General features: G+C 38.0%; 4 protein-coding genes and 1 non-coding gene across 14 annotated transcripts; 3 read left to right on the plus strand and 2 right to left on the minus strand.

Moving 5' to 3' along the window:
• Positions 1-215: 215 nt before the first annotated feature.
• STYX (serine/threonine/tyrosine interacting protein) lies at positions 216-35,008 on the plus strand. Of its 3 annotated transcripts, XM_032482059.1 has the most exons (12): positions 216-642; positions 923-983; positions 10,893-10,925; positions 12,311-12,364; positions 15,956-16,053; positions 18,101-18,161; positions 18,549-18,585; positions 19,005-19,044; positions 19,135-19,185; positions 20,967-21,039; positions 28,969-29,062; positions 31,389-35,008. In XM_032482059.1, exons 3-12 carry the CDS (start codon positions 10,908-10,910, stop codon positions 31,460-31,462), a joined length of 600 nt encoding a protein of 199 aa, XP_032337950.1. In that variant the 5' UTR covers positions 216-642; positions 923-983; positions 10,893-10,907; the 3' UTR covers positions 31,463-35,008. The 3 variants fall into 3 exon arrangements, with proteins under 3 accessions (XP_032337950.1, XP_032337949.1, XP_006185481.2); XM_006185419.3 differs by lacking the exon at positions 923-983 and having other exon boundaries at positions 220-642; XM_032482058.1 differs by lacking the exons at positions 923-983; positions 19,135-19,185 and having other exon boundaries at positions 217-642.
• A 1,276-nt stretch (positions 35,009-36,284) lies between these two features.
• Positions 36,285-48,329, minus strand: GNPNAT1 (glucosamine-phosphate N-acetyltransferase 1). Of its 2 annotated transcripts, XM_032482060.1 has the most exons (6): positions 48,191-48,329; positions 42,658-42,825; positions 41,612-41,674; positions 39,985-40,112; positions 38,967-39,028; positions 36,285-37,645 (listed from the first exon to the last, which is right to left on the minus strand). In XM_032482060.1, the coding sequence occupies exons 2-6, from the start codon at positions 42,809-42,811 to the stop codon at positions 37,498-37,500; spliced, it is 555 nt and encodes a 184-aa protein (XP_032337951.1). In that variant the 5' UTR covers positions 42,812-42,825; positions 48,191-48,329; the 3' UTR covers positions 36,285-37,497. The 2 variants fall into 2 exon arrangements, with proteins under 2 accessions (XP_032337951.1, XP_032337952.1); XM_032482061.1 differs by lacking the exon at positions 41,612-41,674.
• On the plus strand, positions 48,010-190,910 carry LOC116664447. The gene is made up of 4 exons (XM_032482896.1): positions 48,010-48,140; positions 48,199-48,658; positions 51,379-51,546; positions 190,270-190,910. The coding sequence occupies exons 1-3, from the start codon at positions 48,010-48,012 to the stop codon at positions 51,508-51,510; spliced, it is 723 nt and encodes a 240-aa protein (XP_032338787.1). The 3' UTR covers positions 51,511-51,546; positions 190,270-190,910.
• Positions 57,804-57,875, plus strand: TRNAS-AGA. The gene has a single exon. It is a non-coding gene; the product is annotated as a tRNA-Ser (tRNA).
• On the minus strand, positions 103,565-175,874 carry FERMT2 (fermitin family member 2). Of its 7 annotated transcripts, none has more exons than XM_032482050.1 (18): positions 175,701-175,874; positions 175,127-175,292; positions 150,534-150,767; positions 131,481-131,615; positions 125,708-125,740; positions 125,152-125,377; positions 124,944-125,046; positions 123,423-123,530; positions 120,067-120,201; positions 119,321-119,370; positions 118,004-118,128; positions 112,981-113,087; positions 112,637-112,858; positions 110,599-110,622; positions 110,064-110,084; positions 109,343-109,467; positions 105,822-105,963; positions 103,565-104,832 (listed from the first exon to the last, which is right to left on the minus strand). In XM_032482050.1, exons 2-18 carry the CDS (start codon positions 175,281-175,283, stop codon positions 104,659-104,661), a joined length of 2,121 nt encoding a protein of 706 aa, XP_032337941.1. In that variant the 5' UTR covers positions 175,284-175,292; positions 175,701-175,874; the 3' UTR covers positions 103,565-104,658. The 7 variants fall into 7 exon arrangements, with proteins under 7 accessions (XP_032337941.1, XP_032337942.1, XP_032337944.1 ...); XM_032482051.1 differs by having other exon boundaries at positions 175,715-175,858; XM_032482053.1 differs by lacking the exon at positions 125,708-125,740.
• Positions 190,911-225,445: the final 34,535 nt, after the last annotated feature.

Consider the following 225,445-nt stretch of genomic DNA (forward strand, 5'->3'; position numbering starts at 1 on the left):
ATATACCAAAGAAGGGATCTGCGCCTTGTCGGAAAGGGCAGAGCTGATTTCGTCGTTCTTTCCCTCCTGCCGCAGTCCCACCTCCGCCTCACCCGGTGAGCTCCCGCCGCGGCGCCTCCGGGGCCCCGCCCCCCGCGTCTGCGCTCTGGCTTAGGGGCGGGGCGGCGGCGCGCTGACACCTGGTGGCCCCGGGGGGCGGGCCGAAGGCGAGCGTGGGCTGGGATTGGCTGGGGCGGCGCAGGGAGGTTTGTGGGGAAGGAGGGGAGACGGTTGTAGGGCTCGTGCTGGTGCCGGAGCCTGGGCGGCCTGAGGGGCGCGGAGACTCGGGGGGAAGGGAAACGGCAGCAGCATGGCGGCCGGGCACGAGCCGCCCAACCCTCCTCTTCCCGGCTGTCGCCGCCGCCGCCGCCGGAGTCACTGGGACCCTTTAGTTTGCGTGTTTTAGTGTAAACCCGCTGTCTGCCCTTCAGTCCTTCGGTCTACCCGCCCTGCTTCCTCTCACCGCCACTGCCAGCTCGAGGGTAGGGCCGGCCGGGTAACCCCCACTCCCACCCCACCCCACCCACAAGCTCGCGGGCCGGGACCATGGAGGACGTGAAGCTGGAGTTCCCCTCGCTCCCACAGTGCAAAGAAGACGCCGAGGTGAGTCTGTCCGGTGACTGCCACGCACAGGCCTCCCCTTGTGGCTCCTCGGCCGAGCGGCGACCCCAGGCCCCAACCGTCGAAGCCTCCAGCTCCGCAGAAACCCGGTTGCCTCCCGAGGGGCGTCCCGGGACCCTGGGACGGAGCCTCGTGCTCGGGGGCCGTCAGTTCTGACCCTGGCTCACTGAGTTTCTCTTCCCCTCCTGAGACGCCGGCGCAGGGGCCGGCTCTGGTCCGCTTAGTTCACGGAGATGAGCAAAAGCAGTCCTTTCCCTCCTAGGTTCGGCGTCGGGGACTCGCTTGAAGTAAGGTTCCGCTTTTACTGCCAAAGCAGTGGGAAGGTGATGTTTTTAATTTCATTTTGAGGGGTTATCCTTGGTGTCATCGATTCACTTGTGGGACACATGGCTTCACGTGTGTGGAATAGATCTGGGGCCTGAACTTGAAAGTGTGCCTTCAAAAAGTTTCCCGACGTAGTTGGTTTGGTTTAGTTTGGTTTTTGATTTTTTTGAGGCAACCCGGGACTAGCTGAATAAAATGTCACAAAATTTACTGATTTGAATCTGAAAGCTTCACTCAAAAAACTTGCCCTATGGAAGGAAGTTAATATTGTGAATAAAATTCTTTATGACTTGGTCTTCTGATTTACAATTCGGAGTTATTTTTATCCCACTCTGTACTTACTCCCTGCCTGACGTTTGTATTGAGTTTCCCCCCCATCTATTCCTAGTTTAAAGTACTTTATGGTATTACAGACTACTAAATTAGAATTTTTCTGAAAACTGAATAATAGGCAAGGATATTCAGTTATGCTTTAGTTGGATCAAGAAAGAAGAAATCTAAAATTTGTATTTTTAAGAGACCACTTAACTTATACCAAGTATTTATTCTATTGAATATCTTCATTTGTGGTTCACATTTTTTATTTGGAGGATCTTTTGCTTGTGATAGTAATCCTTGAGAATTTCATGTTTTAAGAGTTTGCCCTTAAATAGGAGGGGGAAGTCCCAATTTAGATTAGTTTAAAAGCAAATTTACACTTTTTTCTTTGTTTTATATGGAATAATGTAAATGAGGTGTATGCTTTTATATCCTCAAAATGATTCAATAATTTCAGTACTAGAAGCAACCTTAGACATGATGTAGAGCATTCCCACTTTTCAGGTGAAGAAACTAGCTTAACTAAGAATAAATGGTATACCTAGTATAGGACACAATAAGGACCTTGGTCTCCTGATCCTTAATTCATTGTCCTTTTTTAATACACCTTAATTCTTCTCTGTTCTAATCTTAATAGTTCTAGTTTAAAATGTTTACAGACTTTGCATTTAATCTCTTATTGTGTAAATAATATAGCTTATCCCTCCAAAGATGATAAAATCTTGTTAGGAATATGGCTCCTTTCCTGTGTGGGACAGAAGTAATGCTTGAAGCTAGCACATAACGATGTACACATTATCTACTGAAAATCAATTCATTCCTTATTTCATAGTGTTGGATATTTGTTATCTTTTGGTTGCAAGTGGCAAAAACCAGAGGAGCTTAAGCAAAAAAAAAAAGTCACTAAATCCAGAAAGTTTGGAGTGCAGCTGATCTCAGGGACTTGACTAGATGGTATTATAATGCATTAGAACTCATTGTGTCTTTCATTCATGATTGTTTTTACTTTTTCTCAGGGTCTCTTTTGTTTCTTGGGCTTCTCCACAGGTATGGAGTTTGGCCATCAGTTGCTCCAGGGTCACACCCTTATCGCTTGCACATTGAGGAATAAAAGTGCCTTTCTCTAAGCTTCAATGTTTAAAATCTAGCCCAACTTAGGTCATGTGCCCATCCTTTGGATCAGTCAAGAGAGCCAGAAAGGTGTGAATACAGTAAGTCCAGTGTAGGTCATATACTCACTTCCTGGGCTAGGGGAGTAAAGTTTATTATAGGCAGCCCTCCCACCAAAACCATAGGAGCATTTCCACAGAATATGGAGGGTGCTTTCTTGGCAGAGAAAGCTATAACCATTAAATAGGACATATAGTTACTCATGATAAACTGACTAATAAAACAGTATGTTAATATTCTAATTTCCAGTGAGATATGTAAAGTGTCAAATGGTCTTATGTGGTTATGGTGACCAGCCAGCATAGTTTCTTCCACATAGCAAACACTACTAATCACAATCCAAATCTTGCTTTAGTTGAAATTAAAGAGATTTCAGTAAAGGCTCTTAATGATTGATGTAATTAAGTTATGGTAGCTTGATGATCCTATCACCTCTATAAAAATACTACTTTCAGGTTTCTTGAAATACTGGGCAGAACACTCTTTAGATAGGACAGTACTAGCAAAAATTTAGCTTTTAGATCAATTTGCAAAAAGGTTGTCATTCCTTTAAAACTGCTGTGATTTCCTATTGTTTTGAGGATGAAATTCAAACCCTTAACGTCACTACATGGTCCTGTGAACTGGCATCCGCCTGCCTCTCTAATCTCATTATGAGCTACCCTTCCCCTTGCTCCATTCTCTATATTCCTTATCCATATTCATCTTCTCTCATTTTCTAGAATGCTTTAGCCTTCCCCCCTTACCTCAGGACCTTTGTGTTACTGTTTTCCCCTGCCTTGACCACCAGCATTCCCCTTGCCCTCACCTAATTTAACTACTTGCTCTTGGGTTAGATCTCACTTAAGGCACATCATTTCTTCAGAGAAGCTTTCCCTGATATTGCCAGTTCCTTCTGTCCCCTCTTCCATTCTCCAGACTAGTTTAATCCCCCAGGTTTGTGAAGCTCTGTAGCACTTGGTACTTTTACTTCTATACCTATCTTTATAACAGTTACACTTTTTTTGGTCAAAGTCTATTTTCCACAGTAGCCTAAAAGTTTCACAAGGGAGCTTAATCACCGTGGAAGTCCTGTCTTATTTGCCACTGTTTCTTTCATTTGAGTGTCTGATGTATACCATAAGCTTGGTGGTAGTTTTTTGAATTAATGAAAGAATCTTGATTGGTTTTGATAGTAGAGTCTTACTTGTGACAAGATTACAGTAGTTTTTTTAAACATGTGAAGAAAAAAAGAGCAGCTTACAGTAACAAATTTTAAACAAATTAGTTGCATAGTTAGGCTAATGGTTTTATAATTCAAAAATTAATATTTTATCTTCTATTCAGATAGAAAGTGAAATATAATTTATTTCTGTTGCATTTTGGCTACTTAAATGTCACCCATTCTATACTCTTTTCTCTTTTGATTCTCTTAGTACAGAATCAAAAATTGGAGTTGCTTAATGAATCAAAAATTGGAGTTGCTTAATGTGTCTGACTGAGTGTCCCTCTCCTAGCTCCTTTAAATTTAGAATGGTGCTTTTTTTTAACCTGACTGTAGAGTAGAATCACCCATGGTTAGAAAATAACCATGCCTGGGCACCTATTCTGATTTAATTGGTCTAAGGTGGAGCTAGATAATTCTAATGGCAGCTAGGTTTTGAATTAACTTATTTAGAAGCATCTTACTTAAATACCCCTCTGCTTCTCCATATACCCCCAATTCTCTCCCTTTTAGAGCGAAAATCTCCTTTGGTCCTTTGGTTTAAGCAAAACTTGAGCTCAGAGTGGGAACTAAAGGACAGAGCTTATTCTACAGAGGACTGTCTTTTTTTGGAGGAAAGAAACTGTACTCTTCTGTTTTGTGAAGTGTCCCAGCTCAGGTATAAAATTCTGATGATTCTTTTTTCCTGAACTCCTCCCACCTATATAAAAAAAATCTTTTTATTTCTAAAAATTACGTGTTTCAGCCAGCCTGATCTATCTGATGATAGGTGCACCTGTGTGGTTTTTATTTATCTAATGATTACAACCTGTATCCTTTGGTGCATTTATTTGTTTATTTATTTATTGTTCTTTGAACCTTTTTATAACATTTTTTTCTGTCCCCTAAGTGCAATTTTATATATCATGTAAACTGCATTTGCTTAAGAAGGAAAGAGAGCCTGAAAGATGTTCTAATATGTGATACCTTTTAGGTCATATTGATGATTGAAGGATTTTCACTTGTGAATTAATTTCTATCAGAAGCATGTTGTGTTTCACAATAAAGGCTATTTTGGCTTAGCTGGCTTGTTTTGGTTTGAAAAATATAGTTGGATTGCTTGGCTAATCATCAAAGTTTGGGAGATTCTACTAATTATCTACAGTAGTAATTCACAATAGATCATTGGCAGTTATAATGGGAGTCTGCCCCATAAATACTGCCATCTCTAAAGTGATGGATTTTAGAAACAGTGTGGGCAGGCTAAGATTAAGATTGAGTGTGTTACAGTCAAGACTTGGTTATTAGACATGTTCAGACAGAAAAATGTCTGGTAGAGCAAGACAGCACGAATGACTTTCAAAATCTTGATTGAGTACGCAAAAGGCAGAATTGGTAGACAGGGCCGGTTTAAGATTTATTCTGTAGGTAATAATCAGGGCTAGATAAACAAAGAGGGTAGACTCTTGAGATTAAGGTCTGATGCCAGCACCAGGAAATGTTCGAAATGAAATTTTCTATAAGAGAAAGCTTTCTAGGTTTCAAAGGGTCCATGACTATAACAGCAAGTCACCCTCACTAAAGTAGACTGGCTGCATGCTTATCTGTCCTGTGAATAGGAGTAATTTTTCATTCTCTTACTATATAGCTTGCTTTTTACTCCTGTAATATCTCTTATGTAAATACAGCATACATGTTCTATTGCATGTAACCTTATGGGAAGCTCAACATTTATGTGAAGCCTCTTGTTTCACTTAAAAATTCATGTAAATTTTGCATTCTATTCCATATGTTCATGTTTGTTTTAATAAAAGTGTTTTAAATTAGTAGTCAATGAAAATACTTTATTTCTCCAGAAAAAAAAATCTAGTAAAATTGATACACCAGAAAGAAGCACAAGTTTATTCTATAGCTTTAAGTGTCTTCTGACATACTGCCTAGTATTCCCTGAAATTTATGTACACCAATTCCCTATTTATGTTCCTCTGTTTTTCTTCTTTTATCACACATAATGTAGAGATTTCATTTGAGGTAAACTCGAAAGTACACATTTCTTTAATCACTTTCTTTCTCATAGCTCAGACAAGTTGTCTCAGGAAGACAAGCCTGGCTATTAGACTATTAGAGAATCTTTTTTTAAAAAAGAAAGAAGAGAAAAAGAAATAATATCCATAGAATCTAGTGCCATGGATCTCTACAGTGCTTATTCTATGGCAGGCTTTGTACTCAATTTTAGGGGTTCCAAGATTAAAATGACAGTTTTTGACCTAACTTCCCTATAAAATCTTCAATGTAAAAAGGTTATAACATACTGATTGGTAAGTTAAAGAAGCAGGTAAACATTCAGTTTGTATAATTTGATTACATTTTCCTCTCTACTGGCTTGTGAACTATATGTTTTTTTCTAGTCTGTTAATCTCCACAAACATTATTATTATTATTATTATTATTATTATTATTATTATTATTATTATTATTATTATTATTATATGCCATCAATATTTGTTTAAATGTAAACTATAGTTTTGCCGTATAGTTCCTTCTTACATTGAGAGACGAGTCTAGAATCAGACTACCTGAACTTCAAGTCAGGTTCTGTAGGCTCTCTGTGCCTAAAATAGAAATGTAAAATAGAGACAATAATAGTACCATTTCTTCAAAAAAAAATCTTTTAGAAGTTCCTTTAATAAGAGCTTGCTGGTAGTAAACTCTTTTTTTGTTTGTTTGTTTGTATGGAGTTGTCTTTTATTTCACTCTTGTCCTTGAAAGATAATTTTCTCAACATACATCCTAGACTAACAATTATTTATTTTACCACTTTGAATGTATTATTCCTCTGTCATCTGGCCTTCCATTCTTGTAGTTGAGAAGTTGAAGTCAGTCTGATTCTGTCCTTTTTAGATAATCTGTCTTTTTTGTCTGGATGCTCTCTTTTTAAATAGAGATAAAATTTACAGAGAGTGTGATGCACAGATAATGAAGTGTACAGTTCAGTGAGTTTTTATAAGTATAATCACCAGTATAAGTAGTGCTTCTATCAAGATACAGACCGTGTCTACCAAAACAGAAAGTTATCTCATGTCTATTTCCAGGCAGCCCCTACCCAACCCTGCATTAGGCAATGAACGTGATGATTTCTTTAACTATAGTTTTATCTGTTCTTGAACTTCTTATAAGTGGAATCATGCAAAGTGGACTGTTTTGTTTATGGCTTTTTTCCCTTAACACAGTATGTGGGAAATTCATCTGTATGGTATTTGTAAATAGTTGATTCTTTTTTATTGCTGAATATTATTTCATTGTATGACTATACTGTGGATAGGCATTTGGGTTATTTGGGGTTATGATGAGTAAAGCTGCTTTGAATATTTTTGTTCAAGTCTTTTTGTGGACATATGTTTTCATTTCTCTTTGGTAAATCCTAGTAGTGGAATTGCTAATTAATAGGGTAGGTGTATGATTAACATTTCATTTTATACTCCCATCAGCAATGTTTGAGAGTCCCAGTTGCTCTACATCTTCACTAACATTCAGTGTTGTCATTTTTTTACTTTAGTCATTAGTGGGTATGTAGTGGTATCTCATGGTTTTAATTTGAATTTCCCTAATGACTAATGATGTTGAGCACTTTTTCATGTGCTTTTGGCTATTTAAATATCTTCTATAATGAGATGTCTTTGCCCACTTAAAAAATTAGGTTATCATTTTATTGTTGATGTGTATTGTATTTTGGATACAAGTCCTTTGTTGGATATATGTATTACACAGGTATTTTCTTTCAGTTTGTTGCTTGATCTTTCATTTTCTTAGTAGTGTATTTAACTGAGCAGAAGTTTTTAATTTTCATGAAATTGAATTTACTGAATTATTTTTCCTTTATGCTTAGTACCTTTTTGCCCTCTTTGAAACATCTTTGCTTTTTCCAAGGTTGCAAAGATACTCTCCTATGTTTTCTTTTGGAAGTTAGATCATTTTTGCGTTTATGTTTATACACACACACTTTTTTTCATTCATTCAATAGTTATTTATTGAGTGCCTGTTCTGTACCAGGCACTGTCATCAAGTGTTGGAAATAGATACAGGAATAAGAGAGATGAGGTGTGTGTGTGCATGCATATGTGCACCTTGTATGGTCAGGATCCAAATTCATTTTATTTTCCCATCATTCATCCAGTTGTTCTAGCACTGCTTATTGAAAGACTTTTCGTTCTCTATTGAATTGCCTTAATGTCTTTCAGGAAAATTAATTGCATATGTATAGATCTTCTGGCCTTGATTTTTTTCCATTCTTATACTTGCTTTTAGTCTGGAAAAAGAAATTCTTCTTTCTGTGTTTGATTTGCTACTGTTTCACTCTTTACCTGTGCATTTCTTTCCCTTCTCTTGCTTGGGATTTATTGGGCTACCTGTTTCTGAGGTATAGTGTCTTTAACCAGTTTTGGAAAATTCTTATTAATATCTCTCCTTTATTTTCTCACCCTTCCTTCTGGAATTTAGATTCTGTGGATTTTAGACCATTTAATTCTATCTTATATGTCTGTTAACTGCTTATATTTCCTAACTCTGAAATTAGATCATTTCATTAGTTCTGTTTTCCAGTTCACAAATTCTCTCTTTAGCTGTGTCCTTTCTTCTGTTTAGCCTATCTGCTGATTTTTCATTTCCATTGTACTTTTTGATTTCTACATATTCCTTTTGGCGCTCTTAAAAATTAGTTTCTTAATTTTTGGTTATACTTTTATTACTCTTATTTCTTTATATTAAATGTGTTATGTTTTTCCTTGCTGTTATTAATATCTGCAGTCTTTGTGTATGGGATTCAGTTGTGTCTGCTTTTCATAGTGGCTTATTTCCTCTTTTTTTTAAAATGAATTTTTTATTGTGAGTTCATTGGAATTTATTAGTTTGAATTATTTCTGATCTAGATTTAGAGTATGTTCCTCCAGAGAGAAAATGCATCTGTTTCTCCTAGGAATCCATGGACACTATCTACCCAGAACCACTTGACATTGAAGTTTTACTTGGCCTAACAAAGATAATTGAATTCCAATGCCAAACTTGAGTGAAGGCCAGATTGTAGTTATGAAGACCCCACCCCACTACTACCACTACCACCTACTCTGAACCAAAGCTAAGAAAGGCAAGAGTGTTCATTTTTATGAGAATGAAGTGAGTTCCCCATGCCCCATTCCAGTTTATCTTTCATTGAAGGTGTTGCCTTTTGGGGTCCCAGCTTTTTGGTTGTGATCTGATTTCCCACTTTGAGCAGGTCCTAGGGTTTGTTTCATGTACAGTGCCATTTAAAGTAAGACCATGGTGAAGATGTGGCACAACTAGAACTCCCATACATTTGCTTGTGGGAGTGTAAATTTGTTTTGGAAAATTTTATTCCATTGCCACTTATATATCACTTATATATCCAAGAGAAATGAATGCATATGTCCACCAAGGGGCATACAAAAGAATTTTCATAGCACCTTTATTCATAATTGCTAAAACCTGGAAGCTGCTTAAAGCTCCACCAATAGGAGAATGAGTAAATGGTGTAATATTTATACAGTAGTATACTGCACAGCAATAAAAGGGGACAAACTACTGACATACACAACATGGATGAATCTCACAGACATTAGGTTGAGTGACATAAACCAGATGTAAAATAGTACTGCTGTATGATTCCAGTTACATGAAGTTTTAGAATGGGCAAAACTAAAATCTATAGTGGTAGAATTCAGTGGTTACCTCTGAAAAGAGGAGATAGTGACTGAGAAGAGGAGTGAGAGAACTTTCTGGGATGATGGAAATCTTGATGAGTGGTGATTATGTGGGTGTGTATGTTTGTGAAAATTCATTGAGCTCTGCATTCAGATTTGGGCATTTTAACACCTCATTATAAGTTCTTTTATATCTCCATTTTGAAAGAACAGAAAGAAATAGGCCATGAAAAGATCAGATGCTCTGTTTCAGCGCTCAGTCCCCTTTCTAGGTTTGTGCTTTCTTGTGTTTGTGAGTGTATCTATCTGGGGATTTCCCTCACTTGTTAGTTCAGCTGTGCATTTAAAGATACTTTTAAAAATATACTTTAACAGTCATTACGTAGATGATTTCTCAGGTTTAATAGTCTACGTCTACTCATTACTAGACCAATTTTCAAGATTAAAAACAAAAAATGTATTTTATTTCTCTATTAAAAAAATACTGACTGTGATTTTAGGAGTATTATTCTCTCTTTCCTTTACAGAGTATAACATTTCTAACTGATGTGTTAAAAATACTTTTCTGACTTAGGGAATCTGGATGGAGGGTAAAGGGAATTCCTTGTATTATTTTTACAACTTTTCTGTAATTCTAAAATTATTTCAAAATAAAAAGTTTTAAAAAAAAACTTTGTGTAGTTTAACTTTACAAACCTAATTACTATTTATAATTCTGAGTTTTAAGCAACCAAGTTAGAAGCTTTTGGAATGCAGGCCATTTACAAATGAGGATTATCTGTACTATATTTGATTCTTCATGTTTCAATTCACTGTAACTGTTTTTCTTTTTCTAACTTTTAAAATATTTTCTGTCTTTTGCCATTGGCATTTTGTATTACTTTCTTTTTTATCTTGGTCTGCATTCCAAAGATGGAATGAACTGTATACTTTTGTGAAGTGTATGTTTAAAGGGACTTGAACTAGACAGACTCTTAAGCCCAAGTAAGATATGGGAAAGGCTGTTTGATAGGCATCTGGTAAGTTGGATCAGGAATGCAACACCTATTATATTCCATTCTTCTTTCATCCATTGCAGATATTGCTCATTGATCATAGCACTCTTTTCTTCCCAAGTCTTTCTTCACACAGGGCTTTAGCTGTCTTCCACCAGTTGATTAGAGTTGGCATGAATGACAAAAAGTCTGTGTGACATCTCTAACTTAGAGGATCATTTTTAAGAGAAAATTCTGGAATATCTATTCTTATGATTATTGAGCTATTCCATCCATTGTATGAAATAACAATTATAATTTTGGAAGCCCAGTTATTTAAAGAATTACCTTAATCATTGTTTCTTGTCATTTAAATTTTCAGTTGTTTGTGAAGTCAATTGAATCTGCTATTTTTGTAGAATATTCTTTAAGTATAATATATGCTTTAAAAATCCATAGACTTGTATATCACATCTTTAAGCTTTAATTGGGTGATATTTTTCATAATGTTATTTACTTCTTGTCTTATGTTTTCCTTCCATTTTTAAGGAGTGGACCTACCCTATGAGACGAGAGATGCAGGTATGACAAACTTCTTGTTTATTCAAGCCAACCTGTATTATTGTTATTATCATTATTAAAGAATTCAACCTGATTTCACAAAGGATTTGAGTCTTACTGACTCGTGATCTGCAGGTTCCTCACTGAGTATTTGAAATGTTAACATATTTAAAGTTACTCATGGCTCTTAAAAAGATGGGAAATTTCTTAGACTAGAACCATAGAGATAGTAATATATGTGTGTGCTTAATGAGTCACTTTGTTTTTCTTCATCTGAAAAATTGGGTACAATATTTGTATTCTTTCTGAAAGCACTTTGCTTTCTGTGCTTGTCTAATTTATATAAACTCAAGATAGTTTATTGTAAAGCAAATCACCCTTTGACAAATTGTTCATCTTTGTGTCTGATTTCTAGTCAACTTTCATAATAAAGTTCTCCAGAAGATTGAGTTGAATACTCATTGTATGGAATGAATGAATTAGTGATAGCTAATCCACATAGCAGTACCTTTTTCTTTTGCATTTCTTTTTCATTTCAACTCTGCTAGCCCCAAGAACAAGCAGTGTCTCCCCTTCTTGGGAATCCCTTGAGTTCTAAAAATCTGTTTCCTTTCTCTCTTGGTGAACATTCACTTTTAAAAAATATATGATTACCTGTGGTTAATCATTTTACTTGGTGCTATGGGAAATGCAAATATGAGTAAAATTTAGTTTCTGCCCACAAGAAGCTGTTAGGAGAAATCAGACCTATACATACACGATTATGATGGCCCATGGAAGTGCACTACCAAATTACATTATATTAGTATATAGGGTATAATACTGCTCAACTGAAAGTTTTCTATATTGAATTCACACAGAATAAAATTTAATTCATCTTTCAGAAAGTATTGATTCAACTTGCGAAACTCAATTTCAGCAGTCTTTTTTTTTTAAACTTTGCAATAATACTTTACATAGGTAACAGTTGTAATCTTGTTTTATCTTGTGCTACTTTCAATTTGACTGATAAGGTTTTGTGTAATTCCAAAGGGATGATTTTTTAATACTTATTTTATTTCTAGACTCTGGCAGGGAATAGAGTAAAATTAGAGATGTTTTATTAATCTAAAGGACAAAAATACAGTGTACAAATTCTACCTAAACTACCTATAAAAAGCACTATGGAAATTCAAATACCTGACTTTTCAGAACTGCATTTAAACTTTAAAAGTGTCATTTGATTATGTAAAACACATCTGCATTTCTCCTCCCAATCATTTGCTCAGTATGGCTAGAAAATATTCACTAAATGACAAACTTTTTAGGAAATTGTTGTAAGTATGAAAACACTTCACAAATCCACTTATATGGTACATATTTTGTATAAATTGCTGATGGTAAATATCTCAATTTTTTTCCCCTAGGAAATTTTACCTGGACTGTTTTTAGGCCCATATTCTTCTGCTATGAAAAGCAAGGTATGAACTTTAGATTAGGTTCATCAAGAGACTTTATTGACCAACTATTTGGAGTAAATTTTTTTTAGTAGAGTTTTATTTGAGGGAATGTCCACTAATATTGCATGTTAACAGTAATTGTCACTCTGCAGTATCTACTTTTTCCAAATTTTACTGGACCAGTGACTCTCCAGTGTTTCACCACAAATCACAAATGAGTTTTTATATTTTACTTTTCTTATGAAATCTGTGTAGTTAAAATTGACCATTAATTTATTTATCCTCTAAAATATTAGACATCTGTAATTGTTAATCATAGCTTCTGAAAAAAAATGAGATACAATAAAATCACAAAATAAGGTTATTTAACTTTAGTTAACCTTACCTTATCAAGAGTGAGAGAGAGAGAGAGTGTGTGTGAGTGTGTGTGTGTGTGTGAGAGAGAGAGAGAGATTGAGGGAGCACACGAATGCATTCATACACACCGACGTATTTTAATTGAAGTGACTCAAATCTTGTTTCTGTTTTTCCAGACTTTAGAAGTCTAGATGATCCAGGTTGTAAAGTACTGTACTATATATTATAGATGCCCTATATAGTTAAACTGAAATATATTTCTTCAGTAAGTTATGTATTAACATAGTTAAAAGTGTAGATCTTATTTAAATGTATGTAGCAGTCTTGTTGCTACTTCCTGAAGGATTCAGCCCTGTGAATTATGACAATGGTACTAATTCTCTTTGAAGTATAATGTGAAACATTATATCAAAAATGTTCTCCCCAATGCCCTGCCTATTTAGAAGTTAGTATTCTTGTATATAATACTTAACTGCAGTAGGTTTTATAAAAACTGTAGAATTTAAAACTTTTCTGATGCAATTTTATATGTTTATAAATATTAGGTAGTTGGAAGTTTTTTTAAAGTTAATGTCATTCTTTTTGGAACTGGAAGGCTTTTTACTGTTGAGGTATATCTAAGTAGCCCTAGTCATTCTGATAGCTTACAGCTAGGTTGGAAAGATGGGGTGTTGGTAAAAAGTATATATATATAAATAAGTACTAAGGAAAGGATAGCGTAGATAACTATAGACTTAACTGTGACTTGCTTTGTAAAAGATAAACATAAAAGTTATTGCCTGAATAGTGTGACATTCACAAATACTGGCCTTCAAGATGGTTTTACATTGTTTGCTTTTTGTATTCTCACTGCACTTTATAAATACACTTGTTACACTATTTGTCATGTTAATTTTTAAGTATTTGTTTATAGTTCAACTTCTCAAAACCTCTTCCCCCTAATTTCACCATGGTCTCATTAGACTGAAGAAAAGCTTCTATGGCAAAATTTGATTATTTCCCACTGTGAGTTACCATCATATAGCCCGTATTTCTTTTCATATCATCATCCAAACAGTATCAACAACGGCAGCATAATAATGGTGATAAAGAAACCTTAGGGAATAATACTCATTTAGTTAAGCCTATCTTTTATTACATTAAAATCCAGTTTCAATAAAAGGGACAAATTTAGGCTCTGTAAGTGGTGAACTATTTCTTTTTGTGAAAGTTTTCTGTGGTTTTTAGGTATGAGATAAGGTCATAATTGGCTTTGTCTAAGTGAAAATCTGCTGAAAAGTGAAAAATATTGTGTGTGCTATTACTTTTGGGTTCTATCTTGTTTGTTTTTACGTAGTAATAGTAATCTAATGTGCCTTCAAAGCTTGTTGAAACAGGTTTTTATCCCTAATTATGTATGTCTTCTGCTAGCTTCTCACATTAAGAAAGTAGATATGAAAACTTCTTCACATATCATAGATCAAGTATAAACAGAGGAGTGAGTGTTGAATGCACTTCTGAAGTTCCATAAATGTGAATATGAAACATTAATTATTAATCCTACTAAATGCTTACCTGCCTTCCCCTGTCTCAGGATGTACTCAGGAAATACAAAGACAACTAAACTCTAATCTGTGCAAGACCTAGTAAACTTTGCTGCAGAAATTAACATTTAAAAACCACATTTTCTTAGCTCCAGCTGTTGTAATAAAACACCATAGGCTGGATGGCTTCAGAGGACACCTGTTTCCCGCAGTCCTTGAGGCTGGAGTCTGAGGTCAGGTGCTGGCATGGCTGGGTTTGGTGAGGGCCCTCTTCACGGCTTACTGCCTTCTTGCTGCATCCTCACATGGCAGAGAGAGGAGGCTCTGATGTCTCTTTCTCCCCTTACAAGGGCACTGTAATTCCACCATGGGTGCTTTACCCTCATGGCCGCATCTAAATCTAATTACCTCCCAACAGCCTCACCAACCAACACCATTACCTTGGAGTTAGGGCTTCAACATAGGAGTTTTAGGACACACACATTCAGTCCATAACAGATAAAAACTATCCTTTGAATTCTCTGGTGAATTATTAGTATTGCTGTTCTGGACCACTTAATATAGAAAAGGAATTAAATGTATAGGATTATAAACTGACAATATTATAGAAAACTCAAGCTTATTCTGATTTGTCATGCCAGCATGATTTCTTCATTCATTTATTGAACAGATAATTATTGAACAACTACTGTGTTCCAGGCACTGGTTTATGCATACTTAACATAAATCAGTTTACAAAGTTCTTACTCTCTTGGAATTTATATTCTAACTCTTAAAGTAACATGTTATCCATAAATTCACTGAAAGCTATATCACTTGCAAATAAATATTTGATAGCTTCTAGAGTTGTCATGTTAAATTGCTTCAAATACATAGCAAAAAAAGCACCACAGAATATATCATTTGGAGTTGCCAGTTTTAACTTTAGAAGAATTTTTTAACCCTAAAAAATTAATTAGATTTTGTGACTTGTATATATTAATTTCAACTTACAGTAGAAAAATTGTACTGGAAGAGGCCGGGAGCAGTCTAGAGATTTGGGCTCTGGTACTGCTATTAATTAGGTCAGTGATGTTGAACAACTGTTCATGTCATAGTCCTCTCTAAAAAATAAAAATTGTAGTCAGTATATGTAACTGCCATTTACTAAAAACAATTGCCGTGTGTCCCGGGCACTATATTATCTCATGTAGTTTTTACAACCACTCAGTGAATAGGTGGTGTTTCCCTCATTTTCATGTGAGAAAACTGAGCCACAGTGGTCATTAGCAGAGCTCAGATTAGAGCTTGGGCCCTCATGACTTCAAAACCCATGCCTTTAACCATGATGTAGTATTATAAATAAATAGTGAGCAATATATAAATATAATAAGTAATAAAAGTACGTTACACATGATAAGAAAGGTGAAAGGGTACAAAAAGGTATATAATGAAAGTATAATATCGTTCCCCAAATAAATTATCTTTAAGATCATATTAAACTCTGAAATTAGAGATGTAAAATAATCCTATTGGCCTTTTAAGGACATGAAGTGTAGTAATCTTGAGTCATTGAAATATTTCGCTGATCACTTATACAATTAGTTTTAATCTCCTGTACTTAAGGCTTGGATGTAGCAATAGTAATTCTAAAGTTGAATCCTGTGTATTTCAAATATCCATGCTGCAGTAAGGTGATATTTTGTATTTTAAACTATTTCTCTTTCCTGTTTACCTCTTTTTTTTTTTGTAGCTACCTATACTACAGAAACATGGAATAACTCATATAATGTGTATAAGACAAAATATTGAAGCAAACTTTATTAAACCCAACTTTCAACAATTGTTTAGGTAAGAATTGTTGCTATAATTTATAAAAATGTTAAGGGTAATAAACATGTAATTTTTATTTCAAGTTGATTTTATTATATCAGATTTTTCTTCTGTACATACCTGTTTCATAAAGATGGGTCATACAATACAGTAGTTAAAGAATAAACTTCCTTTAAAGTATTTTAAATAAGTAATTCATGCACATTATGGGGAATTCTAAAGGTTCAAAAGAATGTATACTGAAAAGTTTCTCCTGGAGTAAAAATGATATCTTGTATAGTTTTAATTTGCCTTTCTCATTTATCTTATGATGAATGCCATTGAGCATTTCATGGTTTTTCATGTTCTTTATTTTAGCTTCATTTTAAAAGTAAGGCATATTACAGCTGTGATACAAGGGCCAAGGGTTCAAAAAGGCATACAGTGAAAAAGTCTTTCCTCCCCTTAACCCAGCTACCTAGCTTATCTCTAGCTAGGAGGCAGCTACTGTTAACTCTGCTTTGGATACCATTCTAGAGATATTTGTATTTTATATAACAGCATATGTGTTAAAAATATTTTAATGTTCTTCATTGTTTGTAAAAATGAAAGCAACCTGAATGACCATCAGTATGAGATACTCTAAAATATATTGTGTGAATATGCAGTAGAATGCTGTAACTGTAGAAAAGAATGAAATATTTCTATGTGCTGATATGGACTAATCTCAAAAGATTTATTAAATGCAAGGTGCAGAGTTGTGTGTACTCTTGATGTGTTTAAAATATATACAATACATTAGGCATATATTCTTGTATATGCATAGAAAATTTCTGGACTAACAGACTAGAAATTTGACAATGGTTGCTTCTAATAAGGGAAATTTAGGATCTGGAATGGTAGAGAGGGACTTATTTTTCACTGCAAATATCTTTATACTGTAAAAATGTTTTACTGTATGTATACTTATCAGTTAATAAAAAACTAGTTTTAGAAAAGGAATGTCTATTCCAAAATAAAATAGATTGAATTTTTTTCTAATTGCAAAAGAAATACTTGTTCTTTATAGATACTTTGGAAAATACAGAATGACACCAAGAAAAATATTTTAAAAGTCGTCCATAATTCTGCAACCCAGAGGAACTTAACTTTAGTTAGCATTTTAGTGTATTTCCTTCTAAACCTTCTCTATTGTATATGTGTATTATGTATACACACATACAGACTTGTGTACATTAAAGAAAATGAAAATGTTGTATTTTAAAATGTCATACATACATTTCTAATTGGTATAGAATTTTTATTTTTAGTGCCAAAATGTCCTAGGTGCAGCTTCTCTGTGATAAGCTCTGAATTTGTTGAAGTTGTTACCACCAAAATGATCATTAAAGACAGCAATATTGACTTTAAAAATTAATTTTATAACTTAATTACCTATAGTTGTGTTAATAAACAGGTGGTCTTGGATAGGTTAGAAATGGAAGTTTTTCACAAAATAAAGTAAGTCTAGTATATTAAAATGCCTTATTTTAAAGGTTTTTCAAAGTGTAAAATTCCAGGACAGGTGGTCTTCTGGCTATGCTTTGCTCTACTCAAGGTTAGTTCAAACAATATTTGCCTCATGCTCCATCGACTGCTGCCTTCTATTTTAGTTAGTTCCTTCTCTCTCAGACTTTGGGTTTCCTCTGAATTGTGCTCTGTAGGGTTGTGAATGACCGCCCAGAGAAGAATCTTGTAGTCCTAGGGAAGTTGGTAGAAATAGAAGAATAACAACAAGGAAAACGGTCAATTTTTGTCTTTATTTTCTAGGTCCACTCTAATCTAGAGGTTTATTCCTACTTGTGATTTTTCTATTTTAAGCAGATAAGTTTTTTATACTAAGATATCAGAGAAATGGTAACATGTTATTTAAGGATTTAAACACTATACCTTCAAACAGTATAAAGTCTATGGCTTAGTTCTTGGGGATATGATATTTTGAAAGTTGTTTTGCATTATTTTCATGGTTGCCAAGAAATTTTTGTATTTTTTATATATGAAGAATTTTATTTGAAAGTGTGCTTATCACAAAATATTCTACTTTCAGATATTTAGTCTTGGATATTGCAGATAATCCAGTTGAAAATATAATACGTTTTTTCCCCATGGTAGGTATCAATATATTAGTGTCATTTAAACTTTCTTTAAGATCTGTCCTCTTAATTGTGGTTCATTTTCTCCTATAATGCTTTTACTTTGTTATGACTGAAAATTGTGGGATTATATTTTAAAGAAAATTTATTATTTTTAAAACTTTTTTATCGTCTCCATATATTTGAGAAATCACACTTCAGATTTCTTAAATTCAAACAAAACTTTAAACTTTTAATAGTTGTATTTGCAGCATTTTGAAGATTTTTGACTTAAGGTAATTTTTATTCATACAAATCAGCAGAAAATTACTTTCAGTTTATTTTGTTTCACTGTATGTATTTTGTATTTTATGCTTATGTTAACCATATATTTTATTACAACACATTTTATTTTGCCTTCAGACTAAAGAGTTTATTGATGGGAGCTTACAAAGTGGAGGTAAATAATATTTCCTTTACTTGCATTTATTTTTAGGAGATTATTTGTTACAGTTGATTTTTCAGTGTTTGTCTTAAATGCAGGATATGAAAGTTTTAATTATAAATAGTAGACTTTTCCCAAATCTGTATTTTCCCAACTTCTTGTTTCATTTGAGTAGGCTTTCTTAAATATCCCCATAGAACTATTTTCAAATTCTAAGTCAGCTTTAAATCTCTATAACCTAAAAGTCTATTGTAATCTCCACACAGTTAATAGAAATACACCATAAAGATTTGAAAATTAATAAATATCCAGGTTGCATATATAAAATGTTTAAGAAAAGATATATTTTACTGTGGTATGATACATGGTTTTAATATATTTTAGCTGCTGAATAAGATGTCTTTCCATCAGAATAACTATTTCTTATTTTTCAGGAAAAGTTCTTGTCCATGGGAATGCAGGGATCTCCAGGAGGTATGAAGTTAGAGATAATCTTTTTTTCTCTAGCATTTAATTAATGAGTTGTGTTTTCTGTTTTTTCTAAAATTTTTTCCCCCTCTTCAGTGCTGCCTTTGTTATTGCATACATTATGGAAACGTTTGGAATGAAGTACAGGTAAGAAAGTACTCTGAAACCTAGCCACAATTTAAATTCTCATTAAAATGAAGCTGAATGGAGATGGTCTGGGAGTTTGAAGTTTATCTGATTCTGTCATCTAGTCTATGTTTAATTAGGCAGACCCTTACATCCTGTGATTAGTCTCTTAATCTTTGTAGCTTGTCTACCGTGTGTAGATCTGCTTAGGCTAATATTTTGTTGTTTTATGGAGCTAGTGCTATCTCTTGTTATTTTGAGAACCCAAGGTAATTATAGTTGAAATAATCCATGGGAAACTGCTTGCTTACTATTGGAGAATGGTTAATCTGAGTTTAAAAACTCTTACACAAAGATATAATTGCTTGCTTTGTTTAAAAGGTTAATTATGTTTTCCTTTAACAGTAGTTGGATGAAAAATTACCTAGAAATTATTTTAGCGTCTATTCAAAATTCGTTGTACTCTGTCTTATCCAAAACCATCTTTCCCAAGCATATTGCATAGACGAGGGGAGGGGGCCAGGCTGATGAGCTTTTCACCCTAAAACAAACAAACAAAAAAGCTGGCCAGTGTACAGTATTTTCTTTCTTAGTGTGTCTTGGTGTACAAGTTAGAAATCTGTTGAAATCGTTGATACCGCCTTCTCTTGCACTGCTCATTTCCCAAACTGACCTGTTACCAAATCCTGTCTGTTTTATGTCCTAAAAATACCTTGAGTCTGGCTGTTTCTCTTTATCATCATTTACTCTCCTGATCCAAGCGCCAATCATGTCACCCTTGGACTCTCCCAATAGGCACCTCCTTAGTGGTCTCATGTTTCTTTCCTTCTTTGGTGTGTTCTGTTCTCCACACCACATTCTGAATTATTTTCTCAAAAGATTAATCTGATCGGATATCACCTTACCCTAAATATCTCTCAAAAGTTTCTGACCCTTAGTAATTCTTAACATGGCCAGTGAAACTTCACATGACATGCCCCTGTCAACCTCTTCATTCTTATGTCATGTTTCCCATTACTCTCTCCATTTGAGCTATGTTTAGCGTTGGGTCCACATGCCTGACACATGGTAGATATTCAAGTGCTTTAGTTTGTTTGCTACTTTTATCTTTAAATTATAATGGAAAAGTTTGCTCAAGTATTCTTAAAAAATATTATTTGAATACAAATATTTTATTTATTTAATAGAAAAAGATTAATGCTTGGTAGGCAATATTTTATGTATGTATCTCTTTATTATTTGGTGCCATGTCAATAAGAATGTTAATAGTGAAACTGACTATACTTCAATAAAAAAAAAAAGGGGAAGTGAAATACTGAAAATAAGTTCCATTTATTGAGTCTCTGCCACGTACCAGGTACTATTCCAGGCACTTTTATCTCAACGACACAAGGAAGTAGATACACTTTTCATTTAACCAATGATAATATCTGAGCATATGCTATGTGACAGATGCTATACAAGATGTTTTATACTTATTATCTTCCATCTTCACAATAGTGCTCCAAGATACGAATTATTGTAATCCCCAATTAATAGACAAGAAAAATAAAGCTTAGAGAAGTTGAGAAGTGTCTCTTAGGACATACAGCTGGGAAGCAAAGGAATTGCAGTATTTAGTCCTACCATGCTGTCAGTTTTTCCACTGCAACTCACTACCTTTCTGTAGTACAAACTGTATGATTATGATTTCCTATTTTAGATAAATTGCTAGATAAGTTCCGGTTTTAGATAAATTCTGGAAAAGTTGAGGTTATTTCATGAAAAATATTATCTCCTTAGTTTTCTTTTTTTGTTTTCAGAGATGCATTTGCCTACGTTCAAGAAAGAAGATTTTGTATTAATCCTAATGCTGGATTTGTCCATCAACTTCAGGTAACTTCTTCTTCCTCTTTCAGTCTAAAGTAGTATAATTAAAATCTTATGTTCATTTAATTTAGTTGTAGTATTTTGTAAATACTTAAAAATTGCCATAATCTGACTAATTTCATTCTTTATTCTCGTTTACATCTCTATTTAAAAGTATTTTCTTAAAAGCTGCTGTTAACAAGAAGAAAAATTGTTAAAGGCACATTAAGTATAAAGTAAAATAATTGATGTTAGAAATTTCTTCAGTTTTTTGTTTTGATCACATATACAGACCATAAGAGAGTTTATATTCTAAGTATATTACATTTAGCAGCTTTTTCTATTTTATGTGCTATATCTTTTCCATGTTCTTTTCATTTTGATGGTGCCTAGAAGGTGCTCTAAAAGAGACAATAAAATAAACCTGTGAACATCTGATAAGTTTATTTAATTTTTTCCAAGAAGGAAAATCATAAATTGAAGAATGTGCTCTGGCTGATTCCATCCACTTATGGAGGAATAAATCTCACATAGAGACATAAAGAGCACTACAGAATAGGTTGTCTTGGTTACCAAATGTTAAATTTTACTTCATTTTCATATTAAATTTACTTTTAGTTTTTATTTCATTCATTTAAAAGGCACACAGTGATATCCTTGACTTCAGCTTGTTTAGTATCTTGAAGATCATTCTAGAACAGCATATATAGCTCTACCTGCATAATATTTTTATGTGTATATGTGCATGTGTGTATATATGTATCATAGTTTTATGTGATCATTTCTTTATACGTGGACTTTTAGATTGTTTTCAGCCTTTCATGATTTTAAACAGTATGGGAAAGAATATCCTGGTAGATACATCTTTGTTAACATGTGTGAATATGCCTGTAAGATAATTGATCAGAGTGGAATTGCTGGATCAGAGTGGAATTGCTGGGTCAGAGGGCATTTGAAACTTGATGTTGCCAAATTGCTTCTAAAAAGGCTGAAATAATGTAAAACTTATACCACCAGGAAACAAGGATGTGTTTACCCATACCCTAATCAATACCAATAGCAAAAAGTGTTTCATGAAACTTCTTAATCATTGTCATCAAGGTGGTAGAAGTGGCAACTCCTTATGGTTTGCGCATTTTTCTATCAAGTTGTTGGTATTTTCCTCACTGGTTTATAAAGACTTTTTGTATAGTAAGAAAATCTTTAGCCAACTGATTTGAAATACCTTTTTTATTATATACCAAATTCTGATCTATACTTGAGTCTTTCTCTGACTTTGTATTCTGTTCCATTGATTTACTTATTGCTGCACTTGTATCAAAGAATTTTAAAAACTGTAATATGTAATTTATATTACTTACATTAAATATTTAGTTTAATGAGGATTCTCTCATTAATGTTCTTTCTGGGTTTTTCCTGGCAAGTTCTTAACACTTATTTTTTGGTGTGAACTTTACTGGAAGGAGTCCTGTAGTTGTTTTTAATAATACTATCTTTACATTCACAGTTCAGAAACCATTGACACCTTTAAATTTTTCAGTCTTCCCCTCTAAGATTATGTTCCATTTATTGAAGTCAGTTTCTATATCCTTTAGTGTTTATAAAGTTTTCTTTGTATAGAATATATGCATTTCTTTTGAAATTTATTCCGAAGATACTTTTATTTTCCCATTGTAAATAAAATTTTCCTCCAGAATGTTTTCTAATTGTTTATTTGTATATAGGGAAGCTATTGATTTTTATTGTTACCCATTGGCAACCTTATTAAATCCTAAAAAATCTAAGACATTTTCTAGTTGATTATCTTAGGTTTTCATCTCTGAATCATAATAATTTTGACACTTTTCTAGTTTTCTTTGACTTCTTTCTCATTAGATGGTCATTGTATCAGAACAATGATAAGTAATAGTGATGTAGTACTCGTACTTTGTTCTTGATTTTAATGTCAGTGCTTCTAGTATTACACTGTGTGTGTTTGTGTGAGTGTTCATCTGTTCCTATATAGAGTTTTTATCTGGAATAGATGTTGATTTTTAGCTGTAAAAAAGTTTTTAATGGAATGACTATGTAGTTTTACTCCTTTAAGCTATTAATGTGGTGAATTGAATTATTGGATCGCACACATTATACTAGATGTCTTAATTTTGAATCATCCTATTGCTTCACAAATAGATCTTATTTGGTTTTGGTAGACGATGTTCCATTAATGTATTGCTAGATTCTATTTGTTAATATCTTTTTTTCAAGAGTTTGGAATTAGTGGAATAAGTGATACTAGTTTGCAATTTTTTTCCTGTACTACCCTTTTCTGGTTTGGTGTCTATCACAGTGTTCTCATTTGTAAAATGGAGGCTTGCTTTCTTTTTATATACTCTAGAACAATGTAAATTAGATTGGAGTTATCTGCTTCTTAATGTTTTGGTTATATATGATACCTGTGAAATCATCAGACCTTGATTTCTTAATTCAGTTATTCATTATTTCATTCATATAGTTTGAGAGTGGACCAGTTCTTAGACAGCTTTCTTTATTTGATAGGTTAAGTCTGATTTGTATATACTCTTCAGGACACTGGATGGTTTCATAACCTCCTATAAAATCATTCATTTTATAAGATTTGACATAGATTTGAGGAAAATAATGTCTTGTGTTCTTTTAATATCTTCTGATTCTGTGACTATTTTTCCATTCTTTTTTCTAATTTTGTATATCTTTGCTTTTTCCCTTGATAAGGTTAGTTTATATAATTTTTCTATTTTTGAATTTCTGCTTGCTTTGTGCTTTCCTTAGCTTTTGTTGTTTTTGCTGCTTCTGTTATTTCGTGAATTTCTTGAGTTGAAAGCTTAGTTCTTCATTCTTTCAAGAATTCAAGACTATGAATTATCCTCTGAGCATTGCTTTAGCCATATCCTACAGATTCTGCTATGCAGTATTTTTTTTTATTTTTATAACTTGATATTCTTTGATTTCATTTAACATTTTGAGTTTTTTAAAAAACTGTAAAGGTGATGGGATTTATTTTCTAATGTTTTCTTTGTGGCCTACCTAATATACAACTGTTATTATGACTACTTTTTGTGCATTTGGAAAGAAGATGTATTTATTCTTTGTTTTTGGGGCATAAAGTTCAATATACAGTCATCCCTCAGTATCCATGGGGGATTGGTTCCAGGACCCACTGTGGGTTCCAAATGCAAGGATGCTCAAGTTCATTATATAAAATGGCATAATACAGTCAGCCCTCTGTATTTGTGGGTTCTGCATCTGTGCATACAGAGGGCTGATTGTACTTGTCCACTTGATCTGACTTGGGCTGAGAGAGGTGAATTGAAATGCTTTTACTATATTATGTTTGTTTATTTTTTTCTTTATTTCCTCTAGTTTCTTTGCCAATTTTGGTGCTGTATTATATGGTACATAAAATTCAAGTTAGATCTTCATTGTAGTTATATACTTTATTATTTCTCCATTCAATTGTTTTACCTTGACATTAACCTTGTTTAATATTAATATTATGATACTTACTATTTTGTTTGTTTGCATTTGCCTTGTGAGTTTCTTCATTTCATTTTTTTCCACCTTTCTAAATCACTTTCTTTTAGATGCATGTCCTGTTACGGCCTATGGCTGAATTTTGCTATTTGATTTGTTACCAACATTTTTCTTTAATAGGTGAATTTATCCACTTTCGTGTTCTAAAAATGACATATACTTTTGTGTATCATTTTGTTTCATGTCATGCTTTCTGTTTTAAATACATCTTTTTTTAAACTTTTCATTATAAAATTCTTGAATTTTTTGGTATGTTTGTATTCTTTTGATAAGTTTTAAGTTTATAAATTGTTTTTAGATCTAATGGGCACAATTATAACTTTATAGTATATATATATATGTTTCTTGAGTTATCACATTTAAATAACTGTCAGTTGATTTGCTCTATAAAAGATAAAAATTTATATACCTCTGCTTCTTCCCCCCACCCCACTACCTGTTTTGTTGTTACGACTCTTAGTTCTTCTGAAAGCCACCTCTTATACCTTTAAAAATATTTATATAGTGTACCTCTTGGGACTTCGCAGTTTTAAATAGCATTGACCAATACAGGATCATCTACTTAAACTACGTTCTGTTATTTGTCCTGTCACCTCCTTTTTCAAAAAGATTATACTTTTTCTACATTGTTACAGATTATAATATATACATTCTGTCCTATAACCATATTTTCTAGTTGTTTATCCTTAGTTCTGGATTTAAATAGGATTCTAGTTTCTTAATTCAACTCCTGGAGTTTGTCTTTGAGCATATTTTAAAGAAGAGTTCTTGAACACTATTCCCTAAATCCTGGTATGTTGGAAAGTATTTTTCTGTTGCTCTTTTGTTTGAATGACAGTTGGCTAGATATAAAATTTTTGTTTAATGCTTTTTCCCTTATAGGCCTGTACACAGACCTGACATTGAATATTGCTCCAAAGAAGTCTGAGGGGAGCCTAATTAAAAAAAAATTTCCCCCTTAGAAGACATGATTGGGAGGAAGAAGTGTTGTCTGGATCAGAAGGGATGGTTTATCAGGATACATCTTATTGATTGCTCTGTATCAGTTTTTTTCTGAATCATAGTGTGCTCTTACCACTTATAGATTCAAGCCTTCCCTTATTTCAGAAAATTTTCTTCCATTATGTATTTGGCTTTTGTTTTGTTCTGTTTCATTTGCCTTTTTTTCCCTCCCAGAGACATAGTTTATGTTGGTTCCCTTTGTCTTCTGTATCTGCCATTTTCTCTGTAATTATTTCCTATCTTGTTCTTTTCTCTTTCTTTTTATTTGATTTTTCAGGGCTTTTCTTCCCTTTTCCATGCTTTGTTTCAGCAAACATTTTTTTGAACTGCTCTAGGCAGTAGCAGTAAAGCAGAGAACAAAAGAGACGAATCTCTGACCTCATGAAACTTACTCTAATGAGAGAATTAGACAATAAACAAAGTAAGATATAGTAGGTCAGGTGGTAATGGGTCACAGAGAAAAGTAAGGGAGAGAGGTGCAACGTGAATTGCATTTTTAAAAGGTGATCAGGAAAGGCCTTATTGAAGAAGTGATATTTGAGCAAAGACCTGGAGAAATTAAGAGAACAAGCTATGCTGATATTTGGGGGAAAGCATTCTAGGTAGAGGGAATACAGGCAAGTGCCTTGAGATGGAAGTGTGCATAATATTTTCAAGGAAGTGTAAGATCAGTGTGGCTGCAACAGAGTAAACAAGTGGAATATAGTAGGAGATTAGAACTGAGAGGAAAGGGGCCACATGTGTAGGCTTTTATAGGCCATTGTAAGTAAGGTCTTTGGCTTCTATTTTAAGTGAAGGAGTAACTTCAGATCATCTGGCTGTTGTGTTGAATATAATATACTGTGTACATACTGTAGGGGTTGTTGGGCTAAGGGGTGAAGCAGATACATGAGTTAGGAGGCTATTACAGTGGTGGAGTTTAAAGAGAATATTGGTTTGGACCAAAGTGGTAGCAGGAGAAGAGGTGAAAAAACATCAGATTCCGGATTTATTTGACAGTATAGCTAACAGGATTTGCTGATGGATTGGATGTAGAGATCAGGATCAATCTAAGCATTTTAGCCTGAACTGCTACTTACTTGTACTTGAAGAGGAACTGCTACTTACTTGTATGGGAGAAAACTGTGTGAAGTTTCATTTTTTGTTTTTTAATAGAGGTACTGGGGGTTGAATCCAGGACCTTGTACCGGCTAAGCATGCACTCTACTACTGAGCTATATCCTCGCCCAGGCCCCCAACTGCATGAAGTTTGGAAGGGAATAAGATCGAGTCGATTTTGGTCATGTTAAGATTAAGAGAGCTTTTAGACAATGTGCAGGTATACATATAAGCCCGGAGTTCATAAGAAAGAACCGTCTATCTAGGGTTTATCAGTATATAGATGCTATTGAAAGCCCTGAAACTGGGTGAGATCACTAGAGAAGTGAGTGTGGATAGAGAAAGATTTCAGAAACAGAACCTTAATGCACTCTCAACATGTAATGGTTGGGGAGATGAGGAATAAGCAGGAGACTAAAAAGAGTGACCAATGAGATAGGAAGAAAATCAGGATGGTCTGGTGTTTGGGAAGTCAAGTGAAGGTGTTCGAAGGGTAGGGAATGAGCCTCTGTTTCAAAAGCTGGTAATAGGTTAAATAAGATAAGAGCTGAGAATTGACATTAGATTAGGAATGTGAAGTCACTGGTGCCCTTGAGAAACAGTTTTTTGTGAAAGGGGAAGGATAAGCATAATTGCTCAGATTTCAAGGGAAAATGGAGAGAGGAATGTGAATGTAAGAGTAGGTAATTCCAGGAATTATACTTAGGAGAAAACAGAAATGAAACAGTAGCTGGAGGGGAAACTAGGATTAAGAGGGGGGTTGTTTTCTAAAATGGTAGGAAATGGCATATTTGTGTGCTGTTTGGAACAATCCAGGAGAAAAGGGTAGGTGATAATGTGCCAGAATTGCACAGTATGGTCTATTTTCTTTGTTGATTCTGTTATATTCATTATTTCTGTAGGGCTTCTGTCCTCTCTTCCAGTTTTTTGTTGGGCTCTAATAGTTGTTATATCATCTCTTTCATTGTCATGTTTATTCCATGAGTCCTTTTATCTCTTCTTTGAACTTATTTCAGAAATGCCATATTCTCATTGATTTCATGGAGAACTATTACTAATTTTTACCTGCTTCATGGGGTAATTTTTATGCAGTATTCTTTATATGACTTTTGGTTATCACATCGCCCCATCCCCCACCCCCCGCAAATGTCTTTACATAAGATCTACTTTGGTTCCTTTTGGATTATTGGCCACCTTTGAACTGGAGATATTCTTCCTAGATCAGCTGTATTTGCCCAACAGGAAAGTGGGAAAGGGCCCAGAGGAGTGGTTGGGAAAGGTAGGCAGCTTAAATTTTCCCAGCTGTCTTGGGAGACTTTCTCATTAACACTTTTCTTGGTGCTGACTCTCTCTACTCAGTGAGTGGAGAGTGTGGATGTTCACATTTTCCTTAATATGCCCTGCCTCCTCCCACAGCCCACACATACTTCCTGACTTTATCATTCTATGCAAAGGCTTCTTAGGTTGGTCTTAGGTCTGCCACCTTTTTTGGAGAACTCTGAACTGTACTGACTCTGCCTGATATCTGCAGTTAGGCATCTTCTGTGCATATCTTAGTCTGGTTCCGTTTTTTAAAAAAATGTTATTGTGAAATATAATATACATATAGAAAAATGCATAAAGTATAAATAAACATCCATGTAACTACCACCCAGGTCAAGAAACTGAACCTTTGCCAGGATCCCAAAAGCCCTCTTGATGAGCCTTCCTAATCACAATTCTCTTTCTATTCATTCTTCTCATATTCGGGGGTATGGATGTTTCCTAGTTTCATCAAATAAGGAGTTCTCCATTGCTTGTTTCCAGAAAGGGGAGAGGGACATAAATGCTTATATTACTCCATCTGTAACTGGAAGTAGAGGATTATTGATTTTAAGGAGTTAGGATTAAATATAAACTTGAATCCATTAAATGCCTTATAGTAATCTGATTTTTAAAATATTTTATCTTATTCTTATAATCATTTTATGAGATTGCCATTTGGGATTTTTAGGGTATGTGTGTGTTTTAAAGGATGAAGTCAGAGATCATATAGCTTATGCCCCAGTGGCAGAGAACACATACTGACTGGTAGTTCAGTGTGTGATACCCTAGTGTAAGCTATTGGCTTGATTTATAGGCTCATTGGTAAATGTAAAGTTATGAGATGGGAATTTTAAGCCTGCATTTCTCTTACAGCAATATGGCATCAGATTTTTCAGTATAAACTAACAATACCAGTAACATACACATTAATCACTTTTTAAATGTTTTGGGTATCCAAGAATTTAAATGAATATTAAAGTTAGTTAAAATCTTTTTTAGGAATATGAAGCCATCTATTTAGCAAAATTAACAATACAGATGATGTCGCCACTTCAGATAGAAAGGTCGTTATCTGTTCATTCTGGTACCACAGGTAAGGATTTTTTCTTTTTGGAGAAAGTTGAGAAAGATGATGGGTAGAAGAGAAGGGTAGAAGAGAAGGGTAGAAGAGAAGAAACATCTTTTGCTCATTACAGATTACATTGAGCAATTTAAATTGTTTAGGAAACTTTCGGTGGAGTATTGAATTAAAATAATTTCAATTTTTAATTTTATAATTAAATGTATATGATACTGAGCTTCTGTGTATACATACTGTACCTAGTTAATTAGAATATGCTGGTTGGAAGATCAGAATTCTACTTCACTGAGTTTTAAATCTTTAAGTAGTATAAAAATTTGTTACAAAAATTAAAATAATAAGAGGGGTCTGGAGATGAGGTCCTATAAATACACTTGGTGATCTTATTAAAAATAAAAGGTGGTTAATAAATGAAAGCAAGGTGACTAATGTAAGCTACCTCAGTTTTTCTCTTGCCATAAATAATTGAGTCCTTTCTCCCTTCTCTGTTTCAGAGTGCCCCCTCTCCCATTTTCAAAGTTAATGATCCAAGCATGCTCAAAAACCTTTCAGCATATACCTTGCTTCTCTAAGACCTTGTTACTCTTATTTGTCCCCTTTCTTTTTATTGGAGCATTCATGGAATTCATTTATTTATGGTTTTTCTCTCTCAGAGTTCCTTTCAGTCTTATTTGAACCAACAGCCTTTTAAGAGAGGAAGAACGGTTACATAACTAGTTAGTGTTGGACCTGGAAGTTAAACACTGGTGATCTGACCACAAGTCCAGTACTACATTGCGTTTCCTTAGTGATAATACTATATATTCTTCCCTCAGGCTCAACTTCCTAGTTGTCATTGACTCTGCTCTACTTTGCAACTTCTGTCTAATCATTTTCCAAAATGGGAGGGTCTGTTTTCTCGATACCTAAAATTCCTTTCCTCTTTCAGAGTACATTTAATCTCGGTCTAGTTCAGATCCATGTTGGCTTCCTATCCAAACTCTTATTATTTCATCTGTTCTGTACATTGTGGCCAGGCTTATTTTCATGAAAGATAGTTCTAATAATGCTATTTTTCCTGTATAAAAGCCTTTATTGGCTTAATTCCTACTGAAGAAAACACATAAAACATCACAGGTAGTAATTAAAGGCCCTTCTGATCTGTATTTGTATCTCTCATAATACCTCTATATGTGCACTCCAGAAAACTGAACTACTAATGGTTTCCTGTGTGTCTTCTATTCTCTACCTAGAAAGCATCACATTCAGTCTGTCTGTCCTTAAAAACTTGGTTCAGATGTCATCTCCTCAAGAAAACACGATGATTAACGTATTCTTCCTCCAGTCTGTAGTTACTGGGAACATCCATAGAGCTTTATCTGTACCTTCTCACTTTCTGCCTTGCATTAGGTACCTGTGTCTTTTTACCTCCCTTAGTAGAACGCAGGTGCAGCACTTCATCTGAAACTGTTAACAGCCGCTGTACTTAGGCTTCGGCTAGCATGTTTTCTTATTTATTCCATTGGTACTATATGTCTTTCCTTATTTTATTAATCTTACAGTGAAACTTTAGTTTCCTGCTGGAATCTTCTGTCTGTATTAACATTATTACCATGATTTAGCACAACCTTTAGGGCATAAGTTTAATAAGGTCATGCCATTGTTAGGCAGATAACACAGCCAAACCCTTTACCTGTTTAACTGCTCTCTCATTTTCCTCCATTGAGACTCAGATTTCTTGATTATAACTATTAGGTATATAGGGATAGCTTTGATTCTATGTGGGAAGTTCCTGTACTAGCAGACTCTGATATGAAGAGTAGATAGAAGAAAATCCCTTCTTTATCTGCTACATGCTTTCCTTTCTCCCATCTCTAGACTTGTTGGTAATAAAATCAGTTTCAGTGGGAAAATATTTTTGACAGCATCTGTGGAAGCAAGAAGATAATTACATCTATGAAATAAAATTGTACAAATATAATTTCATAAATTTTATGTCCTAAGTTACATGATTATGGTGCCTAAAAAACATGAACTTGGTAACCAAACATTTATGTACCCATTATCCCTTTTAAAATTCTACTTTCAAACGATTTAAAAAATTTATGTTTATTATATGCAATACCTAAGACATACTTAATTCTTAAGAGGAAGCTGTCATAAAGATAAAAAGTTATTTGGGTAATTTATAACAAAAGAATTTATGAAAGTTTACTAAAAATTAAGTCATGGAATTTTTATACTGCATATATATATGGTAACGCTTCCTGAAAAATGAAGCTTTTGCTAACTGTAACATTCTAATGAATGAGTTTATTTATGTTCCCATTATATGTTATGTTCATGCAATAACTTTTAGGCAGTTTGAAGAGAACACATGAAGAAGAAGATGATTTTGGAAACATGCAAGTGGCGACTGCGCAGAATGGCTGACTCAAGAGCTACGTTATAGAGGATGTGAATTTCTATTTGGGAAGGAGAAAATACTAGAGACAGTAATAATGTAAAATGCTAAAAACACAACTAGTTTCTTTTCAGTTATATGTTGCTTCCAGACGTGTTTCTCTGCAACTTGTTGAGCAACATTTTAAGAGGTTGGACTTCTGCAACAGATGGCACTGATGGTTTTACTCCTTTTTTTTTTTTTTTTTTTAATTCTTTACAGTTTTATTATAAACCAAGAATTTTGGACTTGCAAAGAGGTATTATTGCAATAATGCACTTTTCATACTTGAAATTTATTTGTATGATATAATGTTATTACTTTAAACAAAATGCAAGTTAGGGGGGATTTGTTTATAAAATCTAGGTGATTTATAACAAAAGAATTTCCTAACATTTGCTAAAAATTCATTTTGTGTTCTACATATTTAAAAATAATTTTACAGTTCAGTTTTATGATGGAGCCTCTTACAGAAACATTAACAAAGGCAGGGATCTGCCACATTTCTTTTTTAGTATAATTCAATAGCTTAATTACCTTTTATTTTTTTTAAACTTCTTGATCCCTTATTAATAATCTTTAAATCATGACATTAGCCAACTATCCTTACTTTAACATGATCCAAGTATTGCTTCCTTTCCTATTACCTTCCTAATTTTATTCTACAGAAAAAAAGTTTAATGAACAAAGGAAGGTATTTTGCTTTATAATACCAGATGCTCAAAAACAAGGAGTTTTAAACTTTCAAGTGACTTTCCTTTAATATTCTTAAAAGCCAAATGTTGTGTTTGTTCATTTCAGAGTTATGTAGACTGTTTTTTCTTTGTCCAAAATGGTTCTAAATAGTAAATATAATAAACCAATGTAGCACTATTTTTTTCTAAACAAAGCCCAAAAAAGAAAAGTGCCTTGCCTCATTAGAAAAAATTTTAAAAAATAAATAAATCCTCATGACCTCTAAATTAGTATGTAGAACAGTGGTAAGTTTTGAACATCTTCCTGCAATTTCTGTTTTTTTGTTTTTTTTTTTAAAACATAAATTAGCTCAAACTGAAAGTCTTTAAGGCTTGAAGAAACCTTAGTAAAACTATTTGGAATATGGAACATTTACTCCATTTTATACTGTCTTAATGATTCTGTCAGTTTGTTCTGACTTAGATGCTTTTCTTTGAGGATGCAGTTATTGGAGAAAGTGATTATGGAAGAGTTTGGTGTATTAAAAATTAGTATTGTAATCAATACAATGTAATCTTTACACTGAGTTAATCCAAATTTCCCCCCATAATTTGCATTAGAGTCACTTTATGGATCCTAGGTTCTCCATGTTTTTATTTATACATATAAAAACTGTTCTAAGAAGAACTTTTGCTATTTTAAGAATGATGTTGGGGAGGAGAGGAGTGTTTTGAACTTTTTATAGTTGATGACTTAGGGTAGCACAAACAAAACTTCTTTGTATCTTACTTTTTCTCAGTCCTCTCTGGAGGTGCTCTACTGATGGGAATGTTTTCCATACATTCCCTTAGTACCAATAGGTACTATGCAAGGTAACCTATTACACCAAGTTACCTACTTTGCTTTCCTCCCTTAGATGTAATAATACAGTGTAAGCTTTTTTAATCCAGGAAAGCAGGAGAGTGGAAGTGAATCAAAATTGCTTTATTGTTAATTCCTGTTGACCCAGGTGGTATTCCTTTTCTGATTTCCCTTCCCTTCTACTGTTTTACCACCCTGACAACAGCATATTGTTAATCCCACGTGGTCTCGTATTCTGTTGTGTGATTAGGTCGTTGGGTGTGGTGGTCTAGTATAGTCAAGATTTGCATTGAGTGCTCTGAAATTCCAGTTGGTAAAGTGCCAGATAACACAGCTTTCCTGTATATAGATCACTATTGGGTAGATCAGCAAAGTCTCTTTTGCAGTCTCTTAAGCTTTGATGCTTCATTCAGCAAAAATTGCTTAAAAGGATCTTCATACTAGTACATTTAGGTCTTAAAAATGAGGCAGTTAAGATTTTTTTTAAATTAATTTCTTAAATACACATATCCTCTCCAGTAGTCTGGCCATGAATACAAGTTTGGTTATTTATTTATTTATAGCTGGTAATTTTCCGCTTTTTCTAACCACTATAACTTTTATGTTGTCACTGAAGTGCCTGCCCAGCACTGTATAGTAAAGACTGTCTCTCACAAACACTAGAAAAAGGGATTGTCATCTTCTTGAGTACTAATTAGTATGGACAAAATGTTTATTCTTTTTTCATATAAGAACACTGCAAGTTTGTTTTATCTTGGGTCCATTCTTCTACCTAATGTTGAGCTAGTTCTTCTGGTAGCTCTTCCTATTCTTCTTTTGGGCTCTATTTCCATAATTCCTTTATTTCCACTGTTGTTTTGTGATAGTTAACCAATCATGATTTGTTTTCTAGAATATTCAAATAATGTATGTGTGATGTAGCACCCAATTTTAAACATTAAATATTAATCTGGGCACAGAATTTAAAATGGCATCACATCAAAATACAGAAAAACTATTGTCCATTTTGAATGAAACATAAATATTGAAAATATTCAGATTGGAATGGCAATATTTTAACTCTCTAATTTTATTTCATTGGTTTGTGTTAATTTCTTATAAATATTTAAACAGCACTTATTTGTATCTATGTTGGAAAGGTTAAACCGTGATAGCTTTTGCTACCAACTCTCAACCACTTAACTTTCTGAGTAGAATATTTGTTTTGGGAGGATTTTGTGCTTCATCTGAGTTTAGAAGTAATGTCATAAAATGTTAAGCATGTCCTTTTAAAGAAAATATAAGGTTTCTAATTGTCTTATTACCATGGTAATTCAAGTGACCTAGAAGTATTTAACTGCAATCTTGAATTATAAAGTTGGGATGCAAATATAGACAGATGTATCAAAATCTCAACTTGATGTAAAGTAAATGAGCAGTTACCTGGCGGACTTTTTTTTCCAAATAACTGTTTAACCATAATTTCATAACAAACTTAGCTTCATTTCAATATTTATTTTGTCCATTCATCAGTGCTCCAAAAAGGAAATGATAGGAAATAGCTGAAAGTTACTAAAAGGTTTTTTTTTTTTTTTATTGATTAGAAAAATAAGTTTCTAGGGTCTTTGAATGCTGGATTTTTTTTGTCTTACCCATCCATGGCAGCTAAAAAAAATCACTCAAAATATTCAGGTTTACATGTTAGCTCTCTCATAGGGAGTTGCCATACCTCACAATTCAAAGTGTATTCTATAGATCAGTAACATTATACTGACATGTAATTGCAATTTACTATGCAGCAAAAATGATTCAAGAAGAAAAACAACCTACAGTGTCTATTTACCTTTGTATAGGCAACTGCTTAAGTTACTCTGCTTTTAACATTTGTACTTGGATAAAATGCTTATGTATGTATAGGAATGTCACAGTGCAAATGCTGCTAGCTCAGGCACAAAGTATTAAAATTATTTTGTGAAGATTGGTGGTTGTATTAAAACTGTTGTGCCATTATACCTCAAAAAGATTGAAAAGTTCATTTATACTGCTTATGCCTCAGAACTTCTTTATTTAGCTTGTCTTCCAGGTAAAAGTATCCCAGTTTTATTCCCACACAGCTTAAGGAGGATAAATGAACACTGGATATTGTGAAGCACTGAAGAGTGTTCTCTAAAATGTGGTCACACACATAAAAATGGTCAGTAGATAGAAGGCCTAAGTTTCAGCTCAAGTGTATTTTTAATGATTAGTTGAAAAGTTTGGAGTTGAAAGTAAGGGAATTTGTGTCTGAAGGAAAGGGCAGACCATCCATAGAACAGCTTTCAGCTTATTAAAAAATGCTTCTTGCTTTTAGTATTTCCCATTGTTACCTACCTGCACACTATACTATTCTTCATCAAATCTAAGATGCCATCATTACCATCATGGCACCATTATTTTAGATCCCAATAAAAGGCAAAAAAATACTGCTGAGTAAACTATGACAAGCCATTGGTCATAAAATGCATCCAGTGTAAAAATAAAATGTGCATCTTAGAGTCAGTGAAATACAAATACATAAAATGTATGGGGGGGAGCTCAGTGGCAGAGCACGTGCTTAGCATGCACAAGGTCATAGGTTCGATCCCCAGTACCTCCATTAAATAAAAACAAAAGTAATAATAAGTGAGCCTAATTACCTCCCCCTCCAAAAAATGGAGCAAAATAAAAAAGTTACAAGTGCGACTTCATTACACCTTTTCAAAAGCAAACTGCTCAAAAATGTATTGAAATGTTTCATGTTTTTTTCATACTCAAGTTTACCCACAGCATGGCTTAGAAAAATCAAACTACTCTGGTTAACTAAAGCTAAATACAGATCATCAGTTTCCTCAGTGACACGATTTTTATGTACTATACCTTACTTACAATGCTATTTCCTATAGAGGGGATCTAAGTAAGACCTTAAGAACACTATATAAAGGGATTTATTGAAATACCAACCTCGTAGGTAGTTTTACTTCAGATTAGTCAGTGGTAAGAAATGTAATAAAGTATTTAATTTTGCCTTTTATAGGTTTATTTTTTTAACGTGGATTTTTGATTACCAGAATGAAGCTACTGTCATAGGAAGGTTTTAGGGCTTCTGGAAAAGCAAAACCAGCTTTGCTGCTTTCTCTAGGGACAGATCAATTCATCTGCCTAGGTCATCAGCAGGTAAGTAGTGCGCCCTCTATTGGTGAAGAATTTCTGTGGTTTCAGAAAGCCAACTTCAGCTGCCGGGAAATAACGAAATCTAGTTGAGGTAGAGTGAGTCAAAAGTGAGAAACAGGTAGTCTTTACTTTCTAAGCTCCTTTTACAAAGACTACACAAAACTAAAACTTTATGAATCATGATGTGGCCTAATAGTTCAATAGAAGATTCAAGAAAAGCACAGACATTAGGATTCTAACAAAAGACTATTCATCATATGAACAGGTTTAATGTAACATGGAATGCAAAAGAGTAGAACCATTAATAAAGTATCTGAGTCTTATTTCAACTTAAAAAAATAATTAAAATAAATAAAATCAAAACAGGATAGTGACCAGAATTATACTATTATAATCACATCAAATAGAAAAGATTCCATCAACATTTTAAGAATGTAACAAATGCAACATGATACATTTTTTAATATTCCACCAATTTTGTAATCTATTTTTCATAAAAATGTTACTCAGAAGAGAGGCTTCAGACACCCATGGAAAGATGAGAAATCAGGTTAGAAATACATAATATGCCAGGATTTACTAATTCACTGTTAAAAAGTACCTTCTATTTCTCTTAAGATATTTTAAACAAATGAATAATTCTTTTATGTCACATATAAGACAGGTGGTACTTTACTGACGTTAGAATTATATCAACTTTTAGATGTACATTTAAGTTGCCACGTTTTATAAGTTAATTTTCATTTCCACTTCTTTCAAAGGCTGACCAGGCTGTTTGCCAATACAGTATTAGGATCAACAAATGTTGAATTGCACTACGTTTAGTTACACTATATCTAATATTCAATTTCACGTAATATATGTGAAATGATACACTCCTAAGTAATATTTAGATATATTTCTTTGAAACAAAAATATTAATTTTATGAATGTGATAAGAAACAGCCTTATTTATTGTATGCTTTTTTTTTTCAGATGATCAGTACAGATATTAGACACATAACTCCTTACTACCTGTACTCTGACTAAGAAATGAAGCCAAACTTTAGAAAAATACAATGCAAGAAAAGATTCAAGTTAAAAATATATTCCTTTGGTTAAAAATCATCCCTTTTATAATATTCATTTGTAATCTAAACTCACAGCATGTCCCACCAGCCCAAAGTAATCTTCTAAATGTCATTATACTTGTATTACAGTATTTTTTTCAATCCAGTTTTTATGGAGGTCACTGGGTTGCAGCAACAAAATATTTTAACTCTAGGAAGAGTATAGCCTTGTTGCATTAGCTCCTTTAACAAATGTCTTTCTTAAGAGAGTTTTACTTTAGAAACCTCCGACACATGTAGTTTTCTTCAGATACTGTATATCCAAACTTTTTATAGAAACCAACATTTTGTGGTAGACATTCAAGGGTAATCTTATAACAGTTCAGTTTCTTGCTTAGCAAAGTAAGGGTTGATAATAACCTGAAATTAAAAAGAAAAAAGGAAGGGGGAGGCATAGTAACAATGTGAATGAATATTATATAGAACTTCAAGTTTATATCAGAAATAGGTTTAGGTCATGACCTTTCCTACTATATTCATTTAAATATTCAAAATTACAAGTGGATAAGCATTTATATCATCCAGAGCATTTTATTTTGTTTCCAATATACTTTATCTAGTAATCTCCAGCCCATTAATAAATAGAACAAATACTAAACTCACCCTAAGCCCTCTTTAAAAATAAGTTTTAAGATTAATTTTAATACCAAAGACTGGCAACCTTTTAAAAAAAATGACCATAATTAATCTTTTCTAAATCTATTCAAGCTTCTTAGGAATATGTCAGCATTTCCACCTAAGCTGGGAAAATAATTGCATTGTTTATCATTTTTAAAGGTACCTTAATATTTGTTAAAGAATATATCAGATTAACTTTGGATTGGTCTAATCTAAGTAGAAACAAAGCAAAAAAGTATAAATATTTACAAATCCTTAAAGAATCCAAACCCAGTATAAGGATGTGATCTGACTGCCTTAGGAATAACAAGTAGAAAAGAGCTATAAAAATTTACTTGAACAGTTTTCTCATGTTGCATAGATTAAAAAATTTTATTCTGAAGACAGAACATCTTGACTGAAATTATACAGTTATAAAAGGTATGACTAAGTGGACAAGAAATTGGTGTATTTTGTTCACTGATGTGTCCCAAATACCTTGAATAGTATCTGGCACATAGCAGGTGCTTAATACTGAGTGAATTCCTTAAAACTCAGAAGAGGTAATGTGAAAGAGCAAGTTCTATTTTATAAAGTAGGCAATAAACCTATGAAACTTATTTATACTTACTTTAAAAGATTTAGATAAATGTACAGAGGATTATTCACTGAAGGTTATTTAGCTGTTTCAGTATATGGTTCTAAAACTTATATGACTGAGCACATTTCCTTTGTTTTTAAATATGACAGAAATGGACAAATTACTTGACTCCCCAGAAGCTTCTGTTCCCTACTACTATGAGAGTACTGCTATTACAAGTTAATAACTTTAAGGTGTTACAGTTTTAGCAGTACACTTCCAATTTCCAAACCTAATGGTAAAAGTTATATAAGAATACTTTATTTCTTCATTAAATTCAGTCTCAACTATGGAGTGAGAATGGGTTCATAATTAATGATGCCTAAAAAGAAATCAAACAGGAAAACATTTTTTAACAAGTATCTTGGTAAGAAATTATAAACTGAAACTGAAATACAACGAATATCTAATTTATCCAGGGTTACCTGGTTTTTGCCTACTTACAGTTTGCCAAGCTGCTTTCCTCTGCATTCGTCACTAACAACAACATCTTCTACTCTTCCTCTCTGAAAATATTAACAAATTTTGAAAGGACTAAGCATGTAGTTTTGTTTTTAGCTAAATCAAGTTACAGTAAGAATTCAGTGTTGAAAATAAATGTTTTGTAAACATGAACTTTGCAAAATGCAAAATGTTTTTATTTAATTATTATAGAGGAAATAATACAATGAATCAACTTGTGGCCTAATCTTGTTTTGTCCATATCCTAAACCTTCCCACTCGTTTATTTTAAAGCAAATCTCTGGATCTCACTCCTTTATTTTAAAGCAAATCTCTGGATCCACATCACTGAAATGTAATCCTGTCATGAATGTCCTACATCCATCATCCTACTCCTTGTTTTATAGCAGTTTATTTCAGACATCCAAATACAATTCATTAATTCCTAGTACAGAAACCACACCAAAATGCACACCTCACAGAATACATTCCAACTGTTTCTATCATATCTAATTGGATCACCTAGGTTTTCTTTACTGTGTCGTGTGAGTCATGAGGAGTGAAGGGACTCTACAGGCATTAGAAGTGTCACAATTAGAACCACATAGTCTTCTGAGCCCTTTACCACTTGGAAACTGATGGGAATTTGTGTTCATGCAGTATATTCAAAGTACTGTTTTTGAAAAGCATTAGCATTAGAGATTCCAAACATTACTGCCAAATTCCATGATGCTGACTTGGTTTCTCTATGTCTATTCCAATTCTAACACCTTACAGAACAATTTCTAGCAAACAATCCATATTGTTAATAATTTTCTTCCTTATGACTCTCAGAAGACAATGAGAAAATGACTTAAGTGATTTCTAAGAAGCAAAACTTTATTCCAGGTAATATATAGCTTTCTCATTTTTACAAAAAAAATGCAGCAGGAAAACAGGTATGTTTAATGGAAACTCAAAGTTGATTTTGCTAGAAAACAAACGTCCATTTTACTCGTAAGCATTAATATTGAAAACATACCTTAGCACAGGAATGGATGAATTTATGTTCTATTATCAGAGTTGCCGTAGCAACTATCTGTCCTAAAGTCACATCTTCCACCACTGTAACATAATAATCCCCAGATTTCTTCATGTGCTCAAAAGATTCTGTGGAAATTGGAAAACTGTTATGCAGTAGACATTAAACTTTTATTAGGTGTCAGAAAAATACCAGAATTAGCTGACTTAATTACTGAATATTTAAAGCTATTTTACCACAGTAATTTACAGCTTTGTTTCTAAAGAAAATATCAATTATTAAAAATGACCAAGTAGTTGAAATATCTGCAATCAGTATCAACTGAGACATAGTGCATACATTTAAAAAATCTGCTAGCAAAATAAAGTAAGACTCATATAACTATTTTAGATGAACAGCACTTATAATACAAATAAATTGTACATGTTGCCATTTCTGTTTTGCCATTTCTGTGACTAATGAATGAAAATTTTCGTATCTTCATTACTACTTACTTTAATCAATTTCTTTAACCTTTACACTCAACAGATACTCACATAGAACAAAACTCTGCAAGTTTTAACAAGAATATTTATCTCCATTTTGTAATTTTAGTCTTTTGGTTTCAAAATATTTGACAAAGTAGTTTTCAGTTTTCCCCCTGTGATCTCAAGTGTTTCATGATTACATGACTTGCTTTTTCAGAAATAGAATCATCACTTTTGTTGGCTTTGAAAGCACCTTGTGAAGTAGATTTTTTAAAAAGTCTCCATTTCCCAGTAATTTTCTCAGGGCCACACAGCAAATAGGAGCAAAAAATACCTTACCCTCAAGTTGATTTTTAGTACTTATATTGATGAAATAAGATGATTTCTCATCTAATCTGATATGCGTGCAAAGAAGAATTCAGGAATAAAACCTCAGCCTAACAATGCCAATATATTATTTCCACAGTCTTTTTATAGTAATAGGTCTGCAGTGGGAAGAAGAAATAAATTCAATGAAGGAAAACAAACAGGGAGAATCAGAAAATAATGGTCTTCATCTCAGGAGAGTTATATGGAGTACAAAATAAAATTACCTATTAAAGGAAATTTAAAAATTATAGAAAACTGGAAGACAGTGTTAAGAGCATTGGCTGGAGTCAGGAAGGTTGTAGTTCTTTCCTTACCAATAACTTCCTATGATCCTGGGTATGTCATTTAACCTCTCTGGATTTCCATTCTCATATGTATTAAAAAAGGGGGGATGGGGAGGCTGAACTAAAAGATACCTGCTAACCTTAAAATTGAATATAAATGAACCAAAAAAAATATAGAATGTATTCTCTTACATTTTTGATTAGGTGATGAAATTTCTGTGAAATAACCACTTTTAAGGAAAAGACTATAATAAAAAAACAATCTCTGGAGCTGCCACCCAGGTCCTATGCTACAGTAATTATCTAAAAGTAGCCAAATATTTTGTAAATCATGGTTAAGTTGCTACATTTGGATTCTAGAACAGTTTACCCACATTAAACAGTTAAATAAGAAAACAGCTAATTTGTTATTTGAATAAAAACACAAGTAGACACTGAACAGATCTCAGACAAAAATAAAATCTTGTTTCCCTTTATTTTTCATTCAGAAGAGGCTGTAGTACTTACTCATAAACTGTTCAGGGTTGACAACTCCAGTCTCTGTCAGCTGACCTAGTACCTTAAAAAAACCTAATTTTTAAAAACAGATTTCAGGTCATGAGAAGAGCAAATGAAATACTTATCACAAAGAAGCAATGTGTCAAGCTGGTGGGATTATCGGCAGTTATTTTTCAAAACTCTGTAATGAACCATTTTAAAATTAAAAGATTAAACTGAAACCTATTCTTTCTATAATCACTACATAATAATAATAGGTTATATCAATATTTTTGGCTGCATTAAGATTTTTGGAATAGTGCTGACCTTAATATGTACAGAACCAGAATGGATGGTTTTCAATATAATTTGCATTAGAGTCAATGCAAGGGATGCCAATTTTTCCCAAATACGTGCTTTGGTTTTACTTAAAAGTGCAAGATTCTCATTATGACCAAATATGATACTATTTGTAAAATATCATTGAGATTACAGTTTTTAAAGATTCCTGATTAATTTCATTAATGTTATCTTAAATTAATTTGAACAGCACATTTCAGAACTTTGAGAATCTTAACTTCACACTCAATAATTAGTTTGACAAAAACAGTTTCTTAAGAGTTCCTACCAAAAAGAAAACTGTAAAAAGTTCATTTTTGATTACTGAAATTTAAGGAAATCATTTTTGAAAATTTAGATGTTAAAAAAAGAAATACATGTAAACAGAACTTTTTGTAACTTATCCAAGGCAAATTATCTCCATCCTCATTCCCCATCCAGCTTCTTAGAGAAGATGCTTCCTTATGTGTTGTGATACATGATAATTTACCCTTTTTGGCTTCTTAATTAGGAAGGAGCACTGTTGTACTTAAGTCATTTGAAATATTTCACAGTAATATCTGATTAGCCATGATATATACACATTGGAATTGAGTTCTCAGTCACTTTAAAAATTAAGCACAAATATATATATATAGTCAAATAGTATTTTAAAAAAGTATCGGCATCATCTTGTTTGTGGAGAAAACAGAATGCTAACTATAGGTCTGACCAGGAAGTGTAAACTGAATCCATACCTCTATTTAAATCAGCGGTACAAAGAGGCCTCAAAACCAAACCTTCTCCAGGATGCGTTGGGGATATGGCTGGAGAAAACGTAGCTGTATTCTGACTCCAGTCCACTTCTTTGAGTAGACTTGGGTCAAACATAGGAGTTTCATCAGGTTTCATCTTTGCTGTAAGGTCTAAAATAAAGTTTTAAATGTTAGGCATTTTATTTAATAGCATGAAGAATGTTATGATTAGCAAGAATGTCAATTTCTTTATAAAAATTAATGCAAACAAAAATTCTTTAACGAATATACATGATATTTTAGCCTATCCCGAATCTAACATCAAATGCCACAGCTACAGATACATAGAAAATTCATGAATTCTATCAGATAGTAAACGAGTGACTAAATTGAGAAGTTAAACTTTAAAACTCCATTTCCTAACAGGACTTTTAAAACATGTTTTTCCCAGTGAGTTGGTGCTACTAGTGTATCACTGTGAATACAGACTTTTCATGGGCTCTTAATTTTTTTTTTTTTACATTATTGCAGTTTATCATTGGGCTAAGGAATAAGTTGTTGGTCTTGACACTAAGTAAGACTTACTAGGTATGTAATTTGTTTTTTTTTATATGAACCATAAACAGAAGATTCTCTGCATTCACTGGAATATTTGGTCTCAGCTCTCATAGATTGACACTAAGAGTACCTTCAATTTTGTTTTCACAGCAGGTTTTTAATAAAAAAATCTATATGTAAGTTTCTCAGCTGCATGTAAGCAGCTTAAGAATAGCCAGTATTTTTCATGCTATCGAAAAATGATCAGTTATGGTATTTTCCTCTCTTTTTTGAACATTCAGAAATGGTCAGATTCTTACTAGCTGTGGTCTAGTAAAACTGAGACTAAACAAAAGATATAATGATAGAAGGAATACAAAACATTATATAAAGCATAAAAACAGGTACATGTCTGTGGAACAGAGTTACTGGAGGAAACAGTCTTCCTAACAATTATTATTAAAAGACTGTAAGGCAACCCCAAACTTTTCATTTCCAGCCCTATACCCAGTTAAAGAAACCACAGCTGACCCTTGAACAACACAGGGGTTTAGGGTGCTAACCCTCCACACAGTCAAAAATACGCAGTAGAAAATCCACATATAACTTATGATCAGCCCTCCGTATCCACAGTTCTGTAATCATAGACTCAACCAACCTCGGATGTGCAGTACTGTAGTCTTTACTACGGAAAAAAAATCCATGTATAAGTGGATCCTCGCAGTCCAACCTGTATTGTTAAGGGTCAACCGTATTCCATTTGATACCTGCCTCTAACTCTTTGAAACAAAGAATTTGAAGATACATATCTATAACATACTACCATAAAACAAGAAAGCAATATAGGAAAAATAATAGACCAATTTCCACAATAACCCAACTCCCCATTCTGTAAATCGCAATATGCTTAAGGACAACTGTTCTTAACTTTTCCCTAAAGATGGATTAAACGGCCTATGTAACCAGAGGTAACTGTCCAGGTAATGCTGCAGGATAGCAGAGGCTTTGGGAAGGCAGTGTGGTGTGATAACAGAAGTTAACACTTGTTCAGCACTTACTACATGCCAGGCATTGTTCAAAGAACTTTACACATTACTGATTAATTTACGTTAACATCCTATAGGGTAGGGATGATTGTTATCTTCATTTTAACAGATGAGGAAATGCAGGCATAGACGTGTTAAGTTACTTGCCCAAGGTCACAAAATTAGTAGAGCCAGGATTGAAACCCAGGCATGGGAACAGCATGAGCTCTCGAGTCAGACCTGGTGTTCAGATGTCAACTATGATCATGGCTAAGGGAGTTAAACTGAGAATGTATTTCCTCATTTGTAAAATGGAGATGAAATTATTGCAAGAAGAAATGGATTACTGTATACAAGCACCTAAGAGTGCCTGTCACACTGCAAGCCCTCAAGTTATACTTTGGTTAGTAACTAATTTAAAGTTCATTTTTATAAATTCTTATTAACTTATTTCACCCTTAAATTAATCCATGAGTCAGACACTGTGCTGGGTACATGAGCTACAAAAAGGTTATCTATTATGTATATGTTAAATTGAAAGTTAGCATTCTTGGAGAGGAAAGAAATCATAGTTTATTATGTAGAATACTGAGAGGTTTGTTTTCTTTCCCTCAAAAAGGACTCAGATCATGTTATGCTGTAAACACTATACCTGGTTCTAAGAACAGTAAGGAAAGGAAGTAAACTGTGATGATTAAAACAATCATTCAAATAAAATTTAACAAGGTAATAGTCCATTTGAAACAGATTTTTTAATAGATTAATTTAAAAGCATGCACTTTAGCGTTTGTCCCTGATAACTGAGCCCACTGAGCTTTTGGGTGTGCTTTCATCTGAAAGATGGGTAACAGCACTGTTATTTTTCAGGTATGAAGATAAACAGGCTAAATATCAACAAAGTAAAATGTGTACATTAAATGCAGAAGGCAGAAAGCATTAAAAAGTTAAGTTCCTCAAGGCAACAGACCATTTAAACATTTTGATGTTCGTGCTATTTAACATACAATTGTGACCATGAAATTTAAAGAAAGCTCAAAAAGGAGTTTAGATGGACGTTAAGATAATTTAAACTGGATTTCTTTTTCCTATAAAGTTGCCTGAGTTTACAATGAAATGTGCCCACAAAACACACAAAATGGGGTTAATAATTTGAGAGAGAAGGGAGAGGTACACAGGAGAAGAATTAGGATTATGAAGCCTTTAACTAATGAATTTTAAACAGTAAATACTAATATTTTCCTTGCTTTTCTTTAGCCAGATGGTCCTCTTCCATGAATGATCATAAAAATAAATGAAACTGGCTAATCTTTATTGAGTACTTTGTATTTGTTAACTCGTTTTTCTTAAATGTTCTTTTATTGGGTGTGAGGCAATTAGGTCTATTTATTTTTTTAACAGAAGTACTGGGAACTGAACCAGGATCTTGGGCATGCTAGGCATGTACTCTACCACTGAGCTATACCCTCCCCCCTATATTTGTTAACTCTTAAAAATACAATGAAAGATGTGTCATTATTATCCCAGTTTTACAGACCAGGAAGCAGGTACAGTAACTTGCTCAAAAAAACAGCCAATAAGGAACAGTGAGGATTCCTAACCAGGCAGCGGGGCCACCTTCATGGGCCCTGGCCTATGCAGCTGCACAGCACTCCACACTTGGTTTAATTCTCTGCTGCTATTGTCTTGAAATTCTTAATAATTTTTTAACAAAGAGTCCTATATTTTCATTTGTCACAGGTTACCACAAATTACATGGCATTCCTGCAAGCCTCCAGACTCTGTACTGTTAGTATTGAAGATGCACTAGTGAAGCTGAATTCTCTGTTTTATTGTGTAAGAGTTAAAAATTTAGTCAAAGCATCACTTATAACCTATATTTAGAAAATAAGGATTTCAGGTTAGTCAAAATAGTTCAAGCATTCTGGACAGAAATAAGAATCCATTAGCCAGGCAGAGATTAATATCAAAATGTTTATATGAGCTATTTTACAAAACAGAGCCATACTTAAGGATACCTTCTTTTATCTTACTCTGCTGCCCATGCAGTAAAATTCTGCTGGTGCCCAATTAATATGGTGGGCAAGTTAAAGTAAGATGTGATTTGATACTAAATTTTGAAGATTTTAGAAAAGAGGCAAACAGGTAAATGTATTTGGTTTACAAAAGAAATAATTTTCAGCATCTTAAGGTGCCCTCAGCTACCACAAAACTAGGAAACTTCAGTAAACAGAATTGCATGGTTGTTTGAAGCTGAATTTCATCATTATCACTGGGGTCTTATTTTGAAGACTTTAGATTAATATTTTAAAAGTAAACCCTAACTCTTCTTAAGTATTTCTCAAGAACCTTTCCTGTTTAACTACTAAATTAGCATGCGTCTAAAGGCCAATATATGCCTAGCGAGTGACTAACGAATGGTATAAGACTTATCCGGAGGTCACGTTTCAGAAAATCCAGCAGAATAAAAATTCCAAAACTGCCACAAGTGGCATCACAAAAACCATACTCCAAATTCATTTTTGCTAAGATCATGTAAGGTTTTTAGTTGGTTGACCATTCTTTGGACACAATTTCAACAGTTTGGTTTCTGAACCTCTACTGTACACTAGAATTCACACACAGGGAGGAGCTGCTGCTAGAAACAAGAAACTGAGAGCAACAAGTAATAGATACTGGGAATGAAGATTTCAAAAGTTGTTATAAAAATTGAAGCAATAAAATCTAAGGCCACATCTAAACTGCCTTTATATATCTCAAAAGCTCTCGGGGCATCCGGGTATTACCTGAATACAAGGTTAAAGCAGGAAGTGGGTGGGCCCTTGCGCTGTGTGAGACTTTGGGGTTCATCTACATACACTTTGTAACAATTTCAATAATAATCTGACTAAGTTTTGAATCTAAAGAACACTTCATTCGCTGATGATTTTAATAGGCCTGGCTATATTTATTAAATTGTGCGATTACATTTCAATTGAGAATTTTAAAAAGTCTTTTCTAATAGTTCATTCGATCCCTATAATCTAGGCAGTATTCCCAGTCCACCCATGAGCATGCTGGAGCACGTGGAGCTTTCAGGACTTGACTCCAAGGTAACATAGCACAGGAGTGAATTGGGACTAAATCCTCCGATCTTGACTCTACAACACCATACTCAATAGACGCCAGCGTTTACATCATCATGCCAGACAGGTAGCTGTCTACCCCATTCTAAAAAATGTCAGTGAATCCTGCCTAATAAAACTGATGTAAATGATTTCTTGAGGTCCATCCTAGGATTCATTCACGAGTGTATATTCCTAACAAAACTATAATCATCCTTCAACTTTGTATGAAATTATAAGAGTTCGATTTACGTAAACATCAGCTCCTATAATAGAAATCACAATTACTCAGTATTTCTAGGAGTACTAGAAATACCACCCGGGGAAGAGACAAAGGATGCCCCTCTTTCCCGCAGTGAAAGCCCGGAGTTAGTCAGTGCAGGAGGTGATCTTCGGAGCAGAATCATGTCCTCAAGTGGCTCCTGACCGCCGTGGAGTGCTGCTAGGAAAGGTGTGGGGAAACTGGGGCCGGGGGCGTTCGTGCCCATTCAGAACCGATGGCGGCAAACACTGAACACTGTCTCAATCCCCCACACTAAAGCCTGGCGAGCGAAGAGTTAGTTTCGACCCCGGTCTCTGCTCTTGCCCTGCTAGGGCCACCCCCTGCATGGCTGGACCATTAGCCATCATGCCTAACCTCTGCTCCAGGCGCGTGTCCGCTAAACTTGCTCCAAACTGCCCTCTACGCCCCCATGTGCACCCAGCTGGCTTCCCGAACGGAACCTCCCCGGCCTCCCCCTCGACCGGGCCTAGTTCGCCTCGCCGGGGGTGGCAATCACACCTGTTTGATAAATCTGAAGGCAGGCCCACGACGACACCCAGGGTATCCGGCCCGGCCCCGCTCCTTCTCCCCGACCCCCCAGGCCCCCTCACCCGTAAAGGCCCGCAGTCGATGCTCCTCTCCAGGCCCGTCGGACTCTCACCCACCCGGGTACACAGCACTGGATCCGGATCCGGCTTCGGCGCCAGCCCCACCTCCTCCACCTCCCGCGCTACAGCCGCCGGCACGGCAGCCGCTGCGCGAGCTGCGGCCAAGACGTGGCAGCACCTACGCCTCCAGCCCGCCCCTGCCAGCTTACGCAGGGCGGGGCGCAGACCCGCGGAGAAGACCGCGGGCGGAGGCGGGGCGAGACCCGGAGGGCCGGGGGCGGGGCGGGGCCTGCGGCCGGCGTCAGCACGTGGGGCGGTGGCAAAGACGTCCCGGAGGCTCCACCCGCCCGCGCGCAGCCGGCGGATCCTGACCTCGACCCGGCATCTCCGCCTCGCTCCCTGCGGCGTTCGCTGCGGGCTCAGCGACTCGGTTTATCTGGAAATATTCTACCTAGGAGTCAGCTAAGCACTGTAAGTGGTGACTAGTGTGGGCATCTTTGATTCTCAGACGCCAAAGGCTCGGCCTCTTGCCCTCTTCTTTTGCCCCTGTTACCCCTTCCCTTCAGAGTCTGTTCATTGATTAGAACTTCGGCTGCTCACTGGAGGGTCGAAGCTCCTCAACCCCCAGTTTTCTGAGTCATAAAACCTGCCTCCCTGAAAGAGGTGGGGACCTTGCATTCTGCTCCTTGGAGACTGTGTTTTATTTCTTTCTCAAATACTTTTTGGATGAACATGGGGTTAGGACGCTGGTTCTCAGCTGTGGCGATTTTGCCTCCTTGGAGACAATTAACAACATGTGGAGCATTTTCAACCTCAAGTGTCAGGGAGAGGTGTAATTGACATCTCTCCAGGTGATAGAGGGTAGAAGTGGATAGACATCAGGCACGCTGCTGTTTTACAATATACAGGACAGCTCCCCACAACAGAATTACCCGCCTTGAAATGTCAGTATTGCTGAAGTTGAGAAGCCCTGGGTTAGAAGAAAACTGAGTTTTCTCTGATCTCCCGTTTCCAAAGCGTCTAACCTAAGTAGCACGTGTCCTCATTTTACTGATTGGGAAACAGGTTCAAAGATGTTAGTAATTTGCCAAAGTCACATAGCTTGTAGCTCCCCTTCCTTGTCTTGTATCATAAATTTCATTTTATTGAAATTGTGGAGTATTTTATTTTTAATACTGTTCAAAGAATTGACATCCTATAGTCTTCCAGAAATTATATTTTCTGCTTATTTGTGAGACAAATTTCAGTTAACTCTCTTACTGGTTGATGCATTCTCACAATTTCACGTATCTTGGTATCTATCCTTGTTTTTAATCCTTATACATACAAATGAATGTGCAAGACACAAACAGAAATATACTGACATTAAGAAACATAGAGCCTTATTTTCTTTAAGACTTCTGAGCCTGTGTTTACAATGAGTTCCTCCTGAGCAAAAGAATCCTGTTAAATTTTATAATTGAGTGAAGAGTGAAATCAGTTATAAAATTTATCACAGAACACAGGAGTTCTAAGAGGTACCCTAAAAGATCTGCATTTGAGACATACCCTCCTTGTGCCATAGGTACCCAGTTCCTCCTTAACAGTCACATTCAGTCACTCTGGCCAGTGACCCTCCGTTCTTTGCCTGCTGCAATGAGCAGCCCAAGGTAGCCAGGTGGCAATCTCAGCTTCAATTTTAATAGAATCATTGGTGTGTCCTCTAGTGATTTCTGTTTATTTTATACATTCTTTTTTTAAATAGCTGTATCATTGACATATAACACTGTATTTGTTTTAAGTGTATAGCATAATGATTTGATACATATATATTGGGAAATGATCACCACAGTAAGTTTGGTTAACATCCACACCACAAATTGTTACGTATTTTTTTCTTGTGATGAGAACTTTTAGGATTTATCCTCTCAGCAACTTTCAGATATACAGTACAGTGTTGTTAACTGTCGTCACCATATATCACATTATATCCCCAGGACTTACTTGTCTTACAAGTGGAAGTTTGTACCTTTTGACTAGTTTCACTCTTTTAACTCCCCACCCCGTACTCTGGCAACCACCAGGTGTTCTCTGTATGTATGAATTAGTTTTTGTTTTGTTTGGATTCTACATATAAATGAGATAATATAACATTTATCTTTCTCTGTGTGACTTATTTCACTTAGCATAATGCTTTCAAGGTGCATCTATGTTGTCACAAATGGCAAGATTTCCTTCTTTTTTGTTTTGCTGAATAATATTCCACTGTGTGTGTATGTGCCAAAACTTCTTTGTCCAGTCTTCCATCAGTGGAAACACAGGTTGTTTCCATGTCTTGGCTATTGTAAATAATGCTGCTGTTAACACAGTGGTTCATGTATCTTTGATATATAAGATAGTGATTTTATTTTGTTCAGATAAATATCCAGAATGGAATCGCTGGATCACATGGTAGTTCTGCTGTTAATTTTTTGAGGAACCTCCATACTGTTTTCCATAGTGGCTGCACCGATTTACATTCTCACCAGTGGTGCACAGGGTTCCCTTTTCTCCAAATCCTTGCCAGCACTTGTTATCTATCTTTTTGATGATGCCATTTTAACAGGTGTGAGGTGATAGCTCATTGTAGTTTTGACTTGCATTTCCCTAGTGATTAGTGATGATTGAGCACCTTTTCCTGTACCTGTCGGCCTTAGGTGTGTCTACACTAGAAAATGTCTATTCAGCTCCTCTGCCCATTTTTTAATCAAATTAGTTTTTTAATTTTTCTTTGCTATTGAGTTGTATGAGTTCTTTATATATTTTGGATATTAACCCCTTGTCAGATATATGATTTGCAAATGTTTTCTCCCATGCAGTAGGTTGCCTTTTCATTTTGTTGATGGTTTCCTTTGCTGTACAGAGCTTCTGAGTTTGATGTAGTTTCACGTGTTTATTTTTGCTTTTGGTATCAAATCCAAAAAAACTGCTGAAACTGATGTCAGAGAGCTTACCTCCTGTTTTCTTCCAGGAGTTTTATGGTTTCAGGTTTTATGTTCAAGTATTTAAACCACTTTGAGTTGATTTTTGTCTATGGTGTAAGACAGGGGCTGCAACTATTAACATAAGCTAATAGGCCTCTTTCATGGAAAGACTGGGCATTTCAGTCTGCTGCCTCCATGCTGGGCCCTGGAGGGATAACTGATTAAGAACTGTTTCTCTATCTGTTGCAGTCCTATGGTACCCTTGAATGTAAGACTCGCTGGCCACCGGAGCCAGGAGAGCAGGTGGCATCTTCTGGGCAGAAGCTGCAAAAACCAGGCATGAGACATGCACACGAGCTCCTTTCCAGGAAATACCAGTGACCTGGGGTGAGGAAGCCTGTCCACCACACTTCTAAGGTAACCAACTAGCTTCTTTGATGGAAAGACTGGGTGCATTTCAGTCTTTGCATTTCAGTCTCTGCCTCTTTGCTGGGCCCTGGGGGATTTGAATCCGCACAAGCCCTTTAGGAACGTTCTATTGCAAGCCCTGTGGGCTTTCGGAGCTAGGTGTTGTGGGGGTCCATTTCTCAGGTGGAAGTCTTAGAAGTTGTGGCACTAGCTGTGGCCACACCCTTCACTCCTCTGGGAGAAGCAGTGAGTTTTTCGTTCCCTCCCTGTTGTAGGTCACTGCGTGGGGTGGGGGTGGGAGGGTGAGGTTCATGGTGAGACTGTGTCTTCACCTCTCCTACCCATTTCAGTGTGGGATTTTTCTTGTTCGTCTGATGTGTAAGAGTTGCTCAGCTAGTTTCTGGATCTCTTTCGAAGGAAATTGTTCTGTGTGTAGCTGTAGATTCGGTGTGTCTGTGAGAGGTGAGTTCAGGGTCCTCCTGTGTTGCTGTTTTGAACCAGAAAAATATTTTATGGATTCTTATAAGAAATGTGGCATCGCCAACAATTCTTGATGGGACAGTGAATGCTGTTATGTGGGAAAACATGGATATCAGTGATTAAATTGAGAAATGATTCAGGAATGTTGGACTCAATGAGAAGTTTTAAGAATACTTTAACCAATTTATTTCATTCATATTTTTCTCCTAGTGTTTGCATAAGAACTATCTATAACAATCCAGTTCTAGTTAAATATAAAGGGCTCTTTTACTAAGTATTAAAGTTCCAAGTGAAAAGAAAATATATGTTAAGGGTTTTTATTGGCCATACTTTTCTTTCTTAGTGGTATGTTACAGTAGGTGTATCTTAAGATTTGGTGAAATATGGTACATGCCTTAAAATAATTCTCTAAACACATTCATAAATTATTTAATTTGATCCTCGTATGAATACTGTAAGATCAGGTGGGTGTTATTTCCATAAGGATGTGAAACTCAGGTAATTTTCATTTTCTTATAGGTGAGATTGTGTTTTATTTTATACTTTTGAACTTAACCTACAAAAATGATTCAGTGATTTGTTTTCTGTAACATGAAACCACGAATTTAATGCATTTTAACTGCTGAGTAGAGTGTGTTCCATATGGCGCCTTTTTGAAATTGTGAGGTTATAAATGAAAGGTGAGAGGTGGGAGTTAAGCATAGGCAGTTTTATGTGTGGAGTTGGGGAATGCTCAGATATGACAGAAACTCCTGGAAAGGAAGCAGAAGATCAAGCCTAGGAGAAGCGTGGTGGTAGGGAGAACACCTCGTATCTGGTCAAAGTGCTGTTATGCTGCTTGGGATCATATTGTCGATGTAGGTCTTCTTGTTGAATCCTTCAAAGGCGGCTCATTTTCTCCTAGATACTGTGTCTTCAAATTATATAACTGCCAATAGCTACCGCTTGGTAGTCAGGTTCTTGCTCATGCAAAAGAAACCCAGTTCTGGAAAGATCATTATTTTACAGATCAGTGGGAAGGCTGGAGAGAACCAGGCTTAGAAAATAACAGAGAGTCTGTGTAGCCAGGAGCACAGCTAGCTGCCCAGAGTCTGAGACAGCTGGTACTTTGGCTTTTGTTTCCTCCTGTCAAGAGTCATGGTATTCAGTTCCCCAAATAGGGATTCAGATCCTAGGCAGCCAGAAAAATTACATGTATTCTGTATTGTTATATATTATGACACATATATTTTGTTTAAATATGACTGGATAGAGCATTTAAAATACATGTTTAATAAAGCCATGTTTAGCTATAAGGAATTATTTTATTATTACTGCTTTTCTTTTAAAGAGTGCTGTTAAATAAGTTGGCCCTCCATATCTCTGGGTTCTGCGTCCATGGATTCAACCAACTGTAGATCAAAAATATTTTAAAAACAATTCCAGAAAGTTCCAAAAAGCAAAACTTGAACTTGCCACTCAGCAGCGACTATTTACATATTATTTGCATTGTATTAGGTATCGCGAGTAGTCAAGAAAAGATTTAAAATATATGGGGAGGATGTGTGTAGGTTACATGCAAATCATATGCCATTTAATATAAGGGACTTGAGCGCTCAATCTGCGGGTTTTGGTATCAAAAGGGATCCTGGAACTGAGGGACGACTGTGTATGGAAAACCTGCAAACATCCCCAGAACTACAACATTCATCCTGCTGTGGACATGGCCATTTTATGAATTCCTTTCTTGCCAAAAGTGAAAATTTATATCGGCATTTTTCTCCCAGGAAATGAGTCCAATTTTATTACGGAATATGATTCACTTTTTTGCTGGATTCACCTATTAAACCAGGTATGCCTATAGATGGTAGAGGGCCATTTTTAGATATTTCTTAATTCCACCAAGCCCTGGTGGTCATTTAACTTCCATCTCTGAATTCATAGTCTTTAAGTAACTACCACATAATTTATCTATTTGTTTATTGCTTACTGCATAGGTAATGAATGATTATTTTAGAATTTGCAACATTATAGAAACACAGAACAAAGAAGGATAAGAACCCTTATCCCTGTCCTTAGGGACGACTATTGTTAACAGCTTGGTAGCTCTTTCTCCAAACTGCCTGGGTTCTATGTCCATGACTAGAGGGGGGAATGTTAGGTAATTTAGACAGAAATGAGCACTGGGTGGGGGGGGGGGGAGAGGAAGGGGAATGGAACAACCCAGACCACAAGGAACCTGCGCTGTCAATTAACCAGAGTGCAGGGAATCAATCAGTTAATCAATCAGTTAATCAATCAATTCATCAATCATGAATCCAGGATATAAAAACAGGAGGAAGGAGAGAGCAGTGCCATTTTTCCTCTCCTGGATTGGCCTGCTCTCAATTCTCAGGAGTGTACTATCTTTTACTTTTTTTACTTCACTAATAAAAATCTTGCTTATATCACACTTTCTGTCTCTCGTCAAAAATCTTTTTTTTTGGATGACTAAAAACCGAGTTAATTCTTATTTCCCTTTTCCAGTAACTTTAAGCTTTTTCAAACAAATGTTTCAACAAAAACATCCAGCTTTTTCATTTAGTTGGCAGCCTTGGACAAGTTATTGATCCTCATGCTGCCTCAGTTTCCTCATCTCAACAGTACTGGCTTACAGGGGTTTGTGAGGGTTTAACAAGATAATATGTGAAGTGTTCAGCATAGCTCCTGGCATGTAGTAAGTCACTCAGGGACCCAAGATCCTGGAGATTCTGCCATGTCATGGTCACGCCGTGGAATACAAGGCTCCCTGAGTCACCACAGCAGTGAAAAGAAACTGTAAAACCACACAGGGACTTTTTATTGCCTCAGCCCGTAATTCACAGACTCCGCTTCCAATTACACTTTATTGGCCACAGCTAGTAACGAGAGCCCTGCCCAATGGCAAGTAAGCTGGGAGAGGTGGGGTGTGGGCTGAAGACTGGTGAGTGCTACTACCTCTGTCACAATCCACTCCCCACCCCAGCGTGGTATAATATTATTCAAACTGTGTTGCAATTTTTCAATTTTTTTTAATTTAATGTATCATGGATGTCTCTCCATATCAGTACATATTCTTTCATTCATTGACTATCTTTTCCAGCCCTTCTGCATGGCAGGCATTGTTCTGGGTGCTGGGATCTACCACTGAAGAAAACATTTGATAATCCCTGCCTTCATATAGTTTAATGAATTAAAAACAGATAAGAAATTAAATATTTTAAAAGTATAACATGTTAGAAAGTAGTAAATGTGACAATGAGAAATAAGGAAAACGTAGAGGGAGTTTGGGTAATATAGTTTTAAATAGAATGGTCATGAAAGGCCCCTGTGAGGTAGTTTGAGTTAAATTCTGGAAGGTATGAGGAAGTGAGGCTGTGAGTATTTCTAGAGGATGAGTGCCCCAAGGAAATAAAATGATCACTGTGGGTTTGGTGATGTGCACACAAAGATGCATTTTTCTATTTTTGTGTACATTTAAAATTTTCCATTGAAAAAATTAAAAACAAAACGTAGCCCTGGTTGTAAAACTGGCATCCAAATTTTATCTCTGCATTTTGGAAAACAAAAATCGTGATAGAAAATACAATAGATATTCTCAATTTTCTAAAAAAAAAAAAGATGATCAATTTACCTCCTCAGAAACCATGTTTTAAGTAGTTTATTTCTCTGCATCCCCACTAACCCAGGCTGCTACTGTACAGTTTAGCATTTGATTACACGTTGCTGTTTATCATCGCATAATTGTGTGTTAGTCTTATTTTTCCAATTATTTATTAACCTGTTAATCATGTCTTACCTTTTGATCCACCTTTTCTCTCCTTCCTTTAAAGTGATTAGACATATTGTAAATTCTCTATAAGCATTGTAGACTGAGAAATAAAACTTAGTGATGACTTTGACTTTATTAAATATAATATCAGTCCCTCGTCATTCTTACAGCATTTTGCTGTGTTGAGAATGTAAAAGAAAGAAAAAAGTAAACTGCGCAAAATATTATATCCACAAGCAATTTAAAAGTTTGGAGCATTAGAGAGCTGGCTCAAAAACCCTTTAGGTATTCTTTTTTAAGTAATAGGCCAGATATGAGGTACAGTTTTGAATAGAGATTTTTCTTAATCACATGGTTATCATGATTCTTCCACTAAAAATTTTGTTCTTTCAGTGATTTATTTTCTGTTGCCATAGAACTGGGCTACATGGAACAAACATTTTGAGTAAATTATGTCAGATTTTCCTTAAAATGACCAAGAGTCCCAACAATTAGATGATTATAATTGAAGCAAAAAAGAAAAAAATCAGCCTGGTTCAGCCCAAAGAGTTTACTGGACTCTGTCCGACTTCTCTGGCTGGTTTGTGAGGCCACACCCAGACCCCCGTGAGGAGTGTCTCTGAGGGGTCACTCCCATAGAACCACCCCTGTTTAGGGGAAGTGGTGACAGGCTTGTTCAAGCAGTGAGGAAGACTCTTGTCAAAGACAGATTTGTCAGCGTTAGTCACACAACTGGAACATAACATTTAAAGGAAAAGCATGACCCTACTGGGAAGCTGTGTTGGAAGAGCTGTGGCCAAAGAAAAAAGAATTACAAATTTAGGGAGAATTGTACTTCCATGACACAGATAACTTGGAAGTCTGATGCATACAAAGTTCTGTTTTCATAATCCACCCTAGTTACGATGTATTTGATGAGGCAAAATCTCTGTTTTGAGAACAGCGTCATTACCTCAGGAAGGAAGGATTACTGCATTCTACTGACATTCAGGTGGAAACATCTTTAGGATTCGGAATGATTAATTTTTGTAGTATCACTGTCTAATCACAGGCCTTGGTTAATCATAAAAACAGTTTGGAATAGTGGCTATACCTCAGTGTCAAGTAGAGGAAACAGATAGCATCATCATAATTTAAAGGTCACAAGACTGCTTTGAGACCATAAACAGTAATTTTGATCTGTGAACTTCAGTTTCCTCAACTGAAAAATGGAGACCTAGATGATCTCTCTCCTGCATGTTCACTCATGTCATTTGAGAGTACTGAAATCTTAAGCATAATTCTTCCAAGCAGAACCCAAACATGGGGGGGGGGGGAGAAAAAGAATAATAAAAACCATTCAGGTGGCCCTTGAAAAGATTGTTCCCTATGTTAATTGCTAATCCTCCTCTGAAGGAGGATTTCCTTAGATTTCTACCTGAGGACTAGACCTGTGCTCTTCGCTCCTCAATCATATCACAGATTCTCTATTCAATTATCATTCATTCATTTATTCTTTAGTGTGTTGACCATTTGCCACATATTAAGATCCTACCATGTGCTAAAGACTGGAGATCCAAGGAGGAATAAGATAGACATAGGTCCAGCCCTCATGGAACTAATAATCGAGCAGGGGAGACCAACATGATACAAGTATTTACAAGTGCACTGAGATTACACGGAAGTAGTGCAGGATGTAGTGAGAGCTTTCAACAGGGGGTTCTGTAACCTGTTTGGGGGGTCAGAACGGATTTTAGGGATATCAAGGCTAAAACAAGAAAAATAAGGCGGAGCTGGCTAGGCAAAGACTAGAAGGGAAAGAGGCTAGGCAGAGGGACCAGCACTGAATTGATTTAGAAAAGAAAGCCAGCAGGGCTGCAGTGTACAGAGACAGGAACCGGAGCTCGGAGGCTTTATACAAGGTTTGGTCTCTGTTCTGAGAGTAATGGGGGAGAAGCCACTGAAGTTTTTTTGTTTTATATATTTAAGCAGGGAAGTGGCATAGTTACTTGCATTTTTAAGAGCTCATTCTAGTGGGGAGGGTGTAGCTCAGTGGTAGAGCACATGCTTAGAATGCATGAGGTCCTGGGTTCAGTCCCCAGTACCTCTGTTTAAAAAATAAATAAATAAATAAATAAACAAACTTAATTACCTTCCCCTAAAATAAAAATTAAAAAAAAAGATCATTCTAGGCATTATGTGCAGAATGGAGGAGAGGATGGTGCACAAATAATGTAGAAAAACCAGTTAGGAAGCAATTGGAGGAAACAAATTAGGAAGTTGGCAGGGAAGAGGAAGAAAAAGTGGACGGACTCAACAGATATATAGGAGACAGAATCAGTAGGGTTTGATTGTGAGGAAAGGATGAGTCAAGGATGACTTCCAGATTTCTGGCTTAAGTGAATGGGTGGATGTCATTTATTTAAGTAAGGAACACTGTAAGAAGAAAAGGTTTGGGAAGGAGAGTCATGAATCATAGTTGACTAGCACATAGCATCCACAGTAAGTCATTTAGAATACAAAAATCTCAGGGTACAGATTATGAAAAGTTCATGTTTGGAGACCAAGAAGCATACTCTTGAACCACTTAGAAAATAATGGGAATTTGAAAATCTGTAAGTTCAATGATAAAAACACTGCATATTAAAAATGATGGCGATTGCTGCTTCTGGACATGATGGAGGTATTGATTTGGGGCTTAGCCTCATTCCATAAACAACTATAAGAGTAGCAGGATATACAGAGCAGCCATTTTCAGGCGGTGGACAACAGCACAGGACGGTGATCCTTAACACCAGGGAAGCATGTTGATGTGATCTTTACATTTGCCTTGCCGTTCTCAATGGGACACTTTTTGGTGTGTGGTGCAGGGGGGTGGACCCAAGTGCAGAGCAGCAGTATTGCTAAGTAGAAGAGGCAGAAATGAGAGTGTGGGTTGCTAAGGTGGCTGCAGTTTGTGGGTCAGTGTACCCAAAATGACGGAGCTGTGGAAAGGGGAATCTCACAGGAGGTTATCTTCAGGACTGTGGCTAAGTTCTTACCGCACATATGCAAGTCAAGACCATGTGATGCCGACCAGTAGTGACTATTAGGGGGCTGAGACCTTAACAGAAATATTAGTACTGGAAGGTTGTGGAATTCTAATCAATTCAGACTGGAGAGATCTTACTGAATACCTGGGGCATTCAATTGGAACTCTGGTAAGATCCATGACCTAAAATAAGGACAAAACCAAAAGAGGGTCAAGGCAAATCAGTATAATCAACAACCTGCCAAGAAAAATCTCAACACACTTTGAAGAAAGATAGTATGATCCATTTCTTCACAATGTAGCAGCCGAAATTGTCTAATAGTAAGAAATTTCTAGATGAGGAACTCAAGAAGCAGGACCCTTAATCAAGAGGCAAAACAATGAGTAGAAACAGAAATGATCCTAGATGTTGGAGTAAGTAGACATGGACTTTAAAGCAGCTGTTATAAATATGTTCAAAGATTTAAAGCAAAAGATGGAGTTTTCCATTAAAAGTGTGAGTGAACAGATAGGGAATCTTAGCAGAGAAATGGAAACTAGAAAAACAGAACTAAGTGGAAATTCTGTAACTGAAAAACTACAGCCAAACAGAGCTTCCCAGGAAAATTACTGTCTTAAATGCTTGTTAGAAATGAAAAAAAGGCTAGAAATTAATGTTCAAAGCATAAATTTTAGGAAACTAGAAAAGAAACAGCAGAATAAACAAGATATATGGAAGGAGACATTAATAATAAGAAAAGAATAACATAGTAAACAGATTTATACAAGACCAATGTAAAAGAGTAATAAAAACAGTAATCTTCTAGGGAGGTTCATCAAGAAAAAAAGAGAATGCACAAGTAATCAATAACAGGAATGAAAAGGGGAACTTAGAAATATGTCCAACATTAAAGAGATAAGGTATTATAAATAAGTTTATGCTAAAAACTTTGAAAATTAGATTAAAATTGACAGCCTTAGAAAATTTAACTTCCACAGCTATCTCAAGGAGAAACTGAATCTCTGAAAAAGTAGTTCTATAGCCATGAAATAAATTGTCAGTAAATTAAAAACTTCCTGCAGAGCGAACTTCAAATCCAGAGTTCTACCAGTTGCAACACATCCAATTCAAATATTGTACAGACTATATCAGAGAGTAAAAAAGGAGATTAAAATAAAAAAGAGATTAATTCCCCAACTCTTTTTATGAAATTTGTTTAACCTTGATATCAATATGTCAGGATAACCTAAGACAGTAGGGCACCTGTCATGACCAGAGTGAAAATCTTAGTAGTGAAAACTGAAAACCCTAAGTTCAGTTGGAAAATGGAATCTGATAGTATATAAGAAAGACAGTATATCATTACCAGGATGGGTATATCTCACAAATCCAGGAATCATTTAATACTAGAAACAAAACGTATGATAAAATTCAACACATTTATGATTTTTTTTTAAAAAAAGCTCTTCTTTACAAAAAAGGACTAAAAAGGGACTTTCTAACCAGGTAAAAGTTATCTACCAAATGCAGCAGCTAACAGTTTTCTTTTTTTTAAATAAGATTTTATTTTTGTAGGGTAATTACTCAGGAGTAGGGTTGCTGTGTTATATGGCAAGTATATGTTTAACTTTTTTTTTTCTTTTTTCTTTTAATGGAGGTAGTAGGGATTGAACCGCAGGACCTCATGCATGCTAAGCATGCATCTGCCACTGAGCTATTCTCCTGCCCCCACAGTATTCTTAATTTGAATGTTGAAAGCATTCTCTTTAAGCTCAGGAACAAAGTAGGTGGCAAAAAGAGGAGAAGATCTAAGTGGATCTCAGGATGAGAAAGACATTCCTGGAACTCTGCAACACTGTGCCCAATCTAAATAAATAAAGAGATATATCATGTTTACTGAGTAGAAGACTCAATCTTGTTTTTTTAATCAGTTCTTCCCAAATTGATTATAGATTCAACACAGTTCCAATTAAAATCCAAATGAAATTTGTGTGTAACTTGTCAAGCTGTATCTATGATGTATATGTTAGAGCCAAAAAATATGCTCATGAAGAACAAGATGGGGAGATTTGCCTTATATATTGCCTCATTAAAAAGCTGTAGTAATTAAGGAAGTGTGGTGCTGGTTCACGGAGAGAAAAAAATGCCCAATGGAACAAAATAGGACACCCAGACACAGCCCTACCTAAATGTAAAATTGATTTGTAATAGGCTTGTTTTGCCGATCAGTTGAAGAAAGAATGGACTTAAAAAGAAAAAAAGTGTAATACAATTTAAAGGCATGACATTAGACCTCTCCCTCCCACCATGCACTAAAATAAGTCCCAAATGAATCAAAGGTCTAACTGAGAAGGACAAATGATAAAACTGTAGAAAACCATATAGAGAAATAGTTTATGGCTTTGGCATCCAAATGGATTTCTTAATTGCAAAAAGCAAAGATGACAGTCAAGACAGTCTTGAAAAAGAAAACCAAATTTACATTTCTCAATTTCACCCTGCTACAAAACTACGGTAACCACGACAGTGTGGTATTGGCATACAGCTAGATCAATGGGAAAAAATGGAGAATCCAGAAATAAACTCTCACATTTATGGTCAGCTGATTTTCCACATGGATACCAAGGCAATTCAATGGGGGAAAAATTATCTTTTTAATAAATGATGTTGGGACAACTGGTGAAAGAATAAAATTGGGCCTATAACTCAACCATAAACAAAAATTAATCAGAAATAGATCCACACCTAAATGTGAAGAAACTATAAAACAACTAGAAGAAAACAGAGGATTCAATCTTAGTGACCTTGGGCTAGGCAATGATTTCTTAGACACAATACCAAAAAGACAAGTGATTTTAAAAAAAAAATTGGTAAACTGGACTTCATCAAAATTTAAAACTTTTGTGGGGCAAACTGTATCATGAAGAAAACTTAAGGACATCCCAGAGAGTGGGAGAAAATACTGATTGAGGGTGGCAAAGAAAGCTCCTGACAGAGCAAGAGATGCCAAAGCTGGCAGTCAGGACAGCAAGCCATATTAATATTAAGGCCTGAGGGCATGTGGGCAGGACACCAACAGTACCTGCTGCCCAGTCGCAGGCTCTCTTCAGTAGTGTTAGGCAGGCCCCAGTCTTAGCTTGGGTTTCCCCAGCAAGTACACACAGCCTGAGGCAAAATGCTTATGTGCTATTCCTTTATTAGAGCAAGCAGTTCCAAGGAACAGGAATAGGAAAAGCAGGGAAGGAGGGAGAAACAGCATGAAATTGCACTATGGAGTTGGCCATTATTAAATGCCACTGATTACTTGATCTCTTGGGATTTTCCTTAAAAAGCCCTTGGACACCCAAAGACCCCAAAATCACCTGAATACAATTTTTAAAAGACTGATTGGTTTTCTCCCACAGGTATTTAGTTGATACCTGTAAACTAAGGCTCTCTTAGACCTCATTCATACCTCAGGTTCCCTTTAATCAACATCCAGCACATAGTTGATGGAAATGAATAGCAGGGATAGTTGAAATCCACTGAATAATAGCTACCATTTAGTAAGCACAGGGCAGTTTTATATAATGTCTAATCCTCACAAAGTAGCTTTTGTTATACTGATTTTATTAATGTGCAAATGGAGATTCAGCCAACTTAAGGAACTTGGCCAAGGTAACAAAACTAGTAAGTAGCAGAGTAGGTTTCAGAACCAGGTCCTTTTTTTTCACCCCAAAACAATACTCTTTCTATTATACCATGAAGCCTCTTAGAAGAAAGGATTGAGATTCCCAAATCTCTTCTTAGCCAGTACTCTTAAAAAAGGCTATTTATTTTTTAAAAGTAGGTCATATAAACACATGGTTCAAAACTAAAAAAATAATAAAAAGGTATCCAGGGAAAATGCTCCTTTCGACCCTGTCCACCAGTCACTCAGTTCCTCTTTTCAGGAGCAACTAATGTTACACAAGAAATTAATTAGCATCTTGTGTATCCCAAAACATTCATGCATAAATATAAATATTCTTTTTCACCCTTTTAACAGAAATGACATACATACATAGTATTCTCACCTTGGGTTTTGTTTTGTTTTAACTTAACAGTGTATCTTGGAATTCACGTGTATATCCCTACACAAAGCTTAGACAACACTTAGAAACGTACTCACCATTAGACCTTTTATTATTAAAGAGTACAAGAGATACTAAAATTTATTTGCTATTTTCCCTGTCCTGCTTCTCCACTGCTGAAGGAGTAAACAAGAAGCAAAATGTCTAAGAATCAGGAGACAAGAAAGGAATGCAGAAACATGAAATACACATGAGCTCAACAGTGGCTCTTAATCAAAAGACTTCTCTTGTTTTCTCCCTCAGAGAAAAACTTTGGCCTTAACACATCTGTAATTTTCAGGTGTGTTTCATAAATTAACTTCTGTGTCTTTTGTTCATATGCATGAGTGGAATGTGACCGCATGTTTGTCCTTTTGGCTGCTTAGACCGTCAGGCCCTAGTATTCCAAGATGAGAAGATAACATTGTGAAAATGAGTGGGAAACCGAGATCTTGTTCTCCAAATTTTGTGGTCTTCAAGTCTCCATCACAGAATATAGCGCTTGATGACATTTTGTCTGCTGCTTTTCGCTGGTTGTTTCTTTTATCCAGAATGTTACACCCTTCAGGGCAGAGACCATATCTCATAGCATGGTGCTCAGCCATACCAAGCGCAGGTTAGCAGATACTGGAAAATAAAAGAGGCATTTGGTGAGCCCGATACTTCCTCCTGCATGGACAAGAGGCTGAGATAACTGGTTGGGGAATGTGGGGAGAGGCGAAGGTGATTAGATTAGAATCACAGAGAAGATCTCTCCAGATGTACATGCTAGTCCACTCACACTCCTGTATCAGCATCTCAGGGGAGGGGGTAGATACATATTTTGAGAAAGCGTCTTAGGTGATCCTCATATTCCTCCATCCTGATACCCCTGATTCATAATTGTGCCTGGGAGAAAGGAGAGGCACCAAGACAAGAGCAAATATCAAATATCCATGTAAGCTGAAAATTATTAAGCAATTTATTTTTGAAAAAATTTTCACATTTCTTTTCTATTTTATTTCCATTGTACATTGGTTAGAATTTATAGAACAATGTTAACTATTCATGATAGTAATGGATATAGCATCTTGCTATAATAATACTGCTTCTAACATTCTACCTTTAAGCACAATGTCAGTGATTGAAGGAATATAAAGGTTCTTTAACAAGTTAATGTGTTTTCATCTCTAATTTATTAAGATTATTTTTGAAGCAGAAGCTACTAGTACCTATTGAGATATTTTCCTACTTTATCTATTAAAACATATTAATAGATTTTATTTTTAAACAATATATTTTAAAGGGAAGAAGATAGGGCTTTCTTTTTCTTTTCTGCTTTTCTCTATACTTCTTGTCATAGTAGTAGCACCCAAAAAGGGCACCTGTAACAGTGGAAGCTGCCCACGCACCTGATCTAAGAGGCTCTGATAACCTGTTGTTGTGTTTTCCCAGCATTCTAATTTGTTTGGTTAAGGTTATACTATCTTCTTTGTCTTATCTTCCCAAAAGATTCACTCAGAACGATCCTGGATCCATGATGTGAATGTCCACTAATATATTCACTAGTGTTTTCTAATTCAGCAGTTCTTAAACTTGACTGAGCATATCAGAATCAGCTGGAGGGTCTGTTGGAACACAGATTCCTGGAATCCATTTTCAGGTTTCTCTGATTCAGTAGGTGTAAGGTGGAGTCCAGGGACTTCCATTTCTAACAAAGTCCCACTTAAAGCTCATGCTGCTGGTTTGGGGACCACCCTTTGAGAAGCACTGTGATGACCGATTGTCATTAATTTCATACTTTCCACTAGAGAGGGAAGGGAATCCCAGGAACCTGGAAGAGTGATTGGAAATGCCAATGCCAGTCATCGTCAGTGGGAGGAGATGCTGAAGTGCGTGTTTAGGGGAGAAGAAGGGCTTCTTTGGCACGGCAAGGTCCAGGGGCTTCTCTTGCATCTGGATGAGACTTCCGTGCAGTCCTGGTGAGAGCTTTTCATCTAAAATCCAGCAAAGTTGGAGGGAGAAGGTTCCAACCCACCTTGCTGTTCCTTCTCCCCAGTCCAGCATGAACTATGTTTTGGATACGCCTACTTTTCTCCATCTTTGTTGCCACGAGCCTGTGCCTAATCACTGTCGTCTCCCACCTGTATACTGCGCAGTCTCCCGGCGATTTAACTTCATACTTAAAGTGTGGTTCATAGACCAGCAGCATCAGCATCATCTGGGAGCTTAAGAGAAACGCAGGATCTCAGACCCCCATGCCAGAAACAGGTCTCCAGGTTATTTGTATGCACATCAGTGTTAAAAAGCAGTGTACCTGGCTGTTCTGTCAGGCTACGTTTTTGTCCCCTTGCAAGCCATTCTCCACAGCTGCAATGGTAATCCTTTTAAAACAAATTAGATCCTGCTGTTCCCCTCCCTGGAAAACCCACTCTGATGGCGTCCCATGGCTCTTGAAAGTCAGACTCTGTGTCTTGGTCCATAAGGCCTGAGGAGAGCTGGACCCTTCCTCTCTAATACGTCCTCACCTTGTGTCATGTTCCTCTCTCTCACTGTGCTCCAGCCAAACCTTACTTCTCAGCTTCCCTCCCAAGTGGAGATCTGCCTCACCTTCAGACAAGTTGTTCCTGCTTGGAACGTTCTCCTCCAGCATCCCTTGCTTACCTAACTCCTTCTCATCTTTCAGCTCTCAGCCGCCTCAGAGAAATTTCCCTTGGCCATCCAATGAGTGCTCCACTTCCCATGGTCATGTATTTCCTTCATGGTGCTAATATGTAATTGTTTAATTTGTCTGTTTACTCTTTGGGTCCAGCACCACCCTTACAAAGGAAGTAAGCCTCTCTTGGTCACAGTGTCTGGCACACAGTATGAACTCAGTAAATACCGATAGACTGAGTGCATACTGCATTAGGAATGACCCCCCTGCTTCATTACTGAGCGAGGGAAAATTGGATTGGAGGTGGAGAATAGTCTCGGATTTTAAAGATCACAGAGGAGAGAACCTGTACATTTTGGAGAAAAGGAATGAAGCAGGAATCTCAAGAGAAAAATAAAAACAAAAAACAAGATGGATGCAAAGAGGAATTTAGTTGGTTGAGGCATTATCCCCATTGGGGACACTCATCAGGGACAGTGGGGCCACTTCTTGCATGTGGTAGAGGGGACAGTGGGGGAGTGAGTTAGCTAGTTTGGTGCAGCACCTGACTTGTGCTTCACTCACCACCCCCTGCCAGCCTCTTGTCAGCTGAATGACTTGAATTCTGTCATTGGCTACCAGGGATAGAGAGGAAGGGAGGGAAGTGCGCTTCCACTTCAGCTGTGGTCACCTGAGATGCCCTCAGTGCAGGTAACAGGGATGCCCAGAGCCCAACCCTGTGCGGGGCTCGCACTCAGATGGTTAAACTTGCATTTGTAACTAATGCTTTCTCTCTCTCCAAAGGCTGTCTCCTTTCCCCGCTTGCCCAGATTTTCACGTAATAAGGTGGTGTAATTCTCATTTGCATGACAGCATCCTGTTTTGTGGTTGATTGGGTTAGTTGAGATTAGAATGTTGATAATCAGGTTTCTTAAACATATCTGTTCCTAAACATCTCGAATTTCTGAACTAAGAAGCACTGTCCTGTAAGACATACTTCATTCAGGTGTCAGTTTTGTTAATGCGGACTCTTAAAGTACCCAAAGGTGGCTGTGTACCCCGTAAATACCGCAGTGATAATGAGGCCGGTGTTGTGGGCTCTCTTCTGTCCTGGTCACTTAGGTTTTCACAGAGGAGAACTGACGGGGTTATGAATATCTCAGCCAGCTATGCAGAACACTGTTTTTCTGACTTGAGAAATGAACAGGCCGCCTGTAAACACACCTTGTAGATCTCTAAGAATAGATCAATAGAGAAACATTGACAATAAACTAAGACAGCTTTTTATATCAAAATACCTTTCAATTGTGAATCATGATGAGAATTGAGTAGTTTATAAGTGATAAACAACTGTTTTAAAAACAATTGGGTGTTTGAAGCCCCTGGTTAAGAAATCTTGAACTATATGCCAGATGAGAGAGTGAAGTGGGCATAGTTACTCATCACCACTGATGGAAAAACAATGCCACAGGCTTGTCTGTCTCCTTTGGCTAAAATAAATGATTATTAGAACAATGTGGAAAGTTCACTAGAAGAGGTGGGAATTGGAGACACTTAACTCTGCAGATGACAGAAATCTTTGTGGAGGATGTGACATTTGAGCTGAGTTTGGAGTTTATACAAGACTTTAAAAAGCAGATGGGAGAAGGGGGAAAAATTCATCCTAGGCAGCAAAAAGCATTCTATGCAAAGATGGAGGTGAAAAAGATCATGACTCAGTCAGTAATTGCCAATTGTGTAGGGCATTTAAGGTGTAGGACACATGTGGCAGAGTGGTGGTAAAGGTCGTCCGAAGTTAGACCACAGAGGTTCCTATATTTCATCCAGAGAAACTTAGACTTGATGCTGTAAGTGATGGGGAGTCGCTGGATAAGTTTAAGCAGAGGCGTGCCGTGACCAGAGTCGCACTGCTAGAAAGCCTACACTGCCAGCCATGTGGAGAATGAATCGGAGGGGGTCAAGACAAGAAGCTTGGAGACAAGTTGAGAAGTTACTATTATAGCTCTACATGAAAATGAGGAGTGTCTGAACTAAATAACTCAAAGGGGAGTAAACAAGAGGGGGAAATATTTAGACATATTAATGGAATAGAATTGCCAGGACTTAGTAAAAATTGGGTGTGGGTATCAACGTGAGGGAAGAGTCTAAGGTGAATCCCAAGAGTCTGTCTGGGATAACTGAGTGGTTTATGGTGCCATTAAATAATATGAGGAAATAATGAGGAACTGGTTTGGGGAATAAGCTAATGCTTTAGTGTTGGACATGTCGTCTTAGTTGCTAGGAGATGTCTATAGATGGAAGTGTAGAACAAGGGTTCAGAGATGAAGTTGGGACTAGAGAAAAAAGATTCTGAAAATTTTTGGTGATCCCTCCCTGTGTGAAGTTGTGGTCCACACTATTTTGTCACTGGGCCTAGTAGTTCAAGTTCGGATTGTGGGTATAGATGAAGTTGTCCAGTGAGAGTTACAGAAGGAGACAAGAAGAGAGCCAGAAATGAGACCCTAGGAAACACTAATGTTGGAGAGATGGATGAAGAAAAAGACCTTGCAAAGGAAGCTGGGAAGTAGAGAAGAAGAGCTAGTAAAATCAGTTGCCTCGGGGATGGGAGAGGGTGGTGCAGAGAGAAGAAATATAAATAAGTGAATCGGAATGTTTTAAGTGTCAGAAATTAATAGGGAGCAATGGATACTTTGGGAGTTCGTATGCCCCCTCCAAAGTGAGTAGCTGCGCCTCGTCCGTCACAGGAGTGTAGACCTCATGTTGTCAGATCTTTTGATTTTTCAAAAGACATCAGGAATTTCTATTTTTATGCCACATCTTCTCATATACAAGTGTTGATTCAGATTAAAAGGCAAACAAAAACTATGTGTGACCATACTTGGTAGGACCTTTGAAGTGAGAAAACTAGAGAAGGGCAACCTCACTGGATATACAGTGTCAGAGAATATTACATATCTGTACAGAGCTGCTCAGATAAACCAAAAATGAAAGGGTTATATTTGAGGATGGTAGTTTCTGGGGTTAGCCTTCCACCTTTCTAGGTGTTGCTGGACATCTGAGACTATTAAAAAGAATGGCTGTAAGATTTTAGGTTTTGCATGTATAAGAATGTGTAAAAAGAACTTTTCCAAGATGGAAGTTTCTGATGAATTCAGTTCAAACTGTAATTTATTATTATTTGGCATGTCTATTACCTCTGCTCAATATAGCTTTGTTTACCGTCTCTTTTTTGGTAATGAGCCAGATAGTAAATATTTTTAGGCTTTGTGGTCTCTTGGTGACTACATTACTCTGCTGTTGTAGCACAAAAGCATTTTATTGAGACTATGTAAGCAAAGGGACATGACTGGGTTCCAATAAAACTTTATTTACAAAAAGAGGTGGTGGGCCAGATGTGTGGCCTGTAGGCCATAGTTTCCTGGCTCTCTAGGGGATACTTCTGAAACTGGAAAACACACAGTGGTGCAGTAGCATGCCAGCATGATGAAATAAAGTCCCGATTTGTACTGTTTGTCAATTTGAGGAGTGTAAATACTCCCAATGAAAGGACCGATTTCAAGCTACCAGCAGTTTAGCAATTGGATTGCAAAATTCCTGAATATTTGGCAGTTGGCTCTCATGAGCTGGTGAGAGCCAGTGCCAGCACAGCACTAGATGCAACCCCTGGTATATGGGACAGTGTACTGGGAATAGGAGGAAAAGCCAAAGAAAACATAGGGAGAAAAAAAGTTCAGCTTTTTTGTTGCTGTTTAAACTCTTAAAGGGCTGCTTAATACATATAAATAAGCAAAATTAGCTGAATTTCCTTTTCCATACTCACTAGTATTTATGGTTTTTTTTATCGTAAAACATGGAGAGAACTAAATTTTATGTACATGAAGTGATCACTTTCGCATTAGTAGGAAATCTGGTGGCATTAACACTGCAGTTAACTCAAAGTGAAAAGGGCTGGAACAAAAAAAGTAACTGTGTGTACATATCATATATGCATGTATATATGGAAATTACATATATTGTGTACATCTAATTTTAAGGGCCTTTTCTAGTTCACAACTTGTTACTTTTTTTCTATGCTTAATGATTTTTCATTTATAGAGATGATAAATGTTATGTCGTTGAATGTTTGCCTTTTGTTGTCTTTTTTCAAAGAGTTGGAAGTTTGTTTTGGCACACAGGTCAGTAGTTAGGTGAGTTGTGGATCTACCTGTTGTTCTTGAGGATTATTTGAAGTTTTGTTAGTGTGTGCCTAGAACAGCCTGTACTCTAGGGCTAGCTTGGCTTTAATACTAAGCCTTGACCCCTCTGGGATTTCTGTTGATTGCCCTGTGGCTCAGTGAGGTCTCTCCTCTGGCTGGCTAGAATTTGAACATCTAACCCTCTGTGTGCTCTGAGAATTGTTCAGTTTGCAGACTCTGCTAGCAGTTCTTTGCCCAGCCTTGTGGAATTTCACTCTGTGCATGTGCAGACTGGTATTCAGCAAAGACTCAGGAAGACCCCTGTGCAGATTTTAGAAGCTCTTTCTCTGTATACCTCCCTCCTCTCTGGTACTTTGCCCCACAAATTCTAGCTCCTTCCCCTCTCAAACATCCAATCTCTATCTCCTCAATTTAATGCTTAGTTTTCCACGCTGTGGTGTATTCTCAAATTTGCCACCAGGTGGAAAGCTTGATTTTCCGTCTCTCGGGTGTCAGTGTTTCCCTATCGTCTGAAACGGCTTCTGGTTGTTCACTGTGGAAGAGCAAGTTCTGTACCAGTTACTTCTCTCTGATCAGAAGTGGAGCTCAGCATCTTTATGATGCTGAATCTTCCAGTCCCTGTATATTCATTTAGATTCTCCTTTGACATTTTAAATATACTTTTAAAATTCTCCCCATAGAATCTAACATTCAGAGTTATATTTATTCCCAACTCTTCATATTTGTATGCCATTGCAAATGGTATTCTTTTAAAATTTTTATTTTCTACCTACCAGTTGCTAGTATAAAGGAAAAAAAATTTTTGTATATTAATATTTCTATCAAATAACTTTATATATTGATTTTCCTACTCAGTAAAGTATTAATTATTTTGAATTACTTAGATATCATTTTCAAATAATGAGTAATAATAGTTTTGTTTCTTTAATTCCAATCCTAATATATATTTTTTTCTTGCCCTGCTTCACTATTTAAGAGCTCCAGTGCAATGTTGAATAGATGTTCCTTCTATTTCTACTTAGCTAAGATTTTTTGAAGTCACAGATGTTGAATTTTATTAAATGCTTTTTCTGCATCTATTGAGATATTTGTATGATTTTTAATCATGCAAATCTTTAATTGCTCAATACAGTAAATTACATTGTTTGATTTTCGTTCTTCTGTGAAACCAACTTCATGCTTCTGAAATAAACCCAACTTGGTCATGTTAGATTTTCCATTTCATACTTTGCTTGATTTGATTTGCTATTATTTTGCTAAAGATTGTTGCATTTGTGTTTGTGAATGAGATTGTCCTGTAATTGTCCTTTCTCTTACTCTTTCTATAGGGTTCTCACTTATATGTTACACTAGCCCCGAAACATTTTAGAATTATTTATTTCTTGAATATTTAATGGAACGTGCCTAGTAAGCCATCGAGGATTGGAGTTTTCTTTGTGAAAAATTTGAACCTCTTTATCTCTAATATGGCTTTTTGCCTTAAAGTTTGTCTCATATTAATATGCCGGACTAACTATCATTTGGTTAGTATTTGCATAATGTGTATATTTACCATCTTTTTACTTCAAACTTTTCTGTCTGCCTTATGTTTTGGATGTCTTTCTTTTACAGAGAATATCATTGGGTTTTAAAATTGTATTTAGTCTGATGAGCTAACCTTTTAAGTGCAGCATTTAGTGTATTATCATCAAATATCATTTCTTGTATATTTAGGTTTAAATTCATCACTTTATTTTGTGATTTCTATTTGTTTCATTGTTTTTTCTCTTTTTTATTGAATTGTTTTGGGTTGTTGGGGTTTTTGAATAATCATCCCGTGTTTTCCCCTTCATTTGGAAGGTGTAGTACACTATTTCTATGCTTTAGTGGTTACTAGAAATTTCAACATACGTATTAACTTGCCAAGTCCCAAGCTAAGTTATACTTTCACCTCTGGTACAATATAAGAACTTTAGAACACTTTATCTTCCTCCTGATGTATGTTATTGTTGCTGTGTATTTTAATTCTGTCTGTTCAAATTTTACTCCATAAGCCATTATTATTATTAACATTATTTTATACCTGTACAGTTTTTAACTATTTTATTTATGTTTTAATGGAGGTACTGGGGATTGAACTTAAGACCTCAGGCATGCTAAGCATGTGCTCTGCCACTGAGCTGTACCCTCCTTCTATACCTGTATAGTATTTACCAATAAATTTGCCATTTCTTTTTTGTATCTCAGACTATACAGACAATTCCTTTGGTTAATAACAATCTTTGTGGGTCCTTTTCTGCTGTCTCTTGTTTCTGTTGATTCTTACTCGTGAGTGTTTGTTTCTTGTGTGCCCAGTTTTTTGTTTGTTTTTTACTATAAGCTGCTCATTTCCCTGAAAATTATTTGTGGCAATTCTATGAGACCTCTATGAAGGTGAATTCCCTCAAAGAGTGTGTCTACCAGGTGCTCAGAATTTTGCCCATCCAGGACCACTTTATAAACAGTAGCTTGAGATGTCAGGAATCAAGTTGTGTTTTAAAGAATATTTTAAATGTTTATTAAGCATTTTTAGGTATTGGTGGGAAGGGCTATCTGTATAAATGAGTATACCATATTACTGAGATGCAAGACATCGTCTACATTTTCTTCTGAGTTTTTAAATTGTGGTAAAATATACATAATATAAAATTGACCATTTCCACTATTTTTACATGTACACAGTTCATTGACTTTAAGTGCATTCACATTGTTGTGCAACCATCACCACCATCTAGCTCCAGAATTTTTATCATCTTGCAAAATTGAAACTTTGTACCCCTTAAAGATTGATTGCCCTTTCCTCTCCCCCAGCCCCTCATGTTTCCCACTCTGCTTCTCGTCTCTATGAATTTGACTATTCTACGTGCCTCATATGAGTAGAATCATAAAGTACTTGTCCTTTGAGATTGGCTTATTTCAGATGTCTTCAGATTTCACCTGTGTTGCAGCAGTTACCTTCTTAGAGTGTTAAAGCGATTTCTTTCATAGTTAGGTCCTTAATTAACCCAGGACTGATTTGTGTTTAGCTGTGAAATGTGATCTAAATTTGTTCCAATATGGGTATCCTGTTGTCCCAGTACCATTTGTTGATTATTCCATCCTTTTCACATTGATTTGTAATGTCACCTCTGTCATATATCAAATATCCATGTAAATATAAGCCTGTTTCTAAACTATTTGTTTTGCTCAGTTGGTCTCTTTATTCTTACACCAGAAAACAGTGTTAGTTAATTAAGGCTTGAAAATAATTCTTAATATCTGATAGGACAGATCCCTCCACTGGGAAGTCTGGGTGTTCCAAGACTCAGCTCAGGTGGAAGGGAGCTGCCCACAGTCCTGGAGGTAGGGTTGAAGGAAGAGCAGGAATGTGGCAGAGTCTGCAGTCCAGAGCCCAAGCCACCTGCCTTGTCCCTCCGCCTGTGCTTCAGGTCCTGTTGGGTTCAGTTCAGATATGTTGTTCTGACTGGATTTCTGGAGATGGCTCGGTCATAACTCTGTGGAGCAGAAAGCACCCACCTCATGGCACTGTTTAGACTGGGAGGTCCCCCAGGTCCACTGTCTTCCCAGAGTCTAATAGCTGCCCTGAGAGTTGAAACATTCAGCATAGCCATTGAGGAAATGTTTATTGAATGCCTAATATATGCTAGCACCGTGGATGCGGTATCAATCCAAACAGATGAAGTCTCTGTTCTCATGACACTTATATTCCAGTTTATTGAAAGGGAAATAGTTGTTTTTTGTCGGGTGCTGTGCTTTACTAAAAAATGCTAAGGCCCTCTACATAATTAAGGAAATATGGTCCTGTTGGTCTTTGGTCTTTGTACTTCACATATTTCTGAAGATGTGAAGACATGTTGATTGGAAAACTGCTTGATTGCTGGTGATGAAATCGTCAACAAAGGTCAGTGTCTTAAAGAGCACAGCATTCACTAGGCAGAAATTTACAGATATCTGCATAATTGAGGCCAGGTTTATGATGAGCCAAAACAAACATACAAACTCAAAAACTCGCAGGAGTGGGTAAGTCTGCGGCCAAAACCCCGGCACGTGCCGAACACGCCTGCTCACCCGCATCCTCCCTGAAGATACCCTACCCCAGAGCACGTGCCTTTTTATTCTCTCAGTCTGTGAAGTGGGATGGCCTAAAAACAAAAGGACATTTTGCCAACAGTTTTATTAATACTAGCCTTTTCATGCAAACTGGTCACGCAAAGAAGTAACTGAAAATTGCTTTTTCGGATAGATGTATGCTTAACTCAGGTACTGGCAGGTACTGGCATGTACTGGAAGGTACTGGCAGGAATTTCTTTGAATTCAGGTTTAAATTATTTCCCTTCACAGAGAACCAAAAAGACATTCCAACAAACAGTAAAAATCTAAATAAGGTGAATGACTCCGTTGTTCCTCTTAAATGCTGGTGAATGACTTACAAAGTTGGCTTTATTTAGCAGACTCAACTAACAAGTGGAAGGCAGGACTATACATTTCTGTACGAGAATGCTGTACTTAGTATGTATCATGGAAACTCTGCGTCATTTCAGATTCTTCAGTCACAGGTCGTAGACATTATAGTATTCATGGTAAACATCATCATCTTTAGTCGTCTTTCTTTTCTGAAACAGTCCTTTGACAGATACATCTCTAGATGACAATCAGAGAATGTTTTACTGACATAAATGACTTGTTTTCTTGCCAGATAATGCTTATCAAAATATTAGCAGAATTAGGCTGAAATTGTTGCATTTTATCATCTCTTTTGTGATGTTTTGTCTCTATCTTGTCAGGGATTAGTCTGCCACAACTCACAAAGATTAACAATCTTTTGCTATTTATATCTATATTTTTATGTGACTCTAGGTTCTCAAAATCCCATGACCCAAAAAAAGAGAAAAGAAATTGCCTGGATGCTAAACCCGTATTTGCTATGGGCGCTCTTTTAATTTGTGTCCAAATTTGATACACTTTGTAGCCTCCTCAAATGGGAAAACCTTCTCCTCCCTGATGCTAAATTAAAAGCCATTTTTAATATTAAAACCAAAAGTAGATCTGTTGAATAGATGCAGAATTGGCATGAATTATAATTGTTATTTTGCAGCAGTTTACTTGGGGCAGCTAATGGTAAGATGGGCTATTCAGATGTTCCACTGAAGTGCCCGAAAGAACAGGGGAGTGCAGAAGAGAGGCTGCCTCTAGCTGGGTGTACTATCACAACAGATGAGGTATTTTACCATCATGTTTTTAATTGTAGTTTTCCAGTAGAATGGACAAGTACACCATGTTTCATTTATTCCACAGCTATATATCAGTACCTAGTGTGTTCAGGGCTCTGTGCTAAATCCTGTGACTATAATGGTGAATACATCAGAGTGTTCAGAGGTAAGGACTTACCACCATTTTACATAACAAGAACTATCTCAGATTTTCTTGTGAAAATTAAAGAGGAAGGTCTGTGTCACCTGGGACACAGTAAGAACCCAGTAAATGAATTCTTCAAAAACAACATTAAGTTGTATGCAATTTGTAATCCTTGATTAGAGCTTAATTTTTTAAAACAGCTATAAAGGACATTCTTGGGACAATAACAGACATTTGGATTTCCGCTGGATATTAGATATTGGAGCATTGCTGTGAATTTTCTTGGGTGTGACAGTGACACTGGGGTTATGAAAGAGACTATCCTTGTTCTTAAATGATGTTTGAAGTATTGGGGGTGAAGGGTCATGATAGCTGTCACTCAGATTCAGTGTTTCTGAAATAAATATAGTTACGTAAAGAAGAATGGTAACTGTGGTTACAGGCAGGTGGTAGGTGTATGGGTGCTTCTCATGCTGTTCTTCCAACTCTTCTAGATGTTTGAAAACTTTCAGAATAAAAAGTTGGGGAAAACTTTTAGTCCCCTTTTCTCTTCCTGTTAAGAACAATTTGTGATTATGCAGTTCCCCAAAGGGAATCTGTTCCCCAAAATGTGAGTTAGAAATTGGAGATCAAATTTAAGGCAGTTTCACAGGATTTTGTTGTTTTCTTTTAAATCTAAGTTGCATCAGCCAAGGGTCGCTCAGATCTTAGGCAACACTGTTTCTGAACGTTGTTGCAACAATTATTTAACCTTTATTAGCCTGAACTCCATTCTACCTTGTACATCACGTTTGCCAGAGGAATTGTGTCTTCGTGGTCATGAGCAAGGTGCTTGTCACTTAGTCCACACAAGCGTTCTCAGTATGGCAGGCCCGGAAGGTCGGGGCTGGACCCGGAAGGTGCAGTTTCGCTGCTGAGCTTCCAGTTGAATTGGAAAGTTAAGTCTGATGAAGCTGAAGAACACACTCAGGACAGTTTAGAAAGTACAACTTCAAACAGTGCAGGTCCAAAGGGATGACAAAGAGGAAGCTGTTCTTAACGTCAGCATGGAAACAAAGTTGTGACATTCTAGATGTCAATAGCCATTGGACATCCATAGACTTCAGACCTTTCCATAGATAAAATTTTTCTTCAAGTCTAGATTCAGGGCTCCACCACTGGCATTTTTTGATGCTCACATTTTCAACCCAGGCATTCTTTTCACTGAAGCTGAAGCCAAGGAGTGGCGTTGGGTTTTAGTTACAGGGAAATTGGGTTTTGATCATGGTTTTCATCAAGTCCACAAAGCCCCAAAGGGTAAAGAAATACTTCCAGTATACCAAATATCTATCATACACTATGATACATCACTTCATACTTAATAAAGTCATCACAGTGTCTGTGGTCCTTACAGTCAGACTGAAGATAGTGCCATGGATTTTCTCACGCATTGCCGATTTTCTCAAGGTTGATCCCCTAAAAAAGTGATCGTAGGAAAAAATGAGCTAGATTTACAGAAAAGCTAAGAGCTCTTGCAGATGCTGTGACAGATTCATTTTAAAAGTTTGATCCAGTATTATGCAAACTATTAAACTTCTAATGCATTTACTCAGGCAACTTCTGCTATACAAAATTTATTGACTTGATATTTTGCTGAAGACTAAAGATTCATTGTTAACTGAAGGAAAATGTATAAAAGTATTTCTCTTTACCTCTAGGTGGTGCTGTGTATTGTTTTGTGTAAGCACAAGACTGCCTAGTTTTAAACCTGGAAAGATAACTAAAGGTTATGTATCTTATTTTACAGAGGAACAAACTGAGACTCATTGCAATTTTGTCTTGTTTAAGATAAAAATTCTGGTTTGAGGCAGAGCCAGGACTAAAGCCTCTTTTTTTTTTTCTTTTTGCAAAATGTTTATGACTTATTTGAGGAAAAATTAGTCATTCCTTAATTACTTCTAACAGTATTATGTATACTGTAGTGACAGATTTAAGAGTTTATTTTACCGTATTGACTCATGAAGTTTTCTTTAGAAAGTTCTAAAGGAAAATAATTTGCCCAATTTATGTGAAAATAGATCATAAGGAAAGATAATGGGATATCATTGTATCATTATATATATGTACATCTAAATTACCAAAGAAGAACTCTCAACGATTGAAGAACACAAAGAGGAAATATGAATGGCTAGTAATTATGTGAAAATATATTAGAACTCTCTAATAATCAAATCTAAACTGGACAGCAGTGTAGTGCCTCTTTTTCCTTCCAGATGAACAAAAACTCTGTAATGATCATCCTCAGAGATACCAAGGCAGCGGTAAGACAGGCACCTCTTCCACTGGCGGTGGGAGTGTAAGTCAGTGCAACTTTTCTGAAGGTTAATAAGATAGATGTTAACAAGAACCTTAAATTGTTCAAAATCTGACCTGCTGGTTCAAATTCTAAGCCCCTCTCTGTGGGAATAATCAGAAATGTGGACAATGATGTACATACAAAGATACCGATCACACCGTTACTTGTAGCATTTAGAAATGAAAGAATCATTATGTAAGTTAGGGGTGGTTGTGCTATAAGGCAGCCATTTACAAACTGCTTGCAAAGAATTTTAAATGACGTGGGAAAATGTTCATGATACTTTACTGAATTAAAGAGGAGGTTGAAATCTATACACGTGGTTTTATCTCATATAAAAATATTACTGCATTTGTAGAAAAACAGTGAAAAACATAGGCATATATAATAATAGAGTTTATTTACCTGAATGTAAGAAGAATGAGTGCTTTTGTCTTTCTATTTTCTCCCTATTTTTTAAGTTTTCTACAAAGTATACTTTCTACAGAGGTACAGTAAGTACATTTATAGACAGAAAAAAATGTTATTTTTTAAAAGAAATAAGTAGCGTTTTACATGACTCTGAAACCTGTCATTCTGTGGGTCATCTGAGGCCGGCAGCTTTCCTGCTCCCCAGTTTGTCCCCTTGTCCCGGGCTTCAGACCCAGGACCCCGACTGCATTGTTTCCCGAAGCCAGATTTGTGATGTCTGACTCACTTTCCCTTTTCACTCTTTGATGAAGAGTGAGAAACTTTCTAAACCCCAAAGTCAAGTTCATTTTGGATGGTAGTGGATAGTCACGTCTAAACAAACCTCCCTGAATATATGTTGTCCTCTTTCCTTCTTCAGGATTTTCCTTGTCCCTTCATTTTATTCTGTGCTTCTTATTGACTCCATTTTTTGAAACCTCTTTTTGTGTCTTATAATTCAAATTAAGTTTTCTTGTGACTATAAAGGTCGCACATTCAGATGTTTTGTGAGCTGCTCCTTAGTTTGTACTTGAACTGGTTACTGAAGGGTTCTCAGTTTAATTGAAGTAGCCTCTTGTTAGTTTCCAATCCCCAACTTAAAACCATTCATTCTTGTGGTGGGAGGAAATGTTGGCTCCTCTGAACCTTCCTTTTTCAATTCATATTGTCTTGTAGTGACGCAACTCATGAAAAGCACATTCAGTGTTATGTAGTGAAAAAAGTCTAAAACTAAATGGCAAGAGACCTTGACTTTGGTCCTGGGGGTCGGGTGGAAGGGCAGTGAGAAATGAGAAGCCTAGCATTTCCATCGGGCACTAACTACTTGTGTGATCTTTGGCAAATTATGGGTCTTCAGTTTCTTTGCCTATAAAATTAAGGTGGAGGCCCAGATGACCTATGACTCATGATCTGATGGGGGAGCAGGATATTTGAAACTGTGCTTGATATGAGTCACGAGGCTCCCCTGCACTGAAGATCCCTTCTGATTCTGAAATGCTCTTGTGCTTCCAGTGCTCCTTCATAACAGTATCTGCAGCAGGAGCCTCCTGGCCCTTGTCTTTCAAGTTTGTTCCCAGATCCCATAGTTTAGAGGCTGCTGTTTACTTCTGTTTTCTTAGTTATTCAGAGAAGGAAGTGCCTAAGTGTTGGAGCCAATGGCAGAGAAGCAGCTACTGAAATCCTAAAATAATGTCTTGTGTCAGCCGGAGCCGTGAACACATCTGGAAGGGTACAGCATCCACACGCACAAATGTTCCTTTGTTTTACACAGGGATCTGTTAGCAGAAACGCCCGTGCGTGACAATTCCCTAATCCTGCCCATCCAGGGCCTGCCGTAATGCTGGCAGAGGACAGAGCTGGCCTGATGGGAGGGAACACCAGACAGGGTGCTTCATTCAGATGTGCTTACTCCACTGCCTGTTAGCCCAGCACGACTGAGCTCAACCTTGGCTCTTGAAAGCTACCACAAATGCTTTAAAACCACATCTTTCAAAAAATGAAAGAAATCTAATCTTAGAAGAACAGGAACATTCAGAATACAGTGGGTCAAGTTCAGACTAAAACTTCGGTGAGGCTGTCGTGAGGCTTTATGACAGATATTTCCGTCTGTATTTCCTCTGACAGGAGGCCAAGGACGTCAGCTTCTGACCTCACGAACAGTACATTAGTATCTTCACGTTTCATGTTTCTCTTCATTCCTGCGTTACTGCGTGTACCGGGCTTGCTTTAATGTTAAGTCACCAAATCATCTCTCAGTTTGCCTGGTTGTGTGTGAGTTACTGTTGAAAACTAGACTTCAGGGTTAAATTTACTTTGTGCCTGTTCTTAAAATTATTTATTTTTGGTCATCAGTGTGTTTATAGGCAAACTTCTTACATTTATCTCTGGGTGCTTTGTTTAACTGTATTTAAAGGTATTAATAAGGAAATAATTAAACATTTAGACAAGAGATTATGCAAATGCATTAAATAAAGGGATACTTGGTATGTGTTAGCATTGTAAACTGTAAAAAATGAACGGCTTTATTTCTTGTCAGAGTTCTAGTTATTCATGGTTTACAAACGTAAAGATGTTATAAGCTTATAACAAATTTATAATTTTAAACTTAGCTTATATTAATTAGTGATGAAGACAGAAGTAGATTTTGAGAAAACAGAATTGTGAGCATCCCAGATAAACAGCAGAGTGTGATCTTGTTTGGCCAGAGCTTGCCTAGTGAGATTTATGATGTGCCTGACCCATTTTGTTGATTTTTCTGTGATTCCTCTTCCTCCTGTACATTGAAAGTATTCTCTGAAGTTTTAGACACTTACCCATTTGTTCAGTAAATTATCTCTTGGACGCCCTCTGTGTGCAGTGCACCATGCTTGTGCCTGATGCTACAGAGATAAGACAAAGTCCCTGTCACTGTGAGCAGGGGACAGAGACAGTGACAACATGACGATGCACTGATAGAAATATGCTTGTGGTCCAGGAGGTCTCCCGGGAAGGAGCTCCCGGTTCTGCCTGGGAGTGTCAGGGAAGAGTGCTGAGGAGGGGACACCTGCCTGAGGAAGACTCACCTGCCATCAAAAGCCGGAGTGGGAGGAAGCAGGCATGTGTGTTGCATACTTGCTGAGGGAGCCCTGGGTACCTGCTGCAGGGCACCCAGCCCAGCCTGAGAGGTTCCAGGAAGGTGCTTGGAGAAGGACCCACTGAGGGTTGGAGGAAAAGTGTGGCATGGGAGAGTCTTTCGGGAAGGCAAGCAGAGGGCCCAGGCACAAAAGTGTTAGCATAACTTATTCAGGGGATGACAAGTCGCTTAGAAAGGCTGGGAGGCAGGACTGTGAGGGGAGTCGATGAGGGAGGAATGGTGGCGTATGAACCTGGGAACGAGCAGTAGCTCATACCTACTGCGTTCTTAGCATGCGCCATGTACCATTCTAGACACTTAGCTTGCATTAGCTCATTTAATCCTCATGTGACTCTGTGAAGTTACTATGTCAGCTCCATTCTGCAGAAGAGGACACCATGGTGGCAGTAAGATATGTCCACCAATTCTCCCCTTTAAGTAGGCCCTAATTCCTCTCCCCTTGAGTGTGGGCTGGTCAATGACTTTAGTCCAACTGTTAGAGCAGAAGTGACGATTGGTGACTTCTGAGACTAGGTCATAAAAGGCATGATGGCCTCCTTGCGTTCTCTCAAGGCCCCATTCCATCTGGGGGCAGCCAGCTGCCATATGATGAGGACACTTAAACAGCCTGAGGCAGGGAGGAGCCCTCCTGCCAGGAGCCTCCTGCCATCATTCACACCATCAAATGCCTGCAGCCCCAACCTTGACTGCAACCTTATGAAAAATTCTGAGCCAAAACCACCTAGCTCAGGTGCTCCCAAAGTCCTAACTCCACCCCCCCAAAACCCTCTGAGATTGGTTGTTTTAAGCTTCTGAGTTTTGAGGTCATTTGTTACACAGCACTAAGTAACTAATATAGACACTGAGGCGTCAACATATTAAGAGACTTTTCCAGGGTCACAGAACTCATAAATTATGAATTTGAAGTTTGAAATCAGGCCTTCAAACTCCAGGCTCTATTTGCCTCAACTGTACTAGTCTGCCTTGTAAAGTAGGTGGGGCCTGTCTCTGGAGACCCCATGCCTGTGGTGCACTTAGACACACACATGCGCACGCATGCATGCACTCTCTCCCTCTTTCCCTCCCTCTGTTTTTTTAGGACTTAACCTTGATAGTGACAGGGAGCCACTGCAAGCAGCTGCCTAATAGAAGGATCCTTTGTTGCAGAGGCTTGATTGTGAGGGGCTGTAACCAGAATTCGGGAGAACAGTGTCAGGCAGTGGAAATAAGCCAGACAGGGAATGGTGAGGTCCTGAACTAAGGCATGGGGTTAGAAAAGATGAGGCAGGTTCAAGAAGTACTTAGTGGGTAGACTTGACGGACTTTTTATGTGGCTGACTAGGCTGTGGTGCTGGGCTGTGAGCAGGCTGGAGTCATCACCAGGTAGATCTGCTGCCATGGTGGGTGGGTGGGGAGGGAGAGGTTGGCATCTGGTAGAAGAGCAGGGGAGGGTCCTGATGAGTCTGCCTTGGACATGATGCATTTGAGACGTCTTTGAGACACCTAAGAGATTTGTGAGAGGTGGGATCCCAGTGCCCCTGGACTGGCGTTGCAGGGGACAGGTCTGAGCTGAAGTGGGGACTGAGGAGTCATCAGCCGCCTGTCGAGGATGCTGAAGTGGCAGGTAGATGACTGCACCCTGGGAGAATGTGCGGAGTGAGAGGATGAGAGTCTCTTCAAGGAGGCGTGGCCTAACCTGGACGGGGTGGGCAGAGAGAGGAGCCAGAGGAAGGAGAACCAGCGGAAATGGCATCAGAAAACCTAAGGAGAGTTCTGAGAAAGAGAGTGGTTTTTTTGTTTGTTTGTTTGTTTGTTTGTTTTTGAGAAAGAGAGTGTTATTAAGTGTCAAATGCAGCCTCAGTATCTGACAGATGCCACTTTCTGAGTCAGTGAAACCAGGCCGCTGTGACTTCTAGGCCTGCCCCTTGAAGGAGCGTCCCCTGTGGGATCTTTCCTGTTGCCCCTGAGACCGCCCCGCAGGCTCCCTGGGGAGCTTCCTTTGGTCACCTGGCCTTGGTGGACCTACTTACTTAACTCTTTGCAGTTCAACAAACATGTAAAGTTGAGCATCTGGTGGGCATATAATAAATGATTGTTGGATGACTAAATTCTTGTCAGTAATACATGCAAGGCCCTGGGTAGGGCAAGGCTTTCCTCCCTTTGCACATGCAAAGGGATATGAGGAGACGTCTCCATGAGGCCATTGACTTATTAAGTAGCTGCAGATTTTTTTTTTTTTTTTCATTTTGAAAGTCTCTTTTCCCTTTCTTTTCTTTTTTAAAATTAAATTAAATATTTTAAATTAAAGTATAGTCAGTTTACATTGTGTCAATTTCTGGTGTACAGAATAATGTTTGGCATACATGTACAAACATATATTCCTTTTCATAGTCTTTTCCATGATAGGTTACTACAAGAGATTGAGTATAGTCCCCTGTGCTATACAGTAGAAACTTGTCTGCAAATCTAAAACTCCCAATTTATCCCTTCTCACCCCCTTTACCCTCTGGTAACCATAAGTTTGTTTTCTATGTCTGAATCTGTTTCTGTGTAAATAAGTTCATTTGTGTTTTTTTTTTAAGATTCCACATGTAAGTGATATCATATGGTATTTTTCTCTCTCTTTCTGGCTTACTTCACTTAGAATGATGATCTCCAAGTCCATCCATGTTGCTGCAAATGGTGTTATTTTATTCTTTTTATGGCTGAGTAGTATTCCATTGTGTGTGTGTGTGTGTGTGTGTGTGTGTGTGTGTTTATATACACACACACACATCTTTTTTATCCAGTCATCTGTTGATGGACATTTAGGTTGTTTCCATGTCTTCACTAATGTAAATAGTGCTGCTCCAAACATTGGGGTGCATGTATCTTTTTGAGTTAGAGTTCCCTCCAGATATATGCTCAGGAGTGAGATTGCTGGATCATACGGTAACTCTATTTTTAGTTTTTAAGGAGTCTGTTTTTCATAATGACTTCACCAAACTACATCCCCATCAACAGTGTAAGAGAATTCCCTTTTCTCTATACCCTCTCCAGCGTTTATTGTTTGTGGACTTTTGAATGATGGCCATTCTGACTGGTGTGAGGTGGTACCTCATTGTGGTTTTGATTTGCATTTCTCTGATAATTAGTAGGTGCACATTTTAATGAGGGTTTGATGTCTCCTGTAGAGACACAAAATTTTCTTTCTGTTGTGGAAGAGCTATTTGTGTTAATAACAACAGAAAAAGGAGTCAACGGACACTCCAAAAATTTTCCTGATATTTTACGATTGAGTGTTCCAAGGTAATTTGGAAAGTTAATATGGATTATTAAGCTGAGATTTTGAAAAGGGCTTCTTTAATGACATAAAGCTGCTTTCACCTCCATCTCTTCTAATAGCAACTTCCTGTCCATCTGAGAATCATTATTTTTAAAAGTTGTATTTAAGTTAAATGAAATAATGCCAGTCCTTAAGCCTTGTTAGTAATTAGATAGAGTGATTAGATTTTCTTTTTAAATTATGCTTGGATTTTCTGTTAAGAAACCCATGGCAAAGTCATAAAATAATAGGTCCATTATAGTTTCAAAGGTCCAAATACTTTAATAGACTAAATAATACTGAATTAAAAAATTGAATTCTGTGGCTTTCATATTAAAGTCAAGCAAAAGTTTCCCGCATCTTTAAATAATTAAGACAATTAGAAAACTGTCAACCAGGCTTTCAGTCCTGCAGCCCTGCAGAGTATGAAAGCTCGATGGTAAATCCGCTGCATTTATTAGCTGGGGATGCTCACTTAGTAGGGCATGAACCCTCTAAGAGAGCGCTGCTTAGTCAGGGCTGGTTTTGTTCCTTTGTTTAAAAACTCTCCAAAAGTAAAAAGACTGGGAAGAGGACCTCCCACCCCATCCCCCAACTAAAACCACCTCACCTGCTTAGACTCCCTGTGCTCCGTACCTTGGCATTGAGGCGTTCATGCTGTCATTTTAAATTATTCTACGGGTATTTCCCGGGTCCTTAGTATAGGTTTGTCTCTACAGTGTACTCTTGTTTTCATTTATTTATTTATTTTTTGAGCAGGGAGATGATTAGATTTGATCATTTATTTTAAAGGAGGGTACTGGGGATTGAACTCAGTACCACTAACCACTAACCCAGTACCACTTACCGCTAACCACTAACCCTAACCACTCCACCGCTGAGCTATACCCACCCACCCCCCATACTCTTCCCAGAGACAGGGCCACTCTAGGCTTTATCACATTTCCCCACAGTGGCTGAAACAGTGCTGATCACTGAACACTGCTTCCAGAACTGTGCTGGTTAATTCTGTGTGTCAGCTAGCTAGGCTGGGCTGTGGTGGCCAGTTTTCAGTCAAACCCCAGTCAAGATATTGCTTTAGGGGAGTTTTTTACACGTGATTAACTCTGGAGTCAGCCGACATTAGTCTCCATACAGCAGATTACTGTCCAGAACGGGAGTGGGCCTCTTCTAGTGAGGTGAAGGCCTTAAGGGAAAGGCGGAAGCTCTCTGAAAGAGAAGGCACTCTCCTCAAGGCTGCAGCCTAGAAGCCCTGCTGAGTTTCCAGGCTGCTGCCCTGCGATCCCACTCCAGGCGCAGCTCCTGCTCCCCCTGAAGTGCAGATTCAGCCACCGCGGTCACACGAGCCAGTGCCTTAAGACCTCATTCTCTCCTGCTTTGTTTCTCTGGAGAACCCTGACTAATACAAGTATGAAGACTCTGCACTAAAGCACAGATGTGATTATAATAGATTTCAGTGGGCTATACCATTTTTATAGTTAATATAAATCCTCTGAAGGAAGTACCACATGGTTATCAATTTGCAGAAGTGATAAATCTTGAAGGAGCCTTAAAAAACTTAGCCAGTCAACATTGTCCCTATTTGCAAACCATACTAAACTCATGCCTCATTAATTTTTTTAACTTTTGACTTGGGAATAATTTCAAATTTACAGAAATGTTTTAAGAATAGTACAAAGAAAACCCATATATCCTCTACCCGGCTTCATCTGGTGTACCCACTTACTTTATCATTGTGCACGCACTGTCTTTCTCCCTACACACACACACACACACACACATTTGAGAGTCAGTTACATCCACCCTAACTCATTACTTCTAAATGCTTCAGTGTGTATTTCCTAAAAACAAGGATACTCTCTTACTGATCTAGTACAGTTATCAACTAGGGTAGATTTATTACTGATATAATACATTTATTCCACCATCTGTATTCCAGTTGTAGTCATTGGTCTAACGTTGTCCTTTAAAGCACTTTTTTCTTTACTGTAGGGTCCAGTTATCATGTCCTTCTAATCTGGAACATTTGGACGGCCTGTCTTTGTCTTGTATGACATAGGAGCCATCACTTTTGATGCAGAATTTCCAGGGAAATTGGTTGTTCAGCTAATGCTAGTTTTAACAAAACTCAGAGTCAGAGATAAATGAATATAAGATACAATTTTCTTCCTAGCACTCCTCTAGGATCACACAGAATTCTGGGTGTGTAACACATACCCTAGCAATGTCTGGCTCAGCCACCCGATGGTCCTGTCACTCTCTGATACACTTTCCTAATCTAGGTTTTCCTCCGCCCTGTGCACAGTCAGTGGGCAAGACAGACTTTGTGTCTGAAGTTCTATGACTAAAAGCTTATTCTGCATTAGAGCTGGGCTTGGAAATTAGAACCAGATCTGGTTTGCAGTTAATTAATTCATAAGAGAAAACTAAGAGCTTGAGTTTAAGAAAGAAAAAGAATGAGAAGACATCGAAGTTACTGGGAATAGGCTTTTCCAAAATATGTTCCCATCAGCTTAATTTAATATATTTTATAAAAAAAAAAAAAACCTAATATAATTAAGCTAGATTTAGCCCATAACAAGCTCTGGCTTCTTTCTTTCTTTTTTGTTTGACAGAGGGAAACATTTGATTAAATTACAATTAATCTGAAAATATTATTTGATAGGGAAAAAATCCATTAGATGCATAAAGACAGATAACATTAAATAGCTAATTGGGAACAAAGAACCACATGATGTAATATAGATAACTAAGAAAAAGAGTTCTTGGTTTTGAAATACATCTTTATGCAATGTCATATAGTCTAGTTAAAATCACTGTCATGGACTGATCCAAAAATAGAAGTCATATAATGCATCGTAACATCTTCACTTTCGCTGTTTTCGCTGACTCGCCGTCTTGATGTGGTTTTTGCTGCAGATGAGTATAGAGATGGTTCATATCATCCTTTAGAAAAATGTCATTGGATAGCAAATTGGAAACACAATCTAGGAAACTTCTGTATTATTAGGTTTTTTTTTTAAATAGAGAATTTAAAGATATATTCTTGTGACCAATGAAAATAATTTAGTTTTTTTTAACAGAAAAAAACGTTAAGTTGGAATTTAATGGAGCGTGGAGTGGGGAGGGTTGTTAGGTGGTTAGCAGTTAGCTGATTACCAGTCAGAAGTCCTCCCCACCATAGGAGACATTACTTTTCTGAAAACAAAGCTTTTTTTGTTTGTTTTACTTATAAAATTTGATGCATAAAATAACTACCATTTAAAAAAATGAAATACCATTCTCATTTAGAGACCAGCTAATTGTGGGCCTATTACCAAAGGTGGGAAGTTAGGAATAAAGTTTATTAAGACAAATGGCTCATTCACCCAATTCAGTCAGCACCCCTCACTCTGGAAACCCCAGTGGCCTCGGGCTGAAGGAAGACCTACCTGCCTGCGCTAAGTGTAAAGCATCCTGATGAAACAGAGGTTTCCAGGTGCATTTCTAAAACATTCTCCATTATTTACCGCACAGGAGGTTAGGTGTTAGGAGAATAAAAGGTAGTTATTTTCTGTCCCTGGAGTCACCCATGCTTCCCTGGGACACCTTGACAGCGGACAGACACTTCTTTCTCGTGGTGTCAAGGGAATAAATTGTTCCCTCTGGATGGATCTGTACCAGCTCCTTGCAGAAGCAGTCCTGGGCCCGGGGATAAGTTCTGGCCTCTGCCTTCCAGCTTCTTCACATGATTTTGCACCCCATAATGCACCTAAATGGAGTCCAAGGAGGCTGCTCCCCACTTCCCCTGCCGGGAGACAGCTCCTGCCGTGAGTCATGCAGACAGACCGCTCCAGCATCCTGGGCGTGTTCTCCTCCCAGCTAACGGCCCGTGGCACCAGCATCGCACATCCCCTCTGGTGTCAGCAGCTAGCGGACAAGGCTGCCAACTCTGCCTCGTGCCTGGCCCTGAGGAAATGTGTCTGAGGATCTTCCGGAGTAGGGTGGGGTGAGTGAGTGAGTGAGTGAGAGAGAGAGTGTGTGTGTGTGTGTGTGTGTGTGTGTGTTGGGGGAGTAGAAGTGTGTTGGATCTGGAGGAGAGACTGCTGGAGACCGTCAGTGGGTCTGGGGTGTGAAGCACCTGTATTTCAAGCCTTAGGCACTGCTTTTTCAGTCACCAGGAATCATTTCTTTTCCATTCTCCCAAGACAGCTCAGATACGAACATTAAATTTTCTCACTTTTAGAAAGTTGTGAACCTATGGACTCAACCACTGTTGGGTTTTATTTACCAGAACACAATGAGATGATTGGATAAATGATTGGTTACTTGGCCAATAACTATGACACCTCCGCCGCGACACGGGATTGTTGCTTTTGAAATGCTGGAATTTTTTTAAACTGTCAAGGTTCCTGCTGATATGTGTTAAAGACAAAAATTATTCTGACACTTGTTAAAACAATAAGGAAAACTTTCAGTACCGTTGTAGTAAGAGCATTGCAGTGGGGGAGAGAGATGGGGCACAACTCCAGTTCAGTAGACAACTCGGGGCAGCAGCCAGCGAGCAGAGTGAGGGGCCAGTGGATGGAAAGTTACTGGGAGGAGACATGGGGGTAGGGAGACCTGCTAAACCGACTTAACAGGATTCTTGCTGAAGGCAGGTCAAGGACATCCACGTCACAGGCTGGGGTTGAGGAACCTGATCCCCACAAGGATGACGGCCAAGGTGGCGGCCTCGTAGAGAGGAGTCTGGCTCAAGTTTGGTCAAGGAGAGAGTCTTTGTCATGTGTTCTCTATCTGGTTTTCCACCCCGCAGAGAGGGAACTGGGGATCCTGGTACAGTTAATCTGAGATGGGGAGAGGCCCTTCTCAGGCGTCTGCTTGGCAGGTAATACATGCAGGGCTGCTCTGCCAGGCCCAGGACTTCTCTTCTGAAGGGTGGCCACGAGTGCTGTAGGGGCAGGCAGGGCCAGCAGTCGGGCTGGTTGCTCTCCGGGCCCAGCCAGAGCTTCCCGGCCTCTGCCCACTGTGCCCCACCCCCACCCAGTCCAGCCAAACAGTTTGCTGTTAAACTGGATCCAGGGGGACTTGGATGTTCTTATTGTCCTGTGTTCCAGAATCAAGATGGAAGAATCAGGTCACCTTTTATTAGTTTTATGTATGAAGAATATTGGAAATACATTTTTAGATTGTAAACTTGACCTTGTCAAGTAAAGCTTATTCAGCTTTTTAAAAATTGGGGTAAAATATACGTAGAATAAAATTTAACATTCTAACCCCTTTTGAATGTACAATTCAGTGGCATTAAAGTATATTCATATTCATCACATCCTTTTTCAGGTTTCTATTGTCCCAAACAGAAATTCTGTACCTATTAAACACTTAATTCCCCATCCCCTCCCTCCCTTGGTCCTGGGCAAACATCATTCTCCTTTCTGTGTCTGTGAATTTCTGTCGTTGTACCTCATGTAAGTGGAGTCATACAATATTGGTCCTTTTGTGACTTGCTTATTTCTTATTTCACTTAGCATAGTGTCTTCAAGTTTCCTCCATGTTGTATGTAGCATGTGTTAGAATTTCTTTCCTCTTTAAGGCTAAATAATATTCCACTGTATGTATATATCATATTTTATTTATTGATTCATCTGTCAATGGACACTTGGGTTGCTTGCACTTTTTGGCTATTGTGAATAATGCTGCTATGAACATGTGTGTACAAATATCTGAGTCTCTGCTTTCAGTTCTCTTGGATAGATACTAGATCATTTGGTAATTTGACTTTTAATTTTTTGAGGGACCATCATACGTCTTCCACAGTGGCCATACCATTTTACATTCCTACCAGCAATGCACAAGCATTCCAGATTCTCCCCATCCTTCCTTGCTAACACTTCTATTTTCTTTTATAGTCACCTTCCTAATGGGTATCAAGTGGTGCCTCACTGTGGTTTTGATTTGCATTTCCCTCCTGATTAATGGTGTTGATCATCTCTTCATGTGACTGTGGACATCTGTATATTCTTTGGAGAAATGTCTGTTCTTTTGCCCATTTTTAAATTGGGTCATCTGTTTTTTGTTGTTGAGTTATAGGAGTTCTTTATAGATCCTGAATATTCACCTCTTATCAGATATGTGATTTGCAAATATCTTCTCCCATTCTGTAGGTTGCCTTTTCACGCTGTTAATAGTGTCCTTTGATACAGGGAAGTTTTGAATTTTGACAGAGTCCAATTTATGTATTTTTCTTCTGTTGTCTGTGTTTTGCTGTCATATCTAAGAATTTGTTGCCAAATCCAGCGTCATGAAGCTTTTCTCTTATGTTTTCTTCACAGAGTTTTATAGTTCTAGCTCTCACATTTAGGTCTTTGATCCATTTTGAGTTAATTTTTATGTATGGTGTAAGGTACGTGTCCGTGTTCATTCTTTTGCAGGTGGTTATTCACTTTCCAAGCTCCATTTGTTGAAAAGACTGTCCTTTGCCCATAAATGGTCTTGGCACCTTTGTTGATCATTCAGTTTTATTTTACTTTGAGAAGAGGGAGCTGTTAGAACTATATCTCATCTTTTAGGTTTACATTTCACGTTTCAGTAGGTTTTAAAAATCTGTACATCTGTCACAGGTTTTCACCAGCCCTTTGCTCAAGAGTCAGTGGGGGTAGTGACTTTACCTTAACTAGGGATGACAAAACTCTGCCATTGTGATGGCACTTGGGTGGTTTGGGGAACCCAGACTGCTCCAGATTTTCTCTGTTGGGTATCCCACGGATTCAGCTTTCCTTCTAAGAAGCACATTCCTTTAGCCTAAAAAACTTCCAGGGTGGCAGTACACATGGGGAGAGTAAACAATATTGGTCACTTACATGCCAGTGTGAATTCATTCGCAGCATTACTTTCCTGCCAGTTGATTAGCTGAGAAGAAGAGAATTTTAGCTCTAACTTTATCAGAGGGTTGAGGTGAAGGCCACATTTCAAGGAGGGCAGGACCAAGTGTGGTGGTCCCCCGGACAGCCTGAGGCACTGAGCATCTTGGATGGACCCAGAAGAGAGGCCAGTGGCCCAGACAGGGAAGTAGCAGAATCTAAAGATAAATTTTGCCTGTTCCACAGCTGTGCCGGGGAGGGGCTGTGCAAGTGAGCATAAGTAACCCAGAGATGTGCAGAACCAAGGCCGGCCCTTTCGTGTTTATTTTAAAGCAGTAGCACATGCTTCTCCAGGCCTGGCAACATTTCCTTTCGGTAGTGTCTGTCCAGTCCTTCTTTTAGGGAAAAATGGAAAGACTGCAGTGCTGGAGAACATCTAACTAGAAGAAAGGGGCTTCTAATCTCCCTGTGACCCTCACCTCCGACACACACGCGCGCACACACGCGCGCACACACACACTCACACACCTCTTGGAGATCTGGCATGATTTCATGATTCTAATTAGAGTTGAATGCACATAGTTAAATAACATATTTAGAATGTGGGCAATATTGTTGATGCTGGCATACCTTTGGGGAGTACTGGATATTTTAATAGTTTCATTCATATGTTTCAAGAATCAGCATGTTTTTTAAATTATTAAAGATTGACACTTTGTCCTGTAAGTGCCAGGTTCTAAGCCAAGTCATCTCTACTACACAGTAGAGAAAAGCAGTTTAACGATTTGGTTCGGTTATCTTTCAGGCACCTTTTATTCACAAGGGGAAAGAGGTACCTAAATCACATTCAAAATTTCATTAGTGCTTTTAATTAATTGGAGCGCATAAGACTTGACCGTTGCTGGGTGTTAGTCCCATAGAAAGTACTGCTGAGGCCACACCCTCCTCCCTCAGCTCCGTGCTGAGGGTTTTCCCTGGTCTGTTACAGAACTGCTTATCGCTCACTTCGTGTCTTTGTACTGTGACAAGAGTCTGACTTGTGACACCAGAGTGCCAGATATCACAGAGCACGCCAGCCGATGCCTTTTCTCTTTAACAGATCACACTTGACTATTTTTAAGACGTTAACACGAGAGGCTATCTTGTGCTGCCATTACAAAGCTGGGGTTTCCACTTTCTGTTATCTTTCACCCAGCATCTACTTTCCTTTCCTTTTTTTTTTTTTTTTCACTTATGTTGTCCAACACGTCAGGCCCTCAAATTTTGTGACTGATTTCCACTACTTTTAGGTAGACTATGTCCCTTTAACAGCTGCTAAAAAAATGTATACTCCAAACAAACAGAAATGTATTTTTGTTTAATTGGAGTACAGTCAGTTACAATGTGTCAATTTCTGATGTACAGCACAGTGTCCCAGTCATGCATATACAGACATCTATTTGTTTTCATATTTTTTTCATTAAAGGTTATTACAAGATATTGAATATAGCTCCCTGTGCTGTACAGAAGAAACAGAAATGTATTTTAATACAGTGGCGGACATCTTGCTTGATTAGCTTTTATATATTTCCTTTATTTATATTTTAGGGAACATATTTTTTCCTATTTACTATTATTAAAGGTAACCTTTGACCAAAATAATACAACAGCTGATAATGTTTTTGGTAGGGTAGAATAGAATAGAAATCACCTTTAACCTTGGAATAATGTATTTCTGATAACATTTCTTCCTTTTAAAGATTCCAATGTGGTGTAATGAGTGTATGCATATGTCCAGGGTCATCAGATTGCATACATTAAATATATGCAGGGTTTTTTGTGTATCAATTGTATTTCATTTAAGCTACTTTTAAAAAAAAAGAATAACTTTGTTTCTGTCAGGTAAATACTCAGTCTTGCCAAAGGAAAAAAAAAAGGATTCAAGTAAATGGAAAGAGATACCATATTGATTGGAAGACTCGTTCTTGTTAAAATGTCAGTTTTTTGCAAAGTAGTGCAGAGATTCAATATAATCTCAGCCAGCTTTGTAATGTAGAAATTGACAAGATAATTATAAAATCTATATGGACATGCAGAGGACCTAGACTTGCCAAAACAATCTTTAAGAAGAAGAAAGCTAGAGGACTTCAGTTACCTGAATGAAGATTTACAGTATCAAGCCACAATCATCAAAACAGTGTGGCTCTGGCAGAAGAGAGAAAAAGTACAGAAGAGAAAAATAAGGACAGACAGAAAGTCCAGAAATAGATCCTCACTTATGTAGCCAGTTGATGTTTGTCAAAAGGACAAGGGTAACTCAATGGGGAAACAGTAGTGTTTTCAACAAAGGGTTCAGGAATAACTGGGCAACCACGTGTGGGAAAATGAATCCCAACCGATACCTCACATCAGATACAAAGCTTAATCGAAGATGGATTCTAGACCTAGTGTGGAAGCGAAACTGTAAAGCTTTAGAAAGAGAACACAGGAGGCTACCTCCACGGAGGGGGTGCAGGCAGCTCTTTTTCAGATGGGACTCAGAAAGCAATAACCGTAAAAGAAAAAAAGTGTAAGTTAGATTTCTTCAAAATTAAATATTTCTGTTTAAGACTTACAGTTATAGAGAACAGACTCGTGGTTACCAGGGGATAAAGGGGGAAGGAAAGGATAAATTGGGAGTTCGAACTTTGTACCTCTTGGGGAGTGATGGAAATGTTAGCTGTCTTAATTGTGGTGGTGGTTTCATGGGTGTATACATCTATCAGAATTCACCAAATTGTACACCTGAAATATGTGTAGTTTACTATACAGAAATTATACCACAATAAAGTTGCTTTTCAAAATATTTCTGTTTATTAGAAACACTTTTAAGAAAATAAATAAGCAATCCATGGCCTGGAAGAAGACGGTAGCAAATGCATAATCTAATAAATAATCCAGAGTATATAAAGAACTACACAGCTCAGTAACAAAGACAACCCACTTTTAAAAAGATGGACAGTAATCTTAAACCCACACCTCAAGAAGGAAGATGTGTGAACAGTCAGCAAGCACACAGAATGACGCTCATCATTAGTCATCAGAGAAATGCAGATTAAAACCACAGTAAACTAGTACCACACACCTGTTAGAACGGCTAAAAGTAAAAAGATTAACAACATCAAATGTTGGTGAGCTATAAGCAACACTGCCAGTGGAAATACATAAAAGAGTATATCCACTTTGGAAAAGTTTCACATAAGAATCAAACATACACCTGTCCTTTGACTTGGAAATCTCACTCCAGAGAAACGAAACACACATTCACAAAAAGGCTTGTACAGGAATGTTCACAGTAGCTTGATTCATAACAGCTAGAGAAGGAAACATCCCATCTGTGCCTCAGTAGGAGAACAGGTTGACAAATTGGGGTGCATTCACCTGGAGAATGGACTACTAATACATTCACCAATGCTGGATAAACCTCATGAACACGGGGAGCAAAGGAAGCCAGACACAAGAGGACATGCTGTGTGATTCCATTTAGAGAAACTCGAGAGAGGCAAAACTAAGGTGGGAGGGGAAAAAAAAACTGGTTCCATCTGGGGGTAGGAAAGGATGACTGGGAGGGGACATGGAGGCCCTTCTGGAAAGATGGGAATGTTCTAAATCACAGGAGGGGCATGGATTACAGGTGTGTGTCCATTTGTCAGATTATACTGCTGAGATTTGTGCATGTTGGTGTAGGTATGTTTTACCTCAAAAAAACTGCAAAAAAAATAATAGAACAAGGAGTAGGAAGAGGTAAAGATCATGCAAGAATGGCAGGCTATTGGTAATTATTAAATTTGTGTGACCAGTACATGCCGGTTCATCATACTGTTTTCTTTATGTATGTTTGAATTTTTCCATAATAAAAAGTTTTAAAGTGTCTATAAAATTTAAAACGTGAATTGATTGGATGGATCATGGGTTGCTCTGGCTACTGTATTTTTCTGGGTAATATTCAATTATCCACATTAATGGAGCAGCACAGTGGTTGAAGATTAAAAGCCTTGAAACCATTTATTAACTCCATGGCTTTGAGAAAACTTCTTGATTTCTCCATAGTTCAGGTCTGTCACAGGGCTTTGTGAGGTTTAAATGAGATGAAATACGTGTAAAGTGCTTTGCCAAGTTCTTGCTCAATAAATGTTATTTCTTATTATTAGCAGAGGGGAAAATGTGACAAAGATCACTTTAAAAATGTATTCTTATTTGGCTTTGCAAAAACCCTGTTCTGTTTAATTTGAGTGTGACTGTCTCTGGTGTTTGGGGAATTGACCTTATAGGATCCCACCGGGGAAGGTTTGGCTGAGAAGAAATTAGAGGAGGGCTCTTGCCCTTGTAGTGAACTTGGAAATGAACACTTAAACTTTATTTCCATGAGATTGTCTTCACATTCCTAACATAAAACAGTAACGCAGACAATCCCGAAATCTTTTTCTTGTTTGTTTGCTTTTTGAATTTGAACTTATTTTCGCTTTTCTGCGAACACCTGTCTCTGGGATGTTTTGCTTGGGCTAGTATTTAAATTGGCTCTGTTTTCTAACTTCAAAACAGCTAGTGGTAGGGAGAGGAGGCTCAGATTTTTGGACCTAAAAATAGCAAAATAAATAATCCCCAGCTGGCTCACAAAAACCCAAGTGTATAACCATATTCATTCTCAGGCCTGGAGTGTAGTTCCCTCTGAGTCTCTTTCCTTAGCAGCATCCACCTCCAGGAGCGTGGCCTGCTGCTTCTATGGCTGGGGAGACAGTAAATACGGATCTTGTGGGGACGCAGAAAGGGCTGTCAGGGAGGGGCTCTCCAAGGTTCATTAGTGTCGAGGCAACCCTGTCGGATGAGAAGGGCTCCGCTGGTCTCTTTCTTGCTTTACACAGTGTTGGCTTTTGATGTCAGTTTTCTCTGGAAGACCTAAATGGAATTTGCCGGGAAGAGCTGGCTTTGAAGCCTAGTTTGCGGTGACAGTCTTTCCAGATCCCGTCACAGAAGTTTCTCTGAGCACCACGACGTATGTTGTGGGAGAAAAGCAGGTTGAGGCCTGTCTGCTGGGTCTGCTGGGTCTGCTGGGGGCGCAGGTCTCCGCACATCATCTCGTGGAGGTTCCCACGCCCGCTCTGCTTCCCTGCCTCCCGCCGCGCTCTCGGCTCACACGCTTCTGTTTCCGCTGCCTCCCTCCCATCCTGAGATGCAAGGAGCTTCTTTTAAAACCGCAGTTGGCCTTCCCATGGGTCTCCGTGACATCTTAGTGTGTTATCCTCTTTTATCATGTTTTTATAAAACCTTGCTTGTTGTCACTGCTTTCTCCTCTTTGTTCCTCGGCTGCTTTTTAAAAACATGAGCATCTGTACTAATTGTTGCCGACGCTTCAGAGGAGTGTAGTGCTTTCCATGTTTCCTCAGGAGGATGTTGAATGGTTTGTCTCCCTCGCGGTCTGGTCCCCATTTGTGCTTCTGAAATAGTTGGCTCAGTTTGGCTTCATTTGAATAACTCATTCATTTGAATAATAAACACATACCACGTTACTACAGATGATTTCTCTGAGTATTTTAATCAGTTTCCTTTTTAAAAAAAAAAATCCCTCTTTTGGATTTTCACAAATATGAATTGAGCACCTACCACTTCCTCATGTTGGGACCGGGATTTTCTCACCGACCTGGAACCTTGCTTCCAACCCTCCTGCCTTCAGGGCCTCCCCTCTGGCTCCTGTCCTTGTCCTCAAGGCCCGGTGGTGGCCCCGAGGTCCAGCAGTGTCCCTGGCTGCCCTGGCCCGCAGCGTTCAACGTATCACCTCCATCGCTCGCTGGGGGGTTAGTCATAAACGCCCACGTGCATGGACCAAACCCTTGTACTGTCTTCCACAACTGTTAGTCTTTTTATCTCTGGGTCCTACATTGATTAGCATTGTATCTTCTTCCTTCTGAGTGCTCAGAATATTCCATTTATTAGGAAGGATAATAGTTCCTTCTCCATCTTCACCTTTAGGAACCCACTTTAGTCTTCAGATGACCAGTAGTTTCTTCCCTTTCTCAAAAGAAGAGTCAACCATGCAGCTTCACCTGCCTCCCTGAGGAATTCATCTGAATGTATTGCTCTCTTGGAACAAAATGAGCTGCCTGGCCTCCAGTGATCTGTGACCTCTTACTTAGAGACAGAACTCAATTAATTGTGTGCCAGTTAGTTATCACCCCCACCCTTAAATAGTTAGTTGCCTAACAGATTGCAAAAGACTGTGCCCAGGCTTTTATGGACACAGCTTCTGAGTGCAATTTCTCAAGAGTATAAATCAAGGGCGAGGTTTATAATCAAATCTCATAGGTTTAGAAATCATTTTTGCTTCGAAATCAACATAATTTGATCTCAGGCAGTTCTGGAGACTAGAGGAAACATTTTTAATTCCCGCTGTTTGCCTAAAAACAAAAATCAAAACAACAAAAACTCTCTAAAAGTTCTACATTCCACAGACTTGTCTTAACCAGTGAAGATGAAAGAAAACATCTGTCCAGTCCCCTCTTTAAGATCTTCATAGGAGGAATTCTGGACATGTGAAGGGAGTCAAGGTCACAGTGTGGCCTCCATCGACAGCGCGGCCGGGTCTGGACAGGGCGTTGCTGGGAACTCAGTTCCGGCTTCCTGCTAAGGATAAGTAGAAGGCATTTACTCTTCATTATGTGGTTGCTTTCAACAAAATTTATGAGAAAGCAAAAGGAAGTTTCTAAACTACTGCCAGATGGCAAGTACTTGGAACACTGAAATGACACTAAAACCCAATCAGAAAGAAACATAACCTATTTAGGACAAAGCATCAGGGCCTCTTTTGAAACTGAAGCATTTCCAAACCTTCCTTGAGGACATATAGGCTGATTGTACAAAGTGATTTCTTGAGTATAACGTTTAGAAATAAAAGTTGAACCCAAGGGGAGGACATAGCCTCAAAACCGTCTCCTGTTTGCTTTGCTCTTGTTGTTAAGTAAGTTTCTCCCCTGTTGAAGCTACTTTGAAGCTTCCTTTTCCCCATCTTTGGTACAGATTAACTGGTATCGTCCCTCCCTGGTACAAATGATGGCTTTTCAGTAGACTCGTATCAGAAAACTTTGTATGTATCTAGTTCAGTCCAGATACTGTATGTCTTCTTCTGTCTCACTGAAGCCATGTGGAGCTAGTATCACTGATTATTTTTTAAAAGCCTTCTATAATCACTCCTTACTCTGGTACTTTCTGTGTGAACAGGGACATTTTTAAAACACAAATCAAAATAGATTCTAGGCATTTTCAGGATTGCCCTGCTCTGTAGCAGTGGTTTTTGTCTGTCGTTCCTATCCGGTTGACTTCATGTTCATACATTTATAAAGCACTTTGAAATCATGAAAGCCTACTTTCTTGAGAATCAACATTTTGTTCAGAATTCCTGTCTGAGAAAGTCAGCACCTGAATACTAACTAAGGTGGGCAGCAAGAGACGGTGTCAGGTGAGTACCTGACTCCTCTGCTGTGACCTGGATGGTTTACTAATATTTGGGTTGACATCTTCACAACTGCTTATGAGTAACAGTCCTATGATTTGTACACTGACCAGAGCCTTGAGCTTAGTGTTGATTTTCTGATTGAGCTGATAGATCCGTTCTCCTCTTGTCCAGTCCCTCTTGTGACACTTCCTGCACGTTCTCAGAATAATGGTGCTGCTTGTGAGCATGAAACCGAGCAAAGCCAGCCGGACCTCAGGGAGACTGAACCCCTGACCCTGGGCTCACTAGCTCCGTTCTTAAACCAGGGCAGCCAAACGGTCAGCCAATTAGTAATTCACTTGGCAGCAGGGGTGAGACTCGTGTGCTGATCTAGTCCAGGCCCAGGAAAGTCTATCAGGAGAATGGAGTGGCAACTGTCAGGGACAGGACTCACTTCCATTTCTGATGTTAAACAACCGTGCGCGTTTTTAAACTTGAGCCATGCTGTGTGTTCTGCAGCTAGATTTGTGATTCAACATTAGGTTGAGGATCCTCCATGTTGTTTTGTGTGTTAGAATTTTTTCACTGCTATTTTGATTCCATTTTGCAACTATAATTTATCCATTTACCATGGACATTTGATTTCCAGTTTTTTGCTGTTATGAATAGTTCTGCTGTGCATATTCGAGTGCACGTCTCCTGGTCTGCAGGTGCAAGTTTCTCCAGGTTCTCCACGTGCGTACCAGGAGTGGGACTGCAGCTTGTAGGTTACGTCTTTAGTTTTACTAGATGACGCCCGAGTGTGCAGTGCTCTGTTCTAATTTATACTCCTGCCAACAAGGATTCCAGTGGTCCCACATCCTGGCCAATACTGGACATTGTCAGGCTTTGAAAGTTTTACCAACGTGGTACATGTGAAACTATGTTTCAGTTGTGTTTAAAATTTGGTTTCTTCCCCATTTTCTAGAATACTAGTACAGTCGGACAGATTTTTGTGGATTTACTGGCCATTCAGCTTTCCTCTTTTGTCAAGTCCTCATCCCAGTGTTCTGTCCATTTTCTGTTGGCTTCATCAGTGAGCATGTGTTTTTACAGTCTAGATGGTGGTCCTCTGTGAATTATGTGCTGCAAATACCTCCTCCCAGCTGGATTTGCCTTTTCACTCTTTCCAGTATCTTTATAGTTCTCATCTTAATGTTTAATGGTTTGTATTTGTGTTTTGTTAATACACAGAATCTCTCCTCAATATCATATAAATGCTCTCTTATGGTATCTTTTACAAGTTTAATTCTTTCCCATTCCATATTTAAGTATTCAATCCACTTGGAAGTGGATTTGGACTACTGCGCACATAGATGAGGTTAGTGGGCCAAATTCCTTCTGTAAAGATAGCCACCAGCACCGTTCGGCGGGAGGTCCTTGTGCAACGGATCTGCAAGGCTGGCTCTCAGAAATCAAGTTTCCATACGTGGGCATGTTTGCTTCTGGAGTCTATTTGGGATCTGTGGTTATTGTATTCATCCCTGCATCAGTGCTACAGTTCAGTCTAGTGTCTCATGACTTCTCGCCATCTGGCAAGGCCAGCAGCCTCACCCGTTGCTCTTTAAGAGTGTCTTAGCCATTCTTGGCCCTTTGTGCTCCTAGAGTAGGAAAAAATACTGTTTTCTAAATGTTCCTTCTAAGAGCTGACTGAACTTGTAATTAGGCAAGGAACAAACAAGGTTTAGATGTTCTGATCAGTAAACCTGAGAATAAATAAATGTGTTTACTTGAATTTTACTTAGTCATAAAAATTAAGTTCATGAAATTTAGATTTGAGATGAGAATTTATGCTCAGAAAAAGTGGGTTTTTTTATTTACAGTATCTATAACCCATATTAATACGGACATGTTAAATCTGTTTGGTTGGTTGTGCTGTTTTTATCGCAAATTTAATTAACATTGAACTTGGACCACTTCCCTGAGCAGTAATATACATAATGCCTGGCCAGTGAAGCCACATGAGACTGTAATTAGATCTCACGAAATAATGGTCTCAGATTATTTTAAGTGCTTGTAATTTTTAGTAATATGCAGGCCCATGCAGATACCAAAAGGGAAACTCAACCTGGGGGGAGCGTGTGTGCTGATAACTGTTTACTAAGGGAATAAATAGAGAAATTTAATGTATACATTCTGCCTGGGAAACTTAGTATTGTTTATTAAATACAGCAGAGAAAGCAAGAGAGGAATCAGCACGGAGGGAAATAAGGTCACCAGATAGGTTTTTCTGTTGTTGTTTTTTTTGTTTGTTTTTGCCACTCTGCTTCCTGTTCTGGGTGGCTCTGCAGTCCACTGGGGGAGATACATTCCTCTTACCCAGATTGATGATTTCCCATTTCCTGTCACTCTCCCTCCCCCTCTCCTGTTCTTGAGCTGTCAAACCAAAGCAGTTCAGACAGATAGAGACACAGCTAATTTGTTGAGGAGCACAGAGCTTTCAGTATACAACTTCTCCCTGATACTACTGTGTAGAGATGACAGGAGTGTTCCTCACAGAGTGAGAACTGGACCAGCTTCTTACTACTACTGTGCCGTGTCTATTAGGCCTACCCCGGAGAGCTCATCCTTGTCTTTCTTTGCAACGACAGAGCTACAAAAACAGGGAGTGACTACAGAAGCCACGAAAATGTTTTAGGGGAGTGGCAGGATTTGTTGGAACCAGTTTTTGCATTTTTAGACTAAAGCAGAGCGTCGACGGCAGCTGTGCAGGGTTTATGTGTGTAGGAGAGGCTGTCAGACAGTAGCAGTGATGATAGTTTGTCGCAAGGAGATGGGTTTCAGAAAGCCCTATTCTTATTTTCTGAATTATCTAAGTGGTGAAGACGTTACCATGTTTTGATTGATAGTCTAAAAACAGCAGCAGCCCTTGTCACACTTAATTACCGGGGGTAGAAATAATTATGAAAGGCATATAGGATAGGGGTGCATTCCAGAGGATCAATAAAGTTTTAGGTTAAAAAAAAAAACCTAACATTTTACTAAAAAAAATGACTATATTCAATGTAGTTCCAGTGTTGGGTATTTAAACGTTTTACTTAACTATGTGGTATTTTTTCCAGATAAATTAAGGGTCAGAAACCCAGGTTGGTCTGATCCTACCACATCACTAGCTGATAACCAATTAGAAGCACCATAAGAATACTTCTTTAACATTAAAAAAAAAAAAAAAAAAAGAACTAAACTATGGTATACAGAATGGAAAAAAGCAGTCTGCTACACCATTACTTTTTGGCCTGTGTAACAGGTTGGGTCCAGCAAATGGCTTTCCTTCTGCAAAGTTCATGTTTCTGGGGTGACCGATGTGTTAATTAACCACATGGTGAGACTTCTTTCATAGTGGATACCCACATCACTTCACAATGTACATTTTACATATCTTACAGTCTTGTCAGCTATACCTCTGTAATGCCAGGGGAAAAATAAGTTTACGTCTCTAGATTCCTGGGTTTTGAAGTCCAAGGCTGTATAAAAAATAATTTGTACCAAATAAACATTACTGAGTATTACATCAGGGGCTTCCAGCAGGTCTCTAATCTGCTGGCCTAAGAGAAGGAGTAGGTAGGGAGATTGGTGGGTCTCCTGTCCTATGGCTTCATGTCCACAAGGCGCTGAAACTGGAAACCATGTCCCTGGAGGCCTGGCCAGTGTTTTTTTGTGGACTGATGTCATCTCTGTAGAGGGACCACTACCGACAGGGGCCCCAGGATTCACGAAGGCTTTGTTTTTACCACCACTGGACAAGGAGCTGGAACCTGGGTTCCACTTCTAGCTCTGCCATGGCACTTATCAGCTGTAGCCATGTGGCTCCAAACAGGTCACTTGGCCTCTCAGAGCTTCATCTGTAAAATGAAGAGGTTGGATTGCACGAATTTTCAGAATAGAGAGAATGCATGGGAAAGCGCTTGGCATGCCTCTTGATGCATAGTTGGTGTGCAAAACACATGTTTCCTCCATATTAAACTATGCTGAGGCTGAAAAATCCCAAGTTGTACTAATTTCTTGATTTCCAAAATAACCATCATTATATTAAATAAACAAATGTGTTAACTGATCCTAGCTAGAAACCATGAGGCTCAGACCCAGTCTTCAAGGAAGTAATCACTTATTAGGGGCAATAGGATATACTCAATCCTGGTAAGGATGACTGGTCTTAAGTTCCACAAAGGACCAGATTCAATGGCAGATCAGAGGAGTAAGAGAAAAATTTTGGCTACAAGGAAATGTGGACATATTCATGGATGAAAGAACACCCGAGCTCTTTCGAAAATTTCTAAAATGCTAGAAAGATGACATGTGGACATGTGGAGGCTAGAAGTTTTGGGGATGAAGACATCCCAGGTCTGGGAAATGACATGCAGATGGGCCAGCAAAGTGAGTCTGGAGAATGGGAGCTGCCCAGGGTGAGTGGAACATGCAGAAGGCTGTTGGGAGATGATGAAAAATGTGAGCCAGGAAACAGCCCGTGGAAGCCCTCTAAGCTTTTACGCTGCAGGCAACCAGGAGTGATTAGAGGTGACACAGCAGGTGCTGGGCTGGGCTAAATTAATCTCGAAACCACTGGGAGGGCAGTAGGGCAAACCAGAGGCGGGGAAATTGGCACAGAGGTTATTCTCCCTTGTGGGGAGGCCGTGGGGACCGTTAAGGACTCGGGTATGCCATGGACTGAATATATTTCCGGGCTTTTAAAAAGCAAGTGACTGTAAGTTGGTGACCTGTGCTTAGGATGAGAAAAAGGAACATATCATTAGAAATGTTTTTAATGGGAAGAAGCTCTTAAATTTTAGAGCGAGACCTGTTATGACCTGGCCTGAGAATACAAAGAAAAGCCATGGAGAATGTGATCTGAGCTCTGCGTTAAGAGGTTGGGGCATCGTGGCAGGCAGCTGAGAAAGACCCTGGGCTGCAGGAGGGAAACAGCAGCAGCCTGGCCTGGTTAGATGCAGGGGGTAGAGGAGAAAGTCCAGAACTGCAGTTTTGAGTCTAAATGATGCTATGATAGCAGTAACAATAGGGAGTAAAGTCATACAAGATGTAGGGTTTTTATCTTTTTATTTTTTTGGTTGGTAGGAGGTAATTGGTTTTTTAAAATTTATTTTAGTGGAGGTACTGAGGATTGAAGCCAGGACCACGTGCATGCTAGGCATGTGCTCTACCACTGGGGTAGTTCTCTCCCTGCTAAATGTTTTTGTTTAAACTGAGTCATTTTGCTATTTAAAACCAGTCCTACCCAAGTCAACAATGTCTGTTCATCTTTCATATTTCTAACATGTAAATATTTTACAGTTCATTCTTAAGTGGGAAAAATGAGGGGTTCTCAATTTAAGTGGAAGAATCCATAGTGGAGATTAACTATGTCTATCCGCTGACACCCAGAATACTAAGCAAGCTGTTCTCTCAAGCTGTAGGTAGAGCACTCCCAAAAGGCAGAAGTTCACTTCTACAAAGTTAATGCCATGCAAACAGTAAAAACAAGAAGTACAGAAGGAACATTAAATAAAAGATTTTGCTTTTATTTAAAATAAAATGCATTTATACAGTCTTTAAACCATGGATTATTGGACAATACTGGTAATCCACCCCTCCCTGGCACCCTTTTGGGCTACGTGAGCTAGGAATTTGCTGACTAGCACCAATGCAGATTGTAACAGCGCAACAGACTCAAAGATGGCCAGTCCAGGCATTAGAGTTAAGGGCATTGTGGCAAATCATGACTACAACCAAGTCATTCTTAATTTAGCAGATATTAAAACTGCACATCAATTATATTTTAAAAAGCATATAATTAATGCACAGATGCTACATCTAAGCCATTTGCTAGTTGTGAGTAGTTTTTAAAAAACTGTACAATTTTATAAAATTTGTGTTTGTACATTAGTTACACAAAATGCATACTTCATAAACCTTTACTTCATATTGTAATGCAAAAGTTGCATATTTTAGGCAGACAGTGAATATGCTGGTGAATACTAAAGTGTTGTAATACAATATGGTGTAAAAATAAAAACACAAGACAATATACATACATGCTTATTCAAAGACAAAAACCAAGCATAACAACTAATAGCATTTTCCTTCAAGATCAAACGACAACATTATTAAATACCAGGCAGCTTTTGCAGGCCTGATTTATTGTGGGGTCGGGGGGACAGATGACAAATGGCTACCAGAAGGATATCTTAAAAATACGAGGTCAAATTAAACATACATTAAAATACATGCATTAAACATGATAAATAGACTTCATATAGTTAAGCCCTGGGTAGCTTTAAAGTAGATGGCTTGCATTTCTTACAGTTTGGCTAGCTTGCATCAGTGATGTTTTGTTCCTGACTTGCCCACTACTTTGGTTTTCAACTCATGGCCCCAAGGAACACGTGCCACATTCAAGTCCATATACTGTTTCATGATAGCAGATTAATAGTCATAGTTGTTAGTGCACATAGTAACTGGTTTGGTAAGGCAAAAAATTTTTCATGATAAAATAATTTCAAGCTTAACTTTATTAAGCAGCATATAACAAACAACAGCTTTTAAAGTTAAATAACTGTTATGGCCGTGGAGTTTCATCATACAGCACTTCTGTTCACACCCAACCACTGGTAAGTTTGTAGAACATCTCCTCATCTAAACTCTCATTTTGGTCTTTTGCACGTGTTGAGAGAAATATGTAGCCGCCGATGAATTCATGAACCACTTTGCAATCTACTTCAGTGCAAATGAAGGACAACCGTACTTCATCCGCAAACTCGACAGTGACCTGGAACAAAGACAGAACTCAGTCCCAGCAACACTCCAGATGGTGGGTCCAAGTGAGGCTGTTCTATTTCAGGCCTGTCCTTATCGCAAAATGAGATTCTCAGATATTTTTTTCATCTTAAACTAATAATGCCTTCAAGTCCAAAAGACTAAAGTGTACTAGCCCTTCCCCCACTCCTTTTCAGTTTTCATGTTCTGAAAAGGAAGACTGAATGCAAGGGGCTTAGGTCATTAAGTTCCCAAATGGTCTCTGGTGATTCAATTAATGAGAACGTCTCTCTTCAAGTCCTGGGAGAAAACCTACTTCCTGTGTTATATTTAACATTTGCTTTAGATATTTAACCTTTAGGTATCATGTTTGAATATTTCAGAAATACAAGATTCTATGAAGTAATCGAAATTAATACAACAAATCCAATGACCGTAAAACAAATGACTTACTAGTAAAAGACTGGTAGTCATGTACTCCGAGGCTAGGGGTAGCACGACACATAGATGGGCCAGGCTTCAGAGCCCTAAGTATCCGGGTTTGAATCTTGATTCTGTTACTAAGTGTGTGGTCGTGGACAATGACGGCCCTCAGTCCTCTCAATTTTCGTGTCCTCATTTGTAAAGCAGGGATAATCCGTCTACCTTACAGGGCTGAAGTGAGGTTCAGAAATAGGGAACAAATGTAAAGCACCTAGTATCATGCCTGGCACAGAGTGGGCATCAATGAAGAGTAGCTGCTCTCTCTGAGTGAAAGGACTTACCTGCTACAGGACAATGTAATAGAAAGGCAAGAGAATAATGTATTATGTTCTTAGAATTCAGTAACTAGGCTAGTTAAGAAACGGGCAAGTTTAAGTGGCAAATGAATAGAAATAACTGTTTTATACTCTAAGAGGTAATGGTACAAATAATCTTCAGAATTTATAAGCCTTTTTCTTCCTAATTCATTCATTTTTAGCAGAAGGACTATATATGTGTTCAAGTAGCATCAGAGCTTACCATTTTTATTTCCCAGTTTACATTCCACTGTTTCATGTTACTGAAACGCCATGTTTTAATTGCATCTCCTGTGCTGGCATCCATCCTAATCAGTCTGTTGTATGCGATTCCAATGAGTTCTTCTTTTTTGCCCCCTTGGAACCTACAACATTAAAAACATACATAAATGTTTTAAAACACATTGGGGGTGGAGGGGACATGGTGGTCTGTTTTTCTGCAAGATATGTGCTCTTTTTAAAAAAAATATTTAGTAGACTTTATTCTTTTAGAACAGTTTCAGGTTCACAACAGAACTGAGCAGAAAATACAGAGTTTGCACATAGCCCTCCCCACCCACACATGTATACTCCCTCAACATCCGTCATCAGTGTGGCATATTTGGTACAATTGGTGAACCAACATGGGCCTGTTATTATCAACCAAAGTCCATAGTTCATATTCGGGTTCACTCTTGATATTGTACGTTCTATGGGCTTTGACAAATGTGTAATGACATGTAGCCACTATAGTATCATACAGAATAATTTCATTGCCCTAAAAATCCTTTATGCTCCATCTGTTCACTCCTCCCTCCCTCCCTCCCTCTCCCCAACCCCCTGGAAACCATGATCTTTTTATTATTTCTGTAGCTGTGCCTTTTCCAGAATGTCATTTGGTTGGAATCGTACAGTTTGTAGCCTTTTCAGACTGGCTTCTTTCATTTAGTAATATGTCTTTTAAGTTTCTTCTATGGCTTTCATGGCTTGATGGTTTTTTTTTTTACTGCACATGTATTTTTTAATTTACATGTATGTACTGTTCATTGTTTCTAAGAACGTTTAGCTCTAGTTTTTAAACTTATAGTTATCAAAGGAATAAAGCCAACCACAAAATAAGAATTAACTCAAAAAGATATACCCTGCTATTAACAGCAACGTTATTTATAATTGCCAAGACATGGAATCATCCCAAGTGCACATCAACAGCTGAATAGACAATGAAGATACAGCACATGCTTGTGTGTATATATATATGTATGTGTGTGTGTAATGGAATACAAATCACCCATAAAAAAGGATATTTTGCCATTTGTGGCCCTTCACTTTTCTTTCACTTCAAAAACCAGAATTTTGTAACTGGCAGACACATTTCCATTACATCAAAAACAACAAAATACCTAGAAATAAATAACCGAGGAGGTTACCTATACTCTGAAAACCGGAATGACACAAAGAAATAGAAGGATTTCTTGTGCTCTTGGATTGGAAGAATCAACACTATCAAAATGGCCACACTACCCAAAGCAACCCACAGAGCCAACATAACCCCCATCAAAATACTCACGACATTCCTCACAGAACTAGAACAATTCCAAAATTTGGAAGGAAACATGAAAGACCCCCAACAGCCAAAGCAATCTTTCTGTAGGTCTTTTTTTTTTCTTTCTTTTTGTTCTCTTTTCATGGTTTGATGACTAGAGAAGGTCCTTTAACATTTGCTGTAAAGCTGGTTTGGTGGTGCTGAAATCTTTCAGCTTTTGTTTACCTGTGAAGCTTCTGATTTCTCCATCAAGTATGAACGAGAGCCTTGCTGGATAGAGTATTCTTAGTTGTAAGTTTCCCCCTTGCATCACTTAAAATATATCACGCCCCTCCCTTCTGGCCTGTAGAGTTTCTGCTGAAAAATCAGCTGATAACCTTATGGCAGTTCCCTTGTATGTTATTCGTTGCTTTCCTCTTGCTAATTTAATTTTCTCCTTATCCTTAATTGCTGTCAATTTGATGACTATGTGCCTTGGTGTGTTCCTCTTTGGGTTGATTCTGTGTGGTACTCTCTGTGCTTCCAGGACTTGGGTGACTGTTTCCTTTCCCAAGTTGGGGAAGTTTTTAGTTATTCTCTCTCCCAAAATTTTCTCAGGTCCTTTCTCTCTCTCTTCTCCTTCTGGGACCCGTATAATGTCCCAGAATATGAGCGCTTCATGTTGTCCCAGAGTTCTCTTAAACTGTCCTCATTCCTTTTTATTCTTTTTTCTGTTCTGAAGTAGTGATTTCCACTAATCTGTCTTCTAGCTCACTGATCCGTTCTTCTGCCTCATTTAGTCTATTCCTGGTTCCTTCTAGTGTGTTGTTCAGTTCAGTGATTTTATTCTTCAGCTGTTCAGGTATTCTTTATATTTTCCAACTCTTTGCTAAAAACTTCACTCTGTGCATCTATACTCGTCTTGAGTTCTCTGAACACCTTGGCCATAATTACTTTAAACTCTTTCTCAGATAAGTTACCCATCTCCTCATCACTTACTTCTTCTTCTGGGATTTTATCTTGTGCCTTGGCCTGTGGGATATTCCTTTGCCCCGCCTCATACTGTCTGTCTATGTGTTTGCGGATTCCTTCCAAGGACTCTGGGATTATTGTTTTCTTATTTCTAGCGTCTGCCCCTGGTGGATGAGGCTGGACTAGAGGCTTATGCGGGGTTCCTGGCAGGAGGAGCCGGTGCCTGCCCACTGCTGGGTGAAGCTTGGTCCTGGACCTCTGGTGGGTAGGGCTGTGTCCAGAGGCCTTTGTGGGTTAGGAGGTCTGCTGATGGGTGGGGCTGTGTTCTCAGACTTTATGTTGTTTGGCCCGAGGCTTCCCTACAGGCTGTTGGGTGGGGCTCGGTCTTGATGCTAATGATCCAAGCAAGATGTCAGCCTCCAGGAAAGCTCATGTAGGCGAATACTCCCGGAATGTCTGCACCAGCTTTTATGTCCCCTGGGTGAGCCGCAGCCGTCCCCCACGGCCCCAGGAGACCCTCCAAATCCAGCAGGCAGGTCTGGCCCAGGTTCCTGTGAAATCACTGCCTCTGCCTTGGACCTGGTGCACGTGGTGCATGCTTCTGAAGTGAATGGAGTCTCCGTTTCCTCCAGGCCTGTGAGGCTTCTGGAGCCAAGCCCCCTGACCTTCAAAACCAGATGTCCTGGGGTCTCCTTCTCTTCCCAATGCCGGGACCCGAGCTGGGGAGCCTGACGTGGGGCTTAGAGCTCTCACTCCTGTGGGAGGGCCTCTGCGACTTAACAAATCTTCAGCTTGTGGGTCGCCCACGGGGGTGGGGGGTTTGGGGCCCAATTATATCGCGAGCACGCCCCTCCTACCGTCCTGCTGTGGTTCCCTCTTTATGTTTTCAGTTGCAGAAGATCTTTATTGCTAGGTTCCAGTTTTTTTCGATGGTTGTTTAGCATTTAGTTGTGGTTTCCTTGTAATCGTGAGGAGAGGCAAGCTCATGCTCCTACCACTCTGCCATCTTGACCTCTAACTTAAGATATGTGCTTTTTAATTCTAAAAAAAAGTGCTGTTCTTACGTGAGTAAAAACAAATGCAATCATTTTAAGTTTTTCATGAAAAAATTATATGTATAGGAAATACATTCCCACATTTTAAAAATTTAATATATAAGAGGCTCATGGGTCTCAGTAGGTAGATGTTTAATTTCTAATTACATGAAGTAGATTAAGCAAAAATAAGCACAGGTTAAGGTTTACATACAGGGGCTTAGCAGAACCACTGACCTTGCAATGAAGTGTGTGATGCCGAATTCTGGTAATGACTGCCAAGCTTGAATAAATCTCATCTTAGCTTCAATTAGACTCATCTGAGCTACATTCTGATGGGCCTCCAAGATTCTTGCTGTTATCTGAACGTGATTAAACATCATTTTTACCGTTAGATATTATTCTTTCATGGCAGAATCAAAAGATTAAAAAATTGAATTACATGCCCCCCACCTCAAAATTATGTATTGTAAGAGTTGGAATTAGAAAATATCTGAAGCTATGTGGAAATTTTAGTAAAATAATGACTTTTCAAAATAAACCTCAGTTTCTATGTCAAGAAACAGTAAGTACTATTAAGAGTACATAACTGCCATTCTTGAGACATATTCCAAGTACACACACGTATGATACTGCTTTATAAAACCACATGTTCTAAGCCTCATGTATATGATGAGTCTTAAATTCAGCAACAAGATATATGATCAGAATGAGTACCTGGAAGACAAGTTTCTAACAGGAATATATTTTAGCAGCTTTAAAGTACTTGAAATCACAGTATTTTAAAAATTTTTCTGAAGAAATCATTAGAAAAGTTAATTTTTAATTTAAATTACACTCACTTTTGGAGTGACTGCTCTACCCAGGAGCAGAAGGAAATTAACCCATGAAGGGAGACTGGCTAGGGCTTTAAATATTTTTCTTTCTTTTTTCTTTTTGGTAAATATGGAGAACTTACCAAATCTCTTATATAGCCTGGCTGTAGATGGCAATGCGAAGAAAAGAAAAAGGAAGCAGAAAGAAAAAAAGGCAATCAGAAAAAATGGCAATGAAGCAAAGAAAAAGCTGTGGTAACCTGCAAACCAAATTCCAGCCAAAAACCATGCAAAAAAATTACTTTAGGTGGAAACCAAGCAAAGTAAATGCAAGCATGAAAATGAGAAAGCAGTGATTATTTTCCATTTAGAATACTCAGAAACACTCCATATTATTTTAGATTGTTAAGTGTTACTAAAATTAAGGGTAGAAGTTTGTAGGGAGAAAACAGAAAGAGCAAATAACCTTTTCCCCCTCCTATACCAGTTCTTACTGGTTAGGGTGAAGCTAATTATTTTAGTAGCAAAATAAAAATTAATATCCGAAAGCCTTTAAGGTCTCATATTGAGTCAGATAATATGATCCATGCACCGCTTTTCAGAAATAAGTTGAAGGCATAAAATAAGTGCAGTGACCATACTGTTTATTTATACAAGAAAAGCAAACCCCTCAATTACCATCTGTTTTTTGCATCCTTTTTCCTGGAAGGGAAAATAAAAATATGCCATACACTACACTAGAAGTGGTGGCTATAAACATACCAGTCCATTTCAACTTGGATTAACATGGATAAGATGTAGAACAATTCTTTTCTTTAACGTGAAAATCCAGGTTGGGAGTCATATTTACATAAAAATATCCATAGCAAGTTTAATTAACTCAATAGTTTTGAGGAATTAAAGTAGATTAAATATAACAAAGGCTATATTGATGGACCCCAAAGACTTTATGCCCTGGTAGGGCTGATGACCCCAAGGCCTGACTCCTGAGGGCCACTGGATTATGTAGTTTAATAATTACTGAGCACTGTGACCGGTGATAGCACAGCACCTGACCCACAAGAGCAACCAAACTCCTGCCTACTGGCACTCACGAGGTGTCAGAGCAGTACTCAGTCTCTACCTTCTAGCAGCAACCTCAAAGTCAGTTAGGGAAAGGAGAATTAAAAAAGAATGTGCATTTGATAAGATGCCAGCGTGGAAGACAGGCTAGAAAGATCCTTGCCCTTGGACCACACACCTACTGCCATCCTGCCAGTTAAAGACAGTCACACATTCTTTGTCCTCAACAGAATTTTCAGCTGACTAGTCAAGAACTCAGGGATAGAAAACTATCTTTTTAAAGTGGAAACTATCACTTTAAAGGCTTCTGTGAAAAAATTCAATACCTGTCTGACAGCTAAACCAACATTTGGCAGTCTTCATAATTATACTTTAAATCTTTTTTTCCTGATACCTGATAGTGAAATGATAAGATCGCTAAGATAGGGAACTATTCCTTGCCTTTGAAGGCAAATGAATCCACTTGTAGAAACAAGTCTCTTTACAAATAATTTTTAAATGAAATACCTAAGAATAAAAAAATTAGTACTTGATTCACTTTCTCTTTTTAACTTACACTCTACATTCCACAAAGCTCCCCAGGGCAGCATTTCCTCCATTCCTTACTACTCCCACATTGTATGACTGCTGGATAAACAATTTCCCTGTAGCTAACACAGCCTCTTAAAGACAAGTATCTGGTGATTAAAACTTCTGAGCATTTCTAGCTCAGTGATTTCAGACCCATATGATAAACATTCTATTTAAAGTTAAGTAGTAATAAATGTTCTGGGTATATCATTGGGCCTTTTCGAGTATGTTTCAAAAATACCCCTTAACAGAGATAAAAATGAAACTAGGTAAAAATGAAATATTTATAAAAATGAAATATTTATTTTAAAGGTCTTCTTTACCCCTCTCCCAAACCAAACGCCTTTTCCTTTTATGGCATGATGCTGGGTGTAGAGAATACTGGGGGCTATCCCAAGTGAAACTCCCCTGCAAAGAACCTTGTATGTTATACTGAAGAGCTGTTTTCCTAAATAGCAATCCTTTTATGGTATTAATTTCCAGGAAAGGAATTCTCAACAGAGTGAGCAAAAGCAGTGAATTTCAATGAAAATTTACCAAACTTTGTCACGTTACACAAATCTTGCTTAGGTTTTGACTGTAAATGTTAAGGAAAGACTATGTTAAAATGTGGACTATTCCTACCCTTGTAAAGTTTATTTCCAAAGCTGGAAAAGTCAGTTTTGACAGCAAGAAGAGTCATCACAGATTTGACTGGGAAATGCTGGCTGTGCTTTACATCAGACTTACTTTATATTATGAATAAGACTATGAATTAAGGAGCACAAAGCAGTAAGACCATGTTCAATTCCCTGAAAGAACATCCTGTTAGCAGAGTGATTTCCTCAGGCTGTTTAGGATACATGTGCACCTAACTATTCCACCTAATTATCTGTCCTATTAAGATAACAAAACTTTTTTAAAATGACCAGTTTAACTGCCTGAAGGCTATTTATTTCCTATTTTGTATTTTAACCAACTGATACGAAATTAAGACTACCAATTAAGACTAAAACGTTTTAAGAAGAGAAACTGAAGTATATACAGAAAATTGCAAAACAAACCTTAGCAGAAAACAGTAGATGAAGTAAAACGAATCACGTACCTGCTTGTTCTTGTACTTTTTTAGATAGCGAGGGGACACCAAACATTCAGGGTTTATATCAGTTGTGATCTGCTCTGGTATTAACTGAGGATCTGGATTTAAATGCTGCATCTTCAGAAAGGAAAGAATATTTTGAACTTCCAAGTTATAAGAACTGTCCGCCATGGTCTTGCCTTTGGAGGCCAATCTGCAGGCTGCCATCCAATGTGCATACTGTTTTTCCTGTTGCAAAGAAATGTTGAAGTCTGAAATGATGGGTCCTTTGAGTATAAAGTGTAAGAATGAATGGTTAACTCACTAGGGACCAACGAAAATTGAGGTTTACTTTTAATGAGAAAACTTACATTGTCACAACGAAGCCAGATTTCATTCATGCCCTCTGCAACTGGAATGAGGAGTTTAATGTTAAATTTCTGGCCTGAAATGTTCACATCTGGGGTAACTTCACACCCTGTAATAAAAAATTATTAAAATGGTCAAATTTACTCTTAAGAAATCCCAAGCCAATATACGCAGCCCTCATTGTATGGCATCTTAACATGTTGAATTTGCTGTCATGGAATCTATTAATCAGGAAACAAATTCTTTATGCTAAGTAATTTCCTTTGGAGTGGTGCAAAGAATCAGAGCTAATATACAAGAGACAAAACTGCACAGAGTTTTTGGTTTTCACAATTCATAAAACCTGGCTGAGAAGAGAAGGAAAGAGTCTATTAAAAGGATATTTTACCAAAAACACTTGCACTCCAACCCACTAGTTTTATATGTTTTGTTTTAATATCATTCAGTTCTTTGAATCTTAAGTTATTTGGGATTTTTGTCTTAAGTTTCTAAATGTACAGGGATTTTTAAGTATCTTTCTGTAATTAAACTCTAACTTGTGTTTTCGTCAGAATAAACGACTTTTATGATATCCTTAAAAAAAGGGTACATGATGGGGGATTAGCCAATTGGAGCTAGAGTCCTACACGAGGGCCTCCTCAGGACTCTGCTGCTCCCCCCTCCTACTGGTGTGGAAGGGAGGAGCCTGCCGGCACAGGGGGAGGGAAACCCAGTCTCTCCTGAGTCTGCTGGATGCTCCCGGGCCCAGGCCTCCCTCCACAGTTCCAGAGTGCTGCAATACTTAAGTGAACCCTCCAATTCAGATGGTGACCATCTGAACAGAAATGGTTTCTTAAAGTCATTTCTTTGTAGATATGACTCAATTCATAAATTAACTTGTATGCACAATATTTTAGGAGTTCATCTGGTATAGAAGGTAACATAAACTTTATATACTTGGGAAGTCAGTATGACAGTAACTAGCATTCAGAATTTCACTTTACTGGCAAGTCTTCCAGAATACATACATTTATAGACCAAAAAAAAATGCAATTCTGTTAACCAGTTGCTGGTAGCTTTGCAGGAGAGAACATAGATTTACTGAATGTATACCCAGTTAGACAATGGGGCAAAGGTCAACATAAGTAAGTAGTGACCAGTAGAATACAGTGGAGAAGAGCCCTGCACTCAGACAGATTTGGGTTCTAGACTGTTCTCGACCCCTTATTATGTCAAATTTATTTATGCCCAAATTTCCTGACCTGGCCCTTGACACTTGGAATCCTCTGTGTTTACAGACATTCTCAACAATGTTTATTTCAAATCTTCTCAGGCCTCCTATGGCACTCACTCCCATGGTACAACCTCACCTGTAGTTCTTCCAATAACACGAAAGTCATCAATCAGTAGTGAGGTCCCCCGACTTCCTGCCACCATAGCAGATAAAGCTAGCTGCCCTCACTTCCACACCGTGGAAGCAGTGTCCCTCCTAAGGCTCTCCTACCCGAGTGGGCTTAGTTTTCTACCACCCATCAGGAACCTTGCTCCATCACAGAGATCCTCCCCTTCCACCTCCCTTCCCTTTCTACTGTGACGTCTCCATCAGCATTTAACTTCCAGTCTCTCTCATCTTAAGTCATAAAAGGCCTCTCTCCTCCAGTTTAAACCTATCTCTTCTGTTACTGCCCTCTTTCCTCCTTCCCTGTCACAGATAAGGTTCATCAAAAAGCTATCTTTGTTTCCTGTTTACTTCTCAATGACTGTACTTTGGCTCCCATACTCAAAACCTCACTGAAATCTGCTGAATCCGTCCTTAATCAAGGCCACTAATCATCTCCATGTGGCTAAATCCTATGGAGGCTTTGTTACTATGTTTGTTACTTTTCTGTAGCGTTTAACACTATTGACTACTCTATCCTTTTTAAAACAACTTTTATCTTAAGTTCCATCATACCTCATTTCCATGGTCTTCCTAAGCATTTTTATTGTTGTTCTTTGTTCCCCCTCCAAGTTCCTTTTCCTCTAATCTGCCCTATCCCTTAACTGTGGGTGTCCTGCAGGGTTCTGTTCTTAGCCTTTTCATATTGTAAACAGCTATTCCAATGGCTACGTTTACCATTAATACTAGCTGCTACCACATCAGTACCTGGAGCATGAATCTCTCCAAACAAGATATCCCACAGACACCTCAAATTTTTAAAACCCCAATTAAATTAAACTCATCTTTCTCCCCAAAGTCAGCTCTTCTATATCCTCAATCTCAATATGGCCCTACCCACCCAACTCCACAGGCCAGAATCAAGTCCCTCCCCTAGCCTCTCCCAAGTCAATCATCATGTCTGTGATTGAACTTCCTCAGTATCTACTGAAGTTGCACCCTCCACCTGAATTGATAAACTCAATTTGCATCACTTATCACTGCTCTAAAATTACTCAATACTGTAGCCAGTATAAATATGATGGATCCTATCATTTTCATGTTAATAATCTTTCAGTGTCACTTCATTGCTGCCAGTTTAAAAAACAATCTCCTTAACATTTTTATCCTCTAATTCCTGCTAGTTTCTTCTGCTGTTAGCTCTCATGTTAACAGGAATCTGATTCAGCAGCTATGAAGGAAGTATTCATCCTCCCCTTTCAGCTCCACATTCCAGCAGCACAAGTCCCCCTGTGGTTGCCGATCATTTTCTCCAGCCTCCTTTACCCACTTCTCCTTCCTTCCACGGGTCACAATGTTCTCTTTTGGATCCGATCTTAACTCTGTATTTTCCTCATGAAGTCTCCTAATTCTCTCCACCGTCACTGAAGGCTAAGTGATACAGCACCCTCACCTCTTTGCTCCTCTGACCTATTACGTACTTTTAAAGTACTATTTATTGCCCGACTTGCAGTTGTTTATTTCCTGACCTGCTCTAAACATGAGGGATGCAACTATTACCTGTTCATCTGCTGAAATGCACTTTGCATTTTAGGTATCTTAGGGGACTTAGACAGCATCTAGTCCAACACTCTCATTACTCAGAGGAAGACACTTAAGTCCAGACAGGCTGTTTTCCCAAAGTCACAGGGCTTGTTTAGTGGCAGAGCAGAATCTGGGCCATCTGATTCTTAGGCTAGTGTTACCTTCACCAGTGTGTAGGAAAAGTGCTCCTCTGGGAGGACTTGGGAGAACTGGGATTAGGGCACCTTGTAAGCTGTGCTCCACACCAGGACTTGACTTCTCAGTCATACAGGGAAAAGAACAAGGATATAACAGGGACAGAGAAAACTGGGGCCAAAGACAGATTAAGTCTCTAAATCAAGGGCATATAATCTGAGCTGTCCTGGGCAGCTTAGAAGGGAAGTAAGAGGAGAGCTGCCATGGATTCTGAAAGTAAAAATGGTAGAGCCCCAAAAGTTAGACTCATGACTCAGAAGGGGAGGCAGTGAGTCTGACTAAAAGTTTTAGGAAAATTACAGATGTTAAGCACATAGGCATAGCAATCTTCTACCCAGGTAAGAGGTTTTCTGTTTTTCTTAAAATGTGCACAACTATAAAGCAATAGTTTGGATGACTACTGGGCAGAACAGAGACAGGGTAGAAACTTGGACATTTGGTTGAAATATACTAAAAATACTCTAATGTACAATATACTAAGAAAAATTAAGACTGCAGATGTAGAGATGTAACTTCAGAGCCTGGAAGTGCCCACTCACCAACTCTTTTCTCAACTGCCTCTCCATCCCCTTAACTCAGTTGGGAATTCAAGTCTCACAAGAATGCATCTGATGGGAATCTAAATTTCACTGGAAATGAGTCTGGAAAATGTATTTTAGTCTCTGAGCTTGTGCTGTGAGGGAAGGCACAGAAAAAGGAGTGTGGAACAGTGAGGAGCCAATCAACTGCATCCTCCACCAAGCAGGTTGGGTGCCACGGGTGCAGTGAGTGCTGCGTGAGCCTGTGGGAGAGCAGTTCTCAGGGGCACAGCTTTCTGGATGAAGTGGTATCTAAACTGTGTGCGAGCCAGGCAGTTTAAAATAGTATCACCGCAAGTGAGAGGCTCACCGGCAACCTACAAGCCGAGCTGAAGACTGTGCGGAGAACCACAGAAAGAGGCAGCAGGACGGCCCCAGCTGCAGAAGAGCCAGACCAACCTGGAGAGGGAGTTCTCCTACGACCCGAGCCAGGGCACCCAGCACCTGCAAGTGCTGCGGGAGCAGCGCGAAGAGCCCACGGAAGTCGCTAACGCTGAAATGGCGCTGCAATGCCAAAGACCTGAACGGAAAAATAAAGACCAGAGCCAGTAGCTCTAAGGCCTCGGCCAGGCTCAGTCCGGGCCACAGGAAGCAAGCCTGCCACAGCTGCCACAAGGGCGAGGAAACATGTCCAGCAACGTGTGCCTGAAACACCAGCCCCTGTTCTGAGACAGCTTTGGTTTGAAGAGACAAGAGGAAACCAGTGATATTCAAGTTGTCAGCTAAAAGCCTCAGAGGAGTATCCTGGGGCTGCCCCAGGGTCCAGGACGAGAGCAATGTTGATGACATAAATGTGCAGGGAAGAGGTGGTGGAAAGGGTAGGAACACGGCCAAACCCTGCGGGTGCCAGCCAACCTGCTGGTGAGCCAGGAAACCAAGAGACGAGGACTTGAGACAGAACAGCTTGTCACCAGTGAAGGTGAGGAAGAGGAGTGGGATGCTGATGATAAAGGGAGAAAGCAGCAGAAACTGGGAGATGACGACTACAGCACAGACGAAAATGAGGCAGAATCTGAAACAGACAAGCAGGTGGTTCCTGCAGAATGAGGACAACCTCAATGTCCTAATGGTAAAGAACAGAAAAGAAACACCATAAATTGGATAAAAGTAGAATCACCTGCTTCAACTGAGGACTGTACAGAGATTACAACCAAATATTCATGTGAAATTGAATACTAAACATAAAAAAGTACCTAAAGGAGTAAACAAAGTATTAAAAAAAAAACTTTCCCCCCAGCAAAATGAAGTTTGTGGAATATTAGCTAATAGATATTCCACCATCAATACTGGTCATTCCAAGGCTCTCCTCACCTCTTAGGTTCATCTGATGAGCTGGTGTGCCACTGGATTCTTCTTTGCTCTTATAGCAAGAGATAGATGTGTCTTTAAAGGTGCACCAGTATTGCTTGTAACCTTTTAGAGTCAGCTTCTTTGGCCTATGTGTCAAATAGAATGAGGAGAAAAAAAACACCTTGAAGTCACTTTATCAATGCTGTGTTTTAGCAGCCAAGTTTCACAGTGTTAAGTCTGAGAGGCCAAGTTTTACATATGCTGAATTCAGTTCCCTACTGGCCAGTGTGTTATATTCAATGTTGCTGTTACTGGATTTGCCCCTTCTTTCTCCGTCAATCTTACAGTGAGTGGGCCAATAAAGACAGAGGGCCAACATTCCAGCACTTCTGTCCGTTGTAGCCGTCTCTATCACTAGCAGGTCACATGGAAAGGACAGGAAAAATAAAGGTAATGTAAACGTCAATGTCAAAAGTAAATGTCAGTAGTTGGAAGGACACCAGGTTCGTGGTGTCTGCAGGGAAACCTCTGGAGCCTCTCTAAACAAGCACATTTACCTGGGAAGACTGAAGTGAGGGAAGTACTTATCTCTCAGGGATATATTCCAGTGGTGACTTTAACTTGCCACTCCAGTGTCAAACATGAAGAAGAGCAGTCATGAGGAAGAGGATAAGCAAGGTACAGGTAGATGAAAAAGGTGTGTAAAGGGAGAACAAAGCGGAGGTAGGGAGCGGCACGTGAAATCGTGCCATTAGCTCAGAAATGTTACACATATGGGGCTGTAATGTTTAGCCAGAGTAAATGGTTTATTCCATAATGACTTTATGTTTTACATTCCATATCACCTCTTTTCCCCTTTCTGCCTTAATGCCTAGGTCTCTTGAGTCTGTGGAATATGACTAGACTGTTTAACTGTCTAGATAAAATACACTAGAACCTTGTTATAAAATGTCCCATGAACCAATGTATACAATTCAGTAGATTCTGGGGCTCTGAACAAGGAAATAACCACGACAATAGCAGTTCACTGGGTCCTGCTTTCCCCCAGAGGGGATGCTTTATACTGACATGCCACTGTACATTTCAGAACCTACGTGAAGCAATCCATCTAGGTTACACAATCCCCCCGGGTTAAGAAAATGTTCATCAGATAAAACAACTTAATGAGTAATGCAACTTTAACTTGGTAAAGATGGTTATTTTCCCTCATTATACTTTAGTGTTCATCTAACTGGTAAATGCTTTTATCAGTCACTTACAGTAAATTTCAAAAATGTGAACATGACTATAATATTGACATTTATTAATATTTGGAATCCCTCCCCTTTTTGTACTTACTTGAAAACTTTAATATAGTCAGCAAGTTCAGGAATGGAAGTGATGTCACCCTAAGAAAACAATAAAAAAAGAAAAAGACAAATGATTTAAATTTGAAACTCTAATGTTTAGTATCTGATATCAAGAAATCATTCAATAAACAAGCAAAATAACATACAATATAGATTTATAAAGATTTTAAAGGTACAATCATATTATATGGCCATATAGAACAATGGCATTTTCAAACGGCATAAAAAGGTATTAAAAATTTGATCAAAATTGCAACTTATACAACCCACAATATATGGTTAATTCTAGTATAGCTAAAACTGTAGCTGCATCTGGAAATTTTGTAAATCATAACAACCCTGAGATAAATGTCTCTTCTGCAATAACCAATTCCTAAGCATTTAAAAATTCTCCTGAGATCTATTTTTATTTCTTTCTTTCTTTCTTTTAAATAATATTTCAAATTTGGAGATCACTAAATGGATTTTACCGTGACTTGAGATGAACCCTTCCTCTGCTTGTAAGAGAACATACAGAATATCAGAAGATCTATCTTTACTGTGTTGGAAGCACTAGAAACTAGAACCATATTAATTCTAATAATTCCCCTGAAAGCTTCTGGAAAATTGATGCCTGTATTCTCTAAAGCAGTAAGCATTTCTCTGTGTCCCCCAAATACTTCATGAAAACCTAACTCCACAAAAAAGTGTAAGCATCAATTCAAACTAAATTAGGAGGTAAAAGATTCAGCCTACCAAAATTGTTGATGTTTTACCCCCTTCCAAAGTAATCTCCAGGTCGGAAAGCGCAGCATCAACTTCATCAACTTCTTTGTCACTGTTGTTCAAATGATTCTCTGATGTCATGATCGACAGTTTATTGATATGATACTGAAACCAGAAATGATATTTTATTTAAATAAGTGTTCTAACTATAAACTTTAAAACGAGACTACTATCTGCATCTATATTGAATGCCGTTCATCAAATGTGAAAAGCTGAAAGTCACCAAGAATTAGAAGAGCAGGAAAATAACGGGCATGGCACCTGAAATCAATGTCGTAAATTTGCTAATAAATATTTACTCAAAAAACTAGGGTCTTTGGGCAGATACAAATGAATTCAGTTTGGGAATCCCTAGAATTTGGAGCTCCACCAAGCTCTACATGAGCAGAGGCTTTCACCTGTCCCTTTTTTCACTGCAGTATTGCATGTCTAGAATACAGCCTGGAACCAACAAATATTGAATAAATAAACAACAAATATTGAATAAATAAACAGAATGTGCATAATATCTTTTGTAGAAATGGATTAACATTGATTACCTTACATTACTACTATTATCCAGCAGGGGAAAGTTAATCATCACTATTATGTTGAAAACTGAAGTTCCACCTTCCCCTCATCCTCAATTCAGTGCTGAAAACATGATCAGAGGGAGGTGATGTTTATAGTCTCATTTATACATAAGAATAAGATAGAATACGTTTATATGTAAATACATACACTACCTCCAAAACACAACAAAAACAATGACATACGCATATATATGTATTTAAAATGAGTAGTGATAACAACTTCTATATGTAGATAGAAAAATCTTTGGGTACAGAACAACTAGTCTGACTTTAAATACACTTAGGTCATCAATTTACAAATATTAATGATCAGATTTTGATGCTAACCTTTAGAGATGTTTTATACAAAGTAAGCAGAACTTCTGAATCACTTAGTTACCTTTCAAAGCTCTAAGCAGCAATCCATATTTCTGAAGGATTCATTCACTGAATACAGTCTATTCATGGGAACATTTAATGAACGAATCCTGAGGCCAATTATCTACGTTCCTCTGTTATTTTAAGACTAAGTGAATTAGTAACGACTAGTCTCTGGCTATATCGTCAGTTGTGCTGAAATGAGATCCTTATTGTGGTAGAAACTTCCATATTCACAAATCATGGATAAAGAGGTAGACTGAGGCCCTCATGAAGTGGCCTCAAGTATTAGAGTATATTTAGAAGCATACGGAGAGCTGGTTAAAAATATAGATTCTTAGGTTCACCCCCAGAGATTCTAATTCAGCAAATCTGGGGTCCAGCCTGGAATCTATGTTTTTACTAAATATGTTAGATGATTCTGATGCAAAAGGTCCTTATGAGTTACACTGAAGAAATTCTGGCTAAGAATGGGACTGGTCATTAAATCCAGCTTTGCTTTCAAAGGTGCATGGGGTATCTGTTAAATGTTACAGTACATACTTGGACCTAAATGCTTGAAAAATAGCGATACTAACTTATCTTTTTTTTAATCCACAGCTTCTTACTTTGAATTATTTTGTTTCTTTTTACTACAGTGGATTTTACACGAGGAACCAGAGGCCCTAAGGAGAGAACAGTTCAAGAGTGTAGCCAGTGTCTAAAATAAAAAATACCAGGCATCTCCTTGCCATACTTTCAGAGTTTCCCCTTTCTTGTACTGGATGGCTTCCAAGAGGCTTTGGTTCAGTCTCTAGGAAGGATTCTTACAATTCAGGGGACTTGTAGTCCAGATTTCTTCCAATGAATCTCAATTCTAAAATGGTCCAGAAAAGCTATGCTTTGGGGTATTCAGTTACCATGAATTAAAATCCATGGTTTCTGAGGTATTTTCCACTGTACTGAAATGGAATATCTAATGTTCACTGGGTGGAGGGGGGAGGGGTTTGAGAAAGCTGCAGAATAATCCCGTTTCTGTGACAATACGACTGTACACTCATTCAACAAACATTTTTTTGAACACCTAACATGTGCTGGGCACTGTATACATCTGTTGGCTTTTTTTAAAATGCATTATTTTTCTAATAAAAAGATAAGAAATGCTATATAAGAAAATCTGTGGTTTCCCCATGTATATTTTACATGTATTATTATTCTGTCATTAGCAAAACTTTCACTAGAAAATTATACGCCCATATTCTAAGTGAGAAAGATGTAAAGAGAAAGCTATAACTTTCAATAAAATTGCTCCAGAATGTAATTAAAGAAATTATTCAGATAATCTGAACCATCTAGAAAGACAATAAAAGAATCCTAACTAGTTGATTAAGCAAGTCTCTAGAAAATAACTGATTAAACTAATTCATCTACCATCAAAGATTCTCCTCATATCTGAGCTTCATTTTGATTCCTTTCTTTCAGCAAGTAAAATAAGGAAAATTAGCTGTGCTTCCTCTCTAAAGGACAACTTTTTGAATCTCAACTAAAAACTTATTCTGGGTACATAAAAGCATTTGGAAGATCGAGAGCATTTATATTGGTGTACCAAGGAAAAAATGCAATCATTGTAGTAAAAGCTTTTCATAACTGAATGTCAACCTTGCTTCCAGTGCTTAAAGAATATCAACTTTATCAGAACTTTAGGTGAAAATAAAATTCCACTATAATCTGAGAACACTCACCAAAGCCTGACGCAGGTATCTGAAGTATAAGGTTAATGTAGTGGTCAGTCAGACCTCAGTGTCTCTAAGAATGTTGATTTGTGGATGCCACCCTAATGTTATTTTTACCAGAGGGGACAGCAGTCGCGAAGTGGACAATTCATACTCTAACAAGCCCTACTGTAACCCTGAAATAGGTGGTCTGCAAGAACCACATTTAGAAAAACAATGGTTTAATGTTTGCTACTTACTTCCTAAGGATTATCAACCTAAAAACTTATTTTTGTTTAGTTTCACTAGTCTCTTAAACCTTTATCATCTTTAAAGGTATGAATTTCTTCCATAGCCCATTTAACAAAAATTATCATCCTCAATTATTTATGAAATTATGTAAAAGAGCTTCATTTCAAAAATCTGATTTTTAATATAGATTTTAAGCTAATATACATCTGGGAGTAGGACACTTTTCTCCTACAGGATACAGAAAAGTATTAAGTCTGCCACTGAACACTTAGATAAGATAAAAAATTAAATTCGTGTATTTGTTTTGCCTTCTAAGTGTCTATTCACTCTCTACACAGCAAAAAGTAAAACACTATCTATCAAAATGCTACTGGAATTACTGTGCCACTTTACCATTTAAATAATCCTCAACCCTTTCCCCTTAAAAGTCCCATTTACCAATAATCTCCACTACCTGCAAGGCAGCAAACATCATCATTTCTTCTTCGGTGCACTCAATTTCTTCCAAGAGGATAGCCCATTTGGCCTGCTCATAAAGCTGATTGATTCTGATTGCATCATACTGCAGCAAAAGAGACACAGTTCTTTTGTACTCTATTACCTTTAACATTAATAACAAGGAAAAAAGCTACCTGTAGGGTTACCTATACCTGTATGTACGCACATCTAATTTTTCATTAAAAGTGGCATTAAAATATGCCAAAATATTTTTATGTATTCAGTATTAGAAGTAGGTTCTGTATGTTATTTTTTCAGTGAAATAACCATTAGCTATCATAGCCCTTAACAAAAGAAATTTAGCTTGAAGACATTAAAATAAGGTAGAACTGATTGCTTTCAGTATTGTTATTACAACTTATGATACTAATATAATCAGACAGTGAATTAATTATTTTGGGGAACATCTTGCTCACTGTGGAAAAGCGCACTCAGACACAGTGGCGGGTCTTTGGAAACTAATTATGTTAAGAATCTAAAAAAGAGGGTGTGTGTGTGTGTGTTTGTATGTTTGTATATACACACACACCCACATGCTTATGGAAAAGATTTACTTATGTTATTGAATTCTCCAGTTAATTATGTTAATAAAAATCAAATACTAATATCTTAACAAAACTATCTTAGAATGTTAACAATATACATAGCCCCCTCCCACCCCCTGCAAATGTAACTATGTTCCTAGAACATCTTTGGGTTTACCAAAGTTAGGTATGATATAGCCAAAAAAGGGATTAAAATGATTTTTTAAATAATTCTACTATATACATTTTACAATTGTATAAAGAATTAAGCAAATAATTTAAAATAATAAATATACATTAAAATCTAGACTATAAACTAGACATGAAAAGGATGAGCAGTCAAGAGAGGTCCCCTCCACCTGCAAGGATGATATGAAAGCAAAAGATCCAAATCTCTGTGCCATGTCCAGATTTCTATAGCAAATTTATCAGAAAGGCAAAGTACTTCAGTAGCACTGATGATGCCAACCATCTGATAGTAAAAATACAATGTTTGGCTATTAGATTGCAAGAAAAGGAGACTTAAAAAGAATTTTTTTGAAGCAACATCTTCTGGAATATATAATTAGAAATCTGAAGGTAATTGAACCAGTAATCTTTCAGAAAACTTTCCTTTCACCTAAAGTACAGTTGAAGAGAGATGTTAAAAAAAAAATAAAAAAGCCACATAAACTAACTTTACCAGTTCTGTGTACCAAACTTGTCCCTTTAAAATACAGATCAACCAAAAATTCAATTATCTTAACAAAAAAGAAAAGGTTTAGTTATGCTTCCAACCTACTAAAACAATAGACTTAAAATTTAAAATACAGATGCCTTTGTCCAAAGCTTTGAGTTTTTAATATTATTCAACACTTGATATATATTATATATATCCAAGCAATTCCTTACCCGACCAACTTCCAAAAAACAAACAAAAAGGAAAAAAAGGGATCCCTCTAAACCCTCGGTACCTTTGGATTCAAATCAAAAAAGCTGTAATACTTGAATCGGAGCAGCAAGGCCTCATTTTCCTTCACATCTTGTTCCATGAGAGATCTTGAGGAATCAAGCCACCTGGACAAATTAACAAGAGCAGTGGAACAAAACGAGACAGAATTAGTATTTCTACTTTATGTGGATAAAGAAATTTTTAAATTCTATCTATATTTTAAAACTTACCCTTGGTTGATTTTTGCTTTGTCAAGAAGGGCTTGAGGCTTGAACATTTTCGCCAAGATTTCTGGTGATGTTATTGGCTGACTGACAGCAAGTATACCAGGGTTGCCTTCCGACAAAGCACTGTCACCAAACCAAGCAGAAGTTGGTGACAAGGGGCTTCCATCATGAGCATCGTAAGTAGGGGTCATTGTTTTACTATAAAGTCCTGGGCTTGAATATATACTTCCTAATAAATAACATGAAAAACAGGTAGTTAAGTATTAAGTATAGTACCTTAGTTTTCAATAATACATGCTATAATTATATAAAGCACACTGTGAAGCACAAGCTTCGTTCTGAAAGGGAAAACTTTAGTACATTATCTGTCTTGAAAACATGTGAAATTAACTTTACTTGTGTAACATTAAGAGCAGGTAATAACAAGGTCAAAAAATAAAATTAAGTTGGTAGAAATTCTAGGGGAAAAAAATCAGTTCAAGAGAGTTAGAATGTAAGTTAAGGATATTGCTGAAGCAGACAGACCAACACTTTTGTTTTTAATTGTGCCAAGGCTCACCTTTCAGAGGGCCAATGTAAAGAACATCAGTGCCTATAGGAAAGGAAAGAAAGGATTCAGAAGGTAAAGGAAAGGCAACAATAGAAGACAGAAACAAAGAATGAAAATGAAGAGAAAATGTGAAAGGGAAAAAACAGATTTTTCCTAACTGAATCATAAACTGAAGTAAATATTGCAAGTGGATTTAAGAATAAAGAACCATAGAGCCATAACCTAAGTAAAACAAGTTCATCCAATTCAGAACAATGAGGTTGTGCTCTAGTTACATGAAATCACCATGCCATGTTTTAAGACAGCTCAATGTAGCTGACTAGATTCACATAAATTAAGAGAATAATTTTATGTTGATGTTTTCTCAGTGAATAGCTGAACTGGTCCCAAAAGATTTACAAATAAAGTGTTAAAAGCAAAGGGATAAATAAAATTTTGCTCTAGAAAGAGGCTAAGAAAGGTACATTTTATAATTAAACCCCTGAAGGTACGGATATTGTCTTTTTAATTTGCTTCTTAAAGGCCTAGGCATATAGTAGAGGCTACATGAATTAGTCAACTGATGATCTATCCTGTCATTTAAACTACAAAAATTGAGATTTAAATTAAGCCTTTTTTTTAAGTTCAGAATGACATTAATAAAAGCACCCCCCTCCAAAGTCCTAACTCTATTTATTATATTTTGTCCTCTAGCCACAATTCTTAAAAAGAAAATGTTCTAAAAGCAACTTGTAGAATCTGAATCTTGTTAAATAATACAACTCATTTAGTGCTCCCCCAAACCCTATTATTCTCAATTTAGAGGAGCAAACTGAGGCCCAGTTCAGTTGGGCAAAGAATAATTCTGCTATAGAGAGTATACATGTAAATAAAGTTTGGGGAAACATCACCTCCTAGGCAGAATCTTCTCACTGTTAATTTCAAAGACCTAGCAGATAAGTCTTTTACTAAACATGACAGAATACTGAAAATTCATTCCTGGTATGATGAACTATAATTACTATTCAAAACTGAGTAAACTTAGAACTGACATTTTTCCTTAAGAAGTTTCTAAAACAGAAAATATATTCCCCTAAATTACACAACATTTAATAGAATCACCCACACAATCAATTCCCTTCCCTATTACTTTCCTATACTTTGTATAACCTATGCTTCACATTTGATCAATTCACTGTTCCCATTTGTTCTTATTTTGTTAGGCAATCTGTGGTAAGAACTTATTTAGTGTTCCCAGCAACCCTATTATTCTCACTTTAGAGGAGCAAACTGAGGCACAGAGAAGTTAATATACTTGTCCAGTGTCAAGAGCTAGTAAGCTGCAGAGCAAAGCTATAAATCAGCAGTCTGAGTGCAGCTAAGCACGGTGCCTCCTGGGTACCGTAACTTACCACTCAGGTCATTCCCAACTGGTATGCATTTATTCGTTACAGAGTTTTACTACTGATGTCACCACTGCCACTGCAAACAATGCCTTCCAATAAACATTTCTGTACTTATTTCCCAATTTCAGCAGCATTGCTGGGTCAGAGGGTATGTGCATTTTAAATTTCTTTTAAGCCTCAAGTTCAGTGACAATCCCAATTAGCCTGTTACCCTGATTGTCCAATTTAAACTATATTTGAAGCAGAAAACTAATACAAGGTAAGATGAAGGAGCATATGTAGTCAGCAACAAAACATGAGTCTGCTGAACAATATGAATGGTAACTTAACTGTAAGAATGAGAAATAAAGACTTAAACAAGCACTACAGTCTTGGGCCACCTATTATAAATATTAAAAACCCAATGTAACCTAATAGCTTCTGAGAGTATTCCTATATTTTAACACAGTAGAATCTGCCTCATAACTTGGTTATTATATTCATTCAGATCCTTTTTAAAACAAAAAAGTATACTGAAGTATTTAATACACTTACAAAATTTTTCAATCAAAATATCTAGCTCATACCAAACAGAAAACAAATTACAGGTGAATTTTAAAAATATGAATGTTGACATTACAGATAAATTAAATATAGAAATATGAAGTAATGATAAAAGTATTAAAAGCAAATACAGAATTTCTATAATACTTATAAAGACTTTAAGAGTGATAACCAGAACTAACAGATTTGATTACATAAAAATATAAAACTTTAGTATAGCAAACAAAAGACCACAAAATTGAAAACAAAATGCCAGTATAGGCAAAATATCACATCAAAGGATTAATATCATTAAAACAAAAATATAGATAAAAGAAAGTGGACAAAGCCCATGATTTGAAAATTAATAGCTTAAAAAAAAGTTCTGATATTTAAAATGGTAAATTCCAGCTAGGAAAAATGGCATGCTGCATGGTGATTCTCCTCAAAGTGCCAAGCAAGTCAAGTATTGATTACTTTCTGTATTACTTTTCCTTTGTCTAGCTGCCTTTAAATTTTCTTAGGGAAGCTCCTAAAAAGATAATTTTCTATTTCTATTTACATAATAGATCCTGAAATTAGTAATCTGCAAGTCAGCACTATACAGTAAAGTTAATTCTTGGAAAAACTGTTTCCCCCAGACATGGGATCGACTTTACTAAAGTCTGAGAATCATTAATTCACTAATGATTCTTTACCTACTGAAACATTACTTTGAAAAAAATAAGCTTTGTTGAAGTATAATTTACACACTAATATTTTATCAAATGTTCCTATTAGAATTAACAAAATATTTACTTTAAATATTATAATTTGAGAGATGATGTTACATAATGGTTAGAAACATGAGTGCTGCATTTGAATCCTAGCTGTGTCCCTTACGAAGCTTTGTGACCCTGGGGAAATTATTTAATCCTTGTGATGTTCTTTCCTTGTAAATAAAATGGGGATAATGCCACCAAAATCATAGGTGTTTTGTGAGGATCAAATGAAAGATAGTGTATGTATTAAATAAGTTATCATTGACTGAATATATGTATTAAAAAATTATTAACCATGGTCACAATTCAAGTAGCTCACGGGAACAAAGGGAAAGTGAGCCTGTTTCCTTCTCAGTAAAATGAAGATTTCTCCTTATCACACCCTGCAGTAGAGGAACATCTGTGAAGCACTGAGCATAGTGTCTGACAGCCAGAAGATGTCATGAACTGAGATATATGGACTTGTTGCTATTTATTATGGACACAATAAGCAACTGATCATATTTCTCAGTATTTGGTCCAATAATTGACTAAAGTGACTGACAAATCATAAAAGGAGACAAACTAGGTATTTAATATTTCTTTTAAAATGGATCAAGTTACTTTTCACATGTGTATGGGACATTTTCCCTACAGGTCATCAGCCCTCTCCGTATCACTATCTTTGGGTACTTTCTTAACTCCTCAAATGCTTTTAATTAAACTACTTGGGTGTAGACAACTAAAACCTATTTTTAAAAAAATTCCTTCACTCAAATGCAATCACTTCAACAGGGAACCATATTCAGTATCTTGTAGTAACTTATGGTGAAAAAGAATATGAAAATGAATATATGTATGTTCCTATATGACTGAAGTGCTGTAACACCAGAAATTGACACAACATTGTAAACTGATTAGACTTCAATTAAAAAAAAATCACTTTACAGACACAAGAAAGCCCAAAGTGTATGATTTCATTCATATGAGGCTCAAGAACAGGCAACACTATTCTGTGATGAGAGGCAAAATGGTTATTTGGGAAAAGGCATGCGAGGGGCCTTCTGGGGTTTGGTATCAAGCTATGTGCTGTATCATGTTCTGGGTGGTTACAAGGTATATACATCTGTAAATATTCATCTGTAGTTTAAAATCTGTTCACTTTACTATGTGTAACACCTCAGTTTAAAAGAAAGAAAAGAAACCCATAGTTACTTACTCTTAAAGATTTGTAGCTTTCCCTCATCATAATTCATCATCCTTTTTCTTCCAATTGTCTTTTCTCAAAGCACTATATAAAAGCTCTCGTTTGCAATTCTAAGACCAATCCTGCCTAATTTCAACCACTCCAAATCATCCCATAAATATACTTTTCTATGTAGTTCTTCATTTTAAGAATGAAATGAGCTTCCATTCACACTAAAAACTAGCTGAAAGCAGAGATTGTGTCTACTGTCAGATTCCTTCATCAATATAAATCATCAGGTCTAAATCAGACTTTAAAATTAACCTTATTCTAATGACAGACACATTCTTTTATTTTCTTTTACCTCTTTAATCTACAGGCTTCACCCAATGCCTGCACCCCTTTCCCCTCATTCCCTCCTCCACATTTTACTGGAATTAAATTTGATATTCTTTCTAAAATAATGATTTGTTCATTTTGTAACATATTCTAGAAACCAATGACCCTACAGTGCACTTGTCTAAATTCCTCGGCCTGACATTAAATACCCTCCAGTGTGATCCTGAAGTTCCCGGAAGGTCTTGCCCATGAATTGGCTCAACTGGTTTATTTACACATCTTGTACTTCTCCTTTGCCAGAATGTTCTTTGTTAATATTATTCTTTCTGCTTTGATTGCCTTTTCTTCCCTTCAAAATCCTAGCCACTGGAATCCTAGCTAATTCACAAACTGAATGTACCCTATTTGGAATTGTTTTGTCTTCTGAATTCCTATAACATTATTTTCCACAACAATCATTTAATATTTATAGACTACCTTCTTAAATACAGTAACTACTTAAGGGTAAGGACTCTTATTTCTTCATATCTCCCAAATGTGATCAGTACCTGGGTAGTGACGTAAAAGTTACAAGGTATGTGACCTTAGACATTCCTAAACTTATTGTGCCAAATACCTTTATTTTTGTATGTGAGTAAGAACATAATCCACTTCAGTGGATTGTAGTGAGAATTAAATGAGTTTCCACAGGTGAAGTATATGAACTAGTTCTAGGCATACATAAGCTCTATGTTCAGTATTTACTTTTATCACCATCATCCTCATCCCAGAATTTTAAAAACCAGGAGTGAACTGGATTAGTAAAATTAGTTTACATGTTTGCTTCAGGGATCTGTCCTAAGAAAGGGATTAGTAAATGTATGGCCAGTGGAAACGTGGGAAACTATAATGTCCCAGGACTTAAGAACCATGTAATATAATTAATTGGTCATCTAGCTACTCAAAACACACTGCCTATTTATGTTCCTGCTGGATGCCATATGCTGAGTTAGGTCCTGGAAACAAAAAGGTGAAGGGCAGGCTCTTCATGCAGGGAGCTCACAATTATTAGGGGAGAACATGCAGTAAAATACCAAACAGAAAAGCCTGGTGACTTATGACAGAAAGATACCTCATTCAGGTTAGGGAGGTAATGGAAGGAAATCTGAGAAAGCTTCTTAAAGGAGCAATACCTTAAAAGGAAAAAGGTAGAGAGGCACTAAGAGACCTGCAAAGCATAGAGAAGGTTTTAAACAACCTGATGGAAGTAATAATGTCTTAACTAAATAGCAGTGGTTTTCACAAAATACCAAAAACACAGAACTAAATACTAAAAACTCTCTCATTTCCACAAAACAAAGAACTGAGTCCAGTTAAGGTACTGTACCCTGTTGACTGTTTCTGAGCAGAGAACCAGTTTTTCTTGATACAACTATTAACACGTGACATGATGAGCTGCAACGACACATTCCAGTGATTATTTCAAGACTGAGGGAAAAGATGCTCAAGGAGAGTGTTCTTTAACGTGACCAGTCTCCTGAGCCACACAGCCCGTTTACTTCACTATCAAAAAGTCACAGGCATACAGTCCCTGGTTCTCACACTGAGCCCCTGCTTAGTCAAAGCCTCACCTGATCCAGGAGTGATAAGAGGCCCCTCTAACTCAAGTGCCTCATCTTCAGACTGGTCATCTAGCTTCTTCTTTTTTTTCTTTGTTGGATCTCTGGGTTTTTTCAAGAGAGAAAGCTCTTCAGGGTGTCTGATATCTGTTAAAATAAGAAAATACTATTTTACTAAAATAATGGAAAAATTAAAAACTTTACACTTGGTAAATCCATATTTATTAATCACTTTCAAGATAAGAATTTGTAATTTCCTTCTGTGTATGTGTGTATGTGTTTTGTCAGATATTAAAGCCATGCAAAAGACTGACTGTTTCAAAAACAATCTGCCAAAGCACTCTTAATTCAAAACTATCCAATAAATGTAGTTACCTCAAAGTAGAAAGGTAACAATCTACTAGGGTACAGAAAAAAAAATTAGAACTCTTGTTTACATATTTTTAATCCAAAACTGTAAGAAATTAATGTCTATATGATAGCCCTCATTCATTATGTATGTCATAAGTTACCCAAGATTCATGAAGTAAATGTAGAGAAAATACTTTCATATCATTACCAAATCTCAAAATCTTAATGAACTCAAACTTTTCTGCTATGATATTGTGAATGGCTCCAAGTTTCTGTTTATTCTATTCATTTTCATGTGAAGAACCTGATGAGCAGCAAAATGGTTACACAGAAATAACAAAAAAAAACCCAAGTAAGTGTATATATATTTTTTTACATATTACATACCATGTCCGTAAATCACAAGAATGGTTAAGAAGTCAGTTCCCTCCCAAATTGAGCTAAAGATTCAATGGAATCCCAGTCAAAATTCCAACTTACTCTTGAACAAGTTGATTGTAAAATTTATAAGGAAATGAGAACAATTCTACAATAGTGAAAGCAATTTTTAAAAAGAAGAAAAAGTTGGAGGACTTATCCTACCCAATTTTAAAATATCATAAAACTACAGCAATTAAGACAGTGCAATTACTAAGCTGAAATAGAACAGAGGGTCCCAAAACAGCCCCAAATATAGGTGGTCATTTATTTTGGACAAAGGTGACATGGCAATTCAAGGGAAAACAAAATCTCAACGAATTGTGCTAAATGAGAGATTCATATGCTTTTCAAAAAGACCATTAGCCCTCACATAACACAATATCAGAGTTTTACAGGGGCAGCTTGTACCTTCAGGAACCCACAGTATCCACCACATTCAATCCAGTATTACACACTCAGGAAGATTTTTATCTGTAGGGGACCTAAAACTAGGATGGAGCACTCTGCTGCAGACGTGCTGAGGCACAATTTGAGGCAGAAGCACACAGCTAAACTACCTGGATTCAAATCTCTGCTCCACAATTTATTAGCTGTGTGACTTGGGCAAGCTACTTATTAGCCTGCCAGCGTCCAAGTTTCCTCATCTGTAAAATGAGAATGATACTACCATAGGAAGTTGCTGTGGAAATTAAATGATTAATACAGGTAAAGTTCCTTGCATAGTTCCTTACACATAACAAGTACTTCATAAGTATTAGGTATTAATGTTTTTCTGTAATTTTAAAAATATATAATCATGGCATAAATTTGGAAATTATTTTAAAAATATAAGCAAGTCATTTAAAACCTGTTCGTGAAAAATGGAATATGATTATGTGAATCAGATCATTTTAACAGATGTATACAATTATGCAAATATACAATTTAACCATCTTCTAACACTGTGCCCATTATAAATAATGGTTCTTTAAACATCTATCTATATACATATTTTCCCACATTTTATTTCTTTAGAAATTCACTGAAGTAAAATTATTGGATCAACAATTATAATGATTTTAAGGCAAAAATGGTACAAGATGGGCACTTTTTTTAAAGCTTTGCTTATTTTTAAAACATTATGTTTATCTCCTTGTTTTAATTTACATTTCTTTAATTACTAGTGATGTTGTACATTTCCTCATGGGTTTTTAGGCATTTTTATTATTGCCTTCCTTTGCTCATTCTTCTATGAGGTTTCTCCAAATCAGTTAATCTGCATGTAAAAATCAACATGGTAGCAATCACTGCAAACCACATTGAAATTTGAAAAAATTTCATTTTGTATATACTTTGTCCCATGTTTAAAAAAGAAATCCAAGTCAATTTTTTAATAACTATATGGGTTTTTTATTTGTTTTTCTGTTGGTTATTTGAATTTTACTATTAGGAACACTCTGGTACACATTAGGTTTTTGTTTGTTCTCTGTTTTACATGCTATTTTCTGGTCAATGTTTTTCTGAAACATGAAAACAGAATTAGCAATAAAACTATCCTGAACAGATATGTTACCAGGGAGTAGGTGAACATAACTGCTCTTTATTTATTAATAAATTTGAGCTAAGTACATCTTAAGTACTAAACAGCAAAAAAATCATGTTAAAAATAAATGCTTGTTTGTTAAATTGTCATTTTCTTAAAAGATTCCAGGCATATCTTTTTATAGTTAAAAATAGTACAGCATACTCTTTAGCTAAAGTTAAAAAATTAAAAATCAAAGATTTTCTTCAGTTTTGTATATTCAAATTGAGATAGGCTGGGACCTGGATGCTTTACCAGAGTACATGCACTTCAACAAATGTTCCCTGAGCAACAGAATACAAAGAAACTGTAAGGGACTAAAAATAACTGCACACATAGGCAGTGGAGGCAGTAAGATACAAAACAGTAAGATACAAAAAGGCCACAAACCAACCAATTTCAGAAGTGTCCAGAGCAAAAGCAGGGTACTGCACATGATTCCTGCACATAGCACCAATGCGGTAGGCAGAACACCTAAGCCACCCCTCCATCGTGACCCACCGATCCACCTCTAGCTTCACCCTATTTAAGGAACCAGACCACTCTTCTCGGACAGTGAGCAAGAGAACCCGTTACTTGTTTTTGCTCTCTAGCACAAGTCCCAATAAAGCCTCACCTGAATTCCTTGCCTGGTCCCTCATCAGCTTCTAAGAGTCCAAGGAACCAAGCCATAACAAAGTTAGCCCATTTATCCTTTAAAGTAATTTTGGAGGTTTGATGCAGTCGCACTAACTGATATGATTATGTAGATTCAGAAACTCAGAAGATACTTTAAATATATCCTTTGAGCTATATTTATCTAATTAATAGAACTGAATCATTTCCTGACAATTTTTAAAAGAAACAAGTTAATATGCTAAGAGACCTAACGATTTATGGGTTGCACTTTCAATTCTCAGTGTACTCTCAGTTTTAAATGCCATCATTGCCATGTTGGGAGAAAATAAAGGTCTTAGAAAATTCCAAGCTTCTGAATAATCACTTGTCCTCTCTGCTTCAGTATTAGGTGGGGGCAGGGTGGTGGCGGTAATCTCTCTCCACCCATTCATTTCCCCAAAGTAAATCATATACTGGTACAGGGTAAACATTTTAAAAAGTATACAAGGACATACAATTAATCATGCCTGTGAGATATGCCATGCTTCTATCACAATTCACCACAGTCAAGTTGAGTGGGACGAAAGGAACCATGTATAACTTGGAAAAGCCTAAGTGGTCTGGTACATTCCTTCTGCTTGAGAATCACTGTACTACATGATTCATCCTTTTGAGATTTTTGTTCCTAGGTCATTTCCTGTCTGCTCACAAACCAGCTATTAATGTTAATAGAAGAATGTGTATTTTGAACTAGTTTTTTGGTCAGTCACAAGCAGATGAAGCAGCTCCTAACTATATGTGCCTATGAGAATTGCTTGTGAAGTTAAAAATAATTACAGAAAAACACATGCTTAGGCCACACCCCCAGATACCCTTAGTGACTCAGGGAGGGATTCAAGCAGCTTGCTTTATAAAAGCTCTAGTGAGGGATGTTAACCAGACTTGTGGTGATCATGTCACAATATATACGAATACTGAATCATTATGTTGTTTGAAACTAATATATTTTTATTTGAAATTAATGTAGTGTTATACATCAATTATATCACAATTTTATCGGTAATTTTGATTCCAACTTCTCCTTGAGAACTAGTAGCTTACAGAAAGGGGAGCAGGGAGGAAAACATCTTATTTCTCTAATGATAGGTAGTTCTATATTGTAACAGGGTAGCCACTGACTACACATGAAGTCTGTGAATAAGTGGTTTTCATTTCATTATAAAAATAAAGTGAAGTAAACCTACCCGTCCACATAAGATACTATTTCACTAATACAGAAATTTAGGACTTATGTATTTACTGTGTTTTATATCAAGAAGAAATGTGAACTTAGGAATCTGAATCACACATGTAAGAGTGGGCTTGGTGAAGAGCATAAGTAATTAAACAAGGTTTAAACCAAAATAAAATACACCTAGTGGACTGTGAGATATAAAAACTTTTAAATGGGCGTACCAAAATACAATGCTATCTTTCCTTTATGCTAAATCTTATAGTGCAGTAATAAAGATATGCTAGCATTTATAAGTCATTATACAAAGCAAAGATCCAGGATCTATTTATAACAAAATGATATACTACATAGAAATAAAATTTAATGTTTAAAATCAATATAATGTTATCAAGTAGAATACAATTCTGGTGGAAGATAGACTACATAAATTATATATATAGCTATGTAATATATATAATATGCATATCTCAAAAACTACAGGGTGAGGAAGTGTGGAACTAAGCAGAGACGGGTTCTTTGGTAAAATAATAATCAGATTTTAGTTTAAAAACAAAGTTTTCATTGGGAGTTCAGGATTTGAGGGTACTACTATATATAAAATAAACAGCAAGGTCCCACTGTGTATAGCACAGGGAACTATATTCAATACCTTGTAATAGCCTATAATGAAAAAATATCAAAAGAAATAATATATATTATATCTGAATCACTATGCTGTACACCAGAAATTAACACAACCATTGTAAACTGACTATACTTCAATTTAAAAAAAATTTTTTTAAAAAGAGCAATGTTTTATTTTTCCTCCTATGTCTACAGGTTGGCTGGGGTGGCTTTGATGATCTCAGCTAGGCTCAGCTCAGCTTGGATGCAAGGTTGGGTCGGGGTCAGTTCCTTGGACCAGTGGGCTGCCTGTGGCATGTTCTCATAGTCAATGGTGAATCTAAGTAGACAAACCCAACTCCATAAACATATTTCAAGCCCGCTGTGTAGCTCTTCTTTTAGTATCTCATTAGCCAAAGAAAGTTACATGGCCAAGTCCAAACCAAGGGTTGGAGAATACTATGGTCTGGATGTCTGTGTCCCCTCAAAATTCATATGCTGAAACCTAACCTTGAAGGTGATGACATGAGGAGGTAAGGCCTTTGGGAGGTGATTAGGTCAGGGGGGCTCCACCCTCATGATTGAGATTAGTGCACTTTTAAAAGGGCTCCAGAGAAATCCCTCGCAGTCTGCAAAAGGTTTCCACAACAACATGACCATGCTGGCACCCTGACCTTGGATTTCCAGCCTCTTGAACTGTGAGAAATAGCTTTTTGTTGTTTATTAAATAAATAAATAATATAATAAAGTGTTCATGAGTTTCTGGTTAAATGTCTGTTGCACTTGTGCACTTACTTTCACTCCTTTCCAAAATCATACCAAGAAGTAAAAGAAATAAAACGTGAACCAACAAGGAGGGAAAGGAGAAAAACATCAGATAAGCAACATCAGGAAAATGTTGAGGCAGAATAGATAGGAGAGTTAACAAATGACTCAGCAAAGTGGACACACAAAAATCAAGGTATTTGCAGAAGATACCAATGGGAAACACACTGATGCCAAACATCAAGCATGACCAAGTACTGAAAACAGAGACATGAAAAATGAATCCTGTCCGAATACTGGATTGAACCTACCCCTTAGATATACACACCCTTTAGGATTCCTTAGAGGAGAATCTCAACAGCCCTAGGGAAAAGATCTTTTAGAGATAATGACATTTGAAAAAGCTTGCTCAATATCTAAATACCCTACAGAGGGGTGACAAGCTAAACTCCATTCAACTAGGGCTTCCTACTAGCTATCTATATGAATGGACAGTCAATGACTGACAGATATTACAGAAAGGACTCTGTGGTAGATAGAATTCAAGAGATAGTTTCTTAAAATTCCTGTTCCTGCTTATACAGTCATATACTAACCTAGGTACTGCTGTGACTTTGCAAATGGAATTAAGGTTACTGATCTACTGATTTTAGGGTAATTATCCTGGATTCTTTCAGTGGGTCCAACGCAACCACAGAAAGCCTGCCTAACAGAAAAGAAAGGCAGAAGAGGGAAGCAGAGGAAAGATAAGAGACAAGAGGTCATAAAGATTTGAGGACCAAAAATAGCTGGACCTGCTCTTTCTGGCTTTGTGGAAGGGGCCACAATTCAAGAATTCAGGAGGCCTCTAGAAGCTGGCAGACAAGCCAGGGAGAGTCTCAGTTCTACAGACACACGGAACCCAATTCTATGAGGCAGAATTCTTTCTCAGAGTCTTCAGGAAAGAACAGAGCCTTGCTGACACATTGATTTTAGCCTTATAAAATTCTAAGCAGAGGACACAGCTAAGCCATGCTGTGCCCAGACTTTTCACCTGCAGAAACTGTGAGATAATAAATGTGTGTTTTTTTCAGCTGCTAAATGTATGACAGGAATGGAAAACTCACAGACTTTCTAATATGGAAGAGACTAAATGAAAAGAAAAAGAACTTAGGGAAACAGAGATAATGCAAAGAACAGAACACAACAAAACAAAAACCTCTTAATTACAACTCCCCCGAAAGATAAGGCAATGGCATCCATGAGAGATGAACAGGATATTAAAGGATAACCAGAGGTAAAAAACAGATCTTGGATATTAACAAGGGGGAGGAAAGATTCTTTCCACTTTTTTAGAAACTGTTTTCTTATGGGTTAACTTATATGAAGTCCACAACTCTTAAATGTATTAACACCTGGGTAACAAACATCCAGATAAAAATATAAAAACAGTGAAAATTAAAATTTGATAGCCACAATAAAAAAAATCCAACAGAAGAGATATAAAGTCAGGTAAGATGATCAATCCAAGAACAATGTCTGACTAATTACTAGCAACAAAGAGAAGAGAGAAAAAACATAGGGGAGGAATTAAGGCACACTACTATGAAATTTCAAACTGCAAGAAAAAAAAAGATCCTAAAACTTTCCAGAGAGAAAAGCAGGCTACAGAAAGGATGAAAATAAAGATTAAGAATACTATCAGGACTATAAATAATAACACTACAAACTAAAACAACTGAACAGTGACTTCTCAATTCTGAGGGGAAAATAATTTTCAACCCAGCAATTCTATTAAAAGGCAAAATAAAGACATTTTCAAATATAACAACTTAAAAGTTTACATCCCATTCACCTTTAATGATGGAGGATATACAGTTCACAAAGGAAAAATGAGCAAATCAACAATGAGGAAAATGCAAGGACCAAATATGAGAGAAGACATTTTCCTTGGATAATGGTGAAGGGAAGTTCTGTGGCTTTGACTACACCATGACCTGGAAGCCACCTACTCCAGATTGGAGCAGGATAGAGGGACTTCAGAGTGTACACAAGAAGAAAAAAAAAAAAAGGAAGGAGGGAGGAGATTATTATCAGATAATGCATTTGACAATGAAATGTATAGATAAACTAGAATGCAGAAAAATCAGCAACAGAGTAGGTTGAAAACTAAGCAAATGGTAAACAAAAAGGCATATAAGACAGGAAAGGTAAAAGTATAAACTTTGATGTAGGAAGTAAAAGTATTTACCTTGTGAAAGTAATGCAAACAATAATACTGATTTAGTCAAAAATTGTAATAGTTAAAATAAAGGGGGGAAGTTGAATAAAAAGAAGTGAACAGGTATCTAAAACTGGTAAATCAAGAAGTAACAGTATAAGCACATTATTTAAATTACGGAACTAAAAGTTAGAAACAGTAGAAAAGTAGAAAGTGGTAGGGAATGTGCTTAGGAGCTGGAAAGAAATAGGACAGAAGAATGGTTTTATATTATACGCCTTTTTAACTCTGCATCTACTGCTTTGATTTAAAAAAAAATTCAAAATCTTTCTGCTTACTGTATTGTAAAGAATGAATTAGAAGGAACAAGAATGGATAAAGAAGACCATTTAGGAGATGGCTAAGACAATCTAGGAGAGAGATGGTGGTGGTGTGGCCCATAGAGCAGTAAGGATGGTAGCGATAGAAAGATGTGAAAAGATTCAAGCTGCATTTTAGAGGCAAAATGAACACTTCTAGGTCATTGATGAAATGTGTAGGTAACGAAGAGAGTGGTGCTAAGGATGACTCCCACGTTTCTAGTATGTGTTTCTGGGATGATGCTTTTACTGCTAATGGAGACTTCTGAGAGGCAGAGTGGGGAGGATGGAGCACAGAGATTTGGGAAGGAATACCATGAGCTCAGTTTTGAACATGTTCAATCTGAAATTTCTGTGAAAGAAATGGTTTTGTTATTATAAACAATGCTTCAATGAGCAAATGATGGCTTTCTAAAAAAGGTATATGGCTGCAAGAAAATCAAGCATAAATTATGAATGGAGGGTCTCAAGTAAGATAGAGTAACAAGAATATTACTTACCCTCCTATTTAAACAATCAGAAAAGGAAAAGAAAAGTAAGTTTTTTAGACAACAAGGAGCACAAGACAGAAGAGAAAAACAACAGAATGAACTCTTTGAGCATAAGAGCTTACTACCTAGAAGTGGTTCAGGGTGGGGAGCAGGCAGTCAGGTCTCGCTGAGTTGAGAGATGTGGGATGGAATCCAGGGAGGCCAAGATGGCCAGAATTTGTGGTCAGAGTACCATAGAGAGGAGAGCTTCAGAGAGAGAGCAATTGTGAGAGAAGTCTTCCTAATACATAGAATACTGAGAAGAAAAAGGCTATCACATGGAAAATATCCTCACATGGAGCACTGAGAAATGATAAATGTGTGGGCAATTACAAAAGACCATTTTTCTTATTTTCTAATATTTTTAAAATTATTAAAGAGTTTTTTTAGGAGAGAGTAATAATATATGAGTTTTAGCATATTTGAAAGTAACATATGACGATAGCACAAAGAGCAAGAAAGGGGAAATGGAACTATACCGTTTTAAGATTATTATACTATGTGTGCAATGGTGTACTATTTGAATACAGAATATGAATAAAGTTAAAGTCATATATTGTAAACCCTAGAATAACCACAAAAAAAGACAGAATAAAATTAGTAATAGCTAGTAAGTCACAGGTGAAGATAAAGTAATTGTAACAAATCTCCCTCAATCCAAAATAAAAGAGGCAACAAGGAAAAAAAAAAAAAAGAAAACACAGAAAATTAAAAATAAAATAAATACTATATAAAAAACAAATACCAAGATGGTAGATTTAAACTCAACCACACTGATAGTCAAATAAATAATCTGGGGGGAGGGTATAGCTCAGTGGTAGAGCACATGCTTAGCATGCGTGAGGTCCTGGATCCAATCCCCAGTACCCCCACTGAAAAACCAAATAAATAAATAAACCTAATTACCTCCCTGCTGCAAAAAAAAAAAAAAAAAGTAAATGATCCAAACAGTTTACAAAAGCATAGAGATTGTTAGAATAAAAAAGCAAGCCATAGCTTTATGCTGTTTACAAGAAATCTAATTTAAAGACAGACAGATTAAAAGAAATAAGACAGAAAAGGATAAATTATACTGATACTAATCAAAATATTACTATTATACCACTTTAATATCAGACAAGTTGTTTTTCAAAGCAAACAATGTTATCAAATAATAGAGAGGGTCATTTTATACTGATAACAGTAAATTCTTCAAGAGGACTTAACAATTCTAAATGTGTGCATGTACTAATAAGAACAATAATAAAGTAAAACTGGCAGATGTGAAAGCAGCAAGAAAAAATCAACAATTATTGAAGATTTCAACATCACTCTTTTATCAACCAACTTTATCTGTCATTTATAGGACATTCTCACCCAATGACAATACAATATATATTCCTTTCACATGCACATAGATAATTCTGTATTCTTGGGATAAACTTAACTTGATCATGATGTTAATGTGTTAATGTCTTTTATATATTGCTGGACTCAATTTGCTTAAATTTTTGGTAAGGACTTTTACGTCTATGAATAAAAATCTTTAAAGGGATCATAAACTGGTCTTCATCAAAATTAAAACTTCTATTCTTCAAAAGATACAATGAAAAGGTAAACCACAGACAGAAGAAAATATCTGCAAAACATATGTCCAATAAATTTTCCGTATCCAGAATATGCAAAAACTGCTTACAACTCAATAAAATGACAACTTTTTTTTTAAAAGAGTGGCAAAGGATTCAAACAGATACTTTACCAAAGACACATGGATGGCAATTAAACACATGAAAAGATGTTCAACATCCTTAGCCATTAGGGTAATGCAAGTTGAAGCCACAAGGAGATATTACCCTACATCAACTAGAATAGCCAAAACTAGAAAATGCTTCTCCACTTCCTTCTAATTTTTATCTTTATAGAAAAAGTACTCTTATTGTTATTCCTAAAAAAAACTTTTTGTATTAGAATCCCTATGTACAATTTAACTGATCTAAAATGAAATAAATTACTATTAAAATTTTTTTAAATCTATTTTTAAACATTGAGTTTCAGTTAAACCGAATTCTGTTCCACTACCATTGTTTGCTTCTCTATCCTTACCAAATATATTCTCCTTCACAAAAGTAGAACAAAAAGAGAAAAAAGGTGAATTAGTGTCTAATGCCACCAGACATACCTTAATGTCTAAGACTCAAATTACATGTCCTATTGATGATATGAAATGGTAGCAAGCTCTAAACAGAATATAACCTTTCATAGTAGCGCTACATAATGTCAATTTAAACTTTGCCATTTACTTTTTTTTTTACATTTTTTTTTAAATTGAAAGATAGTCGATTTACAATGTTGTGTCACTTACTCTCAGTAAGGCCCTTCATTTGTAAAGCCTGCAAGTTAGAAACTATGTTACATAAAAGAACTTAGCATGCTTTGCCAGCAGTGTTTCTTTAAAAAAAAAAAAAAAAAAAAGGAAAACCTCACTTAATCATTACATAGAAGTATTTTCTTAAGAGTTAAATTATAAACGACAATCCCAATCTCCAGCAATCCCACTCCTGGGCATATATCCAGAGGGAACTCTAATTCGAAAAGATACACACACCTGAATGTTCACAGCAGCACTATTTACAATAACCAAGACATGGAAACAACCTAAATGTCCATCAACAGATGACTGGATAAAGAAGCTGTGATATATTTATACAATGGAATACTACTCAGCCATTAAAAAATGCCATTTGCAGCAACATGGACAGACCTGGAGATTGTCATTCTAAGTGAAGTAAGCCAGAAAGAGAAAGAAAAATACTACATATTACTTACATGTGGAATCTTAAAAAAAAACAAATGAACTTATTTACAAAACAGAAACAGACTCACAGACATAGAAAACAAATTTATGGTTACCAGAGGGGGAAGAGGGTGGGAAGAGATAAACTGGGAGTTCAAGACTTGCAGATACTACTATATATAAAATAGATAAACAACAAGTTTATACTGTATAGCACAGGAAACTAGATTCAATATCCTATAGTAATCTATAATGAAAAATATGAAAATGAATATGTGTATATGTATGACTGAACTATTATACTGTACACCAGAAACTGATACAATATTGTAAACTGACTATACTTCAATTAAAAAAATATATTATAAAAGAAAACAAAGGTAATTGTTACCAAATAAAAAACTTTAAAAGCAATCTGCCAAAATTTATACAAGAAACAGACAATCTGAATTGGCCTATATTTATTAAAGAAATGGAATCAATAATCAATAACCTTCCAAAACAGAAAGCATTAAGGCCAGATGGGTTTACTGGTGAATTCTACTGAACATTTTTTCCACTTTTACTGAGATACAATTGACATACAACAGTAAATTTAAGGTGTACAGCATAATGACTAGACTTACATATACTGCAAAATGACTACCACAGTAAGTTTAGTTAAAATCCATTATCTCATATAGATACAAAAAAAAAAAGTTTATTTTCCTTGTGTTAAAACTCTTAGGATCTACTCTTAACAACTTCCAAATAAACCATACAGCAATGTTAACTCCAGTCATCATGCTGTACACCACATCCCCAAGGACTCACTCACTTTGTAACTGGAAGTCTGTACCTTTTGACTGCCTTATAATCCAATTCCTCAACCCTCCACCCTTGACTCTGGTAACCACAAATTGATCTCTTTTTCTGCGAGTCTGGATTATTAATTGTTTTTAGATTCCACGTATAAGTGAGATAATACAGTATTTGTCCTTCTCTTTCTGACTTATTTCACTTAGCATAATGCCCTCAAGGTTCATCCATGTTGTCACAAATGGCAGGATTTCCTCCTATTTTATGGCTGAATAATATTCCACCACACATACACCCACATACCCCCCACATTTTCTTTTTCCATTCATCTGCTGATGAACACTTTGGTTGTTTCCATGTCTTGGCTATTGTAAATGTTACTGCTATGAACACAAGAGTGCAGACGATCTCTTCAACAGTGTTTTTTCATTTCCTTTGGATATAGTCCCAGAAGTGGAATTGCTGGCTCACATGGTAGCTCTATTTTTAATTTTTTGCGGACCCTCCATACTGTTTTCCATAGTGGCTATACCAATTTACAATCCTATAAACAGTGCACAAGGGTTCCCTTTTCTCCACACCCTTATCAGCACTTCTCTCTTCTTTTGATGACAGCCATTCTAACAAGTGTGAGATATATTTCATTGTAGTTTTGATTTATATTTCCCTAATGATTAACGATGTTGAGTACCTTTTCATATACCTGTTGAGAATTTGTATATCTTCTTTGGAAAAATGTCTATTCAAGTCGTTTGACCATTTTCCAATTGGATTATTTGGGGATTTTTATACTATTGAGCTGTATGAGCTCTTTATGTATTTTGGATATAAAATTCTTACCACATATACGTATTGCAAATGTTTTCCCCATTGCATAGGTTGTTTTTTTATTTTGTTGATCATTTCTTTTATTGTGCAGAAACTGTTTTTGTTTGCTGTAATCCCACTTTTTTTTTTTTTTTTTTTGTGCTTGTGCTTTAGGTGTTACATTCAGAAAAATCATTGCCAAAACCCATGTCAAGGAGTTTTCTTCCTTGACATTTAAGGAAGAAATTATACTAATTCTCTACAATCTCTTTCAAAAGACAGAAGTAGAGGGAATACTTCCTAATTCATTCTATGAGAGCAGCATTACTCTAATACCAAAATCAAACAAAGACATTGCAAGAAACTACAGACCAGTATCTAAATGAACATAAATGCAAATATCTTTAACAAAGTATTAGCAAATCAAATCCAACAATGTATAAAAATAATTATACACCATGACCAAGTAGGATTTATGCCAAGTATGCAAGGTTGGTTCAGCATCCAAAAATCAATATAACCTATCACATCAAAAGGCTGAAGAAAAATCACATGATCAAATCAACAGATATATAAAAAAAAGCATAACTAAATCCAACACTCATTCATGATAAAAACTCAGTAAAACAGAATAGAGGGGAACACTTCCTCAACTTGATCGACCAAAAATGTTCAGCTAATAACATACATAATGGTGACAAAGCTTTCCCACTAAAATCAGTAACAAGGCAAGGATGTCCTCTCTTAACAGTGCTTTTCAATATTGAACTGGAGGTCCTAGCTGATGCAGTAAGACAAGAAAAAGAAATAAAAGGTGTACAGGTTGGGAAGGAAATAAACTGTCTCTTCCAGACAGCATGATCATCTCTGTAGAAAAATCCAAAAGAACTGACAAAAACTCCTGGAACAAATAAACAATTATATCAAGGTTGCAGGATAAAAGGTTAATATACAAAAGTAAATGGCTTTCCAGCAGTAAACATGTAGAATTTGAAATGTGAAACAACATTATTTATATTAGCACCAAAAAAATAAAATACTTAGGTATAAATCTAACAAAATATATACAGGATCTATATAAGAAGAACTATAAAACTGTGATGAAAGAAATAAGTGGAGAGATGTTCCATGCGCATGGACAGGAAGACTCAAATCTGTCAAGATGTCAGTTCCTCTCAACTTGATCTATAGATTCAATACCATCCCAATCAAAATCTTAGCAAGCGATTTTATGGATATTGACTAAACTAATTCTAAAGTTTATATGGAAAGGCAAAAGACCCAGAATACCCAACACAATATCGAAGGAGAACGAAGCTGGAGGATTGATGCTATCTGACTTCAAGACTTACTGTAAAAAGCTACAGTGAGGGGAAGGTATAGCTCAAGCGGTAGAGCGCATGCTCCACATGCACGAGGTCTCAGGTTCAATCCCCAGCACCAACTCCAAATAGAAATAAATGAATAAACCCAATTACTACCCCCTCATACAAACACAAAAAAACTACAAGACAGGGTGGTACTGGCTAAAGAATAGCAAATAAATCAATGGAACAGAACACAGAGCCCAGAAAGAGACCTACATAAATGCAGTCAATTGATCTTTGACAAAGGAGTAAAGGCAACACAATGAAGAAAAGATAATTTTTCAATAAACAGTGCTATAACAACTGGACTTCCACATGTAAAAAAATGAATCTAGACCCAGAACATACATCCTTCACAAAATTAACTCAAAATGGATCACAGACCTAAATGTAAACTATAAAAACCCCTAGAAGATAATACAGAAAAAAACCTAGATGAACTTGGGTTTGGCAGGGACTTTTTAGATATAATAACAAAAGCATGATCCATGTAAGAAGTAATTGATAAATTAGACTGTTAAAATTAAAAGTTTCTGCTCTGTGAAAGAAACTGTCAAAGATAATAAAAAGATAAGCCACTGACAGTGATAAAATATTTGCAAAAGACATATCTGATAAAAGACTATTACCCAAAATATACAAAGAACTCTTAAAACTCAACAATAAAAAACAAAAAAACCTGATTAAAAAATAAGCAAAAGACTTTTTAACACTTCACCAAGGAAGATGTACCAGATGGCAAATGAGTGTGAAAAAGATATTCCACATCACATCACCACAGAAATGCAGATTAAAGCAATGCTTATACCACTACACATCTATCAGAATGGCCACAATACAGAACACTGACACCACCAAATGTTGGTGAGGATTGAGAGCAACAAGAATTCTCATTCACTGATGGATACAAATGCAAAATGGTGCAGCTATTTTGGAAGACAGTTTAGTGGTTTCCTACAAAACTTAGCATATTCTTACCATATGATCCAGCAATCACACTCCTTAGTATTTACTAAAAGGAGTCATAGATGTAGTTCACAAAAAACCTGCACATGAATGTTTATAGCAGCTTTATTTACAACTGCAAAACTTAGAAACAACTAAGATATCTGTCGCTAGTGGAGTGGATAAATAAACTATGGCACATCCAGACAACAAGGTATTAATTCAGCGCTAAAAAGAAATGAGCCATCAAGCCATGAAAAGACATGAAGGAAGCTTAAGTGCATATTACTAAGTGAAAGAAACCAATGTGAAAAGGCTACATGTTGTAAGATCTCAATTGTATGACACTGTTTAAAAGCAAAACTATAGAGACAGTAAAGAGATTAGCAGTTGCTAGGAGTTGGTAGGGAAGGGATGAAAAGCCAGAATACAGAAGATTTTTCGGGCAGTGAACTAGTCTGTGTGATATTATAATGATGGACAGTTATTATACATTCGTCCCAAATCCAAAGACTGTATAATACCAACAGGAAGCCCTAATGTAAGCCATGGAGTCAGGATGATAATGATGTGTCAATGAAGAGTTTATCATGTACAACAAAGGTCCAGCTCTGGTGTGGGATGTTGATAGTTGGGGAGGTTGTATGTGTGGGAATGGGGGTATATGAGAACACTCTGTATTTTTTGTTCAATTTTGCTGTGACCCTAAAACTGCTCTTAAAAATGTTTATTACTTAAAAATAATTGATAAATGATATAAACAGGTAATTCAAGAAAGAAACTGAAATGGCCAATAAAAACAAAAAACACAGTTAACTTCATAAACTAAAATGAAATACTGCTTTTTTTTCACTTAGAGAAGCAAATACTAAAAACTGACATTTAAGTGTTAGTGATGACTTAGGGCAATGGGTTTTCACATATTGCTGGCTGGAATGTAAACTGGTATAACTTCTTGGGAGAGCAATTTGACAGTATCTGAAATGAATTATGTGTACACTTAAAACACAGCAATTCTTTTTTTTTAATTGGAAGTATAGTTGATTTACAATGTTGTGCTAATTTCTGTTGTACAACATAGTGATTCATATATATTATATACTTTTTCATATTCTTTTTTATTATAGGACATAACAAGGTCTTGAATATAGCTCCCTGTAGGAACTACAGTATGACCTTGTTGTTTATCTATTTTTATATATAGTAGTTAGTATCTACAAATCCTGAACTCCCAATTTATCCCTCTCCACTCTTCCCCCCCCATAACCATAAGTTTGTTTTCTGTGAGTCTGTCTGTTTTGTAAATGAGTCAATCTCAAAAGGCTACATTTGTGTCTGTTTTTTTTTTAAGTAAAGAGATTATATTCCATATATATATATTATATATATATTATATATATATATATATTATATTCCATATATATATATATATGGAATCACTTCAAATCACTTGTCTTGCTTTTTCTTTTTCTTTTCTTTTCTTTCTCTTTCTGGCTTACTTCACTTAATATGACGATCTCCAAGTCCATCCATGTTGCTGCAAATGGCATTATTTTATCCTTTTTATGACTGAGTAGTATTTTATTGTATTTATATGCCACATTTCTTTATCCATTCATCTGTCAATGGACATTTAGGCTGCTTCCATGTCTTGACTATTGTAAACAGTGCTACTGTGAACACTGGAGTGCATGTATCTTTTCAAATGAGTTTCCTCTAGATATATGCCCAGAAGTGGGACTGCTGGTCATAGAGTGTTGAGGATTTTTGTATCTATGTTCATCAAAGATACTGGCCTGTAATTTTCTTTTTTGGTAGTGTCTTTGGTTTTGGTTATCAGGGTGATAGTGGCTTCACAGAATGAGTTTGGGAGTATTCCCTCCTTTTCAGTCTTTTTTAAGAGTTTGAGAAGGATTGGTCTGAGTTCTTCATGTTTGGTAGAATTCACCAGTGAAGCCATCTAGTCCTGGACTTCTATTTGTAGAGAGTTTTTTAATTACTGATTCTGCTTCACTTCTAGTGACTGGTCTGCTCAAATGATCTATTTCTTCTTCATTCAGTTTTGGTGGACTGTATGTTTCTAGAAACTTGTCCATTTCTTCTAGGTTGTCCAATTTGTTGCCATATAGTTGTTCATAGTATTCTCTTATGGTTTTTTGATATTTCTGTGGTGTTGGCTGTAATTTCTCCTCTTTCATTTCTTATTTTGTTTATTTATGTCCTCTCTCTTTTCTTCTTGGTAAGCCTGGCCAGAAGTTTGTTGATTTTGTTTATTCTTTCAAAAAAAATTAGCTCTTGGCTTGATTAATTTTTTCCTATCTTTTAAAGTCTTTATTTCCTCCTTGATCATTATTCTTTCTTTCCTTCTGCTGACTTTAGGTTTTGTTTATTCTTTTTTCTGATTCTTTTAGGTGGTAGGTTAGGTTGTTTACTTAAGATTGTTCTTGTTCTCTGAGGAAGGCCTGTATCACTATGAACTTCCCTCTTAGGACTGTTTTTGCTGCATCCCATAGATTTTGTGCAGTTGTGTTTTCACTGTCATTTTTCTCAAGGTATTTTTAAATTTTCTCTTTGATTTCATCTTTGACCCACTAATTTTTTAGTAGCATGTTGTTTAGTCTCCATGCAGTCATTTTTTTCTTTCTGTGGTTAATTTCTAGTAAAACACAGTAATTCTACTTTCTACTTCCACATAAACATGAAAGAGAAATTCCTCCATACGTGTACAAAATGGCATAAGAAGATACTGTCACAGCAATTGCAGTAACTTACTTCGGTTTTGGATATATATACTCACAGATATGGGTACATGTATGTGCATGTATGTGTGTGTATTTACGTATTTTCAGACGTACTGGAAGGATACACACTAACCTTATGACAGCAGAAGCTTGGTGAAGGGAAATTAGAGGAGAATGTGAATCAAGAACTTTACCTCGTAATTATTCTGACTTTTAAAAAAGTTTAGTAAAATGACAAAATATCAGCTACTAATTCTAGGTAACAGAGTTTAGGTAATTGTCATATAATTTTTTGTATTTTTCTGTATATTAATTTTTTTCTTAAAAATTCCATTAAACATAAAAAAACCTTATAATTTGAGCCATTAGATCAAAATAGTAACATCCGGTATTGCCCGCAAATCTACGCCACAACAGAGCTATGTACTCATGATGATGACAATGGTTCACATTTTCTCTGACGGTTGAATACTTCCTGTCATACAACAGAACTGGGTCAGCCAAAAGTAATCCACATCTCATTTCAGAAAACATAAACAAAATTGCTACAAGAGTGTTCAAACTGTAGGCTAGTTAAGGAAGACAACACTCATGGTCATTTCCTTAGGAGCTGTGTCAGGCCTTCAGTGAAGGAAGTGACACAATCTACCTGAATCACTAAAATCAGATACTGATTTACGTGATGGCAACACTACAACAGCTACATCCCTCTGAAAATAATGCCTGTTTTCTTCTACTTTCCATAAAAATACAGTCATCAGAAATAATAGTAAATAGATCAAATACTTCTAGTAAGGAAAGATCTCTACTGGACTCTTCCTGTTCCACTTTAACTCAACATTTTTTTATCTTAAAGTAATATAAAAACTGAAGAATTCAGTAAAAGTTTCATACGCACACAAACACAGATAGCTCACCCCAATCCCCACTCCTTGAGATAAGCTAAATGTCAGTCATCAGTCATATACACACCACACAACTCACAGTTACATGATAAATTTATATAATACTTACTGAAAGTCTTACAGATGTCAGAAACAGCTTTGAAGACTCTATCAGAGAAGTTCACTTTCACCTTCACATACTTCATGTTGGGGAGTTGCAGGCGGAGCAGTTTGTGCTGGGGGGTGAACTGAAGCTTAGCATCAGCCTGAATGCCATACTTATCTAAGGTCCAGTGTGTCTTAAGAAGCCAGGTTCTCTTCTTTTCCCACCAGACAGCATGGTCAGACCAATCTTTTTTCACATCTATTAAAAAACAAACAAACAAAACACTTAAAAATCAGCAAGATTACCTTAAGAGAAATTACAAGCAGAAAACTAAGTAACAGGGTAGTTAATATAAACAGTTCATTAAATACTAAGTGCCTGTTACATGACAGATACAAAAGAAATACTAAACAGCTGAGGAAGCACACTCTGCTCTTGAAAGCCGATATACAAGGTAGCTGAGGGCAGAACACACAGGGTAACTAATAATGCTTATATTTGGAGACACGAATGACAGAGTCAGAACTCTCTGGAGGCATTCAGAGAACAAAGAGAACTCTGGTGACAGCAATTAGAAGGATTACCAATGAGGTAAAGTTGGTGAGTTCTGAGCCGAGCCTTGAGGAATGGACAATATTCTGATGGTAAAGTGGATGAGAAGGCTGAGTATGTGAGGCTGCAAAGCATGTTGAGGTTAAGAAGTGGTGAAAAGTAAGGTGGAACCAAAGTGAACAAAAACTAACATCCTAGGTAAAGAAGAGACTAGAAGAGAAAACATCCACGAGTAACACTTACTAACTTGAGAACTATGTTCAATATCTTGTAATAGCCTTTAATGAAAAAAAAAAAAAAAAAAAAAAGAAAACGAATGTATGTATGTATATGCATGACTGGGACATTGTGGACACCAGAAATTGACACATTATAACTGATGGTACTTCAATAATTAATTAGTCAATTAATTAATAAGAGAAAACAAAAACCAAAAAACTACATCCCAACCATACAACCCAAATACCATCCAAGAAAAGTAACTTTTAAGTCGCACTGTCCAAATTTTTTTCCCCAATATATTTTGGTACAAGTATTAAGAGAAAACATTAATATCTGTTAAACTATTTAACATCCTTATATAATTTAATTAAACAAAGAGTATAATTTACACAAGATTTGGTTACCCCCAGATAAGGTAGATCATTAATAAACTTGCAAAATAAAATCCAACTTCAGCTAGTTCTTAAAGTAGCAATAGAAGTAAAGACTTTTGGGATCAATTATATGTTAAACTAAGAAACAAAAATGAGGACATGATATTTATGATACCTAAACAAAAGAACAATGGCCAAAGTCTTCCAGGGGAAGAAAGTAAAAATGTAACTATTATCATGTTTCTGATAGAAAGCCCATTTTAATACAGGTTTAAAAAGAGTTGGTCAACTTTAAGAAGATAAATTTAAAAGTATATACTAATCTGAAATTTTTTTTTTAGCACAACTTGGCTACCTGAACGCCTCAGGTAGTAAGAAGTCAAATTATCACAGTGATTATATGCAATACCTTCTATAATCTTAAAATTTACTTAAAACAATTAACATCTCATCATTATGGAAGAAACACATCAGAAGTGGGAAAAAGATGTTCAATTCTCCAGACACTAAAAAAAATTTTTTTTTAATCAGTAAGTAACAGGAGAACTGTAATTATTTATAATTATATTGCCATTCTGAAATTTTAGTATTTGTTTTGGGAAAGCCCAGTCAATTATGTTACTTGAAGTTTGGCTGCAGAAATACATATTTTACAACTACTTAATTGTGACACAATGTATGTAAGTACCCTGCGTTTTAAATTATTTTCCAGCACAGGATGTATCAACTAACTTTTAGAAACAGTAAATCTGATCTAGCTCATAGGAAGACAACCAAGATTAGAACCTTTTTATATACTATGAGGTAAATGGTCACACATGTTACAGATGGTTTAACCTTTTCCTTCAGGAATAAAGAACCCAAGGCATGAAAAAACAATTTGCAAAGAATGACAGTAACCAAGCAGAGTAATGCTGAGCTGAACTGAATTAACGGTAGGTAGGTATCTAATGCTTTCTTCCCTATACCTCGGTCCATTCCACTTCTGCTGGCAATGTCAACCGTTAAGAAAACTAGAACACATATTCCCGGCGGGGTAGGACAGGGGAGCTGTACACTACTATGTATATAGTTCTGTAAACACTGATTTAAATCTTTTGGGTTTCTTTGACTTAAATCAAATGACGATCCTGAAATAAGAACTTTGGTGAAAGTAGCTTATTTGTGGGAGAGGAGATCCCAGGAAGCACATCTGAGGGAATCAGGAAAAGTGAAACAGAGGGAGGAACGTCTATTAAGGATTCATTACCTGCTGTGGATAACTGGAGTTCAGTCCTGTGAGACCCTCTGAGGAGTCATGCAGAACACACCTTAAAATTATCCCAGGAAGGAAAGAGAAAGCTGGGCTATTTATCCAGCTCCTAAGGCCATTAAATTCCCAGCACTTCCCAGCTGCCGTGCCTGGGGCTGGTGGCCCTGCACTCAGGCAGTTAAATCACAAAGCCCCAAATATTTACTATATGAACTTTTCACAGGAAGATCTTGTAGGCTCCAATCCAATAAAACCTCAACTTTCCATCAATTAGGCTACAAACACTGACCTCAGAAACAGGTACTTCCTGTGATATTCATTTTTAAAATCTAACCCTCTCCATCAATTCCACCTTGGTTTTTTATACCAAAGGGAGAGCCCCCCGCCCCACATCCAGCAAGAATAAACATAGACAAGAAGGACATATAATCCAAAGATTATGTACACCTTATGAATAGTTTGTTAACCCACAGAAAGAGAGAAAAATCTCTTACTGACTGGCAACACTGGTAAGACCAGTCTTTTTTACTCACAGAAAATAGCGGATAAGTAACAATATAGGAGAGAAAAAATACCCCAAATAAAAGCTAAAACAGGACATGAGAAAAGAACTGAAGTGTCAATAGTGCATATGCCAAGAGATAAAAAAACAGAGGAAAGGAGGCATTCTGACAGCAAAAGAAGTAATCAGTGTTGGAAGATGGAGTGGTTCACCTATGGGAGGCCTGTAACATCTGTTCAAATAGAATAACTTTTGGTAGCATTCTCAAATTATAAGGTAATCACTACTACAGAACAAGAACAAATAATACCTATAAAATATTCACTAATTCTGCAAATCTCTACTGAACATTTACTGTGTGCCAGAAGGCACTGTTCTAAGTGCTAGAGAAGAACAAAGTGATGAGAAGAACAAAGTTCCAGCATCTTTGAAGCAGGCCAGTATGACTGATACTGAGACGAGGACGTGAAGCATTAAAGAACTAGACAGAAGCCTTACACATCATAAAGTTGCTTGCTTTTATTGTGAGTATGAGAGAGGCCACTAGAGCAGTGGTTTTCAGCCTGTTTGGCATTAGAATTATCTGAGCAACTTTTCAAATATACTAATGCCTGGACTTAGCCCAAACCATTCTGAGAGTGGGTCTAGAAACTGATTTTAAGCAGGGTAGTGATTCTGATTTCAAAAGCATCACCAGTAATTCTGAAGAAATGCAGGGGGCAGGGGTGTGCATGAGTGAAATTCAGAGGCTATACAAGAAGTTAACGTGGGAGTGGACAGGATGAAAGTATGAATTACAATGCTTGGGCAGTAAGGTATTAGAAATAAGGAATATAGACAACTTTTCCTGAGTATTTTGTTATAGAGGGGAGCAGAATAATGGATGGTAGGTGAACAGAGAGGAGATGGCAAGTCCAAGAAGTATTTGCAGTTTTGTTTTTAAGAAGGGAAAGCTATATTCAGCGTTATTTACATAGTGACTAGCCTATAAAGCTTAAAACACATTTCCAATTATTATCCTTCTTTAATTTGATCACCCCTCTGCAGAGAGTCACTCTATCACAGTATCATTTCAGACTTCTGAGAGACTTGATTGAGCTCTCTTAAATATGCAAGGCAATGTTTTTCCCACCTACTAGAAAATCTTTTTTTTTCTTTTGGTTCTGGCTTTGTATTATACTAGGTATCTTATTTTGAAACTAACAACACAGTTGGCTCCATGAGGGATATCACAAGAATATATTTATTCTATTCAGAAGTAGCAAAAACAATATTACACTGACCAAAATCCTGAGAAAGATAATATACCAACTGAGAATAATTCATCAAGGTAAACGTAGGAGTCAACTGTACATCAGAACTACTTAACTACACAATTTGTGTGTGTGTATGTGTGTGTAAAGCTGTGTATCTCAATGCAACAGCTCTTGAAAGTACTTAAGTTATCTAGTGTATTACAGCATCACTGGTCTCTATGGGGCAAATTAAAACAAAAACACACTATGCAACTGTAACTTGTATAAACACAATGTGCACAACAGTGGATTTCAGATATCAACACACACTTTTATTTATCTAGTGGAATGAGTGTAGAAACACTGTGCTGGACTTTAAAAGAAAAATAGACATCTATAAATAATTAGGAGTAGTGGCAAGCAAAACAAATTCTGTTTCTGGATTTTGAAAACAACATACCACAAATACAGACTTTCTCAGAGAGAAAAACTAAGGGGGAAAAGGTTATACTATTTTGAAATAATTCTTTATTTTCCTTCTTTGGGGAAGAAATAAAGGGACTTCATTATTTATTTTTAAATTTAGCCTGTTCAGTAATTTTTTAGAAGAACTACTTAGATTATGGCTTAATATACCTAACAAAGGTTTTACTTCTTTAATAAAACTTGGTAGGCAAATAAACATTTGCCAGGATTCTGGGAAGAATTTTTCCTGCATGGCCTACCTTATTTAATAGATCCAATCAAACTGTGCTCTGCTACCCATAAAAATAACAATACCTGACAGGCACTCAAATTCATATCATTAAAACTGCAAGTGAATAAAACATTAGTTGTATCAATAAAAATCTCCTCCCATGACTGTAACAGAATGTTCTTCCAATTCAAGAAGTGGCTACATATTTATTCTACAAAGATATCATATGTGTATTCTAAGCAACACAAGACTTAAGAGTATACAAATATTGGTGGCTGAGAATACAACTAGTGTTTATTCTACCAAATGGCTTTTACTATCACAGTGTTCACCCACTTCATTAGACACAAAAGAAAAACAAATATTTCAACAGAGAAAATATTATGCCCCGTTATGCAATGGCAGCCAGCTTACACTATAGAAAATATAAGCACAGAGAAAAAGGATACACTACTGATAACAGCGGGAAATTCAATCTTTTCTTAAAAGGATCACCAATTTCTACTAGACCATTCTGATACGGGCTTCTAAAATGAAAGCATTTGATTTCATTAAAATTTTTTAGTTCTATAAAAAGTCAAGAAAATGCTAAATAGAAAGCTAACCAAATAACTTACATTTTCTTAAGTACCCACATTTTAAAAATAAGTAACTCATTAGTAACAGTTTGAAATGAACAGGAGATAAGATGTTACTCTTAAGTGGATTAGCGTTCTAGTTGCATAGTTAAGAAATAATACTCAGGAAGGAAGGAAATGCAAAATTATTTGGCACTCTCATAACTTCCATAAACCCAGAGCAAACTTTATACTATTTTAAAAAGGCACCATTTCATTTAAAATTTTAAGTACAGAGATGCTTTCTGGGCACATGTCTTATTTTTGGCAAATGGCTATTTCTGTATTTTGCTAACATTGTTAACACTTTCTGCTGTTTCCTTTTGTTTTAGGATCCTCTTGAGCCCCAAAATAGATACTATAACTATTACCATATTCAAGATTTTAGCCTGTCTTTACTGATGGCAAAGACCACGGCAATCCTAATGTGCAAAGCTACTAAGCAGCTGGTTCTGACACTGCTGCACGCAAGCCATGCCAACTGATAACACCACAGGCAGTGTCCTCCGGGCCTCCAAATAAGACTTTCAAACTACTCCTCCAACATGCCGTTAGCTATATACCACCTAGCCGCTCATCTACCAAATTTAGAAGGCTTTCCCTGCTTCATTTCAAACCAGGCAGATTGAAACAGTTACTATGCATTTATGGCCAACAGGATCCTAGGTAGCACCAGGCAATTCTACCACATTTCTTCTGTCCTCTACTGCATTGCAAACTTCTCAACCCTCCCCAAACTCCTGAGTATCCTCCCTTCTCTCAATAGACAACCATGGATTCTACTTCAGAATATAGAGAAGCCATCAGGTTGGAACTATTTCACCCCCATGCCAACCAAATCTACAAACCTTCTTGCATTTGTACCTGTACCAGTCTCCTCCTGCCTTTGTGTTATGATGAAAAAAATGTCTCTCCCTATTTAACTGAAACCAATCCTGCTACCCATGCTCTACTGCCTTTCTCACCTTCCAAGAACCATGTGCTTCTTACTCTGGCTCCCAGATATCTCATCCATTCCAGTGGCTTTAAAAGGCATCTATATACTCACCATCCTGATTTTTACCTCCAGCCCAACCTTGTGCTTAGAGCACCAGCTCATACATCTTAATGACTATCCCACATCTCCACCTGGATGTCTCACAGGCATCCAAAATTAATATAACCAAAAACATAACCCAATTTTCTCCTATCCATACTCTTATTAAATAGCCCTAACCATCAATCCAGTTGCTCAAACCAGAAATTTAAAAGTAATGAATTCTTCTCTTTCTTCTATTCCCCACATTTAACAGCAAGCCCCTCAGTTCTACTTTCCAAAATCTCCACTTCAGTCTCCACTGGCATCACCCTATTCCAGGTCACCATCATCTCTAACACTGACTACTGCAACAGCCTCCCAACTGGTATCCATGATTCCATTCAGCACTTTCACACAACAGCCAGAGTGATCTATTTAACACATTCATGTCATTCCCCTGCTGGAAATTTTACTTAGGAAAAAAAATGCAAATGCCTTACACAGCCCCACACGACATGACCCACCTGCTCCTCCACGTTTATCCTGTGCTGCCTGCTGCGCTTTCCCTGCTCCAGCCACACTTGCCTTCTTTCTATAACAAAAACTATCTAGTAAGTAAGCTCTTTCTTGCCTCAGTGGTTGTGCTCGTGCCATTTCACTCTGAATGTCTAATTCCCTCTCGTCTTTCAAATTGTTTAAGTCCCATGTTCTCAGAGAACCCTTTCTCAAGCACCCTAAGATAAGACCTCCAATGTCCTATGTCTCTCCATTATCCTGCATTTCAGTACACTGTAATGTCACTTACCAAAATTTGTTTGTTGTTCCTGGGATGGGAAAGTATCTTTCTTCCCTACTAAACACTGAGAAGACAAGGACAATGCCTATTTTGATCACCATTCTAGCACACTGCACAGATGACTGGCACACATTTGATAAATGAATGAATCCTCACATTGAAAAATTTAAAGATCCTTCATTACTTCAAGAAAACATTAATCCCAACAAGGAAATCATTCTTAAACCATCAAGAAAAATAATACATAGGATTTATTAATTTAGTTGTAGGTTTTAAAAAATCCACTTTATCTTCTTCAACTTCAGAAGAGTTTTAGCCTCTGCTTCCTCTCCAATTCCTGAAACAAACATACAACTCTTCTAATGTTTCTAATGAGATATTATTGCCAGTAATGTGTAAAGACAGGGTCTACAAGTAAAATTAATGCTTCAGTAAGTTATAAAAATTATCTCTATAATGTTATCCCTAATGTTTATTGAACTGTAAAGGACATTAAATATTAATTTTAATTTTCAACCACATAATCTTTTGTTCTTAAGAACTTTTTACTCTCACTCTTTCAGGTCTCTCTCCTCCCAAACTCTTTAATTTCAGAGATGAGGGGGCTGAGGATGCCCCTTCCTTGCTTTTAGGATGTACCCTCTTGTTCTTGTCTTTTTAATCACTTGGACCTTCAAAAAAGGAAAGAGGCAAAGTGGATGAAATGTTGCTCTTCAGGTACACAAACAATACATGAATTAATGAATACGTTCCAAGGACCAACCCTACATGCCAGACACTAAGCTAGGCCATGGGAATATAAAATTACATAAGAATTCCCATCCTGGAGATGCTTTTGGTCCAAGTGAGGGACAGACAAATATAATGAGCTAAAAAGATAAAAGAATAAAATGCAACAGGAGCAAACAACTCTAAATGTGATAGACTGATTAGGCTCTGAAGAAGAGGTAACATTTTACCTGGGTCTTAAGAATTTGGGCATTTTAACATGTGCTAAGAGTAAACTATCCTACAGACAATGGAAGTTCTCAATCAGATTGTTTTACGAAAGTAATTTTGATGGGATTGTGGATAATGAATCAGAAAAAGGAAGGACTTGGCAGCAAGAAATTTACTGCAGTATTCTGGGAGTAGGGCCTGACCCCAGGCAGAAGCCGATGAGAAGGACCGAAATATGAGGGACAGGTCTAAATTAGAATCACACGTCTTAATGATACTAACTACAGATGAGAGAGCACAGCTGGAAGGTGAAGAGGAAAGCTAGAAAGTCCTGGCTTGAGAATCAAATGGATGATAATAATAGCACTAAGGTTTGTTTACTGAACATTTAGTATGTACCAGCACTTAACATACTCCCATTTAATTCTCATAAAAATGCTAAGTAGTAAATGCTATTGTAATTTCTGTTTTAGAGATGAGAAAACCAAAGACAGGAGTCATATAACTTGACCAAAGGTCAAATTGCTAGTGTGCACGGACATTAGAATCTGAATCCGGATCAGTGTGATTTCAGAAGTGGCATTCTTAAGTAACACTCCATTAACCACGATAAAGTTATTCAGAAAAGAAGCAGGTTTGGACACATTGACTTTGAGGACAAAGAATTCATTTACACTTCACAGTAAAACCCTGATGATTATCCTGAATATTTCTTATAGGAAATAGGTATTTAGGAGTGAGAAAGAAGACAGACTGGACACCTACAGTGAGGGAAAGAGATTATTATATAATCTGGAAATACCAGGTCTTGCCAGAGGGACCAATAAGCAATGAGAAGTGAAATATGGGGACTGTATTTCCTTCCTGCCCTTCCTTAACTTGGCACCTGCCTTTCCTACCGCACAGCTGAGTGGCCTGCACTGGTAAGAAGACTATTGTGGGGAAGATTTCAAGCAATCCTGAAGGCAAACAGCTGCAGCAGAGAGCTAAATTCTGGTGAGAGTTTCAACAAACTTTCCTTAAGTCTGACATCAGCGGATCTTATTGTAACTTGCTTATTAGTTTGTGCCTTTCCCCCGCCAGCATCACAGGGGTGCTTACGAAAGCTCATGTAAACTGGGAACTGAAAAGGTCCTTGGAAATCCACCCAATCTAAATTCTTCCTACAGATAAGGAAAACAGGCCCAGTGGGGTCAGTAACTTGGTTGAGGGTCCTACAGTTCCTCAGTGGCAAAGAAATCAGAATCCAGTTCTAATGTAAGTATCTAATTGACATGTCAACTCAATAGTCAGCATGAAAAAAAATGGGTTCAGACTAAATTCATATTCACTCAGCTCTGCCCAAGGTAAACAAACGCTGCCTCCCAGGCACAGAGAAACCTTTACATCAGAGACTGCTATTTCATTAGGGTCCCCAAGAGCTATGGTGAAACAGTCACTCAAACCACTCCTTCTCTCTGTTCCCATACTGTCCATACATTGGAATGCCGATTTATTTATATATAATGGACTCCATCCCCCACCATACACCAAGAACCTAACTGACTCAAGATACATCCTAAGAAAGATAAGGTATTTCACCAGATAATTAAGGAATGAACCATGGAAACTGTGTGGAATTCAAGTGAAGGCTGGTTTCAGGAGGCTCTGCCTGGAACCAGCCAACACTACCCAAGTCTCTCATCAGTTCACTCACAAAAAAAACAAATGTGATGGGAATGTTTATATTATACAGGTCTTTAACTAATTTAATAATGGCAGCTACAGACAATAAAACTCAAAAAAGTTATAGCTGGTAGCTGTTTAACTATTTGAAGAATGCATATACTACTATGCAAACTTAAACTGGGCTTAAAGTAAGTGAAGAACACAAACAGGTATCAATTGCAAAGAAGCAATCTAGAAAAATAATGTAATTAACCACTTTTGATTTTATATTATAAGTTAAAAGTATATTATAAAATGAATACTCTATCATCTAGAAATAATTGAAATACCTTCCAAGTCATTCCTTTGTTCCTTAAGATTGTTCTAGAAAGAGAGACGAGAAGTAAATTCCTCAATTATTTTTAATCTTATTCTTGAAGAGTGACCCTCCCTTCCAGAACTATCCTTTATTCTAGAGGAATAATCCCCAACAGATTCTCAGCAGTGCATTCTACACCACATCACTACAATACAATCTAGGACTTAATCGAAATTACTGTAATAGGATTATTAGTATACTAGAAAGAAGCATATTCCTGACTTTCCACAGCTATGAAAAGCAGAAATAGACTGCTTTAAAGTCCCAGAGCTATCTCAGCTGACATACACTTTTGTTAATCAACACTGGCAACGAAGAATGCAAATATTCCATAACTCAGTAACTGTACCCCTCTACCTCCCACCCATCCAGCAAATTAAAGGGAAGACTATACCAAGATCATACAAATAGTTAATTACATTAACCTAATCTTCAAATCTTTACAAGTGGATCTCTCTCTCCAAACCCTAGGTTATTTCTTCTCCCTCTTTTTTTTTTTTTTCCGATCCAAGTACTACAGAGTCTACCTCCCCAACAGCTGTTAAATTTGTCCCTTCCTCTCCTTTTACATTGCTTTAGTTCAGGTCCTCAATATCCCTTACCTAAACTACTATAATCCCACTTTTTACAAAACTGAATTATCTTTTAAAATGCAAACTGGATCATTTTACTTCTCAACTTAACTTTCCAGGTCCTCTGTTGCTGAAGTGTCTTATAACCTCTTAAAAGGTTATACAGATCTGAACCATCTGTGCCCCACACTGCTTAGCTATCCCCAGGTACAGCTCATGCTCTCGCCTAGTTTGTGGAACCTGGTGTTTCGCGCCTCCTTGAGTAGATACCTTTCTCTTTCCCCATCATCAGGATGACAAAATCCTACACAAAAATCAAATATTACTGTCTCCGAGTCTTCAATGACCCTCCTGTTAAAACAGGTACATATTAGCACTCTGAATAGTACATGAGGGGGGAAGAGAAAGGTATCCACTCAAGGAGGCACTTCATTATAATTAATTTTATGTAACTAACTCTCTCCACTAGATTAAGGGTCTTTGATCTTTATTTTGTATGTTAAAGGCAGAGCCCAGGGCCTGGCACATGGAATTAAACCAATAAATATTTGTAATACATACAGGCAACATGTAAAAAAAACCTCATAATAATTAAAGTGGAAAATTATAATTATTCATGACAAAAATTTTTGTCAAACATTAAAAACTTTTAAGTGTACAAAGGGAAATGAAAAAATAGTAAAGCTGGAATTTACTGCATTGTAGTTTAAAACATTAGAAACAACGAGAAGTGAAGTGTTACATTTCTTTGTAAAAAGTTACCAAGAATAGTTTGAATACTACTTGTCTATGCCTTGGCAAATTGTCATACTCCTGTTTGGATCATTTTCCAATATATTATCCTCTGTATCTTCAATGCTGAGAGTTCCTTTAACATGAAGTTTTTTACTGATGTCAGTTTCTTTGAGACAACTTCGTGTTTTTCTGTCATACCACTTTTCTCAATTGTCAATAAACCTGCCATCACTGAATTCCTTTGGCTGTGTATCTAGAGTCAAATGGCGGCAGCACTCACATTCCCATGGTGAGCGGTTTCTTCTAAGGCTCCATTTACGTTTGATTCAAATTTCACTTCTAGCATCATCACTTTTTGTTTCTTTGCTGCACATTTATCTTTGTTGACCAATTCCCTCTTTCAATTATCCATCTGTACCAAATATCTCATGAGTTAATCAGTGGGAGACAGAGGCAACAAAACTACACACTCTGTTGTCTATGCATGGACACAAAGATACAGCAACTAATTATGGACAGACTTTGAAATAAGTGCTACTGGTCGCTGATCACGATGCACATCTGTTACTGACATAATGAACTGTGGACTGAAGAGCTAGAAGCAAAGTTGGCACTTTATGCAATTAATCAAAGTATGGTGGTAACTAAAATGTGAACCATGTTATTGGATAACTGGTGTTAACTAAACCATGATAACTGAAACAGGTGCATACTGAAACTGTGAAATATTGAAAAACCTATCTGATGTGTTATTTAAAAAATTTTTTTTCTTTTTCTGGGGGGAGGGGGAGTAATTAGGTTTGTTTATTTATTTTTAGAGGAGGTACTGAGGATTGAACCCAGGACCTTGCGCCTGCTAAGCATGCACTCTATCACTTATCTATCACTATACTCTCCCCTACTAAAAATGCTTTTAATCTGTTAGTAGAAGCGGTAAACTGCTTCAAAGTTTACGTATCATTCAAACTGCCAATATATTTCAATTAAACTACCTCATTCAATTTTAGCATAAGAAAATTACTGTTTCAAATTGAAGCTTGAATGACTAACCAACTAAAGCAGAGGGATCAACCAGTTACCGAAAATATTTAGAAACTAAACTTTGGATAAAAAGTGACAAACTAGTATTTCTTCCTCAGAAGTAACTTGATTGAAAATTTATGAATTTACTCATCAAAACAAAAATCAACAAAATTTACAAATCGCCTTTTGAAGTTACACACAAACCCAAAATAATGTTTATCAATTTCAATTATTTGCTATTACAAAATATACTCATAGTAGTTGAGACGCTTTACCAGATCACATAAACCACATGTGCAATTACAAAGTACATGCAATGAGAAGTCATGCCAATTACTCATTTCCAGAGGGTGGGTAACTTTCTACCCAATCCTGAAGGCTTGCTACTAATTTGGTTCAACTTGGCTTAGTTCCTAGCTGCTGGACTCAGAGTCCATGCAATGTCAACATCTGACAAGTTCTGAGAAAGTAACATCAAGGTTGAATTTATCAGTTAGTATTTGACTCACAGAAGTACTAACTGGATTTGTCTTTTAAAGGTGGTCAAAGGCATCAGCTATTCTATGGTTCAAGAAAGCAGCAACTTAAGAGTATTTTATTGGCTTTGACATTTAAAATTTTTCTCAGAAACAAATTTGAATACAGGACTAGAGTGCAGATGACACAAAAAGTATTTCTTGGAATCCAAGAGGCTTATTATCGCTTATATCTTACATTATTGACATATATGTACATGACGAACTTCAAATTTTAAAAGATCTGATGTCTCTCTCAGTTTAAAATCTTTTATTGGCATCTCACAGCTCTTAGTTTAACACTAAATCTTTTAAACTTGGTTTACAATGCGCTTGAAGCACCTGCTTATTTCTTAAGCTTATCAAGTCACTGGTTCCCCATTAGACTTCTTTCGGTTTTTCAAATGGCAGCCCTCCCCTGCTCCCATGCTGCAACTTCTCATCTTCTTCCAACCTGTTGTTCGTTTATCCCTCACCCCCTAAGATCCTCTACCACTCTCCTGGCTAATTTCTACTCCACTTTCAGCCCTCAATTTAAAAGTAATTTCCTACAGAAGTCCTTCCCTGTATACTAGGTCAGGTTCCCTGGCACATACTCTCATAACTATTTCAGTTATCGTAATAGTCATCACATTATAGCAATTACTTTTTTAAAGACTGTCTTGCCCCTAAGCCTGCAAGTAGAGTGAGTTAATGTTCACTTCTTGTCTCTTCCATTCATAGGACAGTATTTAGCATTCACTAGGTTCTCATTTAAAACATTAAGTGGGTGACAGACTAATAGAAGAGAACAGAATACCATTTCCTAACCTACTTACCTATACCTTTCCTCTCTAAAATCTTATAGTCCACCTCTCTAAGGTAGTCTACAAAAAACACCATAAACACTGCAGTCATCAATCTGGAATGCCTTTTTTCCTGACTTTTCACCCTGGCCCTCTTCAAATAAAGCCAGTTTTTGCTCCTGCTTCTAAATCTCCACCATCTTCCTGTACCACTTATTTGGCACTTCACAACCTGTCTTCTGTTTTCATTTTGGTACTAGAGAGCTGCTCACATTTTGAGTGGGGACTGTGTTCCATTTCCTAATATAATGCTTGACCCTGCATAAATGTTTGCTTGTGCTATTACTGATGAGGTCAAGTTCACATACCTCTTTAACTCCTACAAAAGTCTCATGCTATAAACCTCCCTAACCTATCAAAAATAGAATATGAGTGTACAGAATTATCTTTATGCAGGAATATTTACACATCGATGTCTCATTTTGCTCTAAAGCCCTTCTCTCTTAGACTAAGTTCTTTAAGGCATTTATTCGCCAAACTCATAAGGTAAAATATTTAATAGTAAGATATCCCAGAGGTCATTAGGATCCTCAATAAAATAACAAGTCCCTCTAGCTAGTGCTTTCTAAGTGCTTTACACATACACATTCATTTAATTCTCACAACAACCCTACGACATAAGTATATTATCATCCCCATTTTACTTGTAAGGAAACTAAGTCACAGCAATGCTAAATAACTTGACACAAGGTCATAGAGCTCATAGGTAGTGAAGCCAGTATTCGAACCCAGGCAGTCTGGCTTCAGGGAACATATTTAGAGTTCAGAATCATACAAAACTTACAAAAGCAAGAAAGTAAGAAGGGATTTCTAGTTAAATACTATATAAAAACAATGAAAATAAGTTAGACAAGCTACTTCAAACCACAGTTCAAACTTTTGTTTTGGGTTTACTTAATATTTGAAGAATAACTGAGGATAACATTTTATTGAGCTCTTAATATAGGCATTCTACAAACTACCAGGGATTCTGTTAATACTTTTAACACCATACTTACTTCTTACATTAACTCCAAGAAACAGAGAAGAAAACTAAGGTTAAGTGGGATTAATAATCAGGAGAGGTTAAAATAACATGAATATGCCAAGGTCATATGTACCTCTAAGTGACCATGTCTTAAGTTCTTAAACAGCAACAAAGTTCACCTTTTAAAGAAGGCATTTGCCTAAACCAGAATATTAAACTTACTGGAAATACCCTCCATTTTAGCAGGGTTTATCTATAATTTTGTATACACTGAAGCATAAAATCTACTACTTCTGAAACATCTTTGTCATCTATTTTTTAAAAATAATATTACCCATAGTGGTGCAAAGTAGCATAATAATGTTAAAATACATTCCTAATATGGTAGAGAATACGTTAGTACTATTTGGCTTACCTTTATAAAAGATACATTCTCAATCTTATATAAATATTATTTCTCTAGCTCAGTAAAAAGGGAAGTTTTATACAGCTACATTTACAAAGGCTATTCAAAAACACTTCATATATATTAACTAACTTAAACCTTATAATAATCCTATGATAAAGGTATTGTCCTTATCCCCATTTTACAGATGAGCAACCAGAGGCATAGACAGCTTGGTCACACAGCGCAAGGCTGCACAGCTAGAATATGGTAAAGTTGGGATTGTGACACAATCAGGAGGCCCTCCCACAGTCTATGCTCCATAACAAGGCATTCTATCACAGCAACAGATTCCATCAACACCATAAAACTTTAAAATGATACAGCAATTATTTGCTTTTTTCAAGTTATTTTTAATTTCAAAGGTTATAAAATTCAGGAACTACATTAAAGAACAGTAAGCTGGGAAGCACTTACCCAACAGATACCTCCATCTACAATCAATAACACTGGCACTTTATTGGTGTTTTATTCATAACCTTCAGTGTTCCATTAAGAAAAAGATATCAAAACCATCATTACACTGATGCTTTGAAATTACAATTTATCTTTAAAATACCTGATGTAGTTTTTAGTTACAGCATGATATAAAAATAAGATAGGTAAATATCTCTAAAAAGATTCACTACAGAGTTCAAAGCAAATGTCACCTCCTCTGGGCTAAAGGTTGTCAGCTCTATAACCTTGAAAACTGAATAAGGAATGCCCCAAAATAACACTGAAGCTGGATGGTCCTTATACAACTAAATAGTAGACAATCGAATCTGAAAACTAAATCATGAAAGGAAAGGAAATCCAAATGCAAACCTCACATTTCAATCATTTATGGCTTATCTTAAGTACCCTAATTCACTTAGAAGCAGAATTATTGAAACTTGAGAGAAAATATCAGAAAATATAATATTCAAAACATTTCACCACATAACTCTGAGCCACTATAAATAAACAGTATAATATTCTCAATGAAGGAAAGACCAGGATTTGAATAATGACTCTTTATACACAACAGTACTGTTTCAGAATGGAATCTTCTAGTTTAGAAAGATACCATACTTAAAAAACATTTTTCAAAGAACCCTAACAACATTACAAAGGTAAGGGAACAAACTTAAATGAAGGCTTATTCTGTGTTTATCTATACTGTACAGATAAGGAAACTGGGATCCTTAACATGAAAACCCTGACTTAAAAAAATAAATAAATAAAATCACACAGCTACTATGGGGGATGGCCAGGATTGGAATCCAAACTTACTTAATTCTTTCTGTAACATTTCTACAGCATTTAACCCTGAAACTTTTCTTTAACTATTCAAAGACGTTTTACTATAGATCTCTTTTTATGACTGAAGTTCTAAAAATTTTTTCTAGTAGATTGACAATAAATCAGTTTTCACTGCAGTATTATTTTACAGCTCAGATTCCACCAAATTAAAGTTGTAATTACATTATTTAAAATGATATGATATAATTAATTCCTTCCTGATACATTATAATTACTACACTTTGCAATTTTTCCTCCTCAACATATAAAAATAAGCAGAAGCTATACAACTTACAGAACAAAATCTTTGTGACCTTAATTAGGCCTACTTCCTTACATAAGACAATTTTTTAAAAGTTCAATCCAGAAAAAAAGAATTGATAAAACGGACTTCATAAAAAAATTTAAAATTTTGCTCTTTGAAAGATACTGCTAAGAAAACAAAAAAACAAGCCACAGACTGGGAGGAAATACTGCAAAATGCGTATCTGATGAAGGACTTGTATCTAGAACATATAGAGAACTCTCAAAACTCAACAGGAAAACAAACAACACTATTAAAAAAAAAAACAGGCAAAATGTATGAAGACACTTCACTAAGATATACAGATGGCATGTAAGCATGTGAAAAGCTCTCCATCATCAGTCATCAGGGAAACATGAATCAGAATCATAATAAGATACCACTACACAATCATTAAGATGGACTAAAATTAAACAAAAATAAAGACAAACACACCTGACAATACCAAGTGCTAATGGAGGACTCAGAGCAACGCTTAAAATTTTTTTTTCAATTCTCATACCATGCTGACAGGCATGTAAAATGACGTGGCCACTTTGGAAAAGTCTGGCAGCTTCTTATAAATTTAAGCATATACTTAGGATACTATACAGCAATCCCTCTCCTCAGTAGTTATCCAAGAGAAATGAAAATATACCTTCATGGAAATGTTTACAGCAGCCCTATTCATAATCTCCCAAAACTGGAACAACTGGTAGATGAATAAACTGCGGTTTAACATCCATACAATAGACTATAACTCAAAAATAAAAAAAACTGATACACACACAAATCTAAAATGTATTATGCTAACAAATATTTTTAGTAAAATAAAACATATTATACTAAGTGAAAGAAACCACACTCAAAGCTACATGAATTAGAAAAGGCAAATGATCAGCAGTTTTCAAGAGCTGAAGTTGAGGGGATGGGCTAATTATTAAGAAAGACAAATTTTTTGAGAAAAAATTGCTGGAAAAGTTCTATATCTTTATTGTGGTTGTTTTACATGGCTGCATCATTTGTCAAAACTCAGCACATTATACTAAAAAGTATGAATTTTACTGCATATAAATTATACATCAGTAAGCTTGAGATTAAGAAAAAGCAAGCAAAAAATGCAGTAATTATGCAAAAATTTGTTACAAATGAATTATAATGGATATGAATTTGTAACCACAAACCTAAGTGCAGAATGTCACATCTCAATTAAAAAATTATTTTATAATATTCTTTTAGAATATTTGTTTACCTCACATTGGATATATATACCATTTTATAACTTACCATGGCATTAGCATTATTAATTTTTATTTCAATAAGACAATTATTGAAATAAAAATACTGCATACATTAGTTTTTTTCTTAAAACAATTTCATTAGTTTCTAAATGGGCTCAATGTTTCCATATGCCCAGACACAATTTTATATCATTCCTCTGTTATAACTGAATTAAAAAACATACTACAGAGGCCTTCATGGTTATAAATTTTTCAAATCTCTGGAATACCATCATCCACTTATTGGTCCATTCCATTTCACAAATCTTACGAAAACAGTAGTTAAACAGCTCTCTGCCACATTACAGAGGCAGGTGTGTTTGGAAGTAAGCGAAAGGGTGGAATGATAGCTATTTTTCTTGTTGTTTAGGGGGTGAGAGCACAAAGCAGTCCCAAACTAAGCTCCTTCTAAGGAGTACAATTCTCCACGATTAAAGCTGGAACCTATTAAACAGTCTAGATTATGATTTAACTCCTTTTAAAGGAGTTCTTCCCTCCCCTCCAGTTTAGTATAATCAGGGACTCTCAATGCCACTGAGAAAGTAGCCACTCTCATTTGTACAGTACAAATAGTTTACGTAATACATTTTCACACGTATCATCTCTTTTCTCACCAAGACCTATGAGAAAGTTATTTTTTTTAATTTGCATTTTACAGGTGTCAAAACCTACTCAGAAGGTTGGATCAGTTGTTCAAGGATCACACGAACCAATATACAGCAGAGCCAGAATGCTGTTTCTTATTATTCTGTGTATCTGTTAGCATCTACTACAGTCTGAAGGCAGCCAACATTATGGGGACTCTATACCCAATGATGTCTAAAAATATTACCTATACCTTATTTAATAGTAAGCTAAGGAGAAAACTGAACTTTAAAGGTAAAAGTACCTGAAAAAGAACCTACAAAAATATCATTCTGAACTGAAATTCACACTGATAAAGGATTTTACCATTAAAAAAAGGTAAAAGTGTCTTGAAAGACAACAGTTAAGGAACTATTCTATAGGGTGGCTATGAAGTCTGGAAACAGGTACTATTACATGTATCTTAATGTATTATTAATAAACCACATTTTACATACTCTCCTGTGGGTTTCAAACTTGGTAGCCATTGTGTATATTAAAGGAGACTAAGAGGCCACTTTAGTGACAATTAAATGTGGAATGAGATCCCGGATGGAAAAAACAAAGGCAAATACTAGAACTGGCAAATCTGAATATGGGTGCATGTTAGACAACAGTATTGAATTAATGTTAAATTTCCTGAATTTGATCATTGTAATGTAATTTATAAGAGAAAGTCCTTGTTCTTAGGTGATACATATTTTAAGTATTTAGAGACAAAGCATTATGATGTGTGTGATGTCCTCAAATGGTTCCCCAAAAAATATGTATGTGTATATGTGTGTATAGGGAAATTAAATGGCAAAATGCTAACTGATAATCTAGATGAAGATTACAGTGTTCAGAATTATTACTCTTGAACTTATAAGTTTGAAATTTCAAAAAATAAAAAGTTGAAGATAAAAGGCAAACTTTAAATTTTCTTTCAGTTTTCTTCAACAGCTAGTAAACATTTCCAACAAGATCTTTTCTAAGAAACTGAATTTTAAAAAATATTCTTTTTAGTGCCTCTGTAAGTTAACTCTAGTTGGAATCAAACAGTATTTGTTGATTTTTAAAAAATACGGTATAAAACATGGCAGCAAACAACACACAAAGCATCCAAGGAATAGCTTATACTTTTATTAGGTACTATGAGAATTTTAGTAAAGTTTACATACTGTCTTTTTTTTTAAGGAGCTTAAGATGTGCTGAGAAACAGATAAAATTCAATGTCCAGTTCCTGTGGATCATTAACAGTTCTCTAAACACTGAGTAAACCTGCTATCAGATACTACATATTTAGCTAAAATTCAACTCACTTTAATATATAGGATTTTACCATTAAGTGTTTCTCCCACTACACTCCAAAGGAGTTTTAAAAAGGTTTTATCATAATATATTTCACTATGAATGCAATAAGGCTGTATCATGTAGATATTTTATTTTTATGAATTCAACCATAAGCCCTCAGGGGGTAAAACTGAGGATTTCAACAGCATAGACACCATTCCACTAACTAAGCATGTCTTCCCCAAGGAGCAGTAAGCAGGAGTATAAGGAGGGAGCTGTCCAGTAACATATGCGGTTCTCCCTGTGCGCATCTTGCCAAGCTCTGATCCTAGCATTTAAAGTATTTCTGTGTAACAAAGCCCCTAATGCAAGCCAATTTCTTCATCTGGTGCTCAACTAAAGAAATTTATTTTTGGAGTTTCTGAAGGAAAACCTAGCTATTTTGCACTTCTGTGAGATGGAATGAATGTATGGAAACCATACTTCAGGATCACTTAAAGGGATTTTTAAGGTAATGTAAACCAAAATCTTGTGGGGGGGGGCAGTTATGTGTGCTAAATTCACAACCTAACTCCATCGTAACATGGAACTACAACATCAACGTTCTCTATTTCATCATTGTGGCAAGATCATGACACACTTTAAAGCAAAGATGACTTCTTTCCAAAGGCTACATCCAGAACCATATTCCTCAAATTTTTTAAGTCAACGCCATACATTTGTTTTTAGTTACTCCTGAGTCTCCCAACTTGTATCTTTTTCTCTGGATTACTATTTAATCTGATTTAATCCAACGTCTACATTCCTCCTCATAGAATCAGAGCTAGAAGAAATTTTAAAAATCACATGGCCTATTCCACCCTCCAAGCTCACAGAGCTGTGGGCTGGAAACATCCATTCACTGAGTTCCATGTTATAATAAATTACTTACTCTCCAACTAATATGAATTTTTATAGAAAGGTAAAAATTTAATTGTACATAGTATAAAAAAAGACAATTTTTATAAACTGATACTAAAATGCAGTGAAACAAAGCATCTTTGGCATTTAGAATCCTCAACATTTACTAAGTTCTGAATCCTATTAGTAGATCAGTTTTAATACTTCTCGATGATCTCCAGAGGAACGTCAGGGAATCCCATAAAATTGGACCTCTTCCTTATAACATTATTTTTAAATATAATTATTTCATAATTTTATTCTCTGCCTCATTTGTACAATCCTTGACCCTAATGTTTTATATTTTAACTCTTTTCTTATAAAAAAAAACTATACAACTTTGAAAACTGTTAACAAAAAGTACAATAAATTTTTAAAATTCTATTTAATGCTTTCAATCTGGATTTTTTTAAAGAAATTAAAATATGAAGTAACTTTCTATTTTCACACTGGGGGGATACAGTGTGGAGATTATTTGTCTAGTATCAACCTAAACTAAAGTCACAGACGCAAAAAGTTTCTGTGACATCAGGATATAACTCCCTAAAGCCCACTTTTTCATGGTGTACACTATTTTCTTTTTAAAAGATTAGTGCAGAATGACAAATGTGTTGTGTACTAAGATTTAAAAGGGATCATTCAGATCTTTGAATTAAAGTCAAAAATCTAAGAATTATGTTTTTTTTTAAATTGAAGTATAGTCAGTCACAATGTGTCAATTTCTGGCATACAGCACAATGTCTCAGTCAGACACATACATATAACTGTTTTCATATTCTTTGGTGTTTCATTTTCTTTTTCATTATAGGTAAGAATCATGGTTGAATGACCTTACCTGAAGTGCACAAGTCTTTTACAAGATTCTAACTAAACATAAAGATGTTGCTGACATACTAAGGAAACATTATTTACTTTTTTACTTGCTTAATTAAAGTGCCTAAGTCTGAGATGAACACTATTTTCAAAATAAGACTGACCTTCAAGGGCCAAACCTTACAGTTGTATTATAAACTTTTTTTGATCATAGACCTCTTTGAGAATCTAATGAAAGCTAAGAAGCCTCTTCCCAGAAAATCTGACATGTGCACATACACACAAAAATTATAATACAATGTTGAAGGGAGGAGTCATCGTGGAATCTATCAATTCCATGGAAAAAACTGCTATCACTATATGGAAGACAGCCTTAAAGCATAAATCTTTGGTATTCACACACACTCTGATGAGAATAAGAAAGGTTTCAAGCAGGCATCTGCAACTGAAAAGATAGGCTGTTCTGCTGTACCACCACAGTTCCAAGGCCAGAGCAGCCTGGTTCTGCTAAGTGTCCATTCCTGCTCTGCAATCCCCTGGGACATGAGACCCGGTGCCATCACATCCCTACCTCGATCTCCACCTCTCACCATCTGGACTCGGCAAGCTGCTTTGATCTACTTTAGCGCTGACAAGTAACCATCCAGTCTGCCCTTTAATACTTTCAGTAACACAACTTAGGACTTCAGAAGGCAGGCCATTCCAGTGTTAGGCAACTCTGAAGAATTATAAAGTTCTTTTCTAGTTTGATTGCCTGGTTTGTAAGTTTTAAATGCTGTCCTCCATTTACCTGCCAATAGGTAACAAAATAGCTTGCCATTCAAAGTATTTAATCCTAAAACCAGGAGCAAAAAAATCACTTAACTCTACTATTACCAAACAGGAAAGTCAGAATTATGCTGAAAAACATTTTCTATTTGAAAGTCAAAATATAAGGGGCTCAGTATTGGTTCAGTATGAGAAAGATGTAAGGCTTTTATGTACACAACATTTCTTACCTTGGGCTTCCTCTTCACACCACAAAAAATTAAAAATGCATCAACATTAAAAGAATAAAATTATAATCACTGAAAATTAACATCAGTTCTGCCTGCAAAAAGTTTACTCTCTGTATTTCTATTTGTGCCTGTGATTCTGTGATAAACAGCTCTAATCAATGCAATATAAATATAGAAGCCATTATTTATTCATTAGATAAAGCCAGGCTTTCAAGAACTACAAGTTGTCTCAGTCACCTTCAACAGCTCCTTTTTCAGAATAAGAAACATCTCTTCCTGAAATCTGTGCATTAATAAGGTCCATTTATCATATATAAAGCCATCTCCGCCGCAAATGTTTATTTCCTTTGAAAACAAAGGGAATATAAACAACTATATTTGAGATTTTCTTCCTTAAATAATCCCACACTAGTGCTGGACAAAAACGGTTCAGAAATCTTTTGCTAATTGATTTAGTCAAATCAGGTAAGAGCATGCAATGCTAACCAACAGTTAATTGGATATACAGACAGCAAAATCTCATTTTCAAAGGGCTACCAGGGGGGCTCTCTTTCCTAGGCTTCGTCTCAGAGAGCCAAACAATGCAGTCCTAAGGAGGAGACTAACTTGTAAGGAGCTTCTTTATGGTCCTTCAATAATTAAACTTACTGTAGAAATCCAAAGAAAATCCACCTAAATGAACTCAGCCTTACGCTGCAAAGTGCATTGGGGCACTGTTTTGTTAAGTTTATATGGTAGAAATACAATAATCTCCTGGTAAGAAATACATTTCCTAATAAATAACCACTTCTCTACATTTCCAGAGTGGCTTGAAGAAGGAACACTATGCTTTAAAAAGACACACACAAAATGCCTAAAAAAAACAAAAAAAAACAAAAAAAAACAATGTTACACGTATCCACTTATCAGAACTTGTTTTACAAACAAAAGACATATTAAAGTTCAGGAAAACAGTCCTCCAAGTATTTCTCTTGTAACAAAATCATCTATTAAATCATTTTATTTGAGTCTTCCAGTTGAAAATGGTTTCATCCATCACAAACAAAATGTGTACTGAAAAATTTTCTTCCACTTCACATTACTGGATACCCTAGTATTTGATTATTTAAATCAATATATTTGTACCCAAGCAAATATTGTCAGTCTCGAGTTAGTTCAATAATATCTGCTTTTTAAAACAAAATTCTTTCACTATCTTGTCATTCATACAAAATCAAACGCTCGAAATAGCTTAAAGCATGGACTACAGATAGAACACTGCCGCACCCCTCGTACGAATGGATGACTGGAACATTTTAATATACTCCACGTAGCAGTACAGCTACAAAATCTTCATATTGGCTCCAGAAGTTGCACATTTTCCAGCAGAATTTATTCTTAAATAGATTTCGCATTATCCTCAATACCAAACGTCACCAACATTCAGGTACACTGAAGATACATAATTGATAACTACAAACCCCGTAATATAACCCTCTCAACATTCACTTGCGCACTTTTCTCATTTCTTTTCATGTGACTTCGCTCAATATAAAGAATCAAGTAGTTTTCTTCGGTAACTACGCAATTAAATTGTATTTAATTGGGAGGCTGGGCTCACCACATGAAAATTTCAGAGTAAAAAAACAAGATTCAAAGCGGCGGGGGGGGTGTCTATTTGCTTAAATATTTTAAGATCTTACATTAAAAAAGAAGTATCTGCAAGATGCCAACCAAGATTTCCTAAATCCACCCCTCCTCCCGCCTTAAGTCCCCCCCGCCCCGCCCCGAGTCTGGGAAGTCGTTACTTTGACGCGGCCGGGATGCTACTCACCGAGTTTTTCCACCAACTTGAGCATCACACCTCCAATGTGCACCTCCCCGGTCACTCTTAGGGTGACATCGCGGTTCAGGTCCGTCACATGAACGCTCAGTTCCCACGTCCCGTCCGCATAGCAGCCATCTGGCATCCTTATCCCGTCCAGAGCCATGGCTTCTTCCTGCGAGCACGGAGGAAATGGCTCTCGTCAGCGTCACTCCCCCAAAGGAAGGCAAATCCCACCGAACTGGCAGAGTCGGCAGCCGGGTGAGAGAAGGTGGTGGACGCGAGGGTTTCCGCACGAACTCGGGAGAGCGGCGGCGGGCCCCGCCGCAGGCAGGGTTCTGTGCCCCGCGCCCCTTCCCGGTCGCCGCCCCGCGCTCCCACCCCGCGGCGGCCCCCGGCGGACACGGCGCCGCCCTCCTGCCGGCCCCGCGCGGCCCCAGCCTAGCGGCCCTCGCCTAGCGGACCGCGGCGGGCTTCACCTGCCCGCCTGCTGGCCGCACCCTGGCCGGGGAGACCGCCCGCGGACTCCACAGTCCTCCCCGCCCGCGCTCCCTCTCCGTCCCCGCCGGGGCCGGCCCCTCACCGCGCGCTCCTCACCCTCCCGGCCCGGGGCTCGCGCGGCAACAGGCGGGGAGGCGACGGCTCGCCGGGCGGTGTCGGCGGCGTAGGCGACGGGTCTCCCTCCTCCGAGGGAGAAGCGCTGCCTCCCGGCCGGAGCGACTAATGGAGTCCGGTCGTCGCGGCCCCTCGCCTCTCCCCCCGCGCTCCACCCTCTCTCCCCGCCCCCTCCGTCGGAGTCCGGCTCAGGCCGGGCGCGCCTGCTCCCTCCTCCTCCGCCCCTCGGAGCCGCCCGCACCGGGCCGGCCGCCTCGCCCCTCCCCCACGCCAGTCCCCCGCGGCCGCGCTGCCGGCGGGGGCCGCGCGGACTCCCGGGCTGGGGGCGGGGCGGCGCGCGGCAGGGGAATGAGCTGTGCGGGGGAGGCGGGGGGCGCCCGCGGCGGCAGCAATCTCAGCCCCGCCGAGCCGCTGCCCTTTTATGGAAATGAAGGACCCGGCGTAGGGACTGAATCCAACATCCGGGCTCTCGGCGGCGGGACCTGAGGAGGGGGAGCCGGGGGAGCGCGGCGGCCTCCCACCCGGGCGCGGGTGGGCGCGCGGGGCTCTCCTCTCCGCGCTCGCGTCTCTGGCTCGGCGAGGGCCTGCGGCAGTGGGTGTCGGCGCTACCCGCCGGAGGAGGGGGCTCGTCCGTGAGAAATGGCCACAGGAAATTCCCAGGGCAAGGTCGTTTTCTGGGAACAAAGTACCCCCGCCCCTTCCCCACGTCTGGAGCGAGCCCAGAAGTCTCGGGCCGGCGAGAGGTGCCGCACTCCGGGAGCTGGAGACAGGGAGTTGAGGACGTAAAAAACTTTAAAAAGTAAATGCCCAAGGCATTTCCATGTATATCCAACAAAAGAATGAGAAAACCCAGAGGGAGGTGAACCACAAAAACTGCTTTGCAAGCAGTGTCCGGCACAATCAGCAACTCCTGCTGGGCTCCCAAGAGTTTGCTTTCTCTCTTAACCCGTTCGGAAGCGCCAACCAGAAGTGGGTCATAAAGATCCTACGATGCTCTTGTTAGAGGGGGAAAAATCAGTGCAGTGAGTTTTACTCGGAAGCTGTTTCCAGCTTCTTCAACTCTTTGTACGTATTTGCATATTTTATATGCAATTTAGAACTAACAGTCATTAAGACATTTAGATGGCTATACATCCTTTACCCCACCCTCAGCCACACGTGGAAGGAATTTTAATAGCTCCGAAAGGGTGCCAGCAGGTACGAGAAGACCTAAAGGACTTCACCTGTTGAGACTGACCAGTGATGGAGACCGGTCCTCCTGCTTCCCACTTTGCTTCCACTTCCCTCTTTTACTGTTGCGTTCTGTGGAGAGGGCTCCATTCAGAAACAGCTAGCCAGGGAAACTGCCCCGCTGGCAAACACAGGACTCAAAAAGTTTAGGTCAGGAAGACTCACATAAAATATCCCAGGTCCCATAAAAGATCCCAGCTTTAAAAGTCTCAAAGTCTTCAGCTGTGTCAAACTCTTCGTAGAGGGACCCCTCTCCCTCCCTGCCAGGCAAATAACACTTGGTTCAGCAACACAGTTGGGAAACAAGGTTAGAGGCCTCAAGTAAGGGGTGGGACCCATAAAGGAGTGAAAGAAAAGGAGCAAAATTTAGTCAGATGCCAGAGGTTTGGCACCAAAAATAGGGAAAACCACTACAGTATTTTCAGCTAGTCATCATGGAGAAATTGATGCTTGGAGTCTGTAGTCTCTGCACTCTCCAATTATTTCTACTCATGGAAGTTCCAGACAATTCACTTGGAAGCAGTATGAACATCCGGCGAGGAGGGAATGTTTATGTAAATTATGGTGTTGAAAATATATAGGAAAATGTTTCTGATAAAATAGATAATAGGTTGTAAGGGTGGGAAAAAAAGCTGGACAGAACTGTACATGCAGCTGTCAAATCACAAGCATATCTATTCTTAAATATTCAGAGAAGAAAGACTGAAAGGAAATACACCAAAATGTTAAGAAGCTCTCTGGGTGTTGAGATCACAGAAGATTTTTTCCTCTCTCTCTCTCTCTCTCTCTATTCTTCTTTATTCTCTACAAATTCCAAAACTCTGCATTCTGGACTTGTCTGTCACCGCTTTTAGTTGCATCCAGCATCTCAGGTTCTCTGGGCATGCCATTACATTCACAATAATAGACACAACTAATAGAGCAGCTACTGGACACCTGGACAGGACCTTCAGGAGTTTCCTTTTGTGATTTTAATATCCCTAAATAAAACATGAGTTCTTTGAGAGCAGGGATTTCAAATTTTTGCATTGCCCACAAATTTACAAATAGCTTGGCATAAACAAAATGGAAAACATGCTGGTACCAAATCAACAAAAATGTCAAAGAAACACTAGGTCTGCCCCGTGGAGATATCTTATTATTGGGGAAATCCTGGCTTTTAAATATACATGTTTATTTCCACACCTTATCCCCCAAAGATTTGTGGCAACATGTGAGGATGTATAAGCTAGGAGACAGCATACATTATAAATGGCACAAAACAAGCTGGGGAGGCGGGAAGTGGAGGGTTAGAGATTTTAAATGGAGCCGGGAAAGAGGCTAAGAATTGTACCTTAACAACCTTTGCAAGTACTCCAGTAAGCTCTGAATAACTACAGCTTCTCAAACATGCCTCTACAGAACCAAAAACATCCGTATCTTTTCTGACTGTTCCCTTTCCTTCAGACAAATTTGTCGAAGCCAAGACGTCATGTCTCAGAAACCCTTTTAATGCTCAGTTTCCACATTCTAGTTCTTGTCTCACTCTCTGGCGAGTTACTTTCTGAACACCCTCCCACCACGCTGCCTGCTACTCTGACTGCTGCCGGCTTCTGTGAGTGTTCCCTTCATTAAGGGCAGGGAGCAGGGTTGGGATTTGATATTGAAAGTAACAGCCTCTTTTCTTAGTATTTAAAATAGCTTAATTATAGCTTTATAAGAGAGTTTTACTAGCTTTAGAATATCAGCAGTTTACGTTTGAGCAGTTTAAAGCACAGGAAGGCAGTGACCCTCTGAAGGAACGATTGGAGGAGTAATTAGACTAAGATGGGCGCAGCTGGTCCCTTTAGGCCTTTTTGAATATTTCAAGCTGTTGCTTGCTTTGAAGATTAAAGAGGAGTCAGGCTTGAATCTCTGAAACTAGGGATTTTTTTCTAGTTTATCAAGTGAGATCTTCAAGTGCATTTTTTCAATGTTTACTTCGATCTAACGTTTTCCAGTGTGTTCAGATGTGGAATCTTATCTGAAACCCCCCACTAGAACCTCTAAGACAATGCAATACTTGTGGTACTTACATCATACTGAAAAGTAGCCGAGAACTCCAGTGTTTGGAAGAACAGCTCAAGCCTTGAAAGCAGCAATATCCAAATAAGGTACCAAGCACTGGGCTTAGGTTTAGACCAAATGATACCTCACAGATCTGCCGTCAAATGCGGCCCTCAGGCTTGGTAATCTGCAGGTTGACTTCAGCTTTTTCTCTGAGCCTACTTACCCTGTGCTTTATATTCTTCAAAGAGAATATAACCACTGAGTTTGAAAAAAAGAGAGGTTGGGGGATAGGAGGGAAAAAGAGAAAGTTTATGTGAGTGTGGATGTGTAAGGGTAGTTTGAAATGCACTTAAAAACGCCATATGAAGCCAGGAAGACGAACTGTAATGAATTATTCCTGTCAAATACCAGGTGAGCAGAATTCTCTCTTTGTCTCAGGGATGGCCCAAAATGGAACATACTGGTATAGCTCCTAAGGAGGTAGAAATCAAGGGGCAGGGAGTGTGAACTAAGGATGGGTAGGAAGGTTGCAGGAGCCACTTTTTTGGTAGAAGTGGGCATTCACTGTAAACAGCAAGAAAGGGACTAGCAAACTAAGCAACGAGGAAGACTAGCTTGGGAGTGGGGCTGCCGGGACACAGACCTAAAGAAAGCCTCTGAGATAACAATGAAATCTACTTCCAGGGGAAAGAAATGCACTGCTTGCATTTACTGCTCCAGATTATAGAAAGCTTTTTGTAGAAAACCATTCTGGGTGATACTTAGAAAACAGTTTTTGAACATCACATCACCTTGTGAAATATTCTGCCCATGACAACGATATGAAATAGTCACATGTACACTCGCACAAACAAGGTGGCTGTGTGCTTAGAACAGTGCAGGGCACTGAGACAAACAAGTAGACAAGAGTCACCAGCTCTTAAGCAACATCTGTCTCTTGAGAGATTTGTATTAAAAACATCAGAAAGGATATCCATATGGAAAAAGAACGAAATTAGACAAGTGCTTTACATCATCTACAAAAATTAACTCAAAATGGATCACAGACCTAAAAAAGATCTAAACTATGAAATTCTTAGAAGAAAACAGGCGTAAACCCTTGTGACCTTGGATTAGATAATGGCTTCTTAGATAAGACATCAAAGCAAAAACGACAAAAGAAAAACTAAGTGGCATTTTATGGAAACCAAAAATGCCGATATTTCAAAGACAGCATCAAAAATGTGAAGAAAAAAACCCCACAGAACAGGAAAAAAATTTGCAAATTATTTATCTTTTAAGAGACATATCTAGCATCTATAAAGAGCTGTTACAACTCAATGATAAGAAGAAAAATAACCCAATTAAAAATGAGCAAATGATCTGAATAGACAGTTCTCTAAATAAGATGTGCAGGGGGGAGGGTATAGCTCAGTGGTAGAGCACATGCTTAGCATGCACAAGGTCCTGGGTTTAATCCTCATCAAAAGATAAATAAATAAACCTAATTACCTTCTCCCCTCCACCAAAAAAAAGATGTGCAAATGGCCAATAGGCACATAAGATACTCAACATCATTAGGCATCAGGGAAATGCAAATCAAAACCACAATGAGATAACACTTCACACCCACTAGAATGATATAATAAAAAAGATGAAAGTAACAGGTAATGGCTAGGATGTGGAGAAATTACAACCCTCAGACATTGCTGGTGGGAATGCAAAATGGTCAGCTGTTTTGAAAAACAATTTGGCAGCTCCTTAGAAAGTTAAACATGGAGCTACTATATAACCTAGCAATTCTACTCCTAGGTATAGACCCAAGAGAATTGAAAACATATGTTCACACAAATACTTGTATATGAATATTTTAAAATAGCCAAAAGACAGCAACAACCCAAATGTATTTCAAGTGATGAATGCAAGACACTTGGGTTATTTCCATCTTTTGATCATTAGTATTCATATTAAGGTTTTTTAATCATTCATTAAAAATGAGAAGAAAAATTCTGTTACTCTAACAACTAAATTGTGAAATACAGACCCACTTTGAAAACTGTGATAACCTAGCCTCTGAAAGAAAGTCATCAATGCAGTCATGGCATGTTTTATGAAGAAGATAAATCTAAGCAGATCTGAAGGGGTAGATAAGAGTTAGGCCTTTTGAGAGGACTGGCATGTGGAATCAAGAGGCAGAAGTGAGCACAGCATGCTCACCAGCCAGGGAGAAGAAAGGAAGAAACGCCAAGGAGATGCTCTGGGGAAAAGTGAGCGTAGAGTGAGGCTGACAAGGAAGGACAAAAGTTTAGATTCTGAGATAGAAAACCGGGAGCCATTAAAAAGTTGATGCATGGTAGTAACATCATGAAAGCAATGTTCAAATGAGATTAATTCAGTTAAAATACGTGTGATGGATTGGAAGAGCAAGGGACCAGAATCCAGAAGGTTGGTTTGGAATCTGTTCATAACTTAAATGTAAGAAAAAGCATTTGGCAGGTAAGGTGAGTAGTAGGGGGTGGGAGAAAGAGGGAATTTCAAAAGAATTGCGGTTATCAAAAGTTTTTGAGCATTTTTGGAGGAGGGTATAGCTCAGTGGTAGAGTGCGTGCTTAGCATGCACGAAGTCCTGGGTTCAATCCCCAGTACCTCCACTAAAAAAAAAAAAGAAAAATTAAACACATAAATAAACCTAATTACCACCCTCCCCACAAAAACAAACAAACAAGCTTTTGAGCAGTTTTGATGTTCTAAGTGCCATGCAGGACACTTTATGTGTTCCTTACAACAACCCTGAGTTTTTATTATTATCCTTATTTAATGTGAGTTAATTGATAGCCAGACTGATTATCTGCTTATATAACTTGTTCTAAACCACATGGCTGGTATATGGAAGAACTGGGATGAAAACCGAGGTCTCAAAACAGAAGGTCATAAATGCTTCAAAGTTTTTACATTTGGGTGACCAGGAAAAACAGTGGAGTTACTGAACTGGGAAAGGGAAGTTGGGAGGAGCTGATTTTGGGAAGCCAGGGAAAGATGAGGCTTTTTAAAAAGGAAATATTGAATTTGGGGTGAAAGCCGTATTTCCCAGTGGAAACATTTAGGGGGCAATTAGGTAAATAAGCCTGGCAATCTTGTGAGAGGATCAGATCACACAGAGAAGAATCATTAATATAGAGGTAAGCCTTCGTGGATGGCTCAACCCCCACAAATGAGACTGAGCCTTGGGGAATTGCTCCCCAAGAGTAGAAGCAGGAAGAAGAGGCATCTAAGGCAACAGAGAAGAAAGGATCAGAGGTGGGAAAAGAGTCAGGTTAGTCCAGTGTCAGGCAAGCCAAATTAAAGAAAGAAACCATTTCAAGAAGCAAGGGTGGTCAGTAGTATCAAATGATACTGAGAAGTCAGGAAATACAGAGAGTGCTTGAAGAACATGAGGCTGGTGAAAATCACTGTTCACCTTGCAGATGATAGTCTTGTAGTCGACTGAAGACAGGTTTCAAATAAAGAGGAAAAGGGAAGTTTATCAGTGAAAAGAAAGCAAGAAATATGATAGTAATTTACACTAATTATTAGAGAAATGCAAATTAAAACTACAATAAGGTGTCACCTCACATCAGTCAGAATGGCCATCTTTAAAAGTCTACAAATAATAAATGCTGGAGAGGGTGTGGAGAAAAAGGAACCCTCCTACACTGTGGATGGGAATGTAAATTGTCCAGCCACTAGGGAGGACAGTATGGAGGCTCCTTAAAAATCTAAAAATAGACTTACCATTATAATCCAGCAACTCCATTCTTGGGCATATATCCAGAGAAAACTATAATTCAAAAAGACACATGCACCCCAGTGTTCATAGCAGCACTATTTACAATAGCCAAGACATGGAAACAACCTAAATGTCCATCAACATATATATATATACTCAGCCATCAAAAAGAATGAAATAATGCCATTTGCAGCAACATGGATGGACCTAGAGATTATCATATTGAGTGAAGTTGCTCAGACAGAGAAAGACAAATATCATATGATATCACTTATGTGTGGAATCTAAAAAAAAAAAGATATAAATTCTTTATACAAACCAAAAACAGACTCATGGACATAGAAAACAAACTATGGTTACTAAAAGGGAAAGGGTGGGGAGGGATAAATTAGGGATTGGGTATTAACAGATGCACTTTACTATATATAAAATAGGTAAACAACAAGGATCTACTATATAGCACAGAGAACTATATTTAGTTTCTTGTAATAACATATAATGGAAAAGAATCTGAAAAGAAAATATATATATATGTATGTATATGTATAACTGAATTGCTTTGCTGTACACCTGAAACTAACATTGTAAATCAACTACACTTCAATAAAATTTTTTTTTAAAAAAAGAAATACTATTGTAATTTGGAGGTGCCACAGGAGCAAAGACACTTTTTCAAAACAAAGGAGACCTGAGCATTTGTAAACACTATGGAAGATATAAAGGGGAAATTGTTGCTTAATACTAACACCAATATTCCTCTGGTATTATCTGGGATGATGCCAAAGATTCCAGGGGACTAGGAGCAACCCTTGCCAAAGCAGAAGAAAGACACACACCAGGTTGCAAGGATAGAACTGGGTTATTGGAAGGCTCTTAGCATCTTATAAAAGTGGAAAAGCACAGGAGGCTATAGCAGATCCATGCAGAAAAATATTTAAATAAATAATGTTAATAATAGTCAACGAGAGGGTGGGGCTGGCTGAGTTATTGTGCTGCTCAGATGAACGTCCTCCCAGGAGGTCAGATTGGGGCCGGATGTAAGAAAGGAAGGATGTGATTAAGAGATTATTTCAGTACAACTAGGGCAGAGATTTGGGCCCATAAGGGAAAACCAGTGCTAAAAGCACAGATGCCAACTTGCCTGGCCCAGAGGTGCTCCTAGGGGTCAGCTGACCTGGGGACAGTACAGCCATCACATGGAAGTCACTGGAAGGTCACAGGCCAAGAGGCCAATCTTCACAGCTGCCTTCATGCAGTCAATTCCTGCTACACAGCAGAAACTCCCACTTGATTAGTGTTTCCTTGTTAATGAACACACTAGGCCCCTCCCTGATTTTCCGGGTTATTTACTGCCTAACTGGTTCCTCCCTGTTTTTCGTGGCAGGTGAACTGCTGACTTCCAACCCCCATTCTGAGAAATGATCCCTACCCTTTGTGCTTTGTATCACAATGTCCTCTTCAAATGCATAAACCCTCTATTCTTCCCAGACCAGAAGTTGCAATTCCACTACAAGAGCCAAACCAGAAATTCACCTACAATTCTAGTTGCCCTCCGGCCAACTCAGTTCAACTTGGAAGGAAAAAACTGTTTTTTATCCACTTACTCCTAAGCAGGTGCACAGGTGATAGACACTTGACTGCAGCTGAACATCACCACCTGGTGCCTGGGAGGTGTTACTGCAAATCTCTTCTCTACCTTGAACTAAATTCAACAAAAATTTCACTAAGAACTTAGTGAGCAAATGGGGAAAATGCACCTATTGAAAGATAAACTCTTCATTTTTGGATCCTATCCTTTCTTTAAGACTGCATTCTTGGAGGTATTCACCCTATTCCTGCATCAGCAATTTTTTCCGCTTCATCTAATTCTCCCCTTGCTTCTAAATCATTGTCATCACCATATAGACTCTACCATCTCACATTTAAAGAAAGAAAAAGGTCTTTCTTGATGACATATCTCCCTTCACTACCCATTACTGCTATGGTCCCTTGAACACAAAAGCACTCAAATGAGATACCTATATGCAGCATCTCTACTTCCTCAAGTCTAAATTACTTTTTTTTTTAATTGAAGTATATAGTCAGAGTACAGTGTGTCAATTTCTGATGCACAGTATGTTTCAGTCATACATATACATACATATATTCGTTTTCATATTCTTTTTCATTATAGGTTACTATAAGATATTGAATATAGTTCCCTGTGCTATATAGAAGAAACTTATTTACCTATTAAATTACTTTTTAACTCACCACCAAATTGGACTCTATTTCCACCACTCCACTGAAACTGATGACTTCTGTGTTGCAAAACACACCTCTTCTCAACCTCTCAGCAGCATTAGATGCTGTCTGCAAAAGGTCATTCTCTGATCTCCTCCATTGTCCTTGAATAGTCAGTGCTGGCCCCTTCCAACCTAGCCTCCTCTTTCCTCACTCTTCCATGCCTTCATCTCCCACTTCCTATTGAACACTGAAGCCATCAGGGTAGAACTTTCTTGACTTACACTAGGAAATCTTTCATCCTGCCTGCATCTGCACAAGGTACCCTCTCTTCCTTTGCTGTATTAGGCAGAAGAGGCATCCACGTTCTTATCAAAGGTTAACCCACCTGTATCCCGCAGCCCACTCCCTCCTGTTCTTGATTCATCAATTTTCAATCATTCTTCTCCAGGGTTTTCAAACTCTCTCCTTAACTCAGGGACTTCTTGTCAGAATTTAAATATGCTCAAGTCTTTTCCAGCTGTTGGGCTGCACCCGACAGGCCTACAAACCCTGTACCTGCCCATCCTCGAGACTGAAGAAAGAGCCTGGAGTTAGCGATAGAGACATCAGTGATTTGGTGGATAGGGGGATCTTCTCTGAAGCAAGGTCCTGGAGAGACTCCCCACCGTGTGCGGTGGATGGCAGGCAAGACATGGCTGCAGTCTTTACTCCCAGGGGGAGGGGGAGGTTACCAGTTATAGAGGGAATTGACATCAGGTTGGCTCATCAGTTACCAGGGAAAGTAGCAAAGGGGCAAGCCCCTCACTGTCCTTTTGATAAGCTATCAGGTGGAGATGTTCTGATCTGAAGATTAGAGCAATCACTAGCTGGGATGGGGGCAAGTATGTAAGAAGGTCAGCCATGTGAGTAGTGTACAGGGACTGGTGGAGCAGGCGATGTACAGAGAGCAAGAGAACAGCCATCTTGGGTGGCCTGATCATAAACCAGCATTTGTAAGGCCAGGGGGAGGACAGGTCAGGAAGCCCTCCCTGGACTTCACTGTTTCCTTAGTTGCTGTCCTTCCCTTCACAGGCAGCAAAACTTCTCAAAAGCATTTGAAACAGTCTGTGTCCCAACCTCACACCCCTTAATGAGATGTTCTTAGGGATGCTCCATGAAGTCCCTCAGAGAGTCGCCAGGAGGACTGAGCCACAGTTACCGCAGTGGGAACTTGCTCTTTAATGATTTTCCTTCCTTTCCCTACTCATTCACAGAACTTTCTGAAATCAACTTTTAAATGTCACTTGTGCCCAAATCCCTATCTTAAGATCTGCTCTTAGAGAAAGCCAGACTAAGATACATAATACAAATACCATGTAAGGGAAGCTTTCTTTTACCCCCAAACTAGATCAGTTCACTCTGTTAATGCTCTTTTTTAAAACCCTCTTCTTTTGCATCACAGCTCTTTTCACAGTTTATAATTAGATTTTTGTGTGAGTCTTTGGTTAAGGTATGCCATCCCCACTTCAGAGGAACAGTGTCTATCCCATCCTGTTTTATCCTCAACACTTACCAGTGCCTGGCACAAAAATAGATATTCAGTAAATGTTTGTTGGGTGAGTGACAATGAATGGATAGTACACTTTCATTCATAACTTGCTGAAGGGCTAGCTGAGACATTCTCAGGATTTCTGTCACCTACATTTCAATGTACTTTTTTTTACATCCCTTTCAGTCTCCTTCCTCCTTTCAAAATATTCTATTTTTTTATTTCATGTTTAGGACAATGATACTGTCCACGTAATACTAAGGACTCCCCTTTAGTTTGGTCCAAGTTTATCTTTTAAAGTCTTTCCTTTCCAACTAAAACATTTGTCCTCCTACTCTAACTATAGAAACAACTCCTTCTGTAATAGAACTTTTAATTTTCAGACTACAATATTCATGGATATTCCTCCTCAAAGGCTTTTAATCGCACATTTCATTGGCCTTTACACTCCCAACAGAGGTGAACATATGAATACATATTAGATAATTTTGCATTTCTGAGAATTAATCAGCCCTCATAGAAAATTTGCTCGTGTATGTAAGCAAATGGGGAAAGAACATGTGCCCCTTCTCCCGGAAACCGTAGGTCTTTGGTCTTTGCCCACCTCTGTTGCCTGCATGCCCCAAGGGAGGAGTTGTTCATTTGCAGTTTAGAGTCCAGATTATTAGTTGGGACAGTTTTGTTTACAGGCAAGTTGACTGTATGTTAAAGTTGGAACCTATCTGCAGCATCTTTTGAGCAGTAGGTATCCTCCACCTGGGGCAGGCTTAGTGCCTCCTCTCTTTCATTCCATGTGGCTTCTGGAGACTCAAGCCCCTCCTATTTGAGGGAAAGAAATGAGACCTCCGCTAGATCTTAAGCAGAAGCCACATTCTCCAATCCAGCAAGAGACTCCCTCCCTCTCTGTGGGAGTATGAAATGCTTGCTCAGGTGTTAATGAAGGAGAACTCTGCTTTGCATTTGGCTTTTTCTTTTCACGCGGTCAAGTCAAGTGAGTATGAAGGATGCTCGGCAATGCAGGGATCTAAGCATTCCTGATCTCTAGTTCAATATACTCAAAATAGGACTCAAACCTTACCTCCAACCTCTAATAAAACGTTTGTTTTTCCAGGAACTCTGAATAGCAATTTCAGATCTTATGCCTGAAATTGAGCATATGGGTTTTGCTTCTTGGCAGAATCTTTAAAATAAATAATAGAAAAGCCCCAATAAGTCTTCCAGTCTGTCTCCCCAAAACCAGAACAGGATCATTTCCTACATTAGGCCTTCTAATGTTTTATCTGATTTAATTTTTAATATTTTGGATGATGACTTTCACAATTTCCCTGAGGAGACCATTTCATAATTTAATATTTATCTCCCAGACAGGGAGTGTTTCCAGTAATCAACACAAATCTTTAAATTTCATATTGCTCTCTTGGAGATTATTTCCTCTCTGTGAAAAGATAAAATTTTCAAATATGGTATAAGTATACCGACAATTTCCAGTAGGCAATCATTTTCTTTAGTCTCTTTAATGAAATGAATATCCTTAACCATTTGTTTTTATTGTTTTTCTGAACACCTACCATATTTTTCTATCCTTTTATTATCTACATGAACTTATTTTCCACTTGTAGTCTCATTCTTTTTTTTAAAGTGACTATTTTTGGTAGTGACTTCTGGGTGGTAAAATACACAAAAAATTTACCATTTTAGCCATTTTTAAGTATACAGTTGAGTAGCATTACGTACATTTACATTGTTGTGCAACCATCACCAGAATCTGTCTCCAGAACTTTTCCTTTTCCCAAGCGGAAACTCGGTACCTGTTAGGCACTAACTTGCTATTTCCCTCAACCCCAGTCCCTGGTGACAGCTTTACTTTCTGACTATGAATTTGACTATTGGAGGCACTTTATATAAGTTCTTTCTTACTTTTCAAAGGAACTAACACCTCTAAACTCTAACATACCCTGATTTTAAATGATGACAGAAGTGACATTAACCTTATTACAGCTGTTTTAATTCCAGGGTGATATTCAGAATATTTAACAACTGGCATGGCAGGGGCACAGGGCACTGAGTGGATGATGGGGTACAGTCAGCCCGGCCCGCCCAGTTCTTACAGCCTCATGGCACCTCTTTGTCTCTCATTTAACTCACTCTAATGTTGCTATTTGCCTTGTATTTTTAGATATCTTCTTTTTATATAATGTAATTTTGCAGCTGATTTTATTGGCTCTCTGGATTGTTTTGCAGGCCTAATGGAATTGTACGTCCCCTAAAGTACCAGGAGGAGAGGAATAAACTACATGTCTCAAGGAGAATGCTGTCAGTGGCAAGCCACAGAAAACTATCACAATGTCCCATACAAGACAGGGTTGAAGGCTAAGTGTAAAAGAGCATTCTGATCTATAAATTCTGATAAGAGAATTTTGTGATGATAAGCAAAAGGAACACAATTTTTTTACAAAGGGATACTGGGAGATAGCAGTCTGGGGGAGGTCACAGTATGATTTTCAAAAACATGACTTTTATAAATATATAATGAACACATGTCAAAGATTTATTTAACTTAGTAATGAAGGAAACAGCAGGATGGTGAAATTGATCCAAAGAGGATCTAGGAAGCTGATATATAGCATTGGTGAATAAAAGAATACTGGAATAAGATGGCAAAGTTAGATACAAAACTGATTAATGTCCTAAGAGCAGTAAAACCATAACCTTTGAAACCTCTTTTTGACTGGACAAAAATCATCAATTTTCTATGGCAATATTTATCTTTATAGAGTCTAGGCTCTAATCAACAGTAAATGGTCAACCAAACAAAATGACATTTCCTTGACAATCAGGCTTGTTAGGCAGTCTTGTTAGATAATGCTCTAGAAGAATATGGAAAGGGCACACAGTACTTTTTGTCCTATTTGTAAGTTTGGGGTGCTTTTTCTTTACAATGATGTGCAGAGAGCATATCTTCTCAAATCTCTCCATGATCCTTCCTAAAGGCATGTTTGGGTTGGTGGAAAATCCTTCCTGTCCAGAATGAGGTCTGATCAGTTGGGAGAAGACCTCAGTGGGGATTCAGCAAGCTTTTTGTCCCCACCCCCAATCATGTCACCAGGAAACTCTAGCATAATGACCTTAGCTAGTAATAAACTCTGCCTTTAACAAGTCATGTCATTTAGTGCTAACATCTCTTACTATGTCATCAGTGCCATAGAAAAATTGCAAGAACTATGAACATCCATATAACTTTTGCTTAGATTCACTAATTGTAGCATTTTGTAAATTTGCTTTATCTCTATCTCTTTCCTTTTCTCACACTCCCACAGATATATTTTCTGGAACCATTTGAAAGTTAATTGTATATATCATGAAATTTCACTCCTAAATGCTATAGAATGTAGTCCTAAAAACTAGGACTTTTTTTTTTTTTTTTTGTAGTGGATACCACGATGCTTTGCCCAGATCCCCCGTCAGGGATGAAGAACTTAGTCCTCCTATTTTTGGAGTGCCACTGGCAGATAGCCCTTAGCTGCTGGCCTTCTGTGGAAATGGTCTTGGCTGGAAACCATATAGCCCAAGATCACACCCTCCCCAGGGCCATCTGCATCCCAGGACTGACTGATGTAGAGGTACAAAGGCCTTGACTCCTTCCTGATTGAGGACAACTTGGAAAGGCCATTCCAGCTTCGGCTCCCCAAGGGGTCATGAGGCCTTAGCTGAGACTGCATTGCGATGCCAACTTTCTCTCTGCTCATTTCTGCTTTTTCCCCTCTTCTGTTTTCTCCCCTAGGTGTTGGTTCCAAAAGCACTTCCTAATGAAATTCCTGCACGCTGATCTCCTTTACACAGTCGGCTTCTCAAGAACCGCAACTTGTGCATTTGGTGGCAGAAGTGGTCTGAGAGCTGAAACTAATATCAGTTTCAGTGACTTATTCCAGAATTTTATCATCATGACAGCTTAAAAGTACTTTCTCATGTTAGACTTAAAACTCCCCTGTTTCACCAGTCTCCAAGATATCTGAATTGAAAAAAGTAAGATATAGAAATGTTGTATATTGTGAGCTTCCACTTGTGAAAAAAAAGAAAAAGAGGGTAGAGAACACATTTACATACAGGCTGATATGTGCATAGAATATCTTTTTAAGGAAATACAAGAAACCTGTAATAGAAGTTGCCTTGAAAGAGAAGATCAGGGGTCTAGCGGCAGGGGACTGACTTACTATTACTGTAAGCCCTTTCACGGTATCCTAATTTCTATTATGTGCTGTACGGTTTTGTTTTGTTTTGTTTTGTTTTGTTTTGTTTTTAAGGCTGGAAACAAAATAAGACAAAATGGTAATGGTTGCCAATTCTGGGTGGTAGGAATGTGGGTTTTGTTGTATTGGTTCCAATTTTCTGTAGTTTTAAAATTAAAGCGTTTAACACCCAAAACTCATCTGTTTAAATTTATTTCTTCTTGTGGACATGAAGACCATCCAACTTAGTGAAACATGTCATTTATTTGAATGTGTTCTGCAAATGAATGAATGAATGAGAGATCATCTTTATCAGTAATCACAGGAACAGGGAAATAGACTATCATCAGAAACAGGACCACTGCCATTGGGCCCCCTGCCAGGGCCACCAGTGTGAGATGCCACGAAGTGCTTGTTAAAGCCACTGGATCCTCCTGCTTCCTGCTTGCCCAAGTGTGCAAATGGCAGGGCTTGAGCTCCTCCGCGGAGAAGAAGGCAGGACATCAAACCGCAGAAAGGGAGGAACTAGCACAGCCTTGCCCTCAGCAGACCCTCAGCCCTGTCTTGGACTCACTGATGACGATTCGAACACTGCTGTCAGTGTGTTCCAGGCTCTGGGCGGGGCCTGATGCTTCCCCTCCTGGGATACATGCTGAGTTAGTTAAGGTCACTGTGGGGCTGCTTTGCTTGCAGCCTGAGGACAAATGCTTGCCTGAAAACTGGAAAAAGGCCAACTTCCTGTCTTTCTGAATGAAGGATGAGAGGGATGACCTTGGAAAGTATTGAGCTTGTGGCAATACCCTGAAAAGTAGTGCGGTAAATATGAATTTAGAAACACTGAGAAGAGAACAAAGCACAAGGTATGGTTTTATAATAAACGATCCTTGTGTGACCCATTTAATTTCCTCCTAGGCAGAGGGGTAAGCCTGATTGAAGGAAAAGGAACCATTAAATTCAACAGTTTTTCAAGCTATCAAAATTTTTCATGCTGTCTTCTATAAAAAATTAAAACGAGAAAAACATATTCTAGGCAGACAGATGGGTAGGAGGATCCTTCTCGAAGAAGAATCATTGTCAATCATGTAACCAATGGGCTCCAAAAGGGGTTTCAAAGGGATCATGTAGACACTGGCTCTGCATTCATTTTGAGCAAGACTTTTATTGAATACTTACTATCTTCCAGGCACTTTTCTAGATGCTGGGGACACAACACTGAACAAAACAGACTAAAATTCTTGCCTCCATGGAGCTTACATTCTAGAGGGGAAGAGAATATATACAAATACTATGTTAGATAATGGTAAGAGTTAAAAAGAGAAAAAAGCAGAGATGGAGGATAGAAAGTGTGGGGTGAAGCCTTACAATTTGAGGTAGAATGGCTATTGGAAGGCCTTAGAAGAAGGTGATGTTTGAGTAAGGTGTGAGAGAGCCATGCAGATACTTGAGAAAGAGCACTTTAGATGTAAAAACAACATGTACAAAGGCCCTGAGGCAGGAGCAGGCTTGGTGTTTGGCATTGAGGCTGCAGCAGAGTGAGTAACAATTGAAGTCCCAGAGGTTGCAGGGGCTGGATCAGGACAATTTTCTGTCGTTAGCCATGACTACTGGATGTTCAGTACCAGGTAGCTGTTTGTATTTGGGGATACACTCCATCGTGTAAGTCTAGGTAAGAGGCAGAATACCCCCAGCCCCAATCTTTGAAGTGGAAAGGACCCTCTCCCCACTTCCTGGTCGATGAGGGAGCAGATAGACTGGACAACTAATTGTTCTAGTCAGGACTTGGTGCCTTGAGAGGAAGAATCGAAGCCTCAGGCACAGGCATGGAGGCGGCGTGAGCCCCAGGGCCGCAGTGCCCACAGTGTGCAGCACCAGCAGCAGTGCCTGCCCAGAGTGTCCTTCTGGGGTCACTGTGGATGCTCCTTCCACCCAGCCTTCCTTGGGTTCTATGTTCTGAGTCTAGTTCTCCAATTTTCCTATCTTCTGTAAACTAACTGGTAAACCAACAAAAAGCCCCTTCTGCTTAAGTTAGCCAGAATTACTTCTTGTGCCTTGGAACTGAAAATACCGACGGATACTCATGGAACTCAGGATTATAATTCAAGACACCCTTTATAGCTGAGGTACTGATTAGTAAAAAGCAGACAGACACACACAGAGAAAACAAATGAACTAATACTAGGTTTACTACTACCGCCCACGGCTGTTGTTTATAGTGGATTTTACCAGCTAACTTCGAACAGGTCTGCACACTGGTTTATGCTTCAGTGAAGATGGCTGCAGTGATATCGCCCCTCCCACACGCTGTTTTGCATTGTGACCTTGCCATCCCCGCAACAAGAAGGGTCGTATGTGTCCTCTCCCTTTGATCTGTGCTGGCTCTGTGACCGATTTTAACCAATAAAATGTGATGGAAGAAGATGTGTAATTTCCAAGGCTGGTCTTCCATCTTGGAAGCCAGCTGCTGTGTAAGAAGTCCTTCCACTCTGCTGGAGAAAGAGTAGTGGAGAGAGGCCTGAAGACACCTGGAATATTCCAACCCTAACCAAACTCTCACCTAAATGCAGCTCCATGAGTGAGCACAGCCAATGGCATGTGAAGCAGGACCACCCAGCTGAGCCCAGCCCAAATTCCTGATCTGCAGACTCCTGAGCAAATAACTCCTGGCTGTTGTTTTAAGCCACTAAATTTGGGGGCTGTTTGTTATACAGCAATAGATAACTGAAACAAATAAACATCACAATACCAAATTTTAGTTAAGCACTTAATTACATGAAGGTTCAGTCAGGAGGATTGCAAAGACAGGCTTGTGTGTGTGTGTGTGTGTGTGTGTGTGTGTTTGTGCACGTGTGCGTGCATGTATATGTGTGTTAGGGGAAGACCAAGGAGATGAATGGGAAAACTGAAGGAAGAAAAAGAAAATAAAGGTAAAATCGTTAACATAAGGGCTCACCTTTCTCTCTGGACCATATTTGAACTTGAGAAGCACTGGAAATCAGTTTATGAAACTGACCCATGTTTAACTATTGATCATGCAAAACCATTCCATCCTTCAATCATACCTACAGTCTATACTTCAGTGAAGAAATTGGTAGAGGCATGGTTTTCCTGGTTTTGCTCACTGATACACCCCCAGATGACCAGAACTGGAACTCCTAAGTGTTCACTGAAGACATGTGGCAAGAAATAAACAAACACATGGGAACCACAATATAATTAAACATTTTTTGACCTAGTATCAGAATAGAGTAGTTCATCCAATTTAGGGTTTCCAAACTGATGACTGGTGAGATGGGAAGAGGTAGAATGAATTAATTGGAGAGAGTTCCAGAAACCTATAAAATAGATATAATATCATTATCAGAAACTCAGAAAGGGTTAGGAAGGTTAATGGTCAAAATAAAAGCCAAGGTTTGTGAAAACTATTCATAAAAAGGCTTTTAACCTATATTCTTCAGCAACAGTTCCCTCTAATTTAGACCTCTGATTTTACCTTCATCTTTTTCTTTTGTTTCATTTTCTTAAACCAGAAAAAGACCTTCACTCTGGAAAGTATAAAATATACATCATATTTATAGAGATAAAGGAGATGGAGCATCTCCCTGCCTTAGATGAATTTAGGTCTCCAGGTCCTGCAAGCAAGATTTGGCAGAGGGTGGTGTGGCCTCGCTGAGTGTCCTTAGCTGATTTCTGCCTCAGAGGACCTGGAGGTCCAGCTCCCGAAGAGAGATGTGTCTCGTCTTACAGGTTTGGTCTAAAGCCCAGACATTGTTAAGGCTGAGTAGCTTCATAAGACCCCCATTGCTCCCCTTGGAGGAGATGAGCTCTTACAAGATTTCAGTAAGTTCCAGCAGGATTCGATTGGCCCTTTTTCAGCACATCACTGCCATGATGTAGCCTGAGCCATGCCTGAGGGCTCTCCTCACTAGTCATTCCTGCCGACCAGCCACGAGGAGCAGGTGGCTGGGTGGAATTCCCTGTGGCCAAGTGTACAGCAGCCTGTACAGCAGCAGTATGTACAGGAGGAACATACAGAATCCCACTCATGTCTGTTCTGTACTGGGGAGCAGACAGGGAACGCCCAGCTGACCTCTCAGTCTCTGGAATGAGCTTAGTCTTGATCCTGAAGCACTATGCCCTCCTCCAAAGGCCCATGCTCTGAATGTGGATGCACATGCTGAGCCTTCCCCTTTTGTAAACCTCTGCTGAATACAACACATTAGCATCCCAAACAATATTCAAGTATTACTGATCATCAAAAGTACCAAAATGATTGAGCTTTTTTCCCAAGGGGAACCCTGGAATGCTGCTTTGTCCAAATGACCTTGGCAGAAACTGCAAAGTTTACACATACACTGCCTGTTCCATTGAAATGAACTCATCCTCTGCTGCATCGTCCAACATTCTTATGGATAAGTGCCCAGAAATGAACTCATAAAGTTAAATAACTTTTTCAGGTCATTGATTTGTGGTCTAACCTTAATTTATCCTTTAGCAAATGTCATGTATTGATTGCCCCACAGATGAAAAGTTTTTTGAAATAAAGTATAAAGTCAAAATGTTCAAAGAATTATATATTGAATTACATACAGCATTATGTCAAAATTAAATCTGCATTAACATAAGTATTATTTACAAAAAATAATCAGATGCAACTCAAATGTCTATCAATAAAGGTTTGGTTAATTAAAATTATGCTGCATCCATAGACTGGCATACTGTGCAGCTGTACAAAAGAATGAAGCAGCAAATTACAAACAGGGAAGGAAAGGTTTCCAAAACATGTTAGTTAAAAAGAAAAGCCAGTTCAAAACAGTATGTCATGCATCAAAATAAAAATACTATGTTATAAAAATACTATTTCCATGTTTAAAGACAAATAAACTAAGATTCAGAATCACTAAAAAAAAGTATGTCATGGTAAAGAAGAGAGAAATGTAAGAATGTATATTTGAAATTTGCTTGTATGTGCATTAAACAACTCTGGAACTAAGTATATGTAAGCAATTAAGAAGGCTAGTTAGGTATGGAGGGTAGGAACTGGGTTAATGGAAACATGGGTTGAGTGAGAGGAGATAATTCTCTATATAACCTTTTATATGTTTTGGTTTTGACCCATGAGACTGTATTACCTATGCAGAAAACTAAATTAAAAAAAGACTAAAAGTGTATAACAGCAAAACTTGAGTAACTCAGGTCCTATTCATTGGGAATTTGGGGTAAGTTGAACATGTTAAAGGCAGGGGTGGTGAGTTATGTCTTCATTAAATGGGGAGGAGGGAGGTGCAGAGATGCTGGAAGAGAAACAGACTCTTCTCCCATCTCCAGCTCTTGTAGAGGAGTGAATGGGGAGAGAAGGAACACACCTCTATCCTGGTACCAGCTTTATCTAGGTCCCCTACAGTAAGTCCAGTGCATGTGCAAGTTTTTAACAAAAGCCTAAAGCCACTGGAGACATGCATTCAACAAACATTTATTAAGTACCTATTATGGGGACACAGACATTACTAATAGCTCCAGTCCTTAAGAGAATCAGGATCCAGGAGTCGGGGCAGGTGAGTACAGCGGTGTGAGCCAGTGTGAGAGGACTGTAGCAGTGCACCTCTTCTGGCTGGGAAGGTACGCGTGTGCGTGGTGGGGAGGGTGTGGGCTGGGTAGAGGTGTCAGGATTCCCCCAGCAGGAGAGAGAGAGAGGAGCTGAATTTGCAAAGACCACCAGGAGTCAAGAAAGAAGATGATGGGAGAGGATCCAGAGAGAGGGCATGTGATGCGTAGGGTCACAGAGGAAAGATTCCCCTGGCTTGTGGCAGAAGGAAATGGCAGTGATAATGCTGGAGAGGAGACAGAGACCAGCTTATGAAGGGCCTTAAACCCAGCCTTGGACCTGGTGGCTAAGGGTTCACATTGGGAGGTAAAGGCTAAGGGGACTTAGATATTAGGTATGGATTAGGGAGAGACTTCTGCTACCACTGAAGAGGGAGATGGAACACTCATCCGGTGAATTACTGCTCGTGAGAGTTATTGTCCTAAAGTGTTCAACTGCCTTACTAGGTTTGGTAATATGTACAGCATTGGTTACTATTATTTTTGAGAGTTAAGACAAAGCGGTACTGTCTCAGAGAGTTCACAGGAAACAGATGGCACACTCAGAGGCGGCGGATTCTAGGAGGGTTATTTACAGAGGGACGACACACAGGTGTGGGCGCAGAGTAGGTGTGGGCAAGGAATGCCATGGTGACCCTGGTCTTGCAGCAGCCTGGCCGACAACACACGCCTAGGCCTGTTATGGACGGAATGTTGGTGACCCCCACACCCCCGTGCATATGCTGAAGCCCCTAACCCCTCAAAGTGATGGTTTCAAGAGGTGGGGCCTTGGGGAGGTAATCAGGCTTAGATGAGGTTATGCAGGTGGGTCCACATGATGGGATCACCGCCTTTATGAGAAGGGACCAGAGAGCTCCCCCACCAGAGAGGACGCAGCAAGAAGGCGGCTGTCTGCAAGCCTGGAAGTGGCTTTCACCAGCGGCCGACCAGGGTGGCACCTGGTCTCAGGCCTCCCAGCCTCCGGAGCTGTGAGAAATACATTTCCGTTGTGGAAGCCGCCCAGTCTACGGTATTTTGTCATGGCAGCCCAAGCTGACTAAGCCGGCTAAGACCCAGCGCTCAAGGACAAGGGCAGGGAACCGCTACTCGAATCCGGAAGCAGTGAGACAGATGTTAAAACAACTAGCTTGGGAGGAGCTGGGAACTTTTGTCCGGACCTCACAGGGAGCAAACCAGTGCAAGAAATAGCCTGACCTCCCACTCATCTCCCAGGCCTGAGAGGCCCAGAGACATAGGAAGAAAGCAGGGTACAAAAGGATGGGGCATGGGTTCAAAGAGGCAAAAGATAGAGGCTTAGCACAAACAGTATAATTAAATTTCCCTCAACTTGTCCTTTCTCGTGTCTCCTCCCTCCCTCCCAAAAGTAAGCCAGAAGAATTTTTGCTAGGCAGCTATATAACTTAGAAAAAGCTAACTATGGTAACAAATTGACCCTAAAACCTGTAATAGCTCCAATACCAGAGAGTTGTTTCTTGTTCACAGGACTGTGTGAACCCCAGGAGTCAGTGGGGTTCCCCCTTGTGTAGTTAGTCCTGGGCCCCTGGGCTGCTGTCTTTAACTGGTGGCTTCTAAGGGTGGGCCCTGGGGGGTCATCTGCATTCCAGCCAGCTGCAAGTGGCAAACAGCAAAAAGGATCAAGCATGGGGGCTTTAAAGGGCCAGGACCAGCCCTGACACACACCGCTTCAGCCCCTCCCCTTGGCTGGGACTCAGTCACAGGGCTGCTCCTGTCTGCAAGGGCGTGGGGGGAAGGGCGGGGACATGTGGTCCAGCCATGTGCCCAGGAAGGAGAGGAGAGGCGGCTAGCTTTTCTGCCATAGGATGGAAATGATGTCCTTAGCAAAACTGCTTTGTACTAAGTTTATACTAAAGTATTTTTTAACTGAAAAAAATTTTTTTAAGTTGTAAAAATTTTAAATCAAGACTAAACCTCTTGATTGAACCACACTATTCAAAATGATTTTATAAAGTGTGTCCAGCTCCTAACAGTGAGAACTGCAAAGAGCAGTGCAGCACACGGACCACATGAATTAGCCAAGAAGGTCAAATCCTAATTTCAAAAAGTATTGTTCCTTCATTCTACTTTCCTTACAGAGAAACCACTTTCTGCTTCCAAGTTAGATGGTCATCCTCCTCCCACAACATATGTGATTAAGCCCAATACATTCTTTGAAATTTGCTAAGTGCACATCAGGAATATACACTGCCAGGAATCCCAGACGTTCATAATATAAGAGGGAAAACCAATTCTGTTTAGATGGCCTGGTGTTATAGTTATGGTATTGTAATATAGTTCATAATGGATGCATTAACAAAATTAATCGTCTCTATGACTTTTACTGTACGAGCTGTCCCCTTGAAGCTCCCGACGGTCCCGAACTCGGCAAGTCACTCCTTTCGCGCGAGCTGCTGTGTGCTATTACCGTGCCCAGCATCGTGAATCAGACACTCAGTTACAAGTCTGTCCCCATCTCGAGAGCAGATTCCCCACCTTATTGCTTTTATCCTTGGCCTCTAACACATTACAAGGCACACACAGGCAATACATGTGAATGAGAGAAAGAAGAAATGAGAATCAGTGAGCGCAGTTTTATTTGGGGTCTCCCAAAATCCTTACTTATTGCCAGACACAAGAATCATTAAATCATTATGCTTAAATTCAACATTCACACATAAGCTTGTCTCAGCTTTCTATTTGGAAAAAACAACAACAACAAAAAATGGCCTGCATTCTGGGGTCACTGCCTTTCTTTTTTAAGAATCTAGTGGTAATAATCACTCCAGCATGCCCTCACTTTTACCCAACCATATCATGAGAAGTGCAAACATACCCTAACAATCCAAAGTTATAACACAAATTAAATAAGTGAAGGAAGACAAATTTGATTTGCAAACGGATTTCAGGCAGTAGCAATATAACAAAGCACCAAAATCTCACAATTGTGTGCCAAACTCTTCTTTGTAATATCACTATCCTTTCTACAAAATATTTTTAAATTGACATATGCTTGACATACAAAAAAAAGCTGTGCATATTTACCGTATACACCTTGATGAGTTTGCAAGTAAACATACACCCATGAAAGTGTCACCGCAACAAACACTGCCGTAAACTTAACCATCACCTCTAAATGTTTCCACCTCCTCTCTCTCTCTCTCTCTCTTTTTTTTTTTTTTTGGTGATAAGAACATTTAACACAAGATCCACCTTTTTAATAAGGTTTGGGACACGCAGAACAGTATTATGAACCACACGCACTCTGCTGTAGCACAGGTCTCTAGCACTGAGCCATCTTGCACAACTGAAACCGTGTAGCCTTTGGCCAACACCTTCTGTTTCCCCCTCCTCCCGCCCCTGGTAACCACCATTCTACTCTCTGCTTCTATCACTGTTCTTTCTATAAGTGAATGAATAGTTTGATAGATGCATGTTTTTGACTAAGCAATTGTTGGCTAAATAAGACTCTTATGTAACTTTCTGAAAACTGCATCCCACTTTATAGAAGCAATAGCAATGCTACATTATTTTTTCTTAATTGTGGGTTTGCCTGTTACAAAAAGGAAGACATAAGATAAAACCTCCAGTAGCACAAAATGATGTACACTTCAAAATGTCTCTCTCTCACCTTTGTTCCTCCATCCTTGTCCCCTTCAGCAGAGGCATCAAATGATGCTATTTCTTGTATCTTGAATTTAGAGAGAATTCTAAGCCTATATAAGCAAGTTGTTTTTTTAAAAGCTATATATGCAGTTAGCAACATGATTCTAAAGGGTTTTTATTTGGCATGTAGATTATGAAAAATGATCTGAGTCATTAATTTTCATGTCAGTCATGGAAAGGATTCTTCTAATCACTTATAACCAGAGGCCCAAGAGACAGGATCTCAGAGAAGTGCTTAAATCCTGTATTGGTTTCCTAGGGCCACTCTACAAATGACCACAAACTGGATGACTTTAAACAATAGAGATGCATTCTCCCATGGTTCTGGAGGCTTGAAGTCTGAAATCAAGGTGTTGGCAGGGCTGAGCTCCCTCTGAAGGCTCCAGGGGAAATTCCTGCCTTCCCTCTTCTGGCAGCTTCAGGCTTTCCTCGGCTATGGCAGCACAAATACCATCTCTGTCTCCATCTTTGCTTGGCCTTCTCTCTGTGCCTCTGTGCTTCAAATCTCACTCTCCTCTTACAAGGACACCAACCATTGAATTTAGGGTCTATCCTAAATCCAGGATGATCTCCTCTAGAGATCTTTCACTTAACTGCACCTGTAGAGACCTCATTTTCAAACAAAGTCACATTCACAGGTACTGGGAGTTAGGACTTGGACATACCGTTTTTGGCAACACAATTCAACCCACTTCAAATCCCCATAGAGAGAAAAGCCGTAAGTTCCTTGAAAAGCCACAAGTGCCTTCCTGCCTGCCATCTGCACCTGAGATTCTTCCTAAAGGCCTGAAGGGCTGCACTGGATGGACAGTTGGCCCTAGACATGAACCAGGTCTCCATCTGGAAGGCACTAAAGATGGGGCCCCCTTTTCTGGAATTGCCTTATCCCCTCTCTCCCTACAAGTATTTACTGAGTGCTTACTCTATGCCAATCATAATTCTAGGGTACTAGGGATTTAACAGCATGAAAAGCAAAGTTGCTACCTTTATCAAGCTCATATTCTAGTGGGAAGATAAATCGTAAACAAGTAAAACCTAATACGTCAGATAGTAAGGGCTATGAAAAAAGAACCAGAAGAAGGGGACAGGGAAGGATGTTGCTACTTAGGAAGGAAGGTCACAAGAAGCCTCTGATGAGCAGAGATCTGAATAAGGGAAGAAGTCAGCCAGGCAGTGATCCCTGACTGATGGAACAGGTGCAACAGTCTGCTGATGGTTATAAAAAATACGTCCGTGAATGCTTGGTGCTCTTTAAGAGAAGGAGCATGACTCTCCTGCCCTGGAGTGTGCACTGAATTTGAAATAAATAGAACATGGCAGAACTGATGGTATGTTACTTCTGAGATTAGCTTTTAAAAAGATTACAGCTTCCATTCTGGGTGTTCATTTTCTCTCAGATCACTCTCCCTGGAGGGAGCTAGCTGCCAGGAGAGCTGCTCTTTGCTCTACAGAGAGGCTCGCATGGCAGGAAATTGAGGGCCGTGTCCGGCCAGCAGCCAGGGAGGAGAGGAGGCCTTTAGTCCCCATATCCACAAGGACCTGAGCCTGGCCAACAACCTTGTGAGTGAGCTTAGAAGTAGATCCTCCCCCAGCTGAGCCTTCAGATGACACGGTAGCCACAGCTGAAAGCTTGACTGCAACCTCATCAGAGACCTTGAGTCAGAACCCCTGCAGCTCAGCCACTCCCAGCTTTCTGACCCTCCAAAACTGAGAAATAATAAAGCACTGTTATCTTTAGACACCAAGTGTTGGGATAATCTGTTATGCAGCAAAGCATAATTTATTAAGGCCCCGAGGCTGCAGCTTGCTGGTTGCCAAGTTGGAATGGAGCTGGAACATAGTGAGCAGGAGGGAGCAGGGTAGGTGATGAGGTCAGAGAGCAAACAGAGAGCCGGCTCACGTGGAGTCTGGCGAGCAACATTAAAGACTCTGGCTTCTAAGCTGAACGAGGTGAGGATCCAGAGTGCAGAGTTTTGAGTAGCTGACTGACGTGATGAAAGGATAGACTTAATGGGACGGACTATATGGCTAAACGTGGGAGACCCATGGGAAGGCTGCTGTCACCGGTGACTCCTTGGACTGGAGGGGAATACCTGGATTATAGAGGTGGTGCTGACGGTGCTCAGAGGTGAGTGGACTCCAGACAGATTCTGATGGTGGAACCCATCGGGCAGGTAGGAATGGCACATTTCTGAAGAGGCTGGCCTGTCTGCTAGAATCAGGATAATTCTATGAAAATTCAGGGAAAAAGATGAAGGAATTAAATTGATTTCCAAAACACCTGGCAGCCCTCTTCCCTGTACTTTTGGCTTCTTGGGGAGCCTCCTGTCCTCACACGTGCCTCCATGTTCTTTTTCCTCCCCCCTTTCTACCTACTAAAATCTCTCGCAGGGAAGTATCTATGAAACTTCCCTAGTGAGGTATCAGTAATTGATGAGACAAAAATCAATAGCATTTTTAACACTCACAATAAGTAACTAGAAAATATATAATAGAAAAATAAGATATATTTTGCAGTAGCAACAAAAACTACTAGAATATCTAGGAATTAACAAGAATACACTAGAGGTCTGTGAGAAAAAATGGAAAATTCTATTAAAGGACATAAAAAAGATCTGAATAAATGATGAAGAGGTATTCCAGGCTCATGAAGAGAATGGCATAATATTATGAAAATATAAATTCTCTCCAAATTAATCTACAAATTAAATTCAAATCTCTATCAAAATGACAGGGTTTTTTTGGTCTGTTTTTTTGAGAAACGTTGAAAATTTATCCTAAAATTTATTTGGAAACACAAGTCTTAAGTCTACTTTGAAAAAGAAAGGCAAAGAAGTGATATTTAAGAATTCTACTAGGCCATGGTAATACAAACATTATGATACTGGTTCAAGAACAGACAAAATGGACAACTGGAACAGAACTCAGAGACAGAACTGTGCTTAGATTGGAACTTGGTCCGCACATAGGAGTGTAAGGAAGGATGGACTATTTACTAGACGGGAAAACTGGCTCACTGTACTGAGAAAAATTAAACTGAATCCCTAACTACTACATAAACAAATGTTGGCTCTGAATGGGTTAAAGACTTATTTTCAAAGTCATCATGAAGTTAATAGATACACATATATATATAGATCCTTGTTACCTATGTGTGGGGAAGGACATCTTAAAATGCAAAATGCACAAATCCTGAGATGGAACAAGATTTGCTTGACATTGTTGAGGTTGTCCTTTCTGCCCCCTGCTGCAGCTGCTGAGCGGGGCGCTTCCAGGGTCACCCAACAATTTTATCTGAGCCAACTTGGTAGCTCTTCAGAGTGGTCCACTCTGCCGACTGTAAACTCCCAGAGACTCGAGCATCCCCTCAGTCCTTACCTGAGACACTGCAAATGAAATCCCATCTTGGTCACTTCCGGAAAACCTGTAAAAGCCGCCCTTCCCAGCTCCCAGGTTTGTGAAATGCCCAGTTCCAATCCCAGCTTCTATTCCATCCTCTTCTGGACTCACATCAATCCTCTATGATGGGCTTGAACTGCAAAAACTCTTTACTTTTCTCTGGGAGAAGAGGAGTAATAAGGACCACTCACACATTTAGAAACAAATTTAGCACATACAATACAATGAGTAACTGAGGAAGATAAACACTGATGTAACATTTCCTCCTGCCCTCCACCATAGCAATGGGTTTTGAAAATTCAGGGAAATTCAGAGAAGCCTTTACTCCATTCAACAACCGCCCCCACCCCATTCTCCCCTCCACCATTTATTTACTCAGAGTGTCATTCTGATTTCAGTTTTTATACCTGGGGCATCCTAAGGGCCTTTGGAATTCCTCTGAGATTTGGAAATGAACACTGGAGTGTTTCATGCCTGGTACCCATTCTTAACTTGCAGGTACTATATACTAAGACATTGGACAAGGAGAAACCAATCCCTGCCTCAAGCACCCCACACGTCTCCCCACCCACCCAGCAGTGGATGTCTGACACACAAAGAGAGAATTATGGCTGGGAGTGGCAAGTCTAAGGAGGCCTGTACACCTGTAATGCTGTGCGATGCCCCTTGCTTCCTTGAATATGACAATTACTGTAAGGCTGAGCTTTCCCTGGGCAATGCTGTTGCTCTGTATTTTGAAGCTAATCATATTTTTTGTTGGCTTAAAATTCTGATTGAACTAGTAGACATCATGAATGTAATTTGAACTACTAGTGAGTTTTGAACATCCTCAAAAATAAGTGAAAAAAATGAAAGTAATAAAAGTACAAGATACATCTTTGACCAAACTAGGCAACTTCTTTAATTCTGTACTAATTGGGAAGCTTTTGACTGCAAGTAACAAAGTCTGACTTAGACTGGTTTAAAAAATAAGGAAATGTGTTAAGTCATATAATAGGAACTCCGAAGATACGGCAGGCTCGACAGTATCATCAGTCACTCAGATATTTCCTGCATCTCTTCACTGTTGTCTGTAGGATTCATCTGAAGGTTGGTGCCCCTTGTGTTCCTACTGTGACTGCCTGTAGCAATTTTGGCTACGTGATTCCTTGTTCACATCCTCTAGGTGAGGGAGCAAGTAAAAGTCCTGATGGGCCAACTTAGTTCACATGCCCACTTTTCGATCAATAACTGTCCCCAAAGGGATTGCCATGTGCTGTCTGGCTCAAACCTTGGTTACTGGTTACAAACCCAAGCAGAGAATTACAGAGACTGGTTTAGGTCAATCATAGCCCATTCCCTGACTGAGAGCAGAGGGGATGGAGCCCATCTTCCCCTGAATCTCCTGGGCTGCACGTAGGGGTGTTGGATGCCTGAAAAGAGCTGGGGTTCCATTAGAAGGAGGGAGAAGGGGACTGGTACTAAGTGGGCAGCCAAAAGTGAGAAGCGCAAGCCCTGAGCTACAATAATGAGGAAGTGCTGCCGGCGCAGTGAGGGTCAGCGAGGGCTGCTGACGGCGCCAGGAGGGAGGCCAGCAGTGTGGGTGCCAGACAGATTCCCCAGCATAGTAGGTCGTGAGGGAGAGTCCACACGTCCTTGTCAGAAAGGGATGGGAACAGGCTGGCTTGGGCTGGCTGAGGGAGTTTCCAGGTGGCATCGAGGAGTGGCAGGGGTGGGAGGGGTAAATGAGGAAACACACACCCTTGCTATATTTGCTGGAAGCAGTCCGTCAGTGAAGTAGGGTATGGAAAAAATACCTATGAATTGTGAATAGCCCCACAGTTGTTGATCACTGCTGACTGGGGAGCAGAGAGGGCTGAAGCATCACACACGCAAACATACAACTTGGTGGCACAAGGAATAGGGAAGGATTTTTGCCAGCTGACAGCACCAGTTTAGTTCCCCCTGTGTTCAAACGTCCTACAAAGCGTTCTACTAGGAGTACCCTTCTCCTGTCTGACTCTGCCACTTACCACATGCATGCCCTTGGAAGGCGGTTGAACTTCTCTTTACCTCATTTTGCTCTCAGGTAAAATAAGGATAACGAGAGTACCTACCCTCACTGGGTTGTTGTGAGGGTTAAACAATCAATATATGCAAAGCACTTGGAAAAGTACTTGGAATTAGTAAGCATAACGTAAGTGATGATGATGGTGGTGGTGATTAAAAGAGGAGTAATAAAAAAAGAAACTGTATATTTATAAAGAAAGGAGCAGGAAAAAACAAATGCACAAAGTAAAACAGTATTGCTAGTGAGCTTTGGAAATTTTGAACAAACCCAAACCTGTGAATGGCGCTGGACAGTAGCTCCTCTGTACCTCTCATTTTCTTCCTTTTTGAGTGGGAGTTTCTCTGGCTGCCGTCCTTTGCCTGTCCCACCATCGTACACTGGATATGTGGGGAGATGATTTACTAGTCTCACAGGTTCACAGAGGGGAAGTGTGCTCCAGGAGCTGGACTTAATAAACTACACCTGAGGCGCCTCAGCCACACCTGGAACTGATTTAGATGCTGAGATTCTGGACCTCAAAGTGATGCTGTAATGGGATGAGGCTGCTGGAGAACTTTCGAGGTGGATGCATTTTACATGGGGGAGGGACACTGATCATTGTAGCCCAGAGGGCAGGCAGACTCTAGGATGGCACCCAATTCACCCCTTGGGTAATGAGTGAGACCTGTGACTTGCTTCCAGCCCATAGGTTATGGCAGAGGTAATGGGACGTCGCTTCTGTGCACTGTACCGCCAGCTTGCTAGCGGACCCTGTGGACTCTCTCCCTTGCGGCTTTGATGCAGTGAGATGCCATGGGAGAGGCCCACGTGGCAAGGAACGTAGAGTGGCCTCAGACAGCTGGCCTGCAAGAAGCTGAGGCCCTCAATCTGACATCCTACAAGGAACTGAATCTGGCCAAGAGCCACGTGAGCTTGGAAAAAAATCCTTCTTTAGGCAGGCCTCAGATGAGGCCCCAGGCCTGGCTGACATGTTGATGCTTTGAGAGAGACCCTGAGTAAGAGGACCCAGCTAACCTGTACTTTGGTTTCTGACCCACAGAGACTGGGAGGTAATACATATGCGTTATTTTGTCCCAAAATTTCTGGTGATTCGTTATGCAGCAATAAATTTGCATAGCAAATGTATATGGAAAGTTAGTTTCTGATTGAGGTAGCATTTCAGCTTAGTGGGTGAGGATTGGATTATTCAGTAAATGGTGCTGGAGTGACTGGGTAGCCACCTAGAGAAAGATACAGGTAGACCCCTACTTACCCTGCCGCTACAGTCAATTCTGGCTAGATTAAAATGCTAAATACAAAATAACAAATCTTTGAGGAAAACATAGGGGGAGAAATTTTGTGATTTCAGGGGAAATGTTATCTAAATGCTAAACTTTCTGGATGACAAGAATGAAAAGATAACTTCAACAACATGAAACTAAAAAGAGTTCTATATGAAACAAGCATTGTAAGTACAGAGGGAAGAGAAAAACCAAATGGAAACAAAATGTCATACATATATATATATACACACACACACACTGACAAAAGACTATTTTCCTTAATAGATAGAGTTCAGTGAATCAGAGCAAACGGTGCCCTACAGAGTGGGCAGAGACACATAGTTCACAGCAGCTCTCAGAGGTAAAGATGCTCAGCCTTGTTTGTAATAAGGAGAAACCAAATTAAAATTACAATGAGATGCCATTTTCAACCTTTCAATTGGCAAATGTAAAAAAGTTGGATAATCCTGTGCTGAGGAATAGAGGATGTGGGTATAAATTGATACAATCTCTATGGCGGGAAATTGGACAAAATAGTTATCAAAATGTCAAAAAACAACATAGCAATCCCCCTTCCAGGAATCTGACCTACATATATATACCTGCACATGATATATCTTCAGAGATACTCACTGGAGCACAGTTTGGAATAGGGAAAGATCGAAAAATAACCAACGTGTATTAACAGGCTACAGTTTAAATATCTAGTTAAAATCAACAAATAAATGAGGGAGTTCTATTTGTACCAGTATGAAAGTTTTCCAAGGTTGTTAAAAACAAAGAATGGAACATTGTGTAATGTCTGCTATTTGTACAACAATTTACATATACCAGACATGCTTGTACGTGCAGAGAACACTTCTGGAAAAATACACATGAAACAAGTCACGGTGCTTGCTTCCAGGATGCAGAACTAGGTGGCTGGGGCGGGCATAAGTGAGAGGGACACTTCTTATTCTATAGTTTTTCAAATATTTTGGATGAATATTGTGAATGTATTCTCTACTCATAATTATTAATAAAAAAATTAAAAGAGGGTAGTATTTTTTATATAAGCTTTTTTTTATTGAGTTACAGTCATTTTACAATGTTGTGTCAAATTCCAGTGTAGAGCACAATTTTTAGTTGTATATGAACATACATACATTGTCACATTCTCTTTCACTGTGAGCCACCACAAGATCCTGTATATATTTCCCTGTGTTACACAGTACAATCTTGTTTATCTATTCTACATTTTGAAATCCCAGTCCCTTTCTACCCCCACCGCAAGAGTGTAGTATTTTGACACCAAATTCTCTCTCCAGGACTTAAAAGGGAGGAGTGCTTTCAGGCAGTAAGAAAGAGCCAGTGAATGCCCCTCTGTTGGCATAAAAGGAGAGAACGCCCACTGCATTTTAAAGTGCATCTTAAAATAGTGTACTGCAGAGCACAGCGGGCCAAGCTCTTTATGGTTGTTGGTGAGAGGACCGTCAGGGCTCATTTTCCTCCAGCCAACTTGCAATTCTCTCTTCCAGGTTGTTTTTCCTGTGAAAATGTTGAGGACTTAGAAGATGTGGCTAGAAGAGCTGACAGCTCCAGGTGGAGTAGGTGGGGATGCTTCAGAGGAGTGGTCCCCATAGGGCATTTTCCTTGTGGGTTTTTTCCGCACTGCAGCCAGTCTTTCCCGGGCCCAGCCTTTGACACCAGCTCTGCAGCTGCTACTACCGACGCCTCCTCCCTTGTTCCCTCTCTCAGTCTGGAGCAGCCCTTGCCGGCACCTCAGCAGCTGTGACTCATTGCAAATGCTTTGCATTCCGGGATGTTCTGCAGGGCTTGGGGTCTCCCCTGTGGCTCAAAGCACTAGGCAAGTTGAAAAGGAGGAGAAAAGAGGCCCTGCAGCTGCCAAAACACTGCGAGGATGAGGGGGAAAATTGTTAGGAAAACTGAAAAGGTTTCGTGCCGGCAGGACAGCCGCTCCCTGGCCTGGACCTGCTGGTAACTTGAGCAGGGCTGGGGGATGCCATGGAGGCCAAGTCGGGGGGTTGTCCAAGCCCCAGTGAGGCCCATTCACACATCCAGAAGCACCACAGGCCATCTGGCGACCATCTCCATCCGTCCGGGAAGGGCTGGGTTGGAGCCACTCTGGAAAGCAGATATGTGTGTCTCATCCAGAAATGCAGTTCACTTCAGATGTCAGTTTACCTTTAATTCACTGGAATTACTTTGTTAGCTTATTTCACCTACCTGCCAAATACGGCTGTACACAATTTATGCTTAAATTCAGGTCCACTGATACCTACTTTTAAAACAGTAGTGTTGTTGTTTTTTTCTTCCTTAAAGCTATGGAACCCTATGTTGAAATCATTGTGTAAAAGAAATAAATGCCAAAGTGCTCAGGTTAATTAAACATACAGGGGTGGGAGTTGAGGAGGGGAAAGCTCTGTCCACTGACCTTTACCTTCATTTCTTCCCCGCTCCTCTTCAATGACTCCAGTGGGGCATAATTTAAACAAATCTTTTAAATACATTTTATCAAGATACATTTACATACAATAAAACATACCCATTTTAATAGTGTACAGTTTGATGAATTTTGGCAAATGTGTATACTCATGTAAGATATAATTTGAAACCACTGGCTTAGTAAGTATGAATACAATAAAATAAATGTACATTTTTAAGGGGGGGGGAATCATTATATTTAATATTCATCTGTATTGTCCTAACAACCCCATGGATGTGACATCATCACATGTGAAGGCTTCTTTATTATTAAATAGATAATAATATTCAACTTAGTTTCACATGGATTCCACAGAAGAAAACAACTTGGATTTCATAGAACACAATGGAAGTGAAATGGAAAGAATTGCTGAATTTCCAATAACTTTTTCTTCTTTATAAGAAACATTAGCTCCTAAAAGATCTCTTCACAATTAAGAGCTTTTGGAAGTCTGAGTCACATGTTTCAACTTCATACACTGACTGGTCCCTTCCATGAAAGATGGGGTGATAGCACGCTCACACGGTCTCCCCTCTTCAAGCCCTCTCTCCCCAACTTTTACACTATTATTATTTTTGGAACTTTTTTTTAATTGAAGTATAGTCAGTTTACAATGTTGTGTCAATTTCTGGTGTACAGCATAATGTTTCAGTCACACATATATTCATCTTCATATTCTTTTTCTTTATAGGTTACTATAAGATATTGACTATAGTTCCCTATGCTATACAGCAGAAACTTGTTGTTTACCTATTTTATATATAGTAGTTAGTATCTGCAAATATCGAACTCCCAATTTATCCATTCCCATCCCCTTTCCCCAGTAACTGTAAGTTTGTTTTCTATGTCTGTGAGTCTGTTTCTGCTTTGTAAATAAGGTCACTTGTCTTTTTCTTTTTTAGATTCCATATATACATGATATCATATGGTATTTTTCTTTCTCATTCTACCTTATTATTTTAAAATTTTTATGTTTGTAACATTAACATTCTCTTCAGTGACAGTCCAACAGTTTGTACTGGCCTATATTTAAATGGATCTGGTGTTCACCAAAAGCCTTTTATATGGCTTCTCTGTTTCTTTTTTTTCTTTTTTCTTTTCTTATTTTAATTCTTCCCTTACATGCCAGGATATTACCAAGTAGTTTTTCTGAGAGAGGCTCATGGATGCTGTGTTTCCTGATTTTTTGCCTGGTTTTAGAGAAGTCCATTTGCCTGTACATGGAAGGACAACTTAATTTGGATAAGACCCCCTTGGGTACACTCCTTGAGTTGCTGTTCTTTTGTCTTCTGACATTAAATTCTGAGGTCAGGCCGTCCTCTGCAGATAACTTGATATTGTTTGTCTGAATGCCTGAAGAATTCTTTTTACTTTTTGAATTTCAGTAGGTAAGCCATGCTATGTCTCAATATCGAATGTTCCATGTTGAAGTTTTCTGAAACACAATGTGTTTTTAAATTCTGCAGATTCATTTTTTTTGGGAGGGGTATTCTCTTGAATAGTTTTGTTTAATTTGATGAGTTTACTATTTCAGAGACACCATTTGTGATTATATTAGATAACATATTTTTTTTAACATCTTATTAGATAATCTTTAGTCTCCATTACCTACCTCTTCTTTCTACTTACTTTAATCTTAGTTTTTTTCCAACCTGCATTTACTGTGATTACTTCAAACCTTTGCCCTATGTTAGTACTTCAAGTTTTAGCTATTTCTACTCTCACTTGCTGTTTTTTTCTTTATTAGTTTTGTAATTATGTTGTCCTCATTTTCTTTCAGCTCATTCTCCTTTTTTTATTATTTTTTTAATCACAGGTTCTTTGAGCTCTTGCTTTAATTCATGTTCTTAAAATGTTTTGTGGTGGGAAGCATTTGTAGGCAATTCCCTTATTTCTAGGGTTGCTCTAAATTGGATCCTTTATCTACCATGTTTTTGCTCTTTTCCTTCCTTTCTTCAAATTGTTGAAAAAGCAAGGATGTTTGTAAAATTGCTTTGCAATTTTTTTTTTCATTTTGCTCACCTCTGTCTAGATTATCCACTTTCTATTTGCCTTGAATCAGGATTTTTTTCCTCAGTAAAGTTCCAAAACCTGTCTGTCCCACTTTGTTTTCCTCTCTACACCACAGTTTGATGGCTGGAAATTTTGTGTCTTCACACTTTTCTCTTGACTTGACGTAATGGCAGTGGGTGGAGGAGACAGACATCAACTGAAGTAATTCTCAGTCTTAGAATATTTAAGCTCTGCTTTTCTGAAATTTTGTGAAATCTCCTGTACCAGCATGGAGGCTGTTATCCTTTTCTTGGGGTTAGGGAGAGGCATACTTTAGAGTTTGTGATTATTTAACAATCAGGATTAATCATTTAGACTGGGGTTACACAGTTAGTGATGCGGATGGCTCAAGTGTTATCTGAGTGGCAGAAAGGAGGTATGTGTTCTGGGTGATTAGGCAACTACAGAGCTGGTTGGACAACTGTTTCCTGAAGATTAATATATGGTCCTCAAACCAGAGGGAAGCCTGGTCACAATGCTTACTTTTGACCCTATCATGTGCAATCGTTTGAGTATGGAGAAAAACAAAAGACTAGTTTAGAGGGGGAGGGTATAGCTCAGTGGTAGAGTACATGATTAGTGTGCCACGAGGTCCTAGGTTCAATCCCCAGTACCTCCATTAAAATTTTTTTTTTAATAATAAATAAATAAATAAATCTAATTACCTCCCCCCAAAACAAAAACAAACAAAAAAAGACTAGCTTAAAAAGTATGTAGCAGCAGAAACCTAGGAATAAAAACTAACTGGATGACAGCATCATTACTTGAAAGCTATTATTCTCAAGTTTTGAACCCAAATTAGCAAAAATGAAAATTTATATATAGCAGATATTTATAATTTGGATTGCCCAGTGTCCAAAAGCTTATCCTATTTGGGAGGAAGCCTAAGATAATAATAGGGAAGCAGCCCCCTCCACTATAAATGCCCAAAGGGCAATTATCCCCCTGGGAGCATGAGTGAGGACAAGACCTAAGCACAGCCAATCAAATGCTGCCACCTAGACTTCACATCCTGAGGGGGTGACAAAAACGCTCAGGTCAGTTAGAGATGCTTCCTTGTGGCTGTGCAGGGAGGAGAGTCTGGAAGGACAATGTGTATGTCTAGTGACAGTAGAAGCCAGCATGAGGGTGGGAGGTGTCCAGAGGGGCGCCCAGTGCCCTGCTGGTGAGTGGCATGTCCTGAGCAGCCTGCTATTGTGGTGAGTATCTGATCCATTTCTATCTTTTTTTTTTTTGATTCTAGGAGCCACCAGGTGCCCATCTAATGCATTCCATTTCTACGTAAGGAACTGTAGTCAGTTTCCATTATTTACAATCAAGAATCCTGACAAGTATAACATATCTGGGATTATTATCAGGATTCAAAAATCAACTGAGAAGACCTGGAAACTTGGCAATTCATGTGAAAAACGCCCAGGAATTTTTGTGCAGCACGAAGCAGTGTCAATAAAGGGGCGTGGCTGCCAGGGGCTACGATGGGAAGGTCAGAGGCCTGCTTCCTCATCCTTCCACTCTTGTTAACTACAACTACAGTACATTTTTCCCGTTTAAGGAGTTTTATTTTAATGCAGACAGAAACAAATTAAAATACGTCCAGTGGGAGAGTGATTAGGAAGGTGATGAGTCTTTATATGAGGAACTGGAGAAATGTAACTTAGAAAAGCCTCAGGGAAGATATTCTATGACTCTTTTAAATTATGGTACCACTGAGATAATTTTATAAAGAACTGGTACAGAGACAGATGATAAATGGCCTTAAAAATAAAACAACATCCCTCCCACACAAATTTTGGGCCTGTGCAGATATCACAAAAAGTGAGAGAAAATGAGAGGTGAAACATTCTAGATGGAATTAGGATGCGAAATGAGTATTGTCTGGACAACTAACTTCTACTACTAGTAGAATAAGCCTGGAGGGACCATTTCCTGGGTTCCAAGCACTTTCCTCTTGAGGGCCTTTATTCATGGATGCAGAGGTCTTCCTCCCTAAGAATGTTCATAAAATAAATAAATAACTGGAGTCACCTTTTCAATCATGAAAGAAATACAAGATTTAAATTAACTGAAATATTCCAAAGGTATACTATTGTATATTGGCATATTGTCACTTCTGATTTCTGATATATTCAAGTGAGTAATAAGCCCAAAACTCTGTTCTTTCCTTGCAACTTACTAATAAATCTAAGGCCACGTCCATCATCAGAGAGTCCCTGAGAATAATGCTCATAATCAAGTAAGAAATGATAAATGTATGTTAGATGTGCATACAGTACTTGCATATATTTTCTGACTTCTATGTGGAATGTAAGAATTGAGTTAACTGAGGTTATTTTGCATTTGTGAGAAATAAAAATCTCTGAAGGTAATTAAACTCTTCTGCTGGATTGTATGTAAACTGGTTCTACCAACACCCAGGATCCACTGGCTTTAAGAACTGAGAAAAGTAGGCCTTCCCACCTTCAACTTTCCTTGGCAGAGCTCGGAGGACCAAGGCTTCTCCCGGGGAAATACAATCTGGGGATTCAATACGGGGAGGAGTGAGAGTCAAACAAGAGCCTCATTGAGGCTTGTGAGGGTTGCTACAAGCAGTATTGCTGTGAGGATCCTTCTGACTACTGAGCATGAATATTAACCAGCTTAACTTTTGTTCCCTGTTTTTACAGTTACGGCAAATGATCTGGGTTAAGCCATCTCCTCTTCTCTCTGTCCTGTCTTGTGACACATATTTTGGCAAAGTCTAATTGAGGCTTAAAGAACAATTTGTACTAAAAGAACAGGCTGTGAGCTCCATGGGGTGCGGGTGGGAAGGTGTGGAGAGATGGAGGCTTGGCTTATTCAGTTTTCTCTGTCTTGTGTGTAGTAAAGGACTACTCGAGCATGTGGTAAACTACTGGTGGACTGAATGGAACTAAAAGGAGTAGAACTAACTGGCCCATAATAGCAAAACCACACATAAACAAGGAATACTTGCTAGGGAGCTAAGCAAGTAAATTAATAGATAAAGCAACTTTTTGGCAGGAAGAGAAGCTGAGAATGTATTTTTCCTTGATCTTTATATTATGGCTTGGTCCACTGTATAATAATATACTAAGAAATAAGGGAACAGAGGGAAGCCTCTTTAGAGGAAGTCAATAAAAAAAATATTTTTTACTCCTATATCATATTAGATTTGTTGGTTAGGAAAAAGTGTCAACAATTCCAAAATCAGAAACCACAAGACAGTTAAGTTTATATTTACCTAAAACAAAGGGAAAAAAATGAAGGACTTTATTCCATTTCTCCTCACTAAAATTTAATTTTCTTTCTTTTAGAAATTCTCCACATGAAGGGCAACAGAAGTGACATACTCATCTTTATTTAAACAATTTCTAAAATGCTACATTAGGCATGAGCTGGCATTATTGTATCTAATACAGCAAAAGGAAGGAATGCATAAGGATAAAAGTAAATATTAAAGAATTAGAAAACAGAAAAATGGTAGTACTGATAAATCTTATAACCCAACAAAATTAATAATTCACCCAATTAAAAAAATTGGGGGGGAGAGAAAATAATTAGGTTTTCATATATTTACGTATTTATTTTTAACAGAGGTACTGGGGACTGAACCCAGGACTTCATGCATGCTAAGCAGCAGCGTTATCACTGAGCTATAACCTACCCTCAATTTTTTAAATGGAGAAAGCACATATACTAAAAATAGGAAATGGAAATAAATTAATAACCACAGACATAGGGGAAATGAAAAGACTTCTAAAAGCTGATTTTGCTCAGCTTTATGCAAATAGAATTTTTTAACACACAAAATGGATTATTTTCTAGTAAAATATTAATTGCCAATGTTTCCCCCAGCAGAGGGACAATCAAAACATAGCCATTACTATGAGAGAAATGTGAAAAGGTGTCAACTTTCCCACTAAAAAATAAATGAATAAATAATGCCTTATTCATAAATTATTTTACTTGTAAATCCTACCAACTTTTAAGTGAAAGGTGACACCAAATGTTCTAGAATATGCGGAAAGGAAGAAAAGCCTTTAGACCCAAGCAACCCAGCATGAGAAGGCACAGCTTTAACCACTGCTCTTTGCTGACAGAGAAGGACAAATACTGCATGGTCTCACTCACAGCGTTCCACACGTCATTCCACTTTATGGCGGTACCGTTACTTATTTAATCAATGCCAGTCAATGGACATTTACATCGGCTTTAATCTTTTGTTGTTGCAAACAATTCTGCAGTGAAATTAATTTACACGTAGGTCATTTTGCACGTGTGAGAAGATTTGAAGGATACATTTATAGAAGCAGAACTGTTGTGTCAAAGGTTATGGGCATTTGCAGTTTTGATAGCTACTGCCAAACTGCCCACCAAAGGGGGTTGCTCCCAGTCATGTTTCCACTAGCAAACATTTGAGAGTGCCTGCTTCCTAGTACTCTGACCAACAGAGCATGTTGTCAAGCTTTTTGAACTTTGTTAACCTTAATAGGTGGAAAGTAGTATCTCATACCTTTAATTTAGATTCTTCTCACCGAATGATTTAAAATGTCATCTTTATCATAGACTACATTTATTTATTTGATGCCTTTCTGGGCTTTCTAATTTATTCCATTGGACTCTGTTGTCTCTTCATTCACTATTAGTTTTTGATCATAGTAGTTTTATACTATGTTTCACTCTATGGTAGGTCTAATTACCCTTATTACTCCTCTTTCCCCTAAGAAATTTCCTGGCTATTATTGTTTATTTTTTCCAATATGAATTTGAGAAATAGTGTGTTGGTCCTAAAAAATAAATCCTGTTGCATTTTTATTGAGGTTCCATCACATCAATAGATTATTTAGGGATACTATTACTCACTTGTTAAAGCTTATCATTGAAGGCTTAGCATTTCTTGTCCATATCTTTTGAATAATGTCTTCCTTGTGCTTATAACAATGTCTTAAATAAAATGTTTTCTTGTTAATTCTTCACAGCATCTTTGGAAATAGGCAGAGAAGATAGAATAAGAGATTAGTCCAAGATTATATTTGATAGAAAATATTAACTCAGTTTTATATCTACTATTTAGTAATGCTTCACCAGTAGATTTTAAGAAAATTCAAAAACAAATCTTTCTACCAACAATTAAATTTTCCTATTGCAAAAAGCCTTCAGTATGGAAGCACAAATCTGCAGTCTATTTCTTGTGTAATGATCTGTGGCCAAGTACTGTGGAATGCATTCCAATCATGGAGTAACAATCTTAAAAGAATTTTGAAACCAGAGTTGGCTTGAATGCTGTACAATGACACCCAGGATCTTGGCCTGCTTCCCAGATTTTCCCTTTTTGGTTTTCCAGCAAGTTTGGTCATGCCTGGGAATTTGCTGAATATGGTACTTGGATCAGTGACTTCCTGAATGTTACATTGGGATCAATGGCATTTGTCTGCCCAAAGGGCTTTAGACTATAAATTTTAGATAAACCACTGCTGTAAGTAAATTCTCTACTGATGTTCTCAGGAAGCCCTGGCACCAGGGTGCAAACAGGAAGGGCAGTGTGTGAATTGATAATGGAAGGCAAAGATCCTGAGAAAGAATGTTTTACTGTGAATACTACCGAGTTGCCTACCTGGGCACAATGGTGTTCCAGCTAGAGGACTATCAAGTTTTAAAATAAATATCTAATATACTTAAAAGCTGTCTTTAATGCCACCGTTGCCAAATGGCCACTCGCTAAAGGTCAGCCAAGACTTGGAAACCAGTTGCTTATCTGCAGTAACCTGGGCATTTCCTCCCATCACCCTGGTGTAACTAACGTGGGGAGAGCTGAGAAAGAGCCTACATTAGTTACTGAATTAATTAGGAGACAAATATGTGTTGACATATATCTGAGTATATTTTTGGATTACATTTCCAAGTACTGTTTTCATCATTTTGTTTTAGTCCGCACTTTTCTCAATATCGTGTGCAATTAAGAGCTGATTCATGTAAAATATTTAAAACATGTATAGCAGTATGATACACATACCTTGCTCACAGCATAAATGAGAACGCTCTTTAGCCCGTCCCTCTGCAACAAAAAGACTACTGTGTTCTCAACTAGAATGTTATGCAAGAATTTGAATAGCATACAGTTTACTGAATGCTCAGCCTGTTTAGTGACATACCAAAGAGTAGGACAAAGGCGAAAAGCAAAAACGTGGGGCAAGTTTTAAGCAATGGAGTTAAAGGCACATGGATGACGAAATGTTTAATTATCAAGGCAGAGACCCGGCTGTAAAACCTAGTTAATAAAGTATAAAGATGAGCTGTGAATGGGATTGTTGTTTGATTCAATGATCTCACTGGTTTGTTGAGCATTAACAGTGTTGCCAAAATGATGCAATTAGACCTCTCTGAAGAGAGAATGGCGACAGAGAGATGGTAGCATGTATCACTTGCCTTTTATTCCCATTATAAAGGCAACTTCTTAGATCATAAATATTAGCTATTTATACATGAGAAATTAATGAAAGGTGAGGCAAAATGGGAAGCGAAGGTAAATTCTTACAGCAAACTAGGTAAACGGCCTATAAGGCTAGGAGAGCATTTTCAAGTCTAAGAAAATAATGTGACACGTTTCATGACTCTCCTTATATTAATAGAATTTGTGTGAAATAAGTCGTGTGAAGAATACTTTTTACAAACGACCATGCTCCCGGGTCTTGAAATTTGCCGTAGTATTCTTAAATTCTGCGGTTAGAGGACTCAGCAGATCTTAGGTAAGTGGACATCTGAGTCTGCCAAACCTCTTAGGGAAATGCAAAACATGATTTAAAGGGAACTCTAGTTCCTTTTGATGACAGTTTTCATTTAAGAATGAACCTCTGTAGGGCTGAGACTCTGAGTGCCTTTATACATGTATGTGGAAGTTCTAGGGAACTGTCTGAAAGATTTCATCGTCTGAATTCTGCACGTGAGTTCATGCCATTAAAAATGTGGTTCCAGGATGATTATAACAGATTGCAAAACAGGGTATCTTCAGCCTTCTTAAACCTAGGGAATGTGAATTGACCATTCCCAGGATTATTTTATTCCTGGGTGAGAATATTTACCTGCAGCACATACTGAAAGGAATACAGATAAGGCTATCCTCATCAGGCGGCTCACCTGTCAAGACGTCAGTCATCAGCCCAGAGCCTTGAGGGAGGCAAAACAGGGTGTGATCACTTTGGTTTACTCTTCTAGGGAAATGTGCTCATTTTTATCCTACTTTCGAGCCCTGTGGCTGATTTTTACCAGCCACCGAGACCTCAAGCAGGGGAGAAAGCTAGAATTTTGGCTGAGTTACAATCCTCAGGCTCTTACCTACAGATAGTGACATGGAGTCTGGTCCGGAGGCCCTTCTTGAACGTTCTCCGACGCATCGCTGGGGGAGCGCGCCCACACACCGCAGCTCCACTATCATCCTGTAGCTGCGTGACCGGGGTCTGGTTACCTAAATCGTCCGTGTCCTGACTTCCTTGTTGAAAAATAAGGCCTGACAACTCTGTTTACCTCAGGAGGGCATCGTGAATTTTCAGTGAGGGAACACACCTAGAGCACCTGGGACAGCGCCAGGGAGAGAGCAAACTGGTAAATGTTAACAATGATTGTAATAGAAGTCGCACGATTGAGGACTTAATAAATTCGGCAAGCTAGGGAGGTTCCACTCCTGTGCATACAGACGTATCCTTAAATCTTCTTACAGCTGAAAGGGGAAAAAATGAGCAGAGAAACCTTCAAGATAGGTGGAGGGAGCAAATCTTTACAGCCCTAGATCTAGCTGAGAAAAATTCCCAGGCTTTGATGTGTCAAACTGGAATGTTCTCCATCTTGGGGCTACTCTGAGGAGTCAGACAGCCCCAAACATGATGCCTCAGCTGTTCCCACCGCCTACGTCACTTTGAGGATCCTTTCCTGTGGGAGTAGCCCCTCCCCTTGGCCAGTCTGCGGCATCCCGTCCCCACACACGTCATTCTTAGTACTGCATGTGGTTGGTCACGCATCAGAGGCAAAAGCTTTGTGTAAGGACTGACACCAAACTTTGTGCGTTTACCTATAGGTATAAACTGGTGCTCCTCACCCTCCTAAAAATCTGTGGTCCCAAAGCTGATAGCTATTTACATGAAACTTGGAATACATCCCCTTCTATATAAACAAAACACAACAGAACTTTCCAACGTCTCTCACAAAAGCAAATTAATTGACCAACTACCATTTCCCATTAAGCCCGTCTTTTCCTCCTTTGCTTTTCTCTTCCTTATGTTTCAGCTGCTGAGTGTCAACTGCAAATGACTGTCTGGTATAGAGAGAAAACACTCTGCAGGTGGAAGGAACTGGGAAAGCACTGGAAAGTTCCTTCTCCTAATCCTAAGGCAGTGATTACTGACTTCAAACTAACTGGAAGTTCAATAAATGGGAAAAAAGTAGAACATGTCCTAGGGTGAGGGGACAGCACGTGCAAAGGTGGAGAGATGTGAACATGCACTGTTATGTTTGGGGAACAGCGTATGAGTCTGGGGAACAGCATATGGCAAGGAGGAGATACTTTCTGGTCTCCATAGGAAACACCACTGAGTCACTATGGGGTAAAAGTTGGGGAGAAGTTAGCAAAATCTAGTTCAGTATTTTTGTTAGATACAGTTAAATGCAAGTCTTTTAATAAAGTATACCCAAGTTCTAGTTTCAAGTCCACCCTGACATACACATCCCACTCTTCTTCTGCATTATAGGAACTATTGACTTTGCTTTCTTTGGTTGTGGAAAAAGCCAAATCCCTTCTGTCGAAGCCCCTTGGTTCCAGGTAGTTTGTTTTTTCTCAGGGCCTCTCCCAACTCTGTAATTTCCAGGAATTTTGGTCACATAATTTTCCTACTAGAATGTATACACTATGAAAGCAAGGATTTTTATATTTATAAATTCATGGTTATTCCTAGCAGTTAGAATAGAGCCTGGTAGAGTATGAGTCATTAAATTTAAACCCCTACAATGTGGTGCCCTATGGAGGGTCCGATGATTAAGGTACATTCTCTACCTTTCAAGAGCTTGTAAACAAATGAAAAAGACATAGGTAATCAAACCCCAAATCAAGGCAAGATGAAATCCATGCAACTATTGAGGCACACATTATTAAAGGGAGTGCTATGGACTGAATATGTCTCTCCTAAATTCGTATGCTGAGACCTAGTCTCCAATGAGCTAGTGTTTAGAGGCGAGGCCTTTGGGAGGTGATTAGGTCATGAAGGTAGAGCCCTCACGAATGGGAGTAGCCCCCTTATAAAAGAGACCCTGAGAGCTCCCTTGTCTCTTCTGTCCCTTCTTCGTGTGGGGCTGCAGTGAGAAGTCGGCGCTCAGTGAGGACATGGACTCTCACCAGACACTGAAACTGCCGGTGCCATGATCTTGCGCTCCTCGGCCTCCAGAGCTGAGAGGCGTGTTCACTGTTTGTAAGCCACCCGGCTCATGGTATTTTTGCTACAGCAGCCCAAATGGACTGTGACAGGGACTCACAGTTATTAATTTCAACCAGAGGATGGAGGAGAGTCTTCGGAAGTCCTCAGAGACAGAAGGATGTGAGGATTATATTTGGTCAAATGACTAATTTGAACTCTTCTGGATCCAAGAGGCAGAAACCCATCTCAAAGCTGCGTGAGCAAATACAAGGAAAGTGGAATGGGGAAATGCGGAAGTGGCGTCTGCTTCAGTTCTCCAGGGCCCTTGGCTCTGCTCCTGTGTGCCTGCTTCCCTCTCTCCCACAGCACATGGACATCACCCATGCTGCAGGAGGAAGGGGTGGAGTCTGACTGCAGGTGGTTGCACGCTCACATCACACCACGTGCCACCAGACTGTATTTAATAGCCACAGAAGACTATCTGTGCTTACAGGTAAATCCTATGGAAGGCCTCTAGTCTGGGGCACGTGCCTAACTCTGGGCTAATCCCTGTGGCTCATGAGGCGGGAAATATGGTCTGACCTGAGACATGTACCCATTGCCTGGCCATGGTACAGACAGTGCTGTGTTAATAACAGGGACTCTTATGAAACAAAATAATTTTAACCAAGGGTGGGAAAGGTTGCAAGACTTTTATAGGATTAGCAACTTAGAACCATAGGCAGTGCAAGGACAGTACTTCATAAGGAGATGGGGAGGAGAGGACACCAGAGGAGGAGAAATAGGATGTTGAGTAGACAAAACCAACAGGGAACCACTACAGTAACTAAGATGCTTGTCCTCTTAGGTGAATGGTGTGTAGTTTGCTGTGACAGAAATACTGAAGATACGTATCAGAGACCAGGCCTGAGAGTTAGGCTGGGCTGGGTTGTAGGGAGCCTCCATTGACAAATGGCGCCATCACAGGGCTTCAGTTGAGGAAAAGTTGTGATCAGAGCCATGCCACCCTCTCACCCGCCTTTCTCAGAAGATGAAAGGTCTAAGCTGTCAGACTTCCATGACCATGCACCAAGTCTCTTTCCTTCCCCTCCTTTGCCTTTTCTTTTTCCAGTTCACACACTGTCCCATCTCAAAGCTAAATGCAGTCCCTACATCCTGGCCATTTAGTTCTCAATCTAAAGTCAATACCGCTTGAGGGAATTACTTCTGTCCAGCACTGGAATTTTGGATTCTTACAACATACACCTAAAACCCTACTTTTCAGTCAGTCTGGCACCAACCAAAGGGTGAGGAAATGGGAAGTTAAGTGGAAATGTAGTAGTTGTTGGTCCCAGTTTTCACGGGTTCTTGGAGTTAATTTTCTATCAGTTATCATGTATTCAGATTAGCCTAAAAGCTTGAAAACTGTGGTCATCTCTTGAACCCTGGATCAACAAATGTGAATGGAGGGTACTCTACAAAATCAGAACATGCCCATCTCTTCCTATACCTGTACTTTATCCTCTCATGTTTGAGGGAGCCAGTGTGTCACAGGGGCCACCAACCCTCCTAGTGTGTGGTGTGGTGGCCACTGCTCATGAACAGGTAAATACTTTCACTCTTCGTAAACTTTTTGGATTACCATAAACAAAGATCAGGACTGCGTTCCCAAGAACGCTTAGAAAGCCCACTCGCTGAGGTTGTTTGCCACAGGGCACAATTACTTGCTTTCGGTGAGTGAGCTAATGAATGGATCAGTTCAGCCAGAGAAACAGTGTAATCCAGGGGAGAACAGCATTTACCTCCCTTCCTTGAAATGATTAAACGTGCATCCACTAGTTCCAAACGAGAAAAATCAAAATTGGACAATTCTAAAATGAAAGTTACGTGGTTTTTTTTTTTTGCCATCCAAGCTGATCACTGCAGAGATAAAACAGGAAAAAGGCTTCAGTAAAATCGACCTTTCTGAGAAAGCTAATCTGCCTTGACTATTGAAAATGAGAGGTGACACAGGAAAGGAAAAAGAAAGGGGCCCTCTTCTATGAGTTGTTACTGCAGTCACTGGCAGTACTTAGTACTGCCGGGAGGGTGAACACATGAAGAGGTGACAGAAGCTAACAGAAAGGAAACAATGTAAGGTTCTCAAGGGCGTCATAGTGTTTCGCCTCTGAGAAATGTACCTACAAGCAAAAAGCAAAAAACTCCCCAGACTCTTACTGGCAGAGTTTGGATTTACCACCACAGCCTTAGAACCAAAAAATGGTTATACCTTTCTCTCACAAAGCTCACAGGGAATCAAATATTTTCAGAGACCAAGGAGATGGCAGCGGGTGTGGGTGTAGTCAAGGGAAGGTATGAATGACACCCATAGATACTTGATGTCTTCCAGGAGAGGGCATTAGAGGTGAAGTATTAACATACTCGTTTCTCGTCTTACTCCAACAGGTCAGATGTAATCTCCCTGAAGAATAGCTTCCGAACACATCCTGACACTGTAGTGGGAAGGAAGTCGCACCCTGTTACACGTAAGTGAAAAACCGTAAGGTAACAGACAATACTAAGCGAACTCCCACCCCTATTCAAACACAAAGGCAGGGGAAAAGCTCATCCTATCTGCCAAGAGACTGTTTGGGGGGAAAACACACATACATACCAGCAAAAACTCTTCTTCTATTCTCCACATAGTACTTACATTTAGAAATGTGTATTAGTTAACCAATGTTGGAACAGTTTTAGAAGGGCCGTACTTGTGAACTGATAAAGGGCAACATGTACAATATGGAAAGGAAACAAAAGGAATATTAAACATTATTTAACACTGTGCAACTTGTTTCCCTACCAAGTTTGCCTTTGTCAACAGAGTGGAAAACTAACACAGTGCTTCCTGTGCATTTTTTAAATTTAATTTTTTTTCATTTTTTTGCTTTTCTTTATCCTGGGTAGTTTGAATCTGAGACAAGAAAGGAAGTCTGTCCTGCCCTGTACGCCTGGGAACAAAGGGGACCAATCGGGGAACTCTCAAGCCTAGAGACACCCTTCAAGAGCTTGCAGCTTGTAACGCATCAGGTTACACTAGAGGGCTGGGGGAGGGGATGGGAAGACGTACACACGACCAGAGACAGGGAGTTTCTGCCCTTTAGGTGTTCCCTGCGTATTATGGGAAGGAAACGGGTGAAACAGGCAGTATGGCATAAGACAAAAGCTGAGAATCCGGGGACTAGGTCCTAATTTGGACTCTGCCATTGGCTGGCCACATGATCTTACACGGTAGGAGCGGTCACTAGTAAAATGAAGGGGTAAATCTCTGTAAAATACAGAAATTAAATGTGACAGTATTTCTCTAAGTATATTCATATAAAGAAAGTCTGGTTAAATGAGTCTGGAAACCACCCCCATCTTCCACCCTCACAGCACCGGAGAGATTCACGATGCATTTAATGCACTGAAGTCCCCTGAAGTCCTGTTGTAAAGGAATCTCCTAAATTTGGTATTTCCCAAACTTATTTTTTGAACGATCTGCAGAACATGTTTTGGAAAATGATGCTCTCTATACCTCGTCTAGCTTTAGAATTCTATCGTTAATATCTTTCTATAGAGACTCCATCAACTTCCCTCTTCTGCTGCTGTGTAGTCTTTCAGTAAGTCTTTGGGCTGAACCAAACATGCCACCCCGCACTTTACTTTTCATGACCTTTATGCTATTTAAACAAGCTCACATGAAACTAAAATAGCAGTGGACTAGCTGACCTCTAAAATCTGCACAAACCCAGAAATTTTAGGATCCTTTGAAAATTATCACAAACATCCAATGAAGACTAAACAGGCTGCACATAACCCAGGCGGTTATCCTGCTGGCACCAACATTCACTAAATGAGACCTTTGAGATGAAGTTTTATATCCTGCCATTCTGCACACTGCTTCCAGCTCAAAACTATAAATATTTCCTTGGCAACTTCCTTCCCCCTCAACTAATGCAAAAAGAGACTGTAGGGAGACAGAGTGAGTCATACAGCCTTCCTAGACCCATCCTAGGGGTTGAGAGTGCAGTGGGGGTGCCTCTTTGCCAAGTCTGCTGTAGATATAGCCGTAGTTTTCCTATGTAGGTAAATTATTATAAAACATTAGGAAATTGTGTATATTGCCCATACCTAACCATAAAAATATTTAATGCATGTGTTTTAAATTCAGCCAGAGTACCATCCGATTCCTGGCAGAGGTTTGAGGCGCAGGGATGACAGCAGAATCTGGATAAGAGATGCTTGAGAATAACCACAGAATTCAACTGTTAACACTCAGACTGTTTGGTTAAATTCTAGTTCTTTCTCCAGTAAATGATTGCTACATCCTCTTTCCAGCTCTGCCTTGACCTTTCTTTAATTATCACATTTCTTTTTTAGCCCCGTTTCCATGCTAACAAAAGATTATTCAAAAACAATTGTAAGATATACACTCTGATTAGTTTTCTCATGTCCAAGTGCCTTATTCATTACAGCTGAGGAGATAGAAATGTTAACAAACCTAATTAATCAGAAAGCAATTTAATTATTTTTTCCTCTATGGTAGTCCTTATGGTGACCTCTCTGGGTTTGGTCTGACTCCACTTTAAGGGGCTCAAGTGCCATCACTGGGAGGAGGGGTGGAATTGGCTCTGACGTTCCACTGATGGTTTCTTTCCCTCTGTCTACTCTTCAGGGGAAGGCAAAGCCAGGATACAGTGTGCTAAATGCCGTGTGGACCAGAACACTCCAGTCCCCAACAAGGAAACAAAAGAGGGAAAATGAGAATGAGGACGAAGTTTACATGTCACTGTCTGAGGGCTTCTACAGAACATGTTCAGTGTGAGAATT

The sequence above is a fragment of the Camelus ferus genome, chromosome 6 (assembly GCF_009834535.1).
Source record: "Camelus ferus isolate YT-003-E chromosome 6, BCGSAC_Cfer_1.0, whole genome shotgun sequence".
Taxonomy (NCBI): domain Eukaryota; kingdom Metazoa; phylum Chordata; class Mammalia; order Artiodactyla; family Camelidae; genus Camelus; species Camelus ferus.

What these genes read in the sequence shown, in the direction of transcription:
- GNPNAT1 (XM_032482060.1), bottom strand. Translation starts at nt 42,811, where the DNA reads ATGAAACCTGATGAAACTCCTATGTTTGACCCAAGTCTACTCAAAGAA. An exon ending in TACCGCTGATTTAAATAGAG is followed by an intron (nt 41,675 to 42,657) that starts GTATGGATTCAG and finishes TTTAAAAATTAG; the next exon opens with GTTTTTTTAAGGTACTAGGT. An exon ending in TCATCCATTCCTGTGCTAAG is followed by an intron (nt 39,029 to 39,984) that starts GTATGTTTTCAA and finishes TAATATTTTCAG; the next exon opens with AGAGGAAGAGTAGAAGATGT.
- STYX (XM_006185419.3), top strand. Translation starts at nt 586, where the DNA reads ATGGAGGACGTGAAGCTGGAGTTCCCCTCGCTCCCACAGTGCAAAGAA. An exon ending in CTATGAGACGAGAGATGCAG is followed by an intron (nt 10,926 to 12,310) that starts GTATGACAAACT and finishes TTTTTCCCCTAG; the next exon opens with GAAATTTTACCTGGACTGTT. An exon ending in TAATACGTTTTTTCCCCATG is followed by an intron (nt 18,162 to 18,548) that starts GTAGGTATCAAT and finishes TTTTGCCTTCAG; the next exon opens with ACTAAAGAGTTTATTGATGG.
- FERMT2 (XM_032482050.1), bottom strand. Translation starts at nt 175,283, where the DNA reads ATGGCTCTGGACGGGATAAGGATGCCAGATGGCTGCTATGCGGACGGG. An exon ending in CAGGCTATATAAGAGATTTG is followed by an intron (nt 109,468 to 110,063) that starts GTAAGTTCTCCA and finishes AATCACGTTCAG; the next exon opens with ATAACAGCAAGAATCTTGGA. An exon ending in TAAACTGGGAAATAAAAATG is followed by an intron (nt 104,833 to 105,821) that starts GTAAGCTCTGAT and finishes TCTTTGTTCCAG; the next exon opens with GTCACTGTCGAGTTTGCGGA.
- LOC116664447 (XM_032482896.1), top strand. Translation starts at nt 48,010, where the DNA reads ATGTGCACCCAGCTGGCTTCCCGAACGGAACCTCCCCGGCCTCCCCCT. An exon ending in GGCCCACGACGACACCCAGG is followed by an intron (nt 48,141 to 48,198) that starts GTATCCGGCCCG and finishes TCACCCGTAAAG; the next exon opens with GCCCGCAGTCGATGCTCCTC. An exon ending in CTAGGAGTCAGCTAAGCACT is followed by an intron (nt 48,659 to 51,378) that starts GTAAGTGGTGAC and finishes TATCTGTTGCAG; the next exon opens with TCCTATGGTACCCTTGAATG.